We start from the raw sequence: 288358 nt of genomic DNA, 5'->3' as shown, positions 1-288358 counted from the left end.
GTGGGCAACGACGCCAGGGGTGGGGTGTACACCCTGATGGTACTTTGGATTCCGTGTATTGTGCCCACCCCCAAGATCCTATATGTATGTGTAGTGAGAGTGTGAGTAATGTGAATGTCTAAGTTGTGGGATAAAATTGAGGCAGAGGCAGCCAGAAGGGGACAGGGGGGGGGGGGGGGGGGGGTAGCCTCCTCTGCACCCTGGTGACATACCCCTACTCCAAGGTCCTGCATGTGTGGGTGGTTGTGGTGGAGCAGGAAGAGGGAGGCAGCTGGAGATGGGGAGGGAAGGAAGGGAGGGGCAGGTGACCCCTCCCTGGGGCCAGCTCCCCCGCTGACCCCAGTAGGCACCCCCATACTCCGCGACCCGCCAGGGAAAGGGGGCCCATGCCCATCCAGACCGGGGCCCAGTGCAGCAGCGCCTCCCGGCCCCACAGAGCCCGGGACAGTCCACCCAACCCCACCACAGAGAAAACTGCACCCACCCCACCATCCACTCATCTTCCAGACTACATAAGACAATAAACACCCAGGCTGAGATCTTCCTCCACCTCTCCTGTATCTCCCCCTCCTGCAGAGAGAGCTCCCGAGGAGATCAAAGCTCCTGCAAGATGTGACAATCTCCCCCACCAGTTGAAGAGCCCCCCTGGCGGCTCGACGCACCGGCGGCACCCTGCTCCAGGGATGGGCCCCCATGCACCCACCCGCCCACAACACCGGCAACACACAAACCAGGACCCAAGGCCCCGAAGCCCGGCCAGGGCCCCAGCCCAGAGACGGAGCGCCCCCAGAACCTCACGCCCATCCCGGACCCACCCAGGGGCAGACAGGCTACCAGGTCAGTAACCCACGTCCATCAGCACAGACCCTCCCCTAGCCCCGCTGCACGCAGCCACGAGGAAACAGTCACCCGAGAGCCAAAAGAGCCCCCAACCGGACATGACCACTACCCCGGGTTGAGCCCCCCAAGGAAGATGCCTCCGGGGAACCCCCCGACGCCCTAAGCTTGTCCCTACCCCCACACCAATCACAACAGTGAAGGCGGGACCAAACTATGACCCCCCACCCCCACTAGGTGATGGAGCTGATCAAAGGAGCCCAGAGCAATTGATCTGATGTGGTGGCAGAGGCTGTATCAAGACTAATGTAATCTAATAGATAATTTCTATATTGGTTAGAATTAAGATTATTTTTATTTTTCCAGTTCATGAGGACTGTTTTCTTGGCTATGCATAGGGCAGTGGAAACCATATGGGCGATATTCTTTTCTGAAGTGACATTATCTAAGCTGCCCAACAAACACACTAAGGGGGAGGTTGGAATGTTACATTTCAGACACTTTGATAAGTCTTCACATATCTCGCGCCAAAACTTCTGAACTGGTGGACAGAACCAAAGAGCGTGGATATAATTGTCTGGTGTATTGCCTTGACAGTGTGAGCAGTTGTTGGAAGATGTAAAGCCCATCTTGAACATCCGATGACCTGTACAGTGCACTCTATGTAATATTTTGTATTGTATTAATTGTAGACTGGGATTTTTAATCAATTTAAAGGTTTTTAAGCATACCTGAGACCAGAAGTTTAGGTCTAAGTTAACTGATAAATCCGCTTCCCATTTTGCAATAGGAAGTGATATTGATTCATCTGTTTTAGAAAGCATTCTGTATATTTTGGATAGTAATTTGGGAGTTTTAAGAGTAAGAAATTGAACCACACTTGGTGGTGTTTGTAGTTCAACTTGACCCGGTTTAAATTTCTTTTTTACTATGGATTTAATTTGTTGATATTCTAAAAATCTTTTCTTGTTGATCCCATATTGTGTAACTAGTCCGTCAAATGAAATAAATTCTGTTCCTTCTAGTATATGTTCTAAATATTTGATTCCTTTACCACTCCAATCTGAAAAGTTTATCATATTATTGTTTTGTAATATGTCAGGGTTGTTCCAGATAGGTGTACGTTTGCATGGGATTAATGAAGACGCCGTCAATTTTAGAAACTCCCACCATGCTGTCAGAGAAGAGCTGATGTTGATGCTTTTAAAGCATTCATGTCGTTGGATGTTTGAGCTGATAAATGGTAGGTCTGAGATCTCTAGATTATTGCAAAGTGCTTGTTCTACATCTAGCCAAGGTTCATCTAAGAGGGTATGTTTTAGCCATCCTGAGATAAACTGAAGCCTGTTGGCTAAGAAGTAGTGCTGAAAGTTAGGCAGTTCTAGTCCTCCTTTATCCTTGGTCTTTTGTAGTGTTTTTAAGCTTATACGTGGGGGTTTATTTTTCCAAAGGAATTTGGACATACATGAATCTAGAGATCTGAACCAATCTTGTGGCGGTTTAGTTGGGATAATTGAGAATAAATAATTTATTTTTGGTAAGACCATCATTTTTATAGCGGCAACCCTTCCCATGAGTGATATGGGTAGACATTTCCATCTAGCCAGATCATCTTCTACCTTCTTTAAAAGTGGGATATGGTTTAATTTAGTTAGATCTGCAAGCTTGGGAGAGACATTAATACCTAAATATTTTATATTTCCCGATTGCAGTGGTGTAGAAGAGGAATTATGGGGGGAGCAATTAATCGGTAGAACTGTAGATTTTGACCAGTTCTACCATTCTGAAAAAATATCTGAACACTTTGACCAACTTGGTTGATAAAATGTCGAAGGAATTTGTCATTTTTGTGGCAGTTACTTGTTCATTAACGCAAAACCTCATTTTGACTTATGAACAAGACGTTCTAGTGAGTTTGAGCCTGTTGCAGGTTCAGTATAATTTTTCACAGAGTTATTTTGGAAACCTCATCATCTGAAAATGTTGCAAGAAATATGACACAGAAATGGAGCAAAACGGTTATTTTTTATTTAATTCTCGAGTACAATTACATATATTTATTGATGTGTACTGTGCTGTTACACCATACAGACGATTACTCTACAAGGCTAGATCGATTGTGCTGTGCGCTGCAATTTAAAACATCCCGAAGAATCACTGGAGCTGACACTGGGTGGATTAGTTTGTCAAATCTTATAAGCAGGGGAGAAGCATGGAGAAGCTGGTTTCTGGAAATATCCGGTTATTTACAATGTGTTTGGTTGCCAGTTTGCACAACATAGAAGAGTGGACTCTTCATCTTGAATGAGGTCTGCATTTTCTACGAGCCCTCTAGAGAAATGTAGTATTTAGTGTCCAGCTGTTCTTTTTACATTTCCCCAGAACTTGTTAATGTGCTCAGCAACTGTAACGAACCAAAATCACTAGTTTCTATTTAAAAATTATATAGAATTAAAAAAATAATTTTAAAAAACTCCTCAAATATAAGTATTGCTTTGGTGTGCGTGCAACACGGTGTTAATAATGGTTATTGCCTTTGTCTTAGCACAGCAGAAACACAGTTATTCACCAGTTAGTACCAGTGTAGCCATACTATTGACTATTTATCAGTACAGAGACAAGAATTTGTTGTTATTTTTAAAAGTAATATCATCACACTGACAAAGATGAAGATGAATCTACAATTAAACAAAGCCCAGATGGAAGTTCATAGGCAAATAACAGGAAATAAGGGCATCAACCACATTTATTCATCGTGATCATTGCACTAGAATTACTTGGAGGCATTGCTTTTAAGTTCAGGTGAACATGACAAAAGCAAGCTGGAAACAATTAGGAGACGTACATCCTTTACCTTTCAAAATGGATTTTCTTGAACAAGACGTTCTAGTGAGTTTGAGCCTGTTGCAGGTTTAAGTACAACAGAGCACATGTTTCAGTGCTGTCACTGACCTTCAGTCTGACAGTGTAATTCACCTGACAATGCTGTGTAGTTTAACATACAGACAACATGGCACATGTTGGAGAATGTGATTCCTTAAATTGCATACAAGGTGCAATTTGCCAAGTGGTATTGGCAATTATTTTTTTATGCCCGGTGCGGATCAAAGTTTATCCCACCCTCTCTAACGCTTGTGATCTTGTGACAGTAGAAATGATAAATGTAGGTATGTGAGGATCTTCCATTTCAATATTACATTAAGCCACCGTTATATCACTGTTGTTTCCATGTGAAAACTACCACTAATTAAATAAAAGAGAAATCAAAAGGATTCAGATTTTAAAAGCGGTTCACAAAAGTCCTAGCAATATTCCCGAGTGTCACCCACATGCCTGATGGTCTACATCAGGATTCCCTACAAAAGTGAGATCATAGCCTTACTATGAAGGGTATCTCAGAGCCTGTGTGTTTCCTTTGCAAGTGATGGTGCTGTGATGAGGAACAGAAACACTGAGTGAAAAAATAATCCCTAACTGAATATCATACACTGAATACACATTGTTTACAGTTAGAACCTGTGGTGCATGATGCTGTAAAACACGAGCTGTTTTTTCATTTTCACATATTTATTAAATGTTAAATGCCAAAATCTGCTGTTGATTGCAGTAAATGAACATGGTTTCCGCCATCCATGTATAGAGATTTGCATATATGAGTAAAAGAATCAGAAAGCAGAGCAAAGCAGAACGAGTCTTTCATTTAAAGCAGAAATATTAAAGCTGGAATCTAAAGAAGAAGAAGAATCATAAAGTTTCTTTAAACTGTTTCTTTTAAACAAAACAGTATATATACTGTCATGGTCCTGCGGCCATGACTCAGTGACTTTGTGGTTATGTTCTTTATTGTTATTACTTTCATTATTATTCTTGGGCTGTTTTGGGATGGTTTGTGTTTGGGATTTTAGACACTGGGTTCTGGGTTTGTGCTCCCTCTATTGGTCCCTGGTGTTAGTGTTCCCCTGTCTCGTCAGGTTAATCAGGTCCAGCTGTTTCCCCCACCTGTGTGTGATTTCCCAGTGTCTCTTTGTATACTTATAGTGTGTGTTTTCCTCTGCTCCTCGTCGCGTCGTCTGTATTCATACCTTGTGAAATCCCCTGCGTGCTCTCCCTGCTGTTCTCCCTTCATGTTCAGGTTTGCCACTCCTTTGTGTAGTTTATCCCAGTTTAGTTCGTCCTTAGTTCTGTTTGCCATCTCCACTTTATGTCTGGTATTGTTAATAAATCACCCTTCACATCTGAATAAGTGCTGCATTTGAGTCCTCCTTCCACTCTTCACACGGCCGCTGCCCCGAACCGTGACATATACAGGGTGGGCCATTTATATGGATACACCGTAATAGCATGGGAATGGTTGGTGATCTTAAAGTCCTGTTTGTGGCACATTAGTATATGTGAGGGGGCAAACTCCTCAGGATGGGTGGTGACCATGGTGGCCATTTAGAAGTCGGCCATCTTGGATACAACTTTTGTTTTTTCAATAGGAAGAGGGCCATGTGACACATCAAACTTATTGGTAATGTCACAAGAAAAACAATGGTGTGCTTGGTTTCAATGTAACTTTATTCTTTTATGAGTTATTTACAAGTTTCTCTTTGTTCACAGCCATTGACATGTCGAACAGGTTAACACGTGAGGAGTGGATCGAAATTGTGTTGATATCTGGTGAACGCAGTAACCGGGTCATTGCAGCAGATTTCAATGCAAGACACCCTACGAGACCACCCATCTCCCATGCTACAGTTAGCAAACTGCTTGCTAAGTTTCGTGAAACTGGTTCAGTGTTGGATTTGCCAAAATGTGGAAGCAAGAAAACTGTCACTAATGAAGAAACATCAGTGGCTGTCCTAGCTTCATTCAGCAAGAGCCCACAGCGTAGCACTCGCCGCATGTCACTGGAGAGTGGGATTAGTCGAACATCCCTTCAGCGGATATTAGCTACTCACAAATGGCACCCTTACAAACTCCAGCTACTGCAGCATCTCTTTTTTTTTTTTTTTGCCTGTCCCGTTTGGCTCTTTTGCCATCAGAATTGTTGTCTAAAGGCAAAGAAAGATGCCCAACGGATTTACTTTACCAAATTGACCATCCCAGCCTTGCCGTAATGGTCCATTTGATTCACCTTTTATTGTTTATTTTATTTTCACTTACTGAATACGGGACAGACTTGACTGGGGGAAAGAAGGGGAGAAAGAAAGAGGGAAAGAGAAACAGCTGAGAAGAGGGACGGGGGAGAAGGGCAAAACACAAAAACCAACAGAATAGGCAGGAAAAAAAATGCATATATCAATCACCTGGATCACCTGCTGAGAAAGAAAAAAGAAAACAAGCAGAAGAGAACAAGAGTAATAGAATAAACAGCATCACAATGATATATGGGAATATGACAGTAAATACTAAATATTAAACATTATTGTGCAGCACATAAGATCAACAGAACACAGTGTGCTTTGAGGTAGGAGCCAAAAAGGGTGTAGTTTGTGGGTGTGATCACCCGTGTGTACACCTGTGAGCATGGACGCGCTTGTTTTTTTTTAAAAAAAGGTTCCTTCATGTAATGATCTGCTAGAGGGTGTGGGGGGGCCACAGCCCCGTCCTCCAGGGCATGAAGCAGGTATGGAGGAGATCAAAACTCCAGACATCCAGAGGCCCTCAGAACACAAGAGACCAAGGAAGACCAACAGAGGGGCAGCCGCGCCACTGTCCCGGAAAGAGCTGAGGAGAGTCCCAGATGAGGGCTCACTCAGCAGCCGCGGAGCAGAAGCCAGGGGGAGTTGCAGTGACGCGCCCGTGAGCTCCGCCGGCAGCCAGCCGTGCCTGAGTGACCGAGCCCCAGGCCAAGAGGCCGGGGGCACCCCGCCTCCGAAGTGGCTACTGCAGCATCTCAGCGAGGATGACCCAGATCGGCGCACAGAATTTGCAGAATGGGCAAAACAAAAATTGGAACAGGACCCTCAGTTCATGCAGAAGATTTTGTTCAGTGATGAGGCAAACTTTTATGTGAATGGTGAAGTTAACAAACAAAACCACCGCTATTGGTCTGACACTAAGCTACATTGGATGGATCCCTCCAAGACTGTTAGAACAACAGAAGTGATGGTTTGCTGTGGTATATGGGGTACAACGATAGTGGGTCCATTTTTCATCAATGGAAACCTCAAGGCCACTGGATATTCTAAATTGCTACATGATGATGTGTTTCCCTCTTTATGCACTGAAGCTGGCACGTTCCCTGAGTTTTTCCAGCAGGATGGTGCACCACCACATTATGGGTGCCAGGTCCGAGCATTCCTAGATGAACAGTTTCCTGGAAAGTGGACTGGTCATCGTGGGACAGTTGAATGGCCCCCAAGGTCTCCCGATTTGACCCCCTTAGACTTTTATCTTTGGGGTCATCTGAAGGCAATTGTCTATGGTGTGAAGATACGAGATGTGCAGCACCTGAAACTACGGATACTGGATGCCTGTGCTGGCATTTCTCCTGCAGTGTTGCTATCAGTGTGTGAAGAGTGGGAGAAGAGGGTTGCATTGACAATCCAACACAATGGGCAGCACATTGAACACATTTTATAAGTGGTCAGAAACTTGTAAATAACTCATGAAAGAATAAGGTTATGTTGAAACCTAGTACACTATTGTTTTTCTTGTGACATTACCAATAAGTTTGATGTGTCACATGGCCCTCTTCCTATTGAAAAAACAAAAGTTGTATCCAAGATGGCCGACTTCCAAATGGCCACCATGGTCACCACCCATCCTGAGGAGTTTGCCCCCTCACATATACTAATGTGCCACAAACAGGACTTTAAGATGACCAACCATTCCCATGTTATTACAGTGAATCCATATAAATGGCCCACCCTGTACTATGCTGTGCATCTAGATGCTATATATGCATAGTATAGTGGTAACACTACATGCCTGACTTCAGGTCGGGGGTTTGGCTCCTATCTAGGAAGGGTCCCCAAGATAGCTGTGCTAATGAAGTCTTGCTCAGATTAACAAGGTCCGGTCAGGTGTTTAAGAACTGCGACACACTGTCCAGAACCACAAAGATACTGCACAGGACCCTCAAGCTCCCAGGCCTGGTAGTCTCAATAAATAGCTTAAAGATAGTTCTGAACAACTCGCCCCAAAAATATTACATAAATATCATACCAAAAATGACTCCCTTTACAGAAAAAAAATGTGAAAGCTGAGGTTACAGCTCGTCTTTCACACCTCCACACAGTCAAGGCACAGAGAGGTCACATTTTCAAAGCTGGCGAGAAAATGATAAACAGCCTTTCAGCTTCAGAGAACTGAAACTACAGGCTCAGGTATGAAACCGTCCTTGTTTGATAAAAATGTGCTTATACAATTTTAATCGAGACATTTGCAAGAGATAAAATCCTCATTTGCGAAACACTCTGTTACACACAAACAATCAAACGCACACACGGCTGTGCTATGCAAGATAGTCCAATCTGCAATGCAAGGCATTTTATATTACTCTGATTTATTTTGTTCTTTTCTTTGACTCTCAGAGACATGCTGGGGGAATTTATAGCAACACAAAACATCAGCAAACAGTTTGATGTTAGACTACTGATGCGATGTATTTCCAGTCTTATGGAGTAAATATAGCAATACAATAGAAACATGAGTTGTAAATATAGAAGCAAATAAATCTGTTGTCATCCACAGTTAGTTAGAAATTGTGGTATAAATATGTAATCACAACCATTTCCAAGGTGTGTCATGCACAGCACAGCACAATACACTTACACTTATATAATATATATGTGTGTGTGTGTGTGTGTGTGTATATATATATACTAGTGCTATCAATAGATTAAAAAAAATTAACTAACTAATCTCACAATTTTCTGTTATTAATTGCGATTAATCTCAATTACTTTATTAATAGCCTGGCTCCAATTACATTTTTTTATTCTTTATATTTTTAAGTAATTATCGTTGTTCACCGAAGTCCAGTGGTCTCCGGTGAGAGCGACATTCCTTACTTGCACAAGCTTGCTGGACTGCTGAGCCCTCTGGTCCCCATACAAAGTGTGCAGTCTCGACACAATGGTTCCTCCCGAGGGCAGATTGTAACACTCATCTCCTGATGCAGCACGAATGACTTCTCTCAGTCCATCATCTTCTACTATGCTAACTGGTCGGCAGTTTTTAGCTATCCAAACAACCAAGGAATTGGTTACCTTTTCTCTCACATTTTTTGTTATTCGTCCACAAGCACCATACTCCTGAAGCGTAGACTGGCGAGGTCCTGTAGAGGTGGATTCAGTTGGGTGTTTTGCTCTCAGGTGATACGCCAGTGATGAACTGCTTCTGTGGTACTTGAATTCAGCGTTGCAAATTGTGCATCTTACTCTCGTTTTGTCCAACAAGCCATCAGGAAACTTCTTAAAGAGAAACTTTCCACCCAAAAGTCCGCCCTCGTCCATGCTTGCGTGTGTTAGCTAGTGTTAGCTAGATAGTAGCATGGTGTCACTTCTTCTTCTTCTTCTAATCATTTCTGTCAGGCCAAACGCCAGCATAGCACACTGTTGCCCCCTCCTCCAGAGGTGCTCATGAATTTAAAGGTCTTAGATTACAGGAAATTAATAAAAAAACAAAATCAGCGTTAAATTTTTTTAATGCATTAAACATTTCGCGTTGATCTTAACAATTAACGCGATAATTTTGACAGCACTAATATATATATACACACACACACACACACACACACACACACACACACACACATATATATATATGGCCAAGCTTGAAACCTGGATCCCCCGTAGCCGGTTACCAAGATTACGTGAAGTACCCTCAGGAGGTCTGCTAGATGATGTTAATGCAGCACTACGGGCAATACCTACAACCACGATTACCGACACTAACAAGCTGATCTACAATACGGCAGCAGTGATCAGTGAGATGCTTGGCTACAAGTTGAACAGCGACAAGGGGCAGTACCCTCCATGGAGAAGGAGGCTAGAGGGCAAGATCAAAGTAGCACGGAGGGAGGTTAGCCAACTAACGGAGTTGCAGAAAGGTGCGACAAATAAGGTGCATAAGAAATACAGCAAGCTGTCCATACCTGAGGCCTTGGAAACTGCCAAGCAAAGACTCACAGCCTTGGCCAGCCGCTTGAGGAGGTACACCAGAGAGATAGAAGGCAGGAGAATAAACCAGCTGTTCTCCACAGAACCAGCAAAGGTGTACTCTCAGTGGCAAGGGAACAATAAGAGAACAGCACCACCAAGGCTGGAGACGGAGCAATACTGGAAGAGCATATGGGAGAAGGATGCAACCCATAACGGCAATGCTCAGTGGCTAGAGGATCTGAGGGCAGACCACAGCGACCTCCCTGAACAGGGTCCAGTAACCATCACAGTGGCAGATATCCAAGAAAGGGTCTCCAGTATGAAGAGTTGGACAGCACCAGGGCCCGACATGGTTCACGCCTACTGGCTGAAGAAGCTGACTGCACTCCACGAGCGTCTGGCAGCACAAATGAACCAGCTGCTAGTTAACGAGAGACACCCGGAATGGCTAACTGAAGGCCGGACGGTCCTGATCCCCAAGGACCCCAAGAAGGGACCGGTCCCCTCCAACTACCGACCAATAACCTGCCTCAGTACTACATGGAAGCTCCTGTCAGGCATCATATCGGCTAAGATGAACAGGCACATGGGTCAATACATGAGCAGGACACAGAAAGGAATTGGCAAGAATACCAGAGGTGCAAAACACCAGCTACTGGTAGACAGAACAATCAGCCGAGACTGCAAGACCAGACTGACCAACCTGTGCACTGCCTGGATTGATTACAAGAAGGCCTATGACTCAATGCCCCACAGCTGGATACTGGAATGCCTAGAATTGTACAAGATCAATGGGACCCTAAGAGCCTTCATCAGGAACTCAATGGGGATGTGGCGTACAACACTAGAGGCCAACTCCAAGCCCATAGCACAAGTCACCATCAAGTGCGGGATCTACCAAGGAGATGCTCTGTCCCCACTGCTGTTCTGCATAGGCCTGAACCCCCTCAGTGAGATCATTAACAAGACTGGCTACGGATACCGACTACAGAACGGAGCAGTTGTCAGCCACCTCCTGTACATGGATGACATCAAGCTGTATGCCAAGAGTGAACGAGACATCGATTCACTGATCCACACTACCAGGCTATACAGCAATGACATTGGAATGTCGTTCGGACTGGAGAAGTGTAGTCGGATGGTAACAAAGAGAGGGAAGGTAGTCAGAACTGAGGGGATTGAACTACCAGAAGGCAACATTGCAGACATAGAGGACAGTTACAAGTACTTGGGGATCCCGCAGGCGAATGGGAACCATGAAGAGGCCGCTAGAAAAGCTGCAACCACCAAGTACCTGCAGAGGGTCAGGCAAGTCCTGAGGAGTCAGCTGAATGGTAAGAACAAGATCCGGGCCATCAACACGTACGCCCTGCCCGTGATCAGGTACCCTGCTGGGGTAATAGGCTGGCCAAAGGAGGAGATAGAAGCCACTGACATAAAGACAAGAAAGCTCCTTACCATGCATGGAGGGTTTCACCCCAAGTCCAGCACCCTGAGGCTGTACGCTAAGCGGAAGGAAGGGGGCCGGGGACTGGTGAGTGTCAGCACCACAGTCCAGGATGAGACAACGAACATCCAAGAATACATTGGGAAGATGGCCCCAACTGACTGAGTGCTCAGTGAATACCTCAGGCAGCAGAAACCCAAGAAAGAGGAGGGAGACGAGGAACCATCATGGAAGGACAGGCCCCTGCACGGTATGTACCACCGGCAGATAGAGGAGGTGGCTGATATCCAGAAATCCTACCAGTGGCTGGACAAAGCTGGACTGAAAGACAGCACAGAGGCACTAATCATGGCAGCACAAGAACAAGCTCTGAGCACAAGATCCATAGAGGCTGGGGTCTATCACACCAGGCAAGACCCCAGGTGCAGGCTGTGTAAAGATGCCCCAGAGACAATCCAGCACATAACAGCAGGGTGCAAGATGCTAGCAGGCAAGGCATACATGGAACGCCATAACCAAGTGGCCGGCATAGTGTACAGGAACATCTGTGCCGAGTATAACCTGGAAGTCCCGAGGTCAAAATGGGAGATGCCCCCAAGGGTGGTGGAGAATGACCGAGCTAAGAGCCTGTGGGACTTCCAGATACAGACGGACAAAATGGTGGTGGCTAACCAACCGGACATAGTGGTGGTAGACAAACAGAAGAAGACGGCCATAGTGATCGATGTAGCGGTTCCGAATGACAGCAATATCAGGAAGAAGGAACACGAGAAGCTGGAGAAATACCAAGGGCTCAGAGAAGAGCTCGAGAGGATGTGGAGGGTGAAGGTAACGTTGGTCCCCGTGGTAATCGGAGCACTAGGTGCGGTGACTCCCAAGCTAGGCGAGTGGCTCCAGCAGATCCCGGGAATAACATCGGAAATCTCTGTCCAGAAGAGCGCAGTCCTGGGAACAGCTAAGATACTGCGCAGGACCCTCAAGCTCCCAGGCCTCTGGTAGAGGACCCGAGCTTGAAGGATAAACCGCCCGCAGGGGCGTGCTGGGTGCTTTTATATATATATATATATAAAAACCATGTGACTTGGATAGATTTTTTTTTTTCATTATTTTTTTCTATATAATTATTTGCATTTGTTTTGTTATGAATTCTCTAATATATGATCTTATTATTACAAAACCCCATTGTGTACACACTTGAATGTGCAGTCACGGGCCACTGACCTCCATGATGTGCAGTCGTATTGTGATGTTCTGATGGTAATAATTAATTCTCATCAGACATGGCTACTGTGTATGCATTCATTATGCTGGAGGCGGACAGAGAAGTCAAAAAAAAAGGGCAGAAAGAACAAAGAAATCAAAGCTGGACTTAAAACATGAACAAACATTATTAAGTCTTTTTATCCCCACTAGCATTTACTGGAGAAGATGGATCTTTTTTGAAAAGTGACTAAATGACTGTAAAATAAGAGCATGATTATAACAAATATGGCTGTGCTGTGCGATCATTTCAAGAAGAGGAAACATGATAAATGAACTGGTTTGGCTTTGAAATTATTAGATAATCTTAGCCAACTTTTCACAGATGACTAAAGAACTGGAAGATCTGGAAGGTTATGCACAATGGTATCGTGGACTGCTTTAATCCGATGAGGTGAAATATGATTCAATATAATATTTAATCTAATATGATCTGTGAACAATTACACTTTGCCCTGTTCTATAGGCCTTATGTGCACATAACTGTAAATAAAACCTAAATTATTACTAAATCATTTGAAGGCAATGGCTGCCCAAAGTCTGGAACCAAAACCCAAAGAAGCATTTCCTCTTTTGTTTTTTGCCATGTGTTTTCTACAGCTGACTTTGCTTGTTGTTTGTTTGTGGATCATTTTGTTTTATATATAGCAATTAAATTACAGCCTGATTCAGTTAAGATGAAGTCACAGCCGACTTGGCATATTTTAAGGCTTTTCCTTCAAAAAACTCCAGGCTGGCTTTCCTCAGAATGTTTTGGGCCCGGGTCCATGTGGGTATTGAAGTGCCGCCCGATCAACTTTGGCTGAAAATGAACAGAAAGCTCTACACGCTCCATGCTCCACTTCATCTTCTGTATTCTGTTGTATCATAAATGAACACCAGCAATGTTCTGTGAAACCACGCGTTCCTGTGCTTTACAGCTTCATCAGATGATATTGAATGCCTCGTTATGCGTCATTTACAAACCTTTTTCTTCCAATCAGTCTGCTACAGGTTGTGCTTAAAGAGCTGGACTCAGTTTAAAAAAACCTGCTGTTATTGAAACTGCTCAGTGGTTTGCAACTTGCGTTGAACCCCCCATTTTAGGTAAGCATATTATAATTAATGATGAACGTACCTACTGGAGAGTACTTGTCGAGCTGTTTTTATTTAACACAGAAAGGATCCTGTAAGTATACCCCATTGTCGTCTTGTATGGACATCCTGACCTTGTTATGTTGCTAAGCTCATCATTCTGTTTGCTATTAACTGAAAGTATCAAGCATTTGATTTGGGTTTCCTTCAGTCTCGTTATTTCTCTTTTATTTTGTTCTTGCAGTCTAAAGATAGCCTGTTTTAACTTGTATTCAGCCTTTCTTTGGCCACATGCTTTCAATGACATGAGTGCAACACTCAGAACCAACTTCATGTGAGACCATGAAGACATGGGACTGCATTGGACATATAGAGCGGCCCTATTTTAACTTAAGAGCACAGCTGTTTCTGAAAGTCAGCCTCATATTAGATTTTGTGATTATGCTAAACTATATCCATTTTTCATTGCTTCCTCTTTTTGTTTTTATTGGTTTTTGTCTTTAAACCTTTTTTTTAAGCTGTGTGTGTGTGTGTGTGTGTGTGTGTGTGTGTGTGTGTGTGTGTGTGTGTGTGTGTGTGTGTGTGTGTGTGTGTGTGTGTGTGTGAAGGAAAAATTTCCTCCACCGAAGCTTGCAGCACTGCTCTGTGCTGGAGTGGAGTGATGATGAATGGACCCACTGCTGACTAGTAAAAGTGGTGTATTACTGAAAACCAAAGCTACTTACATGAAAACAAAAGGTTAGCCACATAGAAAATGTGTGAGCAGCACTTGAAAAGATTATAAAATGTGAGCGAGTGTACTGCAAAAGAAAGCAATGCAAGAAATGACAGAATGTCCCCAGATGTGCAGAGCCTGTCAGCATATTTCAGCTGATTGAATTCACTGCAAACAACATTGATGTTTTGATTCACTTTCACCACTCTGTTCGGCACTATTTTCAGCAGCTGGGTGATACATTGACCTGCATTTTATAACGTTCACTTTCTGGATAGCATGGCAAAGTCAAAAATGATAACATTAGATATTAGCAGCTGCTCTAGCTACTAAAATAACAAATTCATTAGCTGGGACCACATCCAGTGTTTCTAGTAGATATGGCAGATAGGTTGGGCATGAATTGAAGCTGCGGTTTGGGGAAGGCCTCTGAGGGGACTGGTGGTGGCTCCCGGGCAGGGCAGATCCCCGTGTACAAATGAGAATTAAATGAATTGATTAAGGGAGGGTGGTTAAAGAACAGAAAGATAAGTGATCTCCAACAGAGATATTTACAGTTATTTAGACAAGATGAAATTCCTATATGGTTCCTAAAAATACATCAGATGTCATTTGAACCTTTTTTGGTTATTGACAAGACTGAATTTATATTAAATATCTAGAAGAAAGTTAGGACCTAAATATATACAAATTACTTACATGCATTTAGTGAATATTAGATTATCACTTTTTAATTAAATTGCCTGTTTTCATCTGCATGCTGTGAGTTTTCCTAGACGATAACCATTTACCTTCATTTTGGTCCCACATTTAATCAGAATCAGAATCATGTTTATTGGCCAAGTATATGTGCAGACACATACAAGGAATTTGGTTCCGGTAGATGGTGGCTCTCCAGCACAGCAATGTAAATCTCACACACACACACACACACACACACACACACACACACACACACACACACACACACACACACACACACACACACACACACACGTGTCTATATATACACATTACACATACATACACAACGCTGTGTAAACCAACTATAAATAACTAATCTAAACTTATATACATAAAATACAGAAATGAAATGAATACTACAGAATGTAAATAAGGTGCAGCTGCAGTCTGGCAGTGGGAGCAATGTGACAGGTCAACTGTTTAGAAGGGAGATGGCGAGGGGAAAGAAACTGTTCCTGTCGGGTGGTCCTGGTGTGCAGGCTTCTGTACCGTCTGCCAGAGGGCAGCAGATCAAAAAGTCTGTGACCAGGGTGTGAGGGGTCTGCGATGATTTTCCCTGCCCGTTTCCTGGTTCTTGAGAGGTACAGATCCTGGATGGAGGGCAGGGGGGTGCCGATGATCCTTTCTGCTGCCCGTACAGTCCGCTGCAGTCTGTTCCTGTCCTGTTTAGTGGCTGCACCATACCAGACTGTGATGGAGGAGCACAGGACAGACTCAATGACCGCAGTGTAGAACTGGATCAGCAGCTCCTGTGGAAGACTGTACTTCCCCAGTTGTCTCAGGAAGTACATCCTCTGCTGGGTCTTTTTGAGGATGGAGTTGATGTTGGTCTCCCACTTCAGGGCCTGGGAGATGGTGGTACCCAGGAACTTCACAGTTGACACAGGGCTGTCTGATATGGTGAGGGGGAGCAGAGTTGAGGGATGTCTCCTAAAGTCCACTGTCATCTCTACAGTTTTAAGAGTGTTCAGCTCCAGATTGTGCTGACTGCACCAGAGTACCAGCTGCTCAACTTCCTGCCGGTATGCAGACTCATCACCATGCTGAATGAGGCCAATGACAGTGGTGTCATCTGAAAACTTTAGGAGTTTAACAGCCGAGTTCTTGGAGGTGCAGTCGTTAGTTTAAAGGGAGAACAGCAGTGGTGAGAGGACACATCCTTGAGGGGCACCAATACTGAGGGACCGAGTTTCAGAGGTGATCTCCCCCAGCCTCACTTGTTGCTTTCTATCTGTCAGGAAGCTGGTGATCCATTGACAGGTAGCTGGTGATACGCTGAGCTGGAAGAGTTTGGAGGAGAGAAGTTCAGGAACAATGGTGTTAAAAGCCGAACTAAATTCCACAAACAGGACCCTGGCATAAGTTCGAGGTGTTGCAGGATGTAATGCAGCCCCATGTTCACTGCATCATCCACTGACCTGTTTGCCCAGTAGGCAAACTGCAGAGGGTCCAGCTGGTGGCCTGTAATGTCTTTCAGATGGGCTAACACCAGTAGTTCGAAGGATTTCATGACCACAGACGTCAAGGCGACAGGTCTGTAGTCATTCAGTCCTGTGATGGTGGGTTTCTTGGGAAAAGGGATGATGGTGGAGCGTTTGAAGCAGGAGGGAACTTCACACAGCTCCAAGAATCTGTTGAAGATGCGAGTAAAGATGGGAGCCAGCTGTTCAGCACAGGTTTTGAGGCAGGAGGGTGAGACACCGTCTGGTCCGGGGGCTTTCCTGGGCTTCTGTTTCTGAAATAGTTGGCTCACATCCTCAGTGTGTATTCTGAGTTTCAGGGAGGAGGAAAGGGGGGTGAGAGGTGTGGTGGAGGTTGTTGAGTCTGGATTGGAGAGGGCGGTGGTGGTCGTTGAGTCTTGATTGGGGAGGGTGGTGGTGGTCGTTGGGTCTGGATTGGGGAGGGTGGGGGTGGTCGTTGAGTCTTGATTGGGGAGGGTGGTGGTGGTCGTTGGGTCTGGATTGGAGAGGGCGGTGGTGGTCGTTGAGTCTTGATTGGGGAGGGTGGTGGTGGTCGTTGGGTCTGGATTGGGGAGGGTGGGGGTGGTCGTTGAGACTGGATTGGGGAGGGGGAGGGTGAAGGGGAGAAAGGTGGAAGGTGTGTTGGGGGTCAATGTCTGAAGCAATGTCTCTGGGGAGGGGAGGGTGAGGCATGGGAGTCTGTCCGTCTCAAACCTGCAGTAGAAAGTGTTTAACTCGTTGGCCAGGTCTTTGTTTGCTTCAATAGTGGGTGGGGGGCGTCTGTAGCTGGTGATTTCCTGCAGGCCCCTCCACACTGACGCTGGGTCATTGGCTGAAAGCCGTTCTTCCAGCTTCTGGGAGTAGATCCTTTTAGCTGCTTTGATCTCCTTGGTCAGTGTGTTCCTGGCTTGCTTGTACAGGGCCCTGTCACCACTTCTGTAGGCGTCCTCCTTGGCCTTACGAAGATGTTGGAGTTTAGAATTGAACCATGGTTTATTGTTGTTGTATCTGCAAAAGGTCTTTGTTGGCACACACCCGTCTTCACAAAAACTGATGTATGATGTCACAGTGTCCGTGAGCTCATCTAGGTTCTCAGATGCAGCTTCAAAAACAGTCCAATCAATGGAGTCAAAACAGTCCTGCAGTTCCTGCTTTGCTGCGTTAGTCCACTTCTTCACAGTTTTGACTACAGGCTTGGCACGTTTGAGTTTTTGCCTATAAACTGGAATAAGATGGACCATGCAGTGATCAGAATGTCCCAAAGCTGCCCGGGGCACAGAACGATAGGCATCTTTTAGAGTGGTGTAACAGTGATCCAGTATGATGTTGTCCCTGGTGGGGCAGACTATATGCTGTCTGTATTTAGGGAGTTCGTGGTTTAGGTTTGCTCTGTTAAAATCCCCAAGAATAATTGTAAAGGAATCCGGGAATTTCCTCTCCAGGGTAGTAATCTGGTCAGCAAGCTCGCACAGTGCGTTGTTCGCGTTGGCCTGTGGAGGGATGTAAACTCCAACCAGCATGAAGGAAGAAAACTCCCGCAGTGAATAAAACGGTTCACAATTGATGAAAAAACTTTCCAAGCGTGGGCTGCAGTGTTTCTGTAACACTGTGACATCAGTACACCAACCTTCATTAATGTAGAAGCAGACTCCACCACCCTTTGTTTTCCCTGAGAGCTCTGTTTTGCGGTCCGCCCAGTGAAGTTGGAAGCCCGGCAGATTTAAGACAGTGTCTCAGACTCGCTCACTGAGCCAGGTTTCAGTGAAGCAGAGGGCAGCAGAGCGTGCAAAGTCCTTATTAGTCCGGTTTAAGAGCAGTAATTCGTCGACTTTGTTTGGAAGAGAGCGGAGATTCACGAGGTGAATGGAGGGGAGTGCCGTGCGGAATCCTCGCCGACGTAGTTTCACCAGCGCACCAGCGCGACTCCCCCATCTACGTCTTCTCCAGGAGCCACAGAGAGCTGCTGCGCCTCCAACTAAAATCTCCAAAAAACTTTCCGGGTTTGTGAAAAATGGATAAGAACTATAGTGAGACGACTGCCTGATGTTTAGCAGTTGATGTGCAACTAACTCCAAAATGCTCCATGAACTAACATCATCACCATTATTCATTCAAGGTTATTCATTGCCTTTGTAGGGCCTGTGACCACAGCTACTGTTTCATCTGCATGCAACACCCACATATAAACATTTAAGCAATGCAACGAAGGCCTTCTTTGGTGTAGAAGAAAACATTTTAAGCAGAGAAGGAGTAGCGTAAAAGTCTTTTCAGTGATCTGTATTTGAAGTTGGTCCTTCAACATTCCCTTACACCTCATTGTGTTGTGCTCTGACATGTCTACGAGTAAGAGCACATTGCTCTTCAGCCTCTATCTTCCATCCACCAAATTCAGTCAAAGGCATTGAATCTGCGCGGTTCATGGATGAGTCCTTCTCTACATAAACAGATCATGGAGCGCTGCAAAGCAACATCCATTGAGTAAACTTGCTTGTCTAGTTCACCATATGTTCTAGACCACTGCAGGATCACACTAAAGCACTGAGGAATGGTTTTAATGCTATTTAGATTGCTGCAGATAAGCACTGACACATCTTTATGTGTCATACTAAAGTGTTCACCACTAGTGTTAGAACAAACATACTGGGGGGAACACTGTGAAAAAGTAAAGGCTACAAATTGACAATGATCCAGCCAACATACGGTCTGCAAACTGTGAGTACTCTGCACGTGGAGAGCAATTGAATTTCCTGTCATGTATACGCTACATATGAACATCAACATCTGGGAAATAACATTAAACCAAACGTGGCCTTAGGCCATGTAGATGTGCTGTGTTTAAAAGCAGGATTTGTTTCATTAAAATGGAGCTCAACTTCGGGTTGTCTCTGTGAGTGGATGTAAAACACTGCAAAGACCCTCCGAGAATATTTCTTTAGCGTACTTCTGCCTGATGGCTGTATTCGCCATCATTTTCAGACTAGTTATCCTTTTTCCCCCCTTTTCAATATACATGTCCGCACACATACAAATGTATACTCACAAATCAAAGATTTTAACATGATTTACGTGCATGAAGCTTAATTTTGCTGTTTATGATCACAGCTGTAAAAACAACCTCCGCTAAAGCTTGCCAGATTTATTTTACCGTTGCAGTTTTTTTTTCAGTCTCTTCCTCCATCCAGCCGGTTGTACTTAGCTTGTTCCATCCCAGCCGAAGCTGTCCAGTCAAGGTGACTGAACGGAAACAAAGCCCGAAAAGGGATTACAAATAAGATCACTGAATATTTATCAAATGTGTTTGCCATTTTTTTTGGAGATTTCTCTGCTGATTCTCAGATTCTTGTATCATGTCAACAGTTTGTGTTGAATGTACATTTCCCCCAAAATTACTTAGGGCCGAACACGGCAGATAAAGCTCCCCACAGGAAACCTCTGTGGGACTCCAGGGACCAAATGTTATGTATCTTTGTCTACAGTCTCTGAAAACAACATTCTTTCCTTTTGAGCTGAGTGAACAGGGAACAATAATTCTGGTCTAATTTATATGCAGACCTCATTTTACACAATAACAAATATGCTCGTGTGACATATTACAGGGAACATATGGAGTAAAAACTGCAGTAGTCCTTATTATTATTTTTCTGAGGACTTAGAGACTTATTTTACTGCAGATGGATGTGGTGGACTGAGGATGTAATTCATGATAGAACTGCACTGTTTGGTTACCTCTGAAGGAGCCTTCATAGCATGTGATAAGTTCAAGTCTCAGGTGCCTCCAGTGTCTTAACAGTGTGACTGTGGAAGTTGCCAAAAATCCTTTACATCCAATTTCCACAGGGCGGTCTTTTATTGGCTCCAGCTGCCAACTCTGCAGTATTCCCACCCACCTACCCGTCTCCTTCTACACACACACACACTAAAATGCCCCCCCCCCCACCCCACCCCCACCCACCCCCACCCACCTCCTGCACTGTCTGTATTGCAATCTAGCTGATGCAGGCATCTTGAAGAACAGAGCAATAGGTCTGTGTGAGTGCAGAGGTTTCTTTGCATCCCTAAGTATGTATAGTTTGACAGAAAATAGAAAAAATAGAAAATAATCTTGATGTTTGATATTTTTAGATGTAGAAGTGGGACAGTACCAGACATCTGCGTTGTAGTTTTAATTAAATGTTTGTGATTATGTAAAATAACCCAAAACAAGTTCTTTTTTCTTTTCTTTTTTTAGTAAAGATGAGTGTGTGTGGTTTTTGATTGAAAAAAGGCCAATATGCTTTAGATGATGCAGTCTCATCCATCCATCGATTTTCTTCCACTTAAGGTTAAAACCTATCCCAGCTGTCATAGAGTGAGACGCAGGGTACATCCTGTACAGGTCCCCTGATAATTATTACAGGGTAACACAGAAATAGACAACTATTCATGCCTACAATCAGTTAGCTTAGCGTGCATGTTTGCAGACTATGGGATGAAGCCATGCAGAGTACCAGTGCAGGTAGAGTTAACATTTGTTCCTCTATAAAAAAAACAAATGTTGTTTCTGGGGATGTTTCAAACCCAGAAACATTTTGCTGTGAGCCGATGTTGCTAACCACTGCACCGATGTTTGTAGTTATTCATCACACGAATAGAAACTACAAGGACAAAGTCTCAAGTAATCTCAACTTTGAGCCTCACATTTTTTATCACCTAAAAAAAATCTGGTCTCAGTTTATAAAGCACTTAAATTTTGAAGTGCGTCACGCAAGGAACAAGACACTCAAACCCTTTAACAGCAAGTAGAAAATGAACCACCATACAAGACATAAAACCAATTTAGTATAAAATGATTTTAGACAACATAACACTCCGACAGGGAAGCATTTAAAGAGAATATAAGGGGATCAATAACTATTAAATAAAATCAGCAAAGGATCTCTGGTAAGTGTGTGTCTTGTACAAGAGGTCAAGAACTTATTTCATTTGATTTTCCCAAGTGGTTTGTGGTGTTGATTTAGTTGCACTTTTAGATGCAGTTTTTCTGCTGGAGGCTCTCAGGTTACATGCAGTCTCCTGAGAGACAAGAGCTCTGATATAGGAGTCTTAAAAGTGACAAGCAAAATCCAAATTCAGCTCTGAAATATACTCGCAGTGCAAAAGCAAGTCTTGTTGGTCTAATATTGAAAGAATAGGAGTTGATTTCTGTCAGGATCACTTTCAATGGATAAATTCATGCTTACAAAGTGGCTACACTCGGAGGGAATCCAGCTTTAAAATTTCAGAATCAATTGGTCGTTTCCATCAAGCTGATTTGCAGTAGTTGTGATTAGACGTGTCTTAAACCATTAAAAAATCCAAATATGAATCTACAGCTATAAAAACGGAGGCCAAATTAAAATTACGAGAACTGTACACATGGTTAAACAAACTGATTTATAGACTGTTTTCAAACAGCTGCCACAGAACAAATAGTAACAACAATAATTAAAAAATAAATATGTCTGAAATGATGGCACACATGTACTAATGTATGTGAGGTTTCAAAATAAACCAGGCCTGAAGGCCGAGGTGAAAAAGGAAAAACACAAAAATGGTAAAGTTTAATGCTTGCATGTCTTCCCCCTGACTGGCAGCAGCTGTTACACTTGCACCGCTGGGTTAGGCGGGTAATGGGCTGTGGAGGGCAGTGATGACATGCAGGTGATGTGGGATAGTTTGATGCTCATGACCTCCTTAGGTCACTTAGCTGCAGTGGATGAGGAGGAAATCTGTAATGGTCAAAGGAGGAAAGTAAAACACAGGAGACAGTGTAAAAGTTCATCCAGGCCAAAAGCATGCACGAGTAGGCAGTCAACCAGGCAGACAAAGCAGCGAAGGAGCTGGCAGAAGGCAGAACACACAGACGAGTCCAGAAGTCATGCAGGAAAAGGTCAACTATCAAGAAAAATGAGGAGAAAATAAACGTAGAACACTTGGAAATGCCTGGAAGTTTGACTTGTGAAAAGAGAATCCAGGAAGTGACAGAAGGAAACAGCATATTTATGGATGATCTGATATCCTCGTGTTGGTGTTGTTCCCAGATCATCGTGAAAATGTTGTTCCAGGTTCAACATTGCAAGTGACCAATCACATTGTTGTGACGTTATTCTTTTGCGCGCCAAGCCATTCGTGCATTTATGAAATTCCAATGTTGCAAGGACAATATCAGTTCTGCCTACTGTTTATTAAAGGGTTACGGTTAGGGTCAGGGTCCGTTGATCGGCGGACAGAGGCGGTTTCTCGCAGCTTAAGTACAGTTTTTTGTTTTACGGCGATTTTTCCCGAAGTCACAAAAGTATGACGTTACAACATTCTGATTGGTCACTTGCAATGTTGATCCTGGAACAACATTTAGTATGATGATCTGGGAACAACACCAACACCACGATATCAGATCGTGCCATATTTATATACCCACAGTGGAGAAAGATCTGATTGGATAATTGAACACAAGTGATTGAATACAAGCAAATCCTAATGAGAGCAGCATAGATTATTACAGGAGAGTGGGGTAGAGACTGAGTGGGGATTACAAAATAAAAATAGAATGATTTAAAACAAACTCAAAAAACCATGACAGACAGGTCAAAGAAACAAGCCAACCCAGGTTTTGGCTGTGGACGGATTAAAGGAAGACTTTTTAATGAGAGTACAGCTTCAAGTCATTTACACTTCTGGGATATTGATGTGCTCAGTTAAGTAGCAGTCGGAGTTGTTAATCAGTTTCAGCTGCTTTGTTGTTAAAGAAATTAACAACAAGGGCATAAGAGGGGCAACAATGAGGCAAGCACCAAAACAGGAATTGCTTTTTCATCTTTTCTGACTGTTCTTTTTTATTTATTTATTTTTTTACTAATTTTGCATTTGATACGTGCAATTTCCAGAATGTTTGCTGTGTCTCCTGCACAGTCTCAAGAGCAGGGAGCAGATTGCAAAAGACACACGGTTGCTTTAGGAGCGCTAGACATCACCAGGCCCGGTGTCTGCTCCTTTGTTCAACTTAGGAACAGGATGAGCACTGCCAGAGCTACAAAATGACCTCCAGCAGGACACTGGTGTGAATGTTTCGAACCAAACAATCAGAAACAGACTTCATGAGAGTGGTCTGAGGGCCCGACGTTCTCTAGTGGACACTTTAATCACAACCTGACACTGTAGAGCTCAATTGACATTTGCCATAGAATACCAGAACTGGCAGGTTCATCACTGACACACTGTGCTTTTCACAGATGAGAACAGGTTCACCCTGAGCACATGTGACAGGTGTGAAAGGGTCTGGAGAAGCCATGGAGGAAGTTATGCTGCCTGTAACATCGATCAGCATGACTGGTTTGGTGGTGGGTCAGTGATAGGAGTTATATACACAGACCTCTACAGAGTGAGGAACAGCAGCCTGACTGCCATTAGGTTTCAAGGTGAAATTCTTGGACCCACTATCAGACTGTACACTGGTGCAGTGGGTCCTGGGTTCCTCCTGGTGCGGTACAGTGCCCGGCTTTATATGGCAAGAATATCCAGTCAATTCCTGGAGGATGAAGGAGCTGATACCATTGACCCCCATTTTCCCTGAACTAAATCCAATAAAACTCCTCAAAATGTACTAGCTCAGTGGTCAGCAACCTTTATCAACCAAAGAACCATTTGGACCCAGTTTCTACGCAAAAGAAAACACTGGGAGCTGCAAATACTTGAAGATAACACTGTATATATTGTTTTTTCTACCTTTATGCTTTGTGTGAACAACTAAAGTGTGTTGCTTATGAAATCCATGAAGTGCTACAGAGAAAATTACATTTTATTTATGTAATGAACACATTTTGAACTCTTAAAGAAATATAACAAAAGAAAAGACACCCAGCTGAACTAAAATGATCCATGTAGCAAAGAAAAACCGTTGAGAGCCGCCAGCCTTATATCGCCTTTGGACTTTTGGAGCCTTGACCAGAATTTTAAAAAATAATTGGAAAAAAGCACTATGCTGCTAAAAAAATGAAAAATAAATATTTGCAAAATTCTGCATAAATATTTGTTTAATTACTTTTATTTATTTTACATGGTAAATGTGTGTGGCGGGGCTTGGTCTGCAGCGCCGCTGCAGGGGAGGCGTACGCACCTGAGCTGCACCCGCAATCACGCCTCGCCGCCTTAAAGTCTGTGCTCTCTTTGCTGTTGTGTTGTCGGGCTGTGAGCTGAAAAGCTACAGCCGGCTGTATGCGCACAGCAACCGTGTGTGAAAAGTGGTCAATAAAGAGATGCCGAAAAGCGTGTTCATGGAAACATCGTCAGGTCTGCCGTGATATGTTTACAATGGGCCTTCTGCTCCTGAACCTCTGCGCACAGTGAAGTCACTTTCATCTTTACGCAGGACTGTAAGCTGTCATCTGTGACGCGGGAGCCGTGTTTGTTTTTAACATAGTTCGCGGTGGAGAATAGCTGCTCGCATAATGTGGATCCGAAGATCCATAATTGGCCTACCTGGGGTTGAAAGTCTCGGTAAATGCACGGCGTTTCGGCGAGTATAGGGCTTTGGAGCATGATGTCACGGGAAGTGGCCAACGCCCCCTTCCGCCATGACAGTAGGCCAGACACAGGATACAGCTTCAGCTATGGTTCATACGTGTTGTGTTGTCGGTTGCAACGTTAGATCACAGGATCGTGAAGGCAAGAAACTGGATAACGGGCTCTCTTTTCATCGTTTTCCATCCTGGAGGCAACGTGAGAGATCCCATGTATCCGATATTACTAAACAAAGACGTCAGGCTTGGATTGCAGCGGTGAGACGAGCGGATATCGAATTCTCTGCAATCCCCAGCTTTTTGTTGGTTTGCTTGCCGCATTTTCTTTCCGGTTAGTTCCAAATGAATTCATATCACTATTAAAAGGCTTTTAGTGTTATTTGCAATGCGCTGAGGTCATAGATAATGAGATAAAACATGCTAATGTGTGATGCTGCAGAACCACGTCATGTCGTCATGTCGACTGAGTAGCTTATGATTTGGCATTATTGCAGGCAAACCAGCATATGAAATGCATGTAACAAATCCAGACTGGGCACCAACACTGCACATGGGCCTCTAAAAACATACTAAATTGCTATCATTGTACACTAATCCTCACATAACTTCCATATGAGTCACACACCTGTCATTGGAATATTGGTGTACATTTACCTTATGTGTATCCACTAATTTTAACTTACAGGCTTTCGTTATGCAGCTGCAGAGTCTGAAGGTGTGCCCCGTGCAGAAGTGATCGATGAAGATCTGACAGAAGACCAACAACAAAATCACAATGTCATGGAGGCAGTGGACAGCAGTTGTGTTGGACAAGTGGAGGTTGAGGTACCAGCTGCAAATGTGGACAGTGGTGATCGGACAGACAGCGTCACGGAAGCTAAAGGGCATTGTGTGTGCAGTGAACAGGGCAGAGCAGAATTAAACACAACACTGCTTGATAAGATTGTTAAGGTTTGCTGTGTTTTGGTGAATATGTGCCCCAGTGTGGTTGTCAAACCAGGGCCAAATGAAACTTGCTCTTGTTGAGTATTCATAAAGCTGTTGTGTTGCATGTGTAGTTCATTGTAAATAATTGTACCTTGTGTGAAGCAGTTTCAATAAAACAGAAAAGAATAGTATATTTGTTTGTTTTTTATTCTTGATCTGTTCACATGTACTTAGCAAGTACATAAAAATGAAATGCAAACTATTTACATGGCAACACACAGCTGGCATCAATCTTGAACCACAAAATGAAACGTTACAGGCTATTTAAGAAACTTTAGACAGTCCACCTGAAGATCAGGAAGGCCAAGGGACTCAGCGTCTTTGTTGTGTAAACACGCCGGGGATTGGGGCAATGTGGGTGACTGTGTAGTGTAGTTGGTGTAATAGTTTTCTATTCCACACAAACTCACTGCTTTGCTGTGGTCCTGCAGTGTATCCAGTAATGGTGACAAATCCTCCAGCGTTGCAATAGGAATCCGCCTTTTGTGCGATCGCCTCCTTTTGCCTCTCGATGCAGAGGGTGTGTTTATGATTTCATCAAGACCACGTTTTTGGGCAGCTGCTGAGGAGAAGTCGATGTTATGTGCAACCCCGGGCTGTATCTTGGTCATATTTCCGGGCAATACCCAATATGCAGACTCATCTGTTACAGTTCTGGTGCCTCTGATACACACTGTAGCCTCGACTTTAAACAAAAGAGCAGCGACATGGGTGCAGGCCTCTGCAACTCCGGCCATGCATGTGCAGTGAGCAGCCTCAACCCTCCCATTGGTGCTCACAATGACCCATGGCTGTAATGCAGTTTCATTCAGTCGTTGTGAGTGCAGTACCTGAAACACACAAAAGCCACTTTTAATAAAAGGTCTTTAATTAACCAAGGCTAATATAGATGGGTTGGCTGTACGAGTGTACGTGCAAAGCAAAAACGGTAACAAGGAAGTTGTTTAGAAAGTTATCAAGTTCAAACCGACTTACCTTTGTCTTAACGACAACGTACTCGCAGCGTGGAGGCTTAAAGATGGACAAATCTTGCACCCAGCCGTTTGTGAATTGGATGTGGGCCTCCAGGGATTTATAATTCTTAAACTGGTTCGCTGTGTATGCGCTGACTCCACAGACAAGGTATGCGAAGATATCGGGATAGGACAACGGCGGTAGGTCGTCTGGGTTTCCACTCCACTTCCTTATTTCATACGGGTCCACATTACCGATGCACGCAATTTTTTCAAAGTACCGTCTCTTGGCGTCTGGGCGCAATCGGTCGCGATACAGCCCTTTGTCTTTTGCGCTGATTTTGAGCATGGTTCTGGCAGTCCCGATTCCAACACTCCAGCACTGTGCGCTCGTTTTGCTTTCTGGCCTACTGACATGGCGCCGCGATCCCACAATGCACTGCGGCGTGACGTCAACTCCAAAGCGAGTGTGACGCTTATTTTGAGCAACGAAAAATAATAAAATATAATTTTATTTTTATATTTCAATATCACAATAATCTTTCAATTTAGAAGTACAAGTTTAAAAAGAACTAATACAAAAAATACACTTCAGCTAAATACTTGTAATTTATTTTCCTAAACCATGCAGAGCCGCAGTATAACGACTAAAGAGCCGCATGGGGCTCCGGAGCCGCAAGTTGCCGACCCCTGTACTAGCCTGTAACATCATTTTTTCTCTATGATTTTCGGGGTGTCTTTTAATTCCTAACACATCCATATCAGTTTAGATATCTGGCATGATTTTTTTCCCCAATTGTTACTGAAGTGCAGTATATAAACAGGAAATTCACTCATCTTTATGGAACAGAAATAAATGGTGTAAGATACTGAATAGCACTGCTGTCATGTTTTTGCAGTGACCAGACCCAAAGAGCAGACTCAGACCGTGGCTAAGGGTTTCAAACGGTTTATTTATAGAATTCAGGGAATTAACAAAGGGCAGGCAGGCTATGGCGCTGAGCCCTTTTCCATCAGCTAAACTCAGGAGGACAGGGAGACAGATGAGAGCTGGCTGATTATGGCAATTTGTGAAGGAGAATAGTTAAAAGCCTCTGAGGCCTTACTTGCTAGACTGGATGATGACAGAGTTTGAAGAGTTACAGGTGGGCCGGCAGACTTCTAGGAGACTTGAGGTGTGTTCATGGGCAGGCAGGTAAACGATAGGTGAGCCTTAGTTTCCACAATGGTGAGTTAGTTCCAAAGACCCTGACAACTGGTAATCTCTTTGCTCCTAAAATAAAAAATAGTTAAATCCAAAAGTGTCTGCTTTAGTTCTTTGTGATAATAACAGGGGGGAAAGCACTAACTTAGCATGGACAGACTGCAGTAATACATTTATTATAGCGACTAATTTGTTACATTTTTATTCATTAATATTACATAGATATCTGCTGTTCTGGGACTGAACACACTGAAATAATAAACAACCACATTAATATGCAGATACAAGGCAACAATACTTATGGCCTCTTTCTTTGTTTCCACAGTCCTCTGAGATTCTCCACCTTTTATTTGTTCCCTTCCTCTCCCTTCATCCCACCTGCCTGACACCACTGTCACGCTTTCTCTCCCTCCTCCCACAGAGCGTGTTTCATTTTGTTTATTGTTTTTATTCCTACTCCCTGTCTATTCACTTGGATCTCCCAAAGCAGTTTCTTGACGCTTTATGTTTGTGTGTCAATCAAACCACCCTGCGGATAGAACGCCTCTGTGACTGGTCATATCCCACCTGATGCCTCACATAAGTGGGCAGACAGCTCCATGGACACACACACACACACTCTTTCATATCACAGCAAGTGGAATACTGTGGTGCTTTATGGATTGAAGACATGTAAACTAGACTTTTTAAAAATACATTTCTTGTATGCGTCCATTGTGTGTGGGGTGTATCCCAACTCTTACTCTGTGTCTAGTGCGATAGGCTCCAGCAACCCTGAGCAAGTAGTGAAGAAAATGAATGCACGTATGGATTATATCCAAACAGGCACCACACTTTTGTGAAATGACGATGTGTTATACGCACAGTTAGCATCTATTTTGGGTTCCACATTAATAACTTAGTTTTTTCTCTGCTGATGATATTGCTGCTCTCTGCCCTGCAGACGGTTTTGAATGTTTTGAAACCTCGGGGGAGAGAATTCAGAAAATGATGTGACACACGCATCTCCTCCCCATCAGGCTTATCCCACAGAGACTGCTTATTTCATTAATTAGTAAGCACAATTTATTTTTAATTTCTCCTCTGATTGTGGCTTCTTTATGCATAACTGGGTGCCTCTGCATCTTCTTTGTCCCCCCTCCTCCCTTTGTGTGCACAAGCATGCACGCCTGTAAACTAATATTGTTCAAATATTCCCCGGGGCTCCAGAGCACTGAAAGCCTGAATCAGCTATTGGCTCTGTCCTTCTTCATTAGAAGGGTATGAAATCACTATCTTATTGATTCTTCTCATTAACCTTTCTCTCATCTGATCTGTAATGTTGTTTTCTGTCCCTCTCTGAGCCTTTTCTCTGCAGCTTTCCTCATTTCGCCTCCCATGCCTACGTTTTCCCCCCATCACACTCTTCTTTGCACTTTATGAACCTGCCATGACCACAAATTTCCTTCTGCATTTCCTCATGCCTGCTCTTTCTGAGCTATTTCACTTTATCTTTCACCCACTCATAAAACCCACAATAGACACTGAGGTAACACACTATGTCTGGATGACCTTGAGGTGACCTATTTTTGCCTACTGTGGTGTGACTAAATACAGTTATGTTTTCAATTATGTGAATTAATTCAAAAGGACGATGATGATGGTTACAGTGATGTCTTAAATAATGTGTTTAATGGACACTGAAAGCCTGAATTACACTCGTTCATATCTTTCATTGTCATTAACTGCAAAGCTGTAAAAGCTGATATTGCTGCCAATCGGGTAACGACGCAAGAAAGAGATTTTTCTCGGTGTCAGCTTCCTAACCTTTTGCAGTTCGCATGACATTGTGTATGTTTTGATGTTTACAGCTGTGGGTGGAAAAAACACCCCACTGAATGTGAAACGGCTTCCTGTGAACTCCTATCACATTTCTCTCAACAGATGGCAATGAAGGGCACATCTGCGGGCACTTCTGCTGATTTACATCGTACGCCGTGTGTGTGTGTCCGTGTGCACGTGCAGGAGTCTGAATTTGAGCATTTGCGTCACCTCGCAGGGAAGGCTGCATCCACGGGTCGACTGCTGGAGGACCGACGCAGGTGGAGATGCTGAGGACGGCGACTGAATACCCAAGAGAGACAGGGAGGGACTGAGTCAGAGTATGACAGATAAAAAAAGACAGTGAGGAGGGAGGGGAGGGGGAGAAAAAAAGGTGTTCTCACCCGGTGAGAGAGGGGAGATTGTAGGACCATGAAAGGAAGGGATGAGGGAGGAAGAGAAGGAGGGAGCTAGGAGAGACCGTGGACCAAAACAGGCTGAATTCTCTCGGGGGTGAAAGGATGAAAAGGGAAGAGACAGTGACAGAGAGAAAGGGGAGCTCTTATGTCACTCTGAAGAGGAATTGTCTTCTGTTTGACCTTTTCAGACAAATTCACACCCTTTCATTCAATCCCTCTTGAATCTCACCCACATACAAAAAAAGAAAATCATAAAAATCCCTCCGTGGACCCTCCTCTCTTTTATTTCATGTTTTCCAGCTCTTTTCTCACATAAATATGGACTGGGCACCGGGCCTCACCTCTTGTGCACCTACTCTGCTCTCAGCCAAGTCATAGAGAGGTGATTTTGTAATTACAGCCTTTTCTTTTGTCAGATGATGACAGCATAGTCATTATTCTCTTGTGCGTCCGTTGCAGCTTGTTCCAACCATCTATGAGCTGCTTGTCTGCGTCTTTTTCATCCATGTATTCTGAAACTACAGAGATCAGCACTCTCAAGGTCTTGCCTGTATTTTGCTGTAGATATTCTTACATAAATGCCCCAAGGTCTCACTTCCTTTACTTCACTCAGGAAGGGCATGAATGCAGGACAGTCGTAAAGAATTCCTTGGCCGTGACCTCAGACGGCACAAGGAGAACTGGAGTTGATTCTCAGCTGCTATGCCGTGACTGTCAAGTGCAGAGGTTTTTTCCACATGGGAATAAATGAAGTATTAATGAAGATGCAAACCGGATGCACAAGAATGAGCATCACCGTTGTTTGGATCAGGAGGATCGTTCAAGGCGACTTATGGCGATTTAATTAAACATGAATTAAAATGCTTTTGGACGTGACATTGTGGCACAAATGGTTGTAATTCACATCGTCCGTGGCACTGCTGCCATCTGTAAAGCTGTGCCATTAGTGCCTCCCTGTGAGTGATACGCCTTATGCTAGAGGAAAAAAAAGCATCATTTCCATACCAGTGTGCTATGTAAGTACAATATCAAGATCTATCCACATTTGTGTGAGTTCTAGTAATGCGAAGCCAATCACAGCTTATTATTTGTACAAAGACGAGGCTTTACGCCGAGGCAGACCTCTGTGTCCACCAAAAGACCATGCTTTGTAAAATATAAACTGATAAATATAGCAGTGCTGCCCTCTGTTGGAACAACTATGCCAGTAAGGCCCCACAAATCCAAGCACATACAGGTGCTGGGCTAATGGGATACAAAAGTAAATACACTATATCATTTTTGGTCATTTCTAACAAAAGCAGAGTAGTGCCATGTAGATCATCACAAGCATATTTATAAACCTGGTTAACTGGTCAATGGTTTGCTCCTTCTAGCCAAATTATTTAGTCTATAAATTAGGCCGAATCTACAAAACCCCCATAATGCAATACTGTGCTTTAATTTTGAGGCATGAAATAGCATGAGTTGCACTGATTCATTGTTTCAGGTCTGTTATTTACCCACTGATTAATTAGGTAAATGTAAAAGAGTAACACATGCAATATTTATCAGCTATTTTCTGGACTGATGATAAGGATGAGGAGGATTACTGCCTTTTAAAAAGTGACTTAGTATATGTGAGGGGGCAAAGTAACCGGGTCATTGCAGCAGATTTCAATGCAAGACACCCTAAGAGACCACCCATCTCCCATGCTACAGTTAGCAAACTGCTTGCTAAGTTTCGTGAAACTGGTTCAGTGTTGGATTTGCCAAAATGTGGACGCAAGAAAACTGTCACTAATGAAGAAACATCAGTGGCTGTCCTAGCTTCATTCAGCAAGAGCCCACAGCGTAGCACTCGCCGCATGTCACTGGAGAGTGGCATTAGTCGAACATCCCTTCAGCGGATATTAGCTACTCACAAATAGCACCCTTACAAACTCCAGCTACTGCAGCATCTCAACGAGGATGACCCAGATCCAGGCACGTGCAGAGGGGGGAGGCTAGAGGGGCTTGAGCACCCGCCCCTTTCCTGATGGGTGCCCAAAGTGCCCTTTTGTTGAGGCAACTTTAAAAAAAAATAATTTATTATTATTATTTTTTAATGTGTGTGTGAGTGCGGAGTCCTGTCTGTGCCCCTCAACAATAATATTTAACTATTAATCACAGTTTTGCTAAATAAAATCTGGCTTGCATCAGTCACATGATCACATTTAACCAATGATCGCCCTTGTCGGCAGAACGCGCTGGTTACGAGCCGGGAACGAGGTCACAAAGAGCACGCGCATTTTTTGCGGTCCGGAGCTGTAGGAGAAACACAAGTTAACTCAGAGACACAGACTGATGCGACAAACCCAGTAAGTAGGTGTACAGCGCACACTGTAGTGTGTAGCACACTGGAGTATTAGCTTATTACGTACACGTTGGTAAGCTGTCTTGTTGCAACTGACGAACTGAAACAAAGGAGCGTGCCAGGGACGTGCAGAGAGGTTTAAAGGGGCGGGTGCTCAAAGTTAAAAAGGGGCACATTGAACCATGCTGAATAACAACAACACACATTCATCAAGAATCTAATATGGGAAGGGCAGGGCTGTGTTGATCTGAGACTGTAAACATTAAAAAGTCCACAGGAGAGATGGTAGCTGATTAAACAAGTGTCATGAGATAATAACAAAATGCAAAGATTGGTGACAGCGCTTGGAACCATAAGGCAACAAAAAACTGTGAGAAATAATTTAGGCTCTGCCTGTGATTCACTCTTTGCTTCTCTTCTTCCTTCCATCATTTCATATATCACTCTCCACTTGCTGTCTATCTGAGAACAAGGCACAACTTGCTATTGCAATAAACTATAATCTAATTATCCACACCTAACAACTCTTGCACTTAATCTATAATAAAATGATGACAGAAAAATGTTATAGCCCTGCCTTTAGTAGCCTCACACAGCTCCTACTGTTTCCTCCTCATGTCCTTACCAGGCTTGTCTGGACAATGTTATATCATGAGTAATTTTTTTTTTAAAATCCATCTAAATAAAACAAACACACGCACACACAGTGACATTTTACACCTTCTTCAGAATACTGTATATACTATGGGCATCATGGTGCTGATCCAGAATCCTTACATATTTATTACTAGAGCTACAATAATAAAGCAATGAGGAGGGGGAAGTAATAAATATGAAATAATGTATTTATGATGATTCCATTTGTTTCACTATCCACTCTGTGCAGGGGCAAAGCTTATTACATTTTTAAACTGCAGAGATACAATCATTTTACTGCTGTAAAATCCAACTTTTGTCTTATTTAAAATAGAAATCTAATATAATCTGCTTCTTAATGTGTTCTTTAAAATACAGCGTGTTTTTTAATATATTATAATTATAATAATGCATAATTATGTGGAAGTGCATATTAGATCGTTTTTTAGTGAAATATAATTGATTGATTGATTGATTGAATCTTTATTTTGAACATGTTGAAAAAGTATAAAAAAAATAGAATTAAAAGAGACAAATGAACAAAGCAAACAAAAGGAAAACGAGCAACCACAACTCCAAATAACGTCCATGTTCAAAAAGGAGCAGGAAGAAGCATAAGCTTATTTAATCCCACCCCTTTTCCACTATCTAGTATCTACAGACTACAGAAATACCTCCTTGCAATTACATTATATGTTATGTGTAATTAATCCCTCCAGAAAGGCAGGAAAAGCCCTGTAACTTGCTTTAAAACTAAATATGTTCCCTAAAACGGTGACAGAGCTACAGACCCATGACAGCCTTACACAGGTAGCCAGCAGCTGTGACCAGCACTACTTGTGCAGTTAATAAAAGGACAGGTAATGTTTGTCGCGCTGTTGCACACACAGCACGCTCCAGGGACGTGCAGAGGGGGGGGGGCTAGAGGGGCTTGAGCACCCGCCCCTTTCCTGATGAGTGCCCAAAGTGCCCTTTTGTTGAGGCAACTTTTAAATTTTTTTAATTTATTTATTATTTTTTTTATGTGTGTGTGCGTGCGGAGTCCTGTCTGTGCCCCTCAACAATAATATTTAACTATTAATCATAGTTTTGCTAAATAAAAGGATCTGGCTTGCATCAGTCACATGATCACATTTAACCAATGATCGCCCTCGACGGCAGAACGCGCTGGTTACGAGCCGGGAACGAGCTCACAAAGAGCACGCGCATTTTTTGCGGTCCGGAGCTGTAGGAGAAACACAAGTTAACTCAGAGACACAGACTGATGCGACAAACCCAGTAAGTAGGTGTACAGCGCACACTGTAGTGTGTAGCACACAGGAGTATTAGCTTATTACGTACACGTTGGTAAGCTGTCTTGTTGCAACTGACGAACTGAAACAAACGAGCGTGCTGTGTGTGCAACAGCGCGACAAACATTACCTGTCCTTTTATTAACTGCACAAGTAGTGCTGGTCATAGCTGCTGGCTACCTGTGTAAGGCTGTCATGGGTCTGTAGCTCTGTCACCGTTTTAGGGAACATATTTAGTTTTAAAGTAAGTTTCTGGGCATTTCCTGCCTTTCTGGAGGGATTATATTTTACTAAAAAACGATCTAATATGCATGTCCACATAATAATAATTATAATATATTAAAAAACACACGCTGTATTTTAAAGAACATACATTAAGAAGCAGATTATATTAGATTTATATTTTAAATAAGACAAAAGATTGTATCTCTACAGTTTAAAAATGTAATAAGCTTTGCCCTGCACAGAGTGGATAGTGAAACAAATGGAATCATCATAAATACATTATTTCATATTTATTACTTCCCCCTCCTCATTGCTTTATTATTGTAGCTCTAGTAATAAATAATAATGTAAGGATGCCCATAGTATATACAGTATTCTGAAGGTCTAAAATGTCACTGTGCGTGCATGTGTGTGTTTTATGTATATAGATTTTTTTAAATTATTACTCATGATATAACATTGTGCAGACATTGTGCAGACATACTTTACAGTCTCAGATCAACACAGCCCTGCCCTCCAGCACTATCAGCAGCAACCCCTCAACAGCAACATTGTACCCATCGGCTACGTTTGCTTTGCCTTGTTGCCCATATTAGATTCTTGATGAATGTGTGTTGTTGTTATTCAGCCTGGTTCAATGTGCCCCTTTTTAACTTTGAGCACCCGCCCCTCTCTGCACGGCCCTGCCCAGATCGGCGCACAGAATTTGCAGAATGGGCAAAACAAAAATTGGAACAGGACCCTCAGTTCATGCAGAAGATTTTGTTCAGTGATGAGGCAAACTTTTATGTGAATGGTGAAGTTAACCAACAAAACCACCGCTATTGGTCTGACACTAACCCACATTGGATGGATCCCTCCAAGTCTGTTGGACCAACAAAAGTGATGGTTTGGTGTGGTATATGGGGTCCAACGATAGTGGGTCCATTCTTCATCAATGGAAACCTCAAGGCCACTGGATATTTGAAATTGCTACATGATGATGTGTTTCCCTCTTTATGCACTGAAGCTGGCACGTTCCCTGAGTTTTTCCAGCAAGATTGATCAGACTGATCCAAAACCCTGCCGCCAGATAAGAATGCTTCATGAAATTATTCCTACCAATCTCTGTAAAACTGCAAAATAACTTTTGTTTATGTGATAGCTGAATCACGCTAGTCCCAAACATATTACACAGTGTATAGTATACATATTTATTAATGCAATTTGCGCTAAGATTATTATTAAACCTGGGTTATATGGTAAAGTGGAGGTGGTTGACCTCTAAGGGTAGGAGTGGTATGACAGAGGTTGTGCAAATGGTAAAATTCTGTCTAATACCAATTGTAAGAAAACAGCTCTACCTGAATAGTGCCGGAGTTACCAGGCTTTTCCAAGCGTCATTGTATTTATTATTAGAAAACCAGAAATCAGAGGGGGGAAAAAACAAACTAACAAAGAAACGTTGAATCAAACTGATAACAGTGCACGATTTATTCGTTTTTCCTATTAAAACCAATGACTGTAGAAAACCTTTCTACAGTCATTGATTAAAACCAAAACAAACAAAAAAGTTTGCTTTTGATACTCGCGATATGTTACCAAATCTCGCGATACTACGTACATCCCATTCGAGCTAAACTGGAGGGATTTCTGTAGTATTGAGCGAGCAGCTAACACGTTAGCAACACTGAGATAATCTATTTGCAAATAACTCGCTCCTTAAAAAAGGAAACCAAGCCGGCTCAGAGGTGAGGACGTATTCTTACAAGCGATGCCCATTTGTTAGCTACTTAAACGTAGCTTAGAGAGAATAGCTGTAGAAAACAGTCATGGTAAACTGAACTCTTGTGTAGCCTGTGGTGATACAGGAGTGAAGCAGTTTATACCGTTCTTAACAAACCAGTGAATACCTTCTTGAGATAATTCTTGATAATTGTCAAATATGGCAACTAACGTAAACATTAGCTTTTGGTTAAGCTACTAAAGTTGGTTTTGTGTTTGTGCAGCTGAGCAAAGAAGCTAATGCCACTTTTATCTTACTTCGCACTTTTACGTAGTTAATGCTAGGAACCTGTCTGCATATAACATTAACGTGTTAACACTTTTATCGTAAAGTTATAAAGCATGAAAATGGTGCACTTTAGAATTGCTTAGCTAAACTTTACATGGCCGTAGTGTAGTCTTTTTTTTACTCGTACTGTGAGCCTTTCGTTTGTGTGCTGCATCTTCCAGGATGGATTTAGAAGACGACACGACCATTTTAACAACCCTGAAGTCCTTCAATTCCTTCATCAGCCGCCCCGAACATCCACAGCGGCTGTCAGAACACTCAGCAGGGAGTGGAATCCTGCAGAGTCAGTACAAGCGCAGCATGGAGGTACATACAGAAACTGTTTGCATCAACAGGGGGGCAAAAAAGCTGAACAAAAATAGCACCAGCATTCAGCCTCCGCACTTACTAGCATATCCTTCTTTTAGCTTTTAGAAGCAGCAGAGAGGGTTCACTCCAAGAATCGCTACCTGCAGTTGGACCAGGAAAAGAAACAGATGGAGCTGAGTCACAAACGGGCTCGTTTTGAACTGGAGAAGGCAGCCTCAGACAGCGCAAGAGACTTGGAGGTACATGCCATACATACTCCTTTAATACCACATGACCAAGGCATCAGATAGCTCACCACCTTGTTATGTTGCAGCATGAGGTGGATCGGAACCAGGAGCTTTTGGGACAAATAAAGAAGCTGGAGGAGAGAGCGGAAGAGGTGAATAAGAAGCTAACAGAGCAGAAGGAAGCAAATGATGCTCTCCAGAAGAACCTGGAGGGTCTAAACAAGACACTGGAGGAAAGAGATGATAAGCTTGGCACAGCTAACCAGGTGCACGCATGCTTGTAGATTTGCACGCACAGTTATTTTGCCAGTCTGGTAGTGCCTCTTATCTTATACTGGATTACCTCTGTTATCTGTTTGCAGACCATCAGCTCTTTGAAGGATGAGATCAGAGAGCTCAGGCAGAAGATTCAAAACCAAGACTCAAAAATGTCTGCTCAAACGCTCGAAAACCAGGAGTTACAGGAAAAGCTAGATTTGCAACAAAGGTACACACACAAACAAGGACTGACACTTTGCTCTTTTTCATGCTAATAAATATTGAGCTGTACTGCTTAATATAAATGCTGACCATGCAGTTTTCTTTGATTGCTGTTATGATCAGGAAGTATCAGGAAGTTTCTCAACTTTGCCAAAGTCTCCAAGCTGTGCAGTCCTCATGCTCTGATCACATAATCAAGATTAAGGTACGAAATGCTGTCGCTTCTATTGGGCTCCTTATGGTTTCACTTCAGAGTTTAAATGGTGTACGGATTTGTCTGTAGTTCAGAACATTCCAGTGTCCACAGTTCATGGAGAGAAACTAGTTGAAATAGTTAAACATAGCAGTTTGTACGTCTTTGCACTGATGTAGACGGTGTGGTTACACAGTGTTATGTAGCTCACTCTACAGCGAATGTAAACCTACTAAATATGATTACGATTTAGACGTATAACCAATGCATGTGCAGTATATCAGTTCAATTTTCTACATATCAGCTTTTTTGTTCAAACTACCTTTCTCCTTCAAATTGCATAAAATGAGTTTAAATGTATTTTTTCCCCTCATAACATAAACTTATCGAACATACCATTTTGCCTTCAGAACAGCCTTAATTTTCAGAGCATAGATTCAACAAGGTGTTGGAAACATGCCTCACAGATTTTGGTTCATATTGACATGATGGCATTACACAGTTGCTGCAGATTTGTCTGTCTGTTGGACTGAGATCTGGGGACTGTGGAGTACAGTGAGTTCACTGTCATGTTCAAGAAACCAGTTTGAGGTGATTTGGAGTCTTGTGACATGTCACGTGATCTTGCCGGAAGCAGCCATCAGAAGTTGGGTACACTGTTCATAAAGAGATGGACATGGTCAGCTACAATCGTCAGGTAGGGTGTAGGTTTAAATGATGCTTAGTTGGTACTAAAGCCCTTTTTCCATTAGTACCCACTCGGATCAGCTCGACATCGATCAGGCAACAATTTTTACTAATCTTCTGTTGTCCACTTTTGGACAATAAAAGATTGCTGAGTCGTTGCCACATGATTGGTGGTTAGATATTTACATTAATACAGGTGTGTGTGTGTGTGTGTGTGTTTGCTTGTTTGTTACAGGTATTTGTTTCCATAAAGTGTGTCATTAATCTGAAAACTGTATTACTGGTGAATTTCTCACTTTCTAATTTGGCAGGAGTTGGAAAGGCGGCTTGTGTTCCAGGAGCAGGACTTTGCCATTGTGAAGACTGTAAAGTCAGAGGTGGCCAGAGTTCCAGATCTGGAAAAGGAGCTGAAGCGCCTCAGAGATGATAATGCCTACCTCAGGTTAAATACATTTTTGAAGTTTCCTTAACATGTAAACTCTTTACACTGTAGTGGAGGGACCTTTCAATCCACAAGTTTCACACACACATATACCACAAGCTCTCTTTTCTTTAACAAGTGTTTTTGGTATTTGTAATATGTGTTTGTGCCTGTGTTGTCTCTAAAACCTTACACTATATGTTTAGGTTGATTCTGTTTGTACCACGTAGTTTGGATGCTATCGGGCATTAATGAGCATACAAGCATTTTGAAAGATTAAGTTGGATAACAGAAGATCCATTTGTCAAGTAACAGCCAAACAGCTTGTCAGACTAAGTGGAGAAATTTAGCAGTTGGTGTGTTTATCCACTTATCCTTTCTGTTGTATTACAGAAATCTCAATTTAAAGCATGAAACTCTTCATACTTTCTCAAGATAACAGATTAAGAATTTTGCTGAAGATACCATAACTGTAACTAGGAATGTTCCTTATTCATAAGTCGATTAAATGGGAGGGGGGAAAAAGACTGACCCTTCTAAAAGTACTCAGACAATCAAGTTGCATTTTAAATGCTGCTGAAATTTGTGACACTTTGTGCTGTGCATACACATTCACATTAGCTTGCAAAGTGTGCCAGTGTTTTGCAGCCATCTGTCCTTACAGATAAACCTTTACACACTTATGCAGAAAGCAGTATTTTCTGGTCGAGTGTTTGTGTGTGTGTGTAACTGTCCTAAACAGGAACAAAGCTAATTAGCCAATTATTTTATTTTTTTAAATAATTTTTATTTGTTTATTTTTATTTTTTTAAGTGGAATGTTATATCAGTAGTGTGGGGAGGGTGTGTGTGGTGGGGGACATGCTCCTCACACTCTCCCCATCTCTCATAAAAAATCAGTAAGGAAAGCAAGGAAGGGATGTGCATAATGGAATGGGTCATCACACTAAGATTACTCTGGCCAGACGTAAATGGAATACTGCAGAGCTGCACTGCACTCCTTGTTTACATGTTCTGAGACAGAGGGTGACTGGGGGGCAAGGGGCTGCCATTTACTGAGAAATCCTGCTTAACATCTCAGGGCCAACAGTCAACTGGCATACATGAATGTAATCTCAATAAGTACTTGTTCATATTACTGAGTATTTCTGGTGCTGGATAGCAAGAGGAGCAAGTATTGCAGGTTTAGTCTGGGAAATGTGACTGAAAAGAAAGACCAGGTGGATCAATCAGCATTTTGTCTGATCTTCCAAGGCGAGTCCATTGTCTGGTCTCCGATGGTTGGGAAGTCCTCAAACTGTGGGGAGATTCTTGTTTCACATTGCCTGAAACAATAGAAGGAAAATTCTTCTTTTATCTCCTAATCAGTCTCTGTTGTCTGGACCGAGCTCTTTTCCCTTATTCTTTCCTCCTCTGCAACCTTTGCATTTCCCCCCCCCCCTAATTTCTACCGGCTTGTGTCAGCATAATCAGCTCCCTGGTGTAAACAATGTGAGCTGGGCAAAAATAGTGTTGTTGATTGAAGTGGGTAATAACATGGCCAAAACATATCAGACGTTTCTCAAGTAGAGTTCACAGAAAAGTCACCCTAATCCAACAAGTGTGACTAAAGTAAAGAAAACTTGAAAACTAGTGAGAGCAATGTATTATAGCTATAATGCACAGTTGGTACATTGTTACGTGCATTTGTCGTCAGTCACTGTAATCTTAATATATTTGAAAACGGTTTTCAAAATTGCATCCGAGTGTGACTGTAGCCAGGGATTGAAAGTTTCTCCATGTCTTGCATTAGACACTGAGCTATCAGTTTAATTTACCTTTTTTGTCTCTGTTCTGTCCAGGGAGAGCAGAGAAAATTGCAGCCTGTTGAAAGAGGAGGTGGAGGGTCTGCGGAAGAAGCTGGAGAGGATGGAGAAAACCAAAGAAGAGCTGATCAACATGGAACTGGAAAAAGAGGTAAAAGTGTGGGCAGTTAGAAATATATAAATATTAAGAGAATTAAGGAATAAGCAAAGCTTCAATGAGACATTTTTAGATAGATCAATGACTCTGGCTGCATCCTCGTGAAGGTTTTTGTGACTCCCTGTCCTCTATGTTTGTTTTTGCAAACTTTGAAGTTTAACTTTTAGAATTTACTATCAAATATATTTTTTAATTAATAATCTAAGCTTAGAATGTCCTCCAAAAAGCCCTATACACACTGGGAGCAGTTCATAGTGATATGGTGGCAACAGACCATAGAAAACAACTACAGGTGAAAAAAGTGCTGCTGAAGTGGGCGGGACTTGCGATAAACTATTCTCAGCTTCACGTGAGCAACTGAGGTGGCTACCAATGAGAGTGAAGAATACAGTTGATTAACATATAAGCTGGTAGCAAATATGGGAATGTCCACTAGCATTCAGTGTCAGCTTCAAGCTGATGCTTGACAAAAGACTGACTTCCTGTGTGTAGGCAACTTGAGTAAACATTTCAGTCATTACTTTTTAAAAAGCTATTGTCAGAGATAATTGGTGAATTATAAAATATGTACAATAATAAGAGAAGAAAATAATGTATTTATACTGCTGTGGGATGTAAAGATGCCATATTTGCAAGACTTCATACTGCATAAAAGTATTCTTTTTCTTCTGCTGTTGACTGTATTATATCAGCATCAACTTTTCCTGTACTCAAAAACAGTTATTTGCTTTGGTGTCATTAAAACTTAGAGGCTCACAGAGAAGCTCCACGCCTGGGAGAACCTTGGGCAATCTACTGGACTCAACATAAGGTCAGACACTATTTCAAAGTGTGTACGTTTGAATCACAAAGAAAAATATTTAAATAGACATTTGTGTATTTCTTTCTTTTTCTTTTTTCTTTTTTTTCCTGTTTTTAATCATGTATAAAGTGCCACTAGGTGGAGCTGTGGTAACTCCATACAAATGTGCCTCATCATTGTGGATTGAGTCCACCATTGTGTATAGATGTCTGTTTGGTACCTGCTTGTGAGTGCACCAAATGAGTCTCAATGCATTCACTCAAAGCTGGTAATGAGAGAATGATTGCATGTTTCCTCGTGAGCAATGAAGCTGATCTGACACATAAACACTGCAGACCTGCCGATGGCATGCATGCACGCACACATGCGCACCGTGTTTTTCTTTCTTTTGTGATTAACGTTGACTGTGAGGTAAACACAGCGCTTAATGAAAAGTGTGTGAGGATGTGTGTGGTTTTTTTTTTTTGTTTTTTAAAGTGTGGGAGGAAAAAGTAAAAACTGCGATCTAATAAACTATGAAATTAAGTGAAATCAATATTTCCGTAAGGCTTAATTTTAGTCATATGTAATTTGTTATGTAACATTTTGAATCCTTAAAAAGTGAGATATTTAAAGTAAATTGTTGTAATTTTCTTCCTCAAAATCCACTGGATAAGGGGAATCTCATAGTTCTGTTATTGGCTTCATGTGTGATGCTGATGTAAAAGTGCAAAATATTAATGTTGCACACATGTTTAGCTCCTGATGATCAAAATAGCATCACAGTCACCTTTAGAAACTCCTTAAAGCTGTTATTCTGGTGTTTAATAAAAGCCCGAAATAAAATGTCAATGCGGTCAAGATGTTATTTTCTTGTCACAGTGTGTGCGACGTAGAGGCAGGTGGAAGTAAGTGTGTTTCATTCAGCAATTTGTTCACCTTTACTGCACTCGGTGCATCAGTGCTGTGCGAAAATTACTATTGATGTGGATTTGTGCATAAGTGGGATATTGTGATTGCCTTGTAGGCTATTAAACAGTCATTATTTCAGCATTTTACTGCTTGGAGTCTTGTCAGGTATATAATTGTCAAAGTTTTTATGAAGAAGTTTAAGAATCACAAAGTAAGTGAAAGTGAATTGGATATATGTCATATTCTTTTTGCGGTTAAGAATGATCAGGAGCTTTCAGAAGAAAGAATTGATGGCACTGCAGTGACAGAATAATGATCATATCTCAGGGCTGTCACTAATGTAACAGTGCCTGAATTAATGCTGACATGAAGTCGAAGCTGCTTGTTTAGGGCGGTTGTTGTTCTGTCATTAAATATGAAATGGCTCATAAGGGCTGCTGTGCTTTGACACTAAAGTTTGGATTTTCATTGTTGATTTTTCTATGGTTTGTTTTGTCATCTTGCGTTACTTAAAGCTAAATATAATTTATATTTATACATGATAAACATTTTCTCTCACAAGATATATCAGGATATGAAGAGTATGTAGCTGAGTTGCGACTGAGGATTGAATAAATGTAATTTACTGTACTTGAAGAGTTGACCTCCATCACCCTGAGATTTAATTCTTACCAACAATGTTGGTCTTTTGCCAGGAAGAAATAACTTAAAGGGAAAAGAGAAAACTCCTAAGAACAATAAATGTGTTGAGAAGTAGACGCAAGCCTTAAAGCTGCAGCCTGGATTTGTTAGCAGCTGGCTGGTTGCTAGAAGTTATTTTCTTTCCTTCTGTTATGTGAGATGATAACATTGTGCTTGGTTATGTGCGTGCCAGTGGGGATGACAATTGAAAATAAAATTGGAAGAAATAGAAGATGAAAATATCTTTATGCCTCCACGCTGGCGACAGCTGGGGCTGGAGGCATTTAAGTTTTGGATTTGTCCGTCGCTTTCTTTACATGATATCGCTCGAAAGTTTCACTTTGACTGGAGGATGAAGTGATTAGAATTTTGTGTGTTTAAAGTTCAAGACTTGATTTGGCCCTAATTCAAGAATCTCTAAATATCTGGAAAATGACATGTATGATAAAAATGATCAGATAATGACATTTTTACACCAAAAGGTCACATGTTCTCATCGCTGTGAGATCATAATGTGCCACAAAATCACTTTTCTGACAACAATTCAACAGGAAATTGTGATCGTCTAGTCATATCTAGTTGGATACTGAATTCGTGCAACTTGACTGGTTGCTGGAAGTGCTTCTGGTCTTGCCATTGAAGGACAGCTGAATGATTAAAATACATTGAAAGGTCTTCCAGAAAATGTTTTTTCCCCCCTTATTATTGAAACTTTCACAAGCTACAGAAAGAACTGCAGCTATTTTGTGCATGTAAGTCACAGACTGGTTTTTGTGTGATAGATGGTGTATTAAATTGATTTAACTACTTCGTGGTAGTGTTTGTGTGTATGCTGAATCTTGATGCCACATTGAAGGCCATACAAACTTGATGCTGTTCCCTGTGGATTAAGACTTTCTTTTAGCTCGTATGTGTCCATGATCCACCAGTGAAACAAGTTTAGTTGGAATGCTACCCAGTGTTCATAAATTGCTGGATTTTTATGCTAAATATTACTCGCAATTAAATAAAACCAATAAGAGTTTTGATAACTTTGTGCAATTTCTGGAGAAATTACAGTACAACTCCTGTACACTGTTTCACTTTACGTTGTTGTTGTTGTTGTTGTTGGTTTAGATGGGCTAAACATGTGTACAGATCCATTTCAGGAATACATAATCATACTGAAAGAGAGAGAAGTTCATCAAGTACATCAAAATCGGCCAGTTGATTCCATCTACGCTGGTTATAGAGGAGTTAAAATTAGCATGGTGATACTGTTCTATGTGCCAACAAGCTAAATTTCATGCATGAAAGGTTTGGGGATTGTCATCACCCAGCAAAGAGGGGGACCGACTTTATATAACTCAAGAACGACACAGCGTAAGATTTTCAAATTAATACCATGGGTGCGTTTACTACAAATCTTGTATGAGTTCTGGAGTGAATTTTGTCGAGGTCAGAGGTCAAGTTTCCAAACACAGAAAGTCAGTGTTCTCAGTTATTTATATTTATTATGATTTTAGCATTTCTTACTCCCAGTTCTTACTTAACAATTGGAAAGCAAATGGCTATGGTGAATAAAATCACTAAGGCTCATTCGCATCTATCCAGTGGGACAAATTGGACTATTTGCTACTATAGCTATGTTTGATATCTGGGCTTTGGACTAAATTTTACTTTTGGCCACGTTTCCCGATTCACTTATGTGCGTTTTGTAAGCAAGACTCTCTAATCTGACAGTTCATTTTGTAGACCAGGTTACACCCCAGTTGTTCACAACATTGCACCCAATAATATGCAACCATCACGTTATTTGCAACAGCATCCAAGATGACTGACTCATGACCTGCAAAACAAAACAAACAAAAGGCAGAGGACAGAGAAATATCTGCTTGTGTGAGTTCAGGAAAAGGCTCATCCCTCTGTGCTCAGGGCAATGTTGAATTATCTACTTGGGATACCAAGGCCATTCCAGCTTATAATTCACAAAGTCATATTTTAGTCATGAGTTTATTTCCATACCTGAAGTCACGCCTAGATAAATGTTAAGTGGTACAACCCACTTTCCTAGAAAAAGTTCCACATAACGGCTGAACATAACCCCCACACAGTGTCTCGCTTACAGATTATGCCTTTATTAAATGATGAAGTTTCAGTCCGACTGCCTTTCACCAGGTGCAAAGGGAACGTCTATGTATGGATATGTTATGTATATACTCGCATGTACATGTATAATAGTTGTGATAACCATGAAGTGATATCCAACTTGCATGGATATCACTTCAAAAATTGTTAACTATAGCTGCAATACCAAAAGGGATGATTAACATATCCCATAAATGATTAATATAGCAGAAATATGACAAAAAAAGACATCAAATGGATAATTAAAATTGTGTGTGTGTGTGGACATTACTTTTGTACCTGATAAATGTTGATTAGACTCAAACATTGTAATTTATGTTTTAAGGTAGACAATGTGCAGGAGTTACATTCAGTTATAACTAGAGCTGGGCGATATGAGATTTTTTCATATCACGATATGTTTTTTTCCATTTCAGGCGATAACGATATCTATCACGATATAAGCCAAATAACTATATTTGTAAGATTTAAATGTGCCGTTGCTCACAAGTAAAATGTGAAATAATCAGCAGCTTGTTTTTATTTAAATATTTATTTCCCATAATAAGTTCAACAGGGTAGATGTACTTAAGGAACATGAGACTTTTTCAGATAAATAAAGGCAAATATTGCAAACTACACAAAAGGCAGCCGCTAAAGCGTTTAAGTTTCAAAATAGAACAAACGAAACAAACTAAATTGTCAATTCCAATTAGAAACAAAATATTAATTCTAAAAATAAATCTTAGTTTGTTTTACAGAAGAACAGACAAAACTGACTAACTTTTGTCAATATCAAATAAACTGAGAACTAAAAGGAAATTCTCAATCTCTCCTTGTTGTATAGCTTAGCTTTTCAAACAGTTTTAACAGTTACTTTAGTCTGACAAAAGCCGAATGACGAATTAGCGCTTCCAGTCAGAGACTGAGGCTACGTCCACATGTACACGGGTATTTTTGAAAACGGAGATTTTCCGTTTTCGTTTTAAAAAATAATCCCGTCCACACATAAAGGCAGAAATGAAGGAAAACGCTGCTATGAACATGCCAAAGCAGCAGGTGGCGCTAGATTCCTAACCGTGCAGAAATGTTGGCCAATCAGAAGTCTAGAAGCCTCGGTGGGAAAAAGTAAACAAAGCTGGGGCATAGAAGCAGAACAGAGTCGTATGTGTGGAGGGACAGTAACTGTGTGTATATGTAAGCATTTAAACACTGCAGAGAGTACAATTAACAGTAACAGTATTGTAGAAATTCATTTCACCGAAACAATAACGTGGCGCACAGTGTGACGCATGCACCAGTTTATTGTATTTCCAGACTTGCTTTCGGCACAATTTACAGTGCACGCTACTCTGTTTTTTGTCAGACTTGAAATAGCCGAAATACCTTCACACTACGGAACTTCTATGGCTCTTCTGTTCGACAATCTCTCCGGCATTGGAACCATCATCTGTTTTCTCTTCGGTCACGCTCGGTTGATTTTTCTAGTCGGCACACTCATTTCCTCCATTACGCGCTGGCTCCATTACCCGCTGGCTGTTTCCCAAACAAACACACGTGCGGCTTGGCACTTGTGCTGTATGTAACAAGTCACGCGACGTGACGCTGCGGCTGTGATTGGTTCGGCTCTGCGCTGCTTAATTTGGATTGGCTGACCTTTTTTTTTTTTTTTTTTTTTTTTTTTTAAGAGGACAAGAGCGGCGAGGTCTATCGCGATAGCTTAATTTCTCTATCGAGTAAAAGTTATATCGCGATACATATCGTTATCGTTCTATCGCCCAGCTCTAGTTATAACAGTTCAATTGTGAAAATGTGCTCAGCATTAAAGGTCCCTTGAGATGAGACCGTTTCGCATGCCTTGTACAATAATGCATTCCATCATGGACGCTTGCTTTTGAATTGTGTGCTGATAACAAGGAAGATACTGTATCTCCTCTTTGGCCTGAAGGCATTCAGGATTTGCAAAAGAATTTCAGATTTGAGTTCAGACCATGGAAAATGAGTTTACCATGGTCTGAATAAAGCAGCTAGTTTATTCATATAATAAGCACTATAGCTAGCGTTTGGGGATGCAGTAATCACCGATCACTTACAGTGGTTGTCATAAGCGCCATTCAATCATTTTGCGCTGCTTAACCATGTCTGAGTTGTGAGGTCAGCAGTCCAAGCAAACATGCCCAGACCTCCTTCTCCCTGCCCACTTCCAGCTCTTCTCTGGTGTCATCCAAGCCAGGTGAGAGATATAATCTCTCCAATATGTCCTGGGTCTGCATCCTCTTTGCAGGACATTCCCAAAATACTTCACCTAGAAGGCGCCCACGAGGCGTCCTTATCAACCACATCACCTGGCTCCTTTCAATGTAGAGGAGAAGCAGCTGTACTCTGAAACCCTCAGAATGAAAAGGCTCGCATCCTATCTTCAAGAGTCAGTGTTGCTTCAATTGGTACAAATCTATGCATTTATTACTAACCATCATTACACAGTGTAATATCAGTTAACGCTGCTCCATGAGATTAAAAGAGTAAGAAACTAAAAACTTAGATGGGAGGTGATGTCAGTTTATTAGATCTCCCAGAATTGACAGTATTTGTCTTCAGACATGGGTAGTTTGCAAAGGATGGTCAAATGCAGTTTTTTCTTAACATCTCTCCAACAGTAAGTAATGATAATTTTTCATTAGAAACAAGTTCTAGCATAGGCCACCTAAATCTCACAACTGCAGTAACAGAGGCAACGTTAGCACGCTACCGTATATGTTTTTTTTTTTTTTTTGTTTGTTTTTCTTAAATGGACTTAATGCAGTAGTATGAATCAGGTGCTGAGTGGATAATCCAGCACCAGCTTCATATGTAAAATATATAAAACAACACACACAGTACCTGTGGATGAGAGACGAGATGACTGCTCGAGGCTGTGACTTATTTGTGTTCACATCATGACCTTGAAAAAAAGATTAATTCTTTCTCTGGCTCCTGTTCCAGCAGCTGTAATGTTGCTGAGGTCAATATGAACACGTGAGTATAAATTTGGTGTGGTGGTGAGCAATGTTGCCTCACAGCAAAGAGATCTTGGATTCAGATCCCCTTCGGCCAGCTGGGCCCTTCTGTGTGCAGCGTGCGTGTTCTCCCTGTGCCTTCCCCTCTGGGCTCTGGCTTCCTCCCATAGTCCAAAGACGTGCATGTTAGGTTAATTGGTGATTCTAAATTGAGCATAGTTGTGAATGGTTGACTGTCTCTCTGTGCTAGTCCTGTGACAGAGTGGCAACATGCCCAGGGTGCACACGAGTCTTGTCCCTCAACAGCCGGGACCCTAACATGGATAAGCGGAAGAAAATGGATATGCGTGTGTATGTGAATGTGTATGCAGGTAGTCTTTGTGTTATTTTCATCATACTTACATTTAAGACATTATAGGCTCTAAATGATCGTTGTCATTGCCTCCAGTTTTCATGTACATTTTATATTTGTCTGAAGTTTTTTGGGCTTGAAATGCTGTTTGTAATAAATCCTCACCATCCAGTTTTCACATGGAATACTCTTGTCTGCCTTGAAGTTGGTGTGTACTCACAGTAGGGAATCCGTAGTGCGTCAAAGCACATTTGACCCCCAAAGTCCATTATGTTTAACTAGTGTGACCGTTTCAGTTAAGCACATCAAGCCTTGGCCCACTTTTTAGGAGGTGAGCCCAGGCACGGTTCAGTTGGACTCATACAGGGTACACGTTGTAGTGTAATCACTAACCGTGTAACACTTCCTCACTAACACCCTCTCTCGTGAAAATCACCGTGCTAACTAATTAACAAATCTATAAGGTACGTGAGGACAACGTGTTATTGCTTAAAAAAAAAGGTTACAATTAAAGCACATAAAATCATGAACCTCATTTGTTGTGCAAGAATGCGTTTCAAAAGCAAGTGTCTGCCTGAAAGAGGGAGAGAGAGTAAGCAGGGGATAAGATGCTGAGAAACTGAAGTGTACTCTGGCCCCGGATCGTTAAGTGTTAGCGCAGCCCAGCAGGCGAGGGGAGAGGGCGGACAGTCAAGCTTGGGCATGGTACAAAGCAATTGTGTGAGTACACCCTTAATCTGCCTGCTCAGCCTTTTCTGTTCATATCCCTAATTTGTCAGTAGATTGCCTAATCATGGCACACAAGCCCAGGTCAGGTCTCTTGGTGCTAGTATGTGAAACATGTAAAGCAGATTGATTTCATCGAGGAAAAGCAACTAGCCTTCATCTGTTGATATTTCCAGGTTTGTTGGTTGAATTGCTTAACCTGGTAATTTTCAGTTGCTCTGAAGAGTAAGCTACATCCTCTGAAAGTCTCTAGTTTTGCACTAAAAGTGCTGTGGAGCTAAATTGCCCAATCTTAAACCCATTTCACAAGAGGTGAGATGTTGGCTTTTAAACACATATGTGGCACATGCATTGCTGCCTTTTCACCGTCTGTTTTGTAACCCGTCAGTCTCTTCCACCGAGTGAGTTTGTTTTGTAGAGCAGTGACCAGTATTTACCCCACTGTCCTCCTCTCATCTCCCCCCCTGCTCCTCGTGTCATTTTATTTCTGAGCTCCCTACTGACCGGCAAACAAAAGATTGTGGCAGTGCCGTCGTGTTCATCTATTCTGCCCTTTCTGCTGTCTCAGTCGTATCAATTTTTCATTGCGGGAGTAAGTGTGTGTACACATCTGTATGCTAACTGTTCTGTGCTGTGTCTTGCCTGTAGGAAACCCGAGGATCTGTCCAGGGAGGTGATTCAGATCCAGCAGAGAGAAATTGCTCTGAAAGAGCAGAACTACACACTCAACAGCCGGTAATACACACACACACTCGCTCGCACACAAAATCCCTTTCTCTCTCTTCAGACCTATTTCTCTCATTCTGTCTGCTTGCATGCCTCTCTTCCCCTCATGTATCTATTAGAGCATATCTCTGAGAAGTCCTTAATTGTCACAAAGTTAATTAAACTGGTCCTGATTCTGATAGCACTCCTGACAGTAACCACTGGTGTGTGAGTGTGTGTACGTGTGCGAGAGAAGGAATTCACTAATTAAACTTGTCCTGTTTAGACAGAGGTGATGTCTATAGGGAGGGCCGCACACGCGTGCTCTGGTATATTCGTGCTGCAACTCAGTCCAGCTAAGAAAGCTTTCATTAGCTAACAAGCGTTCCTCTTCTGCTGAGCGTATTGGGCTCATTATGAAGTATTAGAAACAGCAGAATGGGAGAGTCGTGGGTGTGGGAGGGGATGGTGATGGGAGCTTGCGGTGTAATTATTGCCCTTCGGCGTAATTATTGTCCTATTGATCAGACCTGGCACAAATCTCTGCTGAAAATAATTTCTGGACCCTTGTCTGGGATTTTTTGGTGTCAGTCAGGTAAGTCGTCTGTGAGTCTTATTATAAATTGACTATAAATTGCCTTTCTCAAATTGTCAGACTGTTCTGCATTAATCAACCTCTTTCCTTCTTTCTCTCCCCTCTCTCTCCCCTGTTATTAACAAACACACACATACGTACGAACGCGCACACATAAAAATTGCTTCCCACCAATTCATTTATTCTGCTCTGTCAGTGTGAGGAGTGTGGAGCGTTCACAGTCTGAGCTTCGTGCAGAGCTGACCCAGCAGCACAGCAAGACTCTGGAGGAGCAAAAGAAGAGAGAGGCACAGGACGCTCTTGTCCGTCGACTGCAGAAGCGGGTGCTGCTGTTAACCAAGGTACCTGGCGATCAGCCACGCACTCTCAAACACAGAGAAGTATTCATGCCTTCAAACATGACCTTTCAAACATCACCCAATGCGGTAATTTGACTCTAAACACTCAGTGAACACAGTAGCCAGGTAGACTTGCAAGGCCAGCATTGAATTCTTAATCTCGCCTTTACGCCTCTGTCCTGCTAATTGGCCACCGGGTGTCACATGACTCCTCCATCTGTCTGTCTTGCTCCCCCCCTTGCTCTGCAGTTCTTGAGAAGACCTCCCTGTAATATTGATTTCTTGATGTGTGTAATTCCCGACGTTATCATGCTTAGTCTCTCACCACACAAATCACACACATGCACACACATGCACACACCACCACCATAACTAGGCAGGATTAAAGGGGTGCTAACATTATAGCTCGGTGAAAGAATTTTTTTGCATCAAGTTTTCACAAAAGCGAAATAAGTAATTGTTATTTCCCAGCCAGTCACAGCCTATTTAGAAAAAAAAATCCATTATAGTTGGTGTTAAGTTCTGAGCTTTTAAACGTGAACTGTTTAAGCTGTTTATTTATTCAGGCGCAGTCGCAGAACAATTTGTTTTCAACAATGCAAATATGCCGAACACTCGAATTACCTTAATGATTGTAGTGAAGTATATTAATGACGTGACTTCAACCATATCTCCAACTGCCCAAGTTTATTTTTATTCATAATTTTTTCTTTATTATGTTTTTTTTTTTAATAATTTTTCTATGGCTTGTAATGTAGCCAGCAACCACTGATGTTATTCAGTTTCCTTCTTTCTTTCTCCTTTTTTTAAGCTTAATTTTAAGGTTTAAGGCATTTTATATACTTTAATGACAAACAACTGAAAATGCCTTTTTTACTCAAATGGTTTTTAGTTTTTGAACTTTACTGAAAATTGAAAGGATCTTTTTGCTCACCTACAATTAGGGTATGCGTCATATAGCCTGAAGTCTGCATTGCAAAAACAATGTGAATGGTCTTTCATTTATGTATTCAATACTTTTAAAATGAAAAATAATAGCTCATTGAGTTTTGATTCAGGGAAGAATACAAGCTATCTGAGGAATATGAAGAATATCTGAGCAGTTGTTTTTAAGTTTTTATAAAGGGAAAAAAAAGATTAATCAGAGCATGTTTATCCACTTTTGAACTTTCCTCCAGGTGTCTTAGATGGATTTGAAATGTCACCCTGCCCAACTAAGAAATAAAACTCAAGAGAAGCAGCAGGTCCTCCTATTTGTGTATGTGGAACCAACAAAGTGACTGACAAAATAACTAAATTGTTATTCGGTTTTGATTGTCGTCAGTAGTTTGTATATTGATCAGCTAACCAGTTCATCAAGTAAATGTTTGACCTTTGAAGAATTCTTTGGAGAAGAGAAGAGAACTGGTTAATTAACTAATTGCCCCACAAACCCTTGAGGTTCTTCTACTCTTTACTATGAAATGCAACATTTTGTCTTTGCCACAAGGCGGCATCTCCTTTAAGCCACCATTGGTCTGGTTACTTCTTTTACCTTCACATACTTTAGTGGGACAGACTCCGTGACCCATTAGAGGCATGGCCAGAGCTTCACGCACTGGATAAAACAGTTGACACAAAAGCAATTTCAAAAAAAAAAAAAAAAAGATGATGAAAACAGTAATGATAGTTTTATCATTCTGTCCACCCATTCCCTGTTTGTTTGTGTGTTTTTAAATTGAGAGTTTTTATCAGAGAAGAGGTGACAGATTTTGATTAAGATTGAGTGAATTTCTTGGCACATTAATGGAGAGTAAACAGCCAAAGGGCCTGCTGGTTAGTACTGGGAGTGAACACATGCACATTGACCTCTAAACGTACTCATGTGTGCCTTTTTTGTATTTACTTCTGTTCATTCTGTCTTCCTATTTATCTTCTTTTCTCCTCTAAAGAGAATCTTGTAGGATGTATGAAGTCAATGGTTGTGTGTCAATGCTTGGCAAACTAAACTGCTGTAATGCATTTGACGGACTCATTTCTTAGCAGACTATCTTGATTTTGATCTGACTGGTTAGTTTTGCCATGGTTTGTTTGCAGGTAGTAACCAGTATGCTATTGTACAAGGATTATTATTGCTGCCCACTGTTGGGATTTGGGCAAAATTTGGGGTTAGGGTTATGGTCACAGGCGAGGGTTAAGATGCGTCCACACGCACGTCACTTTGAAGCTGGTTCCCTAGGTGACCCTCTAATGTGTTACGTAGCAGGTCATATGCCAATCAACGGTATCCTTCACTCTTATTTGTAGTTGCTTCAGCCGCCGTCTGGAAGTTGAGAAACGTTTTTCTTCCACCTCATTCTCTTCCTCTTCTTCTCAACTGGACTGGAGTCAGTCACATCCATAAACACTCATTTATTCTCGATATTGTCACAGTGCTCATTGTCAGCAGATTTGACATGCGACCCTCTTGTCTCTGGACAGCTGACAACAAGTCAGCTAATCAACAGCTGGTTATAAGCTAGCATTATGCCAGCTAATCTTCGGCTAAAAAAATCACACTTTCCTTCTGGTAAACAGTTTGATTACATTACACAGTGTACTTTAAAACTTATGACATTTATTGCCGTGTTACATTAGCAGCTTTCAAGTGATGAAATGTGTTACACAAGTGTAAAGTCAGTTTGACTGGGTCAAAGCATCTCCATAATGGCTGGTCTTATGGGATGTTCCTGGTATGAAGTGGCCCACACAAAGGTCACAGAGTTCAGGATTCTGTCTCTGCCTTTTAATATGTAATTTCTGCTGCAGTGTCAGTGGCCACTCTAGAACAGATTTCATGTATTTGCACCTCCTGATTCACAGAGTCAGCCATTAGTGACTTCTCACAGAAATTTTGCTACGTAATGTTTGGTTCTTAACTTGATTATCATAAAATGCCACCTGCTTTGCTTTATAGTGCACAGTGTACACTGACAGAGTCAGGAGGGGAGGAGTTGCATCATATGAACAGTGCTGACTGACAGTTCACTTCTAAGATAGCAAAGTGAACTGACAGCTGACCTCAGAGCATTGTGCTTTTCCTTTCTCTCACAAGTATTCTTGACTGGAGTGGTTACAGGTCTCACAAAAATGTAGACGATGATTACCAATTATTATGAAGTGTTATTTAGATTAGCTTGTGTATTAAATTACTATAAATTAACAACGTTAACCTTTTGTCTTCTCTAAACTATGGGACAGTCAATAGTCTTTTACAATTTATATTATATTGTGGCGGACCACCAGGTGGCTCCACTCACACCCAAGTTGAACGGAAGTGTTGGGGTGGAGATTTTGGCGCTCAATATATATGTGAAGTTCTGAGAGTCAGTTAATAAAGTTGGAGTGAGACACAGAGACCTCTCCTGTCGTTATTACATACCTCCACAATATATTATATTATTGTATCTATATATTATACCGTTATAATTTTGAACATTTAATACCTGTTTTTGAGTGATTTCATTTATATCTAATCCTATTATTATTGCCTTTTTGATCCTCTATACAATGATCGTGCATTTATTAGGTTCCATTCACACACCACAACAGGCCATTGCAGTTTATTTTCTCTTTGCTTATGACTTCAATTTCTTATATGAACAATAAATGTAAAAATCTCTTTTTATATGGATTTTTTTTTTGGGACTCCATGAGATTCCTGTGACAGTGAAATATAAAATGAACCACTCAGACATGAAGCACACAGACCGACAACTTTGATAGCTATTTGGAAACTATGTCAGTCCTGTTGACGCTTTAAAAGAAATATTTTTCCTGTTGAAGAGAAGCAGGTATGCCTCTGACTCCATTACAGAGGACAAAACGTTTACTATTCAGCACATTAAAGATGAGATGATGAGGAAGCATAATATAGGCAACACGTGCTCTTTATTCATTCTGGTATTCTTTGTCTACAAAGACATTTTTCTTTGATTTGATTCTTTCAGTTTTAGAAATACAGATGAGCATGGGCACACGCAAGCTTCTCTTATCACAGCTTGGATAAGAAAGCTGTAGCTGCCTCATACTGTGTTACTGACTTATGCAAGCAAACAAAAAGAAACATAGTAACAATTAGAGGAAAAAAAGTAAGAAAGATGCTTTCTTACTTTGTTTTTTCATGCAGACACAGATAGACATTTACTATGTGATGCTACAAAATGTTAAAATTCCCACAACTTTTTCTTTTACTTTATTGGATACGGTGAAATTTGTTTATTAATCAGCAGATTTACCGTGTTATAGTGCTGTTAATGTGTAACGTTTTATGTTGCAGGAGCGGGATGGAATGCGTGCCATATTAGAGTCCTATGACAGCGAGCTGGCGCCTACTGAGTACTCTCCTCAACTGAGCAAACGCCTCAGGGAGGCCGAGGACATACTGCAGAAGACACAGAGCCATAATGCAGAGATGGAGGTGTGTCTGCAGGCGTGCATAAATATACTTTTTTTTTTGTCTTCTGCTCTTTGTTTTGTTTTTCAAAGTTGAATTTGAAAGTACTGACTTCCACTAAGCTGCCGACCAGATTATTATGCATGTAGCTGTTTGACACATGACTCGTAGCTGAGGGCACAGTAATTGCATGCTGCTTAGCTTCAGCTGCTTGTTGTTTACATCCTCAATACTCTTGTTTAGCGGACAGACTGAAACACATCTACAAAAATGGATAATACTGGACTTACGTTGCAGAGATTGTCACCCTTTTCTTTTAATTCCCTCAGTTTGACAGAATTGCCATGTTTAAGTGAAGAACCCCAGTTTGATTCTCTCCAGTTTTGCCCTTTTAAAGTTACTGCATTATGCTGTTTACACTGTGACTCACTTTTGAAAGAGATGGGCGAAATACCTTGAATTTCTCTACAAATCTTTTATTTTAATAATCAGCCAACAATCACTGTGAATTTGGCAGTTGCTGTGCTGAAACGGGAATCAGCACTAACCTAGCACCCCCTGCACTCGTAGTGTCACAGCTTGGCTAATCTAACATGAAGGTTAATAAAATGGTAAATGGCCTGGATTTATATAGCGCTTTACTAGTCCCTAAGGACCCCAAAGCGCTTTACATATCCAGTCATCCACCCATTCACACACACATTCACACACTGGTGATGGCAAGCTACAAAAGCTAAAATGCAGCTTGATCTGTAAGAAAATGGAACAAACACAAAAGCCTCCACAACACACTGCCTTAGGACACTACAATACAAAATAATAACCCATGAAAGACCTAATATTTTGGTTGATAGCAGCTCATTTCTCAACAGGGATGTTATTTTGAAGTACTAACTGGCTTCTTTCCTTTGTTTTTTGGAGGGCTATTACTGCATATCAGTAGGCTAGGGTCATTTTTCTTTTTGCTTCTGCATTACATTTCTTTTGTCCTGTTAATTCAGGCTCAGCTGACCAAAGCGCAGGAGGAGACAGGGACACTAAAACTGCAGCTACAAACAGTAAGTGAACCTGCAATCCCGTTTTTTTTTTTTTTTTGTTTTGTTTTTTTTTTTGGGTTGTTGTTTTTTTTTTTGTTGTTGTTGTTGCAACATGCCGTTTCTATAAAAGGCACAGGCATTTTTCACCAGTCAAGTAATTAGCAGCCAAAGTATAAGCAGTATCAACCAGTTTGGAGACATGGATCCAAGAGCACAATCAGTCTATTTTTGCAAAAAGCGTTTGAGATGTAGCTAGCTAATTTCACATATAGCAGTTACAAAAAGATAAGAGCATAACCAGCATCTATGATTGTGCCATGTACACTATGTGAAATTAAAGGAAAGTAGCATGTGTGTGCACCTTTGGGTGGCCACCAGTATCATGTGCCCACTGTCCTGGAGGCTCCAGGTTAATAATTGATATAATTAGAAGAAGAGGGAAGGCAGACTTCAGTAGCAGGAGGTGGGAATCATGCATCTTTATGTACAATCTGTTGAAGTTACCTAGACAACATGCATATATAACTCCATTTAATTAATTAAAGGACTTTGTGACTCTGTTCCAGTCCGTTGCAGTGAAGAGACAGCTGAGTGTCAGTGTGTAGCCATCGATTTACTGGTTGATTTACCTTTCTGCCGTCACTGAATACCCCAAGATTTGGGCAGTGACTGAAAGAATAAAATCTCAGATACAGTGGCTTGCAAAAGTATTCGGCCCCCTTGAACTTTTCCACAATTTGTCACATTACAGCCACAAACATGAATCAATTTTATTGGAATTCCACGTGAAAGAACAATACAAAGTGGTGCACACGTGAGAAGTGGAACGAAAATCATACATGATTCCAAACATTTTTTACAAATAAATAACTGCAAAGTGGGGTGTGTGAAAAGTTCAAGGGGGTCGAATACTTTTGCAAGCCACTGTACAAGTGGAAATGAGCTTCATCCAAAAGTTTTCTGGGATCCCACTTAAAGGTGAGGTCAGGGGCTCAGTCATTCAGTAGAGGCTCACAATAGTCTGTCTATACATCCTGACTAAGACTCCTCCTGGATACTTCTTAGTTGAGGTGTTTCAGGCATGTCCTACCAGGAGGACACCCAGGGGCACACTGGAGAGATACTGTCTTATGTCTGGCTTGCCTCACTGTGCCCCTGGAAGAGCTGGAGGAGATGGCTGGGGAGAGAGAGAAATCCTGTTATCTTTGTTTAGACTCTGGTTCAAACAGCCCAGATTCATGTAAGTGGTAGAAAATTGATGAATATAACCACCCAACCAGCTAAATATAAGAATAAAATGAAATATGGATGCAAAAGAATCTATGCATCTATCTATACATAGTAATCTTTTAATGACAGTGTAAAAAAAATGAAAACAGATGTAAACTTTAGCACATGTTCTTTTTTCAGTCCTGAGTGTGTCAGTACATTTAACAGGTTTATCTGTCAATCTTGGCATGTACATTTTTCTCAATTGAAGATTTTAGAAATGACAGAAAACTCTTACAGACAGAAGTATTCTGCTTTTAAATATAGTCCCGGATAACGTAGCGAGTTGGCAGGTGTGACCTGAAACCTTGAAACGCACCCTCTTTACTCATTCTATGATCTTCCTTCTTTTCTTGGCTCCTTGTTGCCGAGGTGACATCAACATAGCCATAGCAATGAGTATTGACGCGTGAAATCTACCTGTCTGGTATAGCAGTAATTACTTATCTGTCTTGGGAAGACTGGGAGTGGGGATGCACCGAGAGATGGGCAGATGCTGTCAGAGAAGGAGGAAAATTGGTGTGCAAATGGAAATGAGGGATAATTTTACAGACGAGAGCAAGATCAGAGGGGAAAAAAACAACTATGAGACAGATGGAATAGAAACGAGTAAGAGGTAAAAAGATCAGGACGTTGTGAAACAGAAAATAAGTTAGTGGGCTAATGGTGTGTAAAGGATATATCTGTTTGTCTTGATGTCTGTGTCAAAAAGATAGCAGCCCACTATAATACAGTCTTCAGGATTTATCTGCAGGCAGAAGGTTTCTGCCAGGCACACGGCCAAAGGTGGTCTGATGATAGTACACCAGGATCATTTTCTTTGTGTCCCAGGCGGAGCTGGAGCTGGAGTCTTTAAAGAAGCAGCAGGCCTCTGCTACTGACAGCAACTCTTTACTGACCAAAGAAGAGGTCACCATTCTCAGGTGGGTTGACCTCAACTTGTTGCAATGAAAAATTCATGACTATACATATAAAGGATTAAATCACTAATGCCTCACATGCATGCCTGAGCAGAGCTATACGCCTAAGATTAACCTGTTCACTCTGTGACTTACATGGTCACATCTTTGCATGTTAGGCGTTATTAAACAGTGTATGTGCATGCATCTTTTTTCTCAGACAGAAAATTGAAGATTTAGAGAGAGAGCGGCAACGTTTGGAGGAGCAGAATAACATTCTGGAGATGAGACTGGAGAGGCACAATCTACAGGTAGGCGCTTTAAGTTCCCTCCAACTGTTTTCTGTGATGGATTTACTCGTCTGGCACAAAGGAACCAATTTAATAACCCCAAGGGCAGCAGACGAGCCCGCATGACACTACAGATTGATTCACACAAACGTTTCACATATCTGACAGTTTTTCAAACATAATTGGACCCAGGTGTGACTTGAGCAGCATCCAATGGAAAAATCGCACAACCTGTGGCTGATTTGAAATCCTTCCTTTGTTGGTGGAAAGGATTACAATACACAGAGCATTTCGTGGACCTCCCTAGTGTTAGCTGCGAATGACACTGGCTAAAATTAAATTGGTAGACAACATTTGTGAAACATAAACACAGACACACACATTTGACTGTGTGCATCTAATCCAGCTGCTTTCATCTTCCAAAGTTATTTAAGTCTTTTCCTGTTTTTTTCTTTTAAAATGGTGTGTGTGCGTGCGTGTGTGCGTTTCATCTCAGTCAGCTTCTCTAACTCCCCTGACTCATACTGTGCCAAACTAAGCCAACAGGGCACTTTAATGAAACGTGTGTGGGCAAGCGTGTTGGTTCCATTTAGCAGTGGGTTGAATGAAATCCATGTTTTTTCAAGCATGACCACCACCTTTAAGGCAATTGACGTGTGTGTGTGTGTGTGTGTGTGTGTGTGTGTGTGTGTGTGTGTGTGTGTGTTTGTGTTTCAAGGTTACACAGTCAATGGATCAGGTCAGTTCTTAGGAGCTAATTTTTATGACTCTTTCATGGTCTAATGCACACCAAGAGACCTCTACATCAGACTGACTGAGGAGATGAGTGACTGAATGGAGAACTATTTGAAAGAAGAAGTGAATAGCTGAATAAGGATGAGTTAACAGAATTGATTGCTCAAATAAACTGACATTGCATTTTTTTTATTAGTATTATATCAACTTCCATATAAGATTTTCGTAGCCAGTCCCATTATTAGTGCCTTTATATTTAAATCGTACTGAAATACACAGGTGTCGATCGCTTGGATGACCAGTGCAGTGAGATTGCTTTTGAGCAATTTAGCTATAAAACTAGTGGTTGTACCTTTAAAATCTTGAAACCAGCATAGTGATCATTGAACACCTAAAATTAACTCTGAGTAGATCAGTAGAAGTGAATGAATGTAATTTTTTATCTTACAGTTAGTTAAAAACTAAGCAACAACTTTTTAAACTAGGAATCACATGACAGTGTATGAGCAGATATAATCCTTCTAAAAACGCCATACAAAGAGATTCTGATTTTAGAAGTGCTATCGACGGAGTTATTATAGTCACCATCCTTCTCACTGTCACCAAGTGCTTGCTCATAGGAGGTTGTTTGAATGTTGGGGTTTTCTGTGTATTATTGTAGGGTCTCTCTACCATATTTATGTACTTATTTTTTTAAAACATGTATTTTTTTTCTTTATTTTGATAATCAAGATTAAATGATACTGGGTTATTTCAGTCAGGATTGAGATCAGAGTCATTTAACATAGTTACTTATTCAATTTAGAAACATGATGTAAACTGGAGAAGAAAAAAAACAAAAAAAATGTTCTTCTAGAGTTAAATAAATGGGAAAGAAAATCAGGTGGAAGTGTTTGACACAGTGTTGTGTGGTTGGCAGTTGGGCTCAGACTAGAGGGTGTTTTTGACTGTGAAGTCAGTGTTGCTAGGCAAACACTCCAAGCTGCACACAGATCAGACAAGAGGCCCTAGCGACAGAGGACTTGCACAAACTGGAAGACTTGCATTCAAACATCAGGGATCGTGATGGAGTGTTGCATCCAGTTAAAGCTTTATATTACACCAAAAATACAGAAGCATCGATGAGAGTTGACAAATATTGGCCAGTATCAATGCTGATATCGATAGATGCCTATTACAAAGGCAAATAGAATCAAATTCTGTCCTCTCTGGACACAGCAGAGACTTTAAATGACACATACATCCAGCCCATTTTCATTAAACCTAAAGTTAAAGTGTAACACTTAAAAACACTTCTGTTTTCTCTCTTTAGACATGCTGATTGATGGACTTAAAGAAAAGTACAGAAGGGTGTGCATGTACTTGCACAAGTGCTGGTTAAATGCTCAACAGCAATCTAAAGTGGGACAGATTTTACAATAAAAACATTGATTTCATGCATTTATGAGAGCACAAGCTAAAAAACGTTTGATTGATCAGTTACTTGTTGTTTACTTGTTAGCATCAATTTGCAGGATCATCACCCAATGGCACAGCTGTAATTGGCCCTCAAAATCCAGTTTTTGCAAGGACTGTAGTACATTCCATATCATTTAGGTTTTAATAACTTTTTCAGTATAACGGCCAAGATTCGCCATTTGCTGATGCTGGTATTTATAATGGTCGATAAATGAAAATTCAAACAGTTAACGAGATAGGAGAAACACTTTTCAGCGAATGTCGGGAGTGTTGATGTTGCATAGAAACTTAAAGAAGTCCAGTCGATATTTTTTTTTTCCTTCCCCCTACTAAGATTACCATGACCTGGATGACTGAGAAGCTACACAGACTTGATGCTGCATAGTTTGTCCACCAGAGGGCACTCTGCAGCATCTTTGGTGGCAGAGAGCAGAGTCAGGCAGAACTTACATAATTGTTTAAACAACAGAGAACAAATGTTATGGAAATCTGTTTGTTTTGTGTGCCTGAAAAAAGGAAAAATTGCTGATATCACATTGTATTTATTTATTTATTTTTCGGCACATTTTCAACAAACTCGAGCACCTTGTGTTCTGTAGGGACACATACATACTAGGCAATGAGGGTGGATGTTATAGCCTCTGAATTAAACCATAATATTTCAAGAATATTTGCAATAATGACATCTATGACAATATAGCTAAAAGTCCCGAGCAACATTTTATCAGTGATTGCAGCTTGCAGGCAGCAGCATTTATTAGTGCAAACAAAATGAAGGGTATTTTCCATCCTCCTTTTCCAATGAGCTGCTGTCACTGATGACATACTACATACTTCAAAGTGTGAATCTATTGTCACGAGGTGCCAGGAGCAGCAGCATTATTGTACAATAGCAGTGACACAGTATTGTATCCAGTGACACAGCATCAGTCAAATGTAGGCACAGAAGTAGCCAAGGTAATGTTTTCTCTGAAAACGAAGTAAAAGTGTAACAGAACTGCATAACACGGCTTAACCTTGTAACTTTTTGGGAGCTGCACCATATTGTTACAGAATTAACTTTAAATTAGAAAATAATTGCTAGCTGGGATGTTGCATTTTGGGATGAGCTTTTTAATTAGTTGTTTAAAGCCCTTCTTTTCCACAGTTTGGACTGTCATCATATCATTGACTAAACAAAGTAAAATGCATTAGTAACCTCCACCCACTGTTTGCTGTTTCTGTCATATGGAGTGCAACTAGCAAATGCTTCAGCGATGGTTAGTTGAGTCATTTGTTTACATTTGGATAACACATCCCCAGGTGCTAATATCTCTTCCTGGTGTGCAATCACAGCCTGGTTGTACTTGACATGCATTTTGACTTAAGTAAAATGTGTTGTTTATACCTTTTAGAAAAAGCAGTTTGTTTTTTTGTTTGTTTTTGTGCATATTTTGCAAGTATTGTGCTTTGGCGGAGGTTGCTTAAGTATAGTGCTGTGTGACGGTTTTCAGGTACCCTTAATTCTTTTCATATTTTGCTTGGAAAAATGGGAAATGGGTGCAGTGATTAATTTGCAATTAATTTGCTTTATCAAAACCTGACAGTACTTTTCTGCATTCAGGTCAGTTCTTGTATAATTTGGCTGACGTCAGCCTTCTGTGGTTGCTGGTCTTGCTAACTAATGATTTCTCTCACTGATAAAAGAGCCACCTTTAAGAGAACACACTGGGAGAATAAGAACTGCTATGCTTTCATCTCTTTATTTTTGAACTGCATTCATTATTAATGACTGCAAAAATATAAACTGATTACGTTATGTGCACCAGTTTTTCCCCCAAACATGCTGGATCGTTCATAACAGTGACTGTAGAAGCTGTATGATTTTTAGATGACCATCTGATTTGGAAATGGAGAGGGGCAAAACATAAACTTGTTTGCTATTTTATATTTCAGTATAGATTTAAAAAGAATGTGCTGGTTATTTCATTGACTTTCTTAAGCCTTATTTTAGTAACAGTAGTAGCTCTGAAATGTTCTAACAAAACCATCTCCAAGAACTTGAGGTTACTCTATTCCGTAACCCCTGTTCTCTGATAACATGAGTGAGGTGTCTCACTATGGGGAACGCTCTCTCAGCGTTGTCCTCAGAAGCCTCTATATCACTACTCCAGCCAGTATTGGCTGGCAGTCGTGACGCTTGCGTCAGGGAGGGGCCACCCTCCTCCCTATAAAAGGGTGTGACGCAGCGTCACCCGCCATTCAAGATAAGCTCACCTCTTCCTCGCTTCGTGCAAGGAGGGTGATCTGGTGAGACACCTCACTCATGTTATCAGAGAACAGGGGTTACGGAATAGAGTAACCTCAAGTTCTCTTTCAAACATTCGTTTCGGTGTCTCACTATGGGGATATGCAGACTCCCGTATTGCCAGATAAGCCCATCTGAACGACTGACTGCCAATTTAGGAGGTCTCGTGGGGACCCACACTTAACACAGTGTGGGCTAGAGACGGTGCAGTGACATCCAACCTGTAAAACCTTGCAAAGGTCAAAGGTGAAGCCCAGCTCGCAGCTGCACATATCTCTTCTATAGAGACACCCCTAAAAAGGGCCCAAGAGGTTGCCATCCCTCTGGCAGAATGAGCACGAAGCCCCTCCGGGGGGGGCAGACCCGTGCTGGAATAAGCCAATTGGATCGCCTCAACAATCCAGTGGGAAATGCGTTGTTTGCTAACGGGCTTGCCAAGATGTGGTTTAGCCCAGGAAACAAACAGCTGATCTGACCTCCTGAAAACCTTCGTTCTCTCCATATAGGTACATAAAGCCCTGACTGGACAGAGAGCATGTAGGCGCTCCTGTTCAGGGGAGGAGAAAGGAGGAGGGCAAAAAGCTTCCAGCTCCAATGGGGTGCATTGAAGATAAGGGTTTTTGGGCACAAAGGCCGGATTTGGCCTGAGTGTGACTCTAGAGTTATCCCGTGTGAAGCGGGTGCACTCTTTGTGTATTGACAGCGCATGAATATCACTGACACGCTTCGCAGATGCGAGGGCCAGGAGCAATGCAGTCTTCAAAGACAGGATTTTTATTTCCACCTGGTTTAGTGGTTCAAATGGTGGCTGTGAAACTGCCCCCAGCACCAGGGATAAATCCCACGTGGGAACGAGAGGTTTAGACACTGGGTGGAGCCGTCGTGCCCCTTTCATGAAACGGCAGACTAGCGGGTGATGGCTCACCGGGCCATCTACGAAGCCCACATGGCAGGCTGAAATGGCTGCTAGATATACTTTAATTGTGGAAAAGGCCTTTCCTTTATCTAACAGTTCTTGGAGAAAGGAGAGAATTGTTGTCACAGAGCACTGAAAGGAGAGAGTGTGAGACTTTCCACACCATTCCTCAAATACCCTCCACTTGTTCTCATACAATGATCTTGTGGAGGGGGCTCTAGCACTCTGAATAGTGGCTATAACACCCTGGGGGAGTCCTGCCGTACTCAGATTCAACCTCTCACGGGCCAAGCCCACAGGGCGAGGCGCTCGGGGTGAGGGTGAAAAATCTCCCCCCTGGCTTGGGAGACTAGGTCTCGTCGGAGAGGGAGAGGCCAAGGTTCGCTCCACAAGAGTGGCATGATCTCCGCTAACCAATGGGACCTCATCCACCTTGGGGCGATCAGTATCATTGTTAGCCCTCTCTCTCTCACTCTGGTTAGAGTGGGAGAAATTAAGGCCAGTGGAGGGAACGCATAAAGCAGAGCATGTGGCCAGTTGTGAGCTAATGCGTCTACCCCTAGCGGAGCCTCCTGGTCCCTCAGGGAGAAATACAGTGGACACTGAGCGTTCTCCCTCGAGGCAAACAGATCGACCTGTGGCTGGCCAAAGCGGGTCCAGATTTGGGTCACCACATGTGGGTGCAGGGTCCAGTCCCCGTACTGCGGGTTTCCCCTGGACATTAAGTCTGCTCCCAAGTTCAGGGCTCCTGGAATGTGAGTGGCTCTCAGTGACAACAGATTGATGCTGCTCCACATGATCAGTCTGCGAGCCAGCATGTGCAAAGGACGGGAACGTAACCCGCCCTGTCTGTTGATGTATGCCACAACAGTGGTGTTGTCTGTTCTGATCAGAACATGGTGGTTTCTCAACAGGGGAAGGAAGTGTCTCAGTGCTAGAAAAGCTGCTAGCAATTCTAGCCAATTTATATGAGCACCCCTCTGTTGTGAGTCCCAGCTGCCGCTCACTGCTCTGCCCTCGTGAGTGGCACCCCAACCCGTGAGACTCGCGTCCGTGGTCACCACCTTTCTGGCTGTGACAGCTCCCAGTGACACCCCCTGAGTGAGAAATGTGGGATTTCTCCAACAGTGGAGTGCTGCAGCGCAGTCTGCTGTCACTCTGATATAGCGGTGGGTATGGCGCTTTCGATTCAGTCTCAGTGATGCAACCCATCGCTGAAATTCCCTCATATGCAGTCTGCCTAGTGGAATGACTGCCAGTGAAGACGCCATTAATCCCAGCATCTGCAGGCATTTTCTGAATGGGAGATATCTTCCCAACTGAAAAATGCCGGCATGTGATAGCATTTTTTTTACTCTGTCCACAGAGAGACACGCTCTGTACGAGGCGGAGTTTAGAGCTATTCCTATGAAAGAGATGGCCTGAGCTGGCTGCAGGACACTCTTTTGGTAGTTTATGGTGAAACCCAGAGCCATCAGATGATCCACTGTCAACCTGGTGTGCTCCCTTCCCATTATTTCTGACTCTGATAGCAGCAGCCAATCGTCTATGTATGTTGCTATGCGGATGCCCCGCCTCTTCAGTGGGGCTATGGCCGCCTCTGTGCATTTCACAAATACCCGAGGGCTCAGTGAGAGACCAAACGGCAGGACCTGGTACTCGTACATTCTGCCCTGAAACGCAAAGCGCAGGAATTTTCTGTGAGGCGGGTAAATAGGGATGTGAAAATATGCGTCCTTCAGGTCTATTGATGTAAACCAATCGCCTGGGCGCACTACATGCAGCAGAGTGGTGGTCGTCAACATCCTGAATTTGTATGACCTGAGATGCTGATTCAGAGCCCGTAGGTCCAGTATCGGACGTAGTCCCCCTCCCTTCTTGGGCACGAGAAAATACCTTGAGTAAAAGCCGCATTGGCTCTGCTCCTGGGGTATTTCTCGTACTGCCCCCTTTGATAGCAAGGTAGTTATTTCTTCTTGCAGGATCCTGGCTGATTCGCCTTTTGCAAGAGAGAAAATCACTTTGTGAAATCTGGGAGGGGTGGTTGCGAATTGCAAACGATAGCCTCGCTCTAATGTCCTCACAACCCATTCTGGCGCAGCGAGAGCTCGCCATCTCTCTATTCTTGCTGACAGCGGCCCCAAAGATAGGCGCTCCACAGTAGACGGAGCTCTGGCTCCCTCTTGTGGCGGAAACTGGTCCTTCTGACCAGACCCGACTGCGCATGCGCGAGCGGCCCGCGCTTGACCAGCGCTTATGGGGCCGGACACCACTGAGGGAATCAACCCCGGTGGTGTCTGGGTGCGTGGGGGCATTATGTTTTTCAACATATTTTCTGTGTTTTTCACACATTTTTCCCGTGCCCTTGGCAACATGCCTGGATGCAACGGGTGAGTTTTTAATAAACAGTGTGTTTTGTGAGACAGACATGCTTGAATCAGCTGAACAGCGTTTCGTCGTCTCTTTTTTGAAATCCGCTCTGTGGGATCCAACTCGAGTCCCAGGCGCTGAAAGGTGGAGGCAGAACACACTTCTCCGAACGGGCTCCGGAACTGAGCCCTGGAGTGAACTTGGAGCCCGGGCTGGTCCGGCTCCAATCTCCCCGTGGGGGATGTTAGGCAGTCCGCTTCTTCTTGCGGTCCGACTGCTTGGCTGGTGGTGGGGCACCCTGAGCAGCAGCAGGCGGGACGTGTTTCTTGGGCCAGTGGGTCTTAGGGTTCTGCGATCCTAGAGGACCCTGGGCGGCGAGGGATTTTAAACGTCGGCACGCCGGCTGGACGGCTGGTGACCTGAGCGAACGTGCGGCGACCGGGTGGAGGCGCAGCCTGGGTCTTCCTAGGGAGACACAGCTGGAGGGCCTCTCCCTCTTTCTTCTTCTCCTCGCACCGTCTTTGCATGGTGGCAACGGCGGTCCCGAAAAGCCCAGCGGGGTCGATGCTTTCGTCCAGAATGTCACGTTTTTCTCTGTCCGAAAGCCCCGACAAGTTCAGCCATCTTGCCCTCTCCTGTAGGACGATGATGCTGAGGGCTCTGCCCGCCGCTTGTACTGCTGCTCTAGTGAGGTGGAGACACTGGTCCGTAACTACGCCCAGCTCTTCCCACAACTCGCTAGCATCCGGGTTCGCAGCAGCCTGGTCCTGGAGCTCCGCCGAGTAGGCTAGCAGGAGCGACGAGGCGTTCAATGCCCTCGCGGTGGTGGCCACCGATTTATACGCCTTGTCAGCCAGGGAGGACTGCAGGCGTTCGGCCTTGGAGGGCAGGGACGGACCAGATGACATGGAGAGTTTCTGGTTCGGGTGGAGATGAGAAGCCACCAGATTCTCCACTGTGGGAATTTGGTAGATGCCCTTCTCTTTCATTCCAGCGCAGTCAAACGCCGCCGCTCCCTGCACGGGGTTGGGTGACGAAAATGGCTTTTCCCAGCAGCGTGTGACCTCGTCCACGCATTCGGGGAAAAGCGGCAGTACCTGCTTAGTAGTGCGCTTTGCTTTGGGGAGCCTTTTACCCTCGTATCGTGAGGTGGAGGTCTCCGTTGTCACCGCGGGCCATGGGATTGCCAGCTTTTCAGCTGCCCGTTTTGCAACGTCAAATAGCTCCACGCCGCGGGACTGTGTGCCGGGGTTATCACAGTCGGCCCCTTGTGTCGCAGAATTCCGACCAGAGGGGGCAAAGAAAACGTCGTCATCCTCGTCCGAGACGAGATGTTCCGACGCTCCCTCAGAGGATTCGCTGAGTAGCTCGTCATTAGCCTCGAGGGAATCAAGCATAGCTTCGCAGCTGACCTCGGCATCATCCACCAGCGGGAGGACGACATCCATCTCGTCTCCCCAGCTGGTGCCTGGTGTGGCGGACTCAGTGTGCTCCATCGGTGGGCCGATTGGAGACAGCATTGGGTCCTCCTTCGACAGGCTAGCCTGGCGGGCTAGCCTTCGGCGAAGGCTTTTTAGGGTGAAGCGAGCGCAGTGTTCGCATATACCCGGTGTGGAAATAGCCGCTTGGGCGTGTTGCAGCCCGAGGCACATCACACACGCGTCATGTGTATCTGAACCTGAGATTTTGCAACCGCAGGGGCAAATTCTGGGCAGCGGTTTGCAGTCTGCCATATTAAGGAAGCTTGGTGTAGCTAGCTTGGAATGGCTGGACGGCTAATGCTGATCCCTTTTTTTTTTTTTTGTTTCTTCTCTCGGTCGGGTAGCTATGGTGAGCTAGTATGACCTGGCTAGTGTGGTGGCTAGCGCTTGTGCTACTTGGCTTGGTGACCGTGTGTAGCAAAGACAGTTAGCTTGATCAGCTAACTGTTGTGCTAGATGCGTGGTGGCAGCTAACACACTCTCCGACCTGGCTCTGTGGTGAAGAGCAGGCGACTCGAAACGCGAGCCGTGCTGGCGCCCGGTGACCAAGGTGTTAGCTTGCTCGTGTGGACAGTTAAGCTAGCACTCACGTTCGCAGTCAGGAGAGATGAGGTTTCTAAGAAGCGAGAAGAGGAAATTGAATGGCGGGTGACGCTGCGTCACACCCTTTTATAGGGAGGAGGGTGGCCCCTCCCTGACGCAAGCGTCACGACTGCCAGCCAATACTGGCTGGAGTAATGATATAGAGGCTTCTGAGGACAACGCTGAGAGAGCGTTCCCCATAGTGAGACACCGAAACGAATGTTTGAAAGAGAACCTTCAGCGTTCAGTGCAGTTTTATTTTTAACATTGTTTTTCCAGAGAAGCTCTGAGAATCCATGAAGGACTGTTTCACCCGGTGTGTTCTGTCTCATGTCGAGTTGGCCCTTTTGCGGTTTCAGGTCTTTATTCTTAATGGGGAAAAATGATGTTTATTACCATGTAATTTTAATTTAGTTAATGACAACAACAAAAAGATCTGTGGTCTGTAATATGAATCTGTTCCTTAGTTTCCCTCACTTGTTTGTCCGCTAATATTTGTTCATCTCTCTTTTTGTTTTTTTTCTTTTCTTTTCTTTAATTGATACATCACAGATCATGGCAGTCGTAATGGTAGATTTGAAGGGTTGTACTTTATGCTTTGCTCTCATGCTAGTGTCTAAACAGAAATAATTGTTGCTATTGCATGAGGTTGCATCAACATAGTCTCTGTGTTGTGCATATGCTTACATCTGCGAGTGTAGTTGTGCAATACACAGCCACAGAAACATGTTTAGTTGTATTTTGTTGTTTTGATTTTTTTTTTTTTTTTGTTTGTTTGTTTTTTGGTGTGTGTGTGGGGGGGGGTTGGTTTATTGAGGTGCTTCATTAACAATGCCTTTTTATTTATTAATTTAAACTGAATATAGGGTCTTACAGTGATGTTTTGACAGATGGACAGGAAATCTATTTAGAAATGCCTTTGGCCCATTTATAAGACTTTCACAACTAATTTTCTTGATATTCTTCATGAATTTACTAAAACAGTTTAAGCTTTGCTGTTACAAACCCTACTAAAGGTCACATTGATGATATAAGCACCAATAACCTGGTGCTAAAAAAAGGTTCTGGCACCAGATTATTCCCACATATAACATCAGTCTTGCCTACACTTTCATCTCATAAAAAGTTGTTTCTGGGTTCAAACCTCAGCTTGGATCTGTTCTCTGTTGCATTTCCCTGTTTTCCCTAAGCCCAGATGGGTTTCATCCAACTACTTCAGCTTCTTCCCATAGTCCAAAGACATTGTTGAGATTGTGATTCTTTACTGGACATTGATGTGATATAAATAGTATTTAGGATAACCATACATTCTAACAGTCTTTTAAGTGTGTTCTTATAGTCTAAAGTGCTTTGAGTGGTCACTAAGATGAGAAAAGTGCTACATAAATGAATTATAGCCATTTCCTGTTATAAATAACTTAAACAGATTTGATCAAGAAATTCAAGAAAAGCCATCAATGTTCAGTTTTTTAAGTAACAAAATAAATAAGAGCTGCAAGACACAAGAGTGGTCATGCAAAGACTTGGTTTATACATGTGGCAGAAGAGAAGATGACATTGTGCATTCTAGTTATTCCTGACAGCATCATTTCTACTGATCTGTCTACATGTGGGAGGTTTGATACTAAGGAGGAGCCCGTAAAACTTGGTCTTCCATGTGACATGGTACTGCTCTGCAGACCTTCATGCTTTGTAGGCAAGGCCCTCATCTCCTCTTGCTCATCCATGAATCCCTAAGGCCTGGGTCCCTATGGCATTGCCTGACAGTCATTCCTATATTAATATTACATAGAAAACTGCTGTGGGCCTGTGCACAGACCTGGTGGTTTTTTTTAGACCTGCTCAAATCCAGCTGAAGATATAGATGTGAAGGTGCTCTCAATGATACACACTTAATATATTATGACACAGAAACCAAGGAATCTGAATCGGTATAAAATATGGATGTAGGGCCCTGATGGGGAGAGAGGACATGCCTTAAACCTGTGCTATTTTGCAACCAAGATGGGGCGGTGTAAACGCTCATCTTGGGGCTTCAGAACAGGACTTTAAAAAACAATGGGTGATGTCACAGTATTTACTTTCATATTCTACACTGTCGGTGGTTACCTCATGGACACCTGTGGTTCTTGGAGCCCTTGATCTGCAGCTTCCTGGCTCTTCAGAACGACGTAGAATCTGCTGTTTGTTCTTTTCATGTGTCTAACCGTAACTTAGATAGGATTTTATCAAAGAATACCAGATTGTCCAAGCCTTACGCTGGTAAGCCCATTACCAGTCAAAACATTGTTAGCGGAGACTGTGACTTTACTTCTCCTCTGTCTTGAGCTTTCAGGCTCCACTTCATGTCTGCTTAACAACAGGGAGCCAATTTCAAGTCACTATCAGGACATCTGTGCTGCAGATAGCTCGTCATCCACAAATTTCACCCATTCAGGAATAACCATTGGAGTGGAACCTCCACAAAGATACAGCCCTAGTTCCCTCATTGCCTTTGAGACAGGGATATAGTACCTATTCAGCAACTGCTCTGAGTTTCTCATAGCCTGCCTGTGTCACAGGAGGCCACACTAGGGTTTCTGCTTGCTGTGTTTGTTTGCCAGTTGACATCACACAGTTGTTCCATAGAAGCAGCAAGTCTCTTTTGTTTATTCTCAAGTTACGTGCCTGTGCACTTTGTTTTACTTAAAACCAAAGCTGTCCACATGTTAGGCATAGGTCAGTGCCGTGTTAATGAAATTCAGTTTGTGGTGGCCCATGTGACTGAATGAGCCACATGGGCCGGTAAGCTGTTGGTTGACCGTTCAGTCTACTTTCCTACCCTCATGTGTGGTCAAAAGCTCTTGGTAGTGACTGGAAAAATGAGAATGCTGACGTGTCTGAGTTGAGTCATTACTCGCACCGTGAAAGAGGCTGGTTGAGGTAGTTTTGGCATATGACCTGGAGTTGTTCAGGGCATCTCCCACTGGGCACACACACACTAAAGAGATCTCTTGAGAGCTTCTTGGAAGTGGTTAGAGATCTCTGCTTAGACTCCTGCCCCCAGGAGGCAGGGAGGGAGGGATGGATGGAGTTTTGAGATGTCAGCTATCAGATAAAGTGACTTGCATCTTTTAATAGGGATTGTCCCAACAGTGGTCACTGAAGAATTAAAGAGGCAAACATGGGACACACAAGTTACCAATTCTTGTGTCAAATCTCCAAACTATCCTGGGTGGGTAGTAGTCGTGTGTACTGGTGCTTGTCCATTGGCAAGCAGATGTGAGAGTGAATGGTACCAGGCAGCTTCTAGGTGTGAATGGTGGGTAATGAGTATTAATATTTTCCTCTCACTAAAATCACACTAAAATAAAAGTAAAAAGAATAGAAATGGATAAGTGAAAACTGTTCCCTTTTTGTTCAAAAAATGTTAAAATTATTTCAAATAAAGTCTTGTTCCACTCTTGGCGGATGGGGTGAGTGTACATCACAGTTCAATTTGATCTGGTCCTTAAAATGCATCTGATCTTCTGGACAGATTTTTTTTTTTTTTAAAGGACTGAGCCTTTAGCCTGCCAATATCTAGACAGCAGCTTCAATCTGTTTTCTGATAATGTCACTCAGTGGAAGAAGCCCGTCTCGCCAGCATCTCTGCTGTCTTTCCATTCAACCTCACTTTATCGGTTCGTGTGGTTTAAGGTTGATGGTACCCTCCACTCTCAAATTCATGCACACTCATCATTAATGTGTCACCTGTTCCATCAGTGACTCATGTGTCCCCTGTGGTTGGTGCTGTGTTGAGTATATAAGTGGATGTTTCAGCGCAATTTGTTCTGCATCTGTTAAAGAACAGAGACTGTTCTTTGGACTTCAACCTCCCCCCAAAACTCGTATTCTTGTCTTGTTCTCTTATTCATTCTTTCTTCCTCATACATTTGATCTTGCTCCGATGCTCCCTCTCTCCCTGCCTTTTGCTCTTTTTTTATTTTTTTAACAGACTGCACTCTGGTATTAGATGTGTTGTTATTGTTGTTCTATGAATAAGAGATATGTAGCCTCGAGCACTTAGAATGGCATTCCACCTTGCTGCACTGTAAATTATGTGTGGAAGAACAGGCTCTATAATATGCATGTAAATACGTCTACACACACACACACACACACACACACACACACACACACACACACACACACACACACCAACTTACAAAATCTGAAGAACTGTAATATTAAGAAGCTCGCTTTGAAAACTCAGACAATTTGGCTGTTTTCTGTTTTTGCAGCAATAAACGTATTTATAATTTTTAATGAAGTGGTGCACCTTTTTTCCTACTGAATGCAGACATGGATGCAGAATAAAGTGTAATATTACATTTGCTCATTTTGGAGATGATTGTCCTTTGTGTGTGTGGTTTTTTTTTGATCAGTGGATCACACTTATTCACTGTATTACTTTTGTTATGAAATGTGAAAATGGCAAATAGATTCAGACAAGCAAATGGATGCCTTTTTAAAGACTTCCATTTTTTTTTTTACTTTCAGTTCAATATAGGAGGAGAGTCAACCCAATTAAAAATAATTATGCCATTTGGCTTGCTTTGAAAGCAATGTGCTTGAAAGGCAAAGAGAAGTAACTTTGCTTTTGTTTTTTGTTTAGTTTAGTTTGTTTTTATTCTGTTGAGCAGTAAATTAAAACGTTGCCCTTCAGCTCAGTCCAGACATCCTGAAAGTGAAATATGAATCCACAGCAAAATCTTTCTAATTTAATTTAGCTTGACCTAAATTTTTAAAGACGAAGATTTTTAATTTATTTTTTTTGCTTTTTGACAGCATGTAGCTTTTGACTGTGTTTTTCGAACTCTAATCTACATATCTGTCTCTTCCTTCCATTTTCTCTCTCTGGTTATCATAAAGCACATACAGATGCAGCTTTAAATAAACTCTCTGTAAACAGATGTAGAACTTCAAAAGACTGAAGTTGAAGAAAATGAAAGGACAATTTGTTTGGCTGTGACTGTGTGTGTGCTGTGGAAAAATACTTGATGTTAAGTACACACATCTACTGTTACTCAGTTTGAGAAATGTAATCGTTTCTTATAAAGTACATGAAAGAGTTATTTATGAGCTTTTCTGTACGCTTCATCCACTCTGGTCTTTCTCGACGCTGAAGGCAGTGGTACCCGGACACCGTTTGTTTTTTACCATGTTCTTTTATTTGTCCTTCACCGTTTCGCTTCCTCATATACTCTTTCTTCTTTTCTGTCTTTTACTCTGTAGTTTATTTGGCAACCGTCGCTTGGAGGCATATAGAATCTAATTTAGCCTGTAATCAAGAGCTCAGATAGGGGTGTGTACATGTTGTGAGCGTTCCTGTTTGAGTGTGTCTCTCCTTATATTGGCATTAAGCGACTTTTATTTAGCCAGACCTTGCAGAGTGAGAAGAAAACACTGGGAAAGAATACTTTCTCGTTAATGTGTCTGTTTGATATAACTGAAAACATTATTTCCTCATAGGGAAAGCTCACGTGAACGTCAAGAGCTTTCGATCACACTGTCGAGTATTTTTTTTTATGCTAACCTCCTCTCCCAATCTGTAATGTGAGATCAGTTGTAACCATTTCTCTCCATGTATAGCAAACTGAAATTGGTTATAAAAGGTTTGCAGGGTTTTTCTTGCATATGTTGGTCTCACACCAAAGGAACGTGTTTTGGGGTGTTTCCGCGTGTTAGAACGTGTGGAACGTTATAATTACGATGAGTGTAAAACTGTAATGACCTGATCTGACATCCCAAGATGAGAGCAGAGTACAAGTCTTTTAATTAATGTAGTTTTCAAATGATCAGTATTTAAAAGTACGGTAGGATCATTATTGTACATTAAATATTTCGGACTTTTCGTCTTCTCTTTTGTTTGGCCTGGTTATATTTTGTATTCTCTCTCTTTTTTTTTTTTTTTTTTTTGCCTGTCCCATTTGGTTCTTTAGCCGTCAGAATTGTTGTTTGAAGACCAACAAGGATACCCAACGGATTTACTTTGCCAAATGGATCATCACGGCCTTGCTGTATTGGTCCATTTGATCGACCTTTGTTGTTATTATTTATTTTATTTTATCTTCAGTTGTTACAGGCGGGACAGACATGACTGACGGATAGAAAAGGGAGAAAGAAAGATGAAGGAAAAGAAAATCAGAAGGGAAGAGGGACAGTGAGGAAGGGCTCTTAAAAAGAGAGAGAAGAGAGAAAAAAAATCTCCTGGATCACCTGTTGAGAGAAAGAGAAGAGAAAACAAGCAAAAAAACAGAGCGACATACTAAACACAACACCGTCACGTTAATCTAGCTAAGTGTAAACAGCAGTAAATACTAAATATTGAATGTTGTTGTGCAGCACGCAGGACCGACAGCACACAATGTATTCTGTATTCTCACAATGTATATTTTGTATTCTCTTTGTTTATTTTAATTTCTTATTGTTATTTACTTGTTGCTGTCAATATTTTTGTTATCACAAAGAAGTTAATGATAGAAATCATTGATATTGTGGCTCAGCTAAATTAAGTCAATATTTGGTGTGGTAACTCTTTGGCATTAATAGAGCTATTGCTGCCAGTTTTCGTTTATCAAAGCTACAAAGCTGATCATGACTGGAAGGACACCGGGTTCCTTAAAGGCAGTCATTTTTAAGGAATCAGATTTTTCATGGGTGCTGCTGCCTGCTCATCTAGGGCACTCATCGAACAGAGAAGAGACTCAGGCAGGGGAATGCAACTTTCCACTCTTTGGTCATTACACTGCTGCATTTGTCACAAGGCATTCTTATTTTTCAGGGGGAAAAGCGCTCTGTAAAAGAATATGAAAAGTCACTAAATCTGACAGAGTTGTTGAGTTGGCAACAGCGAGGTGAACTGAAGCGTGATGATCACTGCTGTGAGTGAGGAATGTGAGGCGCCCTGGATGCTAAGATGAGATGGTGCATAAAAAAATGTTCTGCTCTATAACTGATGGCTGTTTGATCTATGTCTCTGTGTCTCAGGGAGACTACGATCCAGTCAAAACCCGTGTTCTCCACCTCAAAGTGAACCCCACCGCCATTGCCAAACAAGAGCGCCAGCAGGAAGTGGAGGCTCTCCGACAAGAAGTGACACGGCTCAGGGATCTTGTACGCTCTTTGCAGAGTGGAGGTGCTGTGGGGCATTCCCAGGATGACACGCACAACCCCAGCTTCAGCCTTAGTTTGGCTCCTTCCAAGGAAGTGTTGGGTAAGATGACACAGAAGTGTGACATCAGAATAAGAGTGAGCTATAATGTCATTCAACAGCAAACAGGGCTTAAAAAGTAATAGGTAATGTCTAGAAGTCAAAGGCAGCCAGTATACCATCATTAAGAGTGGAATAATATGATTGATGGCTGTTAAAAGACAATTACAGTAATCTGAGAGGAAATAAGAGCATGACTGATAGTATGGGTGTCACTAGAAGTCAGTATTATTCATATCCTCACAATATTCCTTAGGTGGTAGGAGGAGGACTGGGTGACCTCGTTTATATATTTTAAGGTGAAATTGCAGATCCAGGTTTCGGATAGCTGATGTTAGATGAATGGATAAGGGGCCAAGGGAGGGTTTGATCCATGGATGAAGCTTTTCTGATCCGATGACTAGATTTTCTCTTTTTAATTATATTGTTATATAATGTTATAGTTAACATTAGAGGGGAAGTGGATATTTAGACAACATAAAGTACAGATTTTAAAGGTTGTTAAAGGTCCTCTTTACATGTAGACTGATCCAAAAAATATGAAATGGCAAAAAAAGAGAAAAGCCATACCCAACAGTTGCTTTCTAAAGGAACATGTTGCTCTTGGGAACTGCTTCATTGATATTTTGGCTCAGAAAGTCTCTGTCCTCTTAAGTGTCTATATGACAGACTGTTAGAGGGAGGACGTGCAGTTATGACAGGGTTAAATATGCATTTGGAGCTCAGGACAGTTCACTGGTAAAAGTCTGTTGGCCAATTTGTGCACAGCGCTCTGTGCTCGCTGTCTGTCTGCTGCTCGCTCACGGTCTCAATTTTCTTGGCACTTCTTTTTTCCAACTCCCAGCCTTCTTATTTTTTTCTCATCTTTCATTCTTGTCTTTTCTGTCATCTTCTCCTGTTCCTGGCATGTTCGCTTCTCTGGCTTTTAATTTCTTATGATATGAAAATTGAGTTTGTAACAAGTAAGTTCAGTTTAAACTCTGTATAGATAAAGCAGACCTAGTGTGTGATATCTGTCCTTATTGCAAGACCTGGGTCAGTGCAATAGAAAGTCTACAAACTTATCAGAGATCAACAGAAACGTTTTAATGTCTATAAAATTATTTAATGACATTTTACCCCATGTAGTGTTACCCTGCTGTCAGTAGTAGTTTAACTTGGCTATAGGCTTTGTGTGTTCAGTTAAGAAATTACCTAAGCAACATTACAGGAACAATACTTCATGTAGCAATTAGCAGCAGGTAGAAAATGTTTTCCATTTTTAATTACATTTAATTAGTAAAATTTACTGTCCAGTTTTATACACCAGCGGTTATTAGTTCTGCCCTGGGTGTTGATGATGAGTTTCCACATTTTTGCATTTTTCACACATTAATACTGGACAATTGTGATGACAAAATTTAAAAGTAAGTTTAGAATTAGAAAAAAATCAGGGCTTTAACTTTTTACTCTTGCTGTTACAAATTACTATTTCATTAAATACAGCTGGGAAATGAACTTTAATGATGATGATAATAATAATAAATAATCATCATCTTTTTTATAAGTTGTCTTGAGCAGTAGTTCTAGGTCTTTATAGGTCTTTCAAAGTTTTTCTTTGGACTTTGGATGCTTTTTCATTCATTTTCAGTCCAGTCCTCGTACAATTTCAGATGAATGTTTTTTTTAGTTTGTTTCTTTTTGGTTTCTTAAGCCACTTAACACTAACTGTGAATCATTAAAGCATTAAACAGGCACCTAACTCGAGGGGTAAGTCAGATAACTTTGCAAAGAAGCAGTTATTAGCAGCCTGTACCCATTTGTACCCATTTCTTAATGAAAATCTATAACAGTTTAAATATAACCTCCGCACACTGTCTCACTTAGCTCCATCAGGTACCTTTATCAAGTCAGTCAGACTGAAACATTGTGATTTAATAAGTGTCGTAGTGGTTATCGAGACAGTATGCACGAGTTGCATTTTAATTGTTGTGGAACCTTTCTCTTGGTTCATGTGTGCAGAGATTTTTTTTAAAATTTTATTTCAAATCTATGAAAACTTTAAATATTACAGTTTGAGAGGTTTTAAAATATAGTTTTTTATGATTCTCAAAAATTATTAGCTGAAAACTTATCTCAGCAAAAAACAAGTGGAGGCCAGAAGAAGTGGCAGGCATAAAAGTATCATTATCTGAAAGCCACGTCTTTAGAAAGGGTAGTTAATGGGTAGTAAAGCCTGACATATGGCAAATTATACAAGTGGGCAACTGGACAACTTTTCACCATGATGATGATCCTGAATAGAAAAACATACAGTGGAACACTATCAGTCATGGATGGGCCTCCCCAGAGGCCAGACCTCTACATTATTGAAGCAGTGTGGGATCATCCTGACAGAGAACAGTCCTTCAAGAAGCCTGGGGAAATGTTCCTGAAGACTACTTAAAGAAATGAAAAGAAAGCTTGACTAAGAGAGTTCAGGCTGTGTTGAAGAGTAAGAATAAAAATGGTCGTATTAAATATTGATTATGCATGTTTGCACTTTTCAGTAAATCGCTGCCCCTATTTCCCATTTCCCTTATATAATGATGTGAGGGGTGGCTCAAGACGTTTGCAGATGTTTTGGGACACTACAGTTTAGTTTAGTTTTTGTTTGTTTTTGCTTCTGATACGAGTGCAAATTTTAGCAGTATTTTAGACTGAAAACGAGAGAAGAAAATATATAAATAAGACGCTCCCTATGCAGCTGGCAGCTTTTGAGCCATTATGTACACAGACCTGTAGACACCAATCAAGACTGAAATACAGAAGTCACCAAAACTGTAAAAGTTTGTGTGAAAAGTATTCTAACTAATACTCGGATTTAGTAACTCAACACGTACGTTGACACATTTGTGTGCCCACTTGTACGTGTTTGTCTTTGCGATTGCACAGATAACGACATGTCCACATTCCTGTGTGTCCACTTGTCTGCACGGAGAAGGAAATGTATTGGTTGCTGCAGCCTGAGAATTCCCAACCATTTTCAGGGCATTTTGATGGCTGTCATAAAGTGACAGTTTTGTCACATTTCTGAAGTCTTGAAACACTATTTAACCGCGGTGACTGACACTTGAGAGGAGCCCAGTCACCCAGGAGACAGACAGGCACGTAGACACTCACTGGCAGACTCAGTCCCAGACTCTTAAGTTTATACTTTCTAGTCATTCACTTGTTTAATAATGACAGATAAAAATGTAATCGGCCAAGCTATACGCTATGAAGAGGAGAATGATGAGTAGAAATAATTATCAGTCGCAGCAGGGTTAGAAGTTATGGGAATAAAAACTCCCTGACTGCTCTTGAAACGACGCATTATGTTGTAAGAGAATAGAGAGTTTTGACTGACTGATGCTGACTGGAGAGAGAGAGGAAAAAAGTGAAAAGGACTGGTTGTTAAGTAAGGTATAACCCTGAACAATGTAGGTTCACATTTGAGCAGCAGAAATGCTTTTAACCTTTTAAAAAATCAGTAGCAAACACCAAGCTTTTCAGAGGTGTTAGGTAAGCATTTCTTTGCCTGGTTACATCATCTCCCTCCATGTGTTTTTGTTTTTTTGGTTAATAGTCTTTACGGTGCTCCTGCCTGCACTCGTTTTTTTTCTTTTTCTTTTTTTTCTTTTTACATTTTCTCAGATTTTCATACATCACAGTGTTGAGAAGATCGGCACAAATATCTATAAAAAGTAAATATTTGCCTCTTTGTGGTTGTTCCTTTCCCAGCTCTCCTTTTACCACTTGTGTACTTACAAAATGTTCATGGCTCCACATTTGCATCTATATCCTTTTAACTTTCTCTTCTGTGGTGATCACATTGTAAATAATTACCTCCACAACGACTCATTTTTTCCTCAGACAAACTAATTTCTCTGACTTCTCAAATCAAGTCTCCAAATTAAAGTAATTATCCCAAATTGATTTTCAACAAATTAAAGTCAAGCCCCATTCTGTTTCTCCCCTTCATGATTATCTCTGCTCCCAGCTAGGAGATGCAGCTGACTGCTTCAGACGCCACCGTGCTCTGCTTTATAGTAGTATGTAGACCCTGAGTGAGCAGAGGGATTGCTGTGGGGTAGAGATTGATATCATTCACAACTTTTTGATGCTGGTATCTAGGGGTGTCACGATATTTAGTAGTTGGTACCAAAAACAGTAGATGAGTACATGATTCTCTACACCCAGTTTATGTTGCTAAACATAAACACCATAAACTCTTTAATAAAAAGTTATTTTAACTAACTGGGAAACTTTAAAATGGTAAAATTATATCATTGATGGGAGACAGGCAGCAGTGTTTTGATGATTAATGTAACTATTGCTGTAACATTAAATATTTATGCAACATTAGGCATTGCTAATATTTCAGCCTATGGATCATCGATGATTTAATTCCACCCATCTCAAGCTAAATAGTAACGTATTTGTGCTCTATACCATGAGAAGGATAATACTCTGATACTCTGAATGTTCATGGATGTTAAATTGAAAAGCATTCGCAGATCTAATTGCACATCTTCCTCTCTTGGTCTGAAAAGCAAAAATGGAAATGATTTAAATATTGCCTTTTGGGAATCAGTTATCACCCCCTGGTCATCGCCCTCAAATGTTAAGTAGTTCCATGCTAGGCTCTCCACTGGTCTCTTTATCTGATTCTCCACCCTGGTTTGAGCTTTTGTCTCCCACTTGTAGTCTTTTTCTTCTGTGCGTTCAGAATCCAGGTTTATTTAAATTGACTAAATCTTTATTTTTATGGCTTTGCTATTTAATAATATCAAGTCTTTGAGATGCTAATTTAAGTTGCTGGAGTTATTCCAGAAACTCTACATATTGATAGCATATAACTATGCTATCAAAATAATTGTGCTGTATAACTGATTTGTGTGTTGCAGATTTGCGTAAACAAATGGAGAGTTCAGAGCTGAGGAACCAGAGACTTAAAGAGGTGTTTCAGAGAAAAATACAGGAGTTTCGCACAGTGTGCTACGTCCTGACCGGCTACCAGATCGATATAACCACTGAGAACCAATACCGGCTCACGTCTGTCTACGCGGAGCACATGGATGACTCCTTGCTCTTCAAAAAGGTATGAAGAGTTCATCTAAGGTTGGGGATGCCGTCAAATGCCACAATATTTTAAATTTAAATAAATAAGAACAATAATTAGAAGCTGAAACAAGACCTGAAATTTATACGTACACTGATAATCCAGCCTTGCGTACAAGTAACACGGTTTTTTTTTTTTTTTTTTTGGGGGGGGGTTGTGTTATTTTACATCCTTCTTTATATACAGACCTGAACTGATCAGATATGGAAACATGTAGCTTTTAGCCACAGATTGTGTGCATCATTAAACAGCAGCGTGAAGTTAAAATGGGCACACTGTCAGCAAAACTCCTACAGGCTATGGCATCTGTGTAAGTGTTGATATCTGTCCCAGGGAGCTCTTTTAAAAAAAAAAAAAAGCGCCTCGGTAAGTTTAGATTTGACCTTGCAAGGTGCCGCATCACTTTGCCACATTGTGCATCGGCTTAGCGATGCAGCGAGACGAGCACTATGCCAACAGAGACTCTTTGCTTTGTGGTTTAAATTTGTATGTGTGGGAGACTGGCAGCGTCTGTGTGGAAGAGAAGAAGAGAGTGATGACTGGGCAGTGTCACAGGGTGGGTTTTACATTAATCGATCACCACTCACTTATTGAATGGGCTAAATAAAAGCTGAATTTGTCATTATCCCTTAGCTTTTTAGAAAGCACTTTTTTTTAAGCTTAACAGAGAAAAAATCCAGAGTTGTGCTCTCTTCACAGCTTTTTTTTTTTTTTTTTTTTTTTTACTCTTTTACTTTCCTCTCATCTTTCCATCCTGGAGTTTTGTTTTTACCTCTGCTTATTGCTCAGTCTGTCTCTCGTTCTCTCTGTAGCCCAATTGTGTAGCATTAGCTAATTTCCATGTTGCTGCGGCTATCGTGTTCTGATGGCGGCCCCTAGCTAGAGCAGAAACCCTGGAGAATCCGTAATGGCAAGGTGGCAGAGGGGCGGCTTTATTATCTTGGCAGGTAATTATTGCTGTCACATGCTAATTTATTGCGACTGGTCATCAGTGCCTTGCTCAAGGACTCTCGAGAATTCTGCTGAAATTAAGAATAGCTGAAAAAGGAAAAATATAAAATAGGAGCGGTGTGTAAACGTGCACATGCACTTTTTTTGTTTTTTCTTTTGATTTCTGTCCGGTCTGCTCCATCGAAACCACCTGCGACTCTGCCAGAAGAGATAATTCACTGTCAATATTTATTAACCTCAGAGTGTGTCCATAAAACACACACATATACAGACTCACACACAGTCATAATGCCCTCATGGCGCGCACTGTCACACTCAAATGCACACATACTCGTTCCAATCTCAACACTCTGTCACACCGCACAGCACTTGCTACCACCTCACACTACTGGCTGCACGTGCATACAGATGTACAAAGCCACACATGCATACCCAAAACGAATGCTAACACCCTCTGTATTAGTATTCAAAGTATGCACCATTGCGAGCGTGTATGACAAACACTTAGTGGCTTATGGGAGCAGAAAGGCCTGTACTATTATTGGAATACAAAAATCAACACCCGCGCATACACACATTGTTACGACCCCCTCTGCTAGGCGTCAGGGAGGGAGTAACATACACGAGCCCCCCAACACAAAACTGAGTAAAGCAAAAGGTTTTAATTCCAAACTTTAAACAGAAAACCGACAGGGCTGTGCAACAGACCACTGGGCAGACAATTATTACATAAAGAAAGAACAGTCACGAGTAAAAGTTAAAGGGTAACTAAGGCAGGCTGGCCGCACACAAAATAAAAGCTAGGGTTTTAACTAAGGCAAGCCAGCTTCACGCAATCCTACTCACAGCCAGCTAGCAGCTCAAAACTCTAATCAGGCTAGGTTTAAAGCATGCACCAAGGTTCGACAAAGGTCAGCAATATGAATAAGTTCAACAAAGATCGACGAGGGAGGCATGAAGGGCAAACTGCATGTTCAGTCCTAAGCAGCCGCCACTGAGTGAAGGACCTCCAGCCTTTTGTAGCCACAGGTGGGTACGATCAGCCACTGATTGCCTCTTGGAGCATCATGGGATCCCGGGGCAGCCAATCGTCCGTGTGGTCTGGCACACTTCATTCTGCATAAGTGAGGGTTGGCACGGGTCTCCCAGTAACCAATCACACACGAGTCCTGGAACACATTGATTTACCTAGAGGAAGGCAGGGCCACCTGAGGCCGGAGGCCGTAACACACATAAACACACATAAACACACAGTGACATTCATGTTTTAAAGAGGATACACACTAGGACACATAAATGCAGTATGTGTATATATTCTGCTTTTTAAGCATGCGTGTGACTTTAATCTGGGGTATGAGAATGTAAAGTGGACTAATTGTACTATGAAGCAAGAGAGAAGGGAGATAAAATGGGGGGATTTGGGACAGGAAGCATAGAAGTCTTTACAAATAGGATTCTAATGTTATTCACCTCAGCAACAGGGTTGCCAGATAATCCTGCTAATATCCCCCTCTAGAAGAGGCACCCAAATCCCCCTCCTATAGCGTAAGCTGTTTAACCTGCAGTAGTCACGTTCCCCTGCCCTCGCTCTTGTCTCATGCATTCATTACTGTATGTCACACTCATTAAAATGTATTTTCATTGTTTGTCAGCCCTGTAACCTTACTGTAGTTTGGTGTTTTAAATGGTTAATGAGGCTACATGTTGCTCATTTACAGGGTCACAGTTTTATGTTTTGGTTCTACTAGAATATGCTTACATGTTTTTGATATTCAGAACTTATTTTTTCTGGATTTCCCTAAAAGAATTTTGTCAGTTGAATCTTTTAAACACAGCAGTTCAGATATTTGCTCCAGTTCGTGGTTGATGTCTGATGTATGGCTATCATGTGGAGCAGAAAAATGATTCGATGATACAGGGACAACATATATATACTGTTGTTCAGATCAAGCTTCTTTCGACTCATTTTACTTAGAACATGGAAATGCATTAACATAAGAACTAAAACCATAAAAAACCACTCTGAGTTTCCTGATCAGAGAAAGTTCAATCAACTTTGAGCATGTTCAATCTTAGTTTCACCACATTTCACCATGGCAACAGGTAAATACAGAGCAGAGCCTTCAAAACCTTTTATAGGGTCTGCTTTAATAATTTACAAACTTCATTTAAACCAAAATGTAAAAATTGACTATAAATCTAATTATCCAGCCATAATCAGCTGAACTTTGCAATTTACCTAAAAAAGGAAAATAAAAGGTTTATCGACTTGGAGTCTACTTTGAGATTAGGAAATTACTTGTGTGGTTTTCATGGTAAAGTTCTGCATTAATAAAATGATAGGTTTGATGTGCTGTGGTACAATTGTTATATTATCATCCATAATAGTTATAGACCTGTACAGCATTTGATGTCAATTGTTTTGATATGTTTGCACGATATACTTCAAAGTTAAAGGGAATGTCATTATGTTGGCACCAAAATGCTGCTGTTTTTGATCAGTTTTACCAAATAGTCTGAAGCCTGACTGTGTAACAGCCAGCCTTAAAGTGGAAGGAGATCAAAGCTGCAGGCATCAGAACCGACCGTAACTGTGTGATTCTTTTAGTGCCGCCAACAAGATACAGTGATCATCATCTTCATTGCCCAGAGTTTATGCAGAACTGTTGTTGGTTGATCAATAATGGGTTAATGTTACATTAGATTTGTTAAAGCCATTATTTACCTAGGAAAAGGGTAGGGTTTTTTTGGGGGGGGGGGGGGCTTAGTGTAGCTTGTGCATGTGCTTTATATTTTTAGCTCACTCCTAGGTGAGCAATCTGATTAGCATCAGTGATTAGATATTTATGAGGCTCTGCTAATCAGAGAGATAGACACCTTAGGAATGTGAGTGATTGACTTATTTTAGCATTTTTCTTCATGAAGCTTCAAGGAGAAGATGCCGAATGAGTGTTATATTAACGTTTGTGAATTTAAGAGTTCACATAAGCCCATAGGTTAAAAAAAAACCCAAAAAAAACCCCAAATATTGAAAAATGACTGGAAAAGGTTGTTTATTTATGCATAAACACTTTTGACCTTGCTGCAAATCTTGCTGTAGATTTTTCTGTATTAATTTCCTCTATGGTATTAGAAATAGAATTTTATTTTTAAACTGTTATTTATTTTTGTTTTATACAATCAAACTGTGCAGTTGCTTAAATAAAATGGTAGATTTGACACAATGTGATTCACATTGAGTTTATATTGTCCTGACTTGTGCCTGAGAAACCTGAGATGAGCAACTTTTAGTCTAGTCAGGCCAGTTTAAAAATAAGAGAAGAACATTGTAGATAAACAAGTCTTCCAAGTTGTGCGTCTTTGTAAGTAATCTCCCAAAGCAGACCCACTGCTGGGCTTACACACCTCTGCTATTGATTAGCTCATTAAGAAATAAACAAACACGCACAGAGCTCTCCACAGCACTTACTAAAAACTTCTCGATGTTCTCTATTCACTGACATTTTTTCCTCTCGTTTCATTCCTTGCCTCCTTTACTCTCTCTCCCTCTTCCTTCACTTCCTTGACACACTCTCCCCTGTCTTCCCTTCCTAATGAAAGGAGAAGATAAAATCTCAGGGCCAGCTCATTAAAACACACTCCCAATTAACTGTCAGCCCTCTCACAAAAGAGAGATGGAGCGGAAGAAAAACGTATGAGGGAACGGTTGAGGATAGGTGATACGCAGACAGAGTAGAAGCAATGGAAAAAGTGCCTTTTGAAAAAGCAAAATAATTTGTGTCTGTGTGTGTCAGTGGGCGAAAGAAGAGGACAGTTAATAAAGTACAGTTTATGAACACTGTCGGGACTTAATGACCTGTCTCTGTTTTATCAGCCACCGGAGAATGATTAACGCCACACAAATGTGTGTTTGCCTGTGAGGGTGTGTAAGACGGATTGTAAGCCATCACAGCTTGAACAGTTTATTCATTTGTCTGTTATAGCTTAATTTTGAAATAACTTAAAGCAGAGCTTGACTGCCAGGGAAGCTGGTTGCAACAGCTGTAAGGAGCTCGAAAGGTTACTGGTGTCAACATCGCCTCCCTCCCAAAGGGAAAGGAGGTTTTATGTATTCATCCTCTACTACAGTGCTATTGAATATATCTATTAAAATATCGACACAGCTGATGTTAAAAAGGAGGACAGTTATAGAACAGTCTTATTTATAATGTATGCTTACATTAGTCCTTTTCCTGTATCAGTTCTTTGCCGTTCCACGTTTTTGGACGGTGATTGTCTTTTGTAATTTTACCTCTGTACATCACCACAGTGAATTTTACATGAAATCACGTTTTTTTATTGAAATGCTGACTGTCAGCTTTTAATTCAAGTGATTTAACACTATAGCATTAACAATTTAGGAATGAAAGGCATTTCTATACGCATCCCTCTGTTTTCAGAGGATCAAAATTAATTGGACAATTGACTGATAAGCAGATTAATGGCCAGGCGAAGCCTGCTTCTTTGTTACTTTATGACAAATTAAGTTGATAAAAGATCTGGAGGCGGTGTTCAACTAGCTGCTCACTAGAACTAAATATGAGATTAAAAATCAACAATGAACGCAGCAATATAAAAAGGCCTGAAGATCCACAGAAGGAAACTGAATTTAAAGATCACAAAATCATTTCCATGGTTAAGAATCCTCTACAACAATTAACCAAACAGAGAACCTTTTCGAAGAGCCAGGCTTGTCATTCTCAAAGTCTACAACCAAGAGACAGCAGGTCATGAAAGAATCCAGAAACTTCTAAAGAACTGCAGACTCACTGGCCTCAGATAAGGTCAGAGTTCATGATTAAACCATAAGAAAGATACAAATAATGGCATCCATGGGAGAGTTCAAGGAGAAACGACTGCTGACCTAGAATAACACAAAGGCTCATCTCATGATTGCCAAAACATTTGGGAAATGATTCTGTGGACCGATGAATCAAAAGTAAAGCTTTTAGAAGGTTTGGGTCTGATCACATCTGACAAAACATTTCATAGAAAGAACATCGTAGCCGAGCAGGTCATCTGCTAATTGGAAGGTTGGTGGTTCGATCCCTGCTCCAGTCTGCAGTCGCCAAGTTACTAACCCCAAAGTAAGAACCAGTCCATTTATAATTTACCTTGCTCGAATCTTTATTATTATTTGGGAAATGTAGGCTTATTTATTTATTTTTACTTTCTTATTATTTTTCCTCTGCAGTATTAAAAATGGCATTGAGCCTTTTCCCAGGTATCAGTATAAAGTTTGAAATTTTAGTTTCATGACAGCCCTACTACTACAAACTTCTTTGAATTGACACTGAAGGTTTGCACTTTAATCACATATTGATTGTTTAATCTGAAGTCCACTGTGATGTTGATTATGGACCTGACACCTTTTTTTTTTCTTTGTTGTAAATCAAGTTAATATGTATACCTCCATGACGATGAGGGATTAAGTATTTATTAGGCCTCAAAAAAAAGTATGTTTGGAGACACGGACAGCTTGGCTGACATGACTTGTCTGGAGTGATTGAGTTGACATGTGGGTGAAGCAGGCCAGGTGAGTCATTCAGCAGAGATTTAAAGTCACATGGATGTAGTTTTTCTTTAGTTGTGGTTTGTAACTTTCTTGCATTTGTCAGTGAAGTTGGCAGTACACTTTAGTAGTTTTCGAGTGTTTTTAAACTTGTTTTAATTTGTTTGTTTTAGTTCATTATGATTATGGATCGTTCTACAGGTAGTAGTACTGACAGACCCTCAGGAGGTTACAATATGCTGTTTGTTTGGTAACATTTATTTATTTTCTCAGTGGCTTCCAATTTTAGTTTTAAGTAGAATGTACAGTTTGCGATCTAGCAAACCAATGATGCTTAACGCATTGATTTTTGTAAAACAATCAGGTTGTAGGTCTCAATCCTCTCACTTTCCAAAGGAGGAATAATATAATATACAGTGCGCTGTACATAGCAGTTAATGCCATTTCCACATTGATGCTAGAGTAATCTAAAGTACATTAATGTTTTATAATTCAATGCATAATTAAATCAAAACCCTAAAAGACTGATACCTTTAATTTGAAGCTGTGTGTGGAACTTTGTGGGTTATTAATATTAATTAATATTCAGCTTAAACCCATTCAGCCTTACGAAAAATACTGAAAAGTTGGAAGAATGGGACTGCAGTACAATTTCAATAAATGTCCTGCCTAAATTCCAGGAGTTATGTCCAACTTATTGCAAATTTAATTTGCCACATTTAGGTTTTCCGATTTGTTCAGTGAACACTTCGCCATCAGTACTCATTCATCTGTAGCTGCTATAGCATTGTAGCATATCTATTTTTAGCTGAATCTGATCAAACAAGGTCTTTTTTTTTTTTTTTCAAACCGCTAATGTAGTTATTAAAAACAGTCTTTCAGGATATTGTTGAGCCACTGTTTGTGTGTACTGTGCAGTCAGATAACTCCCTTTGTACAGTGGAATAACAGCACATTGTGTGTTTTATTCCACTCTCTTTTTTTTTTCATTAAAATCTCAGAGCGCATGTACACACAATAGCCTCTTGCTCATGTGTACAAGATGGAGTTGAGAGCCATAAAAATGAATATGAAAGTGAAAAAGAGATGAGTGGGTGTTTGAAATATTTTGGGAGAAGAAGGCTTACTGGGACTGAATTTCACTTTGCTCACTGACTGAAACAAAACACTCAATGATGTATCGCTGATAGCAATAAAGATAAACATGAGCAAAGCACTAATAAACAGTAAACACAAAGGCTGGTGGGAATACAAGAGAGAATACTTCTTCAGTGGATAGGACTGTATGTACTTAAGCCTTCAGAGAGCGGTCTCGGAGTGAAAACTCCCAGAGAAAGAGGAGAATGTTGACTCTGATTCCTCCTGACAGTTTCCTGTCCCGCTTGCCCTCGGGGTGTGTATGTGAATATGCGGGCACGCGTGTGTCTGTGCGTGCACTTTCGCGTGCCTGCTCTTGTCGGCGTCACTGCCTCCTCTGGTCGATGTTCGGAACATATGTCTGCTGTCTCCATGGTAACATGATACATCACACCCACACATAAGTCCACCTGAGGTCATGAATATTCCCGAGCCGGAGAAGGCTGCTTCGTCTCTGCCACGGACTCGAGGAAAGATGACCCATTAATGCCGGTGCTAAGTGGTCATCAGTTAATCACATTTGTATTAATAAAAAACATTTTTTGGGGAAAAATAACATCAATTATTTATCCACTTCTGATCAATAGGGCTGCTGAGTCTCAGAAGTAGTTTACGTGTGCGCACAAACTCATGGATTGAGAAAGCTACGTACACATCGGCCCCATTGATGTCCGTTTGCAGTTATGGTGTAGCTTACAGGACTAAGTGGGTCACCCATCGTATAGTATAGCTGCTGAATTAGCCACTGCTAGCAGAACACTCTAGAATTTCTAACTGAGCTATCATCAGTCAAGTTGCAATGTGAGAAATGTAGGCTAATGTAAGCTTTGAGGTTTGTGCTGTAAATATTCTCCATGCTGCTGTTTGGCAATAAAAGGTTACCCATCTTTTCTGCTTTCTCTTATGTATCTGTGACTCTTACTATTTTTGCTTTATAGAACCTGTAATTAGCCACCTACACGGAAGAGAAATCCACTTAAGAGACAGATAGCTTTGTCGAAGTAATGTTTGTAAATGTGATTTAGACGCTCAATCTAGAATTGTTTTTATTGCCAAGTCAGTTTATAAGCCATCCTTTTCTTATTTCCAAATTTTTTTATTTTTTCCTATCCTTATTTGCAAATTAAATCAGGAGAAGCATGTTCATTATGCTAACAATCTTGAGATTCCACATCACAAATCCCTGAGGCTGAGGAGTCCTATGGGAACCTGTGTTTCAGGGCTAAATGAATTTACGGAAAATGTATAAATGTTAAGAAATGACTAATAGATCTCTGCATATTTAAGAACAAGGGTTCAGTTAGAGAAAAGTTTAATTACATGTAAACTGTGAAACCCTTCTACTGAGAATCAGATGCAAAGCCAACAAACCGTGCACATAATATTTCATAATATTAGCTTTCTAACTGAATTGTAACACACAGCAACTTTGGTGCATTACAGCAAATTAAGTTGAAATAGGCTGTAAATCTCACCTTCATAGGGAATTCTGATAATCAGGTCTGTTTTTAACACTCAGTATTAATATTTACTAAATATTTTGTGGAAATAGTGCCATGTAAAATCTTACACTCTGAATCCAATTTTTTTGGTTAGCAGTAGTGGTGTTATGAGTTTGCAACTGGTCACAGACTGACTTCAACTGATTGCAATGTGTTTGCAATCTGTCTCCATTTGTAAATTAGACTATGATTATTCGTAAACTATACCAATGTGTCTGAGAGTGAGTCTGTGTGTGTGTCTGACATTTATTGGCATTAATTTTGTGAGCTCATATAGTATACTATAAACAGATTTTGTCTGAATATGGTCAGCAAACTGGTGCAGTGGTGAGCGCCATTCAAGAAAGTTCATGGTTTAAACCTGCTGGCTCGAGTCTTTCTGTGTGGGGTTTGCACTTTCCTGGTACTCCATCTTCCTCACACATTCCAAAGACATGTTAGATTAACTGGTGACTCTGAATTGGCCAGTCAAACTGGTGACCTGTCCAGGGTGTGCCCCACTGTTTGCTTATAATGAGTGCTAGGATAGTCTCCGCCCACTCTGCAAGCCTGAGTTTAAAAATGATTAAAAACTCAAATAGATGATGAGTGCTCCCAATACAGTCATATTAAGACATTTCTAATAATGTAATATGTTTTCAGGGCTCGCAAAATTTCAAAATCCCTGGTAGCCCTGCCGCTCTCTATACACAGTTCGCGCGATCGCAAAGTGAAAGTGAAAGCAAAAAACAAGCGCAAATTCAAACGCGATTTCAATGTGTCACATATTGACAGTGGCTCATCGATGCCGATGACTTAATTACTCAGCTACATTTGCGAAAGAATGCAAAAACATTGACATATCTTTCCTTCCTATGATAGCCCGACGGGCAGTGCTGAGATGGATTTTGGTAGCCCGACTGGAAAAATCGCTAGCCCCGGGACTTTGCGCTAGCGATTTTGCGAGCCCTGGTTTTTATTGTTCTATCACAATTTTAAAAATTGCACTGTCAAATTTCATTTTCAAAATAAATGACTACATTTTATAAACAGCGTACATCACTCCACTCTTAACTGATTTTACATCAAGACAGTGTTACTGAACCTGGACTGAGCCAAACATTTTTGAGTTGATACAATGTCTGTATACACAAATACAGTGTTACGTGTGTTACATAAAATTCACAAGTAAATGGGAAGATAACGTCTGGGCAGAATTAACCGTGTGTGCACGTGAGGCAAAGAGAGACGCTTTAACGATTCCAACAAGCTGCATTAGTACAGTGTCCACCCAGCCGTAAGTGTATCCACGTGACAAACCCAGCATCACTGCCAGTTTCTATATTATAATGCAGAGAAAAGCTCGGAACTGCTCAGAATTCCAACAGCAAAATCTTGTTTACCCAGTTTGTTTTCTTTGCGTCTTATCGGGAATGCTTGCTACATATAATGTTTTGCATTGGGATTAGCTCATTGTCACTGCATATAAATACCCTTGCTCTTCCTCACTTGGCATTCATTACTTGGTATTTTAATGCTAAAAAACAACTGGCCAGTTCATACTTTCTTTCAGTTTATATATTTAAGTCATGAATCATGAGAACTCTAAGTTGGTGATTAGTGGCCAGCTAATCACACATTAAAGCTGGTGACTGAGGCAGAGCGGTGTTTTGTATCTCTGATTACAGATTGATGGGAGCAAAGGCAACGATGAGAGAAATCTAAAATGACAAATACAGATGAACACGCCTGTCATTATGAATGTTCATCTTAGGTGTCTTCTACTAACAGCTGTAACTTACTCCATGTTTTATGTATTTGTGCTCCTGAGATTCAGGTTAATCACATTTATTAAGCTGAGGTCTTTCTCATAGCACTCACTAAATCATTTCGTCAGATGTATGTTGCCATTAGTTGTTCAGCGCTCAGTCACATTAGTAGCGTTTTTTTTAAATGTGTAAACAAAAAGCTGATTAGAATATAAATATGTATTGAATTGTTGCTGATTCAGTTTTGGTGGGAACTCCACACAGTGTTTCTTTCCCTCTCTCCTTTTCATCCTCTTCCCGACTCTGGAAAAATGCCAAAATCTGCATTTAAATTGCAAGCTATTAATCTGCATATTCAATTAATTTGCCTTCTGTTTTTCACCCGCACCCATCAACAGCTATGACATCCTTTGGAATTTCTCGTGTGTGTGTAAAGAGGCAAAGGTATAAATGATAATGAAATGTTTTCAAATGCACTGATTTCTATTCGAATGATCTAATCGCGGTGACAAAGATGCAGTGAAACAGAGGGAGGAAAGAACTACACAGAGAAGGATAGAGAAGAAAAGTCTACTCATTAGCGGTGGAGAGTAGAGGCAGAGGTCAGCTGATTTGTGAACTGCATGTCACCACCTCAATATAGAGCCATCTATCACATCCACACATGTGCAGCCAGATCAGGACTCTGAGTTTAATGTGCAGTTGAAAAAGACCAGTGCAAAGCGGCATGCCTTATCCAAGAACAGTGAAATTTTCTGTAAGTATTTTAGGCGTTACAGATTTAGGGAAGTGGAAAATGATTTGCTGAAGAGCACTGATTAATCATCATCTTTCCCCTCCACAATCTAAACTTCCAAACAGCTGTGCCAATCAGTTGTAATAACACAAACAGCTCATCAAATGGAAATGAGAAGCCAGAGAGCTTCACTTCTGCTAAAGAAATAACATTTGTTGTATTGTGGCGTGAAACGGTGATTCCAAAATCCCAAGTGTTGCCCTTTTTAAAGGTGAATTTAAGCACGTGGAGTTGCCGTGTTTTTTATTTTTGTAGCACAATAAGCCACCTAATGGTATTGGTGATAGCTGCACTAAATGAGAGCTTGGAAATGGTAACAATTACATGCAACATTAATATTACCCCGTGAATACTTTAATAAAGTCATTTAATGGGCTTCATTCAGAAAGTTTCCAATATGACTAAAAAAAATAAACCTCTACAATTGAGTTTTGTTTTTTGTTTTCTTTTCGTTGTAAAGAGAGAGAGCTTATTTTCTCAATACTTTTTAAAATCATTAAAAGAACCATTTTCACCCAAATTCACCCTCACGTCATGTCACAATACAACAGAAAAGAAAACCTTAAATTGGCGAAGAGGGCATTACAAGAGCCATGTTTACTATTGTGCAGCTTTTGAAGCTTGGGTCAAGAGTAGACGGCCATTTCTGGTTCAAAGATGATGGTGATAATAACTTATTATATAAATCACTTTTTTTAAAAAAAAGGATAAAGGAATAAAAACAAATTTTAAAAAACAGATAAATTAAAGGGAACAGCAATAAGAATGAGTAAAAACTCTAGGCACAGAGCTAAGACACGCAAGACAGGATGAACAAGTGGGTCTTTAACTTGGCTTTGAAAGCCCCCACAGAGCAGGCCTGCCTAATATCTTGCAGGAGGTTGTTTCACAAAGATGTGGCATGAAAAGAAAAAAGCTCGATCACAAGCAGCCAATACTGATTTTCAGCCTTCTTGATTGTACAAATTCCAAATTATCAGGACCCTTTCATTATATGTTTACTAGATCAGGAGATATTTGAAGTCTTTGCATTTTGACATTGAAAAACATTATTGTGAAAATTTCCAACAATTTATGAATGAACTTTTTCTATCCAGTCATGTTGCTAACCTAGCTGGCTGTTAAATGTTCCTCCACTTAATTTTCCAGCTTTTTGTTATCCCATCCCAATTTTTGAGGCATTTTTCTGACACCAAAGTCATTTTGAATTAAATATGAATTTGAGATTTTCAAATTATTGCTTTCTGTTTTCTTTACATTTTACACTTTCCCAAGTTTTTTGAAGTTGGGGTTGGAAATGTTTGAAAAATCCCAAAATCTCTATCGAGAGAAACCTTTTCAAGGTCAGAAAAATAATAGCGTTGATTATTGTGCTGCTGATCTTTTTATTGGCATGACAACAGAGGGCCCAGGGTTTTGTTTTTGCCTTGTTGTCTTTCATGTGTCTGATGGCGTAGGTGTAAACCTTTTACTCTGGCCCATTCTGCATTCAGAGAGGAGCATTATTGTCATTCAGGAAGTATGCAGCTCCTTGCTTGGATGAGGTCACTATAAAGCCCCACCCTGCATCTCAAGCCAGGAAGCATCGATTTCCTTTAATTGGATAGACAAATGAAAAGATGAATGGGATAGCACTTCTCCTCTCCATTGTTGAGTTGTCCTTAGTTTTTGTGCACAAGTTTGTCTTTTTAGATTCTTAGCCCTGATCTTGAGGAAACAAACAGAAGTTTTCCTTCATTTCTGCCTGCTTTCATGCTGGGTGAGGTCGAAGTCACCTTGTTGGAGGAACCTGTGATATTTGTGTTTACGGCACGTTGATGTCACCTTGGTTGTTTCCTACACGTTTTCAAACGTAAACAGAACCTTGTTGTTTTCATAAAGGTCAGATATAGTTAAAAACACTTCTTAGCGACGCGTGAATATGCAAATAGGGATTGATAAGGTCAGTATTTGAATAAAGCTGATTTAAAGGAAAAAAATCTCCCCTGACCTTTGATTAACTTGGTTTGAATTTTCTGTGCACGTGGAAAGAGAAATGTGAAAATAAATGTAACAAGTGGCACTAAGCCTATGGCCCGTTGGGTCATGTTCATTTAAAATATGAGTCTCTTTTAACCATTAAAAAAAATAATTTTATGTAGAGCTGGGCGATATGAGATTTTTTCATATCACGATATGTTTTTTTTTTCATTTCAGGCGATAACGATATCTATCACGATATAAGCCAAATAACTATATTTGTAAGATTTAAATGTGCCGTTGCTCACAAGTAAAATGTGAAATAATCAGCAGCTTGTTTTGATTTAAATATTTATTTCCCATAATAAGTTCAACAGGGTAGATGTACTTAAGGAACATGAGACTTTTTCAGATAAATAAAGGCAAATATTGCAAACTACACAAAAGGCAGCCGCTAAAGCGTTTAAGTTTCAAAATAGAACAAACGAAACAGACTAAATTGTCAATTCCACTTAGAAACAAAATATTAATTCTAAAAATAAATCTTAGTTTGTTTTACAGAAGAACAGACAAAACTGACTAACTTTTGTCAATATCAAATAAACTGAGAACTAAAAGGAAATTCTCAATCTCTCCTTGTTGTATAGCTTAGCTTTTCAAACAGTTTTAACAGTTACTTTAGTCTGACAAAAGCCGAATGACGAATTAGCGCTTCCAGTCAGAGACTGAGGCTACGTCCACACGTACACGGGTATTTTTGAAAACGGAGATTTTCCGTTTTCGTTTTAAAAAATAATCCCGTCCACACATAAAGGCAGAAATGAAGGAAAACGCTGCTATGAACATGCCAAAGCAGCAGGAGGCGCTAGATTCCTAACCGTGCAGAAATGTTGGCCAATCAGAAGTCTAGAAGCCTCGGTGGGAAAAAGTAAACAAAGCTGGGGCATAGAAGCAGAACAGTCGTATGTGTGGAGGGACAGTAACTGTGTGTATATGTAAGCATTTAAACACTGCAGGGAGTAGAATTAACAGTAACAGTATTGTAGAAATTCATTTCACCGAAACAATAACGTGGCGCACAGTGTGACGCATGCACCAGTTTATTGTATTTCCAGACTTGCTTTCGTGCCAAGTAGCGTGCAATTTACAGTGCACGCTACTCTGTTTTTTGTCAGACTTGAAATAGCCGAAATACCTTCACACTACGGAACTTCTATGGCTCTTCCGTTCGACAATCTCTCCGGCATTGGAACCGTCATCCGTTTTCTCTTCGGTCACGCTCGGTTGATTTTTCTAGTTGGCACACTCATTTCCTCCATTACGCGCTGGCTGTTTCCCAAACAAACACACGTGCGGCTTGGCACTTGTGCTGTACGTAACAAGTCACGCGACGTGACGCTGCGGCTGTGATTGGTTCGGCTCTGCGCTACTTAGTTTGGATTGGCTGACCTTTTTTTATTTTTTATTTTTTTATTTTAAGAGGACAAGAGCGGCGAGGTCTATCGCGATAGCTTAATTTCTCTATCGAGTAAAAGTTATATCGCGATACATATCGTTATCGTTCTATCGCCCAGCTCTAATTTTATAGCACAGCTTTGATGTGTAATTAAAATCTGTAATCACAGGTTAGCCTGTGTTAACAAGCAAAAATGACTCCTCCCCTTCATCTGTACTTAAACAGAATTGTTTATGAGTGCATCCGATATCAGTTTGCAACCTACTCAGTACAAGTCCATTTGGAGACCTGTTGATTTACTCAGGCAGATATGTGACCTTCTTGGACATTAAAAGAACCAAAAAGCGTCTTTCATTCATTCATTTATTAATTTAAACAGTTCTTCATATAGTAACAGTTTGTTCAACAGTGCTTTGGTCTTTTTCAGCCTTTATCAGAGTTTTATGTTATCAGACTATGTGCAGAGGTTGAGCCACAGTTCACTTTCACTTCAGCTTTTTTCCCCCTTTTTCTTAAACCTTCAGTTTGCCTCAAAAACGTCAAAGCTAATGCATTATAACACACTGTTACACAGACGCAGCACATTTACCTGTGATTGAGGGGAAAAGCTGTTTTTGATGGCCCATTTCTGTGTCACTGCATTTCTTTTTATGAATAATTGGCTGAGGGTCAGTACTCGCTGTTTTGGCAGGAGAAATATTCTTTCAGCTTGCTCCAACATCCCTTGCTTGACGGCCACTAATGCATAACTAGCTGGGTGTAGCAGCTGGAGAGTAAATACACAAAGAAAATGACAGCATCATAACAAACATCATGAATAAACCCTTGATCTGATTCACAATCATATCAACTAAACGATGTCTATTAGTGTGTTAAGATTAGTTTCCCCTGAAAACAAGAGTTCATGTTATGTCAATGATCCTCATACGGAGCACTGGAGGGACTGTAAACCTGACAAATGGCAGCATGCAGTCTTTTTACTTCAGATGATATTTTTCTTTCTACTAGAAACATAAACGCAACAAGGTTATGACAGCCCCATTTACTGTTAGACGTATTGGCACTTGAGAGGTGGAGGGAAACATACCTGGAAAAGTTGATGGTCAACATCAGTGTGAAAAGGTAATAACTGAATACAGAGAAGATGTACATCTTGTTAAGTAACACAAGAAAAAACGCAGGACTATTTAAAAAAAAAAAAAAAAAAAAAAACCGAATTGAAAGTTACCAACTTGAAGATTAAAACCACCACTATTGCAGAGCAAAATCCCATGTAGATCGCTCAGAACTTTCCAGTGTCCAACATGCCCAGAGGATTGATGTGAATATCTTCGGCGAGCCCTAAGATTCCTGGTCAAAATTTAGCCAGTGATGTGATGCTGCCATATCTGTCAGCCAGTGAGTCCACTGCACTTATCTAGATTTTAACAAATATGTGAACAGAAATTCGGGGTCTTAAAAGATGACCCCTGACGACCTTGCTGAAATAGTTACACGTCTGCTGGCTCAATCATCTGGACGCAAGTGCAGGTCGTCCGGTAATTTGGTTTATGGTCAAATATTTGCTTAACTAATGACCCTCACATCAGCCCGAGCTGTACTGTGTGTTTAGCCCTAATTAGCAAATGTTAGTGTTACAGAGGTAGTGTCGTGACATTGTCAGTGTGAGCATGTTAGCAGGGTGATGTCAGCAGTCGGCTCCAGGCACCACCACTGTGCAGCCTCACAGAGCTTGTAGCATGGGTGCTGCAAATGGCCGAACTGAAATCGAAAATGGTGAGCTTAATATAGCCTCAAAAAGGAACTGTAGAGTTGAAAGTTTTCAGACTGTAAAGTTATAAATTACATAATGGGAGCGGTGCTGAAGCAAGGCAGTTTGTGTGCAAACATTGCTGGAGTCTGGCTCTTCACCGCCTTATTCATTGTGCCCTCTTACCGTGTCTCCATGTTGCTCTGCCTCAGTCCCAGAGCACTGCTGCTTTTTGTATCTATAACCTTTAGTAATCTTTGTAAATCTCTGTAACCTTAGTTCAGGTGTGTGTGTGTGTGTCTGATTCCACGTTTGGCCACTTAAAACAATTGTTTTGTTCAGTGCTGTACTGTTTCGCCTCACGTTGAGGCTGGTATCTCAGTTTTCCTTTCTAGACGACCGTGAGCGTCCTCGCAGTCTTCGGACCCCAGAGGCCTCCATCAGCTTGTCCACTCTTACGTGTCTCTCACACACAGACTGCCAAAGACAAACACACAGATCTCCATGGTAACTAGTCCCAGTGTTTTCTCTTTGATCTATGCGTTTCATGTTCTCCAAGCCACGGCGTTTTTTAAAAACGCGTGCGTGCACACGTGTTTGTATGCGCGTGTCTGTGATTTGAGTCGCAGCTTGAGGATATGGTGTAGCTTTGAGACTGCAGCGCAGAGGGAAAAAAAATCTCACCAGGGATTGTCAGGCAGTTGGATGAAGTGATGGGAAGTAGTCAGAGAAAAGATGGTGCGATTAGAAAAGCCTTTGAACTGCTGTGTTGCGGTGATGCACAGATTATTTTAGAGGGAAATCAAGACTACATTTTTTTTTGAAGAAGTGACCAAAGCCACATTTCTTTCAGGTGTCCTAATTACACACAACTATGATCAGGATCAGCTAAGCTGGTTTTCAGAGTTAAACTTGTTCACTACTTGTAAAGTAGTATATCCTGCTGGCATCGCTATTTAATTGAGTGGGAAGAGAGGATCAACGCAGCATAGTATCAAAATATCTTGGCCTGGCCATATTGTATGAACAAAAAAGAAACAAGACAAAACACAACATATAAACCTCAATAAAAAATGTTAAATATTTGTAAAAATATAAAACCATAATATACATAAAATACAAAATTACTTAGAAGAAATCAATGAATACACAAACACTTCAGCCAATGCTTCCTCAGACTGGATGAGTAACGGGAACACTCACTGTCGGATCAGTGAGTACTTTCTTAAAAGTGCTTTAAAAGTTTAAACACCCACAGCTACAAACATCTGACTGGGCATAGATATCCTATGAAGGATTCTCATTGCATCATTATATGCAACATGCAGCTTCTGCGTGCTACATTATTTGTAAGATGACCACAAGGGTGCAGTATATAGCACTGTGCGATACACTTTAAATAAAGCCACTGTAACTGGAAGTGAACAAAAGCTGAATTTTCATGCAATAGTATTTGCCTGCACATAGAGCTTACATCGTTATCTGTATATGTCATCATCATCGTTCATTTGCTCAGTAATAACGTGCCCGAGGTATTTCACCTTTTTATGAACGTCAAGAGTATTTTGGGACAGTTTAAACAAAGGTTAAAATTTAGCTGTTCATCCTGCTTGATTCTACATATCAAGATTGCGCTTTTAACAGCATTGTACAGGGTGGGCCATTTATATGGATACACCGTAATTACATGGGAATGGTTGGTGATCTTAAAGTCCTGTTTGTGGCACATTAGTATATGTGAGGGGGCAAACTCCTCAAGATGGGTGGTGACCATGGTAGCCATTTAGAAGTCAGCCATCTTGGATACAACTTTTGTTTTTTCAATAGGAAGAGGGTCATGTGACACATCAAATGTGCAATACTCATCTTAGTTTCAAACGACCTGCCAGTGCCCCCCCCCCCCCCCCCCCCACACACACACACACACACACACACACACACACATACTGTGTGTGTATAAAATTTGATGTAATTTCTAAACAATTAATACAATCTGCACTTCGTGATTGTTTGATTTAATATCCACTCTGGCGCTGTACAGAGACTAAATCACCATAAAAATTAAACAAAATAAAAAATACACCACCACCCAATCCTAATGACACGGTGGGAGTAAAATTACTCTTACATTAGAATTGGACTTATTACATACATGTTACAAGTGTCTTTGAAAAAACAGAAGCACACCTATGACTTGATTTAGTTTAGCTTGTCTTTTGAAGCAGAACGTCTCTAAGGCTACGTTCACACTGCAGGCGAAAGCGCATCAAATCCGATTTTTTTTGACCCTATGCGACCCATATCCGATCATGCTATGACAGTGTGAACGGCACAAATCCAATATTTTCAAATCCGGTCTGGGTCACTTTCGTATGTGGTACTGAATCAGATACATATCCAATGTTTTAGAAAGCGACTGCTGTTTGAACGGTCATGTCGCATTAAATCCGTCTTTTACGTCACCGACACAAGACAGACGCCAATTATCAGCACCGGAGAAGACATCGCGAACGCTTCCTGGCCATCCAGTGTAGATGTCAGTGAAACTGTTGGGAAGACAACGTTGGAGAAACGTGAACATTTTATTTGTACTGAATAATCTGCAGATTCTGACAGAAATCTGCAACCACCCTTTGAAGCACCGCTCCTCTCTAAAACAGCAATAAGGATCATTAGGCAGGGATAGCTCAGTAGGTAGAGTGGTGGCCCCATGATCAGAAGGTCGGGGGTTCGACTCCACTGAACGGCTACCCTGAGGTACCCCTGAGCAAGGTACCATCCCTACACACTGCTCCCCGGGTGCTGCATTGGTGGCTGCCCACTGCTTCACTGGGTGAATGGGTTAAATGCAGAGGAACTATTTCCCTATGGGGACTAACACATACACATTATTACACATACATTATTATTATTAGGTTATCTACATTATTATGTAAATAACAAAATAACTTAAAGCAAAAATTGGGAAACGTAAAGTCCGAAGTCTTTATATTAAGAGCCATCAGTCAAGCAATACTGTTTGCTCTGGGCCTAAACAGAGCGCGTTGTGTGTGACGTCTTCTTTTGCGCATGCGGGCCACTGCGTTTGCTGTCACATTTTATTTGTAGTGTGAACACGCAGACAAAAAAAATCGGATTTGATCAAAAAATCTGAATTGAGCATCAAGACCTGCGGTGTGAACGTAGCCTAACAGACTTTGCGGCTCTGACTATAAACTTTTCATTCATATTTCCAAAGAATGACATTGAAACAGCAGGTCAGTATATCTGCGTTTCCTGAGCGCGCTCCATACTGCGTTAAGCCTCACTTAGGCATTGTGCAGTCAGCTAGCAAATGCCATTAGTTCAGGTATCCACTCCTCTCAGCCATTAGAGATTTGTGACTCTTCACACAGAAATGAACAGTTCACTTCAGGTTGTTGTGTGAGAGGAAGCGCACTAATTAGTTTATCAAATAATACTTTTTACAACACAGTCATGCACTACCTTGCAATTTCCAGCTGTTTTGTTCAGTCTTAGAAATAATGATGCTCAAACAGGATCCGTTTGTCAAATCATTAATTATCATTTTTTTTCCTAATGTGTTTTTAACTCCAGGTCTCACACAGTGAGAGGACATTTACAGAGTTGCTCCTTCAATAAAAGTGCTCTGTTGGAAATGATTTAGCGCGGGATTAAATCTTTGTCTGTTAATACCCTTTGATTTATTCTTTTCTCGACTTCTGGACTTCTGTTTCTGATTAAATGCCATTCTTCAGTATTTTCCCTTTGCCCTTCGTTTTATGAGCCTTCTCGTGACACTTGTCAAATCAGAGATTTGTGTGTCTGACACACATTGACACGGGGCATTTCTAAGATGTCTCAATATCTTCTCTGTATGTCATGGGACTCTGCTGCTCACTGCTTTCCCCCTCCCTGCGATGCTTTAATTACTTTATCCCTTGTTTCACTCATCCCTTTCTCCTTCACTTCATCGCCCCGAGCTGCTCCTCATTCCTTTTAATTAATCCACACAGATTTAGACACCTTCACCCTGCTGTGAATGCACACACACGCACACACACTAATTCCTAGTAGAGAATAACAACTTTTAAGTGAGCTTGCTTCACTTTGAAAGTTTTTTTTTTGTGTGTGGAAACAAATGCAGTGGGTCTGATTGCTTGTTATTGTGTGTTGTGTTTTGGTTCAGGGCTCCAACGGAAGCATGCAGCTTATGGAAACAGAGTTCTCCAAAACTCTGGGAGAGATGGTGGCTCTTCATCTGCATCACCAGAAGAGCATCCCAGCGTTCCTCTCCGCCGTGACCCTCGACCTCTTCAGCCGACAGACCACAGTCTGACAGAACTGCACACCATCTCACACACTCGTGTAAAAATTCGAGATGAGCTTAACTTTTATTTTGACTTTCCCCCCCCATCGCCCTCTATATACTTCACTTTTCCCCTCGCCTCATACAATATTCATAAATTGTTTTGATTGTGCCGGTATGTTTCAGCAGCTCTGTTGTATGAATAGATCAGCGAGTGCTGTTTTTGTGGCGGATCAGAATCCTGCTTTGATAGAATTTCTTTCATTGAAAAGCAGCTTGGTGCGCCTATTTGTACAATGAATATTTCATCAATAAAGTCTCGAGGAAACCATTTTTTTTTCCTAGTCATCATGAAAATGATCCATAAAAATCACTTATATTTGTATTTAGAGCCTTCTTTAAAAAAATAAAAATAAAAATACTGGATGTTGGAAACACACTTCCTCTAAGTTTGTTCCTTTCTCTAGGGCAGCGGTCCCCAACCCACGGGCCTCAGACCGGTACCGGTCCGTGAGAGTTGAGGCTCGGGTGTGAAATGTATGGTTTTAGCGTTATTTTGTTATCATTTTTATCGTTAACTCTGTTTTCCTGGGTCTTTTCACGTGTGTTATGAATAAATCTTCTTTTTTTTCGGTACTGGTACTAGTTTTATTTTGTTGTATTTATCCACGACACCTTAAAACCGGTCCATGGCACAAAAACGGTTGTGGACCGCTGCTCTAGGGGCCTTATACAAGAGAAAAGAAGCAGTTGTAGTTCCACTCTGTCCGAGCCAATCTGAGCCGGTGTCAAAGCAATCACTGAATCCTGCTTAGTTCAGTTTGTAATTCAGATTTGTTTTTCCCCTCACAAGATTTTTAAAGGTTGGAAGTCAGGAGGCGGTGCAGGGTAATCACACGGGGAGTATTTGTGCGTTTCCACTGTCAGCAGGATCACTAAGCTTGACTGACACTGAAACACTGAAGGAGTAACTGTGTGCAGTCATTTTAGATGTAATAGATGGAAAAATCATGGATATGGGTAATTTAAAAATTTGTGTCACCTATCAGCCTGTCACCCAGGAGAAACGGAGCAGGCGCGAATGAAAGGAACAGTGTCATACAGTATAATATTAGTTCAGGACTCTGAATTTCAATTGAGAAATTATGCATTTGCTCTCTCTTACTTGTTCCTGTGCACCAGCTTTACAGAAGAATTACAGTGTGTGGTGTGCCATGTGCAGGGAAGCTGTAATGTTTAGTGCCTGTAACACAGTCATTGTCCTTGAGTTTGATGAATTGCGATTTATCCCCTTTATGGCTTCAGTTAGCGATTGCATCTTTGTGTGTGTGAACACAACACAAGTGGAATTTCTTGGTAACAATAACGTGAAAATGGCAGAAATAAACACGCTGAAGAGGGGAAATGAGGAAGCCGTCCAATAAAACCGAGAAACAAAAGGAAGCAAACTGAGGATGAAGCCACTCATCACAGCAACGATATAAGGACTCCAGCTGGCCCAGCCATATGCCTCATGAGGCAACATATTCTGCACAGTACATGCCACATACTGTCCTTGTTTTGTTTCTGTTTTTTTACACACATTCTTTTTCACAGCGCAGCACATCTGAACACCCACCGCCCCGATGAGGTCATGTGTTTGAGGGTTTTGCGTAAGCTGTGCAGCACACGCTGCGATCTGCTGTACCTTTGTTGTTTTTGTCTTAAATTTGAAATGAAAATGTTAATAAAACACATTGGACTGTCGATCGAGTGAGATTTAATGAGTCACTGCGTTAATAAATACCCAGACCGCAGGCATTAGGAGACACTTGGATTTGGAGCTAGCACCCGAATGACTGGTGTCCGGGCTCGCACCCATGGGTCTAATTTGCCTCAGACTATGTCCAGATTGACAGATTGGCTACACAGAAGGTGTAGTGTGAGCAGCATGTCAGTGGAGCAGCAACAGCCGCTCTGCCCCTTTCCAGAGTTAGGAAGGGGGGGGATCCATCCTTGTGTTATTATAAAGCACTCTAAGTGTTTTGGTGTTTAATAAGCCTTCACACTAATGGAACTGTTACCCAAACTGCACTTCCTGGATCACATTTTTTGTCATGGATAATTGAAGAAACACGTTTTTGTTTTGTGTGTGTTTTTTTTTCTTTCTGAATGCTGATTACATGTAAATTAGTCTCTACTGAACAGTGTCTATAAATGTGCAAGCTCAACCAAAGAGGTAACGAGTAGTAGCCACTGAATATGTACTAGTGGACAGCTCGGGTGTATTGCTTCTTGCACGACACTGTATTAACTTAATATTTATTTTATTTATTTATATTTTGGGGTGTTCAAACTCCTTATTACTATAGCAGCAGGTTGTGTGCTTAGAGGGCCGAGCATTACCAAGTGGATATAGTTAAGACTACGTCTAAGCACGGCTCTCTTTCTGGAGTCAAACTCCCACCAGGGCTGGAGTTGCTCTGAGTCAAAGTTGCTGCCAGCGCTCCTGTCCGACAACCCAATAACATGGTGCTGGATGCCGAAGGAATCTGTCAAACCAAAGTACAAGGATTTCTGGGCTTAGCTGACAAATAAAACAGGTGAGGAAAAAAGAGAGCCTGCTAGTGCTACTGTAGAACAGTCTACGGGGTTATTAAATGAGAGTTAACCTACACGCTGTACGTTTCCATTTTGCAATAGAGGAAAAATGTCTGGCACGTTATGGTTCTCTTGCCATTTCTAGCTCATTTCTAGTTCATTTTTGAACAGTGACTTTTTCTTTTTTGCTATTACCTTCATCACCAAATGCTGTTTCCTGTCTTGAGATGCTCTGTCAGGCCTTTACTGCAGCTTCAGTAGCTGCTTGTTTGAGTCCTGTAGACCTTCCCCTCCATATTAGACAAGCGTCATCAGTGCAGGTCTTTAAGTCCAGATTGAAAACCTATTTTTATTCCCTGGCTTTAAACTCTGTAGGAAACGGACACCTTTCTTATTAATTTTATTGTATTATTAATTATTTTATTGTATTTTTAATTTCGCTAGTTGTTTTTGATCTGATGATGATGATGAGTCTCTGCCTCCGATTTTGTATTTGTGTTTCTAAGACTGAACTGTGCACACTCCAGATTTCAGTTCCTGAAGCCATCTCTTGGTTGTAGACAGCAACATGCCTCCTGCAGTGTGTTCTTTTTCAGCCTAATGATGGCATCTCCTTGGGTCTCATCTTGATACCAAATACAAGTTCAGCACTTGGAATCACCGACAGATCTTTTATCATTGTATTTTTGTACTTAGTACACAATACCTTTGAATTTTGTTACAATAAAATATAGATTTGTGTAGAAAATCAATTAGAAAAATCAAGTTGACTCCACATGCATTTAGTCTTATTTAAATACTTTGGCATAGATAAGCTGTGTTAATTCACCAGATTTCAACCTCGTGGGACAGATTTACACAATAAAATCAAGCAAAAGCACAAAACTCATTTTCAGTTGATTGACTTCACAGATCTTTTGTCTGAAATAATGGGGAGCAGGCTTCACCTCGCCTGTTTTTCAATTATAAGTCCAATTCCCTTTGAGCCTATAGAAATGGGGGACTATGCAAAAAAGTAATGTTACTTATTAAATGCCTTGAATTAAAGCTGAAAGCCTGCACTTCAATCCTATACAATTGATTTGGAATGCACTGCGGTAGTGCACAGAAGTAAAACTACCAAACTTGTCATTTTTCAAAAACTTGTGTTTGTCCCAGTAGGTCCACTGTTGCATTGGGGGACACTTATATGAAACCTGTCCAAAGTTTCAGATAATTTTAGTCCAAATCTAAGTGTTCAGACTCCCCTAATCACCGTTTTCCTTACATGGGTCTCTCTTTTTCAGCTTTCCTGGGCACGCCACCGGCACACACCTGTTGACTCTGCATGTACGTTTGAATGAATCAAATAGGAGGGATATTTTTTTCTCCGACACAGCCACTGTGGGCAAAGAACAGTTTCGTTTCTGTCTTTGAATTTTAATTTCTGTTGTTTTTTCAGTCACGATGTCATTAGTAGCCTTCAGAGTGTTGTTGTGCTTAAACAATGGCTTTTTGCTCCAGGCAAAAAAGAGAAGATATGTTTAAGACTGTCCTTTTTTTTAGGTTTTGTTTGCTTGTAATCAGCTGGAACCATGGTTAGCTCTAGTTTACCACAGAGAATTACCTGAAACACAGCTAATAAAAGAATGATTGCTTCCTAATCCTTAGTGCATCGCTACAACCTTAAGTGTACATCAGAATAAAAGAAAAACAGCAAAAGCAGTGAACATCTCAATCGACCACATTATTTCCATTATTATTATAATCCTTCGCTACCTGCTAAACTACAACCCCCTCACACTCTTTCATCTTCCTGCTCCCCTACGCTCTTTTATTCATTCCTTTATCTTTATTTCATCAGCCCATCATCTCAGAGTCGAAAAACAATTAGCACAACCCTTGATATCTCATTAACTATAAATGAGATGGTGGAGTGAGGTTAAAAATTCCATAGCTGAGCTGTGCGCCGTGCATCAGATTGCACTGGCGTGCCAAACCTCATCAGACAGTAAACAATCCGTTTGAAAGGTGTATTTTTAAAAGAAAATACGCAGCGGAAATCATCTCAAGGCAGCATTAAATCTTTAAAAGCAATTCTTGTGCATGATTAATTTATCTTTTATTTTATTTTATTTTTAAAGTAAAGGAGTGGTACTTCAACTTCATCTTTTCAGCTTTATTTTTTGTAAACCACAGAGAAATATTGATGAGACCCGCTGAGGAGAGACATGCCCGCTACAGAGGGGAGTCTCAGCTGGAAACTAGAGGGAGGCTTGTGGGACAGTAAAAGAGGAGAGAGAGAAAGAAGCTGCCACTTTGTTCTTTCATCTCATCCCTCTTCCCTCTCTCTGTCTCTCTGTCTATACCTTCCTCACTAAACTCTCCATCTGCCGGCTTCCACTCGCACAGGAAGCTCTGCATCATTTTCTCTGAAGTGAGTCTTTCTCCCAGTGCTTCCTCCAGTCTCCAGCTCTCTCCTTCACTGTAGTCCCAGCAGAGAGAGAGAGAGAGACAGTGCAGCTGTCATGCTTTAGTTCAGATCTGAGCTTCTTCTCCTCGGGTTCCCCCCTAGAGTAGAAACAGCAGGATACTGTATTCACTGAATAAGGTGTGTGTGTGTGTGTGTGTGTGTGTGTGTGTGTGTGTGTGTGTGTGTGTGTGTGTGCGAGGGCATTCATGTATTCTTACAGTATTGTGCCCCAGAACAGCAGTAAAAAGCTCTTTGCTATGTAACTGTTTTATGTGAAGGAACCCAGTCCAATATTTAACTGGTCGTAACAGATGCTGAACTTTTACAGTTATTGTAATGCGGTGCCTTTTCCAGCTGAAATGAAATTCTTGGTACCGACTTGGATTTAGAGATCCCGCAAACGTGAACGTTCAACACAGCAGGAGGCGTGAGGTTTATCGTACAGGCTTAAGGTTTAAAATCGAAAGAAAACCTCAGCAGAGAAAGTAAAAGAGAATTCAACTCTGACCTACTGCCAGCAGTAGGCGCGTGCCAGATTTTCTTTTGAAATTATAAATGCTGAGATTATTGTAATGGGAATGCCTACCTGGAAGACAAAACAAGGCTTTATTGGGTACTGTTGCATGATTTAAGCTCACCCTTGAAATAGGTCTTAGCTCTTTAAGACATGGCAGCAGCTTGTAAACATGATCAAGTCAACTTGCTAAAGTTCAAACTGAGCATATGAATGAGGAAGAGAGGTGATTTAAGTGACTGTGAACATGGCGTGGTTTGTTGGGCTGATCTGCTGGGATTCTCTCACACAGCCATCCCAAGGGTTTACAAAGACTGATCTGAAAGAAGAAAATCTCCAATTTGAAACAGTTCCCTGGTTGCCGGGTGATAGTATTTTGTTGATGTTAGACCTTCGAGGTAATAAGGCAGCTGAAACTAAAATAACCACTCATTTCAACCAAGGTATGCAGAAGAGTGTCTCTGAATGCGCAACACGTCAAACTTTGAAGTACAGTAAGATGTGTTAGAGCAGCAGAAGATCACACCGGGTGTCACTCCAGTGAGCCAAGAACAAACTGAGGCTTCAATTTGCACGGACTCACCAAAACTGGATAACAGACGGTTTGAAAAAAGTTGCCTGGCCTGATGCGTCTCGATCTATGCTGTGACATTCTGATGGCAGCATCAGCATTTGGTGTAAACAACGCGAAAGCATGGATCCATCCTGACAAAGGGGGTCCAACCTGCTACTAGGAAGGTGTAAGTAATGAAAAGGAGTGGAGATGTGAGCTATTATCTACACAAAACAACATGTTGCTGTCTTAACATTACAACTCTAGAACTCAGTGACACTGAAAGGTAGCTCATCAACACCAAGCTTTGCTTTGACAATGAAGAATTTCTCATCCTTCACCTCCTGAACAAGATTATTGACCCACCAAGATAGAAAATACACACGGGCTGTGTTACATGCTTTGATGCTGGTGTAAATAAAGGGATTTTCCACAAGCTGCACTATACAGCTACAGCACAACATTAATACCACCTGTCTTATATTGTTTATTATGCTCTTCTTACCCATTGTGGCGTGAATGCAGGATCTCTGTTGGTGTCCTGTCAGCTTTGAAATGTTAGCAGTAGATCCACTGGGTCCTGTGGGTTGTCTTGTGGGGTCCCTATGAATCAGATGTATTCTGGATGCTTTATCCAGTTGAGATATGGGGAGTTGGGATGATTTGGAATCTCTCTTGGGTTCTCTCTCACGTTCTTTGATTGGTGATGCAACAAAGAAACATTCCTCAGGGATTTTACTCCATATTGACATGATAGTATCACACAGTAGCCGCAGATTTGTCCAGGATGTAAAGCTCCCGTTGGTGCTAAGGGGTCCAAGGTGTGCCAGGAAAGTATCCCCCACACCATTACATCATTACACCACCAGTATCCTAAACATGGCATCAGTTCACAACATCACTCGCCTCATGGAGCTTTATATTGTAAGCTAGAGACCTTACGTTAATACAGAAAACCTTTTAAAACAATCAGATGGCAACCTATGAGGAAGCATTTGGCAACAGTGGGAAGGAAAAACTCCCTTTCAACAGGAAGAAACCTCCAGCAGAACCAGGCTCAGGGATGGGCAGGCTAAATGTAGCAATGTTTAGCCTGAGTTTCCTGTTTTTAGCTGGCAGAAGTGGCACTGAGTGTGATCCTCTGCTGTTGGTCACCTGCTTCAAAGTTCAGTGTGTTTTATGCGCAGAGATGCTCTTCTCCATATCTTGGTTGATCCGAGTGGTTATTTAAGTTACTCTTGTCTTTCACAAATATTTTCACTCCACGCTGGAAGTCACTTGAGTCAGGTGTCTTCCCCATCTCTGAGCTCACCTTGACCATGTCTTCAGCCTAAATGTGCTGGGCTACTGCCATATAATTGGGCGATTAAACAGGTGTACTCTGATAAAATTTCTGGTGAGTGTATTTGCTGCATGTAAAGCAGTTTTCCTGATTATCTGGCTGTTAACATATCAACATTGCCTTAACATTAGATCTCAGCAGCTGACAATTCAGCCTTTTGACATGGTCATGACTAAAACTGATTTAGCTGAATTTTCATTTAACAGAAATGATCTTTCAAACATCACCTTACGCACTGGTTTTCACTGGTTTTCCCAAACTTTCAGGGCAAGGAACACTTTAGTGAAGGAATATCTGCTTTGTGAAGCTTCGCCACAATTACAGCCCTTAATGTGGAAATGACTTGTGATTCTTTTCTTCTGTCTCCTTTGATGAGACAAAAGTAAGGTGATGTAGAGGAGAGAGTATAATTTATTCTAATCAGAAGTCTGAAAATTGAATCACAAGCTGGTCAAACGTAATTGATGTTCTTTCTCAACTCTCCAGTTATGTCTTATCCTCAGATTCATAACGGGAAATGATTCATCTCATTAAATGTTTCCTACTTTGCTGCATGCTGACAAGTTCCCAAACATTGCTTTCCTGTGTTTGAGACAGCTTTTATTTTCCAGCATCCCTCTGTGAGTTTACACAGACATGAGAGAACGCTCTTGTGCGTTTGTCCTTCTTTATTCCCAGTACCCTTCCAACTTCACATCCCCTCTAGAAGCCCCCAAACTGCCCCTACCTGATTAATCTGTTAATGATGGGGTTACAACACCAGACATTTATCCACAATATATCATATTTGCCTAATTGAATTTGCTCAGTGCACGGTAGCGTTGATGTAGCTGTTTGAGTTTTAAAAATTGTCAAAAATGTCATTAACAACCTACTGGAGTTGTCTAGCTGCAACTTCTGTTCAGTTCATTCCCATTTATTTGAGAAGCTCCACCATAAAGGCTTTTATTTATAACTTAATGTAATGTGTTTATATAATATATGAGGTTATATTCAGAGGTTAAATTGGGATTTGGGGAAACCTTAAAACCAGGTACCTGTTCAACCAGTGTAGAAATACTTCACATTGTCACGCCATCTGTTAGGGTGTGATCAGCGAACCTGGGCTGCTACTCTGCTCTTTATTGATTTAGCCACCTGAATTCAACAAAATATAAGTAGATGTTACTCGAACTGCTAGTTTTCAGCTCCTTTGCACTTTAAAACCATTTTTAAAGTTATAATTTGATGACCGGATCAGAAACACTGACCAATACCACCATGTCTGCTCTGTACCGTTCCAAATTACTGTGCAGAAGCCGTACGTGTTCGCCACCTGCATCTAACAGTATTGGTAGTTTCTGACTGCAACCACAATTTTACATCTGCACCATGAACGCATCACAGCATTGAGCATTAAGGATGTGTCGATGGTAAAAGCGAGTCCTTGGATGTCATTATTTTCTTATTACCATGCAAGTATCTCCATGCTGTCACTGGAAGTGACGCCGCGCTGCAGCACATGAAAAATGAACTCATTTGACAGTAATATGCAATAACCTACCTATCAGATTTAATTGTTCATTAACAGAAGGTGCTGGAACGCTGTTTCAGATTATTCCAGCCCACTTTCATCCCTCTTTATGTTTCCTACAAAAGTCCTAATAATTTTGCTCTCTTTGGCTGCCTGTTTTCAACGTTCGTTCTGCTGCTCTTAACCCCATATATATGTATGTATATATATATATATATATATATATATATATATATATATATATATATGGAAAAGGACAACAAGCAAGCACAGATGGTTTGAAAAGCATAATGTCATCGCTTGTATGAGCCAAGTTGCTGTTCTGACTCTGAAATGCTAAAATGTCAGTGGGTGACAGAAACACCAACAGAAAACACGGCTCTCTGTGCCCCCTTCCTCATGACAATAACATAACTCTGACAAAACCTTACGCTAAGGAAATGCTCTCAGTGATGGATTACCAAACTGGACAATATTTCAAGCTTTTCCAAATTGATTTTCATGCTTCCCTGGCGTGGTACGGTATCAGTGGCTCTCATGGTGGAAAATCTCTCTGAAAGATTGGTAGTAAAATTGTAACTGCAGTGTATAGTTTTAATACACTCAGCAGAACTGCATCTTTGTACTAGTGCTAGGTTGGGCATCCTTTATTTCCTCGAGAACTGCCTTAATTCTTCATGCTACAGATTCAATGAGATGCTGGAAACATTCCTCAGAGATTTTAATCCATATTTACATGACAGCATCACACAGTTGCTGCAGATGGATCCATGACAAGAATCTCCCATTCCAGCACATTCCAAAGGTGCTGGACCGGGATCTGGTGGCTGTGGAGGGCATTGAACTCATCGTCATGTTCAAGTATCGAATTTTGACGTCATTTGTGCTGGAAGCGGCCATGAGAGGATGGCTACACTGTGGTCATGAAGGTTGCATGAGGAGCAACAATACTCAGGTCCAGTAATCAGTAATTGAATCGCCTTTCTTTCCCATTCTGATGTCTAGTTTGAACTTCAGCAGGTCGTCTTGACCACGTCAAAGTCCATGGTTATGTGCTCTGAGTTTAACTGGTTAATTAGATATTTGCCTTAGCGAGCAGTTGAACAGGTACAGTAACAAGTAACAAGATTCTGAGCTAAAAGCCATGAAGGTGTGTGCTTTAGAAATGTATCATTAAAGTTCTTAGTAAAAGCTGGCCCACTCATTTGAAATTTCTGATATTTTCCATCGTTACTACGGGCAAGTTGGTGATCATCCTCTGGCATAACAGTTGGTCTAGACTGATATACACTCAGTACTGATGCCAGATCAAGAGAGCCTATTTGCAGGAGCTGTCAGGGGGCATACATTATGAACTTCCACAGAGCAGATTCATTTACATTTACATTTCTCTCGATTAATTTCTGTAGTTTGGAGCAGTTGCTCTGCCTAAAGTCTAAACATCCACTAATCCTCAGACCCATACAGTATATAATATGTAGTTGAGAGGGCCAGTGGAAATGTGCAGGCAGGCAAGTCGCCAGGCACAGTCCAGTGTGGCTGCCAGAGAATGAGAGTGACAGTTTGGCTAATTAGAGTACTTTTAATATGCACTGCCTCGATCTCTCGTCTTAGCTCCCTTCAGTCTGTGTATGTGCGGGAACACGTGCTGGTGCGTGTTCGTGTATTTTGAGCTGATTCGCTGTCACCTTGTGTGGTAATTTAGAAAGGTGAGAGAGTCTGAAGAAGTCTAAGACACCAAATATCCGCCAAACTTTGTTTGTCCTCTGCTTATCTGCTAATTCTTTGGGTTTTTAATCCAAACTCATTTTCTTTGTGGTGCACGTTCTATGATTTGATTTTTAATTAATTATTTTTGTTAAATTATTTATTTATTTTGTATTTATTGGATTTAACCCCAAATTTCTCCAAATATACTCGCTCTTGACACTCAGTACAGTAGTTTGTGTGTGCCAAGTGGCAACGCACAGGCCAAAAAAAAAAAGTTAAAGCGTGTAAAACTGCAGTTCCTCTACTGGCCGGCTCCAAAAGTGAGTCAATCCCATTTACTGTTAAAAATGACCAACTTTAGATAATTAAAAGCATGTTTATGGCCTGGTATAACAACCAGTTTTGGGCTCTGGTGATCGTTTCTCTTTCTTAACAGTCCTGTAGCTGCTTTTCATTTAATAGCTCATCTATTTGGATACCGGCTGGATTTATTTGCAGCTGTCTGGTCGCTTTGATTGAGAGTTGTGCTGACCCAGATCACCTATGGCTCGTAGGTGATCTGTCTTCTAATTCCAGAGGTGGCAAAACTACAGACTTTCTGTATTTAAGTAGAAGTACAGATCATAGTGTTAAAAAATACTTCAGCTCTGATTCATCTTCTTTACTCAAGTAAAAGTGAAAAAATACCGGCTCTGAAATGCACTCAGAGTAAGAAAGAAAAAAGTCTTTGGAGTTTGTGTGTTTGCTGATGTTTGTTGAGCTAATGGAAACACTGCATTTGTGCTACAACATGTCACACCTTTATGCTCGCTCTTCTTTGCTAGCTAGAAGTACCGCAACTCATGGACACCTGCAGTCATTAAGGTGTGCCCCCCCCCCCCCCCCCCCGTCCTCCCCCACCCATCCATGACTGTGGCACATAGTTCCGCATCTTTCATCTTTTTTGACATGAACAGGACTGTCTTTCATGTGTTACTGTTTAGGCATCAGTTTGATGTTTGGAGGCTGTCAGTGATGTGAAATAATAACTCCCCTCTAATGCATTAAACCAAAAGTAACAAGCCTGTTTTGAAGATGTAGGGAGTAAAAACTAAAGGTATTTGTTTAAAAATGTAGGGAGTAAAGCACAGAAAATTGTACTTAAGTACAGTAACGAAGTATTTTATTTGTACTTTTTACTTCACACCTCTGTCAAGTCATTTAACCTCTTGGAACTGTTGACTATCTTGACAGCATTAATTTGATTCATTTTTCATGGAATCACCTGATAAATAGCGTGTTCCTGTGAGGTAGAGGCCACGCGAGCAGTCTTCAGCTTTAGTTTTGGTAGGTGAAATTCTAGACCTTTGTTTGTATGTAAGATAGTAGATGTGTGTCTGTACATTGCAGCTGTACAGTCTGTGCATGCAGCGTGCTATCCAAGCAAAACAAGCTAAATAAAGCTCACTTGTAATGCCAGCAACTCCACTGACACTCCCCACTATCACTTAACTATAGGAACTTCTTTCTCTAAAACTGCTGAGATGTTTATCTCAAGAATGATTGGCCTCATAAGATATTTAACCAGCACCAGGTTGGATATATACCTCCTGTCAAACAGAAGATAACAGCGTAACCACTGACCTAATAACTCCCAAGTCATGTTGTTTGCCTCTCAGCCAGCCTCGACCTTTCCACAGTGTTCTCTTAGTTAGACTGTACATTATTAATGCTGCTTGGCCTCTATGTGTGCCTGCCTGTGTATTGAAGTAAGAAGTGGGGCCCTCCCTTTAGCGGGTTGATTTTAATATGTATTAATACAGTGGTGAGAATGTTTCTCATTATTGCCCTTATCATCATGCTCTATCAAGCCGCCTCCTTCTACAGGCTGGCCCACATTAGGCCGTGATCTTTGAGAGAGACGGCGAGTCTAATTGTCATTTTTAAAAGAAGGTTATTTCACAAAGACAACCCCCGGGGCTCTGTGAGAAATCAAAACCGAAAATGAGCGAAGAACTCCTTCTTTCTTCGCTCTTTTATCTTCTTTAGCCCCTTATTCTTAATTCCATTTCCTTCCCCTTTCTGTTTTTCTTTCCCCCCCCCCCCCCCCCCCCCTTCTCTTCCTGTCCTCATATCTCTGCCACCCTCCATCCCTGCCGGAGGCGTCACTGTAAATGCCAATGTGGAGAATGAAGGAGGGTGGTTATTGTTTGTGCCTGGGGAGGGTTCCTTTTGTTACTTGGGCAGGCATAGAGTGATGGGGGAGACAGGCGGCGCGTGCGCACACACACAGACACATAGAAAGACGGTTATTTTGGTCACTGCAGTGTTGGCTGTGACAAGCCTGACAACTACTTGTGTTCCAAACTCTGATGCCGGGTCAAGCTGGAGGCTTCTCCGCTCTGCGTCAGACTGCTTTGATAATACCACATCTAGAAAGGGCAGCTCTCAAGCACAGCGCTTCAAAACTACACTTAATGTAGGTTCCTTTCCACTGTGCAGCAGCAGTAATACCAGGAGTTGTTTGGCTGCCCTTTTCAACTGGCCCACCGGGTACAGGAGCAAAATCTTTCATTCTCCTGGCCGGGAGTGCTCTTTAATGAACCACCCCCATATCTACGGGTGCGTTTTTGTGCATTTCTGTAAATATCATGTGCAAATTTTAAAAGTTCAGCAATAAAGTTAAATCTCCAAAAGCTCCAAATTAAAATCGTTTAATGACCTGGCACAAAAAAGTGTGTTTTACCCTCCCCGGGTGTTCCGATTCGCAGAAAAAAAATCTGCAACTACAGAGTACATCTGTCTCTGGGAGTTTGAGAGTGAGCAAGAGATCTGAGATGTCACAAAGGGAGGGAAATGAGGCTGGGGAGGCAGATGATGTAAGCACAGAGACATACCACACTCACCTGCCCTCGGTAAAAATCACACAGGAGAGATGGGAGATGGAAGGATAATGAAAAGGCTCTGCCAGAGCAGGTTCCCTTCTCACTGTCTTGATAGAAGCCGCCCACTGTCGAGCCCCTAAGCCAATTGTACCACTGCAGTTTAAAGATAAGGAGTAATGAACCTTGCTGGTGATGTACTGAAGTCACAATTTCCAGACAGTCATTTCAGGATAGAACAGTATTGTGCTCCTGAACGTGAATTACACCACTGCTATGAATCCAAAGAGCTTTTTCACCTGCAGCGATAAGCTCCCGGTACAGGCTTAGTGGCGGTTTAGTCATTAACTATATGTGCACTTAATTCTTCTTCACCATTAAAACATGCATACTGAAAGTCTGCACAAAAATGACAACATGAGACCTGAAAATAGGGAGCTCAATATCGTGTTTCAAAGTGAAAAAATTACATGTCCCTGTCTTGTTTTGAGATGATGTTCTTTATTATTATTTTTTGTCATTTTGCCTAAATGTAAATGCACAATCATAGTCATAGTGCAGACGTCAGCTTTAATTCAATAAGTTTTACAGAAATTTTCCATGAGCTGCTTAGAAATTACAGCCATTTTTATGCATGGTCCTCCATTTTTAGAGGCTCAAAATTAATCGGACAAACCAACATAACTTTAAATATGAAGTTGAGAACCTTTAGTCCTCTCCCTTGAGATGCTCTGGCAGGTCTTTACTGTAGCCAACCTCTGTGAGCATGCTCTGTTGAGTTCAGATCAGGTGGCCGAGTCTTCCCATCTTCCTGTCACATAAGTTCATCTTTGTGTCATCTGTTCCAGTAAATGACCAGGTGCAGTGAGTTCAGAGCTTCAACTCCAGAACTTTTATCAAAATAATCAAAGAGGCCTCACCTGGCTGTGAAACTGCATGTCAGTCAAATGTCGAGTTATTTTTGAGCTTGTGTATGGAAATTGACTTTTGGAAAATGGCAGTGAATGCAAAAACTAAAAAAAAAAAAAGCAAAACTGTAAAACTTGTAATCTGTACAGATACCTTTGTGGATTTTGTGAGTTACTAAACAAGGCATATACAGAAGCCATATTGTCTACGGTGGCCCTGAGGGGTCAAACACACTGCAACTTCAGAAAACACCAGCAAATAGAAAAATGCTGCAAAAGCACACAAAACACAATCGAGTTTGAATGAAATGCAACAGAAGTAGACGCTGATGTTTTCTTAACTTGCAGTGCGTTTGACCTTTGAGGGCCACCGTATGAACATACTGCAGTCCATGCGCTTAAGTTACTGACATGCAACATTGGACCTCTGAGGCGAATGGAACGCGTCATTTTGTGCTAGCTTGCTGATTGAGAGTTGGTAAAGTAACACGCCGTTTAGTGATGAAGAAAAAAAAACTACTGGGAAGTAAAATACTGCTGTAAACAGGTGGATATTTAAAGATTTAAATAGTGCTAATGTTGAATGAGCAAGAAAGCTCTTTCATCATGTTTGTTAGACTGCAAGGATCCATGTGGTTCATTTTTAGTGAGGAACACTGAAGGTAAACATCGCTCTACAGGGTGCCTTTGAAGTACTGAGCTGGAGTTGGGAGGTGATTAGCTTAGCTATACACACTTCAAATTAGGTGTTTGTCACTCTTTATAGCAGGAGGAACAGTTTAAAAAAAGAGCCTGCCTACTAGCACCTGTAAAGCTCACTAAATTACTAAATCTCAATTGTTAAGTCCCCAAACTCTCTGCTCTTGTCCTTTTGATTGTACAAGTGAAGGGTTCACTACATTATCTAATATTAGTTAAGCGGTAAGTGGGCTAACGGCTTACTAACCACACCTCCTGCAAGTGCAGCATCTGTTTTCTGCCCAGAGAGAGAAACCTCATCACACCTACAAATATGAGTTCCAGCTGGTTATTTCAGAATGACTACTTTAGTAATAAAATTAAATAAAAAATTAAAATAATGGCTTCCGTTAATGTAAACTGAGCAAAAAAAGTACGATAATTTTTGTTTGCTTTATTATCTCTTTGTTGCAACAATATATTTTTTTTCTTTAGCAATAAATCTAAAACAAGTGGAAAACCTGTCTATCTACCCTTAACCTCACAGGACCTGGCGTCCACATGAGGACATCACATTTTGGGTTATTTAGACCAAAATACTCAATTTTGCTCTACAAGGGCCTGATATCCACTTACGAGGACATTATACTGCTACTGTTCTATTGAAATTTTAAATGAATATCCTCATAAGTGGCTCTCATTTTTCTTAGAAACAAAAATTAGGTAAAAAGAGAGAAATTAAAAATGCATGCTGTGGAAGGGTTCGGATCTTAGGAGGTTAAACTGTAACATATTTCTAAGGAAAATGTATTTCTGAGTTGAGCAGCAGAGTTGAGTATCTGAGCTGCACTCATCAAATGAAAAACTCATCAAATCTTCTCTGCCAGTGCCAAACAGCTTATTCCACTAGTGACTCTTGGTTCGAGCTTCTGGTGCCCCAGGTCCTGACACTCAGGTGCCTGATCACATGCCTGAGAACATGAGGCCTGCTACAGCACCCAGTTGGTGTCTGCTCCAAGCATGCCACGTTTGACTGATCTGAATAGGGCTCATGCCACAGGGAAACTTCAAGCTGGTGTTCAGTTTGCAGTGTTATTTGAAAGAAGCCCTGGTACCATCTCCACATTGAAAAGCAAATTCCCTATAATGGGGGAGCCGAGACAGGCCACAAATTGGACTACCCAAGAACCAACACCACAAGAAGACTGTTTCCTCATCCTGTCAGCACTAAGGAAACGATTTGCATTCAAGGTTTGTAGGATGATATGGCTGATCGCTCTCTACCCAGCCCGACTGCACACAGCCAATCTCTGGTATCACAGGGATGACAGTCAAGCCCGTTTACACTGGTGTCACCAACATGTGCACTGGAACCTGAACCTGTGGAGGAACTTTATGTTCAGTGATGAGTTTAGATTCTGCTCATGGTGTCAAAATGTGGAGAAGACCGAGAGAAGGCTATGCTGATTGCAGCACTGATAGAATAACAGATCTCAGTGGAGGCAATGTAACAGTGTGTGGCAGCATCTCCCTGGAAAAATAGGGCTCGTCTTTACTGGAGGCAATCTCAATGCAGATACATATCAAGATGAGATTCTGCAACCAGTGGCCATACCACATCTCCACAGTCTGAGACTCAACTCTGTCCTCTAAAATGAGAAAAACCTGTCTCAACAGGGTGGGGTTTATCAGAGACTACCTCCAGAATTTGGGATTGGAGAGGACGGAACGGAGTGACCTCAACCCCACTGAACACTTGTGGGATCAGCTTGGACATGCTGTTTGTGCCACAGTGATTAACACAACCACAATGGGTGATGCGACAAATGTGCGTTGAAGAATGGGACAGCAGTGTGTGACCAAGTAAAATCAATACCCACATACTCCACTCTGTAGCTCAACCCACAAATGCATTTTGCTTACATTTTTTTACCATTTATGGGAAAATAAACAGGCTTTCCAATGGTACAAGATTTATTGCCAAGAAGCATTGTTACAACAACGAGGTAATCGACCAAAAACACAAACGTCCTTACTTCTTGTGCTAAGTTTACATATATGGCAGTTTCTTGTATTTGAAGGCAGACTCTATAAAATGTCATCTTGCTGCAGTCATTGTAAGTAACTATAAAAACAATATACTGGAATACATGTTGTCAAACACATAACACAACCGTGTCAGTAAGAAGTCATTAGCTGATCACTGTTTCAAGGTGAGACCCATCCCTTCTTGTCACATCCAGTATGTTGCATACGAAGTAGCAATGTCGGAGACGCTCACCTCGAGGCTTCAAAACAGGACTTCAGAAACCAGCCGGTGACATCATCACAGCCATCTTTTATACTCTCTGTGATTGTAGCTATTTATGTACTTTATTATTGTATTCTTTTTTTATTGGCGTTATAAAAGCTAATGACAGAAGAGAAAAAGGAAGAAACAACTGAATGCAGAACAGAAGACACATTTTTGATTGAAATACATCCACGTTATAACAGTGTAAATCGGCATGGATGCTGATTTTAAGTTACTTTCTGGTTCTGTAGAAGAGCAAGGATTTTCCAAAGCTTGCCAATGTATCCGTGCCGTACCCCTCAACTAAGAGACCCTCCACAACAGCACACCAAGTTGAAGGGGCTAGACTGGAAACGAGCACAGCTGTTTCCCCTCACAGCTCGGAGCCACTTTAAGTCCCTACACTTTGCAAACTTGAACTTAATCTTGTCTTGTTATTAGCCCTTACCTGCCATAATAATGGTTAAAAACACATTCCCTTTCAATAACCTGGTCTGTAACCAGGATTTGTGTTCAGAGTGTGCGTTCTGCAGACCAGCTCAGGTGCTGTCGCTCAAGTGCTTTCCTCAGATGTGACAGAGCTCCTCCTGCTTTCACAGCTTGAATACTTTTAACGGTACCAGTAAATTCACCTTGTATAAAAGAAATAAATAAATACATGAAAAGCAGTGAAGTAGTGGAGTACAGTCGTCACTTACAATCACCGAATGTGACATAACCGTCCATGTGATGTAAAACGACCAGCATTTGTAAAAGAACTGATTTAGAATTTCTCTTGTAGCCCCATCATTGCACAGCATTAAAACGTCTGCCTTGTATTGCATTGATGTCTGTTATCAGTGCACTCACCTGCTTCACGCACAGCAAAGCCTCTGAGAGAAAATTGTATCGCATAACTATGTGGAAAATTTCCTGTGTTGTTTGAGAAAGTTAAAATTCCCTTGTGTATGTACAGGTAGCCCAGATTTTGCACTATTATTTAAGCTGCTGGCAGTTCAATCTCCAGCCACATCAAATTATTTTTTGTTGTTTTGTTTTGCACAAAACAGCCCGAGAAGTGGGATACGTCAGCAGCGCCGTATGCACAAACGCCGATTGTTCCCTGCACAAAGAAGGAGAATGTCTAGTTTTCTTAAATCTGTCAAAGTTGCTTTTAATGCTGCATATTTGTCAGCATATAAAACACAAAATTTCAAAATATGTTTTGACACATACTGTGCAGAAATACTTACTGTCAATAAAGTTTTCATTAGACAGGTTCATTTGGTCCATTCAACTGCTATCTGTCAAATTAAAATCGAGCAAAGTGAGCATCCCATCCCAACCGTGCTGTCAATCCAAAGTGCGATCTTTATCGAGGGCGTTGTAGATTTGTCAGTATCCATATCCATCCACGTTTTCTTAAGGGGAAATGTTCACCTTCAAGTGGTGTGTAGGTTTGTCAAAACTGATTTATTTTATTTTACATATGTTATGCAGTTTATTTAATAGTAATATATTTAAGTACAAGACAAAAACTTTTTACAAGCATCAGTTAGTCAGAGATTAACCAGTTTTCATTACTGTGATGTCTCCATGATTTTTTACAAAATGGCCTCAGGCTCTAGATCAAAACTAAATATAAATACCTCTGTATGATTTGTCAGCCAGTCTTAACTACATATCAGATGGCAGGACACTGTTCAAGTACCTAAGTAGTGGCTCCATAGTGTTTACGCATTCACCTAACAAATGAAAGATCCCTGATTTAATCCAAGGAGGAGACACAAATCCTTTGAGGGTTGCATCAGGAAGAGTATAAAAATCTGCCAAATCACATCTCAGAGCAACCTGCTGTGAATAAGGAAGCAGCTGAAAGCAGCTTTTTAAACTTTCCTTTGGGATTAATAAGTATCTATGTAATTATTTTGTATCAATACGTGTCAGTTGGTGTAACCCTCAATCACCTGTAATGTGCTCAGTTGCTTGCTTCTAGCTATAAAGATCGTTTAGCTTTGTTTATCGGTTTGAGATGCTGTATTTGTCTCTCAGATTTCTGCCTACACAGTGAGGGTGGCTGCAGGTTTATTGGTTGTTTTGTATTATAAAATGGTCCCAGTTTAACTTTTCAAAATAATAAAGTAACTAATTTCTTCACAGACCCTCTGTGATGCTGGCATGATCGTGGCTCTTTGTGCTGAGGTTTGCCCATTTCCATACTTAACCATGAGATGCATTATCATTACCCCCAGAGGTAGGATCCTGGTGATTTTGGTGAGTTAGATTTCAAATTCAAATCAATGTCTTATCCATGAGCTTCACCTGCTCTTTATGCTAAGTTTTAATTAGTACATGTTTGGATGCTAACAAAAGAAACGCAGGTGGTGACCATAATGAATATTCTATTTGCTAACCATTATTTAAGCAACAGACAGCATAAAATATGTATCTGGAAGCCACCAGATGGTGATAGCTGTGATTTCTATTACTGTGATTGTTAGGGTGCGCCAGTTCTCCTTTAACATTACTGTGGGGTTCTGCAGGGTTCATTCCTGGGTCCATTATTATTTTCTTTCTGCATTTTTTCCCTCACATACAGACAATTAAACAAACTTCCTGCACACTATGTATTCCAGCTTGCCACTAAACACACTTCTGCTCACAGTCTTTGTTTACAAGCTCAGAATTTGCTAGTTGTTCATCATATAAGGTTGAAGAAAAGGGGGGAACAGAGCCTTTAGGTCTGTGGCACCAAGATTTTGGAACATCTCCCACAACATCTAGCTGACTCTGTGGACTTTAAAAAACATTTAAAAAGTTTGTTTAACCTGAGTTTATATAAAGACTTTTACCATATATAATATATATAAAGACTTTTTAAAATATTCTCTGATTTAATTTTATTTGTTTTGCAGTCAATTTCACTTAATTTTTTTAAAATCATATTATACTGTGATTCTTCGCAGTTTATATTTATTTTAAACTTCACTTAATTATCATAGAACTCTATTGGAATTGTTTTCTGTCTTGACTTCTATAAACTCTTTCGAGTTCGAGTCACCAGTTTTGATCATATTGAATAAAACATTTTTGTAAATACAACTTTTTTGTAAATATTGGTTATGTTAAAAGAAAATGGTGGATTATCTGTGGTTTGCTTATTGGCTAATGGCTTGACCAAGCAGTTTCACAGTCAGACCCACCCCTCCTTATAAGTGTTGCCAACTTAGCGACTTTGTTGCTATATTTAGCGAGTTTTCAGACCCCTTAGCGACTTTTTTTCTAAAAAAAAAGTCGCTAAAAAAAGACGTGAAAGCGCGTATTGCTTTTACTCTCAACAAGCAGCGGGTGCTGTAACGCAGTCAGTTCTTCTTTTACTCTTTTGCTGTTTTGTGGATCACAAGGTTTAAAACTACTTATAAACACACACACAAAGTAACTCCACCAGAGTGCCTATTTCGGGTCACTTTTGCCGGTCCAAGCCCGGGTAAAGGAGCAGGGTTGGAATTGTGACATTAAAAAAAAACAATAATTGCTAAAAGAAATTGAATTTGTAGTTCTAAATAAACTCTAAATGCATTTAGGACGTTTTTACTCACTTTATGTCTCTTCTACGATGTTATTTCTCTCTCCAACAACATAGGTTACAATTAGATTAGCATGACCAATTATGCAAATTAGGCGATGACATCATTTAGCGACTTCTAGCGACTTTTAGGACAACCAATAGCGATTTTCCTTACTGAGGAGTTGGCAACACTGCTCCTTATCCCGTTGGATTTTTCAAAACCAAGATGTCAACAACAGCTAATTCTCGTCTCTGAGCCTTATTACTCATGTATGTTTTAGGCTATTTTTAATGCAAATACGTAACAATAAAATGACTTGCTAGCACCTGTACTCAAGAGGAATGTCCTCCAGTCTTAGTGAGTGAAGTCCTGGTATTTTCTTAGTCTGATACTAGCTAGTATCTATAGGCTAGCTGTGAGTGCGTCTTGCTAACCAAGCTTGTTAGCATTAGCTGAAAACTTGGGACTCTACCCATTTTTGTAAATATGGTCACTTCTGGATTCCAAAAGACAGAAATGACCAGCCGCAAAGCAGAAATCAAAGACAGGACTTCAGAAACACTGGGACGTCATCACAGGGGCCTCATCCATCTTTTAAATGCAGTCTCTGAATACATACCTTAGTTCTTAGCATTTCTGTGTGCGCCCTACTTCTTCAAAGGTCAGGCTGTTATTACTGTAGCAGCTGATGTGATGCAAGTTTATGAATTTCCCCCAAACACCCGTTTTTCTGTTAAATAATTTATTTTGGATTTTAATCTCCTGCCTGTGTGGTTTGAGTCTGTGCTGATGTTCTCCGGTCACAGTGTTTTCCAATAAGGCTGGAGGTTACCATGCAGTGGCACTCTGATGATAAAAGTTGTTAAATCCATTACTTGCAATTTGAATAAGACCAAACTGCTGTATGCTGTTCTATTCTTCCTGTGTGAATCCTGCAGAGATTTGATTTCACTAAAGTTTTTAACGATCCAGGTTACAAATTTGAATTTATTTGCCTGATTAATTGTTTAATTCAAGTCAGTGATGGACCAGTTTATGTTTTTAGTTTATCACATTACTATGTTATTCAGGCCTCGCAGGCGCCCAGCACACACAACTCATGGTTTTCAGTATTTCTGTATTTCATTCGGTTGAAACTAAAGAACCAGAGATCCCGTCTCATTATTTCAAAACAGAACATAACACAGACAAAAACAGGTGTAACACACGCACACATGGGTTACAGTAGCACCACAAATAATGTCATTTCCCTCCACTATATAAGGAGGCAGAAATCTGAGAGATAAAATATCCTAAAGCTGAAGAACATTTATTTATTTGTGTTAAAGGATCCAAAGGTTTCACCATCGGCTTTTTTGAGTATAACTATTTTAAAACTTCCCACAAGATCTTTTGTGTATTTTGCAGAGTAACTGGTATCGTTTTGTGGAAAAAGATGTCTCCTGAAATGTTCAGCACTGAGAACCACAAACGGTTTCTTTTTGGCCTCCGCCTTGAGATAAAAGCAAAAATGTCCACAACCTTGTCACAAACATATGAGACCAGAATTATCTATGGCTATACAAGTAAAAGTTTATCCCAGCAAATGTAATCAATCAAACATCTTTTAAATGCGAAATGAAAGTCCTGTGATACTTCTGGCACTTGTGGCATTTGTATGGTTTCTCCAGGGAAAGGAGACAGTGAAAGGAAGGCTATTTTTATTGTGCTCATTTTAATTTTTTTTGACAATAAAATAAAGAAAGCCTCTGAGAGATCCTATGGTAGAGTTTTCTCTCTCTCTCTCTCTCTCTCTCTCGCTCACTCTCTCTCTCTCACTTCCTCTCTTGCTCCTGAGTCATTCACTAGAAGAATATAACACAAGCTTCCACTGAGGATTTCCTTGCAGCATGCTCCATTGTCATTTCTCTCTGTTAGTAGGACCTCGGTTTATTTCCACTTTCTAGGCATTGTTGTTTCAAAAACACAGTTTCACTTCATCACGGTTCAAAGAATAGCAGCGCTGATTGGGGTCACCGCCATCTGGTCGCCTTGACCATCAGCTCGTTTGTGTCTTACTCGAGGTGAGCTCTGCTACTCTCTGACACATGATAAGTTCAGGCCATTACTGTTTATAAAACATAATGGAAAAAAAAGAAAAACAAACCAAAAACAGTAATAGAATACATCGCTACATTGATATTACTGTTACTAAAAGAATGCTCAAGTGAGGCTTCAGAATCAAGCAATTATAAAATTGCAGTCGGGTGAAGTATATGTTAAGAAATCAGGATTATTTTTGTTTTCAATTCTCAAAGCAACGCTAAAGTTAAAAAGATGAAAAAAAAAGAATGTTTTAAGGCTATTGTTTGGTTAAAGCCACAATCTGGAACGTGTAACGCAGCAACAGCCACGGCTCATCAGTTTCCTTTTAGATCAGAGTTGGATTGTTTGCTGCAGCAGCAGAGGAAGCATGTCATAGCCGCTGCAGTGTCAGGGAAGAAGAAAAACATTTTAAAAAATTTGCCTTTTTTTTCTTTTCCAGCCACACAAATGAATGTGCTTTTTGCGGTGCTACAGACAGCTGTGATGATTTTACTCACACGCGATTATGGCTTTAACCGGCTTAATGACTTGAGCATTCTGAACTCATTATAGCAGAGAAAAAATTTTTTTTTTTTGTTTTTTTTTACAGTGTTTCCACTCAACAATAAACTTGTCATTGTTTGCCATATCTGTTGTGTTCTCTGTAGATTTTCAGTGTCATCATTTCAAGGTTGGAGTCAACTCTGTTTCAAATCATGTCGCAAAACTGGTTAACGTTAAATTCAAGGTGCATTGATATGAAACTCTGTTGACTCCACCCCTGGTTTACAGTCTCATTAAATGACTTGTTGTAGCACAGTTCTGTGTAAAGTATATTATCACATTTTTTTCTCCTATTTTTCACCTCCAGTGTTTAAATCCTGCAGATATTTCAGATATACACAAAGTCTCTGTTCACCACATAAGTGATACTAATCACATTTTACCATAACACTTCATATATTTAAAAAAAGAAACAACCAACTGCCAGTACTTAAATAGAACCTCTTTAGCAACTGCTTTGGGCTTCCAGGACAAACTGGTCAACTGTGTGCACCAATTTGGTCACATTTGATTCTAGGAAGCCGATCGCTTCTTATTGATCTCCCAATTCTTGGTCTCACAACTGGCCATCTCAAAGAGAGTTTCCTCTCAGACAATGGGCACAAAGACTGAATGCAGCTCGTTCATCAGAATCCAGCTGCTGAACAGTATTAACTTCTCGAAGAATACATTCATCTGTGTGTTGGTTGCGAGTGCATGAGTACACTTGAAGTTGCATGTATGCATGTGCTAGAGTCGTTAACTGTGAGGATGATGGTGGGTCAACAGTTGGGTCCTGGCTTTGAGAGGGCGGGTTGGGGAGGGTAAGGTGTCAATTTACTACCACAGTACTTTGGTCTTAAAAATGATTGGAGGCGGGGAAGCAGTGAGCCAATGGTGGTGGATCATTTTGTGCAAATCGTAGTTCTGTTTGGCACACTGACAAGTATTGATGCGAAGGTAAGAGGTCTGTAAATAGTAGTACTTAAAATCGTCTCAAATGTGTTGCGATTTGTCAAGTTAGCACAATGGCACCACAGTGGAACCAGAAGAATTCAAAAAAAGGTCAAACGTTAAAACCCTGGGAGATGGGACGAGGGAGGGGAAGGTGAGGGAGGCGGGGCGATGGGCTTGAGGGTTGGGATTGGGGGGGGTGAATTGTCGATGAAAAACACAGTGGCGCTACAGTGTATCGGGAAGGAAGCTGAGAGTTTTAGGTCTTTTTTCCTTTTTTTCTAAGAGTCGTTTTTTGATTTTGAACAGTGCAGATATGCTTTCCCTATAGGAATTGAAGACATTCATTTGAAGATTAGAATTGTTTTTCTTTTTTTTTGAAGTTCGATTTCAAAATCAAAAACGTACCATTTGTAAGTGATCCGGCAGGTGACTAACTCGGGATTCTGGTTTCTGAAAAGTCTGAAAGATTTCAAAACCCATGTTGTACAAACAAAACAGTCACCTCTGTTTGCAAATATAGAACTTCTCTCTCTCATCTGTACAACGTTCTCCTCTTTAGGAGGATTAGGGTGGGGTGTGGGCGGGATGGGGTTCACCAAGAGAAAAGGGGGGCTTGTTTCTGGCTTGGCGAGGAGCACATTCCTCTTGGTAGAAAAAGGAGAACTCAAAAGTCTTGTCCATCGACTGTTTGTGTCTCTGTTGGCGTACACTCCTCAGCTGAGAGTTTCAAAACAGTCAAAAAAACACAGTCACACGATAGAGCCATGCCATATTCAAATAATAGAATATTAATGATGAGGATCATAGGAATAATAGAAGACCAGTAATGATAATAAGAATAATGAATAGTAATAACAACATCTCATATTAGCAGTTTTCCCCCCCCCCCTTTTTTAAATCCTGTATATAAAAACAGTGGTGAGGAGAAGTTGATACACAGTAGGGCTCTACTATCCCCTTGGTTGATTTGGCACATTATATTCACTCTCTGATGAGAGCTACCTACTCATTCTCAGCACAGTTAAATATTACTGTAGCCCGGCGACCCATCCAGAATTTGTTGCTTTTGATGTTTTCAATCTCCGAAATCACAGAAGTTTAAAAAAATAAATAAAATAAAATTTAAAAATTCTACTCATGTGGCAGCATCGCAGGACGCGATGCAAAAACAACCTCTCTGGAAAAGCAAAGTCTTTATTATACACCGCTGCGACGAGATTGAAAGCATCCCTGGACTATTCAGGATGGCCTGCCCAGCAACATTTAAGGTTTCTATTCTTAATGATGATTCTGCTTTTCTTCATTCAAAACTTAGTACAAATAGCTACATAACTCTGAGCTATAACTTCCATTACATTACAAAAAGTAACTCAGTCTCTATATGTTATAATTTTTGTCGTTCAGTATAATATATTAGTTTGGTCCTTCTCCGTGCTCTCAGAAGAAAAGGCTTAGTTTGTGTAAAGTATGTCCGTGTGTGTGTGTCTGTGTGTACACGTATTTGCAATCTGATTCTGTAGCTCCTGTAAGATGTGTGCATTTGTGTGTATTTACAGCTCTTTGTTGAATAAGTCACTGTGTATCAGTATGTCATGGATGCACTTTTGTTAATTTTCCATCTTCGCATGGTTTGGGGGGATCTCCACACGTGGGATCAGGCCTTCTGCTGGGCGGACACACCCTTCCAGTAGTCCAGTATGTCATGGAGATCTTCATCCTTGGCAAACTGAACTTTTCGCCTCAGCGCATGTCCGGCTGCCACGTAGCCTTCATCCTCCATAGATGCCTGCCTGTGCCTCTTGCGATGCAGTTTGAACCGCTCCCACAGCCCCAGGGTCGGGGTGCAGAGGAGCCCTTCCTCCTCCTCGTCTTCCTCGGGGCTGGAGCAGTAGCTCAGGTTGTGGTACTGTGGCGAGAGCGGGTAGTGTGGCGAAAGCTGGGAGTAGGCTAACTCCCTCTGCTTGGCCTGCCTGCTGAGAGTGAGGGGGTCTAACATCGAGGGCTTGCGGCCCCCTGGGTGGTGGTGGAGTTCCTGCAGGATCTGGGGGTGGTGCTGCAGCTCCTGGAGATGCTGCTGGGAGCCGGGGTAGGAGTGACGGTGCTCGTTGTACTGGCGGATTCTCTGGGCTTCAGCTCGTAAGATGGCTGCAGCCGGGGTGACTGTGCGGATGGGCTCACCTCCCCCGCCCCCCCTTTCCCCTCGATCTCCTGGTGAGGCTCGCTCAATGTAGCGGGACTCTGATGAGTGGTACCCTCCCTCTGAGCGGAAGGAGCGAGGGCTCCGGGCGGAGCCGGGAGAGGAGGACGTGCTGGGCCTTTTAGATGTTGGAGGAGCCTCCATGCTGTGGTGTCGCTGTAATGAATGATGATAACTTCTCCCCCTCTCTTCTCTTCCTCCTCTCCCTCCTTTGTACACCGGGGAGAGGAACTCACCTCCTCGTTCCCTTTCTCCTTGCTCAGACAGAAGCACCAGCTGTGGCTCTGCTGTTGAAACAGCTCCTCCACCTGCAGAAGAGGGGGATTTGATCCCCTGTTGAAAGGAGGTAGATTCAGATTTGAGAGCATCTATACAATTGTTGATGATCTGGTTAACTTTATCTACTTCCTTGGCAATGGTAGAGATCTCTGCTACTGAGCCTTGGGGATTTGCTTGCGGTGACATCTCCCTTTCTCTCTCTCGTTCTCTCTCCCTTTCAATGTCCGACCCTCTCACCTCCATATAGTTGAGTTTAGGGGGCTTGTGGGCTGGTGTCTCTATCACCTCCTGAAGCTTGTATGGATCTATCTCACCACCCTGAGGTAGGTAGGGCATTCTGGACAGACTGTCCCCAGCACCAAGCTTCTGGGAAACGGTTCCTCCACTCCCTCCCTCTATATCCCCTTCTCCACCATACTTTAGCTCTATCAGTGTTCTCTGGATCCTGCTCATCTTCCTTTCCTTTTCCTCCATGATCCTCTTTCTTCTCAGGCAGTGGACAACAAAGCCAAGGAACACAAGCATTCCAAACAGGCATCCCAAAATTGTCATAATGTAATGGGTTGCTGATGACTCAGTGGGTAATCTGCCTGTTCCGACTCGACGGCCTGTTGAGATGGTCAGACAGGTGTGGTTGAAGCGAAGGGAGTTTCGTATAGAAGCCACACAGTAGGTGTAGTCAGTGTTTGGTTTTAAGTTCTTTAGCTCAATATCTTCTCTTTTATCTTTCAAATTCTGAATATCCGTGAAGAAGCTATTGTTATAAAGCATCAGGATGTACATTTTCTTGTACGGATCGGGAATCTGAACTGTTATCACAGCGCTCGAATCTAGCACTTGCTTTACAGTCATAAAGGGTTTGGCATCGGGGAAAATGGGACTCAAGCTGATCACCTCACCCCCATCAGGAGGGGTCCCGGAAGCGCAATCATCCAGTCCGCAGGGAGAGGCGAAATCTGGCGGAGGAGTTGTGGAATCAATACCATAGAAGGATGTTGCGCTACTGCTGTCATCTGTGCACACGTGACTGAGCGCATACAAAGCACTGCGTTGGTTAAGCATGCGGGGATTTTGGTTGAGAAGGTTGTACCCCGAGAATCCATGAGGGGAGTCACACACCATCCTCTCACTGGTCCTGTTGGGGAAGGCTGCAAGCCAGCGAAGGAAACCCAGCAACTCACAAGAGCAATTGAAGGGGTTAGTGTAAAGTTCACAGGTGGTCAGTTTAGAGAGTCCAGAGAACAAACTGCCATCCAACACCTGAATCCTGGAAAAAGATCAATAAGAAAGTATAAATTTATTGGCAAGTTACCCCTTTAGATGTGTTCTTTCACATTTAATGCACCTATTCCCTCCATTTAATAGATTTCAGCTTATGGTCAAAAACATCTTATGCAATACAATTTTCAACAAGTCCAAAAGAGCAGTTAAGCTTATTTCATTTAGCTGTTGCTATACATTTAGGTCAACAGATCAATACCAATTACCAAAACCAATAGTAAGAACAAGACAGTTATTTCCACTGAGAAAAAAAGTGAGTAGCGTAGGGATCTGCTGAGGATACCGTCACAGGAGAAAATTAGTATCACTGAATGGTCAGTAGTGCGTTTTTCCATCATCAGTGCAAATAGTTGAATTTAGAAAACAAGCATAGCTAAAATGCCTGGCATTTTAATTTTTGTTTGTTCTCCAGTGTACATGTGCTGCAATTATTACAATTACAATTTCACCATCTATATATATCAACAATCATCAGGAATAACATTATGAGCACTAACAAGCGACATTTAAAATGAATAACACTGATTATCTCTTCTTCATGGCACCTGTTAGTGGGTGGGGTATATTAGGGAGCAAGCGAATATTTTATCCTCACATTTACTGTGCAGGAAAAATGGGCAAACATAAAGATTTGAGTGAGTTTGACAAGGGCTAAATTGTGAAAACAGCAGATTTTGTGGGGTGTTCCCACTCTGCAGTGGTCAGTATCTTATCAAAAAGTTGTCCAAGGAAGGAAGAGCGGTGAACCTGCAACAAGGTCATGGGGAGCCAAGGCTCACTGTTGCATGTGGGGAGCAAAGGCTGGTCTGTGTGGTCTGATCCATCAGATACTGAAACCAAAGTTTCTGAAAAAAGTTAACACTAGTTCTGATAGAAAGCTGTCAGAATACAGAGTGCATAATAATGGGGCTGCCCATGCTGACCCCTGTCCACCGCCCAAAGCACCAACAATGGACACATGTGAGAGATGCACTATGGGAAGAAGGCAAGCTGGCACAAGCAGTGTGATGCTATGTTGGAAAAACTTGGGTCCTGCTATCTCTGTGGATATTCTGTTTTGACATGTACCACCTACCTAAGCACTGTTGGAGACCATCTACATGGGCATGTTATTCCCTAATGGCTGGAGCCATTTTTAGCATGCACCCTGCCACAAAGCAAATATGATTCAGCAATGATTTGCGCATCAACAAGTTTGAGGTGTTAACCTGGCCTCCAAACTCCTCAGATTTCACTATAATCAAGCATCTGTGGGTTGTGCTAGACAAACAAGTCCGATCCATGGTTGCACCACATTGCAACTTAAGGGACCTAAAGTATCTGTTGCTCACTTCCAGATACCACAGCTTCAGGGGTCTAGGGGAGTCTTTGCCTCGATGGGTTAGGGCTGTTTTGGCAGCAAAAGGGGCACCAAAACAAGAGTCACGATGTTATGCCTGATTGGTGTTCATATATTATGGCTGAAAAAGCAGCAATTTCCAACATTTAAGCAGTTTCACCTAGTAAGCATGATTGTCAATACCTGTTCATGGAGAGGTCTATATTCTCTATATTCGGACATTCCCAGAAGGTGTTGGGTGTAACAGTCTCAATGAGGTTGGCTTGCAGGTAAAGGTACTGCAGCTTGCCCAGGCCTCGCAACATGCCCTCTGTCAGGTTCCTCAACTTGTTAAAGCCCATCTGGAGAACCTGGGGAGGCAAAGACAAGTGGGATTAGTCTAATCTCTGAAGACCTAGCCTGTGCCAGGCATCACTCACCACAAGCTGGAAACATACGGAACAAACAGATGACGATTCAAACAATTCGTGTTTGACACCGTGATCTAAGCCCGTGTGCTGCGCTGAATTTACTGAGATCTTTCTTGTTCACATTTTACCTCCCTGGCTTAGCTCCAGCAGCCGGATAGATGTGTAAGCATGCCAGCTCATTATGGATGTGTTGAGATTGGTTTGGTGAAACACTTTGCTTGAATATTCCTGGAAGCCATAATGAGCGGGTGTTGTCATTCTCATGTCTGTGTCCATCTGTGCGTATATCGATGGAAGAATTTCGATCTCTTTAGACCCCTGTTTTGGTTTACATATTATTCTAAATAGAACAGTTTAAACTTGTAATATATGATAAATACAGTTTGAATAAGTCTATGTTTATTGTAGAAATCTATAAGAATAAGTAAAGAAATGGTATGCATAGTTTGATTCTAAACTATTTGTCTCTGTGAACTCCAGAGGGCTGTTTTATTGTGATTACTTTCACATAAGATTGACAATTTCACCATATAAATGAAACATTAACCTCTATGTCAAAACAACCCAAGTTTGATATCAACGATCATCACTAGTGTAATGTGAGGGTTCGTCATAGGCTACTAAATCTCTGACCTGTTATAAACATCAAGATGGACACAGATAACTTTTCCAGCACTAACTTCAGAATTCATAGTACTTCTATCAGTAGTCACATCATCAATAAAGACTAGTAGAGAGCTGCACATTCCATCACATTACCTCCACCATGTTTCGCAGATGTGCTATGCTGTGGATCAGAAGCTGTTCCTAACAATGCCTTGTTGTAGACACTCTGCATTTCCATTCATGAAGGCATCTCTGCATTGTAGACTTCACGAGTGATGCACCAACCTCCCTGAGAGTATTTTTGAATTGGTTAGTTGGTATGAAGTTCTTTTTCTTTACCAAGGAAAGAATTTACGATGATCCACTTTGGTTGTCTTCTGTGGTTTTTGAGGCTTTTTGGCATGGTCGAACTGCATTCATTATTTGTTAGAAAGTACCAGATTTGGTCACTCCTAAAGTTTTTGTGGCCTCACTGACAGGCCTGCTTATATTTAATCTCCCTTAAAATAACAAAGAACCTGGCCTCAAGTGCCCATGAAACTGCTTGTCAGTCAATTGTCCAATCAAAACCTGTCCCATTGTCCAAATACTTATGGACCTGACTGTAAAATGGCAGCCACATGGACGAACTGCATGGACGAAAACCACCTTGAGGAGGGGATCAGATTACTAGAAATGAGATAAGGCATTTGCTTTTGACAGGGAAAGTGGCAGAACTGTATTTTTATTGCATACACATAAACATACACATACATACTACTACTAATAATACTAATAATAAGAAGAAAAAGAATATATTCGGTTGGTGCATAATAGTATAGTAATTTGATACCAAGTGTTAAGTATATATTGTGTAATTGGATTATTAGTCCTCTGGTGCACTGTGGGATTAAGCAGCAGTTTAATGTTGGATATGCACTCTCATATGCACAAACACTTTGTTTACATTGAGACTGATGGATTTCATTTAGTTACTGTGTATACTGTAAAATTATGGAGCACTTTTTACATTATCCAAATACATCCAAAGAGTTTGAAGAGTGCATTTCATGTACCCAAATAATACTGTAATTTTCCACTGCTGTATGTATGTGCATTGATGAATGTGCACCTATATGGAAAAACCTATGAATGCATATTGTGTCAGGACGCACCTGCAGATTAAATTGTGCTGAAAACGCTCCATCTTCTACGTAACTGATATCGTTCTTGGTCAGGTTCAGATAGGTGAGGTTGCTGAAGCGACTCAGTGAAGAATAATGGACCGCCCGTATCTTGTTCTCGTTCAGCCTCAGATCCACAATAGTGCTATGGAGAGATGTGTGAGATCTCTCAGCATCCAGCAACTCGGGAAAATACTGTGGAAATAAGTTTCTTTGTAAGTTTTCGTACCTGTTAATGTGGGAGGGTATGGCCTCGTAGGGAGGCTGGTTCATACTGCAGATAGCCAGCCACACGAAGCCTTTCTCCCCTTCAATAAGCCAGCAGTCTGCCTTAACCACCGGCAGCCGCATCATTGAAAGCAGTGCAAGGAAACAGAAGAAGGAGCTGGCTGTAGACAAGACCACTGATGAAGACCCTCCAGTCGTGTTATGTCGCTGCCGTCCCTGTTCAGTGTTCTGGGCCATTTGGGATGTCATTGCAGTATCCGCTGGAGAAAGCCGACCAGAGTTGCTCGCCATCTAACATTTATTCTTGTAGACTGGAGCCATTGCGAAGGGAGGGTGGGTGTGTTTTTTAACGGTTATATTTTCATGAACAGGGATTTGCTTTTCTTGAGAATTGTGACTGTTCCACGAGCGGCAAATGTGCCAAACCGAGGAATTGCTAAAAGCTTGAAGAAATAGTGTGCATGAATGGGATGTAACACTTCATTGGTAGTATGTGTGTCTAGGTAAACTGTATAAGTCGATTAATTAGCGGGGTCACATTTGATTTATGTATGATTTGGCAAGTGGAAGTCGTCCTAGTGCCAGATTGGCTGGTATTCATGTCTTCTGTGGCCATCTGCACCTCTGATTGGACAAGCACCTCTTTTCTTTCTTCCTCATTGCGTGCTGCTCTGTACTTGGTGTGAGAACCGGTCCCTGGAGGGAAAAGGAGAGAGAGCGAGAGATGGGAGGAGGGCGTAAGAACGGGATTGCCAGTAACACACAGTGGTTTGTTTGTGAGCTGCAACAAAAACAACCCTGTTACCAGCACGATGAGATAAAGGTGCTTATTTTTTTTCTTATATAACAGTCTGACGTGTGCACATGCATACTCAAATTTAGGCATGCGTACACACACAATTTTTATATACAGTGACATTTCTTGACAAGTCCAATTAGTGTACACACTGGCGCAGATACACAAGCACCTGCAGATCTGAAAAATACACACAGCTTGGTGCTGCTGCTGCGAAAAACAACACAAACAGACACACACACACACACACACACACACACACACACACACACACACACACACACACACACACACGCACACATGTTTTCTGCAGTTCCATTAGCCTCTGGGCCTTGATGGCCAGGGCTAAGAATGGCCATGGCTCTGATACTGTATCTAATTAATTAATCTGCTCTAAATAAAACACTTCCTGGGAAAAACAGCTGACGTATGACGGAATAGGAGAGACGGGGAGGCGGGAAAGTGAAAGAGGCTCTCACAGGGCTGTGCAGAGCAGGAGGAAGAAAAAGTGGGTGCAAGGGAGCTGCAAGGAAAGATGCTTGGGGGAGGGGGGAGAGAGATGGTGAGATGGAGAAGAGGTTGAGGTAGAAGGAGGAATAAAGCAGTCGGTGGTGAAAGAGACAGCGGTTCTGTGGGGAGAAAGAGGAGGCTGAGAGGGGAAAAAGGGATGTGGTGGGACTCTGTTCAGGGAAATTGCGAGAATAGTGGCTCCCTCTTCTCTCTTCTAAGCCTTTTTCTCTCAGCTGCGAGAGCAACAAACAGGAAGTGACATCACCGAGGTGAAGGAGAAGGAGTAGGAAGGAGCAAAAGGTTGGGCCTTCCTGACAAGCATCTCCTGGCTGCTGTTGACACATTATTGATTACGGCGAAGCAGAGCGGTGCTGATGTGTCACCTCTGATCTGAGGACGAGGGTAAATGAGAGCGGCGTACTTGTGGGGAATAGGATACAGTTCCCTTCGACTTTTTGTGTCCTTTTAGAGAGCTGGCTTCTGGAAACATTCACATATAGCTTGTTAGTAATGCATTCACATAATGAGTAATGGCAATGACATTTTTCACTTTTAATGACACATGGGTTTGTGTTGATACCCTCCGTGTTCCCTCTCATAGCTCATCAGTCATCTGGCCTTGGTCAAGTAGGTAGCACTAAACCTGCAGTGGTTTGGAGCTCGTTGGATATTGTGTTAAAAGGAGATGAAAAACAAAACAAAACAATAGGAGTAATCTTTCACGCACAACCATCATGTCTAGACAAAGATATTGAACGGCACAGCAATTGTAAGGCACAACTGTGCTCCAAGTTTTCTTTGTCATTTGATTTATCACAAATGCTATGTGTTTTTCAGTGAGGGGTTTTTGAACTTCTAGACTTGCAGGGATTGATGGCTTTAACTTCTCCAGTATGCAGTTTGTCCCTTTTCCTCTTTGTCCTCTCTCCCCTCTGTACCTTTTCTCATGCATGTCTGACTCCAGAGCTGCATGTTTCTGATGCACGGTGACTGTCCCCACCAACCGGCTGAGTGTTTACTGTTATATTGTTCGTGATTTGTTGCTCCTCTTTTCTCTCTTTGCTTTCCCCTCACCCCAACCGGCTGAGGCAGATGGCCGCCCTCCTCGAGCTCGGTTTACGTCGGCGGTTTCTTCCTGTCAAAACAGAGTCCGACCGCCTGCCGTTACAATGTAAAGTTCCCCGCAATAATCGCTGTTGTGAATTGGCACTTTAGAAATAGAAATGAATTGAGGGGACCCCCCCTCCCCCCGGAAGCCTTCTTCATAAATGTGACTAATGTACGCTGGCATGCATGAGTGTTTACCGGTGTGTAGCCATATGCATGGGCTTTCCCACCCAGTCAGCATAATCTATAATTGATGGTGAGACTTCCTCCCACGTTGCATGAGGCAAACTACCTAGATGGGACACGAGAGAAAGTGTAGGAACTGCTGCCAGCAACACACACTCTGATGGGAGATGCCCATTTTGCTGACCAGATAAACTCGAGTAAACAAACTGTTGAGAGGGAACAACATGGTGGTGTAGCAGGGGGTGCAGTGTGTGTGTGTGTGTGTGTGTGTGTGTGTGTGTGTGGGGGGGGGGGGTGTTAGCTAAGATGCTGATTTCCACCTGACCTCTTTCTTTTCATACTGAGGCAAGTACAAGGGTCCAGGAGACAGAACAAGAGTGCAGGTTACCAGAAAGAGAGATCCAGTAGCAGTTACTAGCTTTCACTTGACCTTCTTTGTAGTAAAAAGTGTAGTAAATACACTTGTAGTAGCTAACGTGATATGCACAGAAGGAACTGTTAAGAGCCTGTCGGCCTCTTTTCCATTTTGCATCATTCATTGCATTCCCCGACCTCGCTCGCACTCTCCGCGTGTACGCACGCTCGACGCTGCCTCAGCTGTCGAGAACAGGCATGTGGAATATTTCAGCACTCAGCATCGTGACCGCCTCACTTTTCAGTCATGTCACACTCAAAGATTTATAGGGTACAAACTGTCATCCCGAGAAAGACTGAGACTCTAACCTTGCTTTGACCACGGTGGTGTCATGGCTGCTGTACTTTAAGGTAATGTTGTGTAGATGCGCATGTTCTCTGAAACTCTGGAAAAACAAGCCACCCGGGGAAAGATTCATATAGCTGTGTGTGCACAAAAGCAGAAAAATGCATACGCTGTCTTCTTGAGAGATTTCGAAAGCCACGTGTATGCGCAAATCTCAGTCACAGTGAGATTTTACGCACATGGCCGAGCCAACTCTTTGCTCGCATCTTTAGCCACGAGTGGACACAGATGCTTTCTTATTGCATCAGTTCCATATAAAATCGCTGTTTGCAACTCAGGTTAATGAAGAAGTGCAATTTACTTTGGGGAGGATGTGAAGAAAGTGGAGAAAGGGAAATGTGGCTTTGATTGTTTTTGGAATTAAAAAGAAAAGAAAAACAGAACGGGGATAAAAAAGAGCAAAAGAACCTGGCAAAAAACAAAATATTAGACTACAAACAAAAGGAAAAAAAGAGAAAGCAGACCATTACACATGGTCACAGCTATTTATAGCATCAGTGATGATAGACCATCGTAAAAGCACTGGCTGTTTTGCTTCATGCTAGTTATTTCTCACCTTATTTTTCATCTTTATGCTATTGGACTTGGCCTTCTCTAGAGGCATTTTTACAGTTAATTTTTACATTATAAAAAACACTTTGCATTCGGGGAAGGTCATATTATATGCATGTTTCTTTGTACATACACAGTTTATGCACACAACCTCTGTAAACACCCCTAAAACTGGTCTTTGTTACACCTTCCTCACATGATTATCAGATTATTGAGTCTCGCTGATTTTCACCATGATTTTTATATTGTGTCTTTGTAATATGGAGACATAGTTCTGACTGAATCTCCCCTTTAGACCCTCTTGAGCACTGGAGCACTCTCCTTTGAGAGTCACTATTTTTTATTTACTCTTGTTTCCATTTCAGATTCTGTTACTCTCCCTTTTCATCATGATTTTTTCTCTTTTTTTGGTCAGGCATAGCCACAGTCTCCTTCCTTTTTTGAGCGTTCGTTTTCCTGGGAGATTTTTAGTATCCAGACAGAATTGCATAATAAAAGCGAGGATGCAGACCGCATCATTATTTTTATTTTACCTGTTACTCTGTGCAGTAAAAAATAAGTGTGTCATCTTTAACAAGGCAATAAATGTACAGTCCAGTTTCCTTTGATTTAATGAATCTAAATAACCTCAAATCACAAACATCCATCATCATACGCTCATTTGCAAGAAAGGAGCTTGTGTGAAACAGCAGCAAGTGGCCCGTAAAACAATAATAAACTATTTTCAATCAAAACACATATTAAAACATTTTAAACTATCAACAAAATTTTTAGTAGCATCTTTATTGTATTTCTGATTTTCGCTCTTCTTCTCGCTCCCTGCGTCAGCGCTACCCCAAACAAGTGGGAAAGATCCACAGCATGACTCAGAAAAATCTAAGAGAGTCAAGCAGAGAAAGTAGATTGCAGATGATGTATCCTGTTTACAAAGCTGAAGGCTGTTCTTTCTATCTCTGCTGAGAAAGCTACAGAGTTGCAGTCCTGTTGGTTTGATATTTTACACATTTCAGAGACACCTGGTTTTAGGTTACGCCCTGAGGCTAAAGAGAAAGAAACAAGTTTTCTGGTGCAGATCCCTGAAGGGTTTATTTTATATGCTCTCATTTAAATGGATCAAGGAATATTTAGTCGGTGTTTGTCAGCTGCATATAGAGAGGTTCACGTCAAAGGAAAATCCTGAACCCTTGACTCCTGAAAGGTGTCCATTAAGTCTCTTGTGCTGTAATGGGCATTTTGTCCCCCTATAGGGAAGGGTTGCTTCTCATCAATGCAGTATTGTCCTGAGTGATCAACTTTAACCCTAATGGGCATGGTCTCTCAATCCAAAGGCCACAAGGAGTCACCAAGTGAAAATAACTGTGCTCATTTACTGTGAATCTTCAAGTCACCAGATGGAAAAGTCTGCGCTGACAGGTTGTACAGCTCTCTGCTTCACGGTCATGAAAGTACCAAGTGAGGGAATATATATTTTATTTTATTCCAGGTTTCTAGTAGCACTCAGTTTTCTTTTCCTTTGGGTGATAACTTCATTTTATCATGCAAACACTCACCTGTTTATGCCTGCAATTACCTAGTCACACAATGTACCAGCAGTACTAAGCATAAGATCCAGCACACAAGTCCGGGGCTTCAGCTAATGTCCACATCAAACATCAGAGTCAAGACAAAAAGCGGTCTCCGTCACTGCAGCCGTGATGTGAGTGTTGATGCCAGATGGGTGAGTTTGAGTATTTCTCAGACTGCTGATCTCCTGAGATTTTCACAACATGAAAGTATGGCTGACGAATCTGCAGAAACCACGCGATCCAATCATGTCAGCATGGACCAGCATTTCAAATGGATGTTTCCAACATCTTGTAGAATCTATGGCATAAAACATTTAGGTTGTTTTGACAGCAGATGGGACTGGTCGATGTAATGACGGTTTTCATAATAAAGTGCTTGGTGTTCCTACTTTGGGATAAACTGGAAGTTTGATTAAAAACCTGCATGATCATTAAAAAGATCAGCAGTTTTTACCGCTGCAAAATTTTTTAACGTAAATGTAAATTAAAAGTAAATGTTCTTACTAGTAGAACTGAATTGTCTATTTTTTAACATCTTCTACATCATTTTTCACTTTTTTTCCCCCCATGTGACCGATGAGCAACACTAAGGAGATGGGTTGCACTCCTGGGCAGGCTGTGAATGAGGCTAAAACATGCGCGCATTAATAACAGGGATACTGTCATATACCCACATACATAAGGAGATGTAGATCCCCATTTCTGTGTGTAGTGGTGCATCTCAACTCATGCCAGTGCTTTCATTACCATTCAAAAGCAATGTGGAAAGCAGCAGCGGCACAAAGCGGCTGGAAGCCATGAACGGAAAAATGATGAAGAAGGTGAGGCAGAATGAGGAAGACAAATGACCTATATTGCCCATATACCTGTATATGTATGTGTGTGTATGTGTGCATTTACTGTGAAGTCGTACTATATTTAAATGTAAGTAGAAGTCCTGTCAGAATAGGTTTAACTGGTATGCCTGTAATAATAGCATAATAATAGCATATTAATGCAATGGTTTCATCTGGAGTTTAAAATTGTATACACTATTCCACTATTTCTATAACAAATAGTGGAATCTGGCCATCTCCACCCTGAAACTCATCAGACTGCCTGATGCATGCATTTATTGCAGCAGTGCTTCTCACTGATAAGACCCTCACTGTTAACTGTTGCTGTGTTACGGCTTATGCAAACCTAACATTTCCACCTGACTCTACTTTACTTTAAAAGCTTTCAATGAGATGACATGGTGGAGTTTTTTTGTGAACCACTAACTGTACATCTGTGCTTGGGTTTCCTCATAAACTGTAAGAGATGAACATGTCTGCCATGACATCAGTCTGTGCTTTTTCGATGCCTCGTTTGAGACTTTGATTGTGGATGTTGCTGTCTTGTATTGTTAACTTAGCCCACAATTAGCTTCACTTACGATTGAAAACCACATGTGCACATCTGCAAATTAGCAATTACACATTAGGCCAGGTGTAAGCACTTAATTTCTCCAACAGGTCAAATGAGAAACTGGGACTGCTGTGGAGGGTAAATGTCGTTCACGCAGTCTTATGAAAGAACGATGGCCCAGAAGGTTAGCTTAGCTTAAATTCTGAATCCAAAAATACTTAATAGCCAAAAAAGGGTTTCATCCTCTGGAATAGTATTAAAAATAACTACTAATTGCTTAAGTTAGTATTCTCTTACACAAACAGTCTGAAGAATTTCAGTTCAACTTTGTTTTCTGGGTGTGGTGTTTAGCACTGTCACGTCAGAGCAGCTCGGTCCTGGGTTTGAGTCTGCCAGTTGACCGGGACCTTCCTATGAGGAGTTTGTTCTCCCTGTGCCTGTGCAGGTCATCACCGCGAACTCCAGCTTCCTCCCACACCCGAAAGACAAGCATGTCAGGTTAACTGATGATCCTAAATTGGCTATAGGTGTAAATAGGTGTAAATGGTTATCAGTCTCTCGGTGACCCCCTGAATTAGAGTTTTCGCCTTGTACTTGATTTTTTCTTACACCCACTAGACGTTCTACAAATACTGTCACATGCATCTTCTCTTAATGCTGTATGTTGATTTGCAAGGCTATTTTGGGATTGCTCTCAAATTATTTGGGTATTTATGTAACCAGCACAAATATATGGACGTTAGCAGTGTACAGTTTTCCCTTTGTAGCTTCAAGCCCTGACAGAGATGTTCTAGACAGTCTTTATGATGCTTTGAGTGCATCGTGTAAATTTGTCTTCTTAAAGGCTCGAAAATTCAGAAACTCATTTCTCTGGCAGAGTTCAAAGCATTCATTGCAGCTGTGTGAGATGAATCCTTGGGAGTTGTCATTGCTTTGAATAAGTTTTTTTTTCTCTTTTTTCTTTTTTGGGGGGGATGCTAGGCCTGTGTCTCTCTGTCGTTCTGCCTGTCTGTCCCCAGAACTTTTTACGCTGTATTATTTATCTAAGACCTCTATCTACAGAATATGGCTGTCTTATCGGTGAGGACTCCCTTGCAGATTTTGGATCCCAAAAGGTGCAATCTGGTTAAATATAGATTTAGCGTTAAAATGGAGCATAAGTGAATCCCTTTCCTGTGTTTTGATTATGTTCGATGCTTATTGATTTCCCACGCATGTGAAGAATTCATCTTTTCTCAGTATCTTGGGACCTCACAACAAACCGTATCACACAGTCAGCTCTGGGCAGTACAAAAGTCCTCACACACACACGCACACACACACACACACACAGACTTTGCACATTTGTGCAATCGATGAAAGTGAGTCATCTGGATTAGGTTAGATTACAGAGCAAGAAAAGGCGAAGAGGAATGGAGAACGAGAGAAAAAGAGAAGAAAGGAGGAACGGGAGTTTAAGGAAGTCAGATCAAAAGCGCCACGCTCTGAGGCAAGTTCTACTACATCTCTCACAACCGGGAGGCGCAGCACGAGTATGCGTCTGCCTGTCGTCCGCGTGATTCAAAGACATCTGTGAGAATGTAATTTGTTTTGACTCTCAGTCTCACCCATCCCTCCCCACTCTCCCCCCACCACAGTGATTGACTATTACGGATATAAGGCTTCAACATCACACAACATCACACGTCCTTGAGGGAGGAATGAAAGCAAAAGCGTCTTCTCTCCCCCTCTCTACTCAGTCACGAGGGTAAGGGGTTTAAAAAGTGGGGGCGGGCCGAGGAGTGAGCGATGGATGGAGCGAGGGGTAGAGGAGTTTGGAGGTTAAGCTGACGTCCAGACTTGGCATGATGGACGTTTCTATAAGAGATATGGAAACACGGAGCGTGACGGACATTTCTATTATAGAAATTCTATGCTGCTTGCTACCCAGCAGTTGGGAGCGAGAGAGAGAGAGAGAGACTTCTATGCAGTAAGGCATGCCAGACAGGACAAAATGTGGAGAATAATGCTATTGATACAAGCTTGTACTTTTCTCATCCTGATCTAATATCTGTGTCGTATCTGTCTCTGTCTTTTTCTCCATCACAGAGTGTCTTCCTGTCTGTCTTTCGCTGTCTTTGCAGTGAGAGGGTTATGCCAGAATAATAGGCAGTGCTGATATATATCTCCTCCACGGGCCCTGCGGTGCTACACTTGTCACTCCCCTGTAGAGAGATGTGGACATGTGAGATGCCGTGGATGATCCTCTGTGGCGAAACATTGTACGGTTACGTAATGCATTTGGTATTCAGAGAGGAGAACAAGAGGAAGGAGGAAAGATGGGAAGCAGAGGTGGAAAGAGTCACACGGCTCAGTAAATGAGGGCGAGGAGCTGACTGGAAACATGCCACGTAGTTCATTTTGCCTTAGAATTAAATCTCCCATTTCTTACTCTTAGTATGGAGTGCTGAGTGTGCTACCTGAAAACAATCACATCTGGAGGTCTCTTTAAATATCAGTTGTAATCTTGTTTTTACTTGTATTCTTTTAGCATTTGAAGAACAACAACTACCAGAAGACAGAAAAAACCCCTCATCATAAAAAATTAATTAACAGTTTTAAGCTACTCATCGAACATCTTTGAACATTCAGCCAGTGCAGATAAACGCAGAGAAACTTGAGCTTCCAGCTACAAGCAAGCGCTTGACTGATATTAATAAAGCAAGCTCATACTGGAATGCCTCCAAAAGAAACATAAAGTGCCACTCTGCTAACATTTAATATTGTGCAAACGTATTTAGCCGCCCCTCATTTCTTTAGATTTTTATGGGAAAATGGAAAATATGCGCAGTGATTTATTGAATGTGCAAACATACTTGGAAATACAGAACAGTAGGCAAAAACAGAGTTTGTATAATTTCAACAACTTTGAAAGTCAATATTTGGTATGACCACCTTTATTCTTTAACACAGCGCTGCTGCAGTAAAAATACTATTTTATGCCTGTCAGACAGAGATTTATTTTTATCTTTGTTCTTGTAGATTCAACTGAAGGAATGGAAACAAATTACTGTGAATGTTTTGAGACAAAGTGCCTAAAGATGCCATTGATAATTGGATCTTTCTGTGGACACAACACTGATTCATCTGTTGAACCAGTGCTATCAATAAAGTTACCTTTTGTCACCAAAAGCTGATTCTGTTCATCTGGACGTAGCGTTGTCAGAGGGAGAAACGTCACATTACATAATGACTGAAACCAGCCCACTGAAGGTACAATGGGCTGTGAGGTCAGTTCATTGATCATTAATATGGAAATTCTCATGACCATTGTTCAACAACCACTAATCATAGCCCATTGATGAAAGACCATTGATCAATGACCATGACTCCATAGAGAGTTGAGGAATGGCTGCAATCACAGCACTGCAAGATGGCAAAAGATGTACCCTTAGCCCCCCTCCTCAATTGGGGAAACATGCAGTCAGTTGAGACTGAAGAATCACTTGGATGAGTGACGAAACGTTTCTCCCACAAAACGCTACGTCCAGATGAACAGAATCAACTTTTGGAGATTTACTTACCTGGATGATTGAGCACACATCAAGAAGTTACCTTTTGTACACACACACACACACACACACACACACACACACACACACACACACACACACACACACACACACACACACACACACACACAAAGACCTTGAAAATGGTCAGGTACAAGAAGTGGACTGAAAAGGAGTGAAAAAGCAGTCAAAGAACAACTTAGGCTGGAGAACTATCGCTCAAGACCACTTTTGAAATGTTTGAGAAAATGTGGGTGTTTGGAAGCAAAATATAAAGAAATAACGGTCGGTTCAAGAGTTTTGCACAGTATTATATAGAATTTATTCAAACGTTTCCAAAGTGAATGTAACTGTTCACATCTCAGTTCCATTTAGAAGTAAGGAGACTGCCAAACATTTGCAGTGTAGCACATTTTCACAAAGTGAATTCAAAGTTGAATCAAAGAACTGTTTATTTTGTCAATTTAAAGGTAATTTAAATGAAGGAAGTTTCCCACATGTCATGCCAAATGTTCGTCACTGCAGTCAGGAACAATCTCAACTCACATTTAAAACTCATTTCAGATAATGAAAGTTTGGAGTTGTCGTGTATGCAGAGTAGGTCGTAGCTCAGGACAGAAGTGATGGTTAAATGCTCGATGCTGCGTATTCACAGTGGCTGATGACACAGATCTGACCACAGATGTTCCTCAGTTGTAGTGTTCAAATCTGATTCCCATCTCGCTGTCTCTCTGTAGATTTGTGAAAACGTAGCACAAAGCCCTTTATTCAACAATGATAGATATATTTTAGAACTCTGTTTATATGGGCGTCCCTCAAAAAGCAATTTCTCCTCAGCAGTCAGCATTTCTGGGTCCTGGCTGGTTCTAAGAAAAAGACCTTAACTGAAGGTGAGAGAAAAGAAAAGTCCTGGCTGAATGGATTCATGTTTTCTCGTCAGTGGTTCAAAAGGAATAAAGAGCTTGTCTTCATAACAGTCTTCCAAATATTAGATTTCTTTATGACGCCAGGGTCTTATTGTTTAAAGTATGAGTTTATTTTTTCTCAGACATGTTTTTGTTGACAGACTGAGATCTCTGAGTCACATACACAATTTTAATACTTTAAGATACATTTACTTCATTTTTGAGTAGATGAAGGGAACAGTTGCCATAAACAGACCTTGAGGTGAGATTATTTTGTCAATTGTTTCGTTGCCAAGGTCAAGAATAGACTCTAAGCCACAGCCTCACTCCCTCCTACTGCTTATTTCAAAGCAGCTAACGAAGTGCTCTTAAATTATGCATTAAAAACTAAGTAAAGTAATTAATGATTTGCGTTAATTGCTTTGGTTCTAATTAAGAGAATTCTCTCAAAAAGTCATGTAATCTCGCACAGCCCTGCGCAACCGTGTAATGATACCAGCTCGTAAACATCTGACCACTTGTTACGGACCATCCATCTATCCATGGTTTGATCATCTAGTAATCTCATAAGGCATCGTAGGAAGCACAGATAGTTTACTTCCAACTCTGACATGTCAGTGCCCCTGTGAAGAAAGGCAAGTCCACAAAAATAGCTTTTCTAGTGTGGTGCTAGAGAATGACTGCCACAGAGCTCTGACCTAAAACCAACAAATAAAAAACAAGAGAGTGAGCCAGCTTTTATCACCACAGACATTAAAAGAGAAAGCCGTGGCACTCTAGCAATCGGGAAAAGGTCTTTATTGAAGTATTCTCGAAAGCCAAACGGAGCCTGTCATTCCAAAGAATCAGCCAGCAGCTACGATCTTGCTGCACTGGCACACATTCATATTAAAATGTTCAATTTCAGCTGTGTGGTGGGCACGTGTGCTTCAAATTGAATAGCATTTGGAATTTTTCAGATTCTCTAAACCTTGACTGAATTCCCAGATAAACAGCCTCAAAGCATGACACAACCACCGCCATGCTCGACAGGGGCAATGGTGTTGTTTTGATGAATATGTAGTATATTAGTGCTGTTTTTGTGTCAAAGATACCATTTACATCAGAGCACAACACATTTTGGAAGACTTGGTGTATCTTGTTTCAAAATTTAGCCAGGCTTGAATGTTTTTCTTTAGTTTCAGCTCCTTAACGAAAGATCCAACGATGAGACACCCCCCAGAAAAGGAATGCATTTACAGGTTAAGGCCACTGACATTTTTTCCCATAGAGGGGTGCAGAGGAGATTTAGGAGACAGGCAGTTACTCTAGGAGACTGTAGAACATCCTTAACCCATCAGCAGGTCTGGAGAAGCCGTGAAGAACTTTTACAAACATTATAACAACTCTATTTTTGCCTTACATACATTTCCACGTATGTTTGCACATTTCAATAAGCCACTGAGTCTATTTTCTATTTTTCTAGCATCATACAAAGAAATAAGTGGAAGCTAAAGACTTGTGAAGTCCCCTTCTGAAAGCTTTCACCTTGCTTTTCAAAGGAATTGTACAGATTACACATTAAATTGTGGTCATATGTAGTATGCAGACTTTTTGAGTTTGTGACATATTCATGGTTCCAAAGCTTCTAGATACCAACGAGACCTTGAACCCACATTAGATTCACAAACGCTATTTTCGGTAGAAAATATTCACCTGAAAATTACCATCACACGATATAGCTCTTCTCCAAAAGCCGATGTGCATCCATATCCGCACGCAGAAACATACACAGATGCCTGCGTAACAAAACAAACACACATACAGGTGTGACAACTGCGAGCGTGTCTGTGTGTAGGGCGTCTGCCTCTCCAAACAGGCAGTAGGCCAGAGAGGGGTTTTAACACACTTAATGGGATTTCACACTCTGAAGTACACACGTGTACACACTCTCGGACACACACTAATGTTGAAGATAAACATGTCTGAAAGCTATGTGTGATCCCAGACAAATAAACACACACACACCCACACATGCACACTCTCTGATATAAAAGGATTTGTCAGGCTCCCACATTGTACACATGCAAAATTAATGGACTCCAATATCCACACAGAAACACGACTGTTACTCAGTCATTTACAAAAGAGATGTGGCTTCACACACCTGACAGAGTGAAGACGCAGAAACACAGACGCTATACAAATCTTCCATTATGTGTCAGCCCAGGATTGTTGGTGTCGTGGTCTGGGTGGTTTTCCACAGCATCAGCTCCTCCCCACTGGGTGGAGTCTTTGTTGTTCCTCACCTGATGGCAATCGGACCAGCAGTATTTATGACCGGCGCACTCAACTGGTCTTCGCCAGATTATCTGCCAACTTTAGTCAGTTCTCGGCCTCACGTCCGTTCCTTGGTGACTAATCGTGTGTATTAACCGTATCTCTGTTTTTTTCGTCAGCCTCTGAAAACCACCTACCAAGCTCTCCTGGATACCCGTTTGCTGCCACCGGTAATCCCTCTCCGTTTTGGAGCTGCCATTTTCTCCTGCCTGCCTCCCTGCCTTGCATGCAGCACCCACCTGGACCTCTCCTACCTCCCCCCTCCACGCAACCCCCACCTGCAAGCTTGTAAGACAGCTCAGTGTACTATTTTTTAGATTCACTCGCAACCCTCTGTGGGATTCCCCTGACTGCTCTGTCCTCTGTTTCAGTGCCCGGGCCCGCCACAGTTTTCCCTGCCCAGTACCTGCACCCAGTTATCCCTGCCATCTAGTTTTCACCACAGTATTTTTCTCTCGCCTCAGACATCTAGTTTATGTTCATTGATTCTAGTCTGCACTTTCTGTTAGCCTCTGAGCATTGTAAAAATAAAGTCTCTTTTCGTTACACCTCACCCCTGGCCTCCGGTTTTGAATCTGCGCTTGAGTCCATCCCATGTCCACGGGCCACTGCGCCTGACAGTTGGGGCTTTACCGGTGCTGTGGTCATGGTGACCTCTTATTCTTCAGGGAGTGTTTAAGGAGTGCTCTACTGAAAACCTATATTTTCAATCATCTGGTACTTGGTGTCTCAAAACTTGCTGAATGCTGCACCAAAAAGTTTGTAGCTCGCCTTTTTGCAGAGAACGACAGGTGTGGTAGGGTTGCTTTGACTGCAGTTAGAGCAGAAATTGAATCATAAGTCATTATTTTTTGATCTGTGCATTTATGTTTTTTTCTGTCTTGTCACATGAGCGGTTGAGCAACTTTTTTTCCATCCCTCTTGATTGCTATTAGAAACCATGTAAGGATCGACTTAAACAGATTAAAGGAACAGTTCAAACCAAAAGCAATTTATGCAAAAATTTGGCTCAGTTCTTGGAGTTCTGGTTTCTCCTGCCATCCTAAACATGCTGGTTTATTTCTCAAGCATGTACTAATATGAGCGTAGCAACTCTGGTTAAATTGTGACCGATAACAATGAATGTATTTCCATCCAGACTGTCAAAAATGTGCACACATACACAGGCCAAGGTGTACTAATGTGTGCACACAAAAACCGCCATAAAACATTGGTAAAATCATGTGTGAAATGCATTCATTAAACACACTAAAAACATCAACTGTGTGGAGTTATAAAGACCCGGAAAGCTTCACCAAGTAGCAAGCAACAAACTTTCCAGAGCCACTTATCAAGTCTGTGCGGTGAGAATTTAGCACTCCAATAAAATTGATTTTCTTCAGATTTATTTCTCTAAGAATACATCTGTTTGGGACTAATGCTCAAAAACAGGTGTGTTTGGGGATCAATTTAATATTTCTCAAGAAGACAGGCTACAGACTTCTCTCAAAGTGGATGGCATTTTTTATTTTTTTTTTATTTTCCCCAAACAAGAAACTCTGCGGTAGTTATCTGTTGTCTTCAGAGCATGCAATAAAATATGGGACCTCTACGCTGAGAGAGTGAGTGAGAGCGAGAGAGGAATTTCTTAGTAATAGAGCTTATGTGCTCTGGTAGGTGGACCGTGTTATGGCCTGTCTGAAAACTTTTGCAAAGTTTGGCATTAGAACTTCACCAGACAAATGACCCGGGCCACATACCATAAGTCATGGAGGAAAGCATCTTTCTCTCTCTTCCTCTTTTTCTCCCTCGCTTTCTAGTTCTATCTGTCTCTCTCACTTAGGTGCACACACACACACACACACACACACACACACAGCTAGCGGCAGCTGAAGCAGCATCACTCAGACACCTCAAGCTGTTAATTTCCTTCCTGTCTTGATACATGCAGCCAAGTGGAAAATATTATAGAAGCAACAGCAGTGTGTCCGCTGAGCGCTCACACAAGCACCCCAATCTCTTTTCACCTTCTGACAAACACGTGGTTAAAAGAATCTGTGCGACTGTGCCAGGAGTGCCTGCTGGCTGCTGTTTGCTTTGTGTGTGTTACTGTGTGGCACACACTGGTGAGCTGGGAGGTCGGACGTAATGGAAATGCGGCTCACCTGCTTTCCTGGTTGCTGACGTGCCGACTGATGGAGAGGCGACCTCTGCTGTGATGGTGGGGACAGAAATTGAGATAAATGATGGAAATAATGGCACACCATGGTACAAACTTTGTTTTTCTCTTTCAACTATGCATAACTGGCATTCAGTTTTGATACTGTGCAGAAGGCTTCAGGGAGCCAGACATTCTTGTAATTTTATAGAAAGTGGTCTTGAGCAGTAGTTCTCCAGGCTTCCTGGAGGTCTTTCAAAGTTTTTCTTTGGACATGGGACTGATTTACAATCATTTTCACTTCAGTCGTTGTACCTGACCGTTAACACTGACCTGTGAATTATTGAAACATAAAATGCACCTGACTAAAAGTATGAATCAGTGTTGTGTCTACACATGACAGATGACTTAGCAAAATTGTATTTAATTGTATCTTTAGGCTCTTTTTTTATTAGTCAGTTGTAAATGCACATAATTTGTTGCCACTTCTTTTGTTGCATCTATCATAGCATGGTGTGCAGTTTGCACTTAAAATTTTGAGGAAACTGGAAAAGAAGCCACAGAAACTGCTGTTGGGGAACTTGTTGAAGTACCATCAGAGTTTGGTCCACCATCTAATTCAACCTGGAAAACATCTGATTTGGAACAGCTTCATTTTTCAGCATGACAGTGATCCCCAAAAAACTGCTAGTGTTGTAAAAGCATACATCAGCTGTGGATTGCCCTTTTCTGAGCCTGCACCTCAATGTTATTAAAGCAGTGTGGGATCATTTTGACTTATTTTGGGTCCAGTTTGTATGCCATTTGGCATACCTCAGCCTTTTCTCCCTTTTTTCCTTCCTTAAGACTGACTTGACAACCACCCTTCTACTGAGACTATTTCTGATGGGGCTTTAGTGAACACAGTGGCCAAACTGAACAGCCAGATCCATCTCCCAGGTCATCTTTGCTGAAGGAAATCTGCTTGAAATGGTCAGATACAAGGACTAAACTAAAATTGTGTGGAAAAGGTAGCTAAAGCCCAAAAGAAAATGACCTTCAGAAGACCTGGAGAACACTCAAGACCACGTAAAAAATTACAAGAAAGTCTGGCTTCTTGGAAGCAAAATATAAAGAAATGACAGATCTAACCACTCTCATTTAGTCGTTATTCCTCTTGCTTATATTGGCCGTTGTTGCTGCTGCTACACTTTCTTTGCCACTTTTTCCTACACTCTCATAATAACCTTGTTCAAAATCTCTCTTGCCCAATGACCACTCCGCCAGTTTAAGCCAACCTGCCCCTTTTCCCTGTTCTTTAAATCCACTGCGATCTGTCACTGTGCATTTCAGGCTCTGTATTGGTACATTTGGACTGTTCAGGCTGGATGTGTGTCATCCAAACTCTGATCCAAAGTCTTTACCTCAACACCACCATCCTAGCCTTCCAAACGATCCCTCCTTATTAAAAGGTATATTGTCAATATTTTACAAGAAGCTCGATGACAAAATGAGAATATAATATTGTGTAACTGAACATACTTTTAAGCAAAGCTTCCCCTGCTCTCAGCACAAAACGTCTTGTTTCACTGGAACTCTAAATTTCATGCAAATATAATTTTACTTCCTTGATATAAAGAGGCACAGTTACTCCTTCATTTTATCAGCAATAAATGCCTTTATAGAGTCGTTTGTAAATGCTGGCTAATCACCCTTAGTTTGTGTATGTGGGGATATACCCACATACACAATGCTAAGTGCCCAGAGTGAGGGACAAAAACAATATCCATGTGCAAAGGATTTGAAAATGAAAGTGCATGACCCAAATTGGGACCGATGGTCTGTTGCCCTGCTACAATTTGTCTGGCTTATTTCCAAACACTGTTGTTATTTGCTCAGACTTGGCAGTAGTTAGTAATTCTTCAAAAAAAGGGAAAGTCAGCAAATGCAGATGCCGTGAACAAAGTGGATTATGTATTATGATTAAAGTCTCTGGGTCCACCTGTCACAGGATATTGTTGTGGGCCAAATGCTGGTAAAATTAATTATAGATTTAAAGTAGTGCAATTCTGCAGGAAAAAAAAACAGGAAGAGCTGCTAGCTTCTGAAAGAAGGTCATTTTTTTCTTTTCTTGGATGATATCTGTTCAGTGAGAGGCATTCGTGATCTCAAGACTCTTCTTTGGTACTAAAAACATGAAAACAACATGAGTTATCAAGATGACAGTGCACTTGGGTTGATTTGATAAGTAGCTATTGGCTCACCAAGACACACTAAGTGGATAACAGGCAAAGGTGAAAACTTTCTCTGCTTCAAAGAAGAAAAAAAAAGCGGTGTGCTGCAATAATTCACCTGGTGCAGATGATAGAATTTAACAGCAGAAGTGCTGTGGGCAACTTTGCTGATTTTATTTATCCATCCTAAATTCAGTAAGACTTTCTCTGTTTTGTGACTGTAAGATTGCAGTCCAGGTCCTGCAATTTGGCTTCAATATTGGATCTTAACAATTTCGTCCCACCTTTTTTTGTCATAATGCACCTCCATCAACTTTGCCCCGGAGCTCGGACACAGCCGCTGCAGCTGCCTCGCTGCCATTAACTCATCTGTAATCTTTAGTGCTTGGTCCAAAGTTGCAGTAAACAGTTTTGCTTGCTTGCAACTTGGAGTTTTATTATCCAGTAATCATGTAACACATTGCCAGTAAACTGCACACAGCTGGACGATAAATTCTCTGCCGAGCTTTCACTCGACAGAGTTTGCACTTTTGTTTTTCACCTTTTCTATCTAAAACAGCTGTTTTGTTTGAACCCCTGGTACATTAATAAGATCTTCAGGTTACCATGTAATAAAGAAGATCACAATTACTGAACATAGTGAACCTTCAGTTGTTATTTAACAATCTCAGCTGGATCGATTGCTCAAATACTTAGCTGTTGCACTTTAAACAGGATACAAAGTGACAACAGCACTGATATGTGTATCACGTTTCCCGCTGATACAGGCACAGATCAAATCATCTGTGTCGCATCTGGTTTGCCCGTGTTTTTTTTTTTTTTGGTTGTTGTTTCCTCTAATGTTGCTCTACTTTGTCATCCTGGCTGATGAAATATTTGTAGTTTTACATAAAAAGCCCGCGCTGGGCTCCTTTGACAGTGCAATCAAACATTTTTAAACTCTCAGATCAAGAAAATTCCAGCAGCATCCTTCATCAGCTCTGCTGGGTGCTTTAAATTCAGTCTTGTCTTAAGTATGAAGCAGTTCGTCTTTCTTAAAATTCGAATAGTGCATCGCTGCCCGTTCTGGACTAAACTGCTGGTGAAATTTCCAAAGCAAATCTGCAGAACAGTCTCAATGGATCAAATACTCTGTCTCTGTGTGTAAGAATAAACATGTGGTTAAACAGAGCTTAATTTGAACAATCTGAACTCATTCGAGAAAGTTAAATTACCTGGAAACATTTCATATTTCCTAGAAGTTTTCTTACTCTTGATTGATAACTTAATTGATTCGATCAGACTGACTGACATATCTTCCTAGTAACCATCCTCAGATTCTGAAGATGTTTCTAGAAGGTATTTTGATGTAAACACTGCAGACCTGCCACTGAGGTACAGCCTGTTCATAATGAATGGTATTTGTGATTGTTTTGAACGAATCAGGTTTATCCTGGCACATTTTCAAAGTCTGAGCCCTGTCCCTGCTTTTTCTTTTCACCGTTGTGTCTTCTAGTGTGTGCCACTGTGTGTCTCTCTCTGTCCATGTGTGCTTTCCTTGTCACCTTTTGCAAGGATAGTTTATGAAAAACCAACCTGGGATTTGTTGCATATTTCTGCTAACACACAAACAGACAAGGAAACAGAGAGAAAATATCCCATTTATAGTCTTCTAGTTCCTGTCCCCCACAGCTTGATGCCTCCACTGCCGTGTTTGACTGTAGGGGTGGTATTAATGAGGTGATGCTCAGCGCCTAGTTTCCTCTAAACATGCCGCTGGAAATTGCGGCCAAATGGTTGAATCATCATTTCATCAGACCAATTTCCCCTTCTAGTTGTCGTTCAGGTGGCCTCTGGCAAAACTCCCAGCATGTTGTGATGTGCCTGTTAGTGAGGAATGAAGTCCATCTGGCCACTCCACCATTAAGGTATAATTGGTGCTGCACTGAAGGCTGTCCTTGTAGAAGGTTCTCCTATAGCCAACAAGGAACCACAGTATGGCTCTCATCCATCCCTTATTACTCATTTTGACTGGGTTTTCAGTTTGACTGTTGGTTGCTTCACACTTCTTCTGTTCAAAGTAACTTTGTTAGAAATTCCTTTCAATGCTTAAAGTATTGTCTTGTATCGATCCCCAGATCTTTGCCTTGACACAGTCCTGTCTTGCAGGCCTATGGACTGCTGACTTGACCTAACAACTCTCATGATAATGTCCAATATTTTATCCACCCTTAGGAACCCAGAGTTTTTAGGTTTTTTTCTCCTGTACATCACCACAGTGGATTTTAGGTCAAACACTCACCATGTGGCAGACTTTCAACTTTAATTCAAAGGGTTTAATCAAAGTGCTGCATGAACTGTTCATGAATTAAAGCCATTTTTATACACGTCCCACATTTCAGAGGCTCAAAAATAATTGGACAATTGACTGATACAATAGCTTCATGGCCAAGTGAGGCCTGTTCCTTCAGTAGATCACAGCAAATTAGGCAAATAAAAGATCTGGAGTTGATTCAAAGAGTTGAATTTGGAGCTCTGGTAGTCATGAAACTGTTCATCAAACAATTGTCCTGTTACTTTCGATCCTCTGAGAATGAGGGACTGGATATAAAACTGGCTGTAATTCCAAAACGTTTTTATTATTATTATTATTTTAAAGCATAAAGCATTATTTTTGAACTAAAGCCAAAAGTTTGGATTTCAACCACATCTTGATTGTTTAACTTAAGATCCACTGTGGTGACACACAGCGACAAAACCTACAAAAACTATGTCATTTTCCAAACATACTCCCAAGAACCCAGCTACAGTATTTGAGGTTACATAACTGTATCATTAAATACACCATATCTGTTCTTTAATATATGTGTGAAATGCTTCCTGTGGCCACTGGAAGGTGCTATCACATTAAAAGGGGTCGAATTAACACAGAATTCATTGTTATCAGTTTCACTATTTCATTCCATACAGAGTGAGTGATTGTTGGGTGTGCAACCAACACAGAGTGATTGTGGACAGTTCATCAGCTTGATGGTGATGACACTACAGGGAGGTAAAAATACTGATTTGTTGAAAAGTTGGCTTGAATTGAAAAAGGAGTGACAGCACGCTGACAGGTATAAAACATTCATCAAAGCACATCAATGCAATTCAATTCATTTCAATTCAGTTTTATTTATATAGCGCCAAATCACAACAACAGTCGCCTCAAGGTGCTTTATATTGCAAGGTAGAGCCCACAATAATACATACAGAGAAAAACCCAACAATCACATGACCTCCTATGAGCAAGCACTTTGGCAACAGTGGGAAGGAAAAACTCCCTTTTAACGGGAAGAAACCTCCAGCAGAACCAGGCTCAGGGAGGGGCGGGGCCATCTGCAGCAACCAATTGGGGTGAGAGAAGGAAGGATAAAAGCCAATGGCTGCAGTTAACATTTTTAATGGCTTCTTACGCTCACTTCATAATGAAGAAGTGTTACGTATGTTCTCCGTGAGTAGCTAAAGGAACAAAAGTAGTGCGACCACAAACAAAAGTTGCCAATGTCCCCTGGTGACAATACACAGCTACAACACGTAGACGATAATCTGCAAAGCTCCATGTAGGAGCGCTGCCATAACCACGCCAGTCACTTAAGCTGCTTGAACAAACATCTTACTGGGGCTGGGAGGGATCCGTCTATTTATGTTTTTTGAAAAATCTATACACGCCTCAGTTTCTGGCACAAAAAACATTGAGGATAAAAACTGGAATTTCTTATTTCATCTGTTTCATGAATTTGTTGATGCTCTCACTAAGTGCGAGTGAGAATTGGCGAGTGCCTGCTTTGTAAATGTGTGTTTGGATAATGGAGAGTCCAGTGATTGATGGAAAGGTTAATCATTCTAGACAGATGGTATGTGCTGCTAAATCAGCATGAGGTGAAGTCAGTGAGTGTGTATGTGTGTGCGTGTATATCAAGGCGTTCATGTCCGCTTAAGCTGTAATGAGCCGGTTTTCTATGTGAGGGAAGGAGGACCGGGCCATTCAGGCATCATGGGAACCAGCAGCCTCATTATTTTCAGAGAACGTAGACAAGGAGAAAACAGCGTATTCATTTCCTAGCTTGTGTGTGGGGAAGTTGTTTGGCGACTGAAAACATAAAGCAAGCCGAGTTCAACAGCTCATTGCACCAGAGCTTCATAGAAATCTACAGTAACGCTACCAAGGTTACTTCATAGAAACTGTGAATCCAGACGTGTGATTGGAATGACCTGATATGAAGGGGTCGAGTGCATCTGTGCGTGTGTGCGTGTGTGTGTGTGTAATGAATCCGATGAGGCTCATGCAACCTTTTTGTCTAGACCTCATAAAGATCTGTTGACCCAAGCTGACTTTCACGCTAACACATGCACACTTTCACTGCACACGTTGCTGATCAGCTTAGACATGCTCAATGCAGCTGCAACATTTCCATGCCTTTTATACATAAAACATGGCTTCTGTGTAAACAGAATACCTTCACATGGGTAAACTAAAGCACAGCCTCCCCCGACGTGAGTGCACACACGAACGCATTCACACACACGCTTGAAAGGATGGAGGAGGCAGCGGCAGGCCATAGCTAGGAGCTAGGGCAATGTGATAAATGTGTTTGCACGTCTCATATAGGCTCAAGAATGTGGATACACACAGTGGAGGCGAGGAAGGAGAGGGAAGGAGGAGGAGGAGTGAGTGGGTGGCCGAAGGAGGTTGTGAATGAGGAGAGAAAAGCAAAAGACAGCAATCAAATTACTCAGTGACAGTAGACTGTTGAGGTCAGGCAATGATAACACCCGGATAATTGCAATATGGTCTTCTTGAGCTATTCAGTGACAGAATGGAAAGTTTGAAGATAGATATTTCAAACAAAACAAACAAAACAACTGAGACGTCATTCTCTGCTGCCGCTCTTTAAATGCTTTGTGGAGAATCGCATGCTCTACGCGGTTTGACAGACATCTCCGAGGTGCCGCATCAGAGCTTCATTTCCATGGCTCCACTCAGGCACAAATAACCAGTTTGACCAGTGTCATATTTCAACACTGCTTCCTTCTTTGTTATGCCAACCTCCTCACATTCTCTGTATTATGCTACTGCCGTCGAATACTTGGCAGAGGTGCTCATATTAAAAGGTCCTTTCAGCACCAATCAGATGCATTGAAATGCCTGCTGCTCTTTTTATATCTCTGTTGAACATGAAGTACAGCCGTAAAATTAGAGGCTACCGAGTGCGCAAACTACCAAAAAGAGACGGAGAATATTTCAGACAAATGATCAGACAGGAAAGGAAAAAAAACAAGAAAAGAAAAAGATGCTGTTTATAAAACTCGCTAGGATCATATTCTACGCTTTTGTTGTTTATTTCCAATGACCAACTGTTTGTTTTATTTTGCTCATACTTCAACAGAAAGCATTTATTCATTGTAAAAACAACAAAACAAAAGCAAAAAGGTTGGTATAAATCCCAGACAGAGGTCAAAGTTCACATCATATTTTTTATAGAATAATAACTTCATGAAAATCTGGCTGTAACCTTTGTGGTGTAACATTTTCCACAAAACTTAAAACACTACAGCAAATTTTTCAAAGCTGAGTGTAACCAAATCATCTAACTACACTCACATACACGGATGGCAAACCAGGGTAGTGGATACAGCAGGGCAACGAGAAACAAGTGACGACAATCAAAACAGAAATGAACTGAACTGAAAAATAAAGTGGAGAACACAAGATGAAGATGAAGACTGAATTTTTTTCTTTTTTATTGGAGTGCATCATGTTATAACAAAGTTCACCTTTGCTCACCTTCAACGTGTAGCTATTTCAGCACAGAACTGAGCTGTAGCTCACACACAATGATGGAAAGCATACGATAAATCCAAGTACAAATCTGAGGCACAACCAAGAAAATCATGGTCTGAATGCTTACCCAAGAGAAGCATTGTAGGCTTTCTATAGGCTTCCTCTTATTACTCTTTTTGCCGTATTTATTTATTTATTTTACAATATTATTCACATTATTATCTGTGTGTATTGTGTTGGAGTGGGCAGGGGGTGAAGGCCAGGTTGGTGAAAGGAGAAGAAGAACGAGGAACAGAAAAAGAAAAAGGGGGTTGAGGATGAAGCCAACAGACATAAACACAGTGTTTGTCATGAGCATCATGTCATGTCATTACATGCTAACAGGGGGCAGGAAGGACAAAAACATGGCATGATACACTAATAACGCTAAAAAATGTATTTTTATTGATTTATTTAGGCAGCACTAAATTAAACTAGTCCTATGATGATCATTTCCATATTTTCTTTATGTTTCCCACTAAAAGTATCTTTGCATGATTCAAGATTCAAAATAATTGCATCTTGGTGCAGCTTCCAGACAGAAGCTGACACTTCAGCTTCTGTCTGGAACAAGCTGTTTCAGCTCCTTTCCTCTTAAGTTTCTTTCTTCTGACTGGCTGCCCTTCAACAAACAAAAGGTTTGGTGTGGCATCAGGTGGGTGGTGCTGCTGTGCACACACAGACCACACTGAGCATATCCTCTCAGTGACATTATACAAAGACAAGAAAAAAGTGTCCCACACTGTTAGGAGCAGTGCAATTTTGTTTTGTGGTGATTACCTGCACACATGCTAACCTCCTTAGTTAAAATGTTGCACACGTGACTTCAGACACCTATCAGCAGACTCACAAGAATATTTTTCGAGGCTTATCACATGTAGCACACAGGAGGAGAAAGTCAGCTTCATGCACATTTTTAGTGGAAATACTAATTTAGTCAAGACCGCTGTCCTTTTAGAGCCACGTGATGACCACTCACTCACTGTAAATACACAGAACCTGTACCAGAGCTGCTCTCACATCAGAACTGCTGGACATAAGTAGGTGAGATAATGTTTGCTTGTCGCATGCAGTTCCATCAGGTAATGTCTAGAAAAGTTCAGGGTTATATATATACACCATGTGTGAAAACTTGAGATTGCACTGAAAGAACATTTTTCTGAGCCAAGAAAGAAATATTGTAGTTATTGTTGCTTTAGGCTGAGATTTTTCCCACCAGTCATCTAATGTATATAAAACTGAGCATATGGTTTTTGCTCTGGCAGGCCTCAAGTTCAAGCTCAGCTGCAAATCCGTGAATATCAGCTGATGTCGGTGCCAGCCGGCATTATCTGATGGTTCACCTGATGCTCTTCTAAGCATCCAACTGGCAAACATCTTATGAGGCAACCTGTTCAAAATGGTTCAACCTGCCTCCCAGCTCCTCCTTTTCATGTTATTTCTCCATTTATCAGTCATGTCTGTTATTATTGATGCCATCTCTGTTCTGTGAGGGAATCTTGTTGCTTTGATTTGACTTTCCACATTTCCACATCGCTTGTAATATCTTTTCTATACTGTAGCTAGTATTGTTTTAACTTTGGAATATTCAATTTTAATTTAACATGACACTCGAGTGCCTTAGTTTTACTTACCTTCACTTATTTTTTTTCTATAGAGTTTCTATCTTTAATATTAATACTTTAAGCGAGCATCAGTAGTCTGACTCTGACATGTGCATTGAAATGGTCCTGATGCGAACGCTTTTAGAATAAGAAGAATTTGCTCAAATCACTGAAACACTCGACTGGATGAAGAGCAAAGTTTCACTACATCAATATTCATGTGGTGAAACATCACTGGGCACTTTTACAAATCTATTCCAAATGAAGTACCATGCATTCACAGGATCTACCTCTCAAACATCATTTGATGCTTGAAATGAGCTCTTTCTTTCCAGCCTCCTCACCTGCCTTCCTCATCACAGGAACAGAAATGTGCGCGGTATATTTTTGGTTCCCTCTTCCGCAGACAGGTATTGTTTCGGATTCGTGACAAACGTAGAGTCGGGCTCTAAAGCGATGATGAGGGATTATTCTATTACTCATTTTTCCTCTCTGAAATAATGTACACGGGAATATTTAATATGGCTTTGCCTGCTGGGTGGAAAGCATCTGACTAGACTGCAGATTTACAGCGAGGTTCTGACCATTTTGCATAATCCCAGGAGACATCTGTCTGTGTGAGTCCCACCTAGTACATTTCACATTTGAAGAATTTAAATGAGGCGCTTAAGGACTTAACACTAACAGACTTTTCTAAACACATGCAGGCAAAGATGCTAATTTCCAACAGATAATCGACTGTTCGCGGATAATCTCTGTTGCCCTAAAGCATGTACGCACTTTAAACCAGATTTTAATTCAAAAATAAACCATAACTGTTTAAGGTGTGTGTTTTTCTGCGCGTGTGAGTGCGCAGAGTAAATCCCGAGCCAAAATCTTTCCAGCTGCACTGCTGTTTATCTGTGTATCACTCACTTTATGGTATTTGTTCGCTGGTTTTTCCTTGTTTGCAGAACTCAGTGGATAAGAAGCACTTCTGTCTCAAGTTATGCCAGCCCTCCAAACACACGCACGCACGCACACACACGTTCGCAAGTCAGTTGTTACACTCTGTCCCTCTTCCTTGTCCTTGTAGTTCTTATAAAAACAAATTACACGTCCTCATCCTCTTTGATTCCTTTTGTTAAGGTTTTGTGTTCCTCGCGTGTCCCGCCGCTAGACGATAGTCTGTCACATCTCGGAGGTGTCTGTGCACATGCGGCGTAGATGTGTGGGCCCGTATTAAAGCAGGAAGAAGTTATGTGGCTGATTCTGATCTTCTTTCAAGTGTCAGCCGGCTCTGCATCAACTTCCCTCCGCCTGTCTTTTACTATGTATGCCTCTCTTTCTACACCTGTCACCACCATGCAACAGAGACAAATGAGCCTCACGGATGGTGACAGGATCTTTTCAAAACATTTTCCATCACCCTCATGTGTTTCTGTTTTTGCTTAACTTTCTGAAATAAACACATTTACTATTACATAAACAACACTACCAACGAGATAATTGGCAGTGCCCATTGCACCGTTTCTTCTCTTTCTCTGTCCCTCTGGACCAGATTTGATGAGATTTCTGTAGCATTGCACAAAAAGCTGCTGTTCTTTGGCTTCACAGAATAATCTTTCTCTCAGCACATATTGGATGGCTGAATTTGTTCAAAGCAGCTGATTTTGGGAGCTCACGCACAGAAGAACGTAGGCTGTGGAATCGATTATAGGGCTAGTTATTAAAACAGTTAAATAACTGACCTTTAGTGAACTCAGCAAGTCTCCGCTGGGGTTCGAATCAAGAGAAAATGCTAGAGGTGGAACTTTTAATGAATTAATTCAGGTGTGTGACCTGACTGGATAATTAGGAAAGCAAACAGGAGATTAGGCGAGTAATCCAGATGGTATTGAAGCAATAGATCAACAAAAGAGAAACTAAATATCATTATTCTCTCACACAAAGGATCTAAATTCAATTGTCTAATTCAAGCCTGCATGCACTGTTGCATCAAGCATATGCAAACAGCGGCCGCATCACGTCGCTGCAGTTAAAATGCTTCTACGTGTTATTTTGTTCATCCTTGTCATCATATCTGGTCTTTCCCTGTGTTTGGAGATTTTTGTATTTTGGTTTATTGGGTTCTTTTGTATTTTCTTAGTGTTTATGTGTTGTTTGTTTGTGACTATAGGCTCAGGCACGATTCCTGTTTTGACTTTATTTTTCTTCCTTGTACTTTGTCTTTATTCTTGCTACTTATATCCTTAAATCCATGGTTTCTTTTACTCAATTCAGCTGCTAGTCTCATCTTTCTTTCTCATTTTTCTGTGTTCTCTACTTTATTAGTTCATTCCTGTGTCCACGTTCCTTGGATGAGTTAAAGTTGTTCATTTCCTGTCTTGATTGTCACTAGTTTTTTCTTGTTACAAAGCTGTATGGATTTCCATCAGTGTGTGTGTGTGCGCATATGTCCACATGTTCACAAGTATTTTCTTTTGCCTGTTTTTTCTATACATATTTACTAGGGGTGCAACGATACTCGTATCGATATTGAACCGTTCGATACAGTGCTTTCGGTTCGGTACGCATATGTATCGAACAATACAATTTTTTTTATTTATTTTATCAACTTTTCTTCTGACGATACTGTCTGTGTTGAGAGCTCAGTGGATCTGCGTTTGACTACTCCGCCTAGGCTGCACTGTCGAGCGCAGATCCACTGAGCGCAGACAGACAGAAGCTAAGCTCGTTGCAACATGGCAAATTGAACCTCCCCCACCCTCATTCAGATCTGGCCTTTGGAACTATTTTGGTTTTCATGTGACGTATGACCCTGAAGGTAAGCGTGTCATGGACTAAAGTAAAACAGTATGTTGGATGTGCCACGCAATGCTCAATTGGTGGGAACTGGTGCGTTAGCGCAGTTAGCTTGTTAACGTGTTGACGCCGTCCAGCCCCACGCACGGGGCGATCCGCGATAACTCGTTAACGGAGATTTGCCACGTTATGGCGTTAACGTCATTTTAACGAGATGAATGCTGACAGCACAAGTGGGAACACAACGAATATGACGGCACATTTACACCGACATCATCCTAGTGCAAAGACAAGTGGAAGCAGACAAAAACAACAAGCACGCATGTTACAAACTTTACCCGAGTCATTTAGACAGCCGTTAGCACAGGATTCTCCTTATGGGGACCTGATATGTTTAATATGCTGCTGAGAATATAGCCCAGAAGAAGCGTATAGTATAGCTTTTATTTTGGAAAGAGCCATTTCTCTGTAATAAACTCTCTTTTCCAAAGATGAGTGATTCCTCAATCAGAAATCAGATTTATTTTTTTTTAAATTATTTTGTTGTTTCATCAACATTAAATTTAAAAACCGTACTTTTGAGTTAAAATATATATTTAGAATTTTAATAAATGACAAATTAAAAAGGCATGAACATTTTTTTGGATCGAAAAAATGTCGAACCGTGACACCAAAGTATCGAACCGAACCGTGAATTTTGTGTATCCTTGCACCCCTAGTATTTACCTTAGGTATTTTTTTAAGTTTCTGTAAAATGATTTTCAGAAGCTCCGTTTATGTGTCTGGATGAAGAGAAACTGAGATTTTGTCCTGCAGTATCAAAGGTGTTTGCATCTTTCGTTGATGTTGGATTGTGCACTGATTTATTGCTTGTAATCTTCTGATTGGCCAACGTTTCTTTATGACTAGATTTATACCAGCAGCTGTTGATTTTTCATGCTCTTAACAGCACTTGACATCATGTTTTTCTTTTTCATCTGGACTACGTGGAGCTTTATCTCAGCAGAAATGTGTTTACAGGGGTAAGGACAGAAAGACGTTTTCCCATAAACTTCTACAAGACTATCGTCATCTGGTGGCCTTCAGATTTCCAGATTGGCTTTATTTTTCCTTCTATGGTGCATTCCTGATGTGTTCCTAATGTTTGGATAACCTTGTTCTGATATGTTTTGCATTTGAGTTTTTCATTGGACTGTGTTAAATTATTTATTTTGTTCATTTTTTATTTATGGACTTTGACATTTAGTTGTTTTTAACCCTGCCACCAGGATCTGGGTCCTGTCCCCTTCAAACAAAACTGTGTGAAAACAGTTGCGCAATCATGACGATTCTGTATTGATGGTGCTGCAACAGCATCAGTGTTGCTAAAGCAACATGTCTGCAACTGACCAGTCACGTTGCCATGTTGTCTGGGATATTTTGACTTCAAGACACTTTGGCAGTAACACTTTTAATACTGTGTTCAACAAATGATTTTGTCCTACACTTAACCAAAGGAAAGTAAAAAACTCAAAAAAATAGTCTGCACAGACTGTGTTGCTCTTTATCTCACCTCACTTCCTGAACCTTTCTGCTTAAAAGCCAGGAGGCCTGTAAGACACAGAAACACACTGATTGCCAAGTAGTCCAACTTGGCATTTTTGCCAGTGAGGCTTATTTGGCATAAAGCCCTGCAAGCAAACTTCACACTAGCTTCCAACTACTCTGCTATCTCACCAGTCTGGTGTTTTCCCCAAGTCCCAAATCTATGGCATCGCAGCGGTGTGATAGGTCAACCCCACCGAAGTTTCCTGAAGCAACATTAATCATAACACTGTAGGAACAGCAACACTGGGGCAGTAATGGATACTCCAAAAACAATGAAAAAAACAAAAGGAACAAGTAAGACAAGTATTATATTGCAAAGGTGTTGATGACATTTCTCAGATTGCATGTCATGAAGATCTCTGAATCAGGGGACGATTTGTTTTAGAAAACAAAAAGAAATCTCTGAAAACAATCAGCAATTGATGAAAACAGTTGTGTTTTTCCATTTGTGTCTGTCTTTGGCTGTTTCATAAATCATTCATGAAACCAATACCTCTTCTAATTAAAAAAAAAAAAAACAGATTGATTTTCTGAAAATGACTCTTTGTTCACATTTAAAAATCCTTAAACCTTCAAAGAAAAAGTGAGCTGAACACTGAGCAGAGACAAACAGGATTACGATGTCTTGTGCAAGAGTGTCCTGGGCCAAGATGGGCAGTGTTAGTCGCATTTTTTGATGGGCTGCAGAAACCAGGGCCAGCAGAGGAAACCAGCACAAACACCAGGAGACAAAACCTCCCACGATATGAAGGAATTAAAAAGTTATAGGAGCCTGCTGTCTTTTTTGTGCCGTGTTTGCATGTGGTTCCCATGTCTGTGTAGGTTTAATTGTTGTGTCTCATCAGGATTGTTTGCTGTGCGAAAAGCTAAAGTTTTCTTGTTATTTTATATCTTTCTTTTTTTCATTATGATTTCTGGTGGCTTTTCTGAGCTGTTCCATCTCTGGATATAGTGCTTGGAAACTTGCACCCAGCTTATTTACTTCTTTTTCTCATTATATATGTTATGACCGCTTTGATTTTTATGGTGCTGCTGTTGCGTGGTGACCAGAATAACAACAACAGACATGCCCGCTGAAGGATCAAAGGCAGAGGATGACACACAGAGGATGTGAAGAAGGAAAGAAATGATGAGAAAAAAAGCTGAAGAGATATGAACTATATCTTCTATAATGTGCTGTCGCTGGATGATGGATGCGAGGAAACTGAGGGTCCATCTGTGATGGTTCAGTTATGTGTTTTCAAAGAGGCATTACTCTGGATCTGATGCCGACTGCTACCAAATGTTATGGTGACCATGAATAAATCCAAGCATGCCAAGTATAGAAGGGGATGATGGTCACATTACCATGAAGGAAAACGTCTGCAGCACAAACTTTTACCCATGCAACTCCATCTTGATGGCACCCCTAGATGCCCAGGAAGTTGTTTGCATCCCTCTCTATGCTAACATGCTAACCACAGGTAACCCCATCCAGGCTCTAGACTTTGCATTCAAATGCTTGCAAAACAATTTCCCATCTATTTCAGTTTCCTGAAACTCCAAAACATCTTCACACCGTTCACATCATAAATGTAACTTTAACAAAAAAGTTTCTCAAATGAGAAATCAGATGCTATTTTGCATGTTTAGTTCGGTCTTCTTTGTCATTAATCCTCAGAATGGCAGTTAATTTGACAAAAAATATATATATTGATGTTTACAAATAGCCCACATTCAGTCAGGTAGATACATGGACAACTAAAGTGTGGTGCCAGTGACGGCTGAGTGAAGAAATGCGTCTCCTGCTGTCGCTGTGCTTTATCAATAAACCAAGATGGATCTCCTCTGCGTGCCGCTCTGTCTAATTTGGATGTCTACCAGAGCTGACACCCAACCAGAGAGATATCAGATGTCACAGCGAGCTGCGCGTGATATTTCTTATTGCATCAAATCAACTTGAGGTTATATTGAAGGAAAATAATCTTTATTCTGGCCTTTATAAAGAAGAAGCAAAAGACTATTCAAAATCAGTCCAGTCATATTTGTAAAATGAAAACAATAATTGTTGAAAAATCCTTTGTTTTTTTTTATTAAAAGGTTTTCTTCATGATTTTTTGTTTTCATTGAAAATAAATTTTCCTGCTAATTAAAATTCAAAGGAAATGCCCTTGTGTGATGATCTCAGTGCTGAACTGTTCAATTTCTCATCATTACCAGTTTTTGCTTCATTACAATCTTGTTGGATTTTTAATGCATTTGATATAACTCCTGTTTTTAATCATATCAAAAACAACCAAACAGAACAAAAACACAACTCCCCACGCTGCATGGCTCAACCTAAGCAGGGATCTTAGCTACCACTATAAAGGACTGCTGAGACACCCCTACTAAATCTGCTCTGAGCATGAAGCTCAATCATGATCGTGTGCCAGAAAATAGGACTTGGTCTATCCTCATTCTTGCAGTGTCAGCGTTTACTAACAGCCCCGAAGCAGCCTTTGTATCATTACGCACCATTACATACTGTGAGTCCTAACAGCCCTGTGATTGATCACTCACGAGCTGGTATAATTTATGATGTCATGCGTGTTTTCCTGCATCTTTTCTCCTTTTTTTCGGTACAGACAGTATGTAAATACATTTCCTTCAGCAGGAATGAAAGTCTCTGTGTGTTTTGACCACTGGCTGCACTGCATAGCCATGATGTGATTAACTAGCATGAGTCAAGCCAGACTCTGTAATGTTTACCATTGAAACCAAACAGCATCATTTTTGGCTTTTCCCAATGATGTCTGTGGAGGGAAGCAGCCACTGAGTCAGACACCTCATTAACACCATCCTTGCAGTCTAACACGATGGTGGCAGCATCACGCTGTGGAGCGTTTCTACCACAGGGACAGCGAGGATGGTAAATGAAAAACATAAAACGGGACTGGATAAAAACGTTTTTGTAATTACTTAAATTCTTTGGCTGAGGAAAAAGTATATATTGCTATACCTTTAGCAGCAATCATGTTCTTTCCTTATGTTCACTGAAGTTTGCAGGCAGTCATTTATGCACAGCTCTCCTGATCATTGACCAGGACAATGTGCTCACCTCAATGACTGCAGGGGGCCCTGTGACTGGAATACAAGGCCAAATCATCACCCTTCCAGCAGCTGTAGGAGGTGTTTGGTTTTCTCCAAGCATGGCGCTGTGCACGATTGCTGATTGTTATCTGCCTTTAGCCTCATCTGCTCAGAGGACATTGTTCTGGAAGTGTTGTGGTTTGTTCAGATGTATATTTGCAAACCTAACCTTTGATGTTGTTTTTAGGGAGAAAGGAGAGGCTTTCTCCTAGCAACCCTTCCAAATCAACCTTACTTGTTCAGTTTGTTTCTTATTGTGCTGCCTGGAACTTTAACATGCTAAGTGCGGCCTGTGGAGATTTCTTTGAGCATTGCACAGTCCAACCTTGGGATCAGTCCTGGGAAGATTGTGGCATTAGTATGCTCCAGACCAGCAGGATACCGAAACGTCTGTTTTTGCAGCTGTGGTCACAGTTGCCGATGATTAATTAATGAAGTGGATTTGATTAGCATGGAGTGGCTGCTGCTTATCCTCTTAGTTCCTCAGATATCGCTACGTTAACCTGTTGTTAAGTGAAACGTCAGAATTGTTAGTGGAATATTTTAGCCTTTCAGTCTAAAAAACCCCACATCTTTACTTTATAATTTTGGAGTCTTGTGTGTACATCAGTGAGGAAAAAGATAAGATTCGAATCCGTTTTAAGTCTAAAACAGAAACAAAGATGAAAACAAATATTAAATCAGTGTGTATCTGATGGTTGTGGATTTACAAAGCTCTAATACATCTTTCTGAAGCATATGGTAATGTTTCAGATGTCTGTATGTAGAAGTTAATTGCTGATTACTTTTCCCTTTTTCACAAAAAAAGAGTGAAAAAATAGAATATTTATGTAGCAAAGTGTCTTGTATATTTCCTTCTTTTTCTTTATACAGTGAATAACACCTTCACATGCTTCATGAATCCTAGGAGGTGGACAATCCTTCACCCCAGAGCTGATTGATGCAGGTTGCTGCCCGTTCCTGAGCCTGGTCTTTCTGGATTGTTCTCCTGCTTTCCCTCAGCCCATCCACAGATCATTTTTTAATTATCATCATTATCATTGTGTCTTCTGTCCCGTCCTTCTCTGAGCCTTTCTTCCCATTAAAAGGGAGTTCTCCTTTCCCACTGTCACCAAGTGCTTGCTCATACAGGTTTGTTTTATTGTTGGAGTTTTCTCTCAATTATTGTAAGGTTTTTAGTTTACAATATAAAACTGTATAAAGCTGTTGGTATAATTTGGGGCTATATTAAAATAAAACGGAATCGAATTAAACTCGCAAACATACATAACATAGCTCTATCTCAGACAACAACTCAGTAATAAAATGCTTCTTTTAAACTGAAATGTCAGCATTAAAAATCGAATGCTACATAATATATAAAGGTCTCCGAAAGCAGAATCAGGTTGTCTTTTGAGCCTGTAGCTCCCACCCTGGCACACCTTTGAGACCCAACTTAACATGTTGTCCAAATTCAACAATGCACACAAATCCACATGATAACAAAATGTGTGGATATGCGTGGATGCATGGTGGTGTACGCACACACTAACACATGGGAAACAGTCTAATTTCTCAGCAGAAAGCAGCATGTCTTTGTATGTAAATTCATGTACTCATTGTTGTGCCTGCTTGGCTCACAAGACAGATGAAGCAGCACTTGTCTCCCCAGTCAGATAATCTGCTCTCCTGTAATTTAAAATTCCACTTTCTCCTAAAAAATCTCTCGTCGCAGCAAACACACTCCCCTGTTCACACCCAAACAGCCCTCTTCCTCTCCCCTGTCCCCTTTTCCTCGCTCTTTATCTTTTCTTCTCTCTATCACACACACAGGCTGGTGCCAAGTTGTTAAATTTGAGCTCTCCATCTACTTTCCTATACAGACAAACACACACAGACACACACTCTCTCTCTCACTCACACACACACATGCACACTCATGCACAAATAGAGGCAAACACACAGCCTTGCAAAAATAGCATTCATCTCTACATCCATCTCTGATTTTGGGCTCAAAGATGAGAATACTTTGGCAGGAATCTATCACTCTGTCACACACGCACACACACACACACACACACACACAGGGAGAGACAAGCATAATCTCTCGCTTTCTATCTCACCACTCAAATTGAATCTGCGGTCTTGACAGGCCAAGAGGACAGGGACGACGAATAAAAATCACCTCATTACGCACATACACATCCCTCACACACACATACGCAGACAAACGTAGGCAAGCAGGTCATTCACATGCATTAGGGATGGGAATAGAGAAGCCTTGAATCTTGGTCAAACACCATTTGGTGTGTAAATGCTGACAGACGAGGGTAGCCACATTTGTGTCTGGAGGATCAGAGACGGTGTTTGGCAGAGAGGCTGGAATAATGGAGGGACGGACGGAGGCACAATGGTGTGTACATTTGTGCAGGATAAAAATAATGATGATAATGATTAGTCTGATGAAAGAAGGTCACAGTGACAATATAAGCACTGAAACTGATGATAATGATAGTGTTCTGTCAACCATTATCTCCTTTTGATCATCGATCCTGGCACACTGGGTGGATACAATCATAATAAGATGTGTAAAGCCTCCTGCTGTTAATTTTGTTTTAGGAATCTTTTAGTTTGCGCTCAGCTCTGACAGACAAGGACTGTTTAAAGAATGAAATGTATGCCACTGGATGAATACTGCTGTGTGCAAATAGGCAACAGTGTGTTTTCAAAAAGCTACAGGCCACAGGGAGCATCGCAAACAAACACTGAAGGCTGACACACTGTCACCCGTTAAGAATCGACAAAGAGCACTTTCACAGGAAGTGGCAATAATAGGGCAATAATTACAGAGCAGGTATCAAACCTGTGAACTGCCTCATGAATATAGGTTTGAATTCAAAATACACAGAAAATTTGCACTACTGGTGGCTAGTCCTCGAGACCCTTTACATACACAAGCTTTGTCATGAGTTTATCATTGTGATCATTATATAATCAACATTTTAAATGAATGATCAGTCTAGCATTAATTTCACTTAAGTATATCGTTGATGGCTGTTAATAAACACTGAAGTGATGATTAACAATGTCATTAAAAGTGTTTGTTTGTCATTAGTTAGTTAGACATTTCGTGTAGCATGCCGAGGATAAGAGACAAGATTTATGTTTTGATGACACTGCCTCTGTTATGTATGTGTTAATGACTTTCAGTGTTTTATAGCCAATCAGTGAATCAGTTCTCATCACAAATCAATCAAATGCTGCTGTTTTATCATAGCTATCAGTATCTCAGAGGTACACTGCCATTGGTGCAGTGTCACACTTGACTTACGCCCAAATTCTTACATTTGAACACTTCAGTAGGACTCTTTAACATCCATCCATCCATCCAACCATCCATCCATCCCACCATCCATCCAACCATCCATCCCACCATCCATCCAACCATCCATCCATCCATCCATCCATCCCACCATCCATCCAACCATCCATCCATCCATCCATCCATCCATCCATCCATCCATCCATCCATCCATCCATCCATCCATCCATCCAACCAACCATCCATCCATCCATCCATCCATCCATCCATCCCACCATCCATCCAACCAACCATCCATCCATCCATCCATCCACCCATCCATCTTCTTCATGTTTCAATTATTTACTTAAAAGTTAAATTTAGCTTCACAGCGTGAATACCTTCAGACAAAGCACTGTTTGAATGTGTTCTCCAGACAGTGTAAAATTTAAACTGGCTCATTGAGCAGTATTTCACATATAAGGAGTATATATAATCTAAATAAAATCCACCAGGTGTTTTTAATGTTACAATCCCCAGGCTGCTAAAACATACAGAATAAAAATAAATTCTGGTGGTCAGTTTTGCTTTGGCCTATCCTCACAACAAGCCTGAGAAGCTCAGGGATCAACAGATCACAGTGTGTTTGTACTGGGAAGCTGAATTTTAACAATCCTAATCTATGACACAAAATAATTGTTTATTTTATCGAGCTATACTGTAGCAACCTGATGTGAATTTGGAAGGAAAGTAAAATCTCAAAAGAGGACTGGAATTCAGTTTGTGCTGATGCTCACTGAATGCACGCCTCAGATTAACACACTGTAATCATGCAAACATAAGTAACCTCTGACAAGTCATAATTATAATCAGACTATATCGGGCATATGCACCAGATGCACGGAGGCTAAAACAACAATGTTTCACTGTGTTTGTCAGTGAAAGGAAGATTAAAATATTATGGGAACTGCAATGATATGTGAGAACATGCATCTTTTCTGTTGTGCTATTGTAATTTCAAGCAAAGAAATACTTTCTAATTCTTTTGTTTTGTTTTATACTTCTATATTTCTATATACAAGGTCCCTCTTGCAAAACATGCAAACTACAACACACATTTATTTCTGGTTTTCAAAATTTCTGGTTTTGATCGTCTTCCAACTCTACGACCTACTACCAACTCTAATTCTCGTCAGAAGTGTAGTCTATTATTCTTACTCTTTCTCTTTTTTTTAAGTGAAAGTGTATAAACTAGCAACACTGCTGGCACGGGTTCGTGTACTGTGTAGAAACAGACTGCACACTTATTAAAGAGATACCAGATTAAACAGATTTACCAATAACACCTCAATCAAATCCTTAAAAAATGATTAAATTAGTGCTGAAAGCTGAATGTTATTATTAATAAATCTTTTGTCGCTATCATTCAGCCTACATATGTAAATTGTTTACTTCCTAGTAGTGTAATATAAAATAACCAGAGCTACCATGCTCGGTTCACGATCAGAGATGGGCAGTAACGCGTTACTGTAATCTGATTACTTTTTTCAAGTAACGAGTAAAGTAAGGGATTACTATTGCAAAAACGGTAATTAGATTACTGTTACTTCCCGTAGGAACGCTGCGTTACTGCGTTACTAAAACCGTGATTTTTTGCGAGAATGTCTCACGACAGTGACGTAAGCGAGTGCGCCGTTAGTGACAACAGCTGTGTGCAGATCAACAATGGATCACATATCGAGTGCGGGAGAGAGTATGAGCGTGCAGCGTTTAAAGCGTGGAAGTACTGACCTTACTTTGAGTTTGATTCCATAAAAAGTGACAAAAACATTAGCGTCCATCGTGCGTGGGAAGAAAACTTCTTTTTACAGCGAAAAAAAACCCCTAAACTTCCAAGCAAGCACCGAGTGCGCAACGACGTAATGCGCAACTGACCACAGCACACCTGCACCAAGGTAAACCTCCGCCTACCCTCAGTCCTGCTTTACAGGTGAAAATAGAGCAACAGGACCGCTGAGTCTTTGACTTTATTTATTTTCTGCTGTGTTTTACTTGCATCTATTTGAAAGAGTGAGTGTAAACACAAAAAATATTTTATTTTATGTGTTGGAATGTGTAGAAAATAGGTTTAAATGTTAAACTAATTTATTCAAGTCAGAGAATGTTGCATATAATAAAATTTTTGCTTGATGCATAAAGTTAAAAGATTAAAACTGATAAAACAAGTTAAAAAAGAGACTTTTCCATTTGATTACATTTTGTATGATGGATTATGTAGAAAAAGTATTGGGCTGAAAGCTCTATCGCTTTATCACCTATTCAGGTTGTAAATCGTGTTTTTAAAAAGTAACTAAGTAACTAAGTAATTAATTACTTTTGAAAATAAGTAATCAGTAAAGTAACGGGATTACTTTTTGGGGGGAGTAATCAGTAATTAGTTACTGATTACTTTTTTCAAGTAACTTGACCAACACTGTTCACAATTCTCACATTTGGATGTAGCATTATTTTCTTGTCCTATGTTTAAAATTATAGAAACTGTGAAATTTTGAGGAAATGTGGCATTTTGCAGCTGTGATTTTTGGTTATTACACAGAAGCTACTACACGTTTTCAGGAAATCATCACATTATTTGAGGTTTGACTTTACGTAATGTGTGCGACTCTGATCCCTGGTTATTGCCTCTGCATAAACATTGTTACTTTGTTAACTTTAAACAAAGAAGAATTTCAGCATTATAATATGATCGTCAACCATTAACACTATTATCCATGAATCCTCTGCCTCTTATCTTTATCAGGGTGACACAGTAAGAGAAAAAATTTAGACCTTGCTAATTACTGGTTACAACCCTGCTTGACTTTAGACAAATCATGTTAAAGCTTCCGATTCAAAACATAAAAAACATAAAACACCGTCGGGTCATGCTGTAATGCTCAGTAGGGTAAGTTTGAAATATTGTGGTATTTTCACTCTAAGCACAGCTCCAATTTGACTGTACAATAAACACGTCTAGATTTTTCTGTTACCAGTCCCGTGTCCTTGGGTGGCCATAACCCTTAAACTTTGACAGCTCACAATTTCTCATAAAGGGAAGAGATAATAGGATTTTTCATCTCTCCTCACACACGTGCGCACACACAAAATCTCCTCCTGTGTTTGTGTCATGAACATTTTCTCAAAGGAAATAAAGGGTAAATCATGTGATGAATTACCTTTTCACCGCGTTGCACGCCTGTTTATGTATGTGTGTGTGTGCATTTTGTGCATTTGTCTGAAATGTTTGCCGCATGCCACTTTTGGTCTAAACTGTTAAAGCGCTGCTTTGTATTCTGCAGATGTCTTCTCATCCAGCAGTGAAGGTTTAAAAGCAGAGACAGAGAACAGAATGAAAAACCGACAGACACAAAGAGGAAGGGGGGAAACTTTTTACCTTTGCAGATGGAGGTCTTTTCCAAACCAGCTGAGCCTTCAGTCTCAGAGCACTTTTCACATCACTAACAAAAAAGGGACCAAAAGTGGGAAAGGGAACAGGAAGAAGAAAATAGAGAGAGGTTAGTTTAGGGTAGAATGAAACAAGTCATTAAGCCCATTTAATGCCTCTACTTCAAAAACAAGAAAGCTGAGCAGTTAGGATGCATCAGGAAAAACACAGGAGCTGCTTACTATAAGTCTGAATGTGCCATTTTCCTGCAGTTACGGCGCGAGAGTCATCCAAAAATAATAATATGAATTAGATTTATATAACACATTTATAGGACATTAAAAAATCTATGTATGTCAGAGAGGGAAGAGAGATTGACAGTGAAATGGGACACAGTCATGGGAAAAAAGTGAGGAATTGTTGAAATAAGAGCTGTGTGAGAAAACAGAGGGGGATTCCCATTAGAGAGACAAATGAAGGGACGGCTGAGGATGACAGCAACATCTGACAGTTGGCAAGTCAATGATGGACAGAGGGAGGGAGACAGAGAGAAAGAGCCTATATATATTGAGGCTAATATGTGGCTCTGTCTCGCAGAAGAGCGCTAACATCCTCCTCTGGCCTCTCTGGCACATGACTGTTTACTTGTGTCAAGACCCATGTGTATGTGAGTGTGTGTAGAGAAGAAGCTCCCATTATTCAGTTGGTGGATGAAGAGAAAAAAAAAAAAACAAAAAGCAAAAGCCTGCCGGCTATGTTACTGTAAAGTACCCCTATTATTTTGTCAAACCCCACTAAAACATGACCAGCTCATTGCAGCCTATTACAGAGGACAACATCACAACAGACCTGTGACTGTGACGAGGCTGACCCACAAATGCTTCACAAACATGCAGCTTATTTAAGCTAAGGTTGCTGTTTGAGGATAAGATTTTTTAAAATGCAACAGTGTCGAGACTCAGACAGAGGCAGTATTATCGATTTAAGCCAGAGGTTCCCAAAGTGTGGGGCGCAGAGCCATTGCAGGGGGGGGGTGTCACGGTATGAAAAGAAAAAAAAAGTGGGGATACAAATAATATCAGGCTGATCCTGCCACAATTTGTTCCCCTGGTTCAAATCCCGGACAAACAGTATCCCACAGCTGTTTATGTTTTTAAACCCATTTTGCACAGAGAGGCATTTTTTGAAAAATGTATTGATAGCAATGTTGAATTTTATTACACAGGAAAAGAACAACTACACGTAAAATAATCACACTGCCTTTGTAAATGGAGGGACCGTAACTGCGTGTGTATGTAAGCGTGTAAAACCTGAGGATAGTCAGATTAACAGTATTTTGTCTCTATCTGCCATTCTGCAATTCATCTCATGTAAATAATAACGTGGCGCACAGCGTGACGTGAAAAAAGGCACATACCTTTGACGTTGCGTGACGAACTCTGTATTCCTCGTCCACACGTAAACGCAAAAAAGGATTTTTAAAAACTCTCCGTTTTCAGTGATTCGAAACGCCGTTTACGTGTGGACGAAAGGCCCAAACACATAGAAACAGCTGCGTTTTCAAAAATACCCGTGTAGGTGTGGACGTAGCGTAAAAAAGTTAGTAGTGTATTTTCTTACTACCTGTAATTTCTTGCAGTTTACTTGTATTTGCTTAATTGTTTACTAAATGTTTGAGGTGTGCGGTGGCGGGGTAGATGGTTTGGGGGGGGCGAACATTTTTCTTGTAAAACAAAGGGGGTCTAGCAGAAAAAGTTTGGGAACCACTGATTTAAGCACATATTTTAAGTCATGCTACCGACTCCACAGGCAACACATCGCCCTCTCAGGATATTTGCATAAAATGATTTCATTGGCTAACAGCTGCACTGGATCATTTGAATAAATGTGATTTGATTGGCTGACGCTCGCACTGGCCCTTGGGAAGTTGAATTTCTCTGGACTTTGACTCCAAGCAGGAAGACTAAAGCGAAACAATGGATCCATAATTCAGTTTGGCACTGTGTGACATCACCCGATTCAGCGTAAATGAGAAGCGAGGGCGCAAAATTCTGAAATGCATCCATGTGAATCTTGCCTAAGTCTATCAAGACTAATACTCCTGGCAGTCAGTGTCATACAGTTCCCCTACAGCACCTTTACTAATGGTAAGTGTCATTGCAGAATTACAAATTAGATTTAAATTTCATTACATGATATTGTGAGCTCAATAATTTGATTATCTACATTTTGCAGGATAATTTAATGCAAATTGACAGAATGTTATGTGTTACGCATGCAGAGGTCTATTCTTCTGTCAAGATGCTTTTTGGCAATAAAGATCTCACATAAATTAGTTTTTGCCTTCGATACAGCACCGTCATTCCCAAATCAGTCTTAGACCCAGACTGAATTTCACCTTTTCATAGATCTACTCTATATTCACATAAATATCTGCACATAAAAACTGGTAGCACATATCAAGTCATTGCATAATTAGATTCATGTTGTATTAATCATGAGTAAAAATTACAAGATTATCTCTGTTTTTTCAAAAGGACAAAGAGCTCAAATGTTCAAGTCCTTTTGCGTCATGATGATTTGATGTCATTAAAGAAAAGTCCAAATCTAGTCATGCAGCTTCTCTCAAGCTTGAGCATAGCTTTGGAGTGTTGGCTTTATGCATCTTGTTGAATAGTCAGTATACTACATAATCCCTTCATTGTAGTTTCCTCTATTTTAAGCACTCAAGTGACCTTTTGTAGGCCTGTAAACCAGAACAAAGATGCTGATCTTTTTCTCTTTTTCTTTATTGTTTGTTTTGTCTGTCTGTCAGTGTCAGACCAGTTACTTTTACTGAATATGTATTCCCAATGAAAAAAGTTATTACATTGCTTCCGGGCAGCTCAGCAGCAGACATCCAATCATTCACACCTACATGTTGCATCTTTTGTATTTAATAAGTAGAAATCAAACATCAGACTTGCTGCCATCCCTCCAGTTTAGAAACATTTAATGACCTTTTCAACAGCAGGTGTTTTAGCCTCAGAGGCTCCACACAGTTCTCCAGAAATCTTTAAACATTTTGATACCAGCAAACTACTGACAGCAAACCAGCCACGCACATACATTTCAAAACACAGAGTGCATAATCATCACATGCTACACTGAAAAGTAAAATAATATATGGTTTTACAATCAAGGAATTTTCCTTATTAATTTAAAGATTTTTTCCCATATTTTTTAACCACACGCTGAATAGTAGCGCTTGCCATGTAATAATGTATCCATTTTTTTTGTTTTGTTTTTTTACATTGTACTCCCTTCACCCATCACAGACTTTCCAGTCTAGCACATCTGGCCACATCTGGCCACTGAACAGCAAGAGCAGTCCTTTATCTAACTGGAGATAGCGAACAAGCTGCCCCTTACGAAGTGTGTATGCTTGGTACCGGAAAATAAAATCCCATCACATTTTCCTTCCCAACACTGGTCTGAGGTTAGATCAGGCTGTTGAGAGTGAAACTAAATATAAGAATAAAAAGAATAAAAATATAAACCTGATGTCTTTGGAGATCTTCCAGCTTTTTTTTTTACAGGCTTAAGAAGTCAACTCGGCCATGTCAAGTCTAAAGTCAAGTCATTTGGCCTAAAGCTCGAGTTGGTACTTTGAACTGAAAATGATTAAATCTGCTTCCACAATTGAAAGAAATGACGACGAAAATAAAAAACCACATCTACACAAACATACACAAAGACACTCATTCAAGCACTGCAGCTTATGTCTTTTTAATAGCAAGAGAGCTGCTTGAGCCTGAGGATGCGGAGATGGACAGAACCAAGAGGGAGAGACTGAAGGAGGAACAGGAGGATTCTGGGAAATGAGAAGTTGCCTGAGTGGAAAAAGGCAAAATAGCAAACTGTTGAACGGCTATAGAATGTTACTTACAGCCGAATGATACTGCTAACAAGTGTAGCCATTTTGTACTTGTGTGAGTCCTTGGAGCCTGCCGGCCAGGATAAACAGTAAGACATTCAGACAACATCATTGAGCTCCGCAGTTCTGATCTTTACTGCAGGGATCCGTTTTTTCAAACACCACACGCTTTCCGTAATCGCGGAGGGCAACGGCGAAAACACGTATTCTATGATCAACCACAAAGTCTCTCGTGTCATTTCTGGCATTTGACATTACAAACCGAATGGAGACAACACACATTAAAATCAATCCACATGCAATGGAGGATGAAACAGAGCAGGTGTGGTAGGTTTACAAGAACAATAAAGGAGAAAAGCATGGGGAGATGATAAGGGTGGGGGGTGTTAAAGTAAAGCAAAGAACAGCTAAAATTGAGGTTGTGATGCATTACCTGTGGCAAATTAGCTAAACATAGAAACTACTACTGAACTGCCTCACACAGACGCACAGTGAGTGCTCTTCAAATATTCCTTATGTATCAGCAGTGCGCTTGCTTCTCTGTAGTCACCTTGACTGCAAATGGAGAGGACAGCAGAGAGAGGTGCTGCGTGTTTATTGTTATCCTGACAAACTAGTGTCTGTAAAGGCTAAAAACGCAGTGACCAGCGAGCCCAGGAGCACTGTGAGTGAGTCAGACTCAGCTGGTCTCCATCAGTGGGAGGTCTGTAGTGTGGGATATCTGATTTGCTGAGAGAAATATATAAATATATATATATATATATATATATATATATATATATATATATATATATATATATATATATATATATATATATATATATATATATGAAGAAAAGAAAAAAGGGAAGTTTGGCCGCAGGCAAGCTCAGGGCACTCTGTCTCAGCCCTCTGAATGTCATTTCACTTGACTACTATAAACATATGCCCTGTATGTGGAATGTACCGTGTGGTGTATGCATTGTGTTAACATTTGTCAACAACACGTGCTTGAATAAAGAGCTGGATGAAGTTTGCATAAGTCGTAGGAAGCTGCACAGCACCTGCCTGACACAGAGCAGCAGACAGACTGATCCTGATCTTTCTTTGCTGTCAAGCAGAAGCCCGCTCCTATCAAGACTGTAAGTGTGTGGGCTCAGGAGTGTTTGATGGGCTGCATGACCGCTAATGAATGCACACAGCCAAACCTGCTCTGTGGGACATCAAAGGACTCTCCCACGGCATTAGAGATTACCTCGGTGTCTGCGTGGACACTTAAGATACCAATAAATGTGTTTTCCAAAGGACACACGCTGGACGACAAAAGCCATCAAATCCCTTATAAATAGGAAGAAGAGAGCTCTCGGGGCTTTGGGGAAGAGAGGAAGTTAAGTCTGTCCAGAGGGAGCCGAAAAGGAGAATGGAGTATGGAACAACACCTACCAGTACCGAAGAGAACAATCTGCAACAAAAACAGTCTAAAGGAGGTGTAGAGTGTGATGAGAACAATCGAACACGCAACTAGGCCAAACCGAGAGAGGAACAAGTGGAATACTTAAAGGGGAAACAGCTAGCTGGTAAAATTTTTATGTACACTGGGAGTTTGTACCTGGTCTTAATCACCCTCTCTGTCCCACTCCGCAGACACTTGAGTATGCATGAACTGCATCAATGTGTTAATATATAAATATAGATATAGATATATATTTCAACACTATGGGTGGCTGGATTTGTATTTCCAGAATAAAAATGACTTTCATTGTGACTTTCAAATCAAATGTGAATGCATTTTATTTTGAAAGAAAAACACGTCTTTTGAGATTGGGATTAGCCTCACAGCCCCTGAGTGGGTGGCCTCACAGCTGAGCAGGCAGGGACGCGGGCACACAATGTAAATTAACTTGTGCTTATAATTGTGGCTTACAAATCCAGAGCAGGCAGCATTTTGTTAGACGTGGTGTACTGTGGTGAAGTGGGTGGAGGTATTTTAGGCAACCAAGATTTGAAGTGTTGAAAGTTTCATTAATTTCCTAGCTGTGACTGGCAGATGCAGCATTTCTGGGCCTCAGATGGGCATTTGAGTGTTCTGTTTTCATTGTCCGTGTAAAAGACTTGTTGTCTTTTTAATAATAAAAAAGCTTAAAGAAGCACGTACATGAATACTTAAGTTGAGAAGTTACCTACTGTATGACTACCTTTGAGCACACAACTCCAGTGAAGACAAACCCAATACCAGGTTCTGTAGAAAAATGCTAGAAGCAATTAGCAGTTTAAATCAGGTTAACAGCAGGGCTTTTTAGTACTTCCTGTTCTGCTCTGTGGATTTCCTACAACTGTGAGTCACACCTTTGGCTTGTCTCTGTTGTGATAGTATTATTTTTTTAAAGCTCAAGAGCAGAACCAGGGGTGTCAATGTCGTTTAGGTTCATGACCCAAACACAACCAAATTTGATCTCAACCAGACCAGTTTTCAATTCAATTCAGTTCAATTCAATTCAATTTTATTTATTTAGCACCAAATCACAATAGCTGTCACCTCAAGAGACTTTAGTTGTAAGGTAGAGACACTACAATAATACAGAGACAATCAAACAACCCCCTCTGAGCAAGTCTTGGCGACAGTGGGAAGGAAAACCTCCCTTTTAACAACACCTCTGAAAGAACCAGGCTCATAGAGAGTGAAGAGGTGAGTGACCAGGAAACCTGCAGTGCATTAGTGAATCCTGTATTATACTGTATTATAACTACCACTAACTATAACTATCAGAAATGTGAGGTTGCTGGTCAAACTCCCAAGTTTAACCGCCTTAGGCCCTAGGCACACAGAGACCTGCAAGCGAAATGAAATCTGTGTTTTGTTTTGTACTTTTACTTTGAACGTGAACACTCCCCATTTGTGGTTTCTACCCCAACTACTGCTCCATGAGTAGTTGGCCAGTGTTAGTGTCTTCCATGCAGACTCTGGGCCAATCGTCTAGTGACCACAGAAATGACAAGAAGGTTTTTAATGCAGGACCTTCTCTCTAACCTTTTCCACCTAGTGACAGCCTCAAGAAACCACACAGCAAGCAGTGAGGGAATACTGGAGGTCTCTGAGCAGTTTCTTTCAGTGTGGTATGGGAGTTCATGGTTAATGCTAGCAATAAAAAGGCTGTTTTAAACTGTTTTTTCCTTCTGTTTTGAGTGTGTTTGAACATTTACGTGTAATTATGGGCTGTAAAAATAAGACTGACTTGACTTCAGTTGATTTGATGTGATACATTCTTATCACTACCAAACCAATGCTTCCTGCTACATAATACAGTCAAAGTAAGAAATTATGCCCTCCTTTTCTCCCATTATGTACCTTTTGTTTGGCTGGTTTTAGTGGCAAATGATAATGAAAAATGAAGACACTAAGGCCATAAGATAAACAAAAAGAAGTTTCTGAAACTCCAGCACAGTTATTCAGCTGAAAACCAATATTTGTTTCTGTTTCTGTTCCAGGTGCTCCAGCTGATTCTGACTGCAGTGTCACAGTGTTACTTAACGTGTCAAGGAGTGTTTGTTTGGTTGCCGATGTTTTTCTTTTTTGTTCTTTTTTTTGTTTCTTTGTAATGCAGTTTTACAATCAGTAGCAGAAACATCCAACTTGACTCCAACATAAAGTACAGTCATAGTTGAAGCAGTAGAGATCATAATTGAACTCCCTTGGTTATGAGGCACAATGCCATTGTTCTTAGTCATTACTCCCAGCATGCATGCTGGGTCGTTTTCCTCTCTGGCAAGGTGTCAAACCCGCTTCCCTGCACTGCCTGACGATGTCTTGCCAGGCGTGCGGCTAATCTTTCCTCCAAACAAATGAAAATGGATTCAGGAGCGACTGCAGATATAAAACACAGTGATTCAGAGCTCACAGTCCTCTTGTCTATCTGCATGCACAGTCCCAGAGGAAAGGAAAAAAAAGAGAGAAAAACTTTTTCAATTTCCTGCTAATAGCAGCACTCCCAGACACACACGTGGTCAGGTCAGCGATCAGCTATTTCATGCTGGGCAAACTGACACACAAACACATTGACACACGCACACTGAGAAGACATTGCCTGAAAGCTGAATGCTGATTTGCTAATGAGCTGTCATGGTGACTGATACTGCCATTTAATTGGCTGGTAAAGGGGGCAATTAGAATTCAGTGCATAGATGCACATCAGGAGAGGAAGACAGTCGGGTTAGGCTGTCTGTACATTATGTGTGAGACTGTTCGCTTCAAAGTGAAGCACACACTGGAACACCGGAGGCATGTCACTCACTCATTATTATTATTATTATTCATTCTGATTATGCTTTTGAACTGCTCCATGATCTGAAGTATGAATCTACCAGTCAGTGTGAATACATGTGGGTTACTTTGCATGCAGGGGGTTTCTTTTTCTTCTTCATCACTTTTTCTAGTTTATTTTTCTTCTATCGCCGCCCTGCACTCTTTCTCATTTCAATCCTAGTTCACATCTTTTTCTTTATGGCCATGGCTCACTCTTTCTCTCTCTCGCTCTCGTGTTTCTCATCACCATCTGCTGGCAACATCACTCAACACTATGCAACATCTGTCCAATTTCTTATTGTCACTTTCCTCCTGTCTCTCCTCAGACGCGGCTCTCTGTCCATTATGTCTGTCTATTTGATTTGCTTGATTAACTTCAATATGGTTTACAAAGTGTAACACTTCCCCTTTCACATAAGGACTGCCCTGATAAACATTAGTAATCTGACTTTACATACACGTTATAAATTGATTTGCATGTCACTGATTGAAATAAGTATTTGATCAAAACATGACTTTGTCCTTGGTGGAGACACTCGTGGAGGAAGGAGGTTCTCATCCAGGATTTTACGATACATTTACCCATCCATTGGCATCTCAATACAGTGAAGTAATCCTGTACCCTTAGCAGAAAAACAGCCCGAAAGCACCATGTTTCCACCTCCAGGCTTGACTGTGGGCGTGGTGTTCATTGCTCCAGACACGACGGGTCGAGTTGATGACAAAGAGCTTGATTTAAGATTTCTCCAGAATTTTCCCTTTAATCGTTTAGACGTGTTCAGTGGCAGATTTAAGACGGGCCTGTACACGGTCTTTCTTAAGCAGGGGCACCTTGTGTGATATCAAGGTGGTATTACTGGTGAATGTTAACAAGCTCCTCCCGTGTAGTTTTGGGCTGATCCGCCACCTTTCTCACATTCAGCCTCAACCCATGAGGCGAGATCTTGCATGGAACTCCAGGCCAAGGGTGACTGATGATTAGTTTATATTTCTTCCATTTCATAATAATCACACAAGCAGTTTCTCACCAAGCTACTTGCTGATGGTCATGTAGCCTATCCTAGAAACTACCATAAAAATTACAGAGTCTTCATTTCATTGTAAGTTGTTATCACTCTGGCCCAATCACTTCCTTTCCCGCCTTCTGCGAGCCAATCAGGTTCCCATATACCCATATAAAGTAAGGTGCTTATGTAAGGGGTACAGGAAAGGACAAGTACAAATTAAGAAGCACAGATTCGCTGGTGTGTGTCATCCCACTGGTTTTCCTTCTGACTGTGACATTCTCTGACATTTATTTTTCTGTAAGAAAATATAAAATTTTGTTTTGGTCTGAGATGTTTAATTTTTTATGTTTAATCCTTGAAATTTTAGCTTTATTCAAATAAGGAACTTCCTTCTCATGTATTCACACAGACTGAAGAATGGCAGAATCTGGATCTCTGTGTCTGCTGCCCCCCCCCCCCCCCATACAGTAAAAAGTGTTTGTTTTATCTGGGTTGCCAGGTTTGTGTTGATCCGCTATGTTGTGGTTGTTAAGTCTGTATTTAGCGTTTGTGTTTCCTCATTTCTGGTAGCTTTCAGAGCCCCAAAATCGGCTGCCTGGCATCACATGCAGTGGGCTTACTACGTTTAAATTTGAATGACAGTAGTGGTAACCGTCCAGGAATGGATGTATTTTTTTCTTTTTTTCTCTTTGAATGTTTTGTTCAACTGTTTCTTTCTTTCTGTGTATTTGTCTCTTGCTCGTCTTCCATGAAGCCTCTCTGAAAAAACCTTAGACTCAAGCTTCATGAATAATTTCTGTAGACATTTTAGAGTTTTATGTGTGCTGGTGTGTTTGTTTGTTTATTTGTGTGTGCGCGCGTGCATGCAGGCCCAGACGTGCACGCTGCCTTGTATGAGCCAGGGAGGAGCAAGCACGGATCAGTGACCTTCGCACTGTTACATTTTTAAAACAGGCCGTGAATAATAGATTAAGTTAGAATAAAACAGTGAAGGATGAAATATGAATTAAAATAATGTGAATTAAAGAGATGGGGGCTGAGGGAGGGAGGAGAGGAGCAGCAGGGAAGGAGAGTGGGTGAGTGTGAGTGTGGGGGGAGGGGACGTGGTGGGTACAGGGAGAAAAGATGTAACGAGTGTTATTTGTAAAGTATAAAAGAGAATAAGCTGCTGCTACACCACGTTCTGGCCAATGTCATTAATTAAAGTCATAGTTAAGCATTTGTGCACTTTTTCTCTTTGCAGAAACAGGAAACTTTAACAAAACTGAATCAGCGATCAGAAAGCCCCAAAGAGCTCTTTAACTGTAGCTTGTGCGGCTCAGAACAACATCAGATGTGACTCATATACAATTTGTGTCTTTAAATGTCATCGTAAATAGCATAAAAAGGTTTGTGACGCATAGTACTACAGGTACAGATAGGAGGAAAAACATTTTCTTTTAAGATAAAATAAGAGAAAGTAGCTTTAACTAAATTAAATCAAAGCTTTATCTTGAAGTAAAGATGAAGCTCGCTAAAAACGCTGAAAACAAAATTGCAAACAAAATGTTTGCAACTCTTAAATCATCTGAAGATGAATCTGACCTCTTTTCTGCGTTAGTGTTTTGATTATTTCTGTTCTGCGGGAAAACCCGAGACTCGTCTCATAACGAATTTGTCCAGATTCACTGATAAACACAGCGGCAAATTTAATGCACTTTTCAGTGTTTATGCATTCAAACACATTCCAAGTGGCTTAACAAAGTGCCGTGAAGTAAAAACGTCAATCTGAAAAATGAAGAGTCCCAAAACAAAGCCAAAAACAAGTAATGTGAAGATCCCAAGTCAATACTGGAATTACTGAAATATGACTGCAAATAAATAATAATGAACATAATAAACCAGAGAAGCAACTTTAACATAGCACAGCTGTGCTAACTTAACTGGTAAAACTAAGAATCTGGATTAGAGATAGATGTCTTCTTGTGCTCATTCTTCTGCACGAAGCGAATCATTCGAATGTTTCTTTCTCCAGTCTAAATCAGGTCAGTCTGAACGATAGAGCTAAGACAAAAACCTATAGTGTTGTTGCAATTAAGACTGCTGCTCCAAATGAATCATACAAATTTGTAAATTCATATATTTATTTTTCAGTCGACGCACTGAAACGCTGGTTTGTTTGTAATGTGACAGCTCCAAATTAGAGCTTCCAACTCAATACATTTAACTCTGATAGTCGAGGAATAGAAATACCACTTTGTTTCCAGACAGACCACACTTAAAATTGCTTTTATTGATTCGATATTTACTCTGATTAAATGGGTATGTTTGACGTGTGCAGTGTAAATTACTCTAATGATCTAGCCGAGCACCACATTAGTGACTCCTGACTATCACCTATCACATTTGTCTTCATAGTACACCTTTCTGGTATTTTTTTTTTACATTTATTTGGGTGTTTAAAATCGTAAAAGTCAAAGTGAACAGCTAACTAAATGATTTGAGTGATTCTTTATGTGTTACATTAGCTAAGTTGCTTTTAGCCACCTGAAGTATTCAGAGCTTATTTGACTCCCTTCCTTGCTTTATTGAGTTTGTTTATTGTGGAGATGCAGTGCACTCACCAAACACTGCAGGCCTTTTCATGTAATTATAACATCTGTCTCTCATAATTACGACTCACTATCTAATAAATATGAGACACTATCGCATAATTATGAGATCCTGATCTCGTAATTATGAGAAAGGGGTTGAGGTGGTTATCAGTCATCACTGTTTCGGAAGACGAAGGCATGATGGCGCAACCATTTACTTTCATTTCCCCCTTGATTTGAAAATAGGAGATATTAATGTCACTGAGTAACATATTATTACTATTAATATTAGTGGTGTGGTATTGTATGCCTCGCGTGCAGTACCAGTCACATTTCTGCATGATACAATCCTGTAAAATGAGGCCTCACATGAAATAAAGCAGTAGCTTCATGCACGTCTTGTTGCAGAGTCCCGTGTAATAGACACTAAGAGTGAAAACATGATAAGCATAACAATTATGTCATCGCTGTGCAACTAGAGTCCTTGTGCTGGCAGAGAGCACACTCGCAGGTGCTCTCTTCATTCATTGCTCAGTTCGGTTAAACCTGTGTAGGGTGCTTAATGGATGCTTCAAAGTCATACATGAGAAATTTAGCCAAGCTATCAAAATTTGTGGACCTATTGTGTGTTATGGTATCATATAGCAACAGTTGTCATTTACCCATCAGAGTATAGTATAATCACGATATATCATACAAAAAACCAGCTGATCAGTGAAGCCTCTCCTTTTTTTTTAATCTCAGACGCCAAACGTGGATCTTATCAAAAAGTAAGATTCATGCTATGCAACCAGCAGGAGAATACTCCCACAGCGCAAACTTATGTTAACTCAGCAGTAAAGTTTTTGATCATGGTTCAATAGAAACAGAAAGCTGGCTTCAAATAAATGAGCTTAATTTACTCCAAGAGAAGAAAGACTTGGATGAAGCCGGTTTATCAGACTTGTGCGAGTCGATGGACAAAATTCAGCACCACCTCTTGGCCTTCATGACTCCTGCCTTCTCTTGTGAGTGCAGGTTTGATTTGGCATTTCAGAAGAACATCCTCCTTCACCGCTGCAACTCACCGTGGAGCTCTTCTGCCACTCCATCCCACAGAAAATCTATCAAGACTTCCAACTTTGAAGTCCTCCCGATAGCGAATGATCAAAACAAACGAGTTCTCACTCATCAGCAAAGCATCGACTGCTCTGCTGCAGATGCTCATTAAATTCAGAGATTGTAAAAATGAGCTCAGAGAGAGAGACAACCTTATGGCTCCTCTTTGCCTCACGCTGCTGCCGAGAAAGGCGGAGTGATGAGGCTCAGAGAGATCCTGATGGACCGTCTGCTGACAAACCTCATCGAAGCAACAACAGATCATCCCGGGTAAAGCAAAAGCTCCCCTCAGATAGTTAACGTCATGTTGAAAGCAAACTTTGCTTTGTTTTGCTGAGTTAGCTTCACACATGCTGTGTGCTGGAAGGCAGGAGAAGCTGCCAACCTAGTCATGCCCTGCTCAGTCAGAAAATCACTCCATCATACACTCCATCAGTGAATCAATTTACGCCACAAAAGCTCAAATGAACGGACACGAACAACACACACGGCCACTTCTGCGGTCCACTACGACAGCAGCCTGGCCGTGTGATGATAAATTGTAGTTACCCAGTGTGTGGTGAGATGTTCTGCTCCTCTGTACCTCTGTGCTAATACCAATGACATCTTTCATAGATCATGTCATTTTCTACTGAGCAGAGAGGGAGAGAGAGAGAGCCATCTAAACACCTGGTCACCTAGGGAGCACTGACCGAGGAAAGAAGGCAGTTTAGGTGACATTGAGGATGAAATGCATTTCACCGCCCATTGTCCTAAATGTGAAACAGCTAGAGAAGCAGATATTCACTGCACGCATTAGATCTCCCCTCTGCAGATTCCCCATGCAAAATGCAGCTGTAAATAACAAATGTACTGATGTACAATGTGATGCCATAGTTTACATGCTCGGAATTAAATCGAGCATTGCTTACCCCAGCAGATCAGCTGATCATCTGAGCCATCAGCTCGCATCAGCTGATAGCTCTTGAGATGCCCTTCTGCATATCTGTCGCTTATATAGCAGTCTAAGCTGCTTTAGCACGCCCACAGTGACTGCATATCTGCAAGCTGCTTTGCACCCCAGTTCCTACCTTCATGCTGGTCTGACTTGATCAGTGTCCTAACTCTTATCATCGATGCCTGCTCTGTTCTGCGTCCTGCGGCCTCGCTCTCTGCCTCTAGCTTTGCATTTTCCAGCGTTATGCCACCACATACAAATAATTGCATATGGAAACAACAATCTTCTTTTGACTATGGCGGTCCTGACCAGTGTTGGTCAAGTTACTTGAAAAAAGTAATCAGTAACTAATTACTGATTACTTCCCGAAAAAAGTAATCCTGTTACTTTACTGATTACTTATTTTAAAAAGTAATTAGTTACTTAGTTACTTTTTAAAAACATGATTTACAACCTGAATATGTAATAAAACAATAGATCTTTCAGCCCAATTCTACTTTTCTGCATAATCCATCATATAAAGTGTAATGAAATTAAAAAGTCTCTTTTAAAAACTTGTTTTATCAGTTTTAATCTTTTAACTTTATGCATCAAACAAAAATTAAATTATATGCAACATTCTCTGACTGGAATAAATTTGTTTAACATTTAAACCTATTTTCTGCACATTCCAGCACATAAAATAAAATAGTTTGTATTTATACTCACTCTTTCAAATAGATGCACATAAAACACAGCAGAAAATAAATAAAATCAAAGACTCAGGGGTCCTGTTGCTCTATTTTCACCTGTATAGCAGGAGTGGGGCAGGCGGAGGTGTGCTCTGGTGCAGGTGTGTCGCAGTGGTCAGCGGAAGGATCTGGCGGTTTCTCAGTGAATTTCCCATTACGTGGTAGCTCACTCGGTGCTTGCTCAGATGTTTAGGGGTTTTTTGGCTGTAAAAAGAAGTTTTCTTCCCACGCACAATGGATGCTAATGTTTTTGTCACTTTTTACAGAATCAAACTCAAAGTAAGGTCACTACTTCCACGCTTTAAACGCTGCACGCTCATACTCTGTCCCGCACTCGTTATATTATTCATTGTTGATCTGCACACAGCTGTTGCCACGAACGTTGCACTCGCTTACGTCACTGTCATGAGACACTCGCGCAAAAAAAAAAAATCACGGTTTTAGTAACGCAGTAACGCAGCGTGCTTACGGGAAAGTAACAGTACTCTAATTACCTTTTTTGCAATAGTAATCCCTTACTTTACTCGTTACTTGAAAAAAGTAATCAGATTAAGTAACGTGTTACTGCCAATCTCTGGTCCTGACTGAAGGTTAAAGGGTATAGGGTGTGATGAGGTTATGCATTTCCTTAGTATTCATTAACAGTGTTCATGCTGTAAAGTGTACCGTCATGCTTTACATTCTGGAAAGCAGCAGCAAAACAGATGACACAATGTTACAACCATCATGTCAGTAAGGCAAAGACACATCTAATCTTAGAGGAAAACACTGCTGCTGGGCTTCTGAACACAAACATTCATGGTCATTTCTGAACCATGTGGCAGCACTGTGTTTTTTCAGTGAGCACCTAGTAAGTAAAATTCAAGGGGCATGAACACACTAGTATTCATGCCCCTAGCTTGCAGACAGGTACTTGGGTTAGGCTTCCATGTTAGGTGGCTTAGATGATCATCCATGCTTTATCCTCTGCTTATCCAATGTGGTTGTGGTGGCATCAGGCTAAGCAGTGTATTCCAGACATCCCTCACTCTAGAAACATGCACCAGTTCTTCCTCTTGTCTGAAGCCTTCCCAGACAACATGTATAATCTCTCCAGTGGATTCTGAGTCTGTCCCAGGGTTCCTCCCAGTTAGACATGCCCAGAAAACCTCCAAACAGAGAATAAGTTAGGTGTTCACCATTTTATGCGCTGCCTATAACAGTGATGTATCGCTCCTTTCCCTTTAAAAAAAAAAATCAATATTCCACCACAAGCTGATTCCAACAGACAGGAGATGCAGTAATAAGGGAAATAAGTGTTTAAGGGTTTAAATCAGTAGCAGACAGGAAAACAACGCGTTCTTCTCATCATTTGAACAGAGGCTCAAGTGTTGCTGCAATGCAAGGCGGAGTTATCTGACAGGGCACTGAGCCAGGCAATTAAGTACATGCAGAAAACTGCATTTCCCCTGTTTCCTTTAGGTGTCAGAGATGAAAAACTTGCCACTGTAAATGGACTTCCCAAATGTTTTATTTGGACTTTAATGAACAAAACAAAAGTAGGAATATGAACCAGGTCCCTCGTGTGCTTTGGCCTTCCTCTGTGATTGCTGTGATTAGTTTAATAAAAACCAAGCAAGCTTTATAAGCAAAGTTAAATGAGCATTTAAAACAAAGATCAAAAAGTTCATCTGAAATGGTTGAAATTACGAGAATACAAATCAAAAGGGATTAAATGTGCATCACAAATCTGTGTAACAACTTTAATTCCCTTGCTTGCTGTTTTGATTTGGCAGATCACGCTTACAGTTGCCCATATTAGACTTACAGATTGTCCAGTATAAATAAAAAGGGTGTTTTGCATAATAACATTATGTTAACACGTTTGGCAACGATGATGTCTACTGTCTACTGAAAACTGGGCTATTTGCAAGTTTAAGTTATGTTAACCTGAATAGCTAAAAGGCAGTAGTTTCCCTGAGACTACAGTAGCCATCATACATTGTGCCTGCAGTTGTGTCTCTTCCTGCCTTTCCTCACTTATTTTCCCAGTCCACCTTCCCTTGCTCTCTGTCATAAGAACACACACATATACACACTTCTGATTTCACGTCTCATCACCCCCGTGACCCACATAGACAAGGAAACTAATTCACACAGGAAAGAAAGAAACAGATAGAAAGAGGGAGAAACTGAAAGGTGACAGGAGGCAGACCAAATGAGAAGGACAGGAGGCTGAGACACTAAATTAGAGAGAGCAGAAAAGACAGCAGTCTGCAGTGAGGATCCTGAAGGCAAGATGAGAGGAGGAATTGGTGGGAATGTAGATTCAGGAGGAAAAAAAGGGCAAAGGGGAGGAGGAATGGAGCTGGATAATGCAGCCGGTAAGTGATAGACCAAGCAGTGGGAGAGGTAGAGTGAGGTCAGATGGAGAGATGGATAGAAGAAGAGGAGTGAAGGGGTGGAAGAGAAATTTGGGTCGGCGAAGTGCAGCTGCATCGGGAGGGAGCCGAAATGAGGAGGGTAAAAAGGGGGAGAGACAGGAGGCAGGAAATCAGTTGAGCAGACAGAATGTAGAGTATGTGTAGAGAGGATAAATGAAGGGGGGGGGATGGGAGAGAAGTAGAAAGAGAGGAGGATGAGGAGGAGTGAGAAGGGGGGGGGGGGGGGTGAAGAGTAACAGTCATCAGTATTCCAGCCTTGTACTCAGTTTCCAGCCAAGACAAATGAGAGCCAACATCAGGGAGGAAGTGGATCAGCTGAAAACACACCAACCTCTCCCTCTGTCACCCGGCTCCCCTTTCTCTATATTTCTCCCTATCTCCCTTTTCTTCTTTGCCAAAAAAGAAAGAACCTTATAGCTGCGGAAGCTCATGCCGTGGCAGCTTTCCCTAAGATTGCAGAATATATATATATATATATATATATATATATATATATATATATATATATATATATATATATATATATCTGCCACCATAAATAAATAGAGCTGCATGGGTGTGTGTAGTTCGGCCTTATCCTGGGTTATTTCAGCAGCGCGGGCATCCTGATACTGTGAGAGCATTAGTCCCCCTCCCCCACTGGAGACTTATTTGAGGTGTCATCAAGTCAGGGTTTGTTATTGACATTGCTTATTTATGACCTTTAGAGCTTGGCAACGCCAAAGGGGAAAAGATTTACACATTTGTTCAGCGAAGCATGTTAAATGTTGTCAAACATTAAACAAAGCAATTTGCTTAGAGTCTTAAATTATATACTGCAAAATTTGATTCACTGAATATTTTAAAAAAGACTGTATAAAGTATAGAAATGTCCTGTATCAGATAGTTAAAAACTACCAAGCTTGGTTTGCAAGCTACTTCATAAACTGTATGGTGCAATGTACAGACACACATCCAGGTTAATGTTTGCTATGCAAGAACTTCACCTAAGCTGAAGCAAGAACTTCATTGATGGGTGGGACCTCCAGAGGAGGTGTTATTATTTGTCCACAATAATTGCATAAGAAATACTCCAAAAGGCACCAACAGCACAAACATAGTTCAGTGACTCGAGCCAGTGGAGGTGAGGCCTGGCAGACAATCGACATGTTACTTAAGGCAGTTCCACCCTTAACTTTAGGTCATCAAAAATAACCCACTGAAGAGATGCTCTGAGGAGGAAAATTATCCAACTATTCAAACAGTTTTTGTGTTGGTCTTGCTTTAAGTGACTGCTAGAGAAACTGCAATTTTTTTGCACCAGGAATTTACACTTGGATCTGTGCAGTGTACGCTAATACTAATTAGTGCTATGTTACAAAAAGGTAAAAAATGCAAAACTAGACTTTACTCACAAACACCGAAGCACAGATTTCTCTTAGTGGAGTCATGCACACTGCAGATGATTGTATTTAAAATGCTCTAAGAGGCACCAACTCCACAAACACTTGGATTAGCAGAGGTAGAGCCCAGCAGGTAGCTACCAAGTACAACCGTTTGTGTGAGCATCCACCTGTCAGTCAGAACTGCCTCTCAGTTTGATCGCCATGGTCTTAATCTTCATTCAGTGCTTTATTTCCCCCCATCTTGCCTTTCCCTTCACCCTCCAAATGGTCATGGCAGATGGCTCCCCCTCCCTGAGCCTGGTTCGGCTGGAGGTCTCTTCATGTTAAAATGAAGCTCTGCCTACCCACCGTTGCCAAGAGCTTGCTCATAAGGGATTGTCTGACTGTTGGAGCTCTCTCTAATACTGTATAGGGTTAGCTTTATAACATAGTGCCTTGAGGTGTTGCAAATTGCAAATTGCTTTGAAATTGCCAGCACAGCTCTGAAAAGGATCCGATGCGATGATTCTGACAGTTTTGGCAAACTGTAGCACACATGATGATGGCACTACTAGAGTGACGACTCCTCCATATCCAAAACAGTTCATTAGAGTTCTGCTGGCATAGTTAACACATTTTCAGTACAAACCTGGCAAACACTATGAGTCCTTTGAAAGAGTTAGAAAATTTGAAGGGAAATGAAAACTGACTTTGAATTCTGTCATTACAGCTTATATGGATGGGGTGAATAGCTGTAACTACAATTAGAGCCGTTACAGTAACATGGCAGCAATAACTGATATAAACCAAAAATTGGAGGAATAGTTTACTACATGCCACATATGTTACAAAGTTTGAGAAATAAACATGCTCGTTCTCTGGCAAAGAGTCCTCCCTTATATTACCTCTGCATAGTCTGGAGTCACATTTAAGTTTCGCTTGACTTGTTATTTGGTTATTATAACGCCCCAAAATGCTAGGGAAAGAAGGCTGTTTGTTTAAAATGCACACTTTTACTACATCCCACCAAGTTTGGGTTTAATCCCATCTGCAGGTGGCAACACTAGTCCATGTTATCCAAAACTATTCACAAGGTAGAGGTGTTTAAATATTACAAATCTTGTAAAGACAGCTTGCACATATCACCAAATGGCTATTTTCTGGAAGTATGTGCATCATTTATGTTAGCCAGAGCTAACATTCAGCTAGCTTAGAAAGACAATCAGGATAAGACAGGCAGCCTGGCTGAACATACTGAAAACATCCATTTGCCTTTGTATGGGTGATCGTGTGCCAGACATTTCTTGGTTTACCAGAAGCCCTCCGCGTGAACAACACTTTATAGAAAATGTACCCATCATCACCTCAAGATATGATGAGTTGCGCTACATTCAGTGCACAACTATAAGTGCAACAGGATGTGTTTTTGTATGTAAAGCAGGCAGAAAATTACTAAGTTGCTCACTGGTGACGGTTTTCTTTTTCCTTGACACTTTCCAGTAATAATCCCTGTTTACAAGGAAGCACTTTATGTCCCCCAACTCAAACATTTTTCCCCATAGAGAATATTTGACATTTTTGTTCAAATGCTGAAGCCAGCATTGCAGCGGTGCTAAATATACACTTGAACACATGCTGTTTAGAAGCTCTGCTGACTAAAGGCTGTTAGAGGGGAAAAATACAAACTATGATCTTGATGACACCATATATCAACATGAGACAGTCACATGCTCCTGGGCCTTGCCACAGCCTTCAATCAGCTTTGAGTTATCCCTTCAGTGTAATCTCCCCCCTCCCCTTGTGAAAAGCACAAACAGCAGCACACACAGTAATAATTCCACCCACTCTCTCGCTCTCGCTCTCTCTCCTGCCCCCCCACTGGGGTTTCCTGCTCTGATTACTGTTTGTTCGTACAAAAACAAAACCCACTGTGAGAAGGATGTTCAATTCTGACAGAAAATGAGAAGATACAGATTTATCATCACTCTCTCTCTCCCTCTATCTCGCTCACATACACACACACACACACACACACACACACACACACACACACACACACACACACATATTCAAAAACACACACATTTACAGTTGTGTATAAATTACTTCAGAGAACATTACATCAACTTATAATCATCCCCATCAGCAGTTCTAGGCTAACTCAGCCTACCTGGATCCTGACTATAATCACTTCTTCTATAACTTATGTTGTAGAGACTTTTTTGGCTTTTTGTCCCTTTAAGGAAGAGACGTCCCCATAATTTGACTCTGTAAAAAGATTAAGGTCCCCACGGTACTAGTATACACACACACACACACACACACACACACACACACACACACACACACACACACACACACACTCACAAACAGGCACTGATAAAATCGAATCACACGGTTACTGGAACAACTCTATAAAGAGACACTGTGACTCGTTTAATTAAAATAATTTTGTTTTCATTTGTGTTTAGTCAGGTTTAGACGAAACAGCTAACTGGTCAGTTTCAGAAAAAAATTCTGGTGTAAGTGGGTGGCTGTGTGAATAAATGCGTGAAAAATCTCCGACCTTTTTCAGAAAGGCAATGGTGTCTTTACCGCTGCCCGGGGCGGGACTTGACATCCTGGTAACCAAGACAATAGAGGAGCAGCTTGCTGCCTTCTGCGGTGCCCCTGTGTAATTTTAACACATTATGTGCCACCACCATGAAATGCAGCGCTAAGAGGTCGAGCTTTCCGTGAGACCAAGCTGGTGGAAATTCTTATTGCAATTTCATGTGTTTAGTTGCATCTCTGTGTGTAAGCACAGCTCCCGCAGACCCGACTGCAGACTCATTCCACAAGCTCTCCTTTACAACGAGATGCCCAACTCTCTGTCTATCTCGCTTTCTTCCTGTGCATCGTTCAATTTATAGAGTGACATAATCTTATATTCCAAAAATAACATTTTTAATTAAACAATATGCCTACTGGAAATTGGCATGGATTTGTTCAAATCAGCCTCTAAGCATTTAGTTAAATCTCTATATTTAGGCATTAATTGAAGCATTGCAGCAGTGTGCTACAGAGAACAACAACTCTATGGTTAATATGGCCCACTGTATTGTCCTCATTGTTTTTTTCCTCCTGCAACAAACTGCAAACACATTTACACATGCACATGCTTGGATGGAGCAATAACGGGAATGAGCTAGTGGCAGCCAATTGTTTCTACAGTATCGTGTTTCTACCAGAGAAGATAAGCAATCAAACTGAAATTAAATGAAGGGAGCAAAAAAGGAGACGAAGGATGCATTAGCCAAAAAAATTAAGTTGAATTTAAAGTGCTCTGAAGAGGATAAGCAAGTAGGCCAGTCAAGAGAGGAGGAGAAATAGGAGGAGGAGAGGAGAGAATGGGTGGAGAGGAGAGAAACAGGATGGGGAATTGATAAATAGATCATTGTATGCGAGGAGCTGCTCAGCCTCTTCTCTCCGTCTTTCCCACGTCTCCATCTACTCCCTCCACCCCCCCGGACACCTGATAAAGAGAATTTCTAACTCATCTGTTTATTGTAAGTGAGCCTAAATAAGGCCAGGACACAGAGGAATCACACAAAAACAAAGGATCCACACACACACAGCAAACAGTAGCACAGTACAATGTCTTTTCCTGTTTCACGCCTTGTTTGTCTTCTCTTTTCATCGTCGAGCGTCCCCTATAAATGAGCCTCTGTGTGTGTGTATCTGTGTGTGTTTGTTTACTCAAGGTTTTGACAGGATCGTGGCTAAACTCTTAACAGCTCAACACTAGCTCTTCTGACATACTGTTTCTCTAATGGAGGAAGCAGGCAGGCACACATGTGGATGGGACGGAAAACGTGAGAGAGACACACACACACTCTTCACAAATTTAATACACAAACATAACAGAAACACTGTGCAGCTGTGATAACTTGTGGTACTACTCCTAACATGACAGAGAACCGAGAGATGAGGGGATGCAGCAGGCTGAAAGGTCATTTATAGATTTCCCCTCCCCCACACACTTTGTTTTTCATCTCGGAAAAAAATCATTTAAAACGGACTTTTTCACATTTGCAAGCAACCTTGAGCACTGTGCACACCCGAAAAACTGCAGGGAATATTTACCAGCCAGGTGTTGGTGTATAAGTTGCTGTGTATGTGAGTTCTCGATGATTCATGGGCTCTAATCACATTTTGATAGATTACATAAACAGTATCAGGAGAGTTTGCTGGTAAAATGTAAAAGGTTACAGGTTATTAATTACCCTTTTACATATGAAGTATGTAATGAAACTTTAACGTAACTTTGATGACTTTTTGTTTTTAGAAAAAAATTCTTTTTTTTTTTTAAAGAGGAATCATGGAAAGTCCTCTAAAGGCTTTTGGTCCTTGCCAAGGTTGACGCCGAGCGCTCGATACTTATTACATTTACGCTGCTGGTAAACAGGCAGTAATGTTAGAGCTCTGTTCGCACTTTAGAGCAAAAATATTATTGAAATCTGAGAACTGAGGAGCTGCCAGGCGATACAGTCACTCATCTCAGCTGTTCTTGTATGTCTGAGAAACACGTTTCCCAGAGCAATGCCGATTGATCTACCTTGGCAAGAGTCTGCACGAATACATAAGGAAGAACCAATCAGAAACAAGGATCCAAACCTGAGTGCATAACGTCAAATAAATGGAGACTCGCCAGATGTAGAGGTAGATTTTTGTGAGCCTTCCTACCCTTGAGGGTGAAATCTTTTCTATCTCAGTGGCTTTTTTTGTTTACCCAGGTTGAGACTATCTGTGAAAAAAGGCTGTTTCACACCAAAATGATGCAAAGCCACAGAAAAAATCTTCTTAATAAAAATAAAGTAGGACGTAACACCTTTTAATCACCAATATTTTGAAAACAGATAAATAGGATAGTAGTATCAGATATTATAGGAGTATAGGAAAGGCATGTTGCCTTAATTTCTCGATACGACGAATGTGATTTATGTAGCGACGATGATACAGTTTTTCTGATCCCCTCATGCTGACTTGAATATAGTTTCCTTAATTACAATAATATTCAACTTGGCTCCTTTGTTGCTTCTCCAATATTTTGTATGGTTGATAAAAATTTAGTCGTTACATTAAGAAGTTTGAGAACTTGAATGTTATATTAAGAAGTTTGAGAACTTTTGCAATAACATCTTTCTCCTTACAGAGACTGTATAAAAGTTATTAAAGCAGAGCAGGATATCGGTTGTTGCTTCGCAGCACGAATGCCGTCAGACCTCTGGAATGTAATTACTACACACAACACATCGTTGATCCTAATGATGTAAACCATTTTAAGAACTCAGTGCCACATCAACGATAGCAGCAGGTGCAGCAGCAGCTCCTTACTTTGGAATGAGATGGTGTACACAGAACATTGCAGTTTCCAACCCAACCAAAATTGGAAAAACGGGGGTAAACATGGAGGCGTTGCATTTTTCTACGATACTGGTATTTGTAAATGAACTGTAGGCAAGTGTTAAATCATCTGAAATTCTTTGCTTTGCATCTTTTAGGCATCACAGCACTATATAGTGAAATACTGGGAGAGCTGGGAGGGGAGTGTTGATTTAGTTTCTTTAATTTTTATTTATTTATTTATAACTGGGAGTAAAAACCTTCACGAAATCCCCTGTAAAGGATTTCATTGCCCTCTGTTCTACCTAAAGGTGCTGCATTTTCAGTTGAGCTCTACCTCCATATAACCTCCTGAAATCCTCATTTTGTAAATACAAGGCATTTATACGCCACCTGTTCTCTGCCTTCACGTCCTTTCACTTTATTTGCAGCTGTGCACCAACACACTGTGTTAGAGAAAGTGCTCCACTATGCAGTAAGTGATCGTTTCCGCAAGACTATAATAGGAAAAAAAAGATGAATACGAATAGGACTACGAGTCTGAGCAGAAAACCTGTTTAATCTGCCTCACACGGAGAGAACAACACATTAACAATATAAACATACTTTTAATTAAAGTTCAGATGCACTGGTAGCCACTGGGGTTCAGTGCTCGCTAAAACGAGGAAACGCTCTATCGCCGCAATTATATTTTTACATTTAAAGGCCAAATATACTCTACCAAACAAACTCCAGCTGCCCCATTGTTATAATTACCAAACACTTGTGAAATCTCTGGTTGTTGTTCCTTTTAGTGATCGCAGGAGGAACATTTGCACCTGCATGTCGAGAGAAAAAAAAGGTTTAATCACAGTGAAGCTTTTACCTTTTTAAAATGTATATCTGAACAAAACCACCTGTTGGGTTGCTCTTGTTTTTGTTCTGAAGCTAACTCTAAATTTTTACAACAACAACAAATCCTTTCCACGTTATACTGAAGCCTAAAAAAACCAATAGGTGAAGTAATGTGAAATTCCTGCCAGTTTATACTAATAGTCTACTAGTAATCACAGGTATATCTTATTGTATCTAAGACATATGAAACATGATCGTCTCATGAGCATATGTTTAATTTTTATAGATAAAATCATATTAAGCAGAGTGCAACATGCAGGTTGATTGGTCTAAAAATACCCCTTTGCTTCGATTTCCATAACGATAAAAGTGCAGCATTGGAAAGTCCATTCAGGTACTGTAGCCGTCGTGCCAGCCATTCGACCATCAGGTCACAACGAAGGCACAACTTTTACTTTCAATGCGGCATGCTGTTTACTTCATGTCTCAATTGAACAACCCCGTCATTGTACATTTTTAAAAACGACATCATTAAGTTATGCATAATTAAACAGAAAATTGCATGTATTACATCTGAACATCTTTGCGCTCCACTGTCTGGCTTATTTACAAAGCATTAACCAAGATTTCGAATGAAATTTCGAAATGAAATCAAGATTTCGAATGAAATCTTGCATGCAAATCTTGCATGCAAATCTTGCATGCCTCCCTGCTGGGAGGCATGCAGATGTGCTAGATTCTCATTGTTGTTATTCGGATGCTTATTAGAAGGGCAATTTCAATTTAAGACTCCACCTGTTACTCTTTGATCACTTTAGTCTGAACTTCCAAACACAGAACAAGGATCTCACTTATCCAGAAGAGACAGGGAGGGCCGCACTCCCCAAAGTGTTCATAGTCTTGTTCTCAGTTTCTCACACTGATCTCTGCTCGTGTGTCTCCCGCATCTGTCGACTCGCATTATCTTACTAATATTTCAGAGTTTGTTTCCTCGCATAAAACAGCAGGGATTCATTTAGTAGGCAATGCTCTGAGAGCACAAGAGGCTACGAAGCAAAAAACAATCCCTATCAATAAAGGATGCCTGATATTAGCACTGTGGATTTTCATTTCTTTCAACTGCAAAATAATTGCAAAATGTATGTAGCTGTCTAAGTTGCACTGAGTAAAATTTTAGTGTCACATAAAACAACCATAATATATCTGCGGGGGTTCCAATCAATACCAGTGCCTCAATACATTCCCTGCATGCTGAGAAGCTGAAATTTCCTCCTGCCACGCATTCAGGCACGCGAGTTCATGCACACCTTTAGAAAACTGTTACAGTCTACTTTATTCTTGAGCTTTGAAAAGCAAACAATCTGTTTTATTTACACACACAAACCTGTGGATGCAGCTGTATTAGGATAGCAGCTGGTAATTGCTGATAACACTCATAAATGGAAAAAAGCTCTTTTCAAGGTGGACTGGACAAAAGTGAGCGCTGATAATGCATCTGAACAAAAACAACAAAGTATGTGCAGATATAACTATGTTGGAAACATTAGGGAACAATCAGAAAACGCCAAAAGACATGACGTGTTGTGGTTGATAGAAATATTTCAGAAGTCCACTCAAAGCTGCCAGGAAACTTGAAGTGGCAATTTCACACCACGTTTGTGTTTTAAACAGTGTCACACTGCAAGACATAAGGCTCAGTAAAGACATTTTGATTTATCACAGTAAGAAAAGGCCTGCTTTCTGTGACTGACTGGGACTTTTGAAAAGAGCCATTATTAATTGTATTAATAGCATGTGTGCTTTTTCCTGTTATGAAAAATCAAAATGCTCTTAAAATTTTTTTTATAATATTTATTTGATAGAACCTTGAGCTTCTTGTCAAACATATTTTAACATGAGATTTTAGCTTCATGACTTGTTTTTGTCATCTGCCATGGAAGAGTTGGTTCATCTGTCTATATCTATAAACCCTCTGATGTTTGAAACAGGTTGTGCAGTTGCAACACTTGCACTTCAATCCATGCATTCATTTTCTTAACCACTTATCCAACTGCTATCATGGGGCTGGGGTGTTTGCATTAAGTAAGAGGCAGCTTGCTGACTGGATGGGTCATCACATCCACCCATGCGGCCAATTTGCAATCACCAGGTAACCTAACAAGCATATTTCTGGACTGTGGGAGGAAGCTAAAGAAGCCCTCACAGGAATGGGGAAAAGATGCAATCTCCACGCAAAAAGGCCTGAGTCAACCAGGAGATTAAGTCCAGTGAACATTTTTGCTGTGAGATAACAGTGGTGACCACTGTACCAAGATACAGCTTTTAGGTTCTTAGTTCCTTTTTCAGTGTAAAAGGCAAATGGCATTTAGTTCCATAAATGTGAGTTGATTTTTTTTTTACAAGCAAAGTAATTATCTGAAAATGTTAACAGAAAAGCCGATTTTGATGTTCAGACTGAATTCAAAGCAAATTTTAGAGGAATGACTGCATTCAACTCAATAAAAAAAATTCAGGTGACTCTGAGATTCCTCTTGATGGCAAAGCGGTTGCAACAAACACTCAAGGTGTTTTTTCTTCTACTTATCCTACTCAACTATGAGCAAACACAGAGAGCCAAGAGGAAAGAGTGTAAAGCCGCAGGGAGATCCTACTACGTTTTAAGCCTAAGCAGTCACAAAGTGCACGCTAACAATACGCATTCAAGTTGCTAACTAGCGATATATAAAGTTATTTTCTGTTCAGAAAAATGTGGACACACAACAACAGATCAATTGAGGTTAGCAAATCATCAAAACTCGATTAAAAAAATGGCAGTGAATTTCTCACGGGAGTGTAAATATGTTGTACAGATGATGGAAGAAGACAGTGAGTTAGAGGAGATCAGGATGAAATATGGACATGTTCAGCCCAGGCCTTTTGAGTGTGATTACCAGTGCGAAGAGGGCTTTAATTTAAGCCTCAGGCTAAAGAAAATACAGTATGTGGATTTTTGAGCAGCCCACATACAGTACTAATGACTCTGGGTTAAGTTCATTTTTCATCAAAATGTACAAGCTGGGCTCTCATAACTGTGAGTGTACACAACTGCGGTGCTCGCAGTCTTCCGAGGCCAAAATCTGCAAATGTCTGTCATCTGAAAATGTAAATTGGATTGATGTGGTTTGTTGCCATGAACATTTAAATAAGTAGCTCTTATTTTTGTACGCTCTCAAGTTAACATGGAGTGACGACCAGAGAGTGTTTATACTGAAGAGTCTGAGCGGCGGGTGATTCATAAGAGGATGTTAAAGTGGGTTGTAATCATTAAAATTCTAAGAATAGGATGACTGGTGTGGGTTGGCTGGTCAGGTCATGTGATCATTTATACCTCTTAATGACTGTGAAAAGCGCAAATCAGATCACCACTTACATTATAAACTACAGAAGTCTCCTTTTAGCACTTATATTTTATTAAGAGAGAACAGTTTGTATGGTGTTCTTGCCTTCAGTATTCCCTCTTTTTCTTCTACGATGAACACAAACACATTAGTGAAACATGCCAAAATGGTGAACATTGGCACTGCATTAAACTAGGGAACCTCGTCATTTATTTCGCCTTTCAGTATTTGTTGAGGGGTAAAAACTTTGTGGCGTCTCCAACTTAAAAAAAAAAAAAGTGCAAACTACTCTTGAATAATAGCAAATCCATCCTATTTTATATATGGTTTGAGCACTGTTAGGTATTGTTTGTGTATTTAATTCTATATATAAACTTCCTGACTTTTAGATGTTTTTATGCCACTATAGGTTTGCATGTGATTGCTTTGGAAATACATAATGGATTTTTTACCTTTTTTTCCCACATCAATGAAATACTTGTACTATCATAATATGGCATTGCAAAGGTCTGAAGGGCAAAAGATTATTCACTTCTTAAGGAGAACATCGTTACCTGTTTCTGGGTCCAAATGCTCCCAAAATCAAACAAGCTCTGAGGCACCTATAAGTATTAAAAACAGTCTAAATTATTTCAGCTACAGTAAATGGATCAATGACACTGTTCTCACAGGTGTTACAATGCTATTTAATGCCCAAGCATCCATGAAAAAGAGGATTTAAAAGGTCTAGCGGAGACAGAGGTTAGCAGGAAGTTAGCTAATCTAGCTTTCACCTAAAGATAATATATATTATTTTCTGACTGAAATATTTTCTTTTTCTTTAATGTAAACCTCTGCCCTAACTTTGCAAGTAAATAAAGACAGAACACAAACTACTAGAAGGTTAGTGGTGTTGGACAAGCTGACATATATTATATGCTATCTGATGGCTAGCTAGGCAAGTGAGGGTTAAGCTAAAAACAGATTAGCACAGTAAAGACGTAGGATTGCATTACAACACACAATGCATGCAATACAAGACACAATGCATTTACAACACTTTAAAAAGATGACAGCCTCAATCAATTCAGTAGACCTGGAAACAGTGCTGAGATTTCATTACTTAAGTGGTGGGTATGGGCTAATTTAAATGTAGTGTTTTCATCTAATCTACATATTTTGATTAAGTTATCCAATATGTAGCCCTTAATTCACTTTATTTGAAACACTGCTGTCTACCTCTGATTTAAATCAAGATGTGACTTTATTTTTTCATTCTCTTCTCTTTTTTTCTCCCACTGCTCCATGAGGATAAAAAAGGTTTTTATTTTCCTAAGAATATCTCAAACCTGTATATTTTTTTGATGAGATTGGCACCCTGATGTGAGGTCTGCTAATGGAGAGCTGAGTGAACAAGTTTTCCCATTGAGTATTAAACTTTTCAAACACACCCTCTAAGGGTATGAATCAGGAAAATATAAATAGTTAAAAACTTCCAGGGAAGCATTTAAGAGCGATTAGCTAATGAATTAATAAAAAGGTTTCCATACAGTAGAAAGATTTTGAGAGATTATATTTTTGTCAAACCCTCATGTGTGTGTGTGCGCGCGCGCGCGCGCGCGTATGTGTGTGTGTGTGTGTGTGTGTAAGAGACCCAACTGTTACTCATGCTGTGGGGACCTTCTCCAAATCTTTTCCCACAGTCACATTAACGAGGGGCTTTGTCATCCTTATAGGGAAGAAAATATAAGTCTCTACAGTGTAAAATGTTACTCTTTAAGGTAAACACGTGATTTAACATGAGGCTGAGATAAGATTAGGAAATTAGCAGTTATGGTTCATATTAGTAAAACACAAGGAAGTATAAGTAAATGTCCTCTAAGGTTATAGTGCCTGCATATGTGTGTGTTCATGTACTTGTTAAAGCCATCACTACCTCCATAGGTGAGGAGATGTACGCTTTGGGAGCACTTTGGGGGTCACTGAGTTTTTAAATACACACATTTTTTCCACATACATATTCATAGAGTGTGTACTCATACACAGTCCTGCTGTACCTTTATTGGCTCTATTTCAAACCATTCAATTATTCAGTGACTCATCTTATAAATATGTATATTCAATTTGTGAAAGACTCTGCGTGTGTGTGTGTGTGTGTGTGTGTGTGTGTGTGCGTGTGCGTGTGTGTGTGTGTGTTTGAAAGAGATCCATCTGGTTCTAAGTACCTTCCTCTGAACAATATGGCAAATGGGAAAGCAGAACCTTCTATTATAGTTACACACATACACATAATCTGTGTTTGTGTGTATTTGCGTGTGTGTGCGTGCGTGTGTGTGTGTGAACACCTACAGTTAAAGAGCTGAGTCAGGTTTGTTCTCTTACCGTGCTTAGTATGACATGACCACTGGCCAAAAGGTCAAGGCCTGGCAGTTTAATGTGTGTGTCGATGTGTGTGTAACTGAGCAGGATCAGGTCTATAAATAGGTAACTCACATCTCTGACAACCACTAAATGACACAGAGGAGGAATGTTTGTGGTGGCAAATGTTGTTTTTGTTGTTGAAGTGTCTCCATCAAACTTTTGACCTACATCAGCTGGAGAGCCTCGAGCCCTCTCGGTCCATCATATTACTTAATTGTGTTGCACATCACAACCCCAACTGATCACTGATTCTCACTCATTCATTCTCATTAGTCAACTATTAGAGAGAAGAGGCATGTGTTTAATTGCGTTTGGTTAGTAGCAAGGCAATAACAACAACAATAATAACAGTAATAGCAATAAATGGCAAGCTGGAAACAACCTTTGTTGAGGATTTAACTCATTTCCTGCAATCATTGATGGCGCCTCTTTTTTTTTTTGGTGTCACCCTGTTCATCTAGTATCACTAACTGTTAAGGAAGGATGCATTGTTGCTAGGTTGAGAAAACGGCGCAAAATTTGTGTTGAGTGGCTTTCTGTCTGTATTTTATTCATTTTTTCTACCCTCTCCCTGTCATTCTGAATTTCTATTGGCTGCACAACTGCTCGTCACGCTGTGCTGAGCAAAAGCCAAAGTGTCCTGACCAGCCAGTACACCACCACTGCGCTGGACTTTACTCAGCACAGTGGGGAAGCATTACTGCATGGCATAGCTGGACTGGCCATCGGGCGTACCGGGCATTTGCCTGGTGGGCCGCTGGCGATTTTTTGTTTTTATGGGCCGATGGATTTTTTTTTTTTTTTTTTTTTTTTAAGGAAGGGTATATATAATGAAAGGTGTTGGATTGGCCAATTGGTCATGATCGACTCTGGGCTGGACCAATTACAGCCGAGGAGGCCGGATGTACCCTCCCCCTTGTTTAGCAATCATGTGATTTTCGCGCATTGCATGCCGGGAACTAGTGGCAAAACAATCCAAGTACCGCATCAAATGCAAGCATTTGCAGCACCGCAAAACGTTCATTCTCCGGTTCCAATACCTTCTTGTTTTTTCTTTGCCGCACAAAAAAGGAATGTACAAAACAAAAGGAGAACAATGCCGGTCCGTACAAAGACAGACTCGACGAAAAGACAAAGAAAAGATACGAGGAAAAAATCAAAGGAGTGAAAGGGTCAGACCCTTACGAGCACACAGAGTGGACAAAAGACGTTAGCGTGCTGCCCAACTTTCACCACGCTCAGATTTATAATTATACGGTTCTTGGAGTGAGTGCATACACTCATGAAGTTTAGTAACTTCAGGTCACTGCAACAAGACAAGGTACAGTTTACCGATGGATGGGTACAGGACCTTGAAATGCACCGTGTAGAACGAAAGACCATCGTACGAACAAAGGTAAGTTTACCAGTCTCACAAATCGTCGTCATAAATACACATTCGTTAACCGTTTATTAATATAACCTTTGAGCTCAACGGTAATTAATTAGTAGTGGAAATAATTTCTGGTAGCATCACAGAAATGTAGCAGTGACAATAATATTGTATGTTGTAATCGCACTGGACAATTAGTGATACAAAACAACTGTTTTATCCTGTGAATAAAAATATATGTTTTTGTCAATGTACCATGGTAATAACAGAAGCGAAACGCAATATTGTGTCAGGACAGTTCACTATTTATGCACAATAAACAAAGGAGCATAGTGCGACAATTTCTGTTCAGCGCCAGACTTGCTTGTAACCTATATAACCAATTATGTTAAGAAAAATGACTCATTAACTACTACAAAACTCTGACCTTTGTGGGAATGCTTGGAGCAGACTAACATGTGAGCTGGAGTGTTCTGAGACGTTATATTTGGTATATCCAGACCATCCGTCGGCTCTTACTTCGGAAACATGGCTTAAAAAATTTCTCTTCAACGACGTAATCCGATAAAAAAAAAAAAAAAAACGATCTCTTTACCCGTCGGCTTCCCGTGGCTGTCATGCGACCGGCTATTGAAGTTAATAATACAACAGCTTCTTGCCATTTTTTGGGTTTCTTTTTATCGCTGTGTAACTGAGTTCAATTGAAAGCCTGCGTGCGCTAGTACCTCTTGCCACAAGTTCCCAGAATCCTTTGCGGTTTTACCCCTGAATGACGTCACATTTTCAATCTTTATCCTGGTGGGCCGGTCTCTAGTCAGAATGCCCGGGCCAATTTTTTGTCTCAGTCCAGCCTTGCTGCGTGGTGCAAGCAATAGAAAGGATTGGATTTTAGTGCACAGCATATGTCGCTTACTTTGTGAAAGTGGCAAGTAGAAGGTATGTGCTTGTCGAATTTGTGTGACTCATCAAGTGTATTTTGGTCAGGATCATTAGGTCATTATTATCAAGTACTTAAGATTTAAGTCATATCACATTTTGAAATGTAAAAAAAAAAGATGGCTAGATCTTCATTGGACCTTAAAAATGTGCAAATTCTTTGCAATAAAAAGAACCATTGTCATAACTAAGTAATGTTTTTCCTTTATTTCCTAACGTTCTTTCTGGATTAATAACACAAACAATATTAGCAGCGCTCCTGGTGACTCTAGTGCATCACTACACATCACATTAGAAACATCTAGAGTGAGATTTACAACCTCCTGCGTGTGTGAATATGTAGTTTATGCACCTCTTTCCTGCTGTGCAGGGGAGCATTTTCTGCAGTAATGATAATTCACCATCATTAAGGTCTCCCATAATAATGATACAGGCTGTGGTTGCCAAGCACACACCTCAATAACCCTCTAACAGCCTGCAGTACTCAAGTGGTTTCATAAACCAGGTGAAAGTCTATTATCCCTTCCATGAAACCAAACTGACAACAAGCTCCTGAACATGTGCTTTCGCACATAAAAGCCTGCAGGTGCAGACGCAGCATGCAGCTGCACAAAAAGGGGGAAAAAAGCAAACACATTTGCATGGATGTGCACCCTTTTTCCCCTCACCGTGTCAAATTCAATATTCGAATCACTCACACAGACACGAATTCGCACCACATTTTAAAGTCACTCTCACAAAATCCATACCGACACATACAAACACAGATACAGCTGCAAGGACATCGGTGTCAATCAATTATCAGCCTCATCTTCTGCATCCTGTTACTGTCACTGCAGCTATCACGCACACACATAGCACGGTGTGTGCTGACACAGGTTATTAACAGTCTATTCTGAACACCTGCACCGTTTGCACTCTGAACATCTTTCTCCCTCACACAAACACACATTTTTTCACCCTGCTTTGTGATTGACAAGCCATATTTTTGTCACCCAGAAAGGCTGAGACACTTGGGTGTAAAAGGATGTTCTCTCCCTCTCTCTTTTCTTCCCTCATCCCTCATCCTTCACCCTTTGCTCCTCTTTTTATCTGCCTCCGTCCCTCCCTCCCTCTCTCAGCTGCCTGTGTATGTGTGTGTCTGTGTGAGTGTGTGAAAGCTCGCCTGATTCAGCTCCCAGCCTTTCATTGAAATGTTATTTAGCCAACCAATTAGATGTTGGGAACAGCAGGTGAACCCTGAGCTCTATCCAATCAATGACCTTAATCCTCCTTAATCAACCAATTAAGATTCTATTATCAGCACACAATCACACACATATATATAAATGTCCAACTACAGTTCAACTGCAGAATTGCAGCCTAAGCCTATATCTTTGTAGAGAACCACATTACCATAACCTAAACCTGCAGTGGCTCTTTATAAACTTTGAACCTGTGAGATAGAGACTTCATACCTAACAGTATTTGATAGAGGCTCATAAGTGAGTTTAAAATGCTGTTAAAATATACTTATATTTTTTTTGTTGTTGTCAGCATCCCAAATAATCATTTTTGAGGGGGTGGGACATTTAAAGGGTTAATCCCTCCCCACATTTAATCTTTCCATCCCTCATTTTTCCTCTCTCATCCATTCAGTGGGAAAAAAAAGTCAGAAATGTCATAAATGTTTTAAATAATCTCGCATGTGCACCCTCAAGAGTCCCACAGTCTTATTTGCAATTTAAATTTTTTCCAGCTTCTTTAAATCTCTTCCAAGATCTTAGAGGTGCAGCTGGGGAAACAGCCTCAAATGGAGGCCATGGTGAATGATGGACCGGGATCGATGGTGGGAGGGGAGCTGCTAATAATTTACAGTAACACAAACCTAAATATGCAAAGCAGAGATGGAGGGAAAAGCAGAAAATTAAACATTTTCGTCATATACATTTAAAAAAGCCCTCAGGTTTGACAGGACTGCACATTTTCTTTAGTAATCTCCTAGAAAATAACCTATTTCCTCCCTGCCTAGTAGGGTTATGATTACGAATATAACCCTACACTTCTTTAGTGTGTGCGCGTGGACGCAAGGCAGAAAAAGGCGGGGAGGACTATTCTGATGGCCAGTGACATCCTCTTTCTTTGCATACCATCTCTTGCGTTTCTTCATCTGTTCCTCCCTCACCCGCACTACATCTCTGTAGCAGTTGTGATCCCTACATTTATTCAGATTTATTTTAGTCCAGAGTATCTCAAACAAGGCAAGTAATTGTTTGCTCCGAGCGATAAGATGTGGGAGGGAGTGGCAGAAGATGTACACAGAGAAAGCCAGCGAGCAGGGAATCAAGCAAAACCCAGAAAACCAAAACTATACAGTAACAAGGACATATGAGTATGCAGATATGGATGGATGGGAAAGTGAGCAGTTAGAGAAAAGTGTGTTTGAAGTATGCCACTTATCCATGCTCACAGAACTGAGCGCGGGAGGAGGAGGTGTTGTTATTTAAGAGTAAACAGCAGCTAAGAGAAGATGGCGAACGCTTGTTGAGTTTATCAGAGCTGAAGGTCTTCTTTAGAAATAATTCACTGACCAAATTTACTTATTGGATTCTTGTTTAAGCAGCAGAACCATACAAATTTTAAAATTATAGTAATTTAGCCACAACATATGCAAAAAAAAGTAGCTTGTTGGCGCACTGTAGAGTCACACATTAAGTATAAAGCTGCTGCCTGAATGTCGAAGCTACCGAACATCAGTAAAATGTCCCTGATTTCAGTTAGAGTTTTCTTGGCTTGTGATAAAAATCTACTCATTGGTGAGCTGAAACCTGCAATGATGTGATGCTCTTGTTACCAACTGAGCCTTTCCATCCCGGAAACCTGTGTGTGACAGAGGTTGTGGAAAGTTTGACAACAGTGTGATAAGCAGCTCCAGCCACTGAGAACTTCTTGCCAGCTACGGTGATTAAGTTACTGCAATCAACCGTAAAGTGTCAACGTTTCAGTTGGGATGGGAAAAGAAAAAACTGTGGAAGCAAGAAATGGTGTAATATGCAACAACAACGACTATGGCAAACCCCTTGGAATGTACACCACTGTGCAAAAGTCTTGAGCCACCTCTCATTTCTTTATTTTTTATTCAAGGAGCCAGACTTGTCATTTTTAAAGTGGTCTTGAACAAGAACACTCCAGGCTTTCTGAAAGTCTTTAAAAGTTGTGGGTTTATTTGTTTAATTGTTTGTTTTGTCTTTTTTGTTTATGAAGCACATAAGGAATGCGTGAATGATCTGTGAATCATTCACACGCAAAAAGTGCACTTCACTCAAAAAATGAACCAGCAGCAGACAAAGAACTAGAAAAACAAAGAACCACTTTTAAATTGTATTTTCAGGCACTTTGTCAGAAAAAAATAGTATTTTGCACCAACAAGGTGATAACTAAAGAACTACTAACTGAAAACTTGGCATATCTGAACATGGTGTGCACTGTGTCCTTATAAAATTTTAAGAAACTAGAGAAGTAAAGAACAAAAGAAAACGTGTCAGGCATTAAAAAAAAATCCCTACAACAAATGAACTGTATCTGAAAATCACGTCCTTAAAAAATTCAGCAGAGTGCTGACACAGGACCTGGGAGATGCATCTGGCCCTTCAGTTGATTCATCTACTGTTCACTGAAGCCTCATCAGAAATGATCTCAGTGGAAGGCTGGCAGCAGGAAGCCATTCTTAAAGAAGGGGAAAACTGGGAGAAAAGGCTGAAATATGAATCATGTCACAAGAATTGCACTGAAAGTCAGTGGCAACAGAGTGAGGAATCCAAATTTGAAATTTTTGGTGAAAATTGTTTTCAGTATGTAGGAAGGAGATAATCCCAAATACATTGCCAATGCAGTACACACAATGTAATGTGCATAGTGTCAGTGTCCGCGGAGTCGCACCTCAGTATTATTAAAGGCAGCGTAGAATGATATTGACACAGAACAGATCAAAAGGCAGCCGAGATCCAAACAAAGAGCTTCGAATGTTGTTCAGGAAGCCTGCAGAACTTTTCCTGAAGAAATAAAGAACTGACAGCTTACCTAAGAGAGTTCAGTCTGTGTTAAAGAATAATTGGTCGTACTAAATATTGACCTTCAAGCTTGTTAAAACTGTACAGACTCTGTTTTTGCATCATATACTATATCCATTCATGCAATTATTTCCCATTTTCCAAGCAAAGTATGCATTAAGTGTATGTCCTGGCTCACTCTTAAAGAAAAAAAGTGAACTGCCAAATTCTACTAAAAAGAAAAAAGACAAGTCGTGATTCAAAGGAAGCCCTAGAACAGTTTATCATGTCTTAACTACAGGATTGCTCAGAGCAAGGTTTTCCCTCTATAATGAACCGTTTAGTGCCTACTTCATCCAAAAGAGCTCACTGCACCCTAATTTTCTGTTAGACTTTGTGGCCAAAATTCAGCTAATTTTACATTTAGTCAGCAGGATGTTGGCAAGACAAAACGGGATGGCACGAGGTCACGACCACTCTTTTATGCAAAGTTTTTGCATGCAGTCCAAAGTCAAGCAGATGACATCGAATAGGTAGTTGTAATTCGACCCTGCTTAGTGACCAGGGTATAGCTGCTGCTGATGAACTTCTCAGCTTTAATGCTTTATCACTGAAAAATTGTCAAATAGTCACAAGCAAGCCGAGCACATAATACAGTCAACAGGAGCCCCTGGACAAAAATGAAAAAATAACGGCTAATCTGAATTCTTGTTTGGTCAGTCTGATGTTCCTCATGCCACTGACCTTGTTAATCTACTCTGACAATATAAAGGTTCTTTTCATACACAGCAGATTGGAGATGAAAAACATTTCTCTGTGTCAGATCATCACCCCAGCCTTTCCGAGAGAAGCCACAATCCTCTCAGTCACGATGCCTTTTAGTTGAATTCCAGCACTCCTTCATCCAGTGCCCTCCCTGTGTTGCCATGGCATTCTACTGTTGGTACACATCCTATGGCTCGGTGAACAGTTCCAGCGGCATTATGTAACTCCTGAATTTTTCCAACACCCTTGGTACCATGTATGTGTATCTGTGTGTGTACGTGTGACAGAGGGAGGATGTGTGCTCTCTGCATTGCGTTTAACGGGGTAGCACATGCTGAGACTGGGGAACAGTTTTTTTAACATCTGCCTTAATTGAACTGCACTCAAGCATAAATTAGTCCACCCTGCCAGCTCTGCACTTTCTAGTTTGTGTATCATGTGTGTAAGTGGGTCCTTGCGCCACACATGTTTGTGCATTTTGCGAACAGATTAAAAGCTGGACCTATTTTCCTGATTCATCTCTCGTGCACTTTTACACACACACATACACTTTCACACCTTTTTTAATCACAATATATAATGACCAACCAAGGGCAGCAAAACTTCAATTTCAACATATCCATGATGTCCAAATTCTGTCCTTTGCAATTTCCTCCATGATCACATCTACCTAATTAGCTAAATTCCAACCTGAAATATTCATTTGGGCAAGTTTTACACAACTCGCTGCCTCTTTAATTACCACCTTGATCAGCAGATTTCATGAAGTGGTTCCATCTACCAGCTGTTGGCTGCTCAACATCGGCAGCATCTAGACTCAGGGGAAAACCCCATTAAATGTTTGGGCCAAAACAGACTTTCCCCCCCCCCAATTACAGCCATTTTAAAAGACATCAACAACTTTCAACATTGACAAAACAAGCAGAAAAAGGTTTTAATAGTCGTGCCAACTGGCAGAACTAGAGTGACTTACTTAACCATTGCAGTTGATCTTACTTGCTGTTAAGGGTTGAAGATCTCAGTGGGTTTTTTATGAAAAAAGATTTTTTTTGTTTCATATAACTAAAAGTTAATAAATATGACTTCTAATGTAGCATAGTTGTTGGGACCTGATAGATGCGCTCATGAATGAATCGGAAGTTGAAATTTTCCCCAGTCTGAAATTATTTGTTCAACTCTCCCTTAACTCATATTTCCCACTTGGAAGGTCTGAGCAGTTCTACATATTCCAAGATTGTGGCACTGAACGCAAACTTTTAACCCTTACTGCCACTGTTGTGTATTTCTGACTTGTTAAATAAGCCATACACAGAGCACTGAACAGGCTCTGTGTATGAATGTGCTGCAATGGTGTTTTTAAGCAGAAAGAAGTATGAATTCTCTGGGTGAAAAATGCTTTTTTGATGCCAAAATAAAGAGAAGAATGACCAGACTCCTGAGCTGATAAGAAGGCAACGATAACTCAAATATCCAATCGTTACAAGCAAGGTATGCAAAGGAGCATCTCTGGAATGCAATACATCCAACCTTGAACCTCTGTCGTAGCAGGATACCACACTGAGTGACTTCTTTCAGCTAAGAACAGGAAACTGAGACTATATTTCACATGTGCTCAACAACACTGGGCAAGAAGAAGATAAAGGATAAAGAAGGAAAAAGGATTCAGATTCAGACTGAAGTCAACAACTTGCCAGCATGGTCCACCCTGCCTTGCATTCATGGTTCAGGCTTCAGGAGGATATTTTTTAGTCCCCTTTGAGACCCTTAGTAGAAACTAAGAAGTATTTAAACACCACGGCCTACCCGAGTACTGTCGTTGACCATGTCTGTCCCTTTAGTGTGTACCCATCTTCAGGAATGTGTTTCATGCAGCACATAACAAAGTTCAGATCATCTCAAACTGGTTTCTTGAACATGAGAATAAGTTCCCTGCACTCAAATTTCCAGCCAATGTTGGATTTGTGCCACAAAGAATTAAGGCAGCTTTTAAGGGAAAAGGTGGCTTTCCTTAAGGTCCTTGTTTCCAAACAGGTCACTTCTCACTGTTAGTATTCAACAAACAACTTGTATGCAAGTTTTATATTTGCCAGCCCAAAGGCAAACAAAAGCACACAGGCTGATTGCAGAGAGGACATTAATTGGTCTGCAGTCACGCGCTACTGAGAAAGCAGAAACGCTGGGAAGGAGTTTTTGGTTGTTTTGCAATTTTTAAAGGACCTATATAAATTTTTTAACATATTTTCAAGGCACGTGTCCTGTGGCAGGTTTATTCTAGAAAATGCGTCTGACTGAAAAAAAAAAACCTGCCTGAGATCCCAAAATAGCCAAAGCCTCTCAGCACGTAACTGACACTATACGCAAGTGTTTCTTCGATCCAATCACTTCTTTGCCTCATCAGTGCGCTGCACCGAAAGAGACCCACTTCCCCTCCACTCCTGGCCACAATCAGCTTTCCTTTTGTCACCTCCCTCCCACACCCCCGCCAGCCCTCCTTTTTCACCTTCCCTCATCCATGTCTCGTCTCCTCTTCATCACTATAGAGAACATAAGCTCAACAGAATGAGGGCTCAGTTCAATCAAACCATATGTGCGCTTACCAAACTTTCTCTCTCACTTCCACTTTTTTTCCCTTTTAATCTTGCTACGGGAGATAAGATATAAATGCTTCTCAAGGGTCTCGAGCTGGGGTCAGATGAGTTATCTTGGCGGAAGAAAGTAAAAAGAGGAGCGGGCAGTACACAACAGCAAAGGACGGGGGGGGGGGGGGGGGACGACAGGTGAGAGGAGGATCAAGGGAGAAGAGTTGTGCTCTAAACTGAAAAAGCGCTTGAGTGCTGTCGGTTGAAGTGTATTGTGCTGTTGCTCTCAGTCACACTCTAGTGTAGTGTTAGCGGAGTCTGGGGCATACAGGAGTGTGTCAGCACTCAGATGATGGAGACATTTGGTGATCAGAAGCTATCAGGGCATCAGTTGCCTGCTCCCTTCTAAGAAACTGGGACACTTCACTGACTTCTCTTGTGTGAAAGCGTGTACATGTGTGCGTGAGCGAGACAGTAAGATATTTGTATCCTTGGATGAGTCCACTGCAAGGACACACACACAAAAAAATAAAGCACTTAATAAAAACGCAAAGCACATGATGTTTTAGATTTTGTGAAATCAAAATATTTAACCTCCAACAGCAGTCATTAGCCACAGAGTGGGTGTTGAACCAGACACTCGAGGCCCAATGAGAGACGAGAGCCACTGGAGATGAGAGGCATCAGAGGGGAAAGTCTCGGGGCAGATTGCGAGGAGAAGAAAGCTAGATGTACGAGTGAAAGAAGACTATATTTGGACAATGAGAAATGGGTCTGGTTTGTTAATGACACAGCAATGTCACAGTAAAAATCATTATGTTCTTCAATAACAAGTAGAAATAAGTTGGAAAAACACTTACAGTTAGATTACATCAATGCTATTTATTGATTTGAAGGGATAGGTAAAGCGTCTTACCCAGAGTTATTTATGGCATCAAGGTTGCTTTTCTTCTGATTCTGAGCATACAGTGGAAACACTGATTCAGGAGACTTACGGATGCCCCTCTGGGCTCTCGCACTCTGGGGCCTCTGGATGTCTGGAGCCTGGATCTCCTCCATGCCTGCTTCATGCCTTGGGGGACGGGGCTATGGCTCTCTACATTCTCTAGCAGACCATTACACGGGGAAACCTTTTGAATACCAGAGCGTTCTCACTCCCGAGGCGTAACATGTCGACGTTTTGACACGTCCCGCGGCGTTCCTGAGGAACGCGAAAGGAGACCTTCGGCGTTCTTATGGTACGCGGTGGGTTATGGCTGGAATCCAGTGCAATGACGCTCCCGCGGTAATAGACGTTCCAGCCCTGTATTCCAGCCCTAAACCTAACCTTATCCCTAGCCCTGACCATAACCTTATTCCAGACCGTAACCAGGACTTTAATGATGTTAAATAGCGTGTTTCTAAGCGATTTGAAGAAAAAGAGCGAACATGTGTAGGTTCAGTCCAGACGGTTCTCATATTTCCTCTTTTTCCGAGGTCGTCATTTAGGAACGTGGTGGGTAGCCGAAAACGTAATATGGTGACGATTTGTCACCTAGCGTAAAATGTTACGCTTTGGGAGTGAGAACGGGTTGTGAATACAAGCGCACTGATCCACACAGGTGTGCACATGGGTGTTCACTGTTCATAGACATAAACTACACCTTTATTGGCTGCTATTTCCAAGCACATTGTGCGCTGTCGGTCCTGCTTGCTACACAACAACATTCAATATTTAGTATTTACTGCTGTTTACACTTAGCTAGATTAACGTGACGGTGTTGTGTTTAGTATGTTGCTCTGTTTTTTTGCTTGTTTTCTCTTCTTTTTCTCTCAACAGGTGATCCAGGAGATTTTTTTTCTCTTTTTTCTCTTTTTAAGTGCCCTTTCTCACTGTCCCTCTTCCCTTCTGATTTTCTTTTCCTTCATCTTTCTTTCTCCCTTTTCTATCCCTCAGTCATGTCTGTCCTGTCTGTAACAACTAAAGATAAAATAAAATAAATAATAACAACAAAGGTCGATCAAATGGACCAATACGGCAAGGCCGTGATGATCCATTTGGCAAAGTAAATCCGTTGGGTATCCTTGTTGGTCTTCAGACAACAATTCTGACGGCTAAAGAACCAAATGGGACAGGCAAAAAAAAAAAAAAAGGAGACTTAGGTTAAACAGGAGAACTATGCCTTTTTATAACGCCAAAATTCAAATTTACATGCTATGTTTTGCTGTACCTAAGCCACAGGAAAACTGTGTAGTCTAAATGTTCACCAAACAAAATTCAGTAATAATGTGTTTCAAACAGTGTCAACCTAAACAGAAACTCCACCATACAGTGAAATTACATTTTTCTTATAAAAGAAACCAAAACATGTCATCTGCCTCCAACACCCCTGCTAGCCCTCCTTTCTCAGCTTCCCTCATCCATAACGTGTCTCGTCTTCATCATTTCTTCGGGTTTGAGCCTGCGCTGGAATGGTAGCGCTGGGCAGGATGCCTGCTGTGTTTGCTTCAGATTACTCCTCACCCCCCACCCGACCCTGTGGCTTGTCACGTGTTCTATAATGTTGTGCTGTCGACATTTATGTGCTTTTTTCTGCAGAGGAGCTTTTTTGTTTCCCGTTCTCATGCTTTCCTCCCAGGAGCCCAGCATGAGTAGAGGTCTCCTTTTTTCCTCTTGTACTTTCCCATTGTAGTGTATATTTCAGTGTTTTTTTTCTGTAATGCTCTCCGACCTGTATCCCCATGTGATGTCTGTGTTGTGTGTGTAAGGTGGGGGGGGGGGGGGGGGGGGTCCTATTTCACTGCAGGGCAACCTGCACGTGGCAACTAAAGCATTGATTGATTGATTGATTGATTGATTGATTGATTGATTGATTTTGATGGCTGGCTATTAAACAGCATGACAGTTGCTGCACATCTGCATGTCACTTTGCAACCCACATAAACCTCAAAATTCACCTTTTATGCTGTTTCTGACACCCAATGAACATCTTATCTTCTTCAACACTTTAATCTGTAGCTTGGCCTCCAGTCTTTTTGTCAGAGCCGCCATCTTTAAACCATACCTCATAGCAGGTGTCACAGCTTGGTCTTGTAAACCTTTCCTTTCACTCTTACACTTGATGATCACGTTTGAATTGCCAAAGATTTTATGCTGTTTCTGATCATCATTTATCCCAGTCTGGGGATATCTAGCTTGTGAATCTCCAATTCCATGCTTAACAGCTGGTGTGTGGTGTTTGTGCTCTTATGCTGTGCTTGGTTTGTGCTGGGTTGATGGATTTATTTGTTTAATAGCCCTAAACCCCTTCTCAGGTTGACAGAAAACAACAATTGCTTCTTTAAGATCACTGCAGATGTCTTCATGTAAACTTTATATTTCACATGGCATAGGAGACTGACTCCACTGAGTCATAGTGGTTAGTGTTACAAAAAAAGATCATCTGCATTAAAGTAGAGCCTTTTACAACATAAATCACACACTGTAAAGCTCTATTTTCCAGACTTATACTGCACACAACATCTGTGGAGAGACCCGAAGACGACAGTTCACAGATGCTTCCCATCCAGTCTGACAGAGCTCAGGGGATCTGCCAGGAAGAATCAGATAAACTGCCCAAATCCAGGTGTGCAAAGCGTATAGAGACTTTCTAGAGTAAGGACTGAATTAATGGCCTGAATATCTCTGGAAATGAGAAACTTCAGCTTTTGATTTTTTTTATATATATCTGTATTTGCACCCACATTTAAAAACATGCATTTATAACCTCTGTCATTATTGTAGATTTATGATAAACATGTAAAAAACAGCAAGAACACAACATAACATGCAAAAATTGAAGGGAATAGTGTACATTTCACAACTAGGTCATTTTCATGCTGTTTCATCGTGTTGCATTTGATTTCATCACGTTGTAAATTATTTCACTTATTTTAGCCTACTCTATACAGATAGTTGATTTCCCTCAGATGTGTACAGTAAATATATAAAAGTAGTAACTTTTGTATATCTGAACTCAGATGAAGCACATATGAACACTCACCATTATTTATGGATTTTTGGCGTGCCTGGTTTCCATGGGGACTTAAATATTTTGGGACAGAGTCGAGCACAGGCGTTACTCAGGCCATATGGGGTGTAGTTGTGTTACAAGGTGCCTACTACTCAGATTTAGAATTTACATAATACTGTTCCTCAAGCCAAGAGCAAATACAATTAATCAAATCAAATTTTTTCCACCTGAAATATCAATCACTACTTCTGAACACACCAATGTAAATGTTTTTTGGAGGTTTTAGCTTTTTAACTTTAAAGAAAAGCAGGATGTAAAACCATGCATAAAAACAGCTTATCTTAAGATTTCCTCATTTATCTGAACTGAATTTACAAGAACATAAATCATATTTTTGTAAAAGCTGAAACCAGCAAATATTTCATTTTTTCAGTTTTCTGTAATAAGTTATCATATATACATTTTTTTAACCTTCTAACAAATTAAAACAAAGAAATTAAATATCAATTTGCATATATGAGTTTTAATTTGTATCACTTTTGCAACATCCAGCATTTTTGTGGAATTTTTGCTTAAAAAATTTTTGTGCAAGTTTTTGATGAAAAGAAAATCCCACTGATGATGTAGAAGTCTAACAAGCTAACAAAACTCATGTATCAAATCTTATAGGACCAAGATAAGCATGGGGCATAATTATTTTATTACTATATGAAGAAATTAGTCATTTTTAAAGGATTTGAAAAAGCTTTTTAACTACAACTACCAACATTTGTTGTCTTACATGCTACAAGTTAGCATTCCTGGGCAATTTTACAAGCTGAAAATGTGATAATATAGGAAGTTATCTGAAATGTCATTCTAATTAGGGCTAATTAGACTCATTTCAATGATTAATGCATTCAAATGATTTTTTTTAGTGTTTAAACTGTGTTCAGTGTGAAAATCTGCATGTAACCCTTTTGCTGTGAAAATCACTCCTCTGAAAGTCTCTTTTCACAGACACAAAGATCAGAGAGACGTCACTGTCTGGGAGGCAGGACCACCTCTTCACTCTCATTTCTGTCACATGTCAGATTGTACCTTCAAACTGTGTCGCTCTGAGGCAAAGGAGTGAAATCTGAATACTGAGCTGCATAATCGCTACACCATCCAGTAGCACCATATTACGATTATATACTTCAGTAAGCATCCTTTTCCCTTTAGTAATCATTCATTTTTAAGCAGTTTGCATAAACTTAGAGAGACTTTTGTCACAACACATAATTCAGAGAAGATAATAACTGGCACACAGCAACATGCGCAGGAGAAAACATGCAAAGGGGGACATTTATGAAAATGATGACAGTACTGTCTAAACCCAACCAGCCCAAGGTGAACAATGTGGTTTTTTTTGGGTGGCAGATCACTTTAAACAGTCCCAGAAGACTTTGTACTGTAACACTGTGTTGTGAGCTAAATGAACAGGGACTTAATTTGTCCCAGATCCTGCTAGCAAACTAAATGCTAGTCGTGAGTTTAGCTTGTTAGCATGCTAACATATTTTAATTAAGGACCAGTGAAAAAGCCTAGACCAACACTTTGTAACCACCAGTTGCTAAAGAAAACCTTGTAATTGCTGGGATTGTGAGCAGTTGTGGACTGTAAAGCATGCAACATACGCTGGAAATTAAGCTTTTTGCCTTTTGAGAGAGATGTTTTTTAACATTAGGGCACAATAGTCTAATATGGAGTGCAGTAGTGATGATGCATGGTGTCCAGTAACTTGGTCTGAATAGTTACTTGCTGCAGTTAAAGGACTTACATGCAGAATTGCTGCATAACCTCACTCACTCATTCACTCTTTGCCTTGTGTCATACCTGTTGTCATTTTCTTCACTGGAAGCTCCTGGGGTCCAAAATCTGTGTTTCATGATGTCATTTTTTCAGCACATATTGTGTTCATGAGATTTTCACTGCATAATCACTGTACAGAGGATATTTTTTAATCTCTTATATCATTTTTATCTTTTTTTTTAATTTCGTCATTCTATTTAATGACAGCTAAGAGTATCAATTAAATTGACTTGGCCATTTTTAAATCGGATTTCTCATAAGAAAATAAACTAACATTATGTGTTTCATGCAGAGAGTAGCAATTGGATCAGAGTCGGAGCCAAGTGTTGCCTGTAATGGGGATGTGTGTATATAATAGTATTATGTTTAAGTTGGGATACGATGCTTTTATGTGAAAAGGCAGCTTTCAAATCTTTCTGATGAAGTAATGAAATCTTTTATATTCAGGCGCTGACATTTCCTCTTAACTGGGACTCAAATAAAAAGTTTCACACAGCAGCTTTAACATTAAAATTAGTGTCTTTCAAAGACAAACAAAACACTCATCTGAGCCCAAACCCAATTTTCTGCATTTGCTCTAAGTCTCCAGTATATAAGTGACTGCGTGTGACTTGTGTTTCCAACACTTACTGAAGCGCTGCCATAATGCTCTGCTCAGGGCTGTGAGTGACACTGAGGAGAACTTCACTTGCTCCTCAAATTCCAGATTAAGGTTGAAAATTCAATCAGACTGTAGGCAAAGCAATAAAACTGAAAATGATAGTAGATTAGTGCAGAAGTAATATACTGCGATAACCTAAAATGTGTTCCAAGGCAACCTTATTCCCCAGAAATCACGTTCATATATTACCGAGTTGTTTTCACAGCTATGATGTGGTGCTAATCTAATGACCGACTGGATTCTGTTCACGTCTGAGTTTAGGTTTGGAGGCAACGAGAGCACGATCGAGGTTTTTGTTTAATGCAAAATAGACGTGGATGTTTTTGACAGAAAACCATAACCGAATGCCGCCGCTACCTAAACTCTAAAAAATGCATGTTGTAATCCAACACAACAAAATCTCCAGTGTTAAATTAACACTGGAGAGTGTCTATATGGGTCCACGCCTCTGAGTGTTAAATTAACACTTTTGACGGCGTTATATGTTTAAAAGTAACCTAGTCAGTTTTGAAGATTAACAAAGACTAACACTGAGCAGTGCTGATTTTCTAACACTGGAAAATAACTCAAAATGTTAGAAATATTCCAGTGTTAGAACATCAGCACTGCTCAGTGTTAGTCTTTGTTAATCTTCAAAACTGACTAGGTTACTTTTAAACATATAACACTGTCAAAAGTGTTAATTTAACACTCAACAGTGTTGTATTTAACACTCAGAGGTGTGGACCCATATAGACACTCTCTAGTGTTAATTTAACACTGGAGATTTTGCTGTGAAGAATGGATAGCTCAACAAACGGGTGATTTTACATCAAAAAGATTACATCTTTTCTCCGATGTTTCAGAAAATCATTATATTAAATTTTGAGCCTTGAACCAATCCAACAAGCTATGATGCTTTTTACTCATACCTGTAAAAAATGTTGATTTTGATCAAAAGAACAAAGAAAAATGTGGGGGGAAAAAACAAAAAGGTGCCCGACTGTAAAGAATTACTTTTAACAGTGAAGGAACTACTCATCCCACAATGCACTACAAATTCCATATTCCGTACACATTGGTGTTTCAGGTTAGGATTGCAGCTTGAATAGTTCTACCCACTACTGCAGTAGAGTAGCTCTACCCACTAGACTTTTGAAGCCTGTAGCTCACAATCAAAATCCCCATGAAGAAAAAGAATTGGATTTTTTACTGTTGAGGCCTATAGGGCTTTTTATACACTTAGATGGCTTCGATGTGGTGCCCAGTTACGGAGATATCAGCTGCAGAAATATCTGCCGCCTCTTGAATATAATGGTACAATGCTGTGTGGTGCACAAAGAACCAAAAAGTATACATTTGAAAAACTCATCAGTGATGTCTCTTTCTTGAAATCACCATCTTATCTCAGACTGTATGAGGTAAGTACCACCAAGCTCCATTATTTTCAAGAGAACAAAAAAAAGAGAAACAAAAAAGATCCACTGCACTCTATCCACAGACAACATGTATATAAGCTGTGTCACTCAAAGTGACAAATCACAAAGGGTCATTCAGAATCACAAAGATTAAAAAAAATAGTCCACGCTCCACTCACTGTGAAGAAAAACACAATAAAAAGGACGTCAAACCGGCTTCTCCTGTGAGAGCAGTACCGATAAACCACAAGGCGCAATTCCTAATGTGGATCTCACGTTTTCTTGACCAGAAAACCTCACTCGTGGGATACATACTGCCGCACTTTGCAATCCACTGCTTCGTACATTAGTTCATAATAGTGTCTCAGGAGGAAATCGCGGGCTAAACTAAAAGCACATGAGGGTATGCAGGAGAGAGTAAATTACAGCACTTTAGCGCATAATAATTCTTGGAATGTACTGAACATCAGAGCCTAATAGCTGAAAATAACAATGCATTCGTCTCTGAGGGTCAATTTTTCTTTAATGACACTTGCCTTTTTTATTGTGTATGGAACCATCAAAGCAGCAGCTCCTGTGTAATCGTTCAGGCCTCTCGGGCTTTCACACGGCACTCAGTTTCTTATCTGCACATGCGCATTAGCATGACAGATGGAAAAACGCAGCCCTGTTGTGTTATAGCATCAAAACTGATGCTATAAAAGAGTTGTGGGTTTTTTTTAATAGTTTTTATGTGAACACAAAGAGCTTCTCATAAATTAACAGCTTAAATCATGTGTTTTTGTTTTGTTTGTCTTTTTTTAAGATTTGCATTTCATCAGAGTCTAATTTAAGTCAAATGGTGGTGTTAAGCTTTAAATTACATACCAGTGCACACATTTTAGTTTTTATTTATATATATTTTTAATTAGCAATGCATACAGGTAGCCAAACTAGTCACAGCATACTAAAACGTCATTAGTGGTAATCAAAGCTTTGGTAACAGCTCAAACAGTGACAAAGGACAGCATCCAAGGTTAAGGTTAACTTCCTGAAAGATGATGAAAAGAAGCCTAATGAATACTGGTAACACATTCTGTCTTCAAGTGAAGCCACAGTACATTTCTCTGGCTCATATGGGATCCAGTATGTTCGTGTGAACCTTGAGCTCTTCCTAATCTAAGATGGCGCCTGTGTGTGCGCTGCTTGCTGTCAGCTGTTACCTCTTTTTGTTTTTGCTAGCTTTGTTTACACCTGTTTTCTTCAAAAAATCTCTCTACTCTTCTGGTTTATGACTTCCAATCGCTACTAAATATCTGAGCTACTGTTGGAGAGCAGTCCTGACTGGCCCCATGATGTGAGGAATTTTGTATCCCACGTGTGTTAGAGACCGTACCACTGTTCTACAGCGGCGGTCCACATTGCCATCCCTCCAGGAAGAAATGCCACAGAAGGCGAGGGAAACGGGGCGGTGTATTGGTAAAGATCAATTCAAATGCTACATAAATAAATTGACTTTAACTTTGACTTTATCAGGGCTACCACAGTGAAGTATGAAGCTGGGACTTTTGATGATATGGGGCTAAATGAGTACAAATAGTGCTGGGAGGATCATACTTAAATATGGCACCATCAGTGCCTATGGGCATACCAAAATACTCCAAGCCTCCAGAAGTCTGGCATGAAAGGAAAATTCCAGCATCACAATAATCCAAAGCACACTGCCAAAATCACACAGGAGTCTCTGAAGAAGAAAAAAATGGAAACTATGACCTGGTCACCTGACTCAAATCCAACAGAACACCTCTGGGGTGTTTTAAAGGGAAAGATGGCACATTTCCTCCAGCAAGGAGGCTTTTAAAAAAAAGGTCTCTCTGCAGTCTCTACAGAAATGTAGCTTCCTTCATGCCGAGTAGGTTTGTGTCACCTTTCAAAAATAAATCTGGACCCTGGCAGTCCACATTTATGTTTGCATTGAGGTCATAATGTGAGGACTTTATTGTTAAAAATAGTAAAATAATGAATCTAACATAGAAATATATGCACAGGTCAGTGGATTCAGAGCATATCAACACAAAAATAAAGGCATGGGAGTTTATGTGGGCGCTTGCCTGTATGTCAGAGATTACAGTGTCAAGGACCTTTGGTCTGATGAGTAGAGCTACACTGTGCACAACCTCCTGAGTGCACACATGCATGCTCTTCACAGAGATAGCAATGTAATATGCACTTCCCATACAAAGATAAGAGAAGCAGAAACGAATAAATCCCTGCCTCACCCAGAAACATGCAAACACCACACGTCTCTGAGTGAAGCCGTATAGACACCAAAATTTGACCTGAGTTTGAAGACAAAATGAGCTAAACATCTGATTTAATCAATTTGTGGCACGAAAATCTAGATTTTTTTTTTTCCTCCAGCAAGCACAAAGCCGAACGAGGAGCTTGTGCCTTAAAGCTCAGTCGTGACTCTCCGTGAGAAGCAAAAACACTTTGATTTCGCTCAGCTGGAGAACATGCACATCTGCTAATGTTCTTTTCAAATTCAAACCTGAAACCACAGCAGCCTTTAAAGATGGCATGTGGACAAGCCCGGGGCGGAATTGACAAATCCCCCCAGCAGCATCATTTAGGTCTGCTGTTAGAAGGCATGAGGGACAAGTGGTGCACAATGTGAGGAGTGGATGCCTGTTGCCTTTGAGCCTGTGGCGATGCATTAAATATGTAAAGTCATTTGGCCTAACATCACTCTAGAGTGCCAATACTGGTGCTGGAAGAGAAGAGGCTATAATAACTCATGCTCGCCAAAGCAGTAAAGCAGCCACTCCCTGGGCTGCGGGATGATTTGGACCTTACTGTGACTGCACATACATTACTGAAGTGGACTGTGAAATGAAAGCCAGTATGCAGACATAAGGCTTATGGTACCTCTTTTTCAGTCAGGTCCATTTCTGACTGGCTCAAACAACAGCCGCCCTACACTTTACGTTCTAGACTTCAACTCTGAAATGATGCATCGTTAAAAAAAATGCAAGTGTAAGTATTTCTCTTCCTCATTATTCTCTCTGCACAAATGCATTCCTTGGTTAATGAACAACTTCTGATCAGCGGCAAAACACAAAAACAATAGCATGTATTTTGTTTGATGTCAGGAAAATAAGAGTGGAACAGAGTGTCCCCGATACTCAGAAGCACATTCTTTGCAAACTGCAAGTTTTTCTCAGTCCTTCCCTCGTTGGTCTTTACTATTCCTCCTGTTCTTCACCGCCTTTCTGTGAAATATATTGCTCTTAGCACTTGAATATGTATCCGTCCTGACTCTTTTGGGTGAAAAATGGCTTTCATCTGGGATCTGAGCTAAAGCAAATTACCCTTCTGGTGGTATAGATCACTTTTAGGAAGGTAGGACTCAACGCAGAGAGAAAGAGAGAGAGGGAGGGAGAAAGGTAAAGCAGTTGAAATACTCTAGTTTGATAAATGGGAAAGATTTGGGAGGCATAAGCGAAAGTGAAAAAGAAATATTAATGAGCGAGAGCAACTTGAACTTACTGTGTTTCACCGAACAACAAACAACAGAGGGAGTCGGGTTTTTGGTAAATTGACTCCAAACATCAATCTGTCATGAGAATATCTAATGTGATACCACCTGAGAGAAGAGAGAGACCCTATTTTTTATGAGACAAATATAATATAATAAGAAGTTTTTGTGTTTTGCTTTTTTGACAACAGAATGACCCACATCTTTTTCCAAAAGATTTTTTTTTTTTTTGGTCTTTTTTTCAACCTCAGGGGAGAAAGACTTCAAAAAGCTCCTGTCAGAAATAACTAGACAGAATAACAAAGAGGACTGAGCAAGAAACTTCAGGGAGAAAAGTTCATTCACCAAAGACGACGGGGACGATAAAAAAGGGATCAAGGAAAGGAAAGGGAAGGAAAGGAAAGGAATTTACAAGAGGGAGGAAGAACAAAGGAATGGAAGAATGATAGCCGACTGCCCTGAAGCATATGTGTGTAGTGCGGTGCCAACAACATATGCACAATTATCTAATGATAAAACTGTCTGGAAGCACTTTGTTCCTTGTCTCAAACAAAATATCGCGCAGTCACTTTGGTGTTGACTCGGACTTGACACATATACACACCACATGAGCCAATCCATCAGGCCGTGGTGATGACAATGAGTGAGGTGGCTGCGGGCGAGCCTGGTGATAGGTGCATATAACAGACGGTCCCATCAGAGCGAGCGTCAGAATGACACCCGACTTCCTCTTTATCATCTCCCCTGACCTCTTTGCACTCTTTTATTTCTCTTCCTCATTACATTTTCTTTAACTTTACTCTTCAGTGACTTACAAATCTAAGTTTCTAAGTTTAAGGTCATTTTTGCAAATTCATTTTACGAATTCACGGTTTATGAAGATTTTAAAAAAGAAATGAGAAACGACGTCACAAGTAAAGGAATTAAGAATTCCTTGTTTTTAGAGATGAGCTAATTTGATCACATTTAAGAAATATTACAACAAAGAGAATCGCTGAGAAATTTGATAACATTTAGTAAGGCATAAGCAGTCACATGAGATAGTAAAATTAGAGAACAAAATTAGATTTAAGAACTAAATTACAACGAAGACGTTACATTAAAAAATCGACACAAGTGAGAGAAATGAGATCTGCTAATTGTGTGAAAATTTGAAATTCAGTTCAATTTTTTTATTAAATAGATTTTACGTTTAGAAAAGGAAAGGGTAGATAAAACTGATGAGTTGGAAGGAAGCTGACAAAAATATTCAATTGAAGGCAGGTTTAGACAAAGACAGGAAAATAAGATCCGAGAAGTTGGACAAAAATTACAGCAGGAATTAAATGAGCTACCATCAATAAACTATGAAATGATGAGAGAGAGAAATGGAGTAATTAAAAGGGAATAATGAGATGAGATACAAGAAATTATGTAAGAGAGGAATCCGAAGAAATAAGATGAAACAGATGATTGGGATTACAGAAACAGTAACGTAACAAAAGTCAAGGATGTTCCTGGGGAATTAAAAAAAATCAGCTTTAACACCTTAAAATACATATCTAACATTCAGAGAAGAAACAACTCTTTTTGATGTAACTCTACTCAACATACTCAAATTCTTCAATAATCTAATGGTTTTATAATTAGTTAGGCATTGTTTCATTGTTGTTTATTGTGACATAGCATGTATTGGCACAACTCTGCATTTCCTATGTCAAAGTACGGCACAACTCCACTGCGTCTTATGGCTGTTGTTTTTCTCACCTTGCTAATTTCTAACTTGCAGTCACAGGGAGTTGTACTGTCTGCCTATTGGCAGCCGGCTGCATAACATCTTCGAACCAGCTGTCAACTGGCATTGCATATATTCATTAATGTGATAAATTAGTTTAACTAACTTTACCTCCACTGAGGAGGTTTGCTTTTCTTTCAGGCTATAAAAACGACCACTTGAATAATTTTGAATGAATTCTAATAAAACTGGGTGTAGATGGATTCGTGTTAACAGTTTGTTAAAATCTTCACAGTCGACTTACTAATCTATTGGTGAAAAATTGACACAAAGTCTTATCATTTAGAATCTGTGATTCTTATAGGTGTGCTGTGTATTGTTAGCATGTGGAAAGTTTCTTATATGAATGTTATGATATCGTCTTTCAGTTGACCTCTGACCCCCTCACCTTCAAGGTCAACTAATTGATCTGAAAGTCAAAGTAATAATAATGCTATACCAAACAATTTAAAACTATGTTTCTTACTACCATTGTTTGTATTCACGGTATTTAGGCATATAGGGAACAATATATTTGGATTCTAAATATCACCTTACTTTGGACCTCTGACTGCTTCTTTAACATCAAATAAGGTCAAACCTTCATTAAATTTCATCTTTAAAACGCTGTGCAAAATTCTCCTGCCTTTGTTGGCAACATTTAGTAAATAATAGAGCTACATGGAGAAAATCTAAATATCATGTTATAGTTTGCATCCAAATACCATATCGCATTTGACCTCTGACCTCAGATCTGCCATTCTTTCAAGCTGAACCTAAAGTCGTTTATATCTTTAAAGAAAGTAGGAAGAATGAGAACGAGCTGCCTAGTTAGTTAGAAATACTGTAGTATAATATTATATAATAAGCTCAAGTTATTATTCAAATTAAAGACTGCCCAGAGAGTGAGCTCCTGTGGTTTAGTTTCTGGCTCTCTGAGTGCTTCTCGTTCTTGTTTTCAATAGAATTTATTTAACTGAAAAGAACAACTGCAGAGAAAAAGCATCACCAGTGTCCTGTATATGTGGCTAATTTTTTAACACAAGGTCCTTGACTGACATTGCTCCCTGATGGTGAGTAAAGACCTAAAATAGCAAGAATAATCACCTTATGCAACATTTAGAGTGTGAGTTCATTTACACAGCAACTGCAGTTGTGGTTAAATTTTAACCAAAGGTTTTTAAAATCGTGAATCTGATTTGAGCTGGCATTTATGGAGTTTTAGAAAGTTTCAGCCTTTCATCGAGGACTGAAGTTTGTGCAAATGTTTTACATCGTGTAACTCTACCATTTTCTTCAGCTTTATTTGGACATTGAGAGCAAAAGTTAATAATGAGGAAGACCCTTAACTTTAAGCATATGCCTTTAATTATTTAAATTGTCAGATATAAGGGAAAAATTATATTCATTACATTTTTTTTCCGTGATGAAATAAGGATGATTTTGTGGATAGCGCTTTGATAGCATGATTACAGAGAGATGTAAATGGCTTAATGACAGAGGCTGATGCTTGAGACGGAAGCAGAATTCGTGGTGTTATTTTGAAAAGTGACAAGAGAATAAAGAAATATAGTGATCGAGGAGTGAGAAAATAGAGAAATGCAAAACGGTATAACAAATGACATCACTTTCAACACTTAACTCTTTGTATCTTGCTCATACAGACACATCTTGTCTGCTTTTGAACTTCAGCAAACCTGCAGTGCATGTGTGTTCTGTATTTTACAGCAGCACTTCCATCTACACGCCCGTTACAGCTAAAACATGACTGCTGTGTCTACAGCATAGGCGTCAAACTCTGGCCCGCGGAGCCATACCAAATTACTATTAGAGCTGGCCTACTGGTATTATACAGCTAATATATATATTGTTTAGTATTAAGCTTTGCTTGTTCCATATTCAGTTTTTCAGCAAAACGTGTTTGAGTCCATAAGAAAAGATTCATTCTTATATCTGGAGGAATAAATATATTTCAATAAATATTAACGTCAGCCCGCAACTTTGTTCCAGTTTTGAATTTTGGCCCACTGTGTATTTGAGTTTGACACCCCTGGTCTACAGTATGGAAACAAGCTGATAAAGCCAATAGAGAAACAAAGTCGTTTTGCGACCCAAGCCTAATTAGTAATTGATGGAAGCCTGGATGTAATAAAAGGGGTTTTTGATGGCCTTGCTGTGAGATAGATGAGAGAGATCAATGCAGCCAAGGCAAGCGACGCCACAGTATTTCTAAAGAGCTCAAGCATGTGACAGACAGGGCTTCCACGCGGCAAAACTCGAGCGGCTGCTCAGACACTCTGGCCAGCCTGATAAGATTTGACACATGGGCCCCCACATGTCCGGCGCATATGAAATCCTACAGTGCAGCCCTACTTCCCCCGAAGGCTTCTTCAAGCTGCAGGCACCCTGGGAGTATTATCTCTTCCTCCTCCACACAGGTGGACTGACTGACTGACATCATTTACTGTTTCAGAACTGCCCCGGATGCTCTCCATCTCCCACTAAACTTCCATCTTCACTCTGCCCGAAGACATCTGTCACGGATGCAAAGAACATGTAAATGGAGGAAGGGGGGTTTAAAGAAGGGGGTAAATCTCATCACATTAGCACAAAAATATTTAGAAGCCAGAGATTAGAGACCTGAGGCTCATAGTCACATCAAAGACATCACTCTCTTTCTCAATCTTTCTCTTTTTTCACTCTCCCGTGTTCTCTCTGCCTCTGTGACTCTCCCTGCCTTCACTCCGTGAGTGCGTGGGTGCAGCTCGTTCCTATGGCAATGCCAGTCTTTCTAAGCTCGACCCCTATGTCCCCTCTCTCCGAGCACTGCTACTTCATTAATTATGGACACACAGACTGCCAGTATCGCCTCGATATTTATCAGAACTGCTCATTTTGTAATTTTGTTTTGTTAGTTCCAACACGCACATCTGAGAAGATATCTTTTAAACAGCGATCATTTCAGGTTAAGCGGGGAAATAGTGCTCCCTGAAATCTACTTCCTAATTTTCTGCACCCTGGCACCTCGGCGCTGTGATAAGCCTGATAAGAAAAAGAGTCTTCAATGATAATTAAATCAGGTGTTCATCATCAGTACATCAGGGCCACTGATAATTAGCAATGATGTGACACTCTGTTTATCCCTCTGGGGAGTTTCTCTTCCCCGCTGCCCTCCAGCTATACACACCAGCAGCCTCATTTAGAACCAGAAGTGATTCATTGTCTTGCTTAAGGACACTTCGCCAGGTCCGACGCTTAAGGTCAAATCATGTGGTCTCTCTGGAAACCAGGGAGGAACGGCGAGAGTGCTGACAAACAGTGTGCAGCACAGTCATCAGCCCATGACTATCAGCAGATGACCCGGGATGGCTCATTCAGGAGACTGAGGGACTCAGTGAGGATGTTTTCTACCAGTGGAGAAAAAACTCAAAGATCAGTCCTGGAAGTTGATAAACTTAAAACTTAAATATTTGATTTAATTCTATGTGCACAGTATGTTGATATTTAAAGTGCTTATTAAGTCAGTGCAAACAAGTTCAGTTATTAATTTATTTTTCTCTGGTTGTGCTTTTTTTTCTTATTTGCACAAAAACAGCATGTCACTGTAATTATAGGCAGGCATGATGAATGTAACTGCATCTTCTCAAATCTTCTTTTCAGACTCAAATGGCACAATTACTGATGATTAAATGCAGTCATCATTAATATAATGAGAAACTTAGAATGAGTGACCTGCTCTTGAGGAACACCAACATCATGGTTAAAATTACCTTCAGTGATCATGTTTAACGACAAGCTTGTCTGAACATGATCACTGATTGTCTGAACACAAGGTTGAATAGATATTATGAGACAAACATAAAACTAAAAAGCGTTGTTAAAGTCAGAGCTCAGAGGAGAATGGCCAGACTGCTTTGAGCTGATAGGAAGGCAGCGGCAATTGAAGTAACCCCTCATTACAACCGAGGTATGCAGAAGAGCATCTCTGAACACACAAGATGGACTACAGCAGCAGAAGACCACACCAGGTGCCAGGCTTGTCATTTAAGAACAGGAAATCAAGGCTGATAGCTGCTTCCAGCAGGATAACACACCATGTCACAAAGCTCACATCCTCTCAAACTAGTTTCTTGAACATTGCAATGAGTTGACTGTACTCAAATGGCCTTATGGTCCCATTCTACTATGGGAATCCACATGATGGATGCACAGCTCAAAGATCTTCAGCAACTGTAATGTCATCATGTCAAATCTCCAGCACCTCGTTTAATCTATGCCATCAAGAATCAAGGACGTTCTGAAGGCAAAAGGAGGTCGAATCTGGTGCTAGCAAAGTGTACCTAATGAAGAGACAAAGTCTATTGAAAAGCTATAAAGAAGAAAAATATGTATGCGAATATGTGAATAAAATATGTGTATCTCTGTGTTGTGTGCGTATATTAAGTATCAACAAGGTAAAATGATCAAATTAATTCTTAGTTTAGCTTTTTGGAGCCCCTTGCAGAAAATCTGACTGTATCATCAGCTCACTGGAAACCGTTAACATCACTATTTATCGCAGCATTCTGGTTGAACAGATATTATTATTGTGTGTTTCTAGGTTTTCCAGCCGTCAAGTCTTCGAGCCAAGCAGAAAACATATCCAAACAAATAGTAGATGTTTCTGGGAGACTTAAATTTGGCACAAGATAACGGGCTGTTATGTGAATACAAAGCACATGAATTTCTTCCCGACATTTATTATAAAACAGAACTCATCGCCTGGCAATGCCAGCTTACAGCTTGCTTGGTGGGCTTTACCAGGCACTTGTTTGTGACGTAATATATAATAAACAGCAAGTAATGATTTAGAGTTCCCTCCCTCACTCTGGAAATTTACCAAAGTAGGTCTGAGGTGTCTTCATTGTGTAAGAATGTTATCAGATTTCTTTTCATTTTCTTTGTTTTTCATGTTTAAATTCTTCATCCATTTCACTGGGAAGTCACGGCAAACTTTTTCACTTACAACCGCGTTAGAGTGGAGAGCCAACTTAGCAGGGGACGGTCCTGATTGCTCCTGCAAACTCTAGAGGAAATATGTGACAATTTTCTTCAATCAATCAGGGAATCAGGCACCTACGTGAAGTGCATCTTGTCTTACAAGCTAATCACTAATTTGTTGATGACCTTGTGCGTTTCCTTTTTAAGCTAGAAAAACATCACAGTGAAGTGTTATTTGAAGGGATGTGACATTGTTCCAGCTCAAGTTTTCCTTTACTTAAATCATCAAAGCTACTTTCAGCTGCTCCCTTGTCACAAGGGTTTTGCCACAGCAGGTAAGCTGGTTTGATTTGGCAGACGCTGATGAAACCCAAAAGAACGGTTTGTTTCTCCGGCTGGAATCGAACCAGCAACCTTACACTTCCCAACAGAATGTGTTAACTGCAAATCAACAAATTTAAAGACCTGTTGATTCTCTTGTGTGAATCGCATCTTAATTTAACCATGAGCCATCGTCCATTAACTCGCCCAGTGTATCAAGCTAAGCTCAGTTTATTCTTGTGGATGTTTTCCACACTTGCACTTTGTTGCTTTGCCAGTTAATTTTTATTAATTTAGGGCCCAGATATTAATTTACAGTAACTTTGGTGGCAGCATGCATAAATTACTATTGTATTGCTTCTGTATACACATACAGAGAGGTCCTAGCTTTCAGATTGCTGTATATATTTGTGTGTGTGTGTTAGCTCTAGATGTGATGCATGTACTACTACTCAGAGTCTTCAAAAAGCACAATAGAGTTCACTTTCTGTTCCACGTTATCGTCTTCAAACGCAAAATGATCATGTCACTTAAATCAAAGAGTCCAGTGTTTTGCACCATTAGGCTAAAATATAAGGAGTCCTAGTTGGCCTTCTGATTGGCAAGAGGCCCGTTGATACACAGCTGCTGGCTTCACACATCAAAGGGCTTTGAGGATGGAAGAAGAGGAGCCAAATATTCTGACAGCCACTCAGTTCTAATTGTAGAAAACGTGGACAGAGTGACAGTAGTCAACTGTTCAGCCATTACAGAGCGCCCCATTCAAACAGACAGGGCACACATGAGCGCACAAACGCACACGGTAAAGCGCAGTCGTACGCAACTAAACACCTAAACACACGCATCCCCAAGGATCTCATTACTGTGATTGGCTGCGGGACCTTTTGCTGATCGAGACACTCCTTTATGTTACATTTGCATCTTAACTATATAAAGTGCCTGAAATGCATGCGCGTGTGTGTGTGTGCGTGCATGCATGTGTGCAGCGCGGTGCAATGCAGTGCAGGCAGTGGGGCACGTATGTGTTCGTGTGCGTGAGCAGTTTCGCTAAGAGTTGTAGTGCTGCAAAAAACCAGCGGAGAGAGAAGAGAGGAGTGAGACCGTGCATGGTCAGAGAGGGCAGGCGTGAGCTAAATAGCTGAGTTGGCAACTGTAGACGAGAGAGGGAAGAGAAGGGTGGGTGAGTCACACTGCTCTGTGATGAGGTACAGTGTAAGGACAGTGGACTTTTTCTGTTTCTTCCTGTGGGGAAATGTTCTCGGTGGCTGGAAGCAATGAGCTGTGTGTCTGTATAGTTGTGGGGGTTGCTCTTCTGTGCTTTATTTCCTATGATAATCATATTTGACTTTAATCTGTGGCCTAATTTTGCCCAGAAAAAAAAAGAGAGGAATAAAATGTACCACGTGACCAGAAATATATGGACAGATCACTGCTTTGTATGTTGTCCACAAGATAATGAATTATGGCTGCAGGGATTAGCTTTTATTCAGGTATAAGAGCCTTAGTAGACTGATGAAGAAGAAACAGGCCAGTCTACTTTGGAGATTTTTCAATAAACTGAAACTGTTTATTACATACGAGCATGCCTCACATGCTTGTATGTACGCTGTGCACAATGCGTTCCTCCTGTTTACACTGTCCAAATGGAGATCTTTCTATTCTAATTCTATTATTAGAGATGGGGACTTATTCCAGAAAATCCCGCCTCAACAGCACAACTTGGCCCAATCACGAGTGTAGTAATGAGTATCTTCCAAAGCGCTGTAGTCACACAGGAAACAGTGTTTCCTCACTAAAACTAGAGCTCAGAAAACAAATTTACAGTGAAAGCCTGAAAGTTCCCAATTGTATATACATTAGATTGTTTTGCACAGATTTTTGGTTGACGTTGTTGTGCAAAAGTCTTGAGCCAGACCACATATCCTTATATTATGCTTACAAAGAGCCAGGCATGCTTGTATTTTTTAAGGAGCAATATAAGTTTTTCTTTCGACGTTGGCTGCTTTTCACTTATTTTCAGTTCAGTCCTCATGATCCAGTATTGTGTCTACACAAAGCAAACCACTTAGCAAAGAACCAGTTTTAAATTGTACCTTGCAGCCTGTTCCAAAAAACATATAATTTGTTCCAATTTATTTAGTAGAATCTACTAAAAATGCCAATAGCACAGATTAACATGCATTTTGCTAGCAAGGTGATTCCCAGAGAGCTATTTGCTAGAAACTTGCCAAAAACCAAACATGTGAAGGACAAAAGAAGAACAAAATATATCTACAGCAGATTAACAGTAACTTCAGCAGCTTCGCCAGCAGCAGCATCTGGCCCTTCACTTGATCCGTCTGCTGTTTACAGAAGCTTCATCAGAAATGGTCTCAGTGGAGGGGTGGCTGTCAAGAAATCATTCTTAAGGACGGGAAACTGAGAGAAATGCTTAGTTATGACATATGAGACAAGAACTGGACTGCGAATCATTTATGGAGGGATGAATCTGAATGTTTAAGTTTGTTCAAATCAGCAATATGTATGAAGGAGGTCAGGCAAAACTGAGGGAATTATGAACACAGGAAAGTATCATCAAATTTTGATTCACTGTGTAATACTAGGAAAAAAAGATACCTGGATAGAAAAACACACAGTGGAACATTATCAGTCATGGATTTGGCTCCCCAGAGGACTGGACCTCAACATTGCTGAAGCAGTATGGGATCATATTGACAGAGAAGAGAACAAAAGGCAGCCAACATGCAAAGAAGAGCTTTGAATGTCCTTCAAGAAGCCTGGAGAAGTATTCGTGAAGACCGCTTAAAGAAATGACAAGAAAGCTGCCTTCAGGCTGTATTGAAGAATAAACTCATTAGAATTTTAAATACTCCTTTTGTTTGCATATAAACTGTATTTCCATTATAAGTTTGCACGTTTCAATAAATTTCCTATCGTCTTAGCAAAATATAAAGAAATGCGGGGTGGCTGTGCATCTAATAAGCATGACTCCCAACTACATCTCATCTCTGATGTAAAGATCCTTGTCTTCCTTGTCATCGATCCTACATTTCGTCGATGTCGATTTTTTGATGTTTTATGATTATGGCTCAGAGTGTATGTTAGAGGCAAATAAAACGCTGTGCTCTTGAGTGAGTTTCCAGATGCATATGTACATGTGTATATTTGAATGTGTGATGACTTATTGCCAGTGCAAGCAATAGCAGGGGATCTTGTCACCTCAGTTCCAAATATTGCGCCACCTGCAAATAACTGAAACGTGTCCACATACTTTTGGTTGTATCCTGTAGCAGCAGCCAGTGTGAGTGCAGGCATGTGAGAGCAGCAGCTTTGCTCACAAAAGCCTAACTGCGTTCAGCCCGTGTGTTCAAAGACATAATGGTGCATCCAACTCCGTGTGACACGCATACAGACGCAGACACACAACAGATACAACCTCCCGTGTGTGATATTTTCAGTTTACACGTCTCAATGTGTCCTTGACTGAGCTCGCTCTGAGTGACGCACAAAGAGGCTCTGCTCTCTAAAGTCCCCACCACTCGCATCTCTCTTTCTCTCACTCGCGCTCTCCCTTCTTTCTCTCTCCAGCTCTTGCTTGAACACCCCACCCAGAAATCCAGTCTTGATTCTAAGGGACGCATGTGGGATTTAATGCAATTTGTAGGGGAAGGAGGCAGGGAGGAATGAATGATATATTGACTTCTATATAAAAGCAAGGCTGTGGTGGTAATCTCATTTCAGGAAGCTGTGATGAGATTCTGGCCTGTTTTCTCTCCAAGATGATGTGACTTTGTTCCTGACATCACCATGCAGCTGCCGTGTGTGTGCACCAGTGTGTGTGTGTGTGTGTGTGTGTGTGTGTGTGTGTGTGTGTGTGAGTGCCTCACGCTCTATGATATGCTACTCTGATTTTATCAGGAAGCTCAGCTAAAACAGCATCTTTATTTTTGTGTGCACGGTGGAGATAAAATCTGAGCACCATTCTCGCTCTCTGCAGTTACTCTTTGCCTTACTAAATATGTACATTTTAGGCCTTTTAGAAAGAACATCTAAATAAATCTCTGGAGCGCTGCTGGTTTTTTAAGACGCTGAAATGCTTTTAAATAAGCCTGCTGTGCTTTTTGATGTCAGAAATATTCATGAGGAAGGCAGCCTCAGCACACAGGAGTGGCAGTGGCTCACAATCACAGTCTTGATTATTCAGTGCAAATTTAATGAGTGTTAACTAGTTATTTTCCTGTTTTTTTAAATATATTTTTAAACACAGGACCCGGCTCAGCTTTCATTGGGAAGCAGGCGATTCTGATCTGGCACCTACTTTCAAACCACCTGCCTGCTGTTCTTCATGTCCTCAGCTTTGAATAGAGGCCTACTGTGAAAATGGCAGCGGGTTGGGGGTGAGGGGGCTGTAGCCTGTCCCAGCTGTCAAAGGGTAAAAGCCTGGGCACACCATGACCAGATCAACAGTCATCACAAACTATAAATATGCATCACTTGTAATTCTAATTGTTTCCTGATATGTTACACATAACGTCTAATAAGAAGAAGAAGAAACAAAATGATAAAAAAAAAAAAAAAAACGAGCTGTAAACATGTTTCATATAAAAGCATGAGCATGTACACACTTGTTGCTAGGTGACACTGCCTGGTTAACTGTACTGTAGGCTACAGTGCCACTCTAACCAGAGGACATGAAGAAGAGCAGGCAGACGGGATCCTGACACTGATATGGTGCTATATTTCTCTAACTTGTATTGTGAAATTCTAGACAGAAGGCACTAAAACAAACTTTGACGTTAGGGTTTTTCCAACGCTCAGCTCAGTAGTTGTGGATTAGTGGTGCCAAAAGAAAGCAGGTGCTGGGGGTTGAAAATATGCCTCTCATAGCAACAGCTTTACAATGATGTTAAATCCCACTCATGGCAGTGACGGGCAAATAGCTCCACTCCCGGAAGAGTGGGTTGTCTGCCAATTTAGTGGTTTGATGCCCTGTGTACTTCAGTCTGCACGCAGTTGCCTCTGATGCATCCACTGGGACTTGAGAGACCAGTGGGTGATGTCACCAAGGCAAGAACCAGCCCTGCTTGTAAAATGACTGAATGCCCAGAACAGGAAGTGGATGGACTTTGTGATGAGATTATTTTAACTGCAGTTTAAGGACAGCCCTGACCTTTCACTCCTAATATGATTTCAGATTTTTTTTTTGATTGAATAAGTGATTTATGGGCCAAAAAACTTTACTCTCACTTGTAGCATCTTGGCATCTGGTGCAGCGCACCTGTGTAATGCTGATGGGAACTGTTCCCAAAAAGTCCCCGAAGGAGGAAGGCCTCATAGAAAAGGGGCATGTCGTGAGATTATGCTGTTAAATCGAGCTGATTTAAACACATTTCTGCTGTCGCTTAAACTGACAAGTCATTAAAAGGGAAAGGTTAAGTTTCCCTGTGTCACAGAGCGAAGCATCGCCTGCTGCAGCTCTGAAGCACTTGAACACTTGAACAGTCCTGAGCGGTTGACAGCGCCGCTTGTTTGTCGTTACCCAGGATTCTCGGTGTTGTCATGGTAATAGATGTCTGTGGGAGATCTAAGGGGATGGAGAAATAAGGATGGGAGTGCATCTAACACTGAGCCATTGTGATACATTCACAAAGATTTTTCTTTGCTTTTGCCTTTCTTAATTTCTTTTCACACTGTTTTCACCATCTCAGGATGTCGCCTGCCCTGTGAAGCATTTCATGCTCAGCGTGTGTTTTCAGTTCCCTTAAAAAATAAAAACTTTGAAGAAAAGTAAAAGATAAAGTTACCTTACTTTTAAAGATTAAAGAAATGTTTAAAGTGTTTAACTATGCATTACTTCCAAAGTCAAACTGATGGTAGAGATTAAATATAATTTGCGATTGCTTGAGGGAATAATTTGACACTTTGGAAAATGCACTTAATTGCTTTCATAGATGAGAGGATCAGTATCATTCTCATGTCTGTAAGGTATATGAAGCCATTACTAGAAAAATGGGGAAAACGAGCCTTATTCTGTCCAGAAGAAACAAAATCGAGCCGCGAGCACACGTGAAGCTCACGACTCATTGTACTTTAAAATTCGGAGGGATCTTGTTATCACAGTGTGGTTGTGAGGTGTTTGTACACTTTGGTTTCTGAACAATTAAAACAAATAAGATCTGATGCGTTAATTAGTGCACTTTGGAAGTGCTGGTAGGTGCATTTTGTCATTCTTGCACAGAAGCAGCTGAATCTCCTGTCAGCTTCAAATTATTTTTAACAATATTTTAGACACATGACTGTAGTTACAACCTTTTTATTTAATGCGTGACACAACAGAAAACGTTATGCAGCAATCTGAGCTTTAATTAAGCATTTGCGGTAATAAAAAAATTACTTTCATGTTGCCGTTTGTGGCTTACAGGATGTACCCCATCTCTCAGTTACTGGATCTACTACTGGCTGTTGTCCAGATGTTTTTAATCACCCCTCATTTCTTTATATTGTATAAAAAATTGACAATAGGTAGAGTGATTTATTAAAGCATGCAAACATACATGGAAATACAGTATCTGAGGCACAAACAGAGCTTGTACGTTTCTAACAAGTTTGAAAGTCAATATTTGGTGTGATCACCTTTATTCTTCAGCACAGCCCGAACTCTCTTAGTCATTTCTTTAAGTGGTCTTCAGGAATAGCTCTCCAGGCTTCTTGAAGGACATTCAAAGCTCTTCTTTGGATGCTGGCTGCTTTTGTTCTCTTCCCTTTCTATCCAGGTATGTTTTTACTGCACTGACAGTGTGTCTGGGATCATTGTCATGCTTAAAAATGAAGCTGTTGCCCGTCAGACATTTTCCTGATAGTGTTACACAGTGGATCAAAATTTGACGGTACTTTCCTGCGTTCATAATGCCCTCAGTTTTGCCTGACCTCCTTCATACATATTGCTGATTTGAACAATCTTACACGTTTGGATTCGTCGCTCCATAAATGATTTTCTGTCCAGTTCTTGTCTGATATGGCATAACTAAGCATTTCTCCCTTTTTCCCAGCTGTTACCCTCACTCACTCACTGCTCTCTCCTGACCCTCTACTTGCATATTGACCAAAAATTCTATTTTTTGATTCATCACTCTCCAAGATCTGTTGCCCCAGATTCTCAGTTCAGTTCCTGTATAATTTGGCATAATTTCAGCACTTCCTTAAAAATGGCTTTGTTTCCTTTTTTGATGAGGCTTCAATGATCAGCTTGAGAGCCAGATGCATCTCTCAGGGTCTGTGTCAGATATTTGCTGGATTTTTCCTTCTCTTTCTTAAGGACATGACTTTAAGATACATTTCATCTGCTGACGATAATTTTTTAAGGCCTTCTTCATTTGTCCTCTACTTGTCCAGTTTCAGCTAATAGCTCTTTGAAAATCACCTCATCGGTCTATTAATACTATTTTATGCCTGTTAATCTGGGGCATCTTTGACATTTTTCATAGCTTCAGCTAAAGCAATGCTAAAAGTTAGTTTTTGTGACAGGCTGCTGGTAATAAAATTGGTTCTTTGCTCAGTCGTCTGGTTTATCTCTTGAGTTAGGTGCTTTCCTTATTCTTGAATGAGCCATAGATCAGTGTCAAACAGTTAAACTAAAAAACATTCCTCTGAAAAAATGAAAAAATGAAAAGGATTGAACTGCAAATGATCGAACAAGCAGCCAGGTACCAAAGCAAAACGTTGAAAATTAAGCATAATATAAAAGTAAGTACAATATAAAGATATGTGGGTTGGCTTAAGACTTTTGCACAGTAACGTAACCCAAAAATCTCAAATCAGTTATACAGTCATTTAATCCATTAGTGGGGTCAATGACAAGTTAATCACAAGTCATTCTTTATTAACAAACATACACTCCTGATTCGAGCTTCTCCAGTGGAAGAATTGCTTCTTTTTGTTGGTCCCTTTGGAAAAAAAAAAAGGTGATGAACTTTTTTAAAGTCCTTGTTTGTGGTTTCATAAACATCGATCGAAAATAATTGGAGGATTCACTCTAAAGAAAAACAATCATCAGTTGTAGCCCGAGACCGGACAGCTCCCTTTTTAGCACTCATGACTCTGAACAGCATGTTTTTACCGCCCGAGACAAGCTGAAATAAAGAGCCGACTCTTAACATTTTGTGCAAGGCTCCTCAAACAAAACCAATCTGCAGAAGCTAGAAGACAACATGTCACATCACAACACAATGCCCGGGAAACAGAAAAAGCGACAGACAGAAGGAGAAAATCATAGGCTGAGCGCAGACAGCCATTATAAATCATATACACCTTACACTGCCTTCACTCACACATTTAACACCCAGCATATGCCTCAATACAGAGCATGTCACACTTCCAACATGCAGTACAAACTGCCAGCAGCTGACAGATATCAATGCCGTGCTCATGTTTCTATTTCTTTTCTTTGGTTCGGCTGTCCGACACATAGTGCACGCGCACACACGCACGCGTACACACACACGTACACGCACACTCCCTCACACAGACTCTCAGCACACTTCTGTGTGTCTTCAAGCTGGCTACAAAAACTGGATAAAATGCACAACGCTCTGGGAAATTAAAGGATTATACAAGGAGTGATATTTAGTTTGTCTCGGCGCACACTCGGAAACACACACGCATTTTCCGGCAGCATTTGCTGCCTACACACACATATGCATGTGTGCTATCCACCCAAATTGACATAAACATACACACACGACCTCTGACCTCCTTCAAACACTTAGTCTGCCCACTCGTTCACTCAGTCACTTAGTAATTCACACAAAACAGACACATTAATAAACACACACACACACACCAAACACACATTTGCCTGCCAAGCGCTGGTATTTCCCCCCGGTGTTGCAGCGCGCTAATTGACAAAGGGTTTGTATGGTTTAGCCTCTGCTGTGATTGCCAACTGGATGATTTCACAAAGCTTGTAAATAGCTGGAGTGCTAAATTGAACAAAGAAGGTTTTTAAAAATCGAAAACAGGAACAAGGACAAGTCATGGAAACACGGGATCAATTAAGCAAAAACATGTTTGATCACAGGACTCCTAAAAACCTGCAGCTGTGAACAGCAGCCTTACCATCAAATAGTATGGCATCCACTTACACTAATAAATTCAGAAACAACAAATAGTGGGGCTTGCGTTACTTTTACACGTACACACTGTGTTTACGCATTATTCATGAATCAAATGCCCGAAACTGTTTATTTCAAAAAACTAGTTTTCTTTTGTTCCTGGTTGAAGTTCACTTGTGGCCGTGTTTCACAAATTTACCAAAACAGACACTTAAATTGGACACCCACTTATCAAGCTGGCTTCCCTGCCAGCCATATGGGTATTACTAATTAACTTGAAAAAGTACAAATCATAACCATAAACTATTTAACACAGAGCGAGTGGCTGAAAACTGAGAAGTTGTTTCAGCCATCCAAGACTGTCATAGTGGATCTGATTAAGGAAATAGTCATTCATTTTATTGATCCATTTAACTTTAATGATGTCTTGGCTAAAGAGACCCCTGCACAAAGCACAGTATGCACCAGTGACAACTGACATGACATGGTACGATTAAATTGCCACATGAAAAAAGAGGACCTTGGGTGAAAGTAGGTTGCAGCTTTAGCTTTTTTTAAAGCCTGCCTACACCAACTGCAGGCAGGCTAACAGGCTGGACTACTGGGATTTTCCCACAAAAACCATCAGCAGAGTTTAAAGAGTGTGGTTCAAAAGAAGAGAAACTATCCAGTGAGCAGCAGTTCTCTGAGAGAAAATGTCTTGTTGATGTCAGAGAAGGATGGCCAGGCTTTTTTGAACTGGTATGAAGGCAAAAGTAGTTCAAATAACCACTCGTTACCGAATGTACGATGTCAGACCTCCTTGTGTTGTGCTACAAGCAGAAGACCACACTGGATTCATCTCCTGACAGCTAAGAACAGGAAATTGAGACCAAAGGTGGATAATAGAAGATCGGAAAAACCTGATGTGATGTCTCAGTTTCTGCTGAAGTTGTGATGGTAGTATTAGAATTTGGTTTCAAAAATCAAAACCATCACTATTTCAGGCTGGCGTTGTAATAGTGCTGGGGATATTTCCTTGGTGCAAGACATCATTCAAAAACCACAGCCTACCTGAGTAATGTTCCTGACCATGTCCATCCCTTTATGACTACAGTGCGCCCATCTTCTGATTGCTACTTCCACCAGGATCTCACACCATGTCACAAAGCTCAGATCATCTCAGACTGGTTTCTTAAACATGACATTGAGTTTCCTGTACTCAGGTGGTCTTCACAGTCAACAAATCTTAATCCAGCAGAGCATCTTTGGGATGCGATGGAGCAGGAGATTCACATCATGGATGTGTGACCAACAAATGATGCCAACATCTCAATATTGGTCGATCGTGGCTCAAGAGTTGGGAGTTCGCCTTGTAATGCTGGTTCGAGCCTCAGCTTGGACAGTCTCGGTCGTTGTGTCCTCGGGCAAGACACTTCACCCGTTGCCTACTGGAGGTGGTCAGAGGGCCCGGTGGCGCCAGTGTCCGGCAGCCTCGCCTCTGTCAGTGCACCCCAGGGTGGCGGTGGCTCCAATGTAGCTTGCCATCACCAGTGTGTGAATGGGTGGATGACAGGTTGTGTAAAGCGCTTTGGGGTCCTTAGGGACTATTAAAGCGCTATACAAATACAGGCCATTTACCATTTTTTTTACCAATATGGACCAAATTCTCTGAGGAATGTTTCCAGAACCTTGTTAAATATATGCCTGAAGACAAAAGAGGTTCAAGGCGGTAAGAGTAAGCTGAACCTAATCAAGTGGCCAGTGAATGTACATTCATGTGTCTTTTTTGATGTTTGACTTCTTCAGCTATACCTTTCTCGAAAACCTCACAAGTTATGCATTGCTGAATTATTTTAACTATCCTACTTTATATATTTTTAAGATGTTTTGATAAAAACACGAGGATTCCACTTCGAATGGTGAAAACATCCAGTATTAGCTTGAATTTGAATGGAGTAGTGCGCATGCGCCAACCAGCGTGCAGCCTGTTACAGTCGCTCCTGCTTTTCTCTTAGTTTAGCTCTTTTTTCTTACGTATTCTTTTTTTTCTGACTTGTATTTTCCTCCGTTTTCTATCTCTTACTCAATCATGTGGATTGAGAGAGTTTTTGTTCTTCTGGTGGCCGTGGAACTGTTACTTTTATCAAGGAACGGGACCACGGCACATCTCCTACACGCACGGACTGTTTACTCCAGAGATCAGCTGATCGCCCTGATGCCGGCCGGTTCGCGCCAGGCCCGCAGAAGTACCAGCTGAAATTTGGAGGAAAACACATCGGGGATGCAGAGGTCAAGGACAGAAGAGAAGAAAAAAGGTGACGGTGAGACAGCGGAGGCTCGAAGCGAGGAGGAGGTTTAAACCGTGTCTGCCGTCTATCGTGATGGGAAATGTGCGATCGTTGGCAAGTAAAATCGACGAGCTCTCAGCACTGGTACGGAGTCAGAGGGAATACCGAGAGTGTAGCCTGATGTGTTTCACCGAATCATGGCTGCACCAGGACATTCCCGATGAGAATGCTTCCGTGGAAGGCTTCCACACTGTTCGGGCGGACAGGGACAGCATCGCTAGCGGTAAGCGTAAAGGAGGTGGGCTTGCTGTTTTAGTTAACAACCGGTGGTGTAACCCTGCCAACATAACAATCAAAGAAAGGATTTGTTGCCCGGACACTGAACTGTGTGCTGTTGGACTCAGGCCGTATTATTTACCCAGGGAATTCTCTCACGTCATCTTGGTGGCTGTTTATGTTCCCCCCTCTGCTAACCCCACAGCTGCATGTGACACTATCCACTCTGCCATAGCTCGGCTACAGACTCAGCACCCGAGTGCCTTTATTGTGATCTCGGGTGACTTCAACCATGTATCACTGGACAATACACTACCAACATTCAAACAATATGTGGACTGTCCCACCAGGGGAGAGAAAACTTTAGACTTACTGTATGCTAACGTCAAGGATGCATACAGCTCCTCCTCCCTCCCCCCACTTGGTAGGTCAGATCATAACCTGATTCACCTCACCCCCCGCTATGTGCCAATTGTGAGGAGGGAACCTGTGACCACCAGGACTGTTAGGAGGTGGTCAGAGGAGGCAATAGCGGAACTACAGGGCTGTTTCGAGGTGACCGACTGGGAAACACTCTGTGAGCCTCACGCCGAGGACATCAATGGGCTTACTGAGTGTATCACAGGCTACATAACTTTCTGCACCGACTCCATTGTTCCAGCTCAGACTGTTCATTGTTACCCAAATAACAAGCCGTGGGTGACTAAGGACATCAAAGCCCTCCTCAACAACAAGAAGAGGGCTTTCAGAGGGGGCAACAAAGAGGAGGTGAGGAAGATCCAGGTGTTACTAAAGGACAAGATCAGAGAGGCTAAGGACAATTACAGGAGGAAGCTGGAGTGGAAACTCCAGCAGAACAGCATGAGAGAGGTGTGGAGGGGCATGAAGACCATCACTGGATTCAGGCCAACCAACAGCAGGGGAGCTGAGGGAGGTGAGAATAGAGCCGACGAGTTGAATCTGTTTTTCAATAGATTCGACACCACAGTGTCTGCTCCCACCCCCACAACCTCACCTGCAGTCAGCCTGGAATCCAGAGCCACACCACTGTGCCAGCCTCTCTCTTCACATGTTGCCTCCTGTGAGATTCCTGACACCCCTCCCCCACCCATCACCTTCACTCAATACCAGGTTGAGATGCAAATGAGGAGACTTCACTCAGGCAAGTCTGCTGGACCAGACGGAGTGAGTCCCCTTGTCCTCAAGGCCTGTGCCCCCCAGCTGTGTGGAGTCTTTCATAAACTGTTTATGCTGAGTCTGAGTCTGCAGAGGGTCTCGGTGATGTGGAAGACATCATGCCTCGTCCCTGTACCAAAGACGCCTCGTCCCAGTGGCCCCCAGGATTACAGGCCTGTGGCACTGACCTCCCACATCATGAAGACCCTGGAAAGGCTCATCCTGGACCAGCTGCGACCCATAGTAAGACCACATCTGGATCCCCTTCAGTTCGCTTATCAGCCTCGTCTCGGAACAGAGGACGCCATCATCTACCTGCTCAATCGTGTCTACACCCATCTGGACCAGCCGGCGAGCACTGTGAGGGTCATGTTTTTTGACTTTTCCAGTGCTTTCAACACCATCAGGCCGACCCTCCTGGGTGATAAGTTAGCAGCGATGCAGGTGGATGCTTCTCTGGTGTCCTGGATTGTTGATTACCTGACAGGAAGACCACAATATGTACGTCTCCCACAGTGTGTGTCTGACAAGGTGATTAGCAACACAGGGGCACCACAGGGGACTGTCCTCTCCCCCTTCCTCTTCACCCTCTACACCACAGACTTCAGCCACTGCACAGAGACATGCCATCTTCAGAAGTTTTCTGATGACTCTGCGGTGGTTGGATGCATCAGCAGGGATGATGAGACAGAGTACCGGGCTGTGGTCGACTCCTTTGTCACGTGGTGTGAGCAGAATCATCTGCAGCTCAACGTGGCAAAGACCAAGGAACTGATCGTGGACTTCAGGAAGACCAGGAAACACTTGACCCCTGTTTCAATCCAGGGGGTCAGTGTTGACATTGTGGAGGACTATAAATACCTTGGAGTACACATTGACAATAAACTGGACTGGGCTAAAAACACCACAGCACTTTACAGGAAGGGCCAGAGTCGTCTCTATTTTTTGAGGCGACTGAGGTCCTTCAACATCTGCCAGAAAATGCTGAGGATTTTCTATGAGTCTGTGGTGGCCAGTGCGATCCTCTATGCTGTTGCATGCTGGGGGAGCAGGCTGAGGGTCGCAGATGCCAACAGACTTAATAAACTGATCCGTAAGGCCAGCAATGTTGTGGGGATGGAGCTGGACTCCCTCAAGGTGGTGTCGGAGAGGCGGATGCTGTCCAAGATAAAGACAATGTTGGATAACACCTCCCACCCACTCCATGACATGTTGGTCAGTCACAGGAGCTCGTTCAGTGAGAGACTGAGATTACCGAAAAGCACCACTGAACGACACAGGAAATCATTCCTGCCTGTGGCCATCTCCCTGTACAACGCATCCACTTAACACACTGTTTGCTGCTACAACTACACATGTTTCTTTTCCAAATATTTATTTATAAGTGACTTATGTATGTATGTATGTATATATATGTATATATTGTACTATTCTTAGTTAGCGTATTGTCTGTCTTGTCTTAATGTTGGTTTAAAATGGAGCACTGTAACAAAAAATAATTTCCCCCAGGGATCAATAAAGTATTCTGATTCTGATTCTGATTCTGAATTTGGTCTCTGGTTTTGGAAACGGCCAACACTTGTGTATTTCATAGAGCTTTTTCACTCAGTCCTGTGCTCGTCCTCCCCACTGCCTGAGAACGTTACACAAACTGCTCCATGAGTTTATACAAACCTAAAGGCTAGTGGAAACATTGGAATTATAGACCATGTCTTGCTCCATCATTGACACATCTGAGGTTATTCGATACTCCCAGCAGAGAGGAGAGAATATCTTTTCGAATTTCCTCTCAAGCAGTTTCAATTTTTTGTGTGCTCACAGTTTTTGGGGGTTTTTTTGCTTTTTTTATTTCCTTGTCTCTTCGAAAGCTCTGGCTCTGAGCTGTTGTTGCTGTGAGCCTATAAAGCCCGCTGAGACACTGAATAGGATATTGGACAATACAAACAAACTTGACTTGACGTGACTTGACTTGACAGACTGAAACCATAAGAAATGCTGTTTTTCTTTTTGTAGATGCCCACTTTCACACTTGTAACACAAATGCATACAAAGTAGCTTCTTCAGTGCATTCAGTGCTTTCTTTTGATCTTCTGCCACAAGCTGGAAAAATAAAGAAACAAAGAGCTTACCTGATAACACAACTCACGCATATCAGGGATTCAATGTGCTGCTGATGTATGTTGACGGTGAGCAGAGGAGTTACGAGGTTAGCTGATTGTGCCCGATTTAGTGTTTTGTCTCGGGGGGGGGGGGGATTCGGACCCAACTGTGCTGTAGACTGTGCTGATGTGAATAAGACTTACCCCACCAATTATAACAGTATGGGAGAAAAAACAGAATTATAACAGTATGGGAGAAAAAACAGAATTAATTAAGCACAGGATGCTGTCAGTAGCAAGCTAGTTCACAAGGATGTGCTAATATTTCCCACTTGCTGGCACAGAATACTTCCCCTTTATACTTGTATTTCTATAATTCTTTTTTACAAAAAAAAACAAGCCCAAACTTTCTGCTTTTAACCCCTAAGCTTGACTATCCCGATGTCTCCTAATAATATTGCTCAGCTGTAATTAAACAATAGTCGTTGAGGGCACGCACACACTTCACAGAAAGATAATGAGCTCCTTGTAAATAAGAAGTCGTTAGACGTGTCTCAGGGTTTCTATTTGAGTACGTTCTTTACATCTTGTTTCCGGGGCAGCCATGCACGCCGTGAAGTGGTTTGAAAAAGAGCTTCCAGGTGTTAAAATGGTTGGATTTTTAGAAACTGAGCAAAATTGTTTTGGGGGGATTCAATCATCATCTTACTCTCAAATGTAAAAGTTACCTGTTAAGCAACTGGGGAGAGAATCATCTTCACCATTCTTCTCCACCATTGCCTCTTTCAAAGCTGCTCTCAGAGCATTTCAAGCAATGGGAGGGGGATACAAATGACGCCTAAACCCTAGAGAAATTTGTCGCCAAAGAAGAGATGCCTGAAAGATAAGAGAGGAGGGACATATCAAAAAACAAAATCTCAGTGTTGTTCTGCTGCTGCCGGCGTCTCGGGGTTTTAACAACAGATCTGATCTTTGTCAGGAAGCCGATGTGCTGCTCAGTCAGAGAAGGTAATACGATTTCAATGGTCCAGCCTCCACTAGTTAATGGGACAGCCGGAGAGATTTCTCCTCTTAGCCCTGAAGAGCACCTCAGACACAGAGCATCAGAGAGCTTTTCAAGTCTCTGCCAGACCACAGTCTCCAAACCACCTCTGCTACAGCGACAGTTCTGTCTGCAGAACAGAGGGCAGAGGGGAAAAGGGAAAAAAGGACGAGGAGAATGGGAGGAAAACATGTCTATTGAGCGATTCTTCCACCCTTTTGTTGCTGGGGTTTTTTCTCCACTCTGCCTTTTTCATTTCGCCCCGTGGCATCGCTATCCCTCTCTCCATCTCTCTTTTCAGTCTCTATCGCCTCACCCTCTTCACCTTCCCTCCTCCTTCTCTGCTCTTTCTTCTTCTCCTCCTCTCATACACACAGCAATCTCGCCTTGATTTCTAGAGAGGGGTGGTACGGCAGCAACCGGCATACAAACTAGCTGACTCAATACACACATACACACACACATAGGACGTGTGCATTATGGTATGTGTATAGATAGATGGGAAGAGATGAGAGGTAAATTTGGGAAGAGCGGGAATATGTTTGGACAGACACAGGAAAAAGGAGAAGCTACGTAGAGCTTTACTGGGGAGTGTAGGTCAGGATTAGGTCGAGTTGTGGAAAACTGGCAACAGCGAGATACGTGTCAGCAGATATTAAGCACCTCGTTCATCATTTACGCTATGGATATGAGGTATGAGGTCAGCTTTGGGTTGTCTCAGCATTTCAAAATGTAACGACCGGGTTAATGAAACAGGCTCTCAGGAATCTTTATGCACCGCGACTCGAGACCCTAAATGGATGCAGCTGCTGTTGGGCAAACTTTGACGGCCTTCGTCAGACCAAAATGAAAAGCTCACCTTCCACTTCAGAGCTGTGAGAGGATAGCTTCTTACTCGCTAATTGGCTATACATTAGAGCTACAGCTACATTAGAGGAAGATTTTCTCTTTGCATCTATGCAGACAGATTTGATTGGCTCACTTGCCCAGTATTTGAGATCCACCATAGAATAAGACAAAAAACTTCTGAAGAATTTTTTCTGAAGCTACCGCTCTCTGACAGCGGGACTATTTGCGAAAGGAGATGTTACTCTGAATTTTTTTTAAACGCACCTTTTTAATGCTGTATGCACCACAAGCTGGATTCCAGTCACACTCCAGACCACAGAAACTGTGCGCTCCCCTTTTTTGTGGCAGCAGGTTTTTGGAGTATTTTTAATGCATTAGTCTTCTTTTAGTCAACTTTTGTGTTGCTTTAACGCACTGTTCAGGTTTTGTCTGGGGCAACGTCACACCCCTGATTTATTTTGCACATGTCTTGTGGCATAAACTGCAAAAACATTCCTTGTTAATTTCAGTAGACTTACTGGCATTGTACTCCTACTGTAATCTACATCAGCAGACTAACTCTAATAAAATAAAGTGCATTTCAGCATAGAATATAATCACAGTAGGTCGCCGGTAGTATTTCAGAGGCGTCAGCATTGATATTCAGCTGCATTTACAAAAACTGCAAATTGCTGTGCAAAAATTCTTGCATTTTTATAGTGTATCTAATCTTTCTGTGTTGTTTCTGCTCATTTTTGCTGAGAAATACTCTACCCCAACCTGAACCATTTGCATTCTTTATTCATGCATGCGCCTATATGCTTACCAATGTGTGTGTGTATGTGTGTGTGTGTGTGTCGTGAAAGAGAGAGAGAAAGGGAGAGAGACAGAGAGTTGCAACTTGTAACAATAACTTCCTAATTACAGTTCCCCAGTGTTTGTGCAATCTTCCTGAAATGCTAACTAGCCTCCTACAGGGAATATGGTACATTATTAATCCATGTGCTCGCCTGAGTGTGCGCATCCTTTGCTGGGAAGTGTGTGTCTGTAGCACGCCCGCGTGCACCTCTGTGTGTAGACGTGTGTTTATTTGCGCTACCCGTCCCTCTCCCCTTCTTGTGCACATGCATTGTTCGCATTCAGCTGAGTACGTGTGCATGCCACGGCTGCTGTGGCTGCACGTTGTGCATGACTCCATGAGCGTGGAGGTGTTAAGTTTTTCCCCTTTCAACACAAGTAGCCTAATCTAAGACTTTTGTACAACCAACTTGTATTTCTATTAAGAAAAAGAAGGAAAAACAATAAATGTAACACAACATTTTGCAGTAATAGCGCAGTAAAGGGAAAAAAGGTATTCACATTCAGGCCCAGTCAGCACTGAGGTGCCACATTAACTATGCAAGCGGATTTGCTTCCACACGACGGGGTATTCCCTCTCAACAAAGATCAACATTATGACGAGAGCTTCTGCCAGCACTCTGCACCAACATGCTTAATATGGGGAGCTGGTTTCTGTTGAAATATGGATGGCTTTGACAAATAAAAACTGGTGAGAGTTGATTCTGAAATTAAGCTGGGGATTTCACCAGATACACGCCCTGTGTTGCTCTCTTGCAGCGACAGCCAAAGGGGCGAAAAAATGCAATAAGTGGATGGGAGAGCGAGGAGTGAGCTCCCATTACATCGCCGCGCTATTCCTGAAGAACTTGCCCCACAGTCATGCCTCTAGGTACTTGGATTGTACTATGGATGGATAGCTCGCTCTTGGGTCTACAGTAAATGAGACAGCAAGAGATGGAGAGAAAAAAACATCTTACAACTTCAGGAGAAGGTTAAGAGCACCAACTGAAAGCAGTACAGACATCACCGCCCATCAGTTTTCATTCATTTAGTCCTGCGGACATCCTGGCAGTTCCTCTCCACTAAAGTTGTCACTTCTCATTATGGCTGATTTTTAGTGTTGCCACCTGTCTTATTAGAAATGTAACCATTAAGGTCGCAAGATTTTTCCCACTTGTGCCGCTTTGGCACAAAATGCTCTCACTGTGGAGCTGCTTGCAAAGAGATGTTGTTTGGCTTAGTCGTGCAAAGCTTTTAGGTCTTAACAACCAAACAAAGCAGGTTGGTAAGCACAGGTTTGTAGGGGAGAAGGGGGGATGTCCCTGTTGATTGGAGAAGTGTACTGCTGCAGCAAGCACTGCAGTGCTAATGCAGGATGAAAGCAAGATGAGCGACCTCTAAGATAGTTATCAGTGAATTCCCAGGATAAGTAAAGACTTCACTGTGACAGAGGATCTCCGGCCTTAAAAAGAGCCAGTCAACCATTTTAAAATCCCAAAAGCATAATGTCCTAAACTGAGTCATTGAAACTGTTAATGCTGGAACTACCTCGTGTCTATTCATGGTGCCAGGAGTGGGGCCATGCTCCTCTCTCGCTCTTTTCTTTCTATCAATCTTTCCTTCTTCCTTTTCTTTCCTGCTCTCCCTCTGTGGCACTCAGCCAACAATTGGAGTCAGTCAGTGGAAAAACTCTGTTAGTAGTCCATGCCCTATGGGACAAAGTGGCAACAACATCCGTTACAAGAGATAGTGGGGCAGTGGGCAGGAGGCACGAGGCACAGAAGCCAAAATTTAACTGGCTGAGTGACTCTGGCTCACACGCGTGCACTTAGCGGGCTGCTGTGTTTATAAAAAACACGTCAGGGCTGTTTTTAAAGGTGTGGTTTATGGCTTCACAGCCAGTTTATTCATTTATGGAAAAGCTGTGGAAACAAATAAAAGCATGGAGGGAAGGAATGAAACTTATTTAGCAAAGTCTGGAGCCACCACGAGTCCCAGTGTTAAACAGCGCTGCTGCTCGTCACTCTGAATGTGTGAAACTCTGTTGAAGTGATGTTTGCATGATGGCGATGAGAGGTAACAAAAGGTCTCCCAAAAATCTACTTTAAGTATTCAACAGGGTTCAAATCCGGTTACTGTGAAAACCATGTGAATACACTTCACGTTATTCCAGTGTTCATTAAGTCAGTCCAGCCCACCCGGTGCCCTATTAGGAAGAATTATCATTAATTAGGTTTCTCTACTCGTATTCAGTTTTTCCTTTAAGGGATTCACCATTGGTTTCACACAGGAAGTTTCATTTATTTGTCACAATGATCATGAAACCTGAAAAATAATGACTTATGCAGCTCAGGAGGTGACACTAAAGTTTGACAAAAGGTCTAGTTAGGAGACACAATATTATGTTTGGGATTCGTAATAAGCTGCTTTAATTTTGACCTCATTTTGGTCTAAATTAAAGGGAAAGAGAAGGATTACAAGATGGTAGTGAGACCGACTGTGATGTATGGTTTGGAGATGGTGGTGCTGACACAACAATGGGAGGAGGAGTGGGTGGCAGAGTTCAAAAGGCTAAAATGATTACTGGGAGTGATCAGGATGGACACAATCAGAAATGAGTACATCAGAGGGACCGCTCAGGTTGAGCAGTTTGGAGACAATGTTAGGACACAAGGCTGAGATGGTTTGGACATGGGCAAAGGAGTGATTGTGGATATACTTGACAAAGGAAGTTGAGGATGGAGAAAAGAGGAAAATCACAGAGGAGGTTTGTGGATATAGTGAAGGAGGACATGCAGAGGGCTGGTGTGACAGAGGAGGATGGTAGGGACAGGTTGAGATGGAGGCAGATGATCTGCTGTGGAGACCCTTAAAGAGGAATTAGCAGCCTGTTGGGAAAAATGTATATATAAAAATTAGCAGACATAAAATAGCATTTCTGTGTCAACAAGGTGATTCTCGAAAGAGCTTTTAGTTGAAAACCTGGCATATCTTGGCATAGTGTGCAGTGTGTCCTTAAAAGATTTGAGGATACTGGACAAGTAGAGGACAAAAGGAGTAGCAGGCCTAAAAAACTACCTATAACAGAACAGTATCTGAAAGTCGTGTCCTTAAGAAATGGAAAAGAAAAATCCAACAAGGGCCTGACACAGGACCTCAGAGATGCATCTGGACTTTTAGTTGATCTATCTACTGTTCACTGAGGCATCATCAGAAGGTCTCAGTGGAAGGCTGTCTGTCAAGAAGCCATTGTTAAGGAAGAGAAATGTGGAGAAACGACTGAGGTGTGAGAAATTATGGTGACCCCTGAAGGGAGGAAACCAACAGACACCCAATTTTCACCCAATCTCATGTTCTCCCAACTTTAAGGTAACATAATACCAAATCCCAGGAATGCCCCTTTAATTAGTCACCTGCACCTGCACATGGTCAATTTCTTCTATGGTGGGATTTTCTACAGTGCAGTGGTGAAGGTGCTCTGCGTGTTTAGAGGGGGAAAACAGAAATTATGGAGAATACTGTTTCGGCATCATATGAGTGTAAAGTTATTTCCGCTTGAGAATAAAGTAAGACATCTACAGCTGAAATAACGATTTCAAAACATCATCAACACAGAGGAGGGGGGGGAAAGAGTTCGGAGTGCAGGATTTTTCTCTCCGGCGACCCGGCTTGTGTGGAGCCGCTGTCCAAGGTGCTGAACACGGGGCTGCAGAGGGGTATGAAGGCTCTGGCACTACAGAGCGTCCCGGGACGAAAACTACAGTAAGAGCAAGTGACCGAGCTAAATGTGAGCAAAATGTAACCCCACCTCAGAAATATTACCAAATCCTGAGCAGGCTTGCATCAAAATCTGAACAGAAATTACTTGCACGGAATTGAGCACGGTGTCTGTCAGGCATGCATCCACCGGACTGATAATGTAAATCTGGGTGTACGTACTGTATCTGCGCCCGCATTTATCAATGGACTCATGAGGATGGAGATAAGACAGTCAAGACAAGCTGCCTGGGAATAGCCATTCAGCAAATCCCCCCCCCCCCCCCCCCCCCGTTCACCACCAATGCACGCGCGCGTGCACACGCACACATAGAGAGAGAGAGAGACACACACACACACACACACACACACACATTCTTAGACACGGGCTTCAGCGTCGGTAAATTCGGAACCGCAGGAATGCCAGAGCGCTTGACATATTTCAAAGTTGCCTACGCAATGCGAGTCCAGCCATCACGAGAAACACACATGAAACGCACATGAAAGCCCTGCACGCAGTTCACACATGCTCCTCATGGTTTTTCACTTTACCTGTTCCAGATGCAAGCGTAGAAAAAGAAGAAGAAGAAGAGCTTCGCCTCGCAGGTGTCCGCGGCACCAACGTCCCCTCGTTGCCTCTGGCAGTATGTGTGGTTTTGTTGATACTGGGATATTTATATTTATATATATGTGTATTTATCTTTGTCTGTACTGATTTGTCCCAGCTTGTCTCCTCTGCGGTCTCCGTGAAGAGCGGTGACCGGGAAGTGGCTCGTGCGATCACGGCATCAGTCAATGTGGTTATTGACCCGCGTCAAGATTTTCTGGATGCAAAACGGCGCCTGATGTGACGCGCTGCCTGCCCGCTGCTGTCTCCCTCGTTCTTTGCCTCTCTCCTCTCAGTTTCTGCCTCTCACACTGCGTCAGGCTCCGCTCCCCCTCCTCTCTCTCTCTCTCTCTCTCTCTCTCTCTCTATTTCACTGCCTTTGACTCTCACGCTCTCTCTCTCTCACACACACACACTCACGGGAACAGACGGTGATTAATTCGTTAGAATTCCACCTCTCTCTCCCTCTCTCTCTCTCTTTCCTCTGCTCTCCCTCTGTTTCTATAGCTATGTGCCTCGATCCGTCGCTTCTTCTCTGAACTAAAGCGTCCACCAGCCAGCTGTTCCGGTAGCCAAGAGAGCGAGAGAGAGAGAGAGAGAGAGGGTTGCTTGGCACTTCAAGCGCAGCAGACAGTCATTTAGATTAGATGCTTTCCCATTTGGAGAGCGACATACTGTAGCTGTATAAGTGCTGCACTATCAAACCCAAACCGTGAAAGTTCTTCACGAAACTATATGAAATCCAGCCTGGAGTTCTTTAGAAGACTAGAAGAGCCGTGCAGAATAGCATTAGAGATATACTGTAGTTTGTTTTGGAGTGATAGGATTTCACATTACTGCCTTTTTCTATCTGCACTCCAGCTGCCGCTGCTGGAAGCATCAGGTCTCTGCAGCTGGAGGCGAAGTGACAGAAGCCTACCAGACTGAACAGTTCAATGTTATTTAAGGTTGGCTGTTTGCCTACATGCACTACGGGGCAACCTGATGTCCTGCCAGCAGACATGGTCAGATTAACTGCCTCTTTAGTGCAGGCACACACACACACACATACAGAAACAGACACACACACACGTGGATGCGGATAAATAGCTAAACAACTTAAAAGCGCTATGAATGCTGAAACCACATATCACCACTACAACATGTACTGTGGTCTAAAAAGAGAAGAAGAAAAAATATCAGAGCTTCTGTTAAAAGTCGTGCACATTAAACACAAAGTTGGGTGTCCTCTGGCTTATGTTTTGTGTTGCATTAATGGATATGGAAACTATATATAAATCCAGTGACCTAGCGCTACATGGCTGCAGGTGATGGCTGGCATTATAGTGAACCCAAGCCTTGTGACCCTCATCCTGCATGATTGAGTATTTAGGAATTAGGGGCAGATGAGGCTGGGTGGGGGGACAAAGGAAGAAACAGAGGGAAAGACACCTCATTCATTTGCATAAATCCATGCTCGTGTCTGCCTCTGTGGGCATGTGGGGTAAGTAAAATCATACAGGACTGCACAGCAGACCACTCAGGAGTTTTTGTGAATCGCATATTAAATCTCCTGCTTCTGCTGGGTTATTGAGGCAGCTGACCGCTGACCTACTGTATTAAAGCATCCCCACGAGGGACTTAAGTATTGAATGATGAATCACCATATTATTATTGATGGAATAAAAAGGGTGAGTTAAATGACAGAAAACTTAATCAGCATATCAAAGCCACTCTGTGTGTTTTTACTAAAGGATTCTTCAAAATCTGAAGATTGCCTGACTTGGTAGATTTACAGCAGGCAATAACAATGGTCAGAATGAGCCCACAGGGCATTATCGCCTGTGTCCTGATGTCAACATTACATTTAGTTCCCTCCAGCGCCGTGTTTTAGCTTTTCAACTACACTCATTTCTTTCACTCCTTCTGCTCCCATCAGAACTGCGTCCAGATGTATCAGCATCTGTTTCCAGGAGAAAGGCTCTGAAAAGCCCACGGCACACCTACCTTCTCATGCAGCACCAGATTAATGACAAAGTTATCGATTAGCTGGTAAATGTAGCGGAGATTTCAGCAGCTAAAGAGACATTTCCTACACCAGCTGGCAAGCAAGCACCGGGCTGACGTTCTTCGGGTGGAAATAAAACAAATCGAATAAATGAGAACATTTCTGCTGGATGCTTCAAAGATGCGACATTAGTGAAGCACACAGTAGTTGTTTTCAAAGCTCATTTGCACTGCACGCAGCGCTAAAAGGAAGATTATTACCTTTAGATGGACAAATCAATGAAATGCAACATAAAGTATTCTTACACCCTCTCTGTATGATTTGCATGTATTATTTGCAGCGATCATCAGTCCGCCTCAGCCTCTTCTTAGATGCCCTCGCACTAAGACTTTGATGATCCTAATTTCCCAACATGCTTTTTCAAACCAAGGTTTGATTATTAGAGGTAAAATGATTTATTCATGACATTAAAGCTTTGATTACACTGTGCGTGATCAGTTTATAGATCTACTAAAACACAATCAGTTCACATGGGAGCTTTTAGCAGAAATCAATATTCAATACCAAACAAACTAAATCCACTCTGATTTGTAATCTATGCAGACTTAAACATATCAAGTGAACCTCAACTAAAAGTTTAGAGTAACTCCATCTATTATTCAAAAGCGACTTTGGTAGGATTATGCTCATATATATATATATATATATATTTGCTTTGTTGACTGATATCATTTACTGATTGTGTTGCATCATTATTCACTCACACGAGTGGCTAATATTTATCTCTTGTATCAATTGTTCACCGGCTAAATGTTTAAAGACAGAGTGACAAAGATTTAGAGTGACAAAGATTTAGAGTGACAAACAGTTCAGTTGTTTTCTTACATACGAGGAGATTTATGAAGATTGATATGAAGGTGTATGACTTATAAAGATTTCTTTTTTTCTCTGGAACAAAACTGGAAATGCGTGACATGAAAAGAAAAGAAGAAAGACTTGACTGCTATCAGCCACAATGATATTTTCACTAAGTATCAGCAGAGAGTTTTATAATCTGTGTGTGTTGTTATAAAGCACCCCTGCTTTATCCAGATTTCACAAAATTATTTCAGTGCTTTTTTGTTTTGTTTTTGTTTTTTGCTTCAAAAGTTCCAAAAGTTTAAACGAAGGGCAAAAATTCTTGAACTCTTGAATAAAATAGTCAAGATGCATAATCAAATTGATTCACTGTAAAAACAAGTGAGTCATACTTCTGGTGTTAGTTTGGCAGTATCTTTTTTTCTCCCCACAACACAGTGACTTTCAAAAACACCTGGAAAATAAGAATGAAGTTTTGAGCTGTAGGTCATGCGCGTTGGCAGGACCCCAGCACCACTATGCAGTAGTTCACTAAATCCGCCCTGCACTGTGGTCGACTGTGGATATAAAATACATCACTTCCTGTGTGACTGTTGAAAGTCAGTGGGACATTTTGAAACTGAGCCATGGACACCTCGAACCTGCTGTAAAAGTGTCTCGCTTCGAGACCTTTACAACTAAGCATATTTAAGAGATGTTGTGTCACATTAAGGTATTTAACAACACGTTTTTCCTTTGGACAAAGGCCAGTAACCAGGATAGCTGCTGATCATGGTTGGATGTCTCCTGTGAGCATCTTTTCAAGAAACTCAAAGAGCCGCTGTCCCAGTTTCATGACTTTGAGTTGAGCACTGCATGTGAATGTTCACCTACAGTATGTTTCTGTGTATCAATTAAACATCATCTTATTGAGCCTAATGTGTCAGAACACTGCAGAGGCCATTCTGTCGCTTTAGCAGATTGTTATTTGATTAATTGTCCGTCAAGGTGTCGTCTGAGATGCTGACTCTTTCTGTACTCTCAGTGACAGCTGAGCAAATTCACTCTGTGTATGCATGCACGTATTACAGGGTCAGGAACTAACCTGCTAGTTCAACATGACTTCTATTTATAACTGAGTGAAGTTTTATAATTAGTTTTAAATGCATGTGTGATGTGTTTACATCTGTATGCACAATTCTTCCAGATAACCATGATTTTGTGTTTTTTGTCCAAAAGCAAACTCAGCAAAGCTCGTAAAATATCTTAGGCAGCTGTGAAGGCGACTTGAATCAGGTCCGTCACTTTTTTCTAGAGTGACCAACAATAATATTGGAGAAGCTAGATTCATGGGTGAATCATTAATTGTTTTAAAATGAATGACTGAACGACTGATTGATCATCTGACTGTTAAATTGGGAGAAATTGGGTGGTTGTTACATTTACAAGAGTTTAACTTGTAATTTGAACCAAATAATTTCATGTTTCTATGTTAAATGTAATTAAAACATGTAAAATATGCATGAAATTCAAAAACTTAACACCTGTTAAATGTATTCTTGTTGTGATGACATGATACAATCTAGTAAGAGTGGATAGTTGCCTAGACTCGCGATATTCAAACCACAGGAAAATCACTGTGGATATTGTTATTTATTGTGGTTTGACCAGTCAAGGACACAAATATAAAGAAAATTCTCTATCAAGCCTCGTAATCATTGATTTCCTACTTTTCTTAACTATGACGGCTCAGTGGTGCAGTTGTTAGCACTGTTGCCGCACAGCAAGAAGGTCCTGAATTTGAATCTACCTTTCTGTGTAGAGTTTGCATCTTCTCCCCATGTTTGTGGTGGTTCTCTCCAGGTACTCCAGCTTCCTCCCACAGTCCAAAGAAATGCAAGTAGTGGAGTTAAGTTAACTGGTGATTCTAAATTAACCATAAGTGTGAATGTGAGCGAATGTGGCTCATTTAAGCACAGAAATGGCACCTAAATCAAGAGATGAAACAGTGTTCCATCTACAGCTAACACAGAACTTAGGAAAGGTTCTAGGAAAAGATGCTAGAAAGGATGTTGGATATGGAGCTGCCAGGCAGGAGGAAAGAGGAAGATCTCAGAGGAGGTTCATGGATCTAGTGAAGGAGGACATGCAAATGGTTGGTTTGACAGAGGTGCATGCAAGGGACAGGGTAGGATGGAGGCAGATACCTGCTGTGGAGACCACTAAAGATGAGGACATAGAGGAGACAGAAGATTTTAGTCACTTTGTTAGTAGCAGCCTATCTAAAAAAGAGAGAGATGAATCCATAAAAAGTCCCATAGATAACACAGTTTGACACCATAAAACAGTATTTTTGTACTGCATAATGTGCATCGTGCCTTTAGGAATTTGAGAAAGCTGGACAAATAGTCAAAAGACAAAGTGGTAAGCCTTAAAAAAAACTACAACAGATGAACAGTATCAAAATAGTAAAAGATCAAGCAAAGACCAGGACCCAAGAGATGCATCTTTCCCTTCACTTGAGCAAGCTTTTGTTTACAAAAGCCTGATCAGAAATCGTGTCAGTTTAAGGGTGGCTGTCAAGAAGCCATTTCTGAGGAAGAGAAAAGGCTGAGCTATGCCAAATTACACAAGAACTGGACTGAAGTGGCAACAGGTATGAATCCAAACTTGAAATCTGTAGCTCAAATAGTTGCCAATATGCATGGAGGGGGTCAGGAGAGAGAAAGGTAGAGATTCTGTCATGGCTTGGTGCTGCATTTAAGCCAGTGGTGTTTGGGATTTATGAGTACTGTCAGATTTCAATCCATCGTGTAATACCACGAGAAAAGCCTCTGATTGGGAACAGGTTCATCTCTCAGCATGACAATGATCCCAAACACACTGCCAGTGCCAATGCAGTAAAAAAAAAAAAGTACACCTGGATAGAAAAACGCACAGTGAAGGATTATCAGTAATGGATTGGCCTCCCAGCACCTGGACCTTAACATCACTGTAGCAGTGTGGGATCATCTTGATGGATCTTGAGGAATAAAAGGAGGCAAAATCTAAAGCAGAACTCTGAATGTGCTTCAAGAACTTATGATACATTTTAATAGCAAAATACTGAAAACATTACAGCACCTATTTCACTTTTTTGGGTTTTTTTCTTCTTTTCTTTTGGAGGAGTGGGACCTCCTGTGACGACCATATGCAGCATATGTACCGAATCTGCAACTAGGCATATGCTTCAGGTGCTCTTGTCTATCCTTGCCCACAAACACAGGAAAACATGGAAGACAGCAACAAGTGCAGCTGGCATAAAGGCTCCAAGTGTAGAGAAATCTTTTTTCTTTTTTTCAATCATCCACAATTAATTTTGTCAGTTTTTCTTTGGCCAGTTGTGGTATACTATCATCAGTTTGAGAATATTCACTTGCAGACCCTATTTGTTCCATGTGTGTTTTTACCCGCCACATTTCCTCCGCATGTGGCCTACATTCAGACACAAACGGGCACACAATCGCTCATTTAGTGTGGAGAAACACACTTACAGGTCGACCGATCTGGCAGACAGGCAGGCAGAATAAAATGCCGGCAGGTGGAGAGCTTCAGATGACTGACATGAGGAGAGCAGAGGTGAGAAGGAAGCCTATCGAGCATTCTTGAGTTGCTTTGGACCCCTGTCACAGTGCAGCTGCTGGTAATGTCACCTTCATTTGTGGCAGTTGTGTATTGTATATGTCTATTGTCACAGTTACAACATATATATATGCAATACATAATACAATGTGTGATGTATTACAATGTTACAGTTACTTTCAGTTCCAACAAGGACCCAAAGCTTGCCTCACCAATCTCCTTTTTTTTTTGTGCTCATAACCTTTGTTTGAGTTCACACATGCTCATCAGCATCTTTCCTCCTAGCTCACAGCTAACATTTTTAGGTTAATGTTACTGCCGTTGCTCAGCAATGGGGGACAAGAAAAGTGAAAATTAGCCCGTGGCTAGAGGAACAGAAGCCGTCACAATGCAGATGAAGATGAGCTAGTATGGAAGAAATAAGCCCTCATCTAAGCACACTTTGGTTTCAGAAAGCACAATGAAACAGAAGAAAACTATATGCAAATGCTACAAGAGGAAGAGCCTTCTCTGAAACACAGACAGACTATTCCAAGTGCATGCTCTAGAAAGAGGTAAAAGGAAATAATCAGGGCATTACTCAGGTGTTTGATAAAGATGTTTATTGGAAAAGGCATGGGCTGTATTTAAGCTTTTGAATATTTGATTTCTTGGAGCAACATGAGGTGTGACACAATGATTTAGATAGATTTTTTTTCAGCAGCTGCCTGCCTGAATACCTGAGCCACCGAATATGGCATGAAATATTTACTCTCAAAGTTACAGTTTAACACATTTTAGATTAGAGTGAAGAGTCCAAGGAGCTTGGAAAGAAAGCAAATCTTCTTCAGGTCTAAAATAACTTTTAGACCTTTTACGACTTAGATGACTAAGAAAACATTTTAGAGTTTAAATTTCACTATAAAAAAGTTCAAAGGCTTTGTTGCTGTTTAATATTTAATTAATATCACTTGGGATTTAAAGCTATAATTTTATGTTTAGAGCACAGTGTAATAATTTTAAAAAAACACATCATGGTAGTTTTTGTTCATAAGTGAATCTTAAAAAGCACTGCTATATCATTACCAAAGTAAATGTGACCCTTAAGTGTTATATTTATGTTTCCCAGTCTACAATTTGGCTTTTTGTCAAAGCTAAACCTGGTATGTTGGTTAGAGGTTAGGATGAAGTATAGGTTGGATTTAATAAAGCAGAACTCAAATGCAGAGAACTGTATCGAAACATATTTTCACTTAGGTTTTTTTTAGGTTTTTATGCTAAGCACCATAAATAATTGTGTTCAAATAAACTTTCATTTAGATTATCACACATGTATGATGCCCCCATTCACCTGTGGTGAGAAAAAGGCTGTCTTACCTCAGCTGTCGATATGTGTCCAGTCTATTTACTCTATAGGAAGTGTAAAAAAAAGTCATCTGATACGAGTTGATGAGTCACTGAAGCTCACTTCCGTCTGATGACAGTGATACTGAGTTGAGTTATTGGGGTATGATCACCTTTCCTGTCAGTAAATGATAAATGAACTTAGATAGCACTTTTATAGTGCTTTATACAACATGCTTCATTCACACACACATGTATGCAAACATTTTTTTCATATGTCTAAGTGCTTTCTAGCTTACATTCACAGTCCAATGGACACATCAGGAGCCACCCCCGAGGTAAGCACTGCTGTTTTTGCTGCTGTTAGCCGATGGTAGTGAAACTTTCTTTGAAGTGAATCTAACACTGTTGGACTCAGACATCGTGAATAAGCTCTCTTGTGTCGCAACAATGTCATCAAACTGTTTAGCAGAGAGAAAGTGGGACTATTAGGTCTCTCAAGCCCAACAGTAGCTTGGCTAATGTTAGCTTAAAAATACTTGTCGTTGCTGTTTAGATTAGGAAGCGTCAGGTGTCTGGGGACAGCAGGGTCATATGTCTAATCAGCTGACAACAACATCAATAAATTAGCATTTTGATGCAAGTTTTTGTGTGTTAGAGCCTTGACTTCAGTTCAAGAGGTGACCCTTGAGGTGAGGAGGAAAAGGATGAGGCGGTAATGAGGGAGGAGAAAGACATAATGAGAAAGAGATTACGGAAAGCTACATAGCTACATGTGCAAAGGTTAAATGGTCACATATAGTTTAAAAGAGCTATTTGTGATCTTTAAATGAAAAAATAAGTTATGTGTTCAACATGTGTGGCCAGTCTCTAACCACATACGTAAAATGTGATTAGATGGAACATGATGTTCGCCTTGGCCACTGTATTCAAAATAGTGGGGCAACAGTATGGCTTCCACAAACTGCAACTATGCATCTTTAATGGATACGTTCATCAATGCATCAGTTTGTTAGAAGAAGTAATTACATACTAATGCACATATTTATCAGTAAAAGATTCTTCTTTCTATAATAAAATTAATTGTTATGCCTTCAAATCTTTAAGGTTTAAACTTTGAAACAGTCAGATGGAAAGAAGCTGAGAAAAAGTGAGAGAGAGAAGAAGTGTTTTTGATTAAAGTGATGAACTTTAATAAGTTTAATAAATTAGTCCACTACAGCTGACAGCAAAATCAAAAACTGCTTTTGTGTCAGAACTAAAAAAAAAACAAGATCCAAAGCCTAACTGACTACTGCCCAAAATCAATAATAGAGTTAAAATGTAAATGAAATCTTGATCGACATCACAACATTTTAAAACCTAACTGATGCAAACCACCAAATAAAATCCTGATGAATGTGTGCGGGTCTGCATATGTGTGCATTAATCTGTGTCAACGTCTGTCTGGGACTGCAGCCCCAGAGGACCAAAGTCTCCTTTGATATGGAACGAAAGGCCAGCGGTGGCAGCGAAGACTAGCCGAGGCACGAGAAAACATGAAAGCTGCAGCTGTAATCATGCTTAACCCTCACCCCCTTAAGGAGAGATTTGGTGATGCAACATCGCTCCTCCTTTACCAAGGTTGATAAAACAACAGCACATCGCTCTACCTTTTGTAAGGCTAAAGAAAAAGTGTCTTTTTTTTAAATAAGAAGCACACATGTACACACACATGATGGAGGACAGAATGAAGACGGAAAAGAAAAATAACATTGCACTTGAAATCTTTTGAAAGCAGCATCTGTAATCACTCATATGCCGTAATTATATCCAAGCCTTCAGGGTGGGTTTGGATGTGTAGCATCTCAGCAGCTCCACCACCACATGGTTCTCACACAAACATATGTAACAGTGTGCTCACACATACAGACATACATGCGCTCATTTATCTCGATGCGGTAATAAGACTAATGATATCCCATGGGTACCTCAAAGTGTGAAAAAGGGACTGAAGAAGGAGAGTGGAAAAGAGAAAGAGCGGGAGAGTAAGTCTTTGTGAACACTGTGCTCTCATCTCCGTTGGCAGGAACGCCATTTGTGAGTCTGTATGATGTTTAAATAGAGACAGCCACTGACGCGTGCGTGCACGCACTCGCCAAAAGACTCACGCATATGCACAAAGACGAGTGCGTGCGCTGAGTAGAAGACAGAGACTGGGGGAATGGAGAAGAAAAGAGGATTTAAGCGACACTGGCAGGCTCTCACACTGTTTTTAGGTCAATGACAAGAAGCCTATTCAACAGAAAGACACGCCGACACACAAGTTAAAAGTACACAAATACTCGCAGTATACCATTCACGGATGAGCAACTCCAACATCTGCATCCACGCACGCACAAGCTGTGCATACACACAAATATACTTAGCTGCATTTACAGTCAACCCTAAGAGACCGTGGCAGTACTAGAAAGGCTCGACAGACGTTGCTCTGTCTGTCCTCAGCTGGTATTTTTTCCTCATTGTCCTCTCCTTCATGTCTTCCCCCCTCTGTCCATTTATTCTACGCAACACGTAAACAGGAGTTTGTTGATGCTGTTTTCTACATGGACCGGCTCCATTTCCTGTCCAGTTTGGAGGCTGTGTGTTCCTGACCCACCATGTTGGCCAGGGTTCAAAGGGACAGTGTGTTTGTTTGTGTGCAAGTGTGCGCATGTGTGTGAGCGGGCATTCAGATCAAAGGGGGCTGGAAACAGTCTGTCATCCCACTAGGAAGCATCAAGTCTCATGCATATTCACCAGAGGACGTGCTTGTGTGTGTGCACGTTCATGTGTGTGTGTGACAGCATGGGTGTTTTAATGAGGCCCAGTCATTTGCTACTTCACTAATCACTTATCTTTAAGAAGTGTACATCATTTCCTGCCAATCAACTAACTTCCACCCGGTCCCATTAGCATTAAGCTAAAAGTCTGATTAGAATTTATTCACGGGAGCAGGTCAGAGACAGTCAAGATGTGGCACTTCACAACGTCAGAACACCTGTATGAATATTAAAATTAAAGGTATACCTCATGTTCTTGAAGTTCAATCTATTCTCTTCCGCTTATCCTTTTCAGGGTGCCTATCCCAGTTGTCACAGGGCGAGAGGCGTGTGTAGGACCGCCTTTTTATAATCTAAATGTGGTCGTTTTGGGTGTCTTCAACGTCAAACTAAGACTCATTTTAGAGGTCGTTTTTATGCCACTTCCATAAGCTCTGTAGTCCCATGTTTCCAGAGGGTGGAGGGCATGTTTTCTGTACAGAAACAGATATGTGTGAAGGAATGCAGCATGATCAGTGGACATTTCCAAGTTGGCGCGGGCTCTTGATATTAAGACAAAACTGAGCAGCTGCTTGGATTTGGAGCAGAAATGTTCCCAGGTTCTCACAAGCAATTTGCAAAATGTGCGTATCGATGAAGACTGTCAGGCAGATAATCTAGTTCATACACACATACCTGCACAACTTTCTCATACTTTGGCAGTCTCCATATAAATAAAGACTTTTTGTCAAGGCTGAACACAACCTGGATGAGGAATGGTGGGTGGAGCCCACTCAGGAGCTGACCAATCAAACCATTATGACAGGAAGTAACCAAACGCACGGAACTACTTACTTTTACATTTACACTATATAAATGTACACTTTCATGAAAATGGGTATGAAGCTCTCCTGTCGTAAGACTGACATGGAGGATCTGTGATTATCATATATATACATTTTTGCAATCAATAACATACTACCATCTCTCGAGCAAGAGAAAAGAGAAAACTAAATACATAACTCACCCTTTTCTGAACCAACTAAGACCTTCATAGTCCCAGTATACAACAAAGTAGACAAAGAGCTGTTCTGAAATAGTAGGAAAAACTTGTTCAATAAACAGATGACTTAATATATTGCTTCCTTTGGGCAAATCAGAATATCCAGTAAAGTAAGGGGGAAAAAGTCAAGCAGAAAAAGGTGAAGATTAAAAAAAAATCAATCATAGCCACTCGGGGGATTGCCACTCTGTCAAGCAGCACATGGTTGGCCAAGTAAGAAATCCAGCTGGTTCTGCATACAAACTGCCACTCACTTTCTTCCAGATGTACTTTTTCTTAGTCACGCTCGTTTGCTTTTCTCTATTTATTTCAAACTGGATTCCATTGGATAAATTGACTCTTTTGTGACCACTACCCTTTCTGTCCTCTTCTGTTTTAATTCATGCGATATGGATTTTCCCCTTCAGCAATTACAGAAGTCACTGATTTACCCCTTCAGACTGTGTTTGTTTTAATCTCTGTGCTTTCCTACCCTCTTAATAGAAATGTCCTTTGGGCATTGTTTGGCTACTCAAGGACCCCTGGAATCACCTCATGGCAGTGTTGTGCTTTAAGTAGCGGCCACGTTGTCAGGTGGGTTTTGTTTACATTCATTCTGAGATTTGCCTTTTTCCTTGAATAGTAATATTTGTTTATTTGTGAAATGCCAAAGAAAAAAAGATAAAAGATACCCCACCCTGACATCATCCATCGATGGTGAAATCCTGTTTTGAAACATTTGGCCATTGAGCATCATCATGTCATGAGTGACAGTTGAATTTGGCTGACAAACCAAGGATAATGGCCCTATCGTGCCCTAAAGCACACCCAGCTATTATTTTACTCTAACAAAACACTATGTTCCTTTTCTTGCAAACTTTAAATTAGGTTTAAAACTAATGAATGAATTAGTGCTGTCAAGCATGTGACCACTGGGCTCTAGAGCAGTGGAGATGTGTTCTCTGCTTTGAAAAATCATGATTCTCCATCTGGCAATCCGATGGATGAGTCTGGGTTTGTTGGTACTTGTTTGACTGCATTGTGGCACATATAAAGTATGGTAGAGGGGGGATTATGGTGTGGGGGTGTTTTTTAGGAGTCAGCCCCTTAGTTCCAGTGAAAGGAACTCTTAATGCTTCAACATACCAAGAGATTTGGGGTAATTTAATTCTACCAACTTTGTGGGAACAGTTTGGGGATGGCCCCTTCCTGTTCCAACATGACTGTGCACCAGTACACAAAGCAAGATCGATAAAGACATGGATGAGCAAGTTTGGTCTGGAAGAATTTGACTGGCCTCAATGTTACAGAATACCTTTGGGAGGATTTAAAGCAGAGACTAAGCCTTCTCATCCCTCATCAGTGTCAGACCTCACAAATGTGCTCCTGGAAGAATAGTAAAAAATTCCCATAAACACCCCCCTAAACCCAGAATAGGTGAAGCTGTTATATGTGCAAAGGGTAGGCCAACTCCATATTAATCCCCATGGATTAAGAATGGGATGTTACACAAGTTCATATGCCCGTTAACCCAGATGAGCAAATACTTTTGGCAATTCAGTGTACCAATCGTAACATTATTTGGAGATAAATTATCTGAATTTCAATTCCCTCGCTTCTTCACTTCAAATTAGTACATGGGGATCTGCCAGGCCCAGGAGACACCGCCAGTCCCCATCGAGGCCTTCCCCAAACCGCACCTCAATTCTTGATTAAGCCATTCGCCTTTATCTACTAAAAAAATGCTGCCCAACCTTCAATGAGGACGTGGGCCCAGCTAGTGAAAAACAGCAACAAAAACATTTCTCTTTACAGCTCAGATTTATAGTTTTGGTGAGTAACTCATCAACACATAATGGCACATAAAAAATCTATGACTATGAATGTTGGCTATGAATGAACGCTACAAAAAAAACAAAACAAAAAAAACAAAAAAAATAGTTTTATTACATTTATTACATCACTACTTCCAAACACAGCTGATGCTCGGCTCTGCAGAAAGCATGGCATGGCAGTGTGTGTTTACTCGTCAGCTGTTTACCATCTGTCAGTGATTCAGGAAATGCACACTAGCAGGTGACAGTCATTCATCCAGCATCCACATCAACAAGGTGGAAATCTGTAATTGTGTGTAAGTATTGAGTGTATTTTATCCTTTCACAGTTCATATAAAGAAACTAAAATATAAAGGTTCCATGGAACGTCAGCTTATTTAGTTCTCAAGCTGGCAGGCATGATTTTAGTGCACGTTCACTGACAAGAGAACTATCCCATCACCCCAAGGAGAACGGCCAAGTTTTAAGCATTATCTCATTTTAACACCTGTTTTGCCAGTTTTGTAGTAAATCCATCCATTTTCTTCTGCATATCCTAGTCCGGGTCACAGGGGGGCTGGAGCCTATCCCAGCTCCCATAGGGCAAGATGCAGGGTACGTCCTGGACAGGTCACCAGGCTAAGACATAAAGACAGACAATCATTCTCATTCATGGGCAGTTTTGAGTTACCATATAACCTAACCCCACTAACTGCTTGTCTTTCGACTGTGGGAGGAAGCCGGAGCACCCAGAGAGAACCCAAGCAAACACAGGGAGAACATGCAAACTCCACAAAGAATCCAGGTGGTGGGACTAAACTCAGGACCTACTTGCTGTGACGCAACAGTGCTAATCACAGTGCCATTGTGTTGGTGAACAGTAAGAAAGCTTAAACTGTGGTGGTGTGTACTGCTGCAGTGAACAGGGCAGCACACGGCTATGGGATGTGAAGATGAAGTCCAGGGAGGGAAAGTTGTCTCCAGTAATTCAGTATAATTTCACAGGTAAAATGGTCACTGTAAAGGCAAGTGTTGGTGGGGACCCTCTTCTTCAAAGTGTCTCTTTTAAAAAAAATCAATCCAGCTCTCCTTCCACAGATCAATTTTAGTAATTTTTAATGAGAGGACTGAGCCATCTGCAAAGTCTGGCATCAGGGGAAAACTAATAGCACAGTAAAGGCACAACTAGCTATCTACCAAAGTTAACAAAAAAAAGTTAACACAACCTGTTTAATTGATCAGTCAATCAGGACCTTGGTGAGTGACCACTGCACCACAGTGGTCACTCACCAAGGTCCTGAGTTCAAACCCACCAGGACCTTCTCTATGTTGTCACCGTGCCTGTGTGACATGCATCTAAATTGGCTGTAGTATGAATGCTTTTGTTCTCTCTGTGTTAGCCCTGCCGTCAATTGGCAACCAGTCAAATGATAAGCCCCTTCCTCTTTAACCTTAAATTGGATAAGTGGTAAAAAAAAAAAAAAAAAAGGATGCATGCAATGTTCCCTCTAATTGCGCACTGCTGGCACAGTCTCTGCGCACAGAAATTCTGCATTGTGCACAAAAAAAAATCTAACCTGAATTGAAATTAACATTAATACTTTAACAACTCTGTTTTGCAGTGTTAGTCAGTGAGTGACTGGCTGCTCCCATATGGGATTAGAACGATGCCACTTTATCCCATAGTCCAGCCAATAATGCGATTCGCATTTGTGTATAAGCAGCTAATCAACGTTGCTGACAGGCTATGACAGCGTCCTTATGGGCCGACACCGGTGTTTTAGTTAAGCAGCGTGGCTGATGTGGAGTGAAGCCACGTTAATTACAACGTGTACAACCATTGGAGATGTGAGCAGGACAGACGGAACAATTGACGGAAAAAGTGTGGACTTTATAGTTTTTTATAGTTTTTAAATTGTGTTGATAGACCACGGAAAACCAGAGTTATGATAAAAAATATATGCAATGTTTGTTATTTTTCCTGAACACTATCGTTGTTTATATTTACTGTGGGAAGAAACGGTAAAAACTGCGTTTTATAAGGAAAACGCTAGAAAGCCTGTGAGCAAAAACACCCCCCCTCCCCCAGCCTTTCCTATTGGTCGAAAAATGTACCATGTCGACCAATCAAATTAGATGGCAACATGGCATTTAGTTGTTTAGGAAGGGGGAAGTTTTAGGAGTGACAGCGGTGTTTTGAGATGTGCGAGATTTGAGAGGTTTAGCGCAAATCTTGTGTAGTTAGTGTGTAGTGTAGTCAATAGTTTTGACAGGAGTGATACATCTCCTGTTGTCAGGCCTGCAGGTATCAGGCTGTTGTTCTCCTTTCTCTCATAGTGGACAGAAATTAAATGTCATACAGGACTCTCTCCCAGACCACAGACTCATACTCACAATACAAGTCAGAGCAAAATAATAATAATAATAATAATAATAATAATAATAATAATAATAATAATAATAAAGTTGTGTGCACACGTCTAATGTTGCTCACAGTGGTCCAAGGGATCGCTCAGGGAGTTTGTGTGTTTGCTCAGACATGTGAAAAATTAGAGGGAACATTGGATACATGGATGGATCAGCAGCATCTGGAGAGAAATCTTTAGGTACGTACCCATGGCTGTTGAATAGCACAGTTTGATGCTAATGATATTCATCCACACGAGAGACTTCTACAAACTTAAAAGTGCACTTTGGGCTTTTAGAGTTGTGGTTCCCTTTTTGCTTGTAATCAAAAGCAGAGATTTTTTGTGACCCCCTCAGTGCACATCTATGATTTGTGAGCAAGTTGTTTGAGGATTGATTTTCCTTTCACACTCTGTTTTACTTGGATACGTTTTAGAGGTCTGCACGGGGACTTGTAGTACCTTAAAAGAAAGGAAAATCTGAAAAAGATACAGTTTAGCAGAACTGAACTTCTTCCACTTTTCTAGACTGGTGAGCATATTGTTGCCTCGCCAATTATCTTGCAAACATCTATTTCAACAAGTACTGTTGTGTCAGAAACATACAGGTATGACTGATAATTATCTACTTGCCTTTGATGTATTTGTAGATCACTAACATTTTGATTTAGCATTTTCACAGACGTCTGTTCATATTCATATAAGTGCATACTCTCACACATGGGCCCGGGCATTGTCCTGCACCAGGACCCACTGCATTAAAGTGGGGTCTGTCGTCGATTGATCCAAGGAATTCATCCCAATACCCAATGACAGTCAGGTTGCTGTTGGCTACCCTGTAGAGGTCTGTGCGTCCCTGCATAGATATACCTCCCCATACCATCACAGACCCACCACCAAGCATGACCAGCTTGGTGGTGGCAGCCTAACCTTCTCCACACCTTTTCCAGGCCCTTTCACATCTGTCACACATGCTCACCGTGAACCTTCTTTTATCAGTAAAAGTGAGTAGAGGACCCACTAGACACTTTGGGTCCTTATTGACATAATCATGATGGTTTAAGGACCTTCTACAGCCCTGCCAAGCTCTCCTAGAGCAACTCCAAGAGGCAGGCAATCTCCTCCATGCTCTTGAGACTGTGCTGGGAGACACAGCAAACCTTTTGGCAATGGTGCATATTGAAGTGCCATCCTGGAGGTGTTGGACGGTCTTTGTTACCAGTTGTGACACTGACTCTAGCCAAATGCAGAACCCGTAAAAAAAAAACAGTCAGAAAAGAGAAGGAGGGAAAACCATTCCTCTTAGGGGGGTGGTGTCATTGTTGCCCCTCTAGTGCACCTGTTGTTAATTTCATTAACACGAAATCAGCTGAAACTGATTAACAACCCCCTTTGCTACTTAACTGAACAGATCAATATCTCACAAGTTTAACTGACTTGATGCTAACTCTGATTAAAAAGTCTTCCTTTTAAATTTACCTTTTACACTCTAAATACCCTAAAGTTACCAACTAAAATCTTAATCCTGTCTGGTCTCCTTTATTCAAGACCTGCTGCACCTTGCCTGTTTCACAGTGATATTTGACTGGAAACTCTACAACAAGAACATAAATGTTTGCTTTCAAATCTACCAATGCCTGATAAAGTTTTTATTTTATAAATATCTGTCTTGCACTCCAAGCTAGTAAATAACTTAATGAAGGCTTTTGCAGGTTTTGAGGATTTCTGTTTTCTAATAGAGTTGGCGTGTAACAAATCTAATGGAGACAGTCATCTTTTTTTGTTGTTTTTTTATAATGTACATGATGTTCCAAGATGACATATTTCGGCTCCATGCTGTTTATGAGTTGAAGATGTGCGCTATATCGCTGTTTTAGTGCTGCCTTTAAGTTCTAAACACAGGGCTGACAGACGGTAACTTTTTATGCCAAAAGTGTTTCTATTTTTCAACAAGAGCAAAGCTCCACCAAGAAGGAAGATGAAGTGTTTCTGTGAAGCCAACACAAGCCGATAAGCAGGAAACGCTTCATGTGAAAACATAATGGCTGCCATAATTCACCAGCACCTTAACACTTCCCTAAAGACCCAGTATCTGTTTATGTACAGTACGTGCGTGTATGTGTGTCGCATTGATTTATCAATTCTCAGATGGCTTAAGCAGCGTCTGCTTTAAATGGGTCAGTTAATGACCTTCTATGTTAACAAGTCGCAGAGGGACATAAAGCTGAGTTATAGGAGAAATGGAACTGGAGATGATTTTTATATTTTATTAAGGTTGCGTTTGGACACACGTCTGCACAGAGCCTCATACGAGGTGCTTCCTCTGCAGTGCAAGAAATATGAGGTTTCGATATGAGCAGCAGTCCCGTCGGCTTCTGTGGAATCAATCGTCTCCCTGCAAACAATATGCCCCCAGGCAACAATAGACAGGCTTAGTTTGACTGTGTGTGTTTGTGTGTGCACTCTGCATGTACATGTCCATGCACATGTGTTTGTCTGCGTGCCTGCACAGATATTTGTGTGCAGTGTATGTGTCAAGGACAGCTGTTCCTTCTGTTCCTTAGTAGGGCCTCGGGCAATTCCCCATCCAGCCTGTCCAAATGCTCCTTTCTTCAGGGGACAGCGTTGGATTGTCATCGTTCTTCGCCCTTAACAAATCCTTCCCAGTGGCAATCATCACAGGCTGATATCTCTGCTGCTTAAAATTTTTGTTTGTTTAATTTCAGCACTGGTAGCTTTGGAAGTGCTGATTATAATATCACCTCCCCCTGCATCTTTCAGCCTCATCTCTTTGAGTCTTTGTACATCACCTCTATGTTGCTACAAACCCGGGACAAAGTTTGTATTTCAAGTGTTACTAATTATCAAGGCAAAAACTTTTGTAATAAAAACATGAAAATCATAAAGGAGAAGAAACACAAGACACAAAAAATGGGTTGTCAGTGGTGTCATCCGGGGGGCTCTGTTATGATTTTTGTATTTCACTTCATTAAAACCAATAATATTCCCTCATACCCAAGAGGAACATGAGACTGTAACACTTATCTGACTTAACCAAGCAAAAACCTCCAGGGCTAAGAAATGCAGCCAGCACAGAGGTATAAAAAAAATGCAGTTCCTCTAATGGCCCCTGGAGACCGGCTCCAAAAAAACGAGTCAGTCCCCTTAGACTATGTTAAAATTTAAAACTTAACCTGCAGAAATAAACAGGAATACAGCTGGTTAAGAAACAGGGATTTTGGTCTCCTTGGCTAATTTCCCCCTTCATGACATCCGTATGGTACAGTACGGTGGTCCTGAGGGGTCAAACGCATGGCAACTTGAGAAAACAACAGAAAGTGCTGCAAAGCCGCATAACAGAAATAGTAGGGGAAAAAGACAACAAAGGAACAGAAAAACATCCAGAAAAAACCCTCACGAAACACAACAGAAGTGTTTTTAGGAGACAAGAGCGTGATAGAACAGCTGTGGAGGTGAGAAGCTACCAGTAAACAGCTAATAGCGAACATTTATCTGTAGAATTGTATGAATCATGCAATTAAAACACACACCACATGCATCTTTTTCTGCCTGACGACATAGATGAATCTTCTGCTTCTTTTAAGCGTGTCTCAATGCGACCCTTTTCCACTTTTTCCACTTTTGCAGCTTTTATGTCCGATCGTGGCTCAAGAGTTGGGAGTTCGCCTTGTAATCGGAAGGTTGCCGGTTCGAGCCCCGGCTTGGACAGTCTCGGTCGTTGTGTCCTTGGGCAAGACACTTCACCCGTTGCCTACTGGTGGTGGTCAGAGGGCCCGGTGGCGCCAGTGTCCGGCAGCCTCGCCTCTGTCAGTGCGCCCCAGGGTGGCTGTGGCTACAATGTAGCTTGCCATCACCAGTGTGTGAATGGGTGGATGACAGGTTGTGTAAAGCGCTTTGGGGTCCTTAGGGACTTGAAAAGCGCTATACAAATACAGGCCATTTACCATTTTTTGCCTCCCCATAAAAACTTCCTTTGTGTTTTATTCGATTTCCTTTGTGTATTTTCTTTATTTCTATTGTGTTTTGTGTATTTTGCTGGGTTTTTTTTCTCAGGTTGTGGTGTATTTGACATTTCCCAGGGCCACTGTAGAATAAGGACACCGTTTTATACCAATTTAAACTGCATAAGGGACTCAAGCCTCAGGGCTTTAGAACAGTTGTGTACGACCCAGTCAGTGAAGTCATGGTGGCGACATCACTCTTCTGTGATGGGGCGATCGTGGCTCAAGAGTTGGGCGTTCGCCTTGTAATCAGAAGGTTGCCGGTTCGAGCCCCGGCTTGGACAGTATCGGTCGTTGTGTCTTTGGGTGAGACACTTCACCCGTGGTGGTCAGAGGGCCCGGTGGCGCCAGTGTCCGGCAGCCTCGCCTCTGTCAGTGCGCCCCAGGGTGGCTGTGGCTACAATGTAGCTTGCCATCACCTGTGTGTGAATGGGTGGATGACTGGATATGTAAAGCGCTTTGGGGTCCTTAGGGACTAGTAAAGCGCTATATAAATACAGGCCATTTACCATTTCTGTAGGTAGTCTGTGGCGTGAAAGAACAAGCATGTCTGGCTAACAAGGCTGAAGCTTATTAGGAGTCAAATAACCTCACATTCACAGTCAGCATTAACTATTTAAATGAACTAATTTCATCTCCAATGATATGACCTCCCTTTATGAACTTCAGCACACAGTCCAGTATGAAGTTTGAACTTTTTTCATGAGGTTAAAATAATTTTTTTTGTTTCCATGATCGAAATATGCAGAGACGGGCCCATTTCTCGGCTTCTTAAAAGGTGTAAACTTACTTACAGTCAGTTGAGTTTATGCATGTTCGCTCATGGTTTTATTTTTCAAATTCTTTCCCAGTAGGTCTGGTTTTCCTTACATGGTGCCCCAGTGAATAATTTTCATCTGTTAAACTCCTGGCTAAGCATTTTTGCTGCATTTTGCAAACTTCTTTAAGCTTACAGTGGCTTTTCAGCTGTATGCCCCACCCCCCACCCTCGAGGTTTACCTTTGGCCACCCTCGTCCACCACATACACACACACACACACACACACACACACACACACACACACCACAAAATCTCATAAAGGAGAACTGGAAAAGAGTAAAAACCCACATTTTCTCTGTGACGTTTAAATACTAGAAATTAAATACACACACACAGTATGATGTGTGGAGGGGAGTTAAACCGAAACACACAATATTCAGTCAAAGCAGGAACCACCACAGCTGAATGTGACTGATTCTTCTAACTGCTAACGTATGCAGCTCCACTATCCTTTATTCTCTTTCCAGAAACTCAGTCAATATTTATTTTTTAACAAAACATTCCCTGATATCATTTGTTGCGCATTTAAACCAACCAGTTGTTACACCGTCTGGTCTTTCTGTGCCATACAGCTCTCTCAGTTGCCAACTTAAAATTAGGCGCTCCAGAATACACTTAAGTCCAGTTACTATTTGATTTGCTCTGGTGGTCTTAGGCCTCAGTAATACACTTCTAGAGTCCAATTAGCAGCCAGTCCAGTTGTACCAAAAGCCTCATTATTATTGTTCTGGTTGCAGATGCCCACAGTTTACGTGGAAGAAGTCAACTTGTCTGCAAAAACATTAACTACAAGAAAAAGTGCAACGTAAGCTTTTGGTTTTTACACCAGAATAAAAGTTGTGCCTTACCACTGAAACCGACACATTTCAAAAGGCAAAGATTGTTGTTTGAAGGTGAACGGCTTTAGCAATCAATTTCACAGTGACTGCCAGCGACCACTTGCAACGAGTAGGGAAATGTTCTCTTTTCTGTATTGACCAGTGTTTGTGACAGGGCCCTTAGGGTTCAATACACTACCCATGCAATACTACTTCAAATATTCTCTCTTGTCTCCTATCAACTCACAATCTATAAAGGGAAGAATATCTACACACAAGCAGCATCTCAGTTTCATACTCTCTATTAATTCAATCAGACATATATTTGTACTGCGACTGTACGAAGGTCAAGTATTTGCAACATCTGCACAGAAAATGCGACGTGTACTTTCTCAAGAGTTTGAGCACTTTCTGTTCGGTCCTTTCTACAAGATTCTCAGAATAAAGACACAGCTACAAAGACTGCTTCCCTTAGTGAATGCCTGTTAAAAACTTTCAGTCCACAAGGCTTCAAAATGAAGCGAAGGGGGTCAAAAACCTGGAGGCCCTCAAATGGCCACTTTAAAGTTCTTCCAAAAGTGTGTCCACCCTCGTAAACCGCCATACTAAAACATTTACGACTTTTAAGTATCTGTTAATATTTTTAGTGTATTCTTCCCTTGTGGTATAAATATTTTCTGATAATTTCCCAATTTAAACCCTTGACAGTGGCTGTATTATATTTAATACATGAGCTTTTGTGAGTTTTTTGAGAACTTTCCATCATTAGTTTGACTTCTTTACGTCCAGAAAACTTAAATAAATTCCAAAATACATTCTAATGCATCGGAGAATTGTAGAAATTTAGCAAATATGATGCTAATTAAAGTTCATACATAAGGTTAGGGTTTTTTTTCCAAGGTTCAGGCTCTCAGGGATTAAACAATTGTATTTTATTTAATCTAAAATGCCCCCAATGTACTCACTATGCAATAAAAAGATATTTGTAAAAAATATATCTTAATATTATCCACAGCAATGAAAAATTAAATAAATAAGTACGGAAAAAATCCCCTCCATGCTAAGATTCCATACTGAGGTAACCTGAGGAGTGATTACATATGACCCCTGCTGACTGGAACCACCTTTAATACGCCGCAGGGTTTTTTCTGTGCCCTTTGAAGTGACCTCAGCAGGACTCAAGAGTTCAGGCTTCAGAACGTTCCCTTAGAAACTTGTAATTCACACTGAAGAAAGCACATTTCAGTGAAGCAGAGTGATGTGGACAATGGGCCCACAGTAACAATAAAGAGAAAATAAACACAATCTATGAGCTCAGATCAGGCAAAAAGCCATAAAAACCACCTTTGAAACCAAGGCTCGAGTCCTGCTCTATTAGCCTGCGCGATCTTTAAAGTATACTTCATAGCCTTCAGCCACACAAGAAAAGCTCCTTTTCAAAATGACACTGTTTTCTTTACAGCAGAGTTCAGTTACAGTGGGGCAAAAAAGTATTTAGTCAGCCACCGATTGTGCAAGTTCCCCCACTTAAAATGATGACAGAGGTCAGTAATTTGCACCAGAGGTACACTTCAACTGTGAGAGACAGAATGTGAAAAAAAAATCCATGAATTCACATGGTAGGATTTGTAAAGAATTTATTTGTAAATCAGGGTGGAAAATAAGTATTTGGTCACCTCAAACAAGGAAAATCTCTGGCTCTCACAGACCTGTAACGTCTTCTGTAAGAAGCTTTTCTGTCCCCACTCGTTACCTGTATGAATGGCACCTGTTTGAACTCATCATCTGTATAAAAGACACCTGTCCACAGCCTCAAACAGTCAGACTCCAAACTCCGCCATGGCCAAGACCAAAGAGCTTTCGAAGGACACCAGGAAAAGTATTGTAGACCTGCACTAGACTGGGAAGAGTGAATCTACAATAGGCAAGCAGCTTGGTGTGAAAAAATCAACTGTGGGAGCAATCATCAGAAAATGGAAGACATACAAGACCACTGATAATCTCCCTCGATCTAGGGCTCCACGCAAGATCTCATCCCGTGGGGTCAAAATGATCATGAGAACGGTGAGCAAAGATCCCAGAACCACACGGGGGGACCTGGTGAATGACCTGCAGAGAGCTGGGACCAAAGTAACAAAGGTCACCATCAGTAACACACTACAACGGCAGGGAATCAAATCCCGCAGTGCCAGACGTGTTCCGCTGCTGAAGCCAGTGCATGTCCAGGCCCGTCTGAAGTTTGCCAGAGAGCACATGGATGATACAGCAGAGGATTGGGAGAATGTCATGTGGTCAGATGAAACCAAAGTAGAACTTTGTGGTATAAACTCAACTCGTCGTGTTTGGAGGAAGAAGAATACTGAGTTGCATCCCAAGAACACCATACCTACTGTGAAGCATGGGGGTGGAAACATCATGCTATGGGGCTGTTTTTCTGCCAAGGGGACAGGACGACTGATCCGTGTTAAGGACAGAATGAATGGGGCCATGTATCGTGAGATTTTGAGCCAAAACCTCCTTCCATCAGTGAGAACTTTGAAGATGAAACGAGGCTGGGTCTTCCAACATGACAATGATCCAAAACACACCGCCCGGGCAACAAAGGAGTGGCTCCGTAAGAAGCATTTGAAAGTCCTGGAGTGGCCTAGCCAGTCTCCAGACCTCAACCCCATAGAAAATCTGTGGCGGGAGTTGAAAGTCCGTGTTGCTCGGCGACAGCCCCAAAACATCACTGCTCTCGAGAAGATCTGCATGGAGGAATGGGCCAAAATACCAGCTACTGTGTGTGCAAACCTGGTAAAGACCTATAGTAAACGTTTGAGCTCTGTTATTGCCAACAAAGGTTATGTTACAAAGTATTGAGTTGTATTTTTGTTATTGACCAAATACTTATTTTCCACCCTGATTTACGAATAAATTCTTTACAAATCCTACCATGTGGATTCATGGATTTTTTTTTTTCACATTCTGTCTCTCACAGTTGAAGTGTACCTCTGGTGCAAATTACTGACCTCTGTCATCATTTTAGGTGGGGGAACTTGCACAATCGGTGGCTGACTAAATACTTTTTTGCCCCACCGTATGTTAACAGAAATGTTCTGCAGTTCCACAGTCACAGCATTTCTGCAAACCAGGCGTTTATGCCTATTTATCAGACCGCACACGCTGCTTTGTGGCTTGGGTGGAACATTCAAGAACGTGTCTTATCATCAGATTCTATTGTTAACTTCTGTTTCTTTGTTAATTACAATGTAAGAGGCTTATTGTTTGGTTTTTACATGTAAGAAGGAAAAACGTGAGTGTCTATGTGTGTGTTTGTGTGTGTCTGCCTGGTTGCATGCTTGCACATTCTGAAATACAAATCTATAGACAGTAATCAATTCATTTTATTCTGCGTGTTTCTTTGACGTATTGTTTCTATATCTTGGAGAAATGCGTTGTTTGGCAATTAGACTTCAGGGTAGTTATCGATTATCAGCTTCTCCTGATTTGTACTGCATACTGTGTATAGCCTATATAAACATCCTTTACTACAAACTCACACACACATACACAGTTATTGTAAGGAGTCTTTGAAACAGAAGTTCTGAGATAACAGCACCGCTGGTGAAATGATGCCGAAAAGTGACAGAGTTACAACAGTTAGTGCACACAGACACATTAGGAGAGATCGTTCTGTAGCATTCATAAAAAATCTTAATAGCAAACAAACCTAAATGTACAGCAATGTATGTTGGAACCATTACTGCTGAGATGTTTGCGGTTCAGAGTTATCGCTGTTGTTCCACAAGGGCAAATCTGCTCTCTAGTAAGGGTTTGTGTACAAGAATACAAAGGAACAACAACAATAGCGTCAACAATAAATCACAAAACTAATACAGAAAAAAGGAAACTTGTACCAAGTGAGCAAAGCTCTGAAGTGCAAGAGTAGTCCAAGTACCCAGACAGAGTGCAGTTTTCCATTAAACATACCAATATCACTTGGAATAAAAGAGACTGAAATGGTACCAGTGCCACTCGTGATGCAGAGCCACTAATGCTTTATATCTTTTTGAGGCATTTTGTCCATGTGAGAATCTAACATTACACAGTATTACAAAGGCGAGGTTTCATGAGAAGGAACTAATGGAGAGAATCTGTGGGCTGAATCGGCAGATCATTTGATTTATTCAGGCCTTGCACAGCAACTGATAACCAAATCTGTCTGTAGTAACATTGCTGTGCCATTGAAACAAAGAATGGTACATCCTGTCAGGCCTCCTGATGACCTGTCTGTTAGGCTTGATCTGACTCTTCCCATTTTAACATTTTGTTCTTATTAAGAAAAGCAAAGACGTGACAGGAAATACAGCATATGGACAAAAGAACTAGTGTAGGTACCAAGTACCTACACATTACACCAACTTCTCAGCCATGGAAACCAATACCATGAAGCTCCCAGTGCACAGTTTTTGTGCTGATGTTAATGTCGGAGAAAATTTGGAGCGCTGCAGTTATTGAGTCAGCAGTGCGTTGGTACATTTTTTGCACTACGTGTCTCAGCACTCATCAATCTCATCTGCAACTTTGCATGGTCTGCCATATTGTGACGAAGTCATTGTGGTTCATAAACTCTTCCACTTTGCAATAATCCCACTTACAGTTGTTTGTGGAATACTAGGAAGAAAGAAATTTCACAAACAGATTTTTTTCCAACAATGAAAACACTGAATACGCTGGACACAGGACAAGAGACTATCAAAATAAAACAGGAAACATGAGACACACCCTAAGACACGGCCTGATTGAACACAGGGAACAGAGGGAGCAAGAGACACGAGTGGGAAACAGATGACTCAATGTGGAGACAGAACTTCACATGCAAGATACACATGACAGACAACGCAGGGAGGCACAAAAGGGAATAGACTCAAAAGGAAAGTCAACAATACCAAATGAAAACATGAGAAACACAAAAACACTGTGTCAGAGGCCCAGTACTGTGACATTAAGCTGCGTTTATCTGCTGTTTCTTAGACTGTATTGTTTCAGATAGTGTATCTGTTGCTTAAAGGTCATCTATCAATCATAATCATACTTTAACTGCATAAGAAGGTGCTTTGGTTACTGTTACCATGTTTGCTTCCTACTGCTTGTGTTTAGAGAGGTGTGCTTCAGTGTGTCTCTCCTACAAACACACATCTCAGAGAACCGAAAGTATTAACTTTATAATATTAATGCAGACATAACCACCAATTACTTTTAAACTCAGTCTTTTAATAGTCTGCACCATCACTACTCATTCCTTAATATTCATTCCTCACAAGTCCTCGGGGGGAGCATTAGTAGCAGCAGATGTCCTGTGATTGTAATATCCAAGAAACTTTCAGAGGGATCAGTGATCCCTGTCTTGCTGCCATGGTGAAGGAATCCCAAGTGGCTCCAATGTACAAAACGGCTCCAACAACAATTTCAGCTCCTTCCAGAAGATCAGTTATTAAGACTCTCTTCACTGTTTGGCTCGCAAAAACACCAAAAAACATGCTGATCAGAAATGAGGCATATGCAGATAATGTAGGGTTTTCTTTTCATTTTCTTAACTTTAAAGGTACATTTTTCTGTAACAGTTTTTTTTCCCTACAGACCAGTACAACAGAGGTAAATGGAATTTATTTTGAGGCTCTCAAATTACTGAAAAACCTGATCAGGAATACCAAAGGCCTGGCTGTAATCCATTTTCAGTGGAACTGCTATGTACTTCAAACATCAATCCACTCACCTGCGTTAGATTGGCAGGAGAATGCATATCTAAACCTCGGCAAATAAAAGAGGAAAAAATCACTAAAGTCATAAATCTAAATGACTCAACCTTTTCAACCTAATCACCATGCTGGTTTCTAAGCACAAATCGCTTCATTCCTACGGTCTCTGTCCAGGTTATATCACTCCAGTGGCTATTCATAGAACATGTAGACGGTTTTTTACTGTAGCCAGCCACACAAACACTTAGGTTTCTGCACTGGGTGACTTTTCTACCAAGTAAAAGGTTTGTGAAAGTTTCATCAGATGTCGAGTTTCTCCTTTAAACCATGTGTTTGATTTACGCTCAATTTGATCATTTTTGACAGAACAATTTAAAGATTATTTCCAAAGTATTTAGGTGTCATGGTCCTGGGTCGTTGACCCAGCGTTTTGTGTTTTGTGATTATTTCCCTCTGTTCTAGTTATTCTGTGTCCTCCCCCCTTGTGTCCGGTTCGGGTTCTAGATTTCCTGTTTTGTTCTGAAAGTCTGTGTCTGTTGTCATTGTGTTCAGCTTGTGTCCTCCAGTCATCATGTGTATTCAGATCAGCTGTTCTTCCCTCCTGTGTGCGATTACCCGATTACCTTGTGTGTGTGTATATATAGTGGGTGTCGGTCTGTGTTCGTTGTCGGCTCGTCTGTGTTTCTTGGTATCCTGGTCCTTGGTCTGCGTCTCTCTGCTCCGCTCTCCGTTTTGTAAGATTTCAGGTTTGCTCTTTAGTTTCTCCCAGTTTAGGTTTGTCATTACTCATGCTTCATTGCCTGTTTTTGCCACTGCCACCGTGTAAATAAACTTCACTCGTATCATCAGTTTGCTGCATTTTGGGTCCTCCTTTTCCTCCACACCACACGGCTCACTCCGCCAGCCGTGACAGTACGAGCCGACCAAACATGGACCCAGCGGCATCCGCACCTCCCGAGGAGCTTCGGGAGGAACTAATTAACTCTGTTTCCAGGTTGGTTAACCTATGGCTCGAGCATGAGGGGGAAGAGTGTCTCCGCGCTGTAGAAGCCAGGCTACAGCAGCTCATCTCTGCTCACTCCTGGCTGCTGGACTCTCTTCACCCGCTCGCACAGGACTTCATACTCAATGAACTGCACCTTCACCCACCAGCCGCACACACACATATATCTCAGACAAGAAGTTTTTATCAATGTCCCTTTATTTGGAAAAGAAAGCTCTCTCATAACTCATTAAAGATGTCTTCTCTCCCACGCAGTCACCCATTTACATTTTCATCCTCTCCTCCAAATGAGACATTATGGAGGATTCCCAATGGTGAAGATTGTTTTTCCTGCAGACAAAACCACAACCAGCCATGTTTTGAATTTTTTATGCAATGTGGTGATAATCCAAACAGACACAAAGTAGGGGATTACCTCAACTGTATTCCTAATACCAAATTCAATCTCTTTCCACACACTTTCAGCTTTTTCACAAATATATGAAGAAAAGGGTCCCCCATCTCTTTTCCACTTCTCCAGCATATGTCATTAATTTTCATCTTGCCAGTTTACAGAGTCCCGAAACTACTATTGATTACTGTGCAAAGTATTAGCTGTCACTGCACTTCATGTCAGTAAGTATGAAAATATGTTTTTTTTTTGTTTCAAACAGTCCTGCCCTGAACAGTTTCATTTTCCTCATTTCCATCCTGTCAACTGTGGTGAGTTAGTCCCTCATATATTTTAATCAAGTTTTTATGACCCACCTCTGTGTAATATCTTCTGAAACAGAGCGTGAATTCCAGTGACACAAGGAAAGGTAAATTTATTTAACAAAGTCAAAAACAGGTGTGAAATAGGCTGTGTCTATTAAACCTGTACTCACTTATAGAGAGAAATGAATATAAAATTCTGATTGCCTGACAGGAAAAAAAATACATTTTAAAGTGTGAAATTGACACAAAATGTGATCTATATCTTTGTGTATATGATAACATATTGTCCCTTTCTTATGGCACTCAACACCACTATGAAAGTCATTTATTACAGCTGGAAATCAATTAAACCACAGCACTGCCAATATACAAAGGTTGTACTGAGAGTAGGAGAAAACTGTCCTCAGTCACACCGTGGAAAACAGTGGTTGGAGACCACGGCATCACCAAAACTCTTGTGACCATGTGCCATCTGTTTCCTGTTGCTTTTTGAATAGTTGTGACTTTGGTGGGTCTGATATCAGTTCATAATTCAGTGGGGTCAAGTTGGCAATTTAATGCAATCTGTGATAAAATTGCAAATAACAATAAATAACATAGAATCACATCACAGTCCAGCCAGAACCTCAGAAATTTGAAAGACAAATTCAGAAATTCCTCCACAAGCAGTCATTTAATTGCTGCATGATGGCAGTTCAACTGCAGAATGACGCAGGTGCTCAACCACATTGTTTTTATACAGGAATAAAACTGGAGTCAGTTAGCAACCAACTGAATCATATCCTCTGCTGCAAACAGATGTGTCAGTGCAGACTGACTCAGACTGATAGCAACGTGTTGGAAGTCTGTCTGCATTTCTAAGTGAGACTGCAATTATTTGAAAAGCTTCAGTTTGCCTCAGAGTGATTACGCTGTGTGTGAAGTTGGATGAGCACCTACGGGCGCGTCGGGGAATCGGAAACTACATTTCCGAGAGGCCCCTGGGGCGCATGGAGACGTCAGGTGGGGGCGCGCCTAGCGGCAGTCACTCGTTGGACAGCACGGAAGAAAGTGAACAGCCCATGCAACTGGGCCGCTCCAGTCTGTCGCCCGAGGAGCGGTATCGTCGCTGGAGGGCCGGTGAGTGCTATTATTGTGGCCGCAAGGGCCATATTGCCATGGATTGCCAGGCGCGGCTAAAAGACAGCGCCCGCCGGTAGTGAGGAGTGTACGGGTGGGCGAGGTCTCATGTTCTCAGTCTCCTCCTCGTCTCATGATTGCGGCTAAGCTAACGGTTCGTCTCAGGACTCATTCTCTCGACGCTCTGATTGATTCCGGGGCAGAACAGAATTTTATTGATGCCTCGCTGGCACTGAAGTTAGGTTTTAGCACGGAGCCTCTGTCTCATTCACTCCAAGTCACAGCCCTTAGTGGCCAGCGTCTTCCAGACATTACTCATGTCACAGAACCGATTTCCCTGTCTCTTTCCGGCAATCATGTTGAAACCATACAGTTGTACGTCTTTAAGGCCCCACTCACTCCACTAGTCTTGGGCTATCCCTGGCTATGTCAACATAACCCTGTGATTGATTGGAGGAAAAAGAGTATTTCGGGGTGGGGGGAGGAGTGTCACATGTCCTGTTTAAAAGCCGCCACCCCCGCCATGAACCTACCACCCAATAAAACTATTTCAGAACCGCCTGATCTGTCCTCCATACCGTCTGACTATCACGACCTGGCGCAAGTGTTTTGTAAAGATAAGGCACGCTCTCTTCCCCCTCACCGGCCGTACGATTGTGGGATTGACCTCCTCCCAGGCGCGCCGCTTCCGACCAGTAGGTTGTATAGCCTGTCTCGACCGGAGCGGGAAAGCATGGAAAATTACATCAATGAGTCACTTGCCGCTGGTCTCATTCGCCCCTCGTCCTCACCTGTTGCTGCTGGTTTCTTTTTTGTCACCAAAAAAGATAAAAGTTTACGGCCCTGTATTGACTATCGCGGCCTCAACGCCATCACAGTTAAAAACAAGTATCCCCTCCCTCTGCTGAGTTCCGCGTTCGAGCTTCTTCAGGGTGCCACCATCTTCACAAAGTTGGACCTGCGCAACGCCTACCATCTGGTGAGGATTAGGGAGGGAGACGAGTGGAAGACGGCTTTCAATACTCACCTGGGCCATTTCGAATATCTTGTGATGCCTTTTGGTCTCACCAATGCTCCAGCTGTGTTTCAGGCTCTCGTGAATGACGTGCTCCGAGATTTCATCGACCATTTCGTTTTCATTTACTTGGATGACATCCTCATCTTCTCCCAGTCTGTCGCCGACCACCGACGCCATGTCAGGCAAGTGCTTCAGCGTCTCCTCGAAAATCGTCTCTTTGTTAAAGGGGAGAAGTGTGAGTTTCATGTCTCAACTGTTTCCTTCCTGGGCCACGTCATCGATCGGGGTAACCTCAAGACTGATCCCGCAAAGGTTCAAGCCGTTGTTGACTGGCCGACCCCCTCTAACCGTAAACAGCTTCAAAGCTTTCTGGGGTTCGCGAACTTTTATCGGCGCTTTGTTCGCAACTATAGTAAACTGATCCTGCCTCTGACCCGTCTTACTTCTCCCAAGGTTCCCTTCTGCTGGGATGAGCTGGCTCAATGTGCGTTTGCTCATCTGAAGGACCGCTTTGCCTCGGCGCCCATTCTCGTCCAACCCGATCTCGACCGGCAGTTCGTTGTGGAGGTGGATGCCTCGGACGCTGGAGTGGGGGCGGTGCTTTCCCAGCAGCAAGGAGGTAAGCTGCATCCCTGTGCCTACTTTTCACGCCGTCTCACCTCTGCAGAGAGCAACTATGATGTGGGAGATCGAGAGCTACTAGCCATCAAGCTAGCCCTGGAGGAGTGGCGCCATTGGTTAGAGGGTGCTGCCCAGCCGTTTGTGGTCTGGACCGATCACAAGAACTTGGAGTACATTCGATCGGCAAAACGCCTCAACGCCAGGCAAGCCAGGTGGGCCCTGTTTTTCACTAGATTCCAGTTTACGATCACTTACAGACCCGGTTCCCGTAATGTCAAGCCAGACGCCCTCTCACGCCAATTCGCCGCCTCCGAAGACGCAACTCGGGACTCTCCCATTCTACCGCCCACCTGTGTAGTCGGGGCCCTGACCTGGGAGATCGAGTCGGCTATTCGAGAGGCTCAGCGGACAGAACCGGACCCCGGAACGGGCCCTCCAGGGTTGCTCTTCGTCCCCTCCTCAGTAAGGTCACGAGTGTTACATTGGGCTCATACTGCCAGATTCACCTGCCACCCGGGGGTCCACCACACTATTACCTTCCTCCAACGTTTCGCCTGGTGGCCTTCCCTTGCCAAAGACGTCCGCGAGTACATTTCCGCATGCTCGACCTGCTCTCAAAACAAGAGCGTCCATCAACCACCCTCTGGCCTCCTTTACCCTCTGCCGACTCCGAGCCGCCCTTGGTCGCACATCGCTGTTGACTTCATCACTGGTCTGCCCGTCTCATCAGGTAACTCTGTGATTCTCACCATTGTGGACCGCTTCTCCAAAGCTGCTCATTTTGTCGCCCTCCCTAAGCTCCCCACTGCTCTAGAGACCGCCCGGCTGCTAGCTGACCACGTGTTTCGCCTCCATGGCATCCCCACGGACATTGTGTCAGACAGAGGACCGCAGTTCACGTAGCGTGTATGGAAGGAGTTCTGCAGTGCCCTCGGAGCTCAGGTCAGTCTCTCCTCTGGTTTCCACCCGCAGACGAATCGCCAAACGGAGCGTGCCAACCAGGAGCTCGAAGCAGCTCTCCGGTGCCTGGTGTCCACTAACCAGTCAACTTGGAGCGAGCAACTGTCATGGATTGAGTATGCTCATAACAGCCTTACCTCCTCTGCCACCGGTGTGTCCCCTTTCGAGGCGTCCTTGGGCTATCAACCGCCACTCTTCCCAGCCATCGAGGGTGAGCACTTTGTTCCCTCTGTCCAACAGCATCTTCGGAGGTGTCGGCGCGCCTGGAGAGCGACTCGGGCCTCCCTTCTCCGCACGGTGGAACGCAATAAGCGCCTGGCGGATCGCCACCGGACCCCTGCTCCCACCTACACACCTGGACAAAAGGTTTGGCTGTCTACCAGATTCATCCCACTCAGGTCTGAGTCCAAGAAACTGTCTCCCACTTTCATCGGTCCCTTTGAGGTCGACTCTGTGATTAACCCTGTCTCTGTCCGCCTTCGCCTGCCCCGGAATATGAGGATCCATAACTCCTTCCACGTGTCGCAAGTGAAGCCGTGTCTCTCTAGTCCTCTGTGCCCTCCTTCCGGACCCCCTCCGCCCGCCCGGGTCATTGATGGCCACCCGGCTTTCACTGTTTCGCGGATCATGGATGTCCGGCGCCGGGGGCGCGGTCTGCAGTATCTCGTGGATTGGGAGGGCTACGGGATGGAGGAGCGTTCTTGGATCCCGCGGGCGGCCCTCTTGGATCGGGGTATGGTGCGGGCGTTCCATGCGGCTCACCCTGACAAGCCTGGGGGTCGCTGGGAGGCTCCCGTCAGGGGGGGGGTACTGTCACGGCCAGGCGGATCAGCTG

At 41.3% G+C, this 288358-nt stretch overlaps 2 protein-coding genes across 3 annotated transcripts; one reads left to right on the top strand and one right to left on the bottom strand.

The window, feature by feature from the left end:
* The first annotated feature begins 36620 nt into the window (after window positions 1–36620).
* mad1l1 (mitotic arrest deficient 1 like 1) lies at window positions 36621–104539 on the top strand. Its single transcript, XM_085276275.1, has 18 exons — window positions 36621–36747; window positions 37232–37376; window positions 37478–37618; window positions 37693–37872; window positions 37969–38093; window positions 38210–38291; window positions 39278–39408; window positions 41228–41342; window positions 42098–42159; window positions 50551–50637; window positions 51399–51543; window positions 55838–55978; window positions 56956–57012; window positions 59092–59183; window positions 59380–59470; window positions 76290–76515; window positions 81420–81613; window positions 102674–104539. Exons 2-18 carry the CDS (start codon window positions 37233–37235, stop codon window positions 102821–102823), a joined length of 2163 nt encoding a protein of 720 aa, XP_085132401.1. The 5' UTR covers window positions 36621–36747; window position 37232; the 3' UTR covers window positions 102824–104539.
* Window positions 104540–121630: 17091 nt separating this feature from the next.
* On the bottom strand, window positions 121631–255458 carry LOC146572241 (protein ELFN1-like). 2 transcript variants are annotated; one of them, XM_085276273.1, is made up of 7 exons: window positions 254842–255458; window positions 174444–174507; window positions 150597–150644; window positions 134814–135508; window positions 134576–134729; window positions 132589–132755; window positions 121631–131052 (listed from the first exon to the last, which is right to left on the bottom strand). In XM_085276273.1, the coding sequence occupies exons 4-7, from the start codon at window positions 135101–135103 to the stop codon at window positions 128964–128966; spliced, it is 2700 nt and encodes an 899-aa protein (XP_085132399.1). In that variant the 5' UTR covers window positions 135104–135508; window positions 150597–150644; window positions 174444–174507; window positions 254842–255458; the 3' UTR covers window positions 121631–128963. The 2 variants fall into 2 exon arrangements, with proteins under 2 accessions (XP_085132399.1, XP_085132400.1); XM_085276274.1 differs by lacking the exon at window positions 150597–150644.
* Between the last annotated feature and the right edge of the window lie 32900 nt (window positions 255459–288358).

Source organism: Mchenga conophoros, linkage group LG6 (genome assembly GCF_057382185.1).
Source record: "Mchenga conophoros isolate Kocher_MC1m ecotype Shallow Benthic linkage group LG6, M_conophoros_male_GT1.1, whole genome shotgun sequence".
NCBI classification, from domain to species: Eukaryota; Metazoa; Chordata; class Actinopteri; order Cichliformes; family Cichlidae; genus Mchenga; species Mchenga conophoros.
This window is presented reverse-complemented; position numbering and strand designations above follow the sequence as displayed.

What these genes read in the sequence shown, in the direction of transcription:
- mad1l1 (XM_085276275.1), top strand. Translation starts at nt 37,233, where the DNA reads ATGGATTTAGAAGACGACACGACCATTTTAACAACCCTGAAGTCCTTC. An exon ending in TCCTTCCAAGGAAGTGTTGG is followed by an intron (nt 76,516 to 81,419) that starts GTAAGATGACAC and finishes TGTGTGTTGCAG; the next exon opens with ATTTGCGTAAACAAATGGAG. An exon ending in ACTCCTTGCTCTTCAAAAAG is followed by an intron (nt 81,614 to 102,673) that starts GTATGAAGAGTT and finishes GTTTTGGTTCAG; the next exon opens with GGCTCCAACGGAAGCATGCA.
- LOC146572241 (XM_085276273.1), bottom strand. Translation starts at nt 135,103, where the DNA reads ATGGCGAGCAACTCTGGTCGGCTTTCTCCAGCGGATACTGCAATGACA. An exon ending in CAGCACAATTTAATCTGCAG is followed by an intron (nt 132,756 to 134,575) that starts GTGCGTCCTGAC and finishes TTGCCTCCCCAG; the next exon opens with GTTCTCCAGATGGGCTTTAA. An exon ending in ATAGACCTCTCCATGAACAG is followed by an intron (nt 131,053 to 132,588) that starts GTATTGACAATC and finishes ATCTTTTTCCAG; the next exon opens with GATTCAGGTGTTGGATGGCA.